The sequence below is a fragment of the Gopherus flavomarginatus genome, chromosome 8, assembly GCF_025201925.1.
Source record: "Gopherus flavomarginatus isolate rGopFla2 chromosome 8, rGopFla2.mat.asm, whole genome shotgun sequence".
NCBI lineage: Eukaryota > Metazoa > Chordata > Testudines > Testudinidae > Gopherus > Gopherus flavomarginatus.
Genome location: NC_066624.1, coordinates 63,067,298 through 63,346,123, shown reverse-complemented (window position 1 = coordinate 63,346,123; position 278,826 = coordinate 63,067,298). Strand labels below are relative to the sequence as shown.

The 278,826-nt window shown below is 48.3% G+C and overlaps 4 protein-coding genes and 1 long non-coding RNA gene across 7 annotated transcripts; 4 read left to right on the top strand and 1 right to left on the bottom strand.

Annotated features, from left to right (window-relative positions):
- Positions 1–77,507: 77,507 nt before the first annotated feature.
- Positions 77,508–78,891, bottom strand: LOC127056915 (zinc finger and SCAN domain-containing protein 29-like). The gene is made up of 2 exons (XM_050965248.1): positions 78,423–78,891; positions 77,508–77,593 (listed from the first exon to the last, which is right to left on the bottom strand). Exons 1-2 carry the CDS (start codon positions 78,826–78,828, stop codon positions 77,508–77,510), a joined length of 492 nt encoding a protein of 163 aa, XP_050821205.1. The 5' UTR covers positions 78,829–78,891.
- Positions 77,614–78,316, top strand: LOC127057107 (uncharacterized). The gene is made up of 2 exons (XR_007776014.1): positions 77,614–77,931; positions 78,142–78,316. It is a non-coding gene; the product is annotated as an uncharacterized LOC127057107 (long non-coding RNA).
- Positions 78,892–85,569: 6,678 nt separating the features above from the next.
- PTTG1IP (PTTG1 interacting protein) lies at positions 85,570–128,699 on the top strand. Its single transcript, XM_050965721.1, has 7 exons — positions 85,570–85,751; positions 113,755–113,807; positions 119,097–119,205; positions 123,911–124,016; positions 124,155–124,220; positions 125,318–125,364; positions 127,780–128,699. Exons 1-7 carry the CDS (start codon positions 85,652–85,654, stop codon positions 127,821–127,823), a joined length of 525 nt encoding a protein of 174 aa, XP_050821678.1. The 5' UTR covers positions 85,570–85,651; the 3' UTR covers positions 127,824–128,699.
- Positions 128,700–145,661: 16,962 nt separating this feature from the next.
- LOC127057081 (small ubiquitin-related modifier 3) lies at positions 145,662–170,731 on the top strand. Its single transcript, XM_050965742.1, has 4 exons — positions 145,662–145,916; positions 166,145–166,273; positions 167,452–167,523; positions 169,208–170,731. The coding sequence occupies exons 1-4, from the start codon at positions 145,896–145,898 to the stop codon at positions 169,268–169,270; spliced, it is 285 nt and encodes a 94-aa protein (XP_050821699.1). The 5' UTR covers positions 145,662–145,895; the 3' UTR covers positions 169,271–170,731.
- A 4,798-nt stretch (positions 170,732–175,529) lies between these two features.
- On the top strand, positions 175,530–217,080 carry UBE2G2 (ubiquitin conjugating enzyme E2 G2). 3 transcript variants are annotated; one of them, XM_050965710.1, is made up of 7 exons: positions 182,680–182,800; positions 184,043–184,075; positions 192,239–192,274; positions 192,368–192,413; positions 208,591–208,709; positions 210,811–210,951; positions 212,973–217,080. In XM_050965710.1, exons 1-7 carry the CDS (start codon positions 182,680–182,682, stop codon positions 213,083–213,085), a joined length of 609 nt encoding a protein of 202 aa, XP_050821667.1. In that variant the 3' UTR covers positions 213,086–217,080. The 3 variants fall into 3 exon arrangements, with proteins under 3 accessions (XP_050821670.1, XP_050821668.1, XP_050821667.1); XM_050965711.1 differs by lacking the exons at positions 182,680–182,800; positions 184,043–184,075 and adding an exon at positions 175,531–175,647; XM_050965713.1 differs by lacking the exons at positions 182,680–182,800; positions 184,043–184,075; positions 192,239–192,274; positions 192,368–192,413 and adding an exon at positions 175,530–175,647.
- Positions 217,081–278,826: the final 61,746 nt, after the last annotated feature.

The window sequence follows — 278,826 nt, the reverse complement described above, 5'->3', positions numbered from 1 at the left end:
CTCCTGACTGGTTGCTAGGACCGAGTAGGGACTGAGTCTAGGGAGAGCTGCAGGAAGATAGTGTCTCCAGGGACGAAGCCCAGGGGAAAAACAGTCCCATACTATGGCTGGACTACTTAAAAACCAAAGCCTAGGGAGGACTAGAAAGAGACACCACAGGAGGGGTACTGAGATAGGTCCCGGTGGACCATATATCCCGGAAGGGGTTTGTTCTGGTTAACAGGCTGACAGTGAGACTTGGCCAGAGCACTGTGTCACTAAGAAACCCACCTGAGAACCACCAAAAGGGGACACTAGAACTAAATAACACAGACACGCCCAGCCAGAAGGAAGCACTCATGAGAGGTGGGTGCCAACACCATTACAGGTCCCTTTAGAATATGTGCTAACTGCTTATGCTAAACTATCAATCATCTGTTTAGCTGTGACACCGAGTACCTTTCCCAGACCTGAAGATCTCTATGTAGCTCAAAGAATTGTCTCTCTCACCATAGGCCTCGACTCCGTGGGTGCTCTGGGGCTGGAGCACCCATGGAAAAAAATTGGTGGATGCACAGCAGCCACTGGCAGCTCCCTGTGGCCCCGTCCTGCCTCCCTGCTCCAGCTCGCCTCTGCCTCCTCCGCCACAGCCTGCTTCTCCCTCCTCCCTCGCAGCGCTTGCGCCGTGAAACAGCTGATTTGCGGGGCAGGGAGGGGAGGAACGCAGCACCCTGGGGGAAGAGGTGGGGCTGGGATTTGGGGAAGGGATCCAATAGGGGGAGGGAGGGGTGGAGTTAGGGTAGGGTCGGGAGGCGGCGCGGGCACCCACTGGTGCCGGAGAAAGTTGGCGCCTATGTCTCTCACCACCAGATGTTGGTTCAATAAAAGATACTATCTCACCCACCTTGTCTCTCTTCCTGATCATACATTCCCTTGAGCAGCCAATTCCTTGCTCTCCTGCTTGGGGCAGGTTTGCAATTAGTTCCCAACAAGGCCATCCAAACAAAGCATCACAGTTACCATGGCTCATGTGTCACTGAAATCACAGCACTGCAGTTTCTCCAACCCCCTGGCAAGCTACCCCTCAGGATTTCTGAATCTAAAAAGCCATTGCAGGGAAGCATGGTCTGTCCTGACCATAAATTACCCCTCTCACAGATAGTGATGAAAATGTTCTGTAGATCTAACCACTGCCATGAGTTCCTTTTGAGTGCTGCAATAGTTTTGTTTCCAGAGAGCTTAGATGTTCGCTGTAATAAGCCACCACCTGCTCAAATCCCTTGTGTTCTTGTGTCAATACTGCCCCCAAACCATAAGCGCTAGCATCTGTGTCCAATTTGAAAGAGGTTTTGAAAGATGGACAGGCAAAGACAGGATTAGTCACCAGAGCCTTTTTCAACTCGGAAAATGCTACATCACACTCTGCTGTCCACAGAAATGGTTTCCCCATCTCACCCAGTCTATGCAGTGGGTTTGCAATATTGATATAGAACCACATCTGGAGGAGAGGGCAGGTTCCATGGCATCACTGTCCCAGGGCATCTAGTGTTTGGGTGTAGTGAGGCACCCTGGCTCCTAGCTGCACCTGAGAGGGCCGAGCCACTACAGCTGCCAAAGTGGGCTGAGTCACCGCCACCAGTCCTCGCCCTCTGGAAGTCAAGGGGCGGGATAGGAAGTATAGAAACCCAGCCCCAGCGCTCACTTGGAGGCCGGTCGCAGAAGAGAACAGACGCGTGTGGCCGAGCTCCCGCCTGGCCTGAGCTTCCCCGGGCCCAGTATCCTGGGGAGCGGCCTGAGCTTCCCCGGGCCCGGTATCCCGAGGAACCCATGGTCTGGGATCCACCGGAAGATGCCAGCGAGGCACAAGTACCCAGAGAGGGGGAGGTCGGAAGTGGCCCGGGGGTAACCGACCCTGGTTTGGCTCCCAAAGAGCCTGAACCCATGTCAGTGTGTTGTGACCAGGATCCCCACTGACAGCAGCGAATCTTGGCGGCTGCTAGGGCCCCGGGCTGGAACACAGTGGAGTGGGAGGGCCTGCGTTCCCCCTGCCACCCTTCGAAGGGTGGCAGACTCCCCCTCTTGCTGGCCTAAGGAGGCCTTTCTCCTGGGCTTATAGACTACTTGTTTGCTCAACCCCTACTGAAGGGTTTGATCTCTGAACTGCTTACTGCCCCACCCTGAACTAGGGCCTGGGCTTATAGACTACTCATTTGCTCAACCCCTGCTGAAGGGTTTGAGCTCTGAACTGCTTATTGCCCCGCCCTGACCCAGGGCCCGGGCTTATAGACTTATAGAGGTGAGCTGGGGTGAGGAGCTGTGGCACAGCTCCCCGGGCCTGGGGGAGCTGCCGCCGGGGGCGCCTCAGGGTGGAGATGCCAAGGGGGAGCGCCTTACGGTGGGGGGGGGGCAGAGAGCTGCCACAGGGCTCAGGCAGGGGGCGCAAGGTGGAAGTTTCGCCTAGGGCGTGAAACATCCTTGCACCCGCCCTGAGCCTCACTGAAATCAGTAGAGCTATGCTGTTTTGCACTAGCAAAGAATATGAATGAAAGCAGCTGCTAGTGTGTTACCTTTAGCTGCCCAAGTCACTTCAAACTCCCAACTAGATGATGATGGGAAGAGTATGTCAGAGCACAGGCAAATCAGCTCACCAGAACATTCTGTGGTTTCTAACGCTGCTGGGTGAAACAAACTATCTTCATTCCCCACGCATATGTTCTGAGCAGCTGAGAGGATCTCTTCTCCTCACTCTTTCCTTTGCAATTCTCAGGAACCAGTTAACATTAAGCAGATGAGACAACTCCAGCTTCTCTCTATCGGTACATCACCCACTCAGATCCCAGGAAGCTCGTCCTGGCGAGCAGATTGTGTGCCATCCAGGACCATGTGACGTCCTGAGCCCTCTTGTAAGTCAAAGCCATTCCCCTGACTGCACACTCAATGCCTTTCCATGCTGTGATAAAGCAGGGGGCTAGATCCTTTTTGTGGACACCCAGCCAGCCAAGTCCCTCTTGCTGGCTGTTCTCTGCTTCTTTTACCTGTAAAGGGTTTTTAAAAAGTCTCCCAGCATAGGTAAAAGAAAGGGAATAGGCACCTGACTAAACGAGCCAATAGGACAGCTAGAACTTTTTAAAATTGAAAACAAGACTCCCCTTTGTGTGTTGTGGTTCTTCCGAGAAGAAGGGAATAGGGCTGCAGTTATGCTGTGAGAAGCTGAAGGCCAGGTATGAAAATCATCAGAATCATACCTAGAATTGCTTATTTGGAACCCAGATATGTAAATAGATCAGAAAATGTGTAGGAAGACACAATTAGGTTTATTTTGTTTATTTTTTATGGCTTGTGGATTCCTCTGTGCTAACCTCAGATGCTTTTGTTGTTTGTAACCTTTAAGCTGAACCCCCAGAAAATTATTTTGGGTGCTTAATTTTTGGAATTGCTCTTTTAAAAATCTAGCAGTAGCCTGAGTTTTCAGATGTATTTTCTTTCTGTTTTTAATTAAAAAAATTACCCTTTTTAAGAATGGAATTTGTATTTTTGTGTCTTAAGAGGTTTGTGCACATGTTTTTTAGTTAGCTGGTGGCAACAGCTGATTTCTTTGTTTTCCTTTCTCAGCTCTTCTCCGGAGGGGGTATGAAAGGGCTTGAGGGTTCCATTTGCGCCTTCCTGGGTTCCAAAGGGTTTTGCATTTGGGTGGTGGCAGCATCTACCCATCCAAGGTCAGAGAGAATCTGTAACCTTGGGAGTTTAATACAAGCCTGGAGTGGCCAGAATGAATTTTTAGAATCCTTGCGGACTCCCATCTTCTCCACTCAAAGTGCCAGAGTGGGAAAATCAGGCTTGATACATGCTGTCATAAACAGATAAGAAAAGTTAATAGTACAGAAGTACTTTATATCTCTTTGACTGTAAAGGGTTAACAAGTTCAGTAAGCCTGGCTGTCACCTGACCAGAGGACCAATCAGGGGACAGGATACTTTCAAATCTTGAGGGAGGGAAGTTTTTGTGCTGTGCTGTTAGTTTTGGTTGTTGTTCGCTCTGGGGGCTCAGAGGGAGCAGATGTGCAACCAGGTTTCTCTCCAATCTCTCCAATACAGGCTCTTATAAGTTCAGACTAGTGAGTACTAGGTAGATAAAGTGAGTTAGGCTTATGGTTGTTTTCTTTATTTGCAAATGTGTATTTGGTTGGAAGGAGTTCAAATTGGTATTTTGCTGAAAAGATTTTAATTTGTACTTGTATACTTAGGCTGGGAGGGTATTCCCAGTGTCTATAGCTGAAAGACCCTGTACCTATTCCATCTTAAATTTACAAGATCATTTTTACTGTTTTTCTCTCTTTAATTAAAAGTTTCTTGTTTAAGAACCTGATTGTTTTTTTTATTATGCTGGTGAGACCCCAGGGGACTGGGTCTGGATTCACCAGGGAATTGGTGGGGAGAAAGGAGGGAAGAGGGAGAGAGAGGCTGATTTCTCTCTGTGCCAGGATTACTTTCTCTCAGGGAGAATCTGGGAGGGGAAGAGAGAAGGAGGGAGAGGGGAAGGTGCATTTTCCTCTCTGTTTCAGGATTCAAGGAGTTTGAATCACAGTGATCTTCCAGGGTAACCCAGGGAGGGGAAGCCTGGGAGAGGCAACGGTGAGGGAAAGGGTTTACTTTCCTTGTGTTAAGATCCAGAGGGTCTGGGTCTTGGGGGTCCCCGGGCAAGGTTTTGGGGGGACCAGAGTGTACCAGGCACTGGAATTCCTGGTTGGTGGCAGCGCTACAAGTAAGCTGGTAACTGAGCTTAGAGGAATTCATGCTGGTACCCCATCTTTTGGACGCTAAGGTTCAGAGTGGGGAATTGTACCATGACACATACCCTAAACAAACAACTAATGAATCATTTTCTCTTCCCTGGAGGATCACTGGGATGCTGGAAATAAATCTGGGAGCAACCAATAATCCATGATTGTATTAACTTAGACCCAAGAGATAGCACTTTAGTCTAGTAGGGAACAAGAGAAACTGGAATAGGAACACCACAATTTTGTTAATATGCCTCCTAAATCCAAGCTCACTGAAGGCAATGGAGAGACTCCCATTAGCTCCAGCCTCTATTATAGTACAACTGAACATTACTGGAGTCAGTATTGTTGTCCTTAAGAGGAGGAATTTCCTGGGATAACTTTAGACTGTTTTTGTGCCAGGGTGAGATTTGAGGGTCTCTCTCAGAGCCCTTGGGGTTTCCCTACTGCTTCGTTAAGTCTACGACACAGCACTTGTAGGTTCCTTCATAAGTGCCTTGTTGCAGTTTCCCAAGCCACATTTGGAGTATTTACATTCAGTCTTACTCTGGTTACAGTGCTCATATGCAAGTTCTAGAGAAAATTAGAGTGAGATAATTTGGTTTAAATACATGTTCTCACTGGAGAATGGGAGCCTTAGCAGGTAGAGCCCAGCACATGAGAGAATTAGGGATTCCTGTCCCAGATCAGGTTTTTGAGAAGACCTAGAGCTGCAGGATTGTCATATTTTTACCTTGTCGGACGAGGTGAGCTGCCCCAGCTCCCCTTGATGTCTCTGGGAGCTGTAACGACTCTGCACCTCTGAAAACCAGGGCATTCCTTGTATCCATTATCCAGAGATATTCTTCTGGGGAACAAACAAGTGCCCATAGTAGGACAAAGCAATGTTCTCCCCATCTCAGGCAGGCAAGCAAGGGCATTCTCCTTAAGGCATGCCAAGCTAGGATAGCAGCTACCTTGTGGAGCTTGTCCCTAAAGCCCTAGCTTGTTGAGTGTCAGCTCTCAATGGAGTGTGGATGTTTCTTCACTGCTGTCTTCCTCCTGTCTGTTTTGGAAACAACAGCCGTTTGGAGAATCCAGGCCCCTCTGTGAAAATTCTCCTGAGAAGTCTTGTGCGACTGGGCAAGGGGCTGTCGCCACAGGGAAATCATGCACTTGGTGCTCCAGGACAGATCCTCCTCCTGGTAAGTGAGTGCTACTGGGTGCTGGGGTCAGGGGAAGGGGTGGATCCCAAAGCTCAGATGCACACTCTATGGCATCCAATGTTAAGGGCCACGTTTGGGACCAGGGGCACAGGGCTCTATATTCTGTGCTACTGCAGGAGAGCCTAGTTCTGATGCTAGATTCTTCTGGTGGCATTCAGGCCTAGGGAATTAAATGACTACAGGAATATTTTCCTTTAGCAGATTCATGCTGGTTACACACAGAATGATTCCCTGTCCTCCTGAAGGATCTACCCAGCACCCGAACTCAAATGGCGCATTCCTCCCAGGGTTTGAAGTGAGCAGGAGGCTGCAGCACCAGCAGGCTCAGCCATGCCTGGGTTTGCAGGAAAACATCTGGGATTTTAGGGTTCTAACATTTGTTTTTCCAGAACTGTCTCTGCCCAGATCCTCCCTTCTTCTCTGCTCCTTAGTAGGCGGTGCGTTTTCCAGACACGTAGACAGGAATGGAGAAATAGAGGCCACAAGCCCCTTTCAGCATGGCCATGAATTAAGGCACGTCTCTGTACCAGATATGGCCTGGTTACAGAGCTTGCTTATTCACACCAGGCGTGTATGTTCATCTAAGATTCTTTAATACGGAGGCTTATTTAAATATGGTCTTTTACACACTGCACCACCTAGTGGCTGAATTGTATAGTGCAGTTCAGCATTCCGTTACAGCTCCCCTTTTAAGTTCTACATTTCTACTACCTACAACATCTTCACACTGTCTTTGAAGTTCAGTACAGATCAGTCTGCTCAGTGATTCTAAATTGTACTGTTATCTAATTACATGACCCAAACACATAACACTTCGGTCATCTGCCTATCCATTAGTTGCAGTGATTGATTGTGGTCGGTTTGGGATCCTTGAGTTGTAGTCTTGTTCTGCATCCGCCATCTGTAAAGTTTGCTGAGGGTTCTTTCTGAGGAACAAACTGTAGGTGTTGACAGTTTCTGCTGAACTCTCCATTGTCTGACTCGATCCCATATGATCTGGGTGCTGAATTTTTTCTTTACAACAGCCAGAGCTGTCCATCCTTTTTCCTCCATCCAATGTAACATGAACATCGTCACCAGTTTCTAGACCTGGCAATTCTCTAATTGAGTGACGTCTATTGTAAAAGTGTTCATAAACTGTTTTAACTTTATCTGTTTTGGCAACTCTCTGCCTAGCTGGCCACTTTAGAAATTTGTTTCTTTCAAAGTTTGAACAGTTATTCTGAGTTGTCTTCCAACAGGAGTTGTTCTGGACTATATCCAACAGCCGTTATTGGTATTGATCTGTAACTCACAAGAGCAAGTAATGGGTCTTCCTCTTGTAGGATTTTCTTGGCTGTATGTACAGCTCTCTCAGCTTTTCCATTCACTTGTGGCTAGTAATATGATCAAAATCATCTTGTTCGAAATGACAAATTCTGCTGCAGTGAATTGTGGTTAGTCGTCCATCACTAGTTGTTCTGGAAAACCAAAATGAGCAAAACTGCACTTCCGTTTCTTGATAACACTGCAACATATTATGTCTTTCCAATACTTTATTTATATATACATGGAAAAATATTCAACAATGACCAGCTAATGTGATACCAATTTTTAAAATGGGCCCCAGAAGTGATCCCAGCTATTACAGACTGGTAAGCCTGACTTCAGTACTAGGCAAACTGGTTGAAACTATAGTAAAGAACAAAATTGTCTGACACAGGGATGAACATAATTTGTTGGGGAAAAGTTTACATGTTTTTTGTAAAGGGAAATCATGCCTCATCACCAGGGCCGGCTTTAGGAAGTGCGGGGTCCAATTCGAACATTTTTGGCGGGGCCCTGGCAGGGATGACTTAAAAAAAAAAGTGGAAAAAAAAGCCTTTCATTTCTTTCATGTATTATTTACTTTCCATAACTATATGAATAATAAAATTATATATTATATACATTGCATCATATATGCTGTTGATTGGCTATTAATGACCACCATTTCACATGTGTGGGTCCCCGCTACTCCCTGGGGGTGTGCACATGTGTTGGTCCCAGCTGCTCCCTGCCCCCCTCATTGAAGCAGGTGTGCAGGGTTACTGCCCTGGAAACTGCAGGGCAGCAGTGGACATGGGGCTGGCTGGAGGTAGGGCAGGGGCTGACTGGAGGTAGGGTCTGGCTGCAGGCAGGGCAAGGGGTGTGAGGCTGGTTGAAGACAGGGGGTGTGGGGCAGGCTGGCTTCAGACAGGGCCGCAGGGGGGTGCAGCAGGGGTTTGCAGGTCTGGAGACAGCGGAGTGTGGAACTGGCTGGCTTCAGGCAGCGGGGTGCAGCAGAGGTTGACTGGAGACAGGGCAGAGGGTGCAGGCTGGGCAGGGTGTGCACGGCTGGTGCGGGAAGCAGTGTGTGTGGGGCTGGCTGGCTTTGGGCAGGGCTGCAGGGGTGTGTGGCAGGGGTTGGCTGGAGACAGGACAGGGGGTTTGGCAGGGGCTGGCTGTGGGCACGGGTGCAGAGCTGGATGCAGGCGGGGGGGCTGGACTGGTGTGGGCAGGTCAGGGGGTGCAGCAGAGGCAGCTGGAACCCCAGCCATTTAAGTAGCCCCCAAACCCCCTTCTACCCTGCCCCGGACCTTTTAAATAGCCGCGGGAGCACTGAGGAATGCATGGGGGAGGCGGGGCTCCGGCGGCTATTTAAAGGACTGGAGTGGCAAAGGCAGCTGGAGCCCCAGGCCCTTTAAATAGCCCCCGGAGCCCCTCACTGCCCCAGGACTCTGGGGGCTATTTAAAGGGCCCAGAGCTCCAGCCGGGGTCGCAGGGCTTGCCACGCTCTGGCTGGAGCTGCCAGGCTTGCCGCACTTTGGCTGGAGCATAGCAAGCCCTGCGGCCTCGCTCTCCCAGCCGGAGAGCGGCAAAGCCCCGCCGCCGTGCTGCCCCGGCTGGAGCCCCGGCCGGAGCGCGGCAAGCCCCGCCGCCATGCTGCCCCGGCTGGAGCCCCAGCCGGAGCGCGGCAAGCCCCGCGGCCGTGCTGCCCCGGCTGGAGCCCCGGCCCGAGCACAGCAAGCCCCGCCGCCCTGCTCTCCCGGATGGAGCCCCGGCCGGAGCGCGGCAAGCCCCGCCGCCCCGGCTGGAGCTCTAGCTGGGAGAGCAGGGCCGCGCCACTCTCCCGCCGGCGCTTCGCTCAAAGGAGTGGGACCATAGACTCATAGACTCATAGACTCTAGGACTGGAAGGGACCTCGAGAGGTCATCGAGTCCAGTCCCCTGCCCTCATGGCAGGACCAAATACTGTCTAGACCATCCCTGATAGACATTTATCTAACCTACTCTTAAATATCTCCAGAGATGGAGATTCCACAACTTCCCTAGGCAATCTATTCCAGTGTTTAACTACCCTGACAGTTAGGAACTTTTTCCTAATGTCCAACCTAAATCTCCCTTGCTGCAGTTTAAGCCCATTGTTTCTTGTTCTATCATTGGAGGCTAAGGTGAACAAGTTTTCTCCCTCCTCCTGATGACACCCTTTTAGATACCTGAAAACTGCTATCATGTCCCCTCTCAGTCTTCTCTTTTCCAAACTAAACTAACCCAATTCCTTCAGCCTTCCTTCATAGGTCATGTTCTCAAGACCTTTAATCATTCTTGTTGCTCTTCTCTGGACCCTTTCCAATTTCTCTACATCTTTCTTGAAATGCGGTGCCCAGAACTGGACACAATACTCCAGTTGAGGCCTAACCAGCGCAGAGTAAAGCGGAAGAATGACTTCTCGTGTCTTGTTTACAACACACCTGTTAATGCATCCCAGAATCATGTTTGCTTTTTTTGCAACAGTATCACACTGTTGACTCATATTAAGCTTGTGGTCCACTATGACCCCTAGATCTCTTTCTGCCATACTCCTTCCTAGACAGTCTCTTCCCATTCTATATGTGTGAAACTGATTGTTCCTTCCTAAGTGGAGCACTTTGCATTTATCTTTATTGAACTTCATCCTGTTTACCTCAGACCATTTCTCCAACTTGTCCAGATCATTTTGAATTTTGACCCTGTCCTCCAAAGCAGTTGCAATCCCTCCCAGTTTGGTATCGTCCGCAAACTTAATAAGCGTACTTTCTATGCCAACATCTAAATCGTTGATGAAGATATTGAACAGAACCGGTCCCAAAACAGACCCCTGCGGAACCCTACTTGTTATACCTTTCCAGCAGGATTGGGAGCCATTAACAACTACTCTCTGAGTACGGTTATCCAGCCAGTTATGCACCCACCTTATAGTAGCCCCATCTAAATTGTACTTTCCTAGCTTATCTATAAGAATATCATGCGAGACTGTATCAAATGCCTTACTGAAGTCTAGATATATCACAACCACCGCTTCTCCCTTATCCACAAGGCTCGTTATCCTATCAAAGAACGTTATCAGATTAGTTTGACACGATTTGTTCTTTACAAATCCATGCTGGCTATTCCCTATCACCTTACCACCTTCCAAGTGTTTGCAGATGATTTCTTTGATTACCTGCTCCATTATCTTCCCTGGCACAGAAGTTAAACTAACTGGTCTGTAGTTTCCTGGGTTGTTTTTATTTCCCTTTTTATAGATGGGCACTATATTTGCCCCCTTCCAGTCTTCTGGAATCTCCCCCGTCTCCCATGATTTCCCAAAGATAATAGCTAGAGGCTCAGATACCTCTTCTATTAACTCCTTGAGTATTCTAGGATGCATTTCATCAGGCCCTGGTGACTTGCAGGCATCTAACTTTTCTAAGTGATTTTTTACTTGCTCTATGCTTATTTTCTCTTCTAAATCTACCCTCTTCCCGTAAGCATTCACTATACTAGACATTCCTTCAGACTTCTCAGTGAAGACCGAAACAAAGAAGTCATTAAGCATCTCTGCCATTTGCAAGTCTCCCGTTACTGTTATCCCCTCGTCATTGAGCAGTGGGCCTACCCTGTCCTTAGTCTTCCTCTTGCTTCTAATGTATTGATAAAAAGTCTTCTTGTTTCCCTTTATTCCCATAGCTAGTTTGAGTTCATTTTGTGCCTTTGCTTTTCTAATCTTGCCTCTGCATTCCTGTGTTATTTGCCTATATTCATCCTTCGTGATCTGACCTAGTTTCCATTTTTTATATGACGCCTTTTTATTTTGTAGGTCACGCAAGATCTCAAGGGTAAGCCAAGGTGGTCTTTTGCCACATTTTCTATCTTTCCTAACCATCGAAATAACTTGCTTTTGGGCCCTTAATAGCGTCCCTTTGAAAAACTGCCAACTTTCCTCAGTTGTTTTTCCCCTCAGTCTTAATTCCCATGGGACCTTGCCTATCAGCTCTCTGAGCTTACCAAAATCCGCCTTCCTGAAATCCATTGTCTCTATTCTGCTGTACTCCCTTCTACCCTTCCTTAAAATTGCAAATTCTATGATTTCATGATCACTTTCACCCAAGCTTCCTTCTACTTTCAAATTCTCAACAAGTTCCTCCCTATTTGTTAAAATCAAGTCTAGAACAGCTTCCCCCCTAGTAGCTTTTTCAACTTTCTGAAATAAAGAGTTGTCTGCAATGCAGTCCAGGAACTTATTAGATAGTCTGTGCCCCACGGTGTTATTGTCCCAACATAAAACCCGTAGAACAAGGTACTTCTGGGAATTGAACCCAGGATCTCCTGTTTACTAGACAGGTGCTTTAGCCACCCAAGCCATGGTGCCTGCCATGGAAGACCCCGGAGCAGACCACAGCCGGGGACCGGGGTAAGTTTAAAAAAAAAAATTTAAAAGGTGCCTAAGGCGCGGGGCCCTCTTAGGTGCGGGGCCCGATTCCCCAGAATCAGTCGAATCGGCCTAAAGCCGGCCCTGAACAGCATGGTGCCAAAATTTGCAGATGATACAAAACTACTCAAGATAGTTAAATTCCACACAGACTGTGAAGAGCTACAAAAGGATCTCTCAAAACTGGGTGACTGGGCAACAAAATGGCAGATCAAATTCACTGTTGATAAATTCAAAGTAATGCACGTTGGAAAACATAATCCCAACTATACATATAAAATGATGGGGCTTATGTTAGTTGTTCCCGCTCAAGAAAGAGATCTTGGTAGTCATTGTGGATAGTTCTCTGAAAACATCCACTCAATGTGCAGCGGCAGTCAAAAAAGCAAACAGAATGTTGGGAATCATTAAGAAAGGGATAGACAAGACAGAAAATATCATATTGCTGCTATATAAATTCATGGTACGCCCACATCTTGAATACTGTATGCAGATGTGGTTGCCCCATCTCAAAAGAGATATATTGGAATTGGAAAAAGTTCAGAAAAGGGTAACAAAAATGATTAGGGGTATGGACTGGCTTCCGTATGAGGAGAGATTAATAAGACTTGGACTGTTCAGCTTAGAAAAGAGATGATTGAGGGGGGATATGATAGAGGTCTATAAAAGCATGACTGATGTGGAGAAAGTAAATAAGGAAGTGTTATTTCCTCCTTATCATAACACACAAACTAGGGGTAACCAAATAAAATTAATAAGAAGCAGGTTTAAAAACAAATAAAAGAATGTATTTCTTCACACAATGCAGTCAACCTGTGGAACTCTTTTCCAGAGTCATCAAGGCTGATTTCCCATTCTGGCACTTTGAGTGCAGGAGGTGGGGGCCCACAAGGATTCTAAAAATTAATACTGGCCACTCCAGGCTTGTATTAAACTCCCAAGGTTACAGCTTCCCTCTCACCTTGGATGGGTAGATGCTGCCACCATCCAAGTGCAAAAAACCCCTTTTGGACCCAGGAAGGAGCACGTGGGAATTCCTCCCTGTGGGGTACCCTCAAACCCTTTCCCCCTCTCCCCCCCAGGGAAGAGCTGAGAAAGAAAACAAAGGAAATCAGCTGGTGTCACCAGCTAATTAAACATATGCACAAGCCTCTTAGGACAGCAAAAATCCAAACTTGTTCTTAAAAAAAGATAAAAATTATTAAAAAAAAGAAAGAAAGAAAATACATCTGGAACTTAGGCTTTTGCTAGATTTTAAAAAACCCATTTACAAAAATTAAACATCAAGAATAACCTTCTTGAGGTCCAGCTTACAGGTTATAAGCAAAACAAAAGCATCTGGGGTTAGCACAGAAGAGTCCACAAGCTAATAAGAAATAAAAAGAAATAACCCTAATTGCATCTTCGTAGACATTCTCTGATTACTTACATATTTGGGGTTTCAGATAAGTAGTGTTGAGGTATGGTTTGATGCTTTTTCATACTTGGTTTTAAAGCTTTTTCCAGTATAGCTCCAGCCCTGTCCTGCTCTGTCCCCTCTCACCGGAGAACACCACACACAATAACAGACAAAGGGAAGTTCCTCCCCCCTACCCCCAGTTTTAAAAAGTTCTAGCCCTCTCATTGGCTCTTTGGTCAGGTGCTCACTCTTTTTCTTTTACCTAGCCAGGGAGACTTTTTAATCCTTTACAGATAAAGCATGTAAAGAACAGCCACCAGAGGGACTTTATAGCTAACTGGCAGGCTGGGTGTCCGTAGAAAGGAGCTACTCCCCTCCTTCATTTATCACAGATGTTGTGAAGACCAAGACTGTAACAGGGTTCAAAAAAATAACTAGGTACATTCATGGAGAATAACCATTGATGGACCTTTTAGCCAGGGTGGGCAGGGATGGTGTCCCTAGCCTCTGTTTGCCAGAAGCTGAGAATGGGTGACAGGGAAAGGCTCACTCGATGATTACCTGTTCTGTTCGTTCCCTCTGGGGCACCTGGCATTGGCCACTGTCAGAAGACAGGATACTGGGTTAGATGGACCTTTGGTCTGACCCAGTATGGCCGTTCTTATGTTCTGAATTTGCATAAATCTGCAGCTAGCCTCTTCCAAGATCTGTCTGATAGAGGTGTTGTTATTCAAAGTTATTTGTATTATGTTGGTCTGTTAGTTCTGCAATGTTCAGATGCAGATACTTTATTCTTCATGTCCTTGGTGATGCCTGGTCACCACACTGACTAGCTGGCCTGTTCACAGCATTTAGTTATCCTTGATGTCCTTTAAGAATGAAGTTTAGGATTTCTCCTCTCATTTCATTTGGAATTACAATGCAATTGCCTTTAATCATGAGTCCATTTGAGTAACTAGTTGTCCATGCACCACAAAGTAGTCTCGTGTCACTCTGTAGTGGGCTGGCGTGGCTCCCCTCCTCCCCGGAGAGGGTCGAGCCCTGCCAGAGGCCAGAGTGGGCGGAGCTACGGAGCTCTGAGCCTGCCCCTCAAAGGATCAGGCAGCGACCCGGAACTATAAAAGCCGACCCTCAGAGCTCAGTCAGGCCCCAGCAGCCGGAGAGATCAGATGTACCTCAGGGAGCTCGAGACTGGGAGACTCCGGCGGCCCAGGGGAGCCGCCCAGACTGGCCGAAGCTTCCCCGCGCTTGCTATCTGGAGGAGCTGCCGGAGCTTCCCCGCGCTTGCTATCGGGAGAAGCAACCGGAGCTTCCCCGCGCTCGCTATCTGAAGGAGCTGCCGGAGCTTCCCCGCGCTCGCTATCGGGAGGAGCAACCGGAGCTTCCCTGCGCTCGCTATCTGGAGGAGCCGCCGGAGCTTCCCCGCGCTTGCTATCTGGAGGAGCTGCCGGAGATTCCCTGCGCTCGCTATCTGGAGGAGCTGCCGGAGCTTCCCTGCGCTTGCTATCGGGAGGAGCTGCCGGAGCTTCCCCGCGCTCGCTATCTGGAGGAGCTGCCGGAGATTCCCTGCGCTCGCTATCTGGAGGAGCCGCCGGAGCTTCCCTGCGCTTGCTATCGGGAGGAGCTGCCGGAGCTTCCCTGCGCTCGCTGTCGGGAGGAGCTGCCGGAGCTTCCCTGCGCTCGCTGTCGGGAGGAGCTGCCGGAGCTTCCCCGCGCTCGCTATCTGGAGGAGCAACCGGAGCTTCCCCGCGCTCGCTATCTGGAGGAGCCGCCGGAGCTTCCCTGCGCTTGCTATCGGGAGGAGCTGCCGGAGCTTCCCTGCGCTCGCTGTCGGGAGGAGCTGCCGGAGCTTCCCTGCGCTCGCTATCTGGAGGAGCCGCCGGAGCTTCCCTGCGCTTGCTATCGGGAGGAGCTGCCGGAGCTTCCCTGCGCTTGCTATCGGGAGGAGCTGCCGGAGCTTCCCTGCGCTTGCTATCTGGAGGAGCAGCCGGAGCTTCCCCGCGCTCGCTATCTGGAGGAGCAACCGGAGCTTCCCCGCGCTCGCTATCTGGAGGAGCAACCGGAGCTTCCCTGCGCTCGCTATCTGGAGGAGCAACCGGAGCTTCCCCGTGCTCGCTATCTGGAGGAGCAACCGGAGCTTCCCCGCGCTTGCTATCTGGAGGAGCAACCGGAGCTTCCCCGTGCTCGCTATCTGGAGGAGCAACCGGAGCTTCCCTGCGCTCGCTATCTGGAGGAGCCGCCGGAGCTTCCCCGCCCCTGCTACCTGGAGGAGCCGACGGGGCTTCCCCGCGCCTGCTGCTACCCGGAGGAGCCACTGGCACTACCCTGGCCCGACTACCCTGAGGAATTCCCCGACCTACCACCCAGCCCCGGTCGCGATGAGCCTACGCTCGTGGACCCTTCCGAGGCCGACGTTAGGACCCAGGTAGGTCCCAAGGGGGAGTACGGAAGCAGCCCGGGGGCAGCCGACCCCAGTCAGGCTGCGGAGTGGCCAGAGCCTACGTCAGTGTGTTGTGGTCAGGATCCCCACTGACTGAGCAGCGGAGTGATAGCCGCTGTTAGGGCCCCGGGCTGGGACGCAGTGGAGTGGGAGGGCCTGCATCCCCCCTGCCACCCCACTCCGGGGTGGCAGACTCTCCCTCTCCCTGGCCTGAGGAGGCCGATAACTGTTACTGTTGCTCAGTCCTGACTCAGCGTTTGCTGCCCGCCCTGACCTAGGGCTGGGCCTTTAACACTGTTACTGTTGCTCAGCCCTAACGAAAGACCTGAGCTTACTGACTCAGAGTTTGTTACCCGCCCTGACCTAGGGCTGGACCTTAATCTGTTACTGGTACTACTCAGTCCTGACCCAGGCCTTAGCTTACTGACTCTGTGTTTGCTGTCTGCCTTGGTGTAGGGCCCTGTGCCTTGTGGCTGGTACAGCAGCCCTCCTGGAGGGCCTGAGCCCCTTGCCCGCCGGACGGATAAGCACCGTAAGGACCGCCAGGCTGGTTTCCCAGACCAACCGGAGTGGAGTGGGCTGGCGTGGCTCCCCTCCCTCCCCAGAGAGGGTCAAGCCCCCGCCGCACATGTTTACACACTCCTTTATTGTCCTTTAAATACTTGGGCCAGCTTCCCCTAATGTAACTTTGAACTTGTCCAGGCATCACCAAGGACATGAAGAATAAAGTATCTGCATCTGAACCCAGTATCCTGTCTTCTGACAGTGGCCAATGCCAGGTGCCCCAGAGGGAATGAACAGAACAGGTAATCATCAAGTGAGCCTTTCCCTGTCACCCATTCCCAGCTTCTGGCAAACAGAGGCTAGGGACACCATCCCTGCCCATCTTGGGTTTTGTTGTGTTCTTCCATTGAAGATCGGTATATCAGAATATTGTCCATGAAACCTACAACCCTATTTGTGTTGGTTAACAATTCTGCCATCTTTCTTTAGAAAATTTGATGTGTACTGGTAATCCCAAAAGCAAAATCTTCCAAAGGGTCAGTTTAGCACTTTCTTTGGATAAAAGAATTTGCCAGAATCCACTTAAGGTATTTAGCTTGGAGAATACGGTAGCTCCTTTCACTTTGGGGAGGAAGTCATCCAGTGTTGGGAGGATATATTTCTCTCAGAATTGCTTCTTTAAGTCCTTTGAGACATACAGATTCATATTTTTCCATGTTTCCCTTTATAACTGGCACCATTGGCGCACTCAGTTGTCTCAGATTTTCTCGATTATCCCAATTCTCTCCCTTCTCTCTAACTCAGCTTCCACTTACCATGTAATGGAATAGGAATCTTGCAAGGTGTATGCACACTATATGGTTCAACATTATCTCTTAAGGTTATTTGTACTGGATCTCCTTTCACCAAATATTCCATTGACTTCCATCTTTTTCACTAGGCCCATTATGGCTGCCACGCTGAAGCTGAGAACACTGTTGATTGTGGTCCTTTGAGCACATGCACTCAGAATGCAAAGCTTTTGTCTTTGTAAGTTGTTTCTGTGGTGAACTGGCCCATGCAGTTCAGAATACCTCCAGGGCTAGTCAGAACTAGGTCAGGAGATTTCAGCTCTTGGAGGGATTATAGATGACTGTGAATCCATTCTTAGATGACTGACTTCAGCTCCTGAGTCAATTTTAAAGTCAATAGTCTTGCTGTGAATATTTAGGGTATGTCTACACTATGGGATTATTCCGATTTTACATAAACCGTTTTTGTAAAACAGATTGTATAAAGTCGAGTGCACGCGGCCACACTAAGCACATTAATTCGGCGGTGTGCGTCCATGTACCGAGGCTAGCGTTGATTTCTGGAGCGTTGCACTGTGGGTAGCTATCCTGTAGCTATCCCATAGTTCCCACAGTCTCCTCTGCCCATTGGAATTCTGGGTTGAGATCCCAATGCCTAATGGGGCAAAAACAGTGTCGCGGGTGATTCTGGGTAAATGTCGTCACTCAATCCTTCCTCTGTGAAAGCAATGGCAGACAAGCATTTCGTGCCCTTTTTCCCTGGATTGCCCTGGCAGATGCCATAGCATGGCAACCATGGAGCCCGTTTTGCCTTTTGTCACTGTCACCGTATGTGTACTGGATGCTGCTGACAGAGGCGGTACTGCAGTGCTACACAGCAGCATTCATTTGCCTTTGCAAGGTAGCAGAGATGGTTACCATCTCTATTGCACTGTCTGCCATTGTAAATTGGCGATGAGATGACGGTTATCAGTCATTTTGTACTATGTGCTGCTGTCATGGGTGCTCCTGGCTGGCCTCGCTGAGGTTAGTCGGGGGCGCATGGACAAAAATGGGAATGACTCTCCGAGTCATTCCCTTCTTTATGTTTTGTCTAAAAATAGAGTCAGTCCTGCCTAGAATATGGGGCAAGTTTACTAGAGAGCCAGAGAGCACAGCCGCTCCGGGTCAGAGCCCCAGAGATCCCGCAGAAATGATGAGCTGCATGCCATTCTAGGGGGTGCCCCTGCAACAACCCCACCCGTTGCTTCCCTCCTCCCACACCCCTCTTGGGCTACTGTGGCAGTGTCCCCCATTTGTGTGATGAAGTAATAAAGAATGCAGGAATAAGAAACACTGACTTTTTAGCAAGATAAAGTGAGGGGAAGGCAGCCTCCCGCTGCTATGATAGTCCAGGGAGTACAGAATCTTTTCTTTAGACACAAAAGGGAAGGGGGGAGGGCTGATGGAGCTCAGGCTCCAGCTGCTATGATGAGGACGGTTACCCAGCATTTTGTACCGTCTGCCAGGAATGACAAGGAGTCATTCCCATTTTTACTCAGGCGCCCCCGGCCGACCTCACCGAGGCCAGCCAGGAGCACTCAAAGGATGATGACGAGGACAGCTATCAGTCATTTTGTACTGTACCATCTGCCACCGGGGAAGGGAGAGGGGAGGATGCTGCTGTTTAGCGCTGCAGCACCCCGTCTACCAGCAGCATCTAGTAGACATACGGTGACATTGAGAAGTGGCGAGAAACGATTTTTTTCCCTTTTCTTTGAGGGGGGAGAGGGGGTAAATTGACGACATATTCCCTGAACTACTGGCGACAATGTTTTTGACCCTTCAGGCATTGGGAGCTCAGCCAAGAATGCAAATGCTTTTCGGAGACTGCAGGAACTGTGGGATAGCTCGAGTCCTCAGTCCCCCCTCCATCCCTCCATGAGCGTCCATTTGATTCTTTGGCTTTCCGTTACGGTTGTCACACAGCACTGTGAGTCCCTGCTGTGGCCTCTGTCTATCGTAGCCTGGAGATTTTTTCAAATGCTTTGTCATTTCATCTTCTGTAACAGAGCTCTGATAGAACAGATTTGTCTCCCCATACAGCAATCAGATTCAGTATCTCCCGTACTGTCCATGCTGGAGCTCTTTTTGGATTTGGGACTGCATCACCACCCGTGCTGATCAGAGCTCCACGCTGGGCAAACAGGAAATGAAATTCAAAAGTTCGTGGGGCTTTTCCTGTCTACCTGTCCAGTGCATCCGAGCTCAGATTGCTTTCCAGAGCGGTCACAAAGGTGCACTGTGGGATACTGCCCGGAGGCCAATACCGTCGATTTGTGGCCACACTAACCCTAATCCGACATGGCCAATACCGATTACAGCGCTACTCCTCTCGTCGGGGAGGAGTACAGAAACCGGTTTAAAGAGCCCTTTATATCGATATAAAGGGCCTCGTTGTGTGGACGGGTGCAGGGTTAAATCGGTTTAACGCTGCTAAATTTGGTTTAAACGCGTAGTATAGACCAGGCCTTAGTTTCACTCTCCAAGCAGGTTCTGTGATTGTTTCTTGGATCTACGGCTCTTGCTTGTCTGTAACATGAATCAACTCCCTGCCTGCTTTGGTGTGGCAAACAGTTGCAAATCACCCATATTTCAAGCATTTATTACACCGCATGCCTCTGGCTGGAGATGCACCATCTCTTGGAATAAGGCTTTTCCACATCTTGTACATGTAGGCTGGAATTGGTCCCGCTTAGCCTGGAAGTTCTCTCCTTGCCTCAGAGGTTTTATGATAATAACTTTTAACACTTGAATGTCTGTTTATAGTTTTGAAGCTAGTTTTTCGAGTTTCTGTAGTTTCACCAGTTCAGACTATTTTGCTATTTGAATAGCTGTGGCTAGGGTTAAGTTTCTCCAATTGTAGCTGCTGTGAAAAATATTTGTTAACACAGCAAACAGCATGTCTTTGGTATGTTCATGTTTTGCATTCCCCAAAATCAGTTTTCTGCCATCTAGAGCTCTTTACTACACAGCTGTCATCTCTCAGTTCCAAAGACACACAGGCTTCTCGGCATCACTATGGGCCGATCCCCGTGTGCTCCCTTTGCCCTGCACTCTCCACAGCCTTGGCTTCATCTCTGTTGTTAACGCTGTGGGGTGTTTTGGGGCATAGTTTGAGTGAGACACCGACAGAAAAGTATCTTTATAGAGAAACAGTGAGAAGGACATTCTCTCCTACATCACAATCTGCCTGGCCCAGGACAGCGGGGAGGGGCATCTACAGTACAGCTCCTGATTCTGTGCACTGATCTGTGTCAGCCTTTCCCCTGATGCAAGTTAGAGTAGCCCCTAGGTTTCTCTAACACCAACATGTGATGGTCCTCCAGGGAGCCTGTGCAAGTTGAGGATTAAGAGAGTCTGGCTGTGCTCTAACCCACCCCTGACACATTCTTAACACTGGTGTAAGCAGATGGCACAGGAACCAGGGGCACTGGCTTTATACCAGCTGAGAACTCACACGGGCTGGGAATTCCCACCTGGCCAGCTAAAGCTGGATTCAGCTAACTTGGGATGGGGTGTGGAGAGCTCTTGTCCTGAGAGTGATTCCTTAGTGCTGTTGGATTGTATGCGGTGAGCAGGATTATCCCAGCTGCAACAACATCCCTGCTTCAGCAGTGAGTAACAGAGACTGTAGCTGGAGAGAGAGTCCTACAGAGAGAGATGCAGGGATGGGGAGAGATCATCCCTTCACTTGACAAGGAATTTGTGTCCCCAACTTCGTGGGTTTCCCCAACAATGCAGTCACTGAGATAGAAAAACAGGAGCTGCCAGGTTGAAATTTCAGTTATAGGCTCCAATTTCCCCCGAACAGATAACTTAGTGCTGGACAAATACAGCCAAACCTTAGTCCCTATTTAGTACAGTGTCAGTCAGGCGTCCAGGCCAAGGGAATTAGTTTCATATTTGCCCTATTGCTTTTCCCTGCAGGTCACTGCAAAGCACCTGCCTTTGTAGTACCTGATGCTCTTCTGCTTCACCATGCTGGATGGGCTGGTGGAGACGGGTGAGTGTACTGGCAATCGGACGGGCATCCTGAAAATGGTGCTAAGAGATCGAGGCACAGAGGGATCAGGCTCCACCCTGACAGTTCATTCTTTCCATCCTGCCCAATGTCCAGAATTGTTACCGTGCCATCCCTGGGGTGGAGAGAAGATGTCACTCCTCATCCTCACTAATAGTTGGGGATCCATTTCTTCCCCAGCCTACAGAGTGCTTATCGGACACAGCTCTGTGATTATTTACAGGCATCTGATGCCTTGAGTCTAGCTTGCCCTGCTCACTCCCTGCAAAATGTGCCCCACTGCCTGTATCAAGAGGCAACAGTGCAAGTGTCTCTCCCTCCACTTTCAGAAGCCTCGATGCAGCCATGGAACTTAAGTGGCAGGCATCAGATAAATAGGGCAATAGGGAGACTCCAAACCAAATTGAACTGCAGTTTCTTGGGAGAAAAATTTGTTTTGTTTATTATTAAACCTTCATTGCACTGTCCATTGCTGTGCTGTGGGACTCTTACCCTGAAGGATCCTGATATCTCCAGTGCCTTACCTGTTCTAGGAGCGTGCGTATGTGAGTGTGAGTGTGACCTCCACACACACACTTCTTTTGAGCTTAACTATCAGTATAATAAACATGCTGCTTTCTGCCAAGCTCTGGTGGGTCATTAGTCCTCCCTAAGCTTACTAGCTGGCCCAATTTTGGGTAACACCTACCCATAGCCATCTTTGTGCCTGACTGTTGCTAAACGGGGCAAGAATTTGCTTTACGTTGACTAAAGCAGATTGTTTCCCTTTGCTGAGTCTCAGAAATGACTGACCCCTTTTGGGTCAAATGTCACCAGAAAAACTTCCCCTGGACAAAAACCTGGCCCAAGATACCCAGGCTGGAGGGGAGAGCGTTCAAAAGTTCTGATCCCCTGTGATTGCTAGCAATCAATTCAGGGTTTGCCATCAGACAGTTTTACAATCCAATCACTGTCTGCCTGTCTCTTGTTCTTCTGTATTCCCCCTCTCATGGGACTGAACACTGCTCCCCTTGCAGGGAGAAAATGTTGCTCAGTCTGGACCATGCTCACAAAACCGAAGAGGCCAAAGAGACTATCCAGGGTAAATTGTGCTCTTTGCCTTGGACATTAATGGCTAGGCCCTGGGTTTGGCACATGGGCCAGCCACAGGACAACACAGACAATAGTATTAATAGAGAACACACACACACACACCCCACCATCCATCCCCCACAATGGAGGGCTCCAGTTCCCCTGCCCCTTAGTGTTGATTGGTGCCACTTTACAGAATGTGCTTATTGTTACCATGAGGCTCCTGTACCTGCACACTATCTCCACCCCACCACCAACTAATTCACTCAATTATACAACACTCCCAATCAGACTGGGGCCTGACACACAATCTGGATCCAGACTGGGAACCCTCCCCTCCCCACAGAGGCCATGATACTAACATGGGACCACTGGGAAATCCAGGTGACAATATCAGTTTATATCCCAAAGCCAACCCACCATGTTGGAAGTGAATGGATATTGCCGAGTCAACAGGTACCAGGCCAGATCTTACTCCCCAGTATCTACTGGGACACTTTGTCTCTCTCTCTCTCTCTCTCTCTCTCTCCCTCCCTTTCCCGTGAGGGTGGGTGGAGGAGGAGGTGCAGCATGTTTCCAGTGTTAAGAATGGGAGAACAGTCACTGAGAGGTTAAGACCAACATTTTCAAAGAGTTCAGTATCCGCAACAGGGACCAAAGTGCTGTTCCTATCTCAGCACTTCAAAAAGCACCTAGTGTGATGAGATCTCTTGAAAGATAGAGACACAAGTGTCACAATGGGAGCTGTTGGGAGCTGAATGTGTTTGAAAATCGGGTCCCACTTGTGGGTGTGGCAAATCAGGCTCTGAGCTCTTTTGAAAATCTTGCCCAAGGTCATACAGGAAGTTTGTGGCAGAACTGGGAGTTTAGCCCAGATTTCTTAAGTGCCTTAATCACAAGATCGTCCTTCTGTTTTGAGGTCTTTTGTTAGGGACAAAAAAAGAGAAGTAGGAGTGACATATGTAAAAATGTCTGATTATACATCTTGTACCTGATTCTCCTTTCCCTTTACACTGGTGAAAGTCTGTTCCAGGGAGTTACTCCTAATCTCCATCAGTATAAGTAGGAGATTCAGATCCGCTGTCTTCATGTTCTTCTTAGTGATATATTACTTCCTGAAATAAAATTATAATGAAAGAATAAAGAGCAGACTTGTGTGCTCAGTGGAGCCAAAGACTCCCCTTACTCTACTACAGTCCTGAATAGATTATCACAGCACAAAAACTAAGCCTTGGAGCTCTGGAATTCCTCAAGCAGCTCCAAACTAAGCCATCATGATGAAAAACTATCAGCAGAATTATTCAGATCTTCAATTCCCTCTCCACTCACTCCCATCTCCCTCTCCAAAGCCAAACTCCACCCAAACTTACTGATTCTAGCACCCACAGCAGCATCTCCAACAAGATGCCAAGCCCCAGAAAGGATTCCAATAGCTCCTCTTTTTCTTATTTACAATCCTAGAAGAAACCTCTTCAGTATTTGGGGCTAAGTCACCACTCATCCTGTGAACAGGCTGAGGGCTAGTCTACACTAGAAGTGCTACAGTGGCGCAGCCATACCAATACAGCTGTGCTGCTGTAACGCCATGTGGTATGTGACAGATCCCAGCCTCACCATGCTCACAGGGTGGTTCCCATAGAGGAGGTGGCCTAGGAGTACAAGGTAGGGAATTGCTGTCAAGTTTAATGGGTAATAACTTTGGCTTTTAATTACAGGCTAATTTCATCCAAAGTTACCTGTCATAGGTGTGATGCATCATTCAGCTCTGTAAAGCCTTCATTGTATGGGTGATGTTATAATAAGTAAATGATCTGCTAGCGTGACAAAAAAAAAGCAAAAAATGAAATCTTTAAAGATATCAGATGTGGAAAAATTTTCTCTAAGATTCTCAATCCTTTTCAAAACTACCTGCCACTGTTAATTGTAGCTGTTAATTGATCAGTGAGGTTTCAATCACAAGAGCTGCAGGTCAGTCTATGTGGGTGTGTTACCTTCAGACTGGAAAAGGTAGGTACAAGCTGTTACAGATTTGTTACAGCGCAGGACTGTGCCAAATACCAGGGGGATTAGACTGGATTATAGCAAATAACTGCTGGGCGGTGCTGACCTGTGTCAATCTGAACAGTTCTAGTGTGTGTGTGGGCAAGGACCAGCCAAAGCAGTTCCATTAGCCCCACCAGGCAGACTTTTGAACTCTCCCAGAATCCACTGCTTCTGGGATCTTTACCAGGGAATGGGACAGTGAGGTACCTACCCAGAGGGCATTGCTACTGAAAAGGTTTAGGACAGCACTAGGGCAAGCCCAGCTGTTCTTTATACAAATCTGCATTTCTAATTAGGGTGGCCACAAATACATCCCCAGAATATGGGACATCCCCACATCTGCCTGCATGGACCCACCCCGCCTTTGTCATTCTGCAGCAAGGTGCCCCCTCCCCCCCCCGCCAGTGTCCTTCATGCATCCTCAGTCTCCTCTCAGGGCCAGATTCCCCATTAGCACAGTAGGCATGTGCCTAGGGCAGGGGTCGGCAACCTTTCAGAAGTGGTGTGCCGAGTCTTCATTTATTCACCCTAGTTTAAGGTTCCGCGTGCCAGTAATACATTTTAACGTTTTTAGAAGGTCTCTCTGTAAGTCTATACTATATAACTAAACTATTGTATGTAAAGTAAATAAGGTTTTAAAAATGTTTAAGAAGCTTCATTTTAAAATTAAATTAAAATGCAGATCTTATCAGTTTAGTGCAGTGGTTCTTAATCTGGGCTGCACGCACCCCCTGGGGGTTTGAGATGTCCTTTCTGGGGGTGCGAGACGTGAGATTTTTTTTAGAAGGTAAATCATCGAAAACACAAATTAAGCACAGGCACATAAGTACAACTACCACTGTCAGCCTGGGGTTCGCAATCAGGAGGGGCAAGCAATCATTTTGAAAAGTGAGAGGGCTAAACCTTAAGCCGTGGGAAGCAAGGGGTGGTTGGGCTAGGGAGTGGAGAGGAGCTAGTGGGCAGGGCCATGTTTGCTGTACTGCCCAGGTAGGTTGGAGACTGGGGATCAGCTGACACATTATCCCCAGCCTAGATGACGTGACAGCCAGTGGTGGATTTAGAGTTAGTGGGGCCCCCGGCCCTGTGCTCAGCTTCATTTTTGGGGCCTCACCTTGGGACCCAGCCAAGAAAAAGAACATTCTCATCTCCCCTCGCCTCTGTTTTTCATTCTTTTTTTCTTCATCCTCCTCCTATATGTAATAGCAAGCAAATGAAAATAAAGTGAGGTACCTTGATTGTTCTTGTAGTCAAACTTATTTTTCCACAGACCACTTGAAAATCACAGAGGGTCTTTACGGACCACTTAGTGATCTTTGCAAATATTGTAAAAAAGAAGTTGGGGTGTGGGGTCTGGCCAGGAGCTAGGGTGAGGGAGGGGGCTCAGGATTGGGGCAGGAGGTTGGGGTGTGGATCACTTCCCTGGGGCAGCTCCTGTTTGGTGTGAGGGGTGCAGGTGGGAATGGGGTGGGGTGCAGGAGCTTCCATTTGGTGCTCAGGATGAGGGTGGGGATGTGGAGGGGTTCAGGAGTCAGGGCAGGGGGCTGGGTGTGTGTGAGAATGTGGATGGGGCTGGGTGTGGGGGGGTGCAGGAGTCAGGGCAGGGGGCTGGGTGTGTGTGAGGGGGTGCAGGGGGCTGGGTGTGTGTGTGAGGGGGTGCAGTGGTCAAGGCAGGGGATATGTGTGGGGGGGTGCAGGGGTCAGGGCCAGGGGCTGGGGCATGTGAGGGGGTGCAGTGGTCAGGGTGGGCAGAGGACTGGGGGTGTGGGCTGAGGTTGTGGGGGTGCTCACTGCAGGGGGCTGGAGAGGTTATGCCCTGATTCCAGCCCCTTCCCCAAGGCCCTGCCCCCGCCCCCACCCCCACCTCCACCTCTTCTCCTCCCCAGAGCGTCAAGCTCGCTGCAGTTCCACTCTTCCCTCTCCTTTCTGCCGGCAAGCAGCTGATCGGTGGCTGGGGGGAGCGGGGAATGTAGCACGCTGCAGGAAGAGGCAGGGGAGGAGCTTGGCTGCCAGCAGAGCTGCCTGCTGCAGCAGGAGCCCCAGGAGCCAGCAGCACTAAGCTTCTGCCCCCACGGGGGTTAGAGGTGGAGAAAAGCAGGCCTGCAAGGGGTCCCTTTGGACCGTGGGCCCAGCCCCCTGGTAAATCTGGTACTGTTGGTGTGGGGTTCCGTCCACTGGCTCCTGCCAGCTGGCAGTGGGCTGAGCGGGGCCAGGACCCAGCGTGCTAGTAAAAATCGGCTCGACACACCTGCCGCAGGTTGCCGACCCCTGGCCTAGGGGCACCAGCATTCTAGGTGCACCTAAAATGTCAAATGTTGCCGATCCCAGGTCCCAGCAGGGGGCGGGGCCAACTGAGTGTGAGATGGCCTCACGCAGCCCTGCTGGAGGGCTCTTCACCCAGCCCAGCAGACACAGTCACCTCCCAGCAGGGTTGGTGTGTGGGGGCAGGGCACAGGGCAGTGGGTGTTTAGGAGGGTTTGTGGAGGGGCTCTGGGCAGTGAAGGGGTGGGCGGTGCTAGGCAGTTGGGGATGCTGGGCACTGGGGGGGGTCTGTGTGGGACAATGGGAAGTTTTGGGGGGGGCTGTGCAGGGGGCGCTAGGCAGTGGGGTGCCTAAACTTTAAAAGTGGTGGTACCCCTACTTCCTGCCGGGGTTAGGAGCTACAAGCTGCTGCGGGTGGTGGGGTTACTCCGCAGCTCCTGGCCACCGCGGGCAGCAGGGGACCTGGAGCTCTGAGTCCCTGCGGGCAGAAGGAGGGAGCTCGGAGCCGAGGACCCTTCAACTGCTCAGCCACCGGGGACAGTGTGCAGACCCCACCAGGGGCACGCAAGCTGTAAATCCAGCTCTGTTTCCTCCTCTCTCTCATTTTTACCGGACAAAGCCACATCCAGTGCTGGGTCCCTACTAGACAGGGACAGTGCTCCACAACACTGGGACTGCGCAACTTCAAACCAGATGAATGGCCTCCCATGTCTCATGGGGTTTGCCCTGGTGCTTAGCCCAGCTCTGCCCAACCAGTGCAGTCCCCAGGGCTTCAGGGCTTTAATCCCAGCCCATATTTAAACCCTGGGGGCTTTTGGAACTTGTATCACTTTGTTCATTAAACCTTCTCAAACACAGGTTCATTGATTCACTCCCATGTTACTCCAGAGTCCTGTTATGCACTACACTACTAATCAGTTCATAAATACAGATAAAGCTTGGTTACAAATGAGATCTCTCTCTAATTACAAAAACAAAACAAAACAAAACAAAAAAACCTGAACCTGAATTGCTAACAAGTCTGAATATGACACACTCCCAGTCTGCATTGATAAGGTTTCATCTTCTTGGTGGTCCTGATGTCACAAAGTGATTAGAACCAACCAATCTCGGGGTTTGGTTGGAAAAACATTCAGCTCTAGACCCTTCTTAACCCTCCAAATAAAACCTCCCAAATCATTTCTGTTTCTTCAGCAAAAAATCCAGGCCCATTTGAAGATTCTGACGGGAAGAGAAAGAAAAGCAGCTGGGATTTAAAGTGACTGGAGAGTCCCACCCTCCACTCCTGGCCCTCTGGACCTTTTCCTCGGGCCGCTGCCCCATGGACCCAACCAGCTCCCCTGCCCTTTCACTGTGAGCCAGCTGCATGATTTGCAGCTGGTTCGGTTCCAGACTGTGCCAAGGAAACATCTGTACATGCTTGTTCTCCACACCCTTCACTTCCTCACCCTCGTGTCCCACCCCAACACAAAGTGGCGGGACCTCCTGCCACCTCTCGGGGGTGAGGAGCCACAATGGGACAGCCTGTACTCCACCCTGGTTCCGAGGCCCACTGGGAATATCAGTTGGTGGCTCCTCCAGGGGGCCGTGAGCATGGGCTTGCACTTAACGGGGTTTACCCCTATCCTGGACACCTGCCCCTTCTGTGGCGCGAGGGAAACCCTGACGCATGTTTTTCTAGAGTGTGCCAGGTTGCAGCCCCTATTCTGGCTCCTCTTAGATATATTATTAAATTTTTGGTTGCACTTTTCCCCTCACCTGTTCATCTATGCACTCCCCTTCCAAGGCCCCACTAAGTCACGGGACCTCCTTGTCAACCTCCTCTTGGCCCTGACCAAACTGGCCATCTACAAAACCAGGGAGAGGAAGTTGGCCGACGGGATTTCCTGTGACTGTGGAGCCTATTTCCGCTCCTCAGTCCATTCACGCATCTGGGCAGAGTTCCTCTGAGCGGCGTCCGCTGGCTCCCTTGTCGCCTTCGAGGAACAGTAGGCGCTGTTCGGGGTTCTCTGCTCTGTGTCCCTGTCAGGTTCCCTACATTTAGCCCTTTGGCCACACGCCTATAAAAGAAAAGAAAAAAAAACCACTCTCTTGTTGCCATCTGGCCTGACCCTGTCACAGGACCTTTACCTGTACTGGCTCTGGCTTTGGGGAATCCCTTAATATTTTAGAAATAATGGAAAACCTAGTAATTTTCCAGGCATGTGATAGGATCGCATCAAAGTATGTGGAGGAGCTATTGAGGGAAATGATGCGTGAACAGCACATCAGTGAGTTTCCAAACATCAACTTCCAGGAGCGGAAGGAAATCAGGACAAAAAGTAACGAATGTGATAGAACCAGGCTAGTTGGGAACAGCAGAGTAGTAGAAGGCAAATCTACTGGCCACTGGATAAGCGGTTTTCTGTTCCTTCAGTGACCGGAGCAGGGGCTGCTCCAGGCTAATGAGAACACCTGATTCAATTAACCTGCTAAGAGTCAGGTGAGGCTGTTAAGCACGTGACTCTAATTAAGGCCCCTCTGATGCTATAATAAGGCTCACCCCAGTCAGGCTAAGGGGAGCCAGAGAGCGGAAGTGTATGTGAGGAGCTGGGATCAAGAGGAACTGAGAGTGAGAAGGTGTCCTGCTGGAGGACTGAGGAGTACAAGCATTATCAGACACCTGGAGAAAGGTCCTGTGGTGAGGATAAAGAAGGTGTTGGGAGGAGGCCATGGTGAAGTAGCCCAGGGATTCATAGCTGTCACGCAGCTGTTCCAGGAGGCACTCGAAAGCTGCAGTCCACAGGCCCTGGGATGGAACCCAGAGTAGAGGGCAGGCATGGGTTCCCCCCAAACCTCCCAACTCCTGATCAGACAGAGGAGGTTTCACCAGAGGGGAAAGGTCTCTGGGCTGTTCCCTGACCCACACGGTGGATCAGCAGAAACTGTGGGGATTGTTCTTCTCTTTTTTCCCCAAGCTGGCCAGTGATGAGGTTATCTGAGTGAAGGGCAGATCTGAGCCATGAAGGGCTACTGTGAATCTCTGAGGTGAGCAAAATCTGCCAAAAAGCACAGGACCCACCAAGGTAGAGGAGGAACTTTGTCACAGTCCTCAAAACATAACTTCAGCCTACGCTGCATCAGCCAGATCTAGGGTCCTAATTTTTTTTAAATGATTTAAAGTAAAACAACAGGTTGACGCTCAGTCAACCCGTGAAACTCTTTGCCAGAGGATGTTGTGAACACCGAGACTATAGCAGAGTCCAAAAAATGACTAGAGAAATTGATGAAGGAAAGGTACATCAATGGTTATTAGCCAGTATGGGCAGGAATGGTGTCCTTAGCCTCTGTTTGTCAGAAGCTGGAAATGGTCAACGGGAGATGGATCGCTTGATGAATACCTGTTCTGTTCAGGCTGGAGAACCTGTCATTGGCCATTGTTGGAAGACAGGTTGCTTGTGCCTCTGTGAATCTTCCAAGGATGGAAGTGATATGGAGAGTACATGAGAATTTATGAAAGAGTGATCTAGAAGCATTCCACAGTGTTGCAAATCATGTCCTTGTGGACAGACAGAAAGCACAGTGGGGGAGTCTTCCCACCACCCCAGGCAATACAATGAATATAGCCTCCGTTTCCTTCCACTGGAAGACACTTGCACACCTGCTGGGCCAAGACTGCTGCCTGGGACTGCGAGTGGTACAAGTGGCCAGCAGTGGGCTGGAAGGACGAGGACCGTGCAGGAGGTTTGGCAATAGGGGCAAAGAGAAGCCCAGAGCACCTTGCTTTCAAAAGAGCCATGGGGGAGAAGGACACAATCCACAAAGAGAGACTGCTCTAGAGGTTCCTAGATGAAGAGAGATGGAGCAGACAGCGGGACTGATTGCTCAGGGAGAGAATGCTGGGTATGTGAGCCGGCAGGGTCATTCATCCAGCTCAGTTACAGTGCCTGCACCAATGCATGTGCCAGCTGCAATGTCTGCAGGTGCACAGATACATGCAGACAGGACAGTGGAATGGTGTCCCTGGTCCTGGTTCACAATGGTTGGAGGGTGGAGTTTCTAGCAGGGCCAGTGAACAAAATTACAAGTAGGGTTTTTTTTCCAAACTATTCACAGTTGTGTGTCTGAGAGAAAGAGCCTCTAACTCCTGTCCAAGAGATGTACCCCTGTCTCTGAGAAAAGTGAGGTGGCAGAGCACATACTGGTTTATGATATATACTACACCTTTTCTTGTCAGCCCTGAACTCTCCAATTCCATGATTAATCTTCTTCTGACACTTAATAGCTTTTATATTTTGGCTGTTGCGATTATTCAGACACTCAGCCAAATCGCAATCCCACTCCCACGTGGTACATCAATTTCCCACTCTCTAAAGTGGGGATAATCCTGACCCACATTCAGAAAGTGGTTGATCTTCTGTCTTTCTTCCCAAGTCCCTGCCCTCCTTGCCCAACCCCTGCCCTCTGTCCTGTTCCCCAAACTTCCACACCCATGTTAGTGCCTGTCTCACCCCCATCAACCTGCAAAGTCTCATACAGTCTTCTGCCAGCAAAGGGAAGCTGCTCCCAGACCTGGAGCTGCATTTGCATGTCCTGAGTGCTGTCCTGCACCAGGTTCACCATCTGCAAGTAGGTCATCAACCTCCATCTCGGTCCCAGGTGCAGGATGGCCTCTGGTTCCTGAAATAGAGGTGGGTTGGCAGAGCAGGAGAACACACCATGTGGTTAAGAAATGGCAGTGAGAGCCTTTTCCCTCCCTGGGAGATTACGTTGTCCCTCTGTGGGGAATCTCTTCCTGGCAGATGCTGTGCTTTTGTTCCTGGACACTGCCAGGAGGCCCAGCTTCCTTCCCTAGCAGCTTGGCTGTTCCATCCCCTACTGTGAACCTAAACTGCCTTTAAAGGACTATCCAAGCCCCTCCCAGGCCTGCTTCCATTGGGGGTCTCTCTCCTGGCTGAGCACAGGCTGTCCTTATGTCACCCAACAGGCTTGAATCCTAGTTACATGCTGCTCCTTCTCATGTGAGCCCTGCACTTATTCCCTTCACCGGAGTTAGGTTCAGTTGAGTTGCAACCCCTTTAATGGCCATCTCACCCTGGGACAGCCTGAAACTGTGGGCTAACAGGAACCAGAGGCCATCCTGCACCTAGGACCGAGATGGAGGTTGATGACCTACTTGCAGGTGGTGAACCTGGTGCAGGACAGCACTCAGGACATGCAAATGCAGCTCCAGATCTGGGAGCAGCTTCCCTTTGCTGGCAGAAGACTGTGTATGAGACCTTGCAGGTTGATGCTATGAAAGGTGCTGAAGACACAATGGAAGAGGAAATCCTTTGGCCTGGATTTAAATTATTCCAAAGGAAAGTGAATGAAAGAAAATGTCCAGCATTATCCTCCTAGCAAAAGAAAAAGTTTAAGGTCAGAAAGGACCATTATGTCCATCTTCTGTATAGCACAGGCCGTAGAACGTCACCGAGTGCTTCCTCCAGAAAACCTGTGACGTGACTGAGCCAGAGCACATCTTTTGGAAAGACATCTACATGCTTTCGAGCCAACTGGTAAGAAAAAATCTTTCTTCTGCAGTGACGTCAAGTTAAAGAACATGGAGAGGAAGAAAACCTCTACTCAGGTTGTTACTGGAGCTGAAGCAGAGAGGCCAGGATAAACACGGCTAGGGCCCAGGACTGACTATCAGCAGAACTGCCGTTTTCTATTCCTGGCTGTTTGACCATGAGCGAATCTCTTTGCTTCTTGTGCCTCAGTTTCCAAACTATAAAATAAAGCAAATCAAGGTTATGTTTTTTGTCTCTCCTATTTTGCAAGGCGGGAAACTTAGATACATTTGTCTATGCTACCAGTCTACAGTGTCTTTGTAAGCTGATGACCCTCACATGTTCAGAACCTATGGATAACACACGCTCCTAAGTTTGTTCTGTGCTTAGCCCCTATGGAACAGCTGGGCTGGACGGCCTTTTCTCGCTGGGCTGTGCGGAGCACGTTCTGGGCACCAGGGATATGAAGAGGCTCTCAAGGACTAATTCTTGAAAATAAATATCAATGAACCGCAACACAATATAAAATCACAGCCGCTAACATCGGTGGGTGATAAAATACTAGCTGAGTGGCAATTAATGATGAGGACAGGGCAGGGACACAGAGCAATCAGATCACTTGATAAGCTGACCCCATTCAAAGAAAACAAGTTTGAAAAGAACCAAATGAAAGGTCCTATACCTAGCAACAAAGCATGCTGGCCACACCTACTGAATGGGAAAGTGTATCCAGGAAAGCACTAATTGTGAAGAGGATTTAGGGGTCATGCTGGGCAAGCCATTCAACATGAGCACCCAGTGTGATGCTGTGGTGAACAGGGCTAATGCCATCATTCGATGTATGAAAAGAGCAGTGAGTAGCATAGGGAGGTGACACACCATCAGTAAGACTGATCCTGGAATACTGCATCCAGTTTTGGCATCCACCTTTGAAAAACATTTTGAAATATTGGAGATGGGGCAGCAAAAAGCAATGAAACATTTTGAGGGCTGGAGAAAAATGCCTGCTAGTGAGCTATTGAAAGAGCTCAGCCTGTTTAGATTAGGAAAAAGATCAGGAGGTGACGTCATTGAAGTGTTGAAGTGACTTCACGGAGAGAAAATATTGGCTATTAAAGGGCTCATTAATCTAGCAGAGAAAAGCATAACAAGACCCAGTGGCTGGAAACTCAAAAGAGGCCAATTCATATTAGAAATAGGACACAAATATTCAACAGTGAGGATGAATCACCAAAGGAACAAACTAGAAAGGGAAGTGGTAGAAATTCCCCATTTCTTGATGTCTTCTAATGACGACTAGGTGCCTTTCTGGAATATGTTTAGTGAAAAACTAGCTACTATGCTATACAGAAAGCATGCGAAATGCAGGGTGTCAGATTACATGCTCTAATTGTCTCTTCTGTCCATAAAGTCTGCTAATTTATGAACAATTGAGCGTAGCATGGGAAAGAGCGTCTCGTGTTCTACTGTGTAGTCGGTGTCATCCCCACAATGAAGAGTCATTGAGTGGGATTGTTGCCAGCATAGAGTGCCCGAGGGAAGCAACAGTGGGGTTCATTGCCCGGTGTGTGTCGTGCCAATAAACACACCAGGGTGGAGAAGCAAGCAAAGTTTATTTGAGATCTCAAAGCGGTGCAAGGAGACTGGCACATCTCAGATCAAGCACACCTAAACCAAGCAGTTCCCCCCCTTTTATACCCAAGTTGTCTGCTACAGTACTTTTCCACTGTTAAGTCACTTTGATTCCCCCTTCCCCCTTCCCCCTCCCCTTTACTGAAGCCACGTCCGCATTCTTGCAGCCGGTTTTAACTGGTTGTAACCGGCAGCTCAGGGTCTTTCTACACATTTCCCAGCTATCAGCTTGTCGGGTCAACTAAAGTTGAACATGGAGGAACCTTGGCTCACTTTGGCCTAGAGCAAGGGGGCTTCATCGACACTCGTGGTCTTCCACCCCCCTCCCCCCGAGTTACCTAGAGTTATGTCCAGTGACACCAACAATTCCCTCCTTTGAGAACATTCAACAAGCTTTTGGCTGAGTTTTCTCATATTCTGAGGACAAAATGTGATTGAGCACTAAGGACTGGGGGTCATCAGAGAGAAGGAATAGAGGAGATTTTAACGCTGAGTGACATGAGGAGCACGTGGGGCGACATGCCCGCAATGCTAGTTTGGCGCACCAGCAAAACATGAGCAAAACTACGAGAAGGAATCCCAAGCTACAAAACAATAGGAGAAGGCGGTGGCCCCAGGCACTCAAGTCCGGTAACCAAGATGTTAGCCAGTTCCATGCCTCCTCGACTCTGGTGCTGGTGTTGTCTTGGCTAATACTGTGGAAAACAGCAGTCTGTTGCTTAATGGAGTTTATATCAGTCTCGACTCGCTTATGCTGATTGATAAACACACAGCAACTAGAATTAACTAAGGCACAGACCCCGCCGTGACTAGCAAGGAGGAAGTCAAGGGCCAAGCAGTTTTGAATGACTGTCTGGGATAGTTGGGTCACCTCGCCCTGGATAGTACCCAGGGCATCAGCAGTAGCATTGCCCATAATTTCCAGTGTAGCTGAAATATGAGAAATAGCCTTTTCCAATTCACTGACCCCTAACCATGGCAGGGACCACCGAACAAAGGAGTGGAAGCCTGTGGGTCGGCTGATAAAGGGGTTGTGTGGTATGTCTCGCCGGAACCACCCACCCATATTTCGGATGTTCTGGTGACATAGGGTTTGGTAAATCGTTACTGCAGGGACTATGGACCCCAAAGTGCAGGTGCCCCACCAATTGCCCGGGAGGGCTTTATAAGCCGTGTGGTTACACAGCTAATACCATCCCAACCCTCCCGGGACAGGCCATGACGTCCAGGGAGAGGCCGGGCTGTGGCTGTAAGCTGAACTATCCGGCCGGGCGCGTGACATTAAAACGTGTGAAATTACCAACGAAGATAGTGTGATTAGTTGACGGGGGTCTAGAGAGACAATAATCATACTGTCCCTCTGTGGAAGGTATCACAACGGCTAAGGGCCAGGTAGAAGCATTTCGGAAGCTGTAGGTGCCACTAGCTATGCTTTGGGCCAGCTGCCACTCCTCCATGGGGAGAGGGATTCCTACCAGGGGGATACCCGGACCTCCATGAATGGGCACCTGGATACAGATCCAGCACTGAAACCAATTTGCCTCGCGAGCAACGGTATAGGTCAAGTTTAGGAACCTATTTTTCCCCCAAGTGGAATGGGCTTCCGGTGAGACAGTGAGCCCCATGGACAGTCCAAGCAACACAATGAGGGCCATAGGGTGTATAACAACAAAAAGCTTATAGTTTATAATGGGGCAGCTATGTTACAAGTAGAACCCCTTTCAACCCCTTAGTGTCTTTTAAACAATAATTTGAGTCCAAGATCGTCGTCGGAGGGTGACGCTCTGGCGGGCTGGACGGTCCACTGTTCTGTTGATGGTGGAGCCGGTACTGCTTTCAGACGCGAATGATGAATCCAATTCTTATGTCCTTCAACCTTTGCTGCCGTGTGAGAAACCAGCAGGATGGTGTGGGGTCCCTTCCACTTCTCTTGGAGAGGCTCGTCCTTCCAGGTACGAACGAATACGGTGTCGCCTGGCTGCAAGGAGTGGACAGGGGCATCCAGCGGAAGTCTCTGTAAATCTTTGGTGTACCTGTGGAGATAAGAGAGAAAAGCAGACAGAGAGCACATGTACTGAGATAAGAAGCCACACCCCAGCTCCCACTCCCCTGCCAGAACCGGTGTCCCATTCATAGGCCATGCCCTTCCAAACATAATTTTGAAGGGACTGAGCCCTACTCTGCCCTTTGGGAGAGCGCAGATACGAAGTAAAGCGAGGGGTAAAGCATCAGGCCAAGGCAGAGTGGTCTCCTGGCAGATTTTTGAGAGGTGTCGCTTAAGGGTCTGATTCGTACACTCCACTACTCCGCTGGCCTGCGGTCGCCATGAGGTGTGGAGCTTCCAGGGGATCTGTAGGGCATCAGCTACATACTAGATAACCTTGGATGTAAAGTGCATCCCGTTGTCAGATTCCATCCACTGGGGGAGCCCGAAGCAGGGAATGATTTCCTTGACAATTTCAGAGCCACTGTTTTGGCAGTGCAGTTACGGCACGGGAAGGCTTCGGGCCATCCGCTGAATCGATCCACCAAGACGAGAAGATATTTGAACCCTTGGGTATGGGGGAACTCGGTAAAATCTATCTGCCATACCAATCCCAGGTCTGGGGTGGGTTCCAGGGTAGCTGGTGGTACTAACAGTCCCGGTCAAGAGTTATTCTTTTGGCAGACCAAGCACTCGGCCTGTACCTGGGATGGAAGGGGTCGAAGTCCGGAGGTTAGGAAATATTTACCCATCAGCTGGGTAAGAGCCTCCAGGCTGGCTTGAGTGGTTTGATGTAGTTTTTGCAGCACCGGCTGGATTAGGCCTTTCGGTAGGAGAATCTTTCCTTCCGTGGAGTGGAGCCATCCTCCTTTTCCTGGAGACCGAGCGTGTCGGCCAGCTTTCTCTCTTCACTAGAGTACTTAGGGGTCGGGAGCTTCCCCACCGATGGGATGAGGGCGTGCATATGGGCATCATCAGTTTCTGGTGGGTTCAGGGTGGCTGCATGTTTGGCTTCCTTGTCCGCCCGGGCATTACCCTTGACCACATCTTGATCTTCCCTTTGATGGGCTCTGCAATGCACCACCGCCACTGCTGAGGGGAGTTGTACAGCTTCTAGGAGCCAGAGAATTTGAGGCCCATACTTTACCGGGAAGCTTTGGGCTGTCAGCATTCCCCTTTGCTTCCACAGGCCAGCATGAGCATGTAATACTCCAAAGGCATATTTTGAGTCTGTAAAGATGTTGACCCGCTTTTCCTTTGACAGTTTGAGCGCGCGGGTCAGGGCTACTAGTTCAGCAAGTTGAGCAGACGTCCCAGCAGCTAAACTCTCAGCCTCCACGGTATCGTGGAGGGTCACAACAGCATAACCCACCCTCCTTTGGCCGTTTACTACCGTGCTGCTGCCATCAGTGCACCACTCACAATCCACATTTGGGAGTGGTTGATCCTTTAAGTCCGGGCGGCTGGAGTATTGGGCATCTATGATATCCAAACAGCCGTGTTCCTGCTCCTCTGTCTCTAGTAAAAGGGTGGATGGATTAAGGGAGGGGCAGGTCTGCAGGGTAACTTCGGGGTTCTCTAAAAGTTTAGCCTGATACCGAGCTACCCAAGGCTGAGTGAGCCAGAGACCGCCCTTAGCGTCCAGCAGGGCCTGGACCATATGGGGAGTATACGCTTGCACGACCCCTCCCAGTGTCAGCTTCTCGGCTTCCGCGAGTACTAGGGCAGTTGCCGCGACCGCCTGTAAACATGCCGGCCACCCTTCGGCAACTTGATCAAGTTGTTGGAAAAGTAGGCCACGGGGCGTTTCCAGGTGCCTAATAACTGGGTAAGCACTCCCAGGGCCACCCCTTTTTGTTCATGTACGTACAATTGAAACGGCTTAGAGAGGTCCGGCAGTCCCAGGGCTGGGGCTTCCATTAACTTCCTTTTTAAAATTTTAAATGCCCTGTCAGCTTCTGAGGACCAGAAAAAGGGGTCATGATCCGTTCCCTTAACGCAGTCATACAGTGGTTTAGCCCACAGTCTGAACTCCAGAATCCATATTCTGCAGAAGCCTGCCATACCTAGAAATGCCCTGAGCCGCTTACGATTGCTCGGAGTAGGAACTTGGCATATAGCTTCTTTTCTTTCGTTTGAAAGCTGGCGCTCCCCCTCTCTTATATGGAATCCCAGCTACCGTACTTCGGGGAGGGTGATTTGAGCCTTACTCCGCGCTATCCGATATCCTTGGAGTCCAACAAAGTTCAGGAGGCTCGTGGTAGCTTTAAGGCAAGGGGTTAGGCCCTCTGCGGCAATTAACAAGTCATCTACGTATTGCAGAAGGAGGACCTTGTCCTCATTGTCCCACGCCTCCAGGTCTCTGGCCAGGGCCTGGCCAAAAAGGGTGGGGGAATTTTTACATCCCTGGGCCAACACTGTCCAGCAAAGTTGCTTTTTAACCCTCTTTTCGTCCTCCCACTCAAAGGAAAAAATTTCATGAGATGGAATGTCGACCGGAATCGTGAAGAAAGCGTCTTTCAAATCAAGAACCAAAAAATGGGTATACTGCCCCCCTATGGAGGCCAACAGTGTATATGGGTTTGGGACAAGGGGGTACAGAGTCTTAACCCGTTCATTAACCGCCCTTAGGTCCTGCACTAGCCGATACGTGCCACCCGGCTTTTGGATGGGCAAGATGGGGGTGTTCCAGACTGACTGGCATTCCCGGAGTACACTGTACTTTAGGAACCGGTCTATAGTCTCCTGCAAGCCTTCTTTGGCTTCCCTCTTGATTGGGTATTGCCTGATTCGCACCGGGCCTTTTCCTGGCAAGAGCTGAACATTAACGGGGGTTTGGTGTGTGGCCTTTCCTGGGACCCCTGATGCCCATACTAGGGGGTAGATCTGGTCCTCCCACTGGCTCCACTCTGGGGCTTGCATAGCTGGGGGCTCAGTTGCAAGGGTCATTATCCATGCATTCTCAGGGGGTAAGGTAAGGGTTATTTCGTCCTGAGTGAAATGCAGGGTGGCGCCTAAGCGACAAAGTAGGTCCCATCCTAGCAGAGGCGTTGGGCAATCGGGGAGGTAGACCAGCTTGTGAGATAGAGTTCTGTTTCCCAAAGCGCACTCCACTGGGGCATACACTGGACACTTGGTTCCTTTCCCTGTGGCGCCCACCACGGTGAGGGAGTCTGCCACTGGCAGCTGAAGGGGTTGGTTTACGGCGGTTCGTGTCACTCCAGAGTCTACTAGAAAGTCTATTTCCGAATTTCCCACCCGCATTTTTACTCGGGGTTCCGGGGGCAGGATGGTCCATCTCCCCTGACACCCCTATTCGTGGTCCTCCGCTGCCATCATAGGGGCACTTTCCCTTTCGGGGCATTCATTTTTCCAGTGTCCCTCCTGCCGACATAAGGCACACTGGTTGTGACCCAGATGTCTCTCCTGCGGGCCAGGGCGCCCACGTCCACGGCCTCTTGCTCCCCGGCCCCTTCCACCTTCCTGCAACCTTCCCCTGGTACTGGCTTGTACTGCCGCTACTATTATTTTAACTTGCCTTTTTTCCTTTTCTCCCTCTCTAAGGGAATAAGCCCTATCTGCGGTTTCCAGAATCTGTGCCATGGACATGCCCATTAAGTCCTCCTTTTTCTGTAATTTCCTTTTAATGTCAGGGGCCGCACGGCTGGTAAAGATACCCTTTATAATTGCCTCAGTTGCCTCGTCATCGGGGTTTGCATTAATATTTTGCCGGATGGCATCCCGAATGCGCTGTAAAAAGGCAACCGGACTTTCCTTTGGCTCCTGTATTATCTCATACGGTTTTGCCCAATTGTTGTGTCGGACAGCCGAGTGTCGGAGTCCGTGCAAAAGCAGCTCCTTGTAGGAGGTGAGGAGGGTGAGGTGCTGGTGATTATTAGGATCCCACCGAGAGTCTGTCAGAGGAACCTGTACTGCGGGACTGGGGACATGATCTATCCTTTCGTTTTTCCGCTGTGCCTCCTCCCTTGCCTTGGATATAACCTGATTCCGCTCCACCTCAGACAACAGAGTTCTCATGAGGATATTGCAGTCATCCCAATCAGGCTTGTGGCTAGCTAGGCACCCCTCGAAAACTGAAATAAACCGGCTTGGGTTCGTTCAGAATTCCCCAGCCTGTGCCTTAAAGGCTGCTAGGTCTACCAGGTTAAAAGGCACATGGGTGTAAACTTGCATAGTAGCGGCTGCATGCCCTTCTGCTCCTGGGCAGGATACCACGGTCTCGGTAATCAACAGATAGGGTCCCACCGAGGGGGCAATCTCTGGAACTCGAGGCACCTTGTCCTTATATGGTGGGAGTGTTAAAGCCGAGGGGGACACCGAATCTGCCATTACAACTGGGGGGGTGGATCTGGGGACTAACATTAGTTACTACTGAACCCGTCGGAGTCAAATTACACTTTTGCAAAATATCTGACCTATTTCGTAAAGCCATAAACACTTGCGCATACAGATGTTCAGTCCATTTACCCGTTCTCTGACAAAACAGGAGTAACTGGAGGATCGTATTATAGTTAACTGATCCTTCTGGTGGCCACCTTTCCTGGTCCTCTAGCTGATATTGAGGCCAGTCAACTGTACAGTACCTTTTTAGTTTATTCTTAGTCATCAGATCTGACCCAAACACTTTCCAATTAGCTAGAATGCATTCTAAGGGCGTGCACCGTGCCCTGCCTGTAATACTCTGTCCCTGCCCCATATCCTAGGGTGACACTAGGTGTCCCCAGGTCCTAACAGGCAAAAGTCCAGACCACTGGACTGTTTCCTACTTTATCCAAGGGACCGGTTCCGCACCGTCGCCCGCGACCGCTTCTCCACTATCCGGGCGCGTTGCACCGTTGTGTCCTCCGGGGTCGGTCGAACCGCGTCTCTGCCGAGGCCCCTGATGAAGTCACTGGTACATGCTGGGCGTCGGTCGCAGCTGCAATCCGTCGACTGCGGGAGGGGTCCGGGCAAGGCTAAATTTCAGCCTCGAGCCCCACGTTGGGCGCCAAGAACAGTTGCCAGCACAGAGTGCCCGAGGGAAGCAACAGCGGGGTTCGTTGCCCCATGTGTGTCGCGCCAATAAACACACCAGGGTGGAGAAGCAAGCAAAGTTTATTTGAGATCTCAAAGCGGTGCAAGGAGACTGGCACGTCTCAAATCAAGCACACCTAAGCCAAGCAGTTCCCCCCCATTTTATACCCAAGTTGTCTGCTACAGTACTTTTCCACTGTTAAGTCACTTTGATTCCCCCTTCCGCCTCCCCTTTACTGAAGCCACATCCGCATTCTTGCAGCCGGTTTTAACTGGTTGTAACTGGTAGCTCAGGGTCTTTCTACACATTTCCCAGCTATCAGCTTGTTGGGTCGACTAAAGTTGAACATGGAGGAACCTTGGCTCACTTTGGCCTAGAGCAAGGGGGCTTCATTGACACTCGTGGTCTTCCACACCCCTCCCCCCCGAGTTACCTAGAGCTATGCCCAGTGACACCAACAGGATGATCCAGGGGGAGCAGCTCAAACATCCAATGTGGCTGGACAGGGGCAGAACATCAGCACTGCAGGGGAGTGACATCACAAGGGCCTATGGCAGGACCTCAGCCTATTGGACAAAGGGGATGGGGAGGCAATGATCTCACAGAGAAATCTTGACATCAGCCAGGCTGGACAGGGTGCAGGACAGGGGCAACCTTGGAGATCCCTGTGGCTTTGCTTCAGCACATCTCCTTCTTGAGGTGTCTCATTGAGGACTGAGAGAGAATTCACTTTCACTTTCACTCTTCGGAATTTTCTCCTTTTCTTTTATTGATTTTGCTAGAAAACAGATATCCCTGTATAGAAGGTAAGAGCCGCCGAGAAGTTTGGAACCTGTTCAGCCTGATCCATCAGGTGCCGGCTGATTTTTAGGAAAGGAAAACACTAGATTGTGGGAGCAGCATTTTATTTCCGACCTAGGACTTTGTCCCTTAGAATCACTGGGGACATTGGGGTTTCTCCTTTTTGTTTCCCCTTTTCCTGTCTCTCCCTCCTTTCTCTTCTTCTCTTGCATCTTTGTCCTTTCCCCTGCTCTCCTTTCACCACCAGGACCTGTCTGTGCATGTGGAGTGGGGTGCGGGGGTGTGTGGGAGGGGTTGCGCTCCAACTCTCATTGCGGGAGGCCCTCCCAAAGACATGTGGCTGGAATAGTGCTCCAAGAGTGACTCCCTCCGGTAGTGACCTGGGATATCTGGTGAGAACTCTCAGCTTTCTGATTCTCAGAGTCTCAGTACTGACTGGGCGAGCATGGGGCTATTGTGAGGGGGGCGACTCAGGTCCTTGTTACTCTCTTTTAAGACCAAGGAAATAAGCCATAACCAAACCTATGTTTGATTGCTCTTGCTGCTTTTCTCCATTCATTGTCTTTGAGCAATTCATGATTCTCTCTATAATGGGCTAGTTCTTCTAAAATATTTACTGAATAATTAGGTTTTAATAAAGCCATATATAAACCCATACTTCCAGTAACGAAGGAGTCAGGCGGCACCCTACAGAATGGGGGACAGTCCGCTGGAAAGCAGTGACCCCGAAAAGGATTTTGAGGCCATAGTGAACGAGCTGCTCAACATAATCTGTCAATGTGAAACTGTGGTAAAAAAGGTTAAAGCCATTCTTGGATGGATAGAGTAGTGAAAGGGAAGTGACTCAGCATTGGAGAGATTGATATTGGAATGTTGAATCCAGTTTTTGTGTCCACATTTTAAATATTATGTTAAAAAAATTGGAGAGGGTACAGAAAAGATTCATAATTGAGTGATGGGAATGATGCCTTATAATGAGACATTGAAAAAGCTCCATCTGTTTAGTATATACAAAAAACCTGCACCATTCTTTGGGCTTATTTGATGAGAACCCTTAGCCTCCCGCCCCTCAAAGTCTCAACCTTGATTGGCTGAGGAGGAGGCTATTGACAGGGAGGAAATTCTGGTCTTTGTTGTTCTTTTTTATGACCAAGCAAATAAGTCACAACCAATGTTGATGCTGCTCTCCATTAATTGTCTTGGAGCAGTTCATGATCCTCTCTAGCATTCCAATTCTTCTAAAATACTTGCTGAATAATGACTATGAACAATTGTTGGTCTGTAGCTCATTTGAGAGCAACTCTGCTACTGACTGGCTGCATCAGTTAAGACAAGTCACTGCTCCTTTCTCAGCCTTAGTTTCTCCTTCTGTCACGTACGAACAACAATCTTCTCCCACCTACCTCACGATGGGTGGATGATGGGGATTCACTGAAGAGTGTCACTAGTAGCAGTGCAGAATAGGAGGTGTCCTATCACATTGAGCCATATCAGATTATGACATAATATTCTGTTTAATTTTTATTTTATTCTTTTGAAATTGTTAAGAGCAGCAACTACTTAGCTTAGACTGAAGCATCTCATTTAATTTTCTAGATCAATGTCTCCTCTTTGTGTATGATGAGACAGTTTAATGCACTGTGACAAACAGGAGATGCTCTTGTTTTGCAAACAAATATTTGTTTGCAAAGAATTTTCATCCTACTTATTATGATTTCAAGAAACAAAGTGGTTTAATCTGAATTGATTTTCTGACAGAAAACGGTTTCCATGACAATTTTCACCCCTTATATCCTGGGCTCTATCCCTGCCTCCGTGGGGGTTGTTGTCTGTTAGTTAGAACGGGAGTCAGGACTGTTGGCTTCTCTTTCTGGCTCTGTCACCACTTTGCTGTGTGACTCCTTGGGTAGGTCCAATGAGAATAGGGTCAGTTCTCTAACTCCAGGCAGCAGTGAGCCTGGGCGAGAAGGGATGCTCAAGCTGTCTGCGGAGGAGAAAGGGACGTTTCCAGGTGTTGAACGTCAAGAATTCTAAACTTTGATAAAAAGACTAGTCTAGAGAAAGAAGAAATAGTTGGGGCCAAACTTTAAGCATTGTCTCTTTTAAAGCCCATTCGGGGATGTGAGTCCCAGAGAGCCATAGAGAGGGGGAGCAACTTGCCCAGTCCCAAAGATCAATAGGCAGCAATGGAACCAGGAGTGACACTCCCTCTCAAAGGCAGGGGGACTGGACATTAGGGCCTGGTTGCAATTGCCAGCTGTGGGAGGGAGTGTGCAGCAGTGGTTAGTGAAGGGGTCCATCCATGGCTCTGACACTTGGTGTGACCCTGAGCCAGTAGCTGAGGCCCGTTTGCCATCAGTAGGGTTGGGGTCCCATCGCTACAGCCCAGGGGGGTTGGGAGGCTCCAGGAAGGTGTGTAAAGTGCTGGGATGTCAGGATCCTGGAACCGCTGTCACCTCCGCACTAGGGCAGTGTTCTGCACCCCACTGCTGCTGGCTGACTTTCTCCGTCCCCTGGCAATAAGACAGACTCTTGTTTTCACAGCCAGTCGATCGCCCTAGAGTCATCACCCTGCCTGCTGGCTGGGCAGGGTAACTCCTCAGGTCACCACCCTCTTCAGCCTGCCTTGGGCTTGGATAGTGAGGAGGAGGGCGAGGGACATCTGCTGACCCTGAACATCCATCATACCATCACCTAGAGAAAGTGAGTGGCATTAGGGTTCCTCGGTGGCTTCCCCTGTCTGTCTGGAGAGAGGCAGAAACGGGGAGAGAACATCTCCAAAGGGGAATTTCATTTGCAAACAGCCGCCTAGAGCCCCTTACTCTCAGACTGGGCAGGGGCTTCTCCAGAGCCATCTCCAGTGTGTTTGGAAAGGTCCCAGCAATGGGGCTCCCGGCCCTTCCCTTGTGGAACACTGTTCCCCAGGCTGGGAGTCTCTGAGCTGGGCCAGACCCTGTAAGCTGCTGAGCATGGAAATCAATGGGGATGAGGAGGGCCCTGGTCTTCCTGTGCCTAGAGTCTTTGTAACTTTAACATGGGGAATGGTTTCCCAGGAGAAGTCCAGACTCCTGGGTTCTGTTCCTTCTCTAGCTTGGGCGGGAGAGTGTCGCCTTGGATGACAGGAGGGGGCTGCTTGTCCAGAGTTACCGATGGTCTTTGGGACTGACCCCATTGCTCTAAAAGGATGACACTTCCTGGATATTGCAGCAGCAGCAGGGATTAGGAGGGGGAACATTGGGAGCAGATCATGCAATGAACTCCTACCAGGATGTGTAGCTTGCACTCCCTGCACTCCTGTGGGGGGACAAGGGGCTGCTCTGGTTGGAGCAGGGATAAGGAGGGACCAAAAAGGCCCATTAGTGAAAGGCTGCCTTGACCCCAGACTCACACATGCTCCCTACTCGATTCCAGGATGACCAGGCTCCTGAGGATGTTCAGGAAGAAGGCTCTGCAGGTGGCCCCAGAGCCTGAGGGAAGCAGCTGCCATCTTCCCAAGGGGCAGAGCAACCTATCCATCCCAGCTGGTGGGGAAGCAGCTCCCATCCAGGCCAGAAGGTGGAAGTGCCCAGCCTTCTGGTGAGCAAAACCCGCTTCTGGTGCAAGTGCCGAGCTGGGAGAGGCCCCGACCAGGCCCATATGGAGCGGGCTCAGGATGTGGTTTTGCAGACAGGACCCAGCCCAGGAGTGGCACCGGGCAGAGAGGCTCTGGGGCTTGTTGTGTGGGCAGCAGCGGCCCCAGGAGCCCAGCCCTCATTCCCAGCAGGAGGCATTGCCCTGCCAGGTCACTGAGGACCTTCCAGCCCCCTCAGGCCAGGAGGTGGAAGCTCCCTGTCCCAGCACCAGCAGCTCAGCATGGGACAGCAGCAGTCCCTGGGACTCTAGCAGCAGCGACACCGATGGACGCTGCTGCTTTGTTCCAGGTGAGGAGCCAGGCTGGGCTCAGGGAGGGGTGAGGACGGGGATTTGAACACTCTGGGCTCAGACACTCTCCCAGTGATATGGTGGGGGGGGATCCCCAGCCCAGGTGTCTGGTCTGAGCCACGTGAACCCCACTGACACCACAGCTGCCCCTGCAGCAAGGAGAACTGGGGGTGGGGGCATCAAGAGCTGCTGCCACTTTGGTCGTTGATGCTCCGGGGCTGGAGGAGTAGGCACCTCCCATGGAGTCCTGGACAGTAGAGGGGGGGCTCTCTGCTATGGGCTTCTGAAGCTGTTCGGGGCTGAAGGCATCCCTGAGAGGGAGGTGTGGGGCCCAATCTGCCCTGGGTGCCTGAGGTGGGAAAGAGGGTCTTTAATCCTGCTCTCCCACCACGCCCCTGACCTTCCCCCAAGTGGCAGCAGGCATCGCCTTGTTACCTTCTCTCCCTGGTGCAGGGACCACCAGGGATTCAGAGGAGGAGGAATGGGTGGACATGTCCACAGATGAAGCTGCTCTCGGGTCATCAGAGAGCAGCTCCGGTGCAGAGAAAAGGTGCAAATGTTCCCCACCTGGACTGGAACCAAGATTGTTCTGTTCCTTCCCAGCATCCCCACCTCCTGCCGAGGGTCTTGTCCCTGATGATCCACCCCCCCAATGGGATCCTTTTACATCCATGATGTGGGACCTCCAAGATGGGAGTGTTTGTCCCACAACAGCTGAGGTCTCCTCCCCCACAGCCACTGCCCAGTTCCTGATCCTGCTTGTGTAGGAGTCATGGGAGATTTGGACAATAGGCAGGTCCCCACAATCCCCCATTGAGGCCTGAGCCCTGGAGCTGGTGTGGGTGGGGCAGGAAGGTCCCTAGCTAACAGGTTCTCTCTCGCTATACCTCACTTCTAGTGGGTACAGGATGAGGGGCAGCAGCTCGTGTTCCTGCAGGCCATCTACCCCATGTGTCTTGCTGCACAGGAGAGAGGGCAGGACACGCTGGAGCCGCACTACTGCAAGGTGGCTGTGGTGGAGAGGATTGTGGTGAGTGAGACACGTCATACAGCAGCTGGAGGGAGGAGAGAGACATGGGATTGGCAGGGGTATCACCTGGCTAATGCGTGGGGGCTGAGTGGTGTTGGAGGGGGCAGCAGAGGGCAGGGATTGCTGGGGCTGAAGGCTGGGGAGAAGAGAAGGGAGAAATTCTGAGATTGGGCAATGGGGGAATTGTGGGGCTGGAGGGCAGCTGAGACTGGAGGACAAGGAATCACATGGTCCCAGCTCGGTAGCTGGGATGGTGCTGAATGGGGGCAGTTTTGACAGGGAGGAGGAAAGGCTGGGATTGGGACTGAGCTGGGCAGGAATCCTGGAAGGGGGACATGTTTGATGGGCAGGAAGAAATCGGAGGAGCAGGAGGTAGTGGGGGATCCTGCTGGCCATGTGGGGCACTGGCTGTGTAATTTCCTCACTGGGAGGTGTCAGTAGGGCCCGAATCTCTGATGCTTCTTTGTCTCCTTCGTGTCTCACAGGAGCTCATTGAGGAACTTCCTAAAGACTCTCCACCCAGCTCCATCCTTGCCAACTCCCTGGTTGCAGTGGGCAACCTCAGGAACCGAGACAGCCCCCTCCCCCAGCTGGCTCCCCTAACCCCAGTGCTGCTCAGGCCCAAGGCTGGGAGTCACTGTCCCTCCCACTCCCAGGTCACCTCCCAGGAGTGGCTCCTCTGGCAGAGATGGTGGGGTGGGAAGGTTCATTCTCTCCTGTCTGGGCTGTTCTTTTCACTCCACTAACAATACAGGGGCTTTTGGGAGGGGCTCACTCCCAGGCTCAGATACAGGAGGGGCAGCAGGGTCCAGGGAACAGGCGCTATTCCCGTCCTGCCACGGTCTGTCTGTGACGCCTTGGCCTTGTCATTCCCTAGCTCAGTGCCTCAATTTCCATTCTCTCCAGCCTGTGCCTATATCCCTGTGGTTTTGTGTCCATGTTAGCGACAGTCCCACCCCCGTACTGCACAGTCTAATACCAGCTCCTCTCTCTTGCCAGCACCATGAAACCTGCCCTTGAGCCAGACCTAGAGACCTGCCTCTTGCGAGCTGCCCTTTGCTCCGTCTTCACCCTGGGCACGGAGAAGGACACCATCAACATCCAGGTACATCCTCCTCCAACCTCCTCCTCTTCCAGAGTGGTCCTTGGTCCCTGCTCCCTTGATTTGCTGGAGCTCCAGATTTAGGGGTGGGGTAGGCAGAGATGGAACAAGCTGCAGAGTTGGATCCTTCCCTCCAGAGGATTACCCCTTCCTGGGGAACTTTTCTTTCTTTCTTTCTTTCTTTCTTTCTTTCTTTCTTTCTTTCTTTCTTATGCCGTGTTTTGCCCAGCAGCCCAGCTTCCATCCATAGCAACTTGGCTGTTTCATACTCTTCTGCCTACAAGACCCTCTGCAGAGACCTGCTAAGCTCATGGATCAAAGATCCAGGTCTCATCAATCCGTGCTAATTGCCTGCAGTGGGGTGTGAATGAGAGAGGCCAGGATATTTGTTCGGGAGTCCCATCAGTGCTTCCCAGAGACCCCTCTTCCCATCCTGTGGCAGGTGTAGGCCCAGTTTACCTAACTCTGACCCATGCTTTGCACGCTCTGCACAAAGTCATGCCAGAGCTCCTGGATGCCATGCTGGGGAACCTACTGGCAGAGTCCCCAGACGCAGACAGGCTCCACTACATCTTGGAGGTGAGCCCCATAAGGAGGGGTGGGAACCAATTTTACCTTAACTCTCTGGGGGACTGGTAAGGAGAGACTGGAAGATCCATTTTCTACTCTGTCCTCCTAGCTGGGTCCCCAGTGGGGAGTCCTTGGTTGGGAATGTCAGTGCAATGCAGTGTCAGGTCCTGCTTTCTTGAGGGACAGAGGAAGGAGCTGGGACTTCAAGCCAGAGCTCTGCCTGGTTCTGTTGAGCACTAACCACAGGGCCCCTGGTTGTCTTGGGGAGTGAAAGTCTGAAACTTCAACCTTCCCCTGCCCCCTACCCCGCAACACACACACCCCATGAGATTCTGGAGATGGTTCTCAGAGAAGAGGCACATGAAACAGGGAAACAGGAGGACCCCAGGGGATCAGCCCTTCTCTCTGATATGATCTGAAATTCCTTGGGGGATTGTGCTCTCAGTGACTCCCTACATCCCACCAAGGATTTTAGTAGCAGGGAAAGGCTAGGGTTCACTCTCCTTTCTGGTGAACTGTTCAGGAATCAGGAGTTCTGGGAGGATGGGACCAGCCCTGACGCTGAACCTTGTCCCAATCTAGAGAGACCCTGACAAGTTGTGACCTGCAGGATACAAGCTGTGTCCTGAGGGAAAGAATCCCCTTCTAAAGCTCTGTGATCAATGACTCAGCTATTCCCCGCTGCGCATAATGTCTCGGGCCCCTGGGGCTGGCGGGGTGGCGCTCATTTGCAAAGCACCACTTGCCCATTGATCCTGACCTGCCTCCTTTCCCCACAGCATGTCAACCTCTGGATCGTGTTCAGGGTGTCCCAGGAGAGAGCTAGGGCCATTAGGAGCAGCGCGGCCCTGCTCAGATACACAGTCACCCTCTCTGAGTTTGACATAAGTGACATCTGACCTGAGCTTCCTGACTCCAGGCATAGGTGGGCTGGCTCCAAGGGGCTGTAGGATCTGCTGCTGCAGGGGCTGTGGGTTCAGAGTGTTCCTCTTGGGGAGGCAGAATCAGAGCAGGGAATGAGATAGGCTTGAGTCAAGTTCTTCTTGTCCTGGCCAAGTGTTGTCCCTGGGCCTTTAAGGGCGCCATGCTCTAGCCCCTGCTTGGCATCCCAAAGCAGCTCCTGGCTCCCTTGGCAGCAGAGCAAATGAAGGGTCTATCTCAGGCTCCTCTCCCTCAGCATCTCCTGCAGAGGGGCTAAGGGGAAGGAACCTTCTGGCCCAGGGGGGACAGGGAGCTGACAGGAAAATGCTGATGGAGTCTCCGCTCCTCTCCTTTCCATTAGATCTCAGCAGAGTTCCCTAGGATGGGTCACCATGTGGCACAGCTGGCTCTGTTTGTCAGTGACCCAGACAAGGACATCAGCCAGCAGGCCAAGGAGGGGACTTACCGGCTGTACCAGCTGCTGCTCCAACAGAGGGGTAAGGAACCTGCTGGGATACAGAACCCAATAGGGGACTGAGAGTGACCACAGGTGGATAATGGGATCCCAGATAATTTCTCTCAGACTGACCCCAGCTGGAGGACAAGTCTCTCTCTGCCTCTGTTCTTCTCTACTCCACTGTGCAGCCCCCAATAGGATTGGAAGGACATAGAAACTGCAACCAGAATGATAAAAGTCTCTCTCTCTCTCTCTCTCTCTCTTCCAGGGCTGACCATACATGAGGCAGAAGATCTGTGGTGCCACGAGTGGCACCAGGATAGCAGGCTCCTGGGCTGTAAGAACACAGCCAGGATGAGGGAGGTAAGGACATGACACAGCTCAGGAAGTGGGGCTGGCTGGGTCCCTGCAGTGGATGCCTCCTGGAGACAGGAAAAGAGCCCACTCCTTATTTCCAGCTCAGAGTTCCTCATTCAGCACCCAGTGGGACAGGCTGGCGCTAAAGGTCCCACATTGGAACCTCGCTAGTTGCCATGATTTGAGTGTCTTATATGGAGCCATTGCTACGTGGCGTAAGGAGAATCCCTGGGTGAGTGAGTTAATATAGAATTATGGCTCTGGGTGTCTCTCTGCTCCTTGTCCCCCTGGCTGATCCCCAAGTGTCTGAGAGGAGAGCACTGGGTCAGTCAGTCACTATTGCTTGATCAGACCCTTGTTTAATTCCCTTCACCCTGTAGAAGCAGAGAAAGGAGGTGGGGTTTGCCCAATTCCATTGCCAGTCAGGAAGCAGAAAGCCACAACCTGGGAACTGGGTAGGGGACACAGTGAGCTCCAGAGTCAATATGGACCACATGCACCCCCCTCATGTCTCCAGACCCGGCCAGGGAATGACAGAGTATCTGGACCTCAGCCACTGTTCCAAAGAAACACATTGTCACTGACCTAAGTTGCGGCTACTTGCTGCACAAGTAGAAAATCAAAGACAACCCCCCCCCACCCTGCGTCTCACAACTGTGGTGAGAATATTCAAACCTTGCAACACACCATAACACAGTGCCTCCAGACTGGAGTCAAAGGTGAAGTGGGTGATTTCCACAACATCACAGAGGAGACCTTGGAATGGCTCCTGAACCTACAAGTGCATCTACAGAATGCTGCTCTATAGACGCCACGTGAGAGATACTGTGTGAGCTTGTCCTGCCTCCCACAAGCTGAATTGCTGCAGCAGAAGAAAAGTTTCCTAGCAGTGTCTGTGATGGGGACAGGGACATGAGTCTCCTTGTCTTTGTTAGGTTGCAGATTGGATTCCCTTTGGAAGAAACCAAGGAGTTGCAGAGGCCTTACCCAGCTACTAGAGAAATCACTAATTTGGGGGGAATAGACCTTTGGTCTGTCAGCTCCAACCCCCTCTCCCACACGCACACTCCTCTAGCCACTGAGGTGCAGGAGATCTCTCTGCTGGAAGCAATACAGGGTCCCCTATCATCTCTGTGCGCTGTGCAGCAGAGTGGGCCCTGCTCACCCACATTAGAGATCTATTTCCAGCCCATCATGGCCCCTGCGATAAATTGCCCTCCAGAAAGAGCCACTGGAGGCTTTGGTCCCTAAGCATCTGTCACCTTTTAATAAAGGGGCTTTCCTGAGCCATGGGACCCTGAAAGCCTCCTGGGGAATGAACTGCCTTGGCTACAGCAGCTCTCTTACCCTCCCTTTGGGGCACTAGACGGTGAGGCCATTCTATCTCCAGGACTTAGAGGCTGGCTGTGGGCAATCTGCTAAAGCCTCGTGTCCTGTTGATTTTAGGTCTTTGGAAAATTCTTCTCTGAGGGGCAGAGAAGATACTTCCTCCAGACAGCAATGCTGGTGATCCACGACCTCCTGCTGAGTGTCAGCCAAGCTGGGCTGTTCCTCACATTCTCCATCCTGGGGGAAGCCCAGCAACTGATGGGGACAAGGTAAGCAGCTGCATTAGACTCAGGAGATTGGGGTGGGGCCCAGACCTCATTCCCATCCTATCACCATTCACTGGCCTGGGAGCAAGGAGCCTAGTGGGGACTTCTGGACTTCATGGACTTCTGTTCTTAGGATGTGATGCTCTGCTATCACTCCTGGGAACGGCAGGAGAGTCCCCTAAGTACCCTCTGTGAACCTTTCCTGCCCCACAGAGCTGGACTCATTTCCCCATGGCCGACTGTCCATGTCACCCGAGCCACTCCCCAGAATTGCTCCCATCACTGGCAGCCTGGGAGGCCAAAGACTGATGGGTGATGGTGACTGGCCAGGCAGTTCTGAGGCACATGGGTGGAGGAAGCTTGTCCTGCTGCTGGCAGGGCTGGACCCACTCTAGAGACAACGGGAGGATTCAGTCAGCAGGAGCTGCTGACCTGACCCATTCACCAGGGCTGCCATCCTGTGGCTTCAGCATTTGTCACTGGCGTGACTTGGGGAAAGGTCTCAACCTCCCCCCATCCCACTTCACTGCTGCCAGAATCCCTCCTGCCCCCCTCCCTGCCCTACCTGGGTGGGGATGGAGGTAGGGGTGGAGGAGAGGGTTCTACAAACTTGAGTGGTGTCCCCAGGTTGGTTGGAGGAACAGTTGTCAGGGGCACTGAGGGGGCGGTGGCAGGAGCTAACCCTAGAAGGAGGGTGGTTGGCACTGGAGGTCACTACAGAGGACAACAAGCCTCCATTCTGGGGATCAGGAGGGTGAATCCACCACTCAGACATGAGCAGCTGCTGGGTGGAAATGGTGCTGGTTCCAGGTGCCCTTAATCCTCCCTGATTCCTGGGCAGTGTCTCAGTCTCTGACATGTTCTCATTCCCCTGCAGCTGGAGGATGTCACAGCCAAGGTGATATGCCAGCTCCGCATCATCTGGCACTTGCACCAGGTGCCCAAGGTGCTGCAAGGGCTGCACCTCTTCTGATGCCCTTAAAGGTTCCCCTCCCATGTTCAGCAGCTCCCGCTCCCTGCTGCAGGTACTGCTCTGTCTCACTGTAAATGCGGGGCTAGTGGAAGGGGAAAGGGAGGCCCCTGTCACTGACAGAAACTCTCTCCCCTCTCTGTGGACCAGGGTCCTTCCCTCTGACCCCAAACTTCCTTCATCTGGGGCATGAGCTCTTCCCCTCACTCCCATACCCCTCCCCTCTTTCCTTGCTCTGACCCCCAACCCATTTCCCATGCTTCTAGGCAGAAATCTCTCTGCCCCACATGGCGCAGAAGGACCTTTGTGTCAGGGCTACAGACTGCCTGCCCAACTGAAGCTCAGGAAGCTCCACTTTTGAGGAGGTGAGGATGGGACAGAGGCTCAGGGCCTGCTTCACTTCCTACTATTTATTCTTCCTTTGGCCCTTCTATGGGCTCTCCGAGGGTAACATGAATAGGAACTTCCTCCCCACCTGTCTTCTAGGCCCTGGGATGTGTGACAGCCTCCCAGATAGGTGCAGTCAGAAGCTGAGCCACCTCAGGGAGCAGTGGGGACAGGTCACCTTGTCCTATGAAAACAAGCAGTGCTAGTTCTCAAAGAGGCTGAGAAGGGAGACCTCCGTCCCTCATGGAGGTAAGAGCCATTTACTTCTTTGGGCATATGGGTCTAATGGGGGAGAAATGGGATCCCTGCTGCATAGCCTGGTTGGGAGCTTCCCCCATCCCTGGGACAGAGACATCTCCATCAGTGTGCCATTCTTGTTTTTTTCCTATCAAGAGGCTCCCCAGAGATGTTCTCAAACCTGTTCTCCTGGGAGCATTTCTGGGAGGAGGCTCCCGTCCCTCAGTCTCCAACTCCATCATGCAGTCTCATTCACACAACATCTCCGCTCTCCAGCTCCATTTTCCGCAGCAGGACAAACGAGCCTTCAGCTCCTGGAGACCTGACTCTGACTCTGACCTCCTTCTGATCAGCAATGGGGTTTCCCCATCCCCTCAACAAACCTGTCAGCCCCTGAATGATGAATGTCAGATTCACCAGAACCAGCAAAACTCCAACTGCAGCCAGTTGAGCCTTTGTAAACTTAGCCCCATATAGGTGGCAGCAGCTGCAGATCCTGGAGTCCTTATGGTAGGGTTACCACGCATCCAGATTTTCCTGGACATGTCTGGCTTTTTGGTTTTTAAATAGCCGTCTGGGAGGAATCTGTAAAAATCTAAAAAGGTCCAGGATTTCTCTCCCAATGCAGAGCACGGTGCAGCCTCAGTGCACTGCGCCGGTAGCGCTCTGGGGGGAAGGGGCTGTGCGCTCCGTGGGAGAGCGCAGCACTGTGTCTGGCTCCACACACCAGACACACTGCTCTGAGCAGCATGGTAAGGGGGCCGGGGGGTTGGAGAAGGGGCACAGGGTCCCAAAGGACAGTCAAAGGACAGGGAGCAGGGGGGCTTGGATGGGTCAGGGGTTCTGTGGGGAGCCTGTCAGGGGGCAGGGGTGTGGAGAGGGGGCAGGGCAGTCAAGGGACCGGGAGCAGGTGGGGTTAGATGGGTTGGGAGTTCTGGTGGGGCAGTCAGGGGACAGGGATCATTTGGATAGGTGTGGAAGACCTAGGCCTCTGTTAAGGGCAGGGGTGTGGATAGGGTTTGCGGCAGCCAGGGGACAGGTAGGGGTTGGAGTTCTAGGGTAGCAGGGTGGGGGTCTTGTCATAGCATTCCTTCTCAGATTTGAACCTTAGAGTACAGAAAATGAGATACTAGCAGCTGAATCCTCTAAATCACCATACAGAGAAGCATCTCCCTTCCCTTCCACAAAGAGGCAAACAGATTCAAGGAAAACAGAGAGAGATTCTATCTCTCCCCCTCCCATCTCCCCCACCCGTCCTGGTGAGTTATCCCAATCCCCTGGAATAAAACAAGGGAGACAAGAAAAAAAATCAATCAGGTTCTCTAAAAAGAAACCTTTTAATAAAAGAAAGGAAAAAGTAAAGAATTATCTCTGTAACTTCAAGATGTAAATATTACAGGGTCCTATAGCTTACAGACACCAGAAAGAGACTTCCCTCCCAGTACCAATACAAATCAAAATATTCCCAGCAACTACACATATAAAAGTTAACCAGCCAGATCCACAATTGCAAATAGAGTAAAACAATCAAAAAGCCTAAACCGCCTGTTTTTACTAACTATTTGAAAAGAAACTTAGAGAGCCTGTAGTAATGTCTGGTCTCTCTCAGACCCTCCGAGAGAAGAACACACAACGGACAAAGAACACACACAAAAGCTTCCCCCCACCCAAATTCAAAAGTATCTTGTCTTCTGATTGGTCTTCTGGTCAAGTGTCCAGTTCCCTGCTTGTAACCCTTTACAGGTACAAGAGACATTAACCCTTAACAATCTGTTTATGACACGCCTCCCAAATCGCAGACATTGGGGAACTTCGCTGGTGGCGATTTCTTCCTGGAACTCTAAAATAAACAGATTAATACAACACATGCACCTTTACATATACTACTAAGTATATAACTAACAGACTTCTACATTTTAAGAACACTTTTTAACTACTGGATTCTGGGAAACTTTCACGAGAGAGTGCATCAGCTACATTGTTAGAAGCTCCTGAAATGTGTTGAATTTCAAAATCAAAATCTTGGAGAGCTAAACTCCATCAAAGCAGTTTTTTGTTGTTTCCATTGGCAGTATGAAGCTACTTTAGTGCAGCATGGTCGGTTTGTAGCTGGAACCGCCGTCCCCAAACATATGGGCGTAGCTTTTCCAAGGAGTATATAATGGTGTAGCATTCCTTTTCACTGACTGACCAGTGTCTTTCCCTCTCAGACAGTTTCTTGCTGAGAAACACGACAGGGTGGAAGTTGTGATCCGGTCCTTCCTGCATGAGAACTGCTCCTATACCACGCTCAGATGCATCGGTGGTTACTAGGAATGGTTTGTTAAAGTCTGGGGCCCTTAGCACAGGGTCCGACATGAGCGTCGCCTTAAGCTGGGTAAAGGCCTTCTGACACTCATTAGTCCACTTGACTGCATTCGGCTGGGTCTTTTTGGTCAGGTTGGTCAGTGGGGCAGCGATTTGGCTGTAGTGTGATACAAATCGCCTGTAGTACCCAGCCAAGCCTAAGAAGGATTGGACCTGTTTCTTTGACTTTGGGACAGGCCACTTTTGGCTAGCATCCACCTTGGCCTCTAGGGGGTTTATGGTTCCTCGACCCACCTGGTGTCCCAGATAAGTCACTCTGTTTTGGCCTATTTGACACTTTTTGGCCTTAACAGTTAGTCCAGCCTGCCTGATGCGCTCAAAGACCTTTTCCAGGTCTTCTAGGTGTTTGGGCCAGGAGTCAGAAAAGATGGCCACATCATCGAGGTAGGAAACTGCATATTTGCCCAGTCCTGCTAGTAGACCATCTACCAGCCTCTGGAAGGTGGCGGGTGCATTTCGCAGCCCGAAAGGAAGTACATTAAATTCATACAACCCCGCATGGGTGATGAATGCTGACCTTTCCTTGGCAGGTTTATCTAGCGGTACTTGCCAGTACCCCTTGGTTAAATCTATTGTAGATATGAATTGGGTATGTCCCAACTTCTCCAATAGCTCATCGGTGCGTGGCATTGGATAGTTGTCTGGACGAGTTATCGAATTTAGCTTATTTCCCCATTTGGTTTGGGTACCAGAACCACTGGAGATGCTCATGCACTGGTAGATGAGAAGATTATACCCATCTGTAGCATGTTCTGGATCTCCCGTTCTATAGCACCTTGGGCATGAGGAGACACCCGGTAGGGTGGGGTTCTAATTGGGTGAGCATTACCTGTGTCAATGGAGTGGTATGCCCGTTCAGTCCATCCTGGGGTGGCTGAGAACAATGGGGCGAAGCTAGTGCACAGCTCCTTGATTTGTTGCCGCTGCAGACGTTCCAGGGTGGTTGAGAGGTTCGCCTCTTCCACGCCACCATCTTTTTTCCCTTCGTAGTAGACACCGTCAGGCCACTCAGCGTCATCTCCTCCCTGGACTGTAAACTGACAAACCTGTAAGTCTCTGGAATAAAAGGGCTTGAGAGAATTAACATGGTACACTCTGGGCTTTAGGGAGGAATTGGGAAAGGCTATGAGGTAGTTAACAGCTCCCAGGCACTCTTGGACCGTGAATGGCCCTTCCCATGATGCTTCCATCTTATGGGCCTCTTGCGCCTTCAAGACCATAACCTGGTCTCCTACCTTGAAGGAACGCTTTCTGGTATGTCTATCATACCAGGCCTTTTGCTCTTTTTGAGCATCCTTTAGGTTTTCTTTAGCAAGGGCTAAAGAGTGTCGGAGGGTGTTTTGTAGGTTGCTTACAAAGTCCAGAATGTTAGTCCCTGGAGAAGGCGTAAACCCCTCCCATTGCTGTTTTACCAACTGTAATGGCCCCTTAACCTCGTGGCCATACACAAGTTCAAACGGTGAAAACCCTAAACTGGGATGTGGTACAGCCCTGTAGGCAAAAAGCAACTGCTGCAACACTAGGTCCCAGTCATTTGAGTGTTCATTGACAAATTTACGTATCATGGCCCCCAAAGTTCCATTAAAGGCCATTGGTTTGATGGTGGTACGGGGTGGCAACCAAGTGGTTCACCCCATGAGTGTCCCACAGTTCTTTCATGGTTCCTGCCAGGAAATTAGATCCTGAATCTGTAAGGATGTCGGAGGGCCAACCTACCCTGGCAAAAATGTCTGTTAGGGCCAGGCACACAGCTTTAGCCCTGGTGTTGCCTAGAGCTACTGCTTCCGGCCATCGGGTAGCAAAGTCCACAAAAGTCAGTACATACTGCTTTCCTCTGGGTGTCTTTTTTGGGAAAGGACCCAGAATATCCACAGCTACTCGCTGAAATGGGACCTCAATTATGGGGAGTGGCTGTAGAGGGCCTTGACCTGGTCTTGGGGCTTTCCCACTCTTTGGCACACCTCACAAGACCGGACATACTTGGCAACATCCTTGCCCATCCCCTCCCAGTGGAAGGACTTCCCCAACCGGTCTTTGGTTCTGTTCACCCCAGCATGGCCACTGGGATGATCATGGGCTAAGCTTAAGAGCTTTTCCCGGTACTTAATTGGAACCACCAACTGTTTTTGCGGATGCCAGTCTTCCTGGTGTCCACCAGAAAGAGTTTCCTTGTACAAAAGTCCTTGTTCTACAACAAACCGGGATCGATTAGAAGAGCTGAGAGGCGGTGGGGTGCTCCGTGCCGCCACCCAAGCTTTCTGAAGGCTGTCATCTGCTTCCTGCTCAGTCTGGAACTGTTCCCTTGAAGCTGGAGACACAAGTTCTTCCTTGGACTGTGGACTTGGGCTTGGTCCCTCTGGAAGCGATGTAGGTGATGGGGTTGTTTCCGTTGCTGGTGAACTGCTCTCCGCTGGTGCACCAGGGGGTATTTCAGGCTCTGGCTGAGCCTCTTGGGTGTGGTTGTTTGCTGCTTCTGCCAGTTCAGGCTCGCTGGCGCCCTCTGGCGTTGGGGTTGAAGAGGGATTTGCAAGCACTGTCATCAGTGCTGGTAATGGTTCTGGTGTTGGCTGCTTTTCCAGTTTCTAGTCTGGGACTGGAAGCACTGTGGCTGTTTCCGTTGTTGGCATGGGATCCGGGTCCACTACCTCTGTCTGGGTCTCTTGTAACACAGACGGGGCCTCTGTGGACGGCTCAGGAACAGGAATGGGTCTGGAAGCTTGCCTGGTTTGGCTGCGGGTAACCATTCCCACTCTCTTGGCCCACTTCACCTGGTTGGCCAAGTCTTCCCCCAGTAGCATGGGGATGGAATAATTGTCATAGACTGCAAAAGTCCACATTCCTGACCAGCCCTTGTACTGGACAGGCAGTTCAGCTGTAGGCAAGTCTACAGCTTGTGACATGAAGGGGTAAATTGTCACTTGGGCCTTTGGGTTGATGAATTTGGGGTCGACGAAGGATTGGTGGATAGCTGACACTTGTGCCCCCGTGTCTCTCCACGTGGTAACCTTCTTTCCGCCCACTCTCAAAATTTCCCTTCGTTCCAAGGGTATTTGAGAGGCATCTGGGCCTGGGGATCTTTGGTGTGATGGTGGTGTAATGAACTGCACTCGGTTGGGGTTCTTTGGGCAGTTGGCCTTTATATGTCCCAGTTCATTACACTTAAAGCATCTTCCAGCTGACTGGTCACTGGGTCGAGGTGGGTTACTGGAGACTGGTGAGGTGGAAGAATAGGGTGTCTGTGGCTTTCCTTGGGTTGTAGGTGGGGTTTTTGGCTGCCCTTGGTTGTAGGGTTTATTGTCGGTGTGCCCTCTGGGGTATTCGTTCCCCTTGACAGTAGCTTTTTTCTTTTCTGCCACTTCCATCCATTTGGCTCCAATCTCCCCCGCCTCGATTACCGTTTTGGGTTCCCCATCTAGGATGTACCTCTCTATTTCCTCAGGAATACCATATAAGAACTGCTTCATTTGGATCAGGAGATGCAGCTCGTCCATATTGTTAACCTTTGTTCCTGATATCCAGGCTTTATAATTCTTTGCAAAGTGGTAGGCGTGTCGGGGGAATGACACATTTGGTTTCCATTTTTGGTTTCTGAACCGCCGACGGGCATGTTCAGGTGTTATCCCCATTCTGTATCTGGCCTTGGTTTGAAAAAGTTTATAATCATTCATTTTCTCCTTAGGCATTTCAGCCACCACCTCTGCTAAGGGTCCACTGAGTAGTGGCCTCAATTCTACCATGTACTGGTCTTCAGAGATGCTGTACCCAAGGCAGGCTCTTTCAAAATTTTCTAAGAAGGCCTCAGTGTCATCACCTGCCTTGTAGGTGGGAAATTTCTTGTGCTGTGGAACAATTATTGACGAAGGGTTGTTAGAATTGGCTGTGTTCTGGTGCGTAGCCTTTTTTAATTCCAGGGCCTGGTGGTAGGTCTCCCTCTGGAGTTCCAGTTGTCTTTGGTGGTCTGCATCTTTGGCTGCTTGCTCTCTTTTGTAGGCTGCCTTTCTTTCTCTTTCTTTCAGCTTCATCTCTTGTAGTTTTTTTTCCCATGTCTCGCCTGTGGTCTGCCTTTTTGATTTGTTCCTCTGTCCACTTTTGTCCTGGAAGTCATGTTTCCTGCTTTCTTGTGCTGAGGTGCCCTCTGGTGTTTACTGCCTGAATTGCTGGTTCTCTGTTGGCTTCCTGGGGTTGCTTAGCAACAGAGTCCTTTTTAACTTACTAGCCTCTCCTGAAAGAGTTAAAAAGCAAAAGTATCAGAGGGGTAGCCGTGTTAGTCTGGATCTGTAAAAGCAGCAAAGAATCCTGTGGCACCTTATAGACTAACAGACGTTTTGGAACATGAGCTTTCGTTTGGTCTTCTGGTCAGGTGTCCAGTTCCCTGCTTGTAACCCTTTACAGGTACAAGAGGCATTAACCCTTAACAATCTGTTTATGACAGGTCTAAGAAGGGGTCAGTCAGGGGCAAGGAGAAGGGAGGCTTAGATAGGAGGTGAGGTCCTGGGGGGTGGTTAGGAGCAGGGGTCCTGGGAGGGGGTGATCAGGGGACAAGGAGCAGGGGGTTGGATGGGGCTGAGGTTCAGGAGGGCTGTCAGGGGCAAGAAGCAGGTGGGGTTAGATAGGTTGAATGTTCTGGGGGGGCAGTCGGAACTGGGAGCGGTTGGATAGGTGTGGGAGACCCGGGGTCTGTCAGGGGTGGGGGTATGGATAGGGGTCAGAGCAGTCAGGGGACAGGTGGGGGTGGAGTTCTAGGGGAGCAGTTAGGGTGAGGGGGTCTAAAGAGGGGGACAAAGAGAAGGGAAGCTTAGATAGGGGGTGAGGTCCCAGAGGGCAGTTAGGAGCAGGGGTCCCGGGAGGAGGCAATCAGGGGACAAGGAGCAGTGGGGGGTTGGATGGGTTGGGGGCTAACCTCCCCCGGCTGCTTGGCCTGCCTGCCGAGACAGAGGACTCAGGTATTTCCATCAGGCGGCTCAGTTGCAAATGCAGCCATCCAAAGAAGTGAAGACTAGAAGTGAAAGAGCAAAGCTGGACCATCCACTGAGCTCCTGCAATCAAGTGAGCAGAGCCTGGGAGAGAAGAGGGAAAGCTCGCAGGTGGCTGATGGCTGTAGGGAGCCTGGGGAGGAGAAATAAATAGTGAATGATGAATCCTACGGGCTTTGTCTTGTGTGGCGAAGGGTTTCAAATGGGTCTATTTACAATCACATTAAACTTTAATATCTCTGGGTATGACTGAAGGGCAGGTCTATAAAGGGAAGAGGTCACTCACTCTAGGAGCTTCAAGTCTCAGATTCTGTCACCATTGCCTGCTTCCACCACCTGATCTCAACCCAACACATCCCTCAGGTGGGAGCAGTGGGGAGCTTTTTTCCTCTTTTTCTGGATTAGCCGCTAGAATAGGGACATGATACATGTGGCCAAGGAACTAGAGAGGCATGGGGGTCACTTGCAGAGTTGCCTGTTAATGCAGCTCTTATGGGGGAGCATGATAGGGTGCTGTGCACTCAGGGGCACCATTTCAAATGTTGGTAGTGGCAGGGAGGGTAATTTAACCATGATTCCAGGGGCTCCTTAGGCACCTGAAACTAGTGTTTTGGCAGGTAATTTAGCAGTTAGCTGACAGGAGTCCTGTATCTAATTCCTTTATAAAAGAAAGAAAATTAAATAAATATTAGACCCACTGAGCTCTAATACGTGGTCTGACATCTTGTGGAAAATCACTTTAGGGACACTGGTTAAAATGTTAATGTCTATTCTTACTTGGTTACTAACTCTGTAGAGAGAAAGAGACCCTGCCAGGACTCCTGGGTTCTACCTCAGCTCTAGGAGGGGAATGGGGTCTAGTGGGTTACAGTGAGGAGCAGATACAGCTCAATTAAATATAAGAACATCAGAATGGCCATAGTGGGTCAGCTCGGTGGTCCATATAGTCCAGTATCCTGTCTTCAAACAGTACCAATAAGTCTCTGTTTCCTGGCCTGGAAGTTGAGGATGCATTAGGGGAGGGAGCTACCCTCTGGGGTTTAAAGCTGGTACCTGCCTCTTCTGATTCCTCCTCACCAAAAGCTTCTGATGCCTTCATTGCTGTGTCTCTGCTGCTGGGATAGAGCAGCCCAAGCAGCAGGGCCAGTGCAAGGATATTTTGTGCCCTAGGGAGAACTTTCACCTTGCGCGCGCACACACACACTCTCACCCACCGCGGATGGAGCAGCCCAAGCTGCAGGGCCGGTGCAAGGATATTTTGCGCCCTAGCAAAACTTCCACCTTGCCCTTCCCCCTACACCCCTCCCGTAACATCATTTCATTGAGGGGCAAATCCCAAAAAGCCTTTATAAACCCCAGGGGCCAGCCTGCCCAGGGGCCAGCCGTGCCCAGGGGCTGCTCTCCAGACCAGATTCCTCCCTCCCCGCCCCCTGAACTCCCCTGGAGGCCGCACAGCCCCCCATGAGCCCTCCCCACCCCACCCCACCCCACCCCAGCGGCCCCCGCTCTGAGCCCACGTCCAGACTACAGCCTAAAATCGATGTACGTAAAATCGATTTTATAAAGCAGGTTTTATAAAATCGATTTTGTGCATCCACACTAGAGGTACTTACATCGATGTTGAGCGTCCATTTTCCCTGGCGTCCATCTTTTGCTTGAGCGTTGCATTCTGGGTACCTATCCCACAGTTCCTGCACGGGTCCCTGCCCTTTGGAATTATGGGTTACTAGCCCAGTGCATGATGGGATCAAAGTCCCCGTCCTGGGTGGTTCTGGGTACAGCCCCCCCCCCCCCTTCCTGTAAACGGCACACAGTCAGTTCGCGCTGTTTTTACTGGCTGCAGTGAGGGAAACGCCATTTTGCAGCAAGCATGGATCCAGGTCTGCTCTTGTCCTTGATCGCGAATGCTGTAAATAATTCACGCATTCTCGTTCTATCACTGCTGACCCATGATGCAGAAATGCAAGAGAGAATGCTTGAATGCGGGGACGACAGCGATGACGAACTGGAGAACGAGTTTTCTGACACCCCGGGCCCCTGCACGTTGGAGCTCCTGACGGTTATGGGTGAGGTTCTACCCGTTCCGCGCCGCTTTTGGGCACGGGAAACAAGCACTGACTGGTGGGACCGCATAGTCCTGCAGGTGTGGGACGATTCGCAGTGGCTGCGGAACTTTCGCATGCGTAAGAGCACTTTCTTTGAACTTTGTGACTCGCTTTCTCCTGTCCTGAAGCGGCATAATACCAGGATGAGACCAGCCCTCGCAGTGGAAAAGCGAGTGGCAATAGCCATATGGAAGCTTGCAACGCCAGACAGCTACCGGTCAGTCGGTAATCAATTTGGAGTGGGCAAATCTACTGTGGGGGCTGCTGTGCTGGAAGTATCCAAAGCAATCATTAAGCCGCTGCTTCGAAAGGTTGTGACTCTGGGAAACGTGCAGGCCATTGTGGATGGCTTTGCTGCAATGGGATTCCCTAACTGTGGGGGGGGCCATAGATGGAACCCACATCCCTATTTTGGCACCGGAACACCAGGGTGCCCAGTACATTAACCGCAAGGGGTACTTTTCGATGGTTCTGCAAGCCCTGGTGGATCACAAGGGACGTTTCACCAACATCCACGTGGGATGGCCAGGAAGGGTTCACGACGCACGTGTCTTCAGGAGCACTACACTGTTTAAACGGCTGCAGCAAGGGGCCTACTTCCCTGATCAGAGAATAACAGTTGGAGATGTCCAAATGCCTATAGTTATCCTTGGGGACCCAGCCTACCCCTTGATGCCCTGGCTAATGAAGCCATACACAGGCAGCCTTGACAGTGCTCAGGAGTTGTTTAATTACAGGCTGAGCAAGTGCAGAATGGTGGTAGAATGTGCATTTGGCAGGCTTAAGGCGTGTAATAACCTTAGTCCCAGATTTGGACCTTAGCGTCCAAAATATGGGGGTTAGCATGAAAACCTCCAAGCTTAGTTACCAGCTTGGACCTGGTACCTGCTGCCACCACCCAAAAAATTAGAGTGTTTTGGGGCACTCTGGTCCCCCTGAAAAACCTTTCCTGGGGACCCCAAGACCCAAATCCCTTGAGTCTCACAACAAAGGGAAATAATCCTTTTTCCCTTCCCCCCTCCAGGTGCTCCTGGAGAGATACACAGACACAAGCTCTGTGAATCCAAACAGAGTGAATCTCCCTCTCTGTTCCCAATCCTGGAAACAAAAAGTACTTTCCTCTTCACCCAGAGGGAATGCAAAATCAGGCTAGCCACTTCAACACACACAGATCTCCCCTGATTTCTTCCTCCCACCAATTCCCTGGTGAGTACAGACTCAATTTCCCTGAAGTAAAGAAAAACTCCAACAGGTCTTAAAAGAAAGCTTTATATAAAAAGAAAGAAAAATAAGTACAAATGTTCTCTCTGTATTAAGATGATACAACACAGGGCCAATTGCTTAAAAGAATATTGAATAAACAGCCTTATTCCAAAAGAATACAAATTAAAGCACTCCAGCACTTATATTCATGCAAATACCAAAGAAAAGAAACCATAGAACTTACTATCTGATCTCTTTGTCCTTACACTTAGAAACAGAAGACTAGAAAGTAGAACTACTTCTCCAAAGCTCAGAGCAAGCAGACAGGCAGACAAAGACTGAGACACTCAATTCCCTCCACCCAAAGTTGAAAAAATCCGGTTTCCTGATTGGTCCTCTGGTCAGGTGCTTCAGGTGAAAGAGACATTAACCCTTAGCTATCTGTTTATGACACGCCCCCCAAATTGCAGACAGTGGGGAAGCTCACTGGCGGCGATTTCCTTTTAGAACTTGAAAATAAACAGATTAATACAACACATACACCTTTACATATACTCCTAAGTATATAACTAACAGACTTTTACATTTTAAGAACACTTTTTAACTACTGAATTCTGGGAAACTCTCACGGGAGAGTGCATCAGCAACTTTATTAGAAGCTCCTGTGATGTGTTGAATTTCAAAATCAAAATCTTGGAGAGCTAAACTCCAACGAAGAAGTTTCTTGTTGTTCCCCTTGGCAGTATGAAGCCACTTTAGTGCAGCATGGTCAGTTTGTAGTTGGAACCGCCGTCCCCAAACATATGGGCGTAGCTTTTCCAGGGCGTACACAATGGCATAGCATTCCTTTTCACTGACTGACCAGTGACTTTCCCTCTCAGACAGTTTCTTGCTGAGAAACACGACAGGATGGAAGTTGTGATCTGTTGCTTCCTGCATGAGCACTGCTCCTATACCACGCTCAGATGCATCCGTGGTTACTAGGAATGGCTTGTCAAAATCCGGGGCCCTGAGCACAGGGTCAGACATGAGCGTTGCCTTAAGTTGGGTAAAGGCCTTTTGACACTCATCAGTCCACTTAACTGCATTTGGCTGGGTCTTTTTGGTCAGGTCGGTCAGTGGGGCAGCGATTTGGCTGTAGTGGGGTACAAATCGCCTGTAGTATCCGGCCAAGCCTAAGAAGGATTGGACCTGCTTCTTGGACCGTGGGACAGGCCACTTTTGGATAGCATCCACCTTGGCCTGTAGGGGGTTTATGGTTCCTCGACCCACCTGGTGCCCCAGGTAAGTCACTCTGTTTTGGCCTATTTGACACTTTTTGGCCTTAACAGTTAGTCCTGCCTGCCTGATGCGCTCAAAGACCTTTTCCAGGTGTAGTAGGTGTTCGGGCCAGGAGTCTGAAAAAATGGCCACATCATCGAGGTAGGCAACTGCAAATTCTCCCAGTCCAGCTAGTAGACCATCTACCAGCCTCTGGAAGGTGGCGGGTGCATTTCGAAGGCCGAAAGGAAGGACATTGAATTCATACACCCCCGCATGGGTGACGAATGCTGACCTCTCCTTGGCAGGTTCATCTAGCGGTACTTGCCAGTACCCCTTGGTTAAGTCTATTGTAGAGATGAACTGGGCACGTCCCAACTTTTCCAATAGCTCATCGGTACGTGGCATTGGATAGTTGTCCGGACGAGTTACAGCATTTAGCTTATGGTAGTCCACGCAAAAGCGTATTTCCCCATCTGGTTTCGGTACCAGAACCACTGGAGATGCCCATGCACTGGTAGATGAGCGGATTATACCCATCTGTAGCATGTTCTGGATCTCCCGTTCTATAGCAGCTTGGGCATGAGGAGACACTCGGTAGGGTGGGGTTCTGATTGGGTGAGCATTACCTGTATCAATGGAGTGGTATGCCCGTTCAGTCCGTCCTGGGGTGGCTGAGAACAGTGGGGCGAAGCTAGTGCACAGCTCCTTGATTTGTTGCCGCTGCAGACGTTCCAGGGTGGTTGAGAGGTTGACCTCTTCCACGCCACCGTCTTTTTTCCCGTCGTAGTAGACGCCGTCAGGCCACTCAGCATCATCTCCCTGGACTGTAAACTGACAAACCTGTAAGTCTCTGGAATAGAAAGGCTTGAGAGAATTAACATGGTACACTTTAGGCTTTAGTGAGGAATTGGGAAATGCTATGAGGTAGTTTACAGCTCCCAGGCGCTCTTGGACCGTGAATGGCCCTTCCCATGATGCTTCCATCTTATGGGCCTGTTGCGCCTTCAAGACCATAACCTGGTCTCCTACCTTGAAGGAACGTTCTCTGGCATGTCTGTCATACCAGGCCTTTTGCTCTTCTTGAGCATCCTTTAAGTTCTCTCTAGCAAGGGCTAAAGAGTGTCGGAGGGTGCTTTGTAGGTTGCTTACAAAGTCCAGAATGTTAGTTCCTGGAGAAGGCGTAAACCCCTCCCATTGCTGCTTCACCAACTGTAATGGCCCCTTAACCTCGTGACCATACACAAGTTCAAATGGTGAAAACCCTAAACTGGGATGTGGTACAGCCCTGTAGGCAAACAGCAACTGCTGCAACACTAGGTCCCAATTATTGGAGAATTCGTTGATGAATTTTCGTATCATGGCCCCCAAAGTTCCATTGAACCTTTCCACCAGGCCATTGGTTTGATGGTGATATGGGGTGGCAACCAAGTGATTCACCCCATGAGTTTCCCACAGTTTTTCCATGGTCCCTGCCAGGAAATTAGACCCTGAATCTGTAAGGATGTCAGAGGGCCAACCTACCCTGGCAAAGATGTCTGTTAGGGCCAGGCACACAGTGTTAGCCCTGGTGTTGCCTAGAGCGACTGCTTCTGGCCATCGGGTAGCAAAGTCCACTAAAGTCAGTACGTACTGCTTTCCTCTGGGCGTCTTTTTTGGGAAAGGGCCCAGAATATCCACAGCTACTCGCTGAAATGGGACCTCAATTATGGGGAGTGGCTGGAGAGGGGCCTTGACCTGGTCTTGAGGCTTACCCACTCTTTGGCATACCTCACAAGACCGGACATACTTGGCAACGTCCTTGCCCATCCCCTCCCAGTGGAAGGACTTCCCCAACCGGTCCTTGGTTCTGTTCACCCCAGCATGGCCACTGGGATGATCATGGGCTAAGCTTAAGAGCTTCTCCCGGTACTTAGTTGGAACCACCAACTGTTTTTGCGGCTGCCATTCTTCCCGGTGTCCACCAGAAAGAATTTCCTTGTATAAAAGTCCTTGGTCTATAACAAACCGGGATCGATTAGAAGAGCTGAGAGGCGGTGGGGTGCTCCGTGCCGCCGCCCAAGCTTTCTGAAGGCTGTCATCCGCTTCCTGCTCAGTCTGGAACTGTTCCCTTGAGGCTGGGGTCACCAGTTCTTCCTCAGACTGTGGACTTGGGCTTGGTCCCTCTGGAAGCGATGTAGGTGATGGGGTTGTGTCCGTTGCTGGTGAACCGCTCTCCGCTGGTGCACCTGAGGGTATTTCAGGCTCTGGCTGAGCCTTTTGGGTATGGCTGTCTGTTGCTTCTGCCAGTTTTGGCTCGCTGGCGCCCTCTGGCGTTGAGTTTGAAGATGGGGTTGCACTTGCTGGTGCTGGTTGCTGTTCCAGTTCCGGGCCTGGGACTGGAGGTGCTGTGGCTGTTTCAGTGGTTGGCATGGAATCCGGGTCCACTACCTCTGTCTGGGTCTCTGGTAACACAGACGGGGCCTCTGTGGACGGCTCAGGAACAGGAATGGGTCTGGAAGCTTGCCTGGTTTGGCTACGTGTAACCATTCCCACTCTCTTGGCCCGCCTCACCTGGTTGGCCAAGTCTTCCCCCAGTAGCATGGGGATAGGATAATTGTCATAGACTGCAAAAGTCCACATTCCTGACCAGCCTTTGTACTGGACAGGCAGTTGAGCTGTAGGCAAGTCTACAGCTTGTGACATGAAGGGGTAAATTGTAACTTTGGCCTTTGGGTTGATGAATTTGGGGTCAACGAAGGATTGGTGGATAGCTGACACTTGTGCCCCCGTGTCTCTCCACGCAGTAACCTTCTTTCCGCCCACTCTCAAATTTTCCCTTCGCTCCAAGGGTATTTGAGAGGCATCCGGGCCTGGGGATCTTTGGTGTGATGGTGGTGTAATGAATTGCACTCGCATGGTGTTCTTGGGACACTTGGCCTTGATATGTCCCAGTTCATTACACTTAAAGCATCTTCCATCTGATGGGTCACTGGGCCGAGGTGAGTTACTGGAGACTGGTGAGGTTGAAGGGTAGGGTATCTGTGGCTTTACTTGGGTGGTATGTGGGGTCTTTGGCTGTCCTCGGTTGTAGGGTTTATGGTCTGTGTGCCCCCTGGGGTAATCGTTCCCCTTGACAGTAGCTTTCTTGCTTTCTGCCAGTTCCATCCATTTGGCTCCAATCTCCCCCGCCTCAGCGATATTCTTGGGGTGTCCATCTTGTATGTACCGTGTGATGTCTTCAGGAACACCATCCAAGAACTGCTCCATTTGTATGAGGAGGTTCAGTTCTTCCAAGGTTTGAATGTTGTTTCCTGTTAGCCAGGCCTCATAGTTTTTTGCAATGTAGTAGGCGTGTTTGGGAAATGACTCCTCTGGTTTCCACTTTTGGTTTCTGAAACGCCGACGGGCATGATCTGGGGTTATCCCCATCCTGTATCTGGCCTTGGTTAGAAAAAGTTTATAGTCATTCATTTGGTGCTTAGGCATTTCAGCTGCCACCTCTGCTAAAGGTCCACTGAGCTGTGACCTCAATTCTACCATGTACTGGTCTTCGGGAATGCTGTACCCAAGACAGGCTCTTTCAAAATTTTCCAAGAAGGCCTCGGTGTCATCACCTGCCTTGTAGGTGGGAAATTTCCTGTGCTGTGGAGCAATATTTGGCGCCGGGTTGTTAGGGTTGGCTGGCACATGCAGCCCAGCTTTTGCCAACTCCAGTTCATGTTTTCTTTGTTTTTCCTTCTCTTCATTCTCTTTTTGTTGTTTTTCCATTTCTTTTTGTTGTTTTTCCATTTCTTTTTGGTGCTTTTCCATTTCTCGGCGGTGGGCCACCTCTTCTTCTTCTAGTTTTCTTTTGTGTGCTGCCTCTTGGGCTGCTTGTTCTCTTTGGTAGGCTGCCTGTTCTCTTTGGTAGGCTGCCTCTTTGATCTGTTCTTCTCTTTCTTTCATCTCCATCTCTTTTTGTTTTATTTCCAGTTGCTGTTTGTGTTTTTCCATCTCTCGCCTGTGTTCAGCTTCTTTGATTTGTTCTTCGGCCTCAATTTTTGCCTTAGAAGTCATGGTTCCTGTTTTGTTGTGTTGGGGTGCCCTCCGGTGTTTATCTTCTGAACTGCAGGTTCTCTGTTGCCTCCTGAAGTCTGCCTAGCAACAGTGCTTTTTTCCTTTTCTCTCTCTAGCTAATCTTCAATGTCAAGTAAACCTGAAAAACCACTTTATTTGCATTCATATAGTGCTGGTATGACTCTCAATGGGAGTGCTATTGTGTGACAAAAGACTGTTAATAGTCCTTAACGACTTCTGCTTAACATGCAAGCCACAAACTGCCAGAGAGAGCAGAAAAAAAAAAATTTCTCTCTGGTTCCCTTTTAAAACCAACTGCTTCTCTCTGCTAAAAAGCCCTTAGCAGAGAAAAGAAAAATACAATATTTCTACTGGCTTCTGGATTCTGTCTATCTCCCACCGCTGCTACTCATGTAATAACCTTAGTCCCAGATTTGGACCTTAGCGTCCAAAATATGGGGGTTAGCATGAAAACCTCCAAGCTTAGTTACCAGCTTGGACCTGGTACCTGCTGCCACCACCCAAAAAATTAGAGTGTTTTGGGGCACTCTGGTCCCCCTGAAAAACCTTTCCTGGGGACCCCAAGACCCAAATCCCTTGAGTCTCACAACAAAGGGAAATAATCCTTTTTCCCTTCCCCCCTCCAGGTGCTCCTGGAGAGATACACAGACACAAGCTCTGTGAATCCAAACAGAGTGAATCTCCCTCTCTGTTCCCAATCCTGGAAACAAAAAGTACTTTCCTCTTCACCCAGAGGGAATGCAAAATCAGGCTAGCCACTTCAACACACACAGATCTCCCCTGATTTCTTCCTCCCACCAATTCCCTGGTGAGTACAGACTCAATTTCCCTGAAGTAAAGAAAAACTCCAACAGGTCTTAAAAGAAAGCTTTATATAAAAAGAAAGAAAAATAAGTACAAATGTTCTCTCTGTATTAAGATGATACAACACAGGGCCAATTGCTTAAAAGAATATTGAATAAACAGCCTTATTCCAAAAGAATACAAATTAAAGCACTCCAGCACTTATATTCATGCAAATACCAAAGAAAAGAAACCATAGAACTTACTATCTGATCTCTTTGTCCTTACACTTAGAAACAGAAGACTAGAAAGTAGAACTACTTCTCCAAAGCTCAGAGCAAGCAGGCAGGCAGACAAAGACTGAGACACTCAATTCCCTCCACCCAAAGTTGAAAAAATCCGGTTTCCTGATTGGTCCTCTGGTCAGGTGCTTCAGATGAAAGAGACATTAACCCTTAGCTATCTGTTTATGACAAGGCGAGATGGCGAACGCTTCTTACTCGCTCAGATCTTAGCCAAACCAATATCCCCTTTGTCATTGCTGCTTGCTGTGTGCTCCACAATCTCTGTGAGAGCAAGGGGGAGGCCTTTATAGCGGGGTGGGAGACTGAGGTAAACCACCTGGCCGCTGATTATGCGCAGCCGGACACCAGGGCAATTAGAAGATCTCACCAGGATGCTGTGCGCATCAGAGAAGCACTGAAAAGTAGCTTCCTCATGGGCCAGGGTACAGTTTGAATGCTGATTTTCCTTTCAATTGATTGCTGCCCTCCCCGTCTATGCGGTGTTGCTGCTGCAAGATACTTTGCCTGCAGCATTCCTCAATTGCTTGCTTAGGTTACTTGCGAGAGCTGTCCATTGGAAAACATATAATTCTGTATTTCCCAATTATTACCTACCTCCACCATTAGCTGCTTCCGTCTGCTGCTAGGCACAGTACCTGCAACCTTCCTTAACTGCTTTTTTATTGAAAATAAAGTTACTACTATTTGTTACAAGAATTGTGTTCTTTATTTAAAATCAGACCCTTTCATCAATCAAGCATCATGCTTGTTGTTACAATACTGTGCATGAAATTTCATAACTCAGCGTTCTATGGGGGACGGAGCGAGGGAGGTTTGGAGGAAGCGGGAGGGAGGTTTGAAAGAAGAAAGTGCATCAGAGAAGACAGAACAAGAATTCTTCTTCGAGTGATTGCTCACATCCATTCCAGTTAGGTGTGCGCGCCGCGCGTGCACGTTCGTCGGAAACTTTTTACCCTAGCAACTCCAGTGGGCCGGCAGGTCGCCCCCTGGAGTGGCGCCGCCATGGCGCCCAATATATATCCCTGCCGGCCCACCCGCTCCTCAGTTCCTTCTTACCGCCGTGTCGGTCGTTGGAACTGTGGAGCGCGGCATAGCTGTCCTCCACGTCCCTAGCTCTCCTTGTTTTTCTATCGTTATCTCTATTGTAGTTGTTAATTAGACTGTTAGTTAGATAGTAGTAGTTAAGTGTTAAGTAGTTGTAAATAGTTTTTCGCCGGGGGCTTAGCCCTTCCCGGCACCCGGCACCGGGCTCATGCCTGGTTCGCCGGGCTTCAAGCAGTGTGCGGCCTGCAAGAAGCCTATGCCCACGAGCGACCCCCACGACGCGTGCCTGAAGTGCCTGGGGGAATCGCATAGATCCGACAAGTGCCGCATCTGCAAGGCTTTTAAGCCAAGGACTAAGAAGGAGAGGGATCAAAGGCTCCGGACTCTCCTCCTGGAAGCGGCACTTGACCCGGCGGCTTCGCAGGCCGTGATGTCGGCGCCGGCACCGGATCGCACCGGCACCGAGAAGACTCCCCGGCACCGACCTTCTCCGGCACCGGGGACAGAGCCTAGGCCGTCGAAGTCCACTACTCCGGCCAGGCACACCCGAGTGGAGCGCCCGGCCTCAGTATCGGCCGCGGCCCCGCCGGCACCGTCGACTCCGGGCCCGGCGGGTCCGTCGAGTCCGGTGCCGCCAAGCTCCCCCATGACATCTGGGGTTGAGATAGTGGTGCCATCTACACCAGAGGCCTTCGCCTCGGCACGGGACCTCATAGCCCTGACCGAGCCCACGCAGCTACCACCCCCGGTACCTCCGGTGCGGGTTGTGTCCAGAGGCAAGCCTATGATGTCGGCACCGTCCCGGGACTCTCGTTCTCGCTCCAGGTCCCGACGTCAGGGTCGCTCCAGATCCCGCCGCCGCTCGCAGTCCCGGCACCGCTCCCCTCAGCGGTACCGGTCGCACTCGCGGCGCCGGTCGACACCGAGACGATCGCGGTCGGACTCCAGCCGCCGTTACCGGCACCGCGAGTCCAGGAGCCGATCCAGACGTTCGCCGCACCGGTCGACCTCCCGGCGCCGAGCTGGTGGCAGGTCCCGGTCCCGGTCGACCTCCCGGTACCGAACCGGTGGCAGGTCCCGATCCCGGCACCGAAGCGGCGCCCGGTACCGATCCAGATCCCGGCACCGTGGCAGAACTCGGTCCCGCTCCCGGCACCGTTACGACTCCCGGCACCGGTCCCCGGCACCGAGACGATCGCCCGTGCCGGCCCGCGCGGACCATTACCATCCAGGGTCCGCTCCGCCATGGCCCTCGAGGCAGCCGTCCGTGTCTTCGCTGGCGGACAGTGGGTACACGCTGGGCACCGACCGGCAGGCGGCGCTGTTCAGCGAGCCTCCACAGCAGGACGCAGCCCCACAGCAATGGGGTTTCTGGACACCCTGGGCGTATCATCAGGCCCAGGGCCCCCAACAGCTCCCTGCTAGGCCGCCGACTGCAGAGCGCAGGGCACCTGAGGCCTCGTTGTCTCGCCCCCCTCCCTCCCCGGATGGGGAGGAAGGATCCAAGCAACAGGACTCCACTTTGGCTCCTGAGGCAGAGGCGAGGGCCGAGGGAGACCCCCCTTCAGACACCCTCTTGCCGGGGGTCTCCTCATCTTCTTCCCCTGATGAAGCGGTGGCTGGGACCTCCTCCAACAGCCCCCCCCCGCTGGACCTCAGGGCGCACCAGGACCTCCTCCGGCGAGTAGCCCAAAACCTGAGTCTACAAGCCGAGGAGGTCTCGGAGGTAGAGGACCCTATTGTCACCATCCTCTCCGCAGACGCTCCCACCAGGGTCGCCCTGCCGTTCATACGGACCATCCAGGCCAACGCCACCACCATCTGGCAGTCCCCGGCCTCCATTCCTCCCACTGCGAAGGGCGTCGAGAGGAAGTACATGGCTCCTTCTAAGGGCTACGAGTACCTCCACGTACACCCGACTCCGTGTTCCCTGGTGGTCCAATCTGTCAATGATAAGGAGCGTCATGGCCAGGAGGCTCCAGCCCCCAAATCCAGGGAGGCTAGGCGGATGGACCTCCTCGGCCGTAAGGTGTACTCGGCGGGGGCGCTGCAACTCAGGGTCTCCAACCAACAGGCCCTGTTAAGTAGATACGCCTTTAACTCCTGGGTGGCAGCAGACAAATTCAAGGAGCTGTTGCCACAAGACGCTCGTCAGGAGTTTGCGGCCATCTTAGAGGAAGGCAAGAGGGTCGCACGCACGTCCTTGCAAGCCTCTCTGGACGCTGCGGATTCGGCTGCCCGTACCCTCGCGTCGGGTGTAACAATGCGTCGCCTCTCCTGGCTGCAGGTTTCCGGCCTTCCGCCGGAGCTCCAGCACACAATACAGGACCTTCCTTTTGAAGGCCAAGGGCTGTTTTCGGATAAGACAGACCCTAGACTAAAGAATCTAAAAGACAACCGCGTCATCATGAGGTCACTGGGGATGCACACTCCAGTGACGCAGCGCAGACCCTTCCGGCCGCAGCAACAGCAACAACAGCGCAGGCCGTATCTCCAGTTCCGCCAGCGGCAGGACCTTAACAGGCGCCGCGGCAGGAACGGAAGGCGCAGGCATTCGGGGAACCAAGGGGGCCAAAACCAAGGCTCCTCTAAGCCCCCGCCTGGTCCCAAGCCTTCATTTTGAAGGTGCGCCCGAGGGCGCAGTAACAGTTTCCCCATTGGATCCTGTCCCCCCGTTTTCCAACCGCCTTTCTTTTTTCCTCCCGGCGTGGTCCCTAATAACATCAGACCGCTGGGTTTTACGCACGGTGCAGTCGGGATACCGCCTGCAGTTTGTTTCATTTCCTCCTCCCCGCCCCCCTTCCTCGTCCCTCTTCAGGGACCCCTCTCACGAGCAATTCCTTCGGCAGGAGGTGCAGACGCTCCTCCGCAAAGGGGCTATAGAGGCGGTGCCGGAGAACGAGCAAGGCAAGGGGTTTTATTCCCGCTACTTTCTGATCCCCAAGGCCAAGGGAGGCCTCAGGCCCATCCTCGACCTGCGAGAGCTCAACAAGTACCTGGTGAAGTTGAAGTTCCGCATGGTTTCCTTGGGGACCATTATCCCATCCCTGGATCCGGGAGACTGGTACGCCGCCCTCGACATGCAGGACGCGTATTTCCACATTGCTATCTGGCCACCCCACAGACGTTTCCTTCGCTTCCTTGTGGGGTCTCTGCATTACCAATTTGCAGTCCTCCCATTTGGCTTGTCCACGGCCCCGAGAGTGTTTACGAAATGCATGGCAGTTGTTGTGGCGCAGCTTCGGCGCAGTCGTATCCACGTGTTCCCGTATCTAGACGATTGGTTGATTCGGGGCACGTCGGAACAACAAGTCTGCAACCATGTCCGTGTGATCACCGGCATGTTCGCCACTCTGGGCCTCTTGGTGAACACAGACAAGTCCACCCTGGCCCCCACACAAAGGGTGGAATTCATCGGGGCCGTCCTGGACGCCACTGTGGGCAGGGCCTTGCTGCCATTGCAGCGGTTCCAGGCCTTGTCGGCAATCGTGCAACGACTACAGACAGCCCCCCTGACGTCAGTGAGGACGTGTCTAACCCTGTTAGGCCACATGGCGGCTTGTACTTTCGTGACCAATTACGCTCGGCTCCGCATGAGGCCACTCCAGTTGTGGCTCATCAGTCATTACAGGCCGACAAGACAGCCACTAGATATGTTAATCACGATCCCCCAGAGGGTCTTAGATTCTCTCGGCTGGTGGCTGGACCAGTCAGTGTTGTGTGCGGGTCTCCCCTTCCACCCATCTCAGCCCTCGGTGTCCCTAACAACAGATGCCTCAGATCTCGGCTGGGGGGCCCACGCAGGGACCCTGAGGACGCAGGGCCTGTGGTCCCAGGAGGAGGTGGGGCTACACATCAACATGCGGGAGTTGAGAGCGGTCCGTCTTGCTTGTCAAACGTTCTGTCATCAGCTCCAGGGTCGTTGTGTCGCGGTGTTCACCGACAACACGACGACCATGTATTATATCAACAAGCAGGGCGGCACCAGGTCCTCCTCCCTGTGCCACGAGGCGATACGACTCTGGGACTTTTGTGTAGCCCACTCCATTCACCTCATGGCTTCCTTCCTCCCCGGAGTACGGAACACGCTGGCGGATCGATTGAGCAGATCCTTCCTGTCACACGAGTGGTCCCTTCGCCCGGACGTCGCCCTCTCCATCTTCCGGAGGTGGGGTTATCCCCGGGTGGACCTCTTCGCGGCCAAGGGGAACAGGAAGTGCCAAGCGTTCTGCTCCTTTCAGGGCAGGGAACCCGGGTCGATAGCGGATGCCTTCCTCATCCAGTGGTCGACCCACCTGTACTATGCATTTCCCCCATTCCCGTTGGTCCACAGGGTCCTTCTGAAGGTGCGCAGGGACAGGGCTCATGTGATCATGGTAGCCCCGGCGTGGCCCAGACAGCACTGGTACCCCATGCTGCTGGACCTGGCCATAGCCGACCCAGTTCCCCTGCCCCTTCATCCGGACCTGATTACCCAGGAGCACGGGACCCTCTGTCACCCGGACCTGCAGTCGCTGCACCTAGCGGCGTGGCTCCTGCGTGGCTGACTGGCTCTGAGCTGCGCTGTTCCACGCCGGTGAGGGAGGTGCTCTTGGGCAGCAGAAAGCCGTCCACAAGGGCGACGTATTTGGCCAAATGGAAGCGTTTCTCCTGTTGGTGCGTGGAGAGAAATCTCCGCCCTATGGAAGTTTCAGTAGCCAACATCTTAGACTACATTTGGTCCCTCAAAGGGCAAGGTCTGGCCATATCGTCGTTACGAGTCCACCTAGCGGCTATCTCCACCTTTCACCCGGGTGCGGATGGTCACTCTGTTTTTTCCCACCCGACGGTGTCTAGATTCCTTAAGGGGCTGGAACGTTTATACCCTAACGTCCGTCCCCCTGCTCCAACCTGGGATCTTAACCTGGTGTTGTCTCGACTCATGGGGCCCCCCTTTGAGCCGTTAGCTACTTGCTCCCTGCTTTATCTCTCTTGGAAGACGGCCTTTCTAGTAGCTATCACCTCAGCTAGACGGGTGTCGGAACTCCGGGCTCTTGTGGTAGACCCCCCATATACGGTCTTCCACAAGGACAAGGTGCAGCTGAGACCACACCCTGCTTTTCTCCCCAAGGTGGTCTCAGCCTTCCACGTCAACCAAGAGATATTCCTCCCGGTTTTTTTCCCGAAACCTCACTCCTCAGGCAGGGAGCAGCAGCTCCACTCGCTTGATGTCCGTAGGGCTCTCGCGTTCTACGTGGAGAGGACCAAGCCCTTCCGCAAATCCCCCCAGCTTTTCGTGGCAGTAGCGGACCGCATGAAAGGGCTTCCTATCTCCTCCCAGAGGTTATCCTCTTGGGTAACGTCCTGCATCAGGACCTGCTATGACTTGGCCCACGTCCCTACGGGCCGTGTGACTGCGCATTCTACCAGGGCGCAGGCGTCGTCGCTGGCTTTCCTCGCCCGTGTGCCCATCCAGGAAATCTGTCGGGCAGCGACCTGGTCATCGGTCCACACCTTTGCTTCCCACTACGCCCTGGTCCAGCAGTCTAGAGAGGATGCGGCCTTCGGATCTGCTGTGCTCCATGCCGCGACTTCTCGCTCCGACCCCACCGCCTAGGTATGGCTTGGGATTCACCTAACTGGAATGGATGTGAGCAATCACTCGAAGAAGAAAAGACGGTTACTCACCTTTGTAACTGTTGTTCTTCGAGATGTGTTGCTCACATCCATTCCACACCCGCCCTCCTTCCCCACTGTCGGAGTCGCCGGCAAGAAGGAACTGAGGAGCGGGTGGGCCGGCAGGGATATATATTGGGCGCCATGGCGGCGCCACTCCAGGGGGCGACCTGCCGGCCCACTGGAGTTGCTAGGGTAAAAAGTTTCCGACGAACGTGCACGCGCGGCGCGCACACCTAACTGGAATGGATGTGAGCAACACATCTCGAAGAACAACAGTTACAAAGGTGAGTAACCGTCTTTTCTCATGGACCAGGTTACGGTATGGCTGCTTTCTTTGTTTTCCCTTTATTACCCATATCCCCAATTGTCAAATCCTGATGCTGATAACTAGCTTCCGTGCAGCTTTCCAAAGCTGCTTGCTTTAGTTCATTACCAAACTACAGTCACACTGCCTTAATAGCATGACCTGAGAGTAAAAATAGGCAAAGGTGCCATGGGAGAAGTTTGGATCATTAGAGGAGGGAAAAAACAGGACACAAAGGGCTTTTCAATCTAATGAAAGCCTTCTGGTTGGAGTGTCCGCAGCAGTGGAGGGGGCTGGTGCAGAGAGCCTTCCCCCACGCGTTCTTACACGCCTGGTTCTGGAAGGTGTGGGACAGGGTGAGTACTGAGGGAGGTTATACACGGGCTGTAGGGGCATTCTGAAACCACGGAGCTCTTGCAGCATATCGCGGAGGATGTCAGTCTGATCACGAAGAAGATCCAGAGTTGCTGCTCGCCAGCACTGATCTTCCTGCCACCTGACATCATTTTTGGCGTCCCTCCTGTCTTCGCGTTGGTCCCTCCTGTCTTCGCGTTGACTGGCAGCCTCCCTGTACTTTGCGACCAATTGCTTCCAGTCTCCCTGCTGAGCTCTCTCTGTACGGGTTACTGCCATAATTTCGGTGAACACGTCCTCACGCGTCCTTCTTTTCCTCAGTCTTCTTATGATACCCCCCCACACGTAGATGAGAAGCGAGAGGGAGGCTGGAGAAATGTGCAGCTGTGTGTGGGGGGGTGGGGTTTGGAAAGAGTGATAAAAGAATCATAAGAGACACATTTCACACAACCATGCATACAGTCTTTCTCCTCACTGACCTGTGCCTGTTACCGAACCTTGAACATTTTACTTTACCACAAGGTCACCTTAGGATTCCTTTAATACTTATTGCTTGTGGCTGAGGACAGAGAGTTCTGCTCAGACGCAGGTCAGGGGAGCACACAGACCGTGTCCGGAGAAAATGGTAAGTTAATAATGGCTAGTAATCCCTGTAGTAGATTGTACTGGTAATCAAGCTACTCTCCTTCCCTGCTTTGCTCTCGCGTTCCCCGAACAAGCAGGTCTCCTTGCCTGCGGTTTGCTGGGTGGTTCGGGGAACGCGAGAGCAAACCGCGGCGAAGCTACTCTCCTTCCCTGCTTTGCTCTCGCGTTCCCCGAACAAGCAGGTCTCCTTGCCTGCGGTTTGCTGGGTGGTTCGGGGAACGCGAGAGCAAACCGCGGCGAAGCTGGTCTCCTTCCCTGCTTTGCTCTCGCGGTCCCCGAACAAGCAGGTCTCCTTGCCTGCGGTTTGCTGGGTGGTTCGGGGAACGCGAGAGCAAACCGCGGCGAAGCTGGTCTCCTTCCCTGCTTTGCTCTCGCGTTCCCCCAACAAGCAGGATGAATCCGCCCTGTTACAATGGAGACTTTTCTAAAAACCACCTCATGGGTCACTGTTTTAGGAAAGGTTTTTAATCTACTTGGTCAGTGACTCTAAGTACAGGTAGTGATTTGAAGCACCCAGTAAAAAAGGCTTACATTAAACCGAAGCTTTTAGTAAAAAAATTACACTCACCAGAGGACGGTCCCTCAGCTTCATTTTCTGGAGTACTGCCTTGAGATGGCTGGCAGGGAACCTCAGTAAGGGTGAGGAAAAGATCCTGGCTGTTTGGGGGGATAAAATGCTCTGTGCTCTCTGCTGGAGCCTCCTCCTCTTGGTCCTCATCATACTGATCATCACCATCAAATAAATCTTCCCTAGTTGCAGGAATCACGACGCCCACCTCTGAATCAACAGACAAGGGGGGGTTCGTCGTTGCGCTGTTCCCCAATATTGCGTTAAGCTCGTCGTAGAACCGGCATGTTTTGGGGGCAGAGCCTGACCTGCCCTTTGCTGCTTTGGTCTTCTGATACGCCTGTCTGAGCTCTTTCACTTTCACTCGGCACTGTAACGAGTCCCTGGTATGTCCCCTCTCCCGCATGGCATTAGAAATTTTTTCAAAGGTTTTCTCATTTCGTCTGCTCGAGCGCAGTTCTGAAAGCACTGACTCTTCTCCCCATACAGCTATCAGATCGAGTAACTCCTGTGTGCTCCATGCTGGAGCTCTTTTCCTATTTTCAGAAGACGGCATTCTTCTCTCTGCTGCTGAGAGCTCCACGCTGTGCAAGCAGGAAATGGAATTTCAAACTTCCCGGGGCTTTTCCTGTTTACCTGGCCAGCAGAAGAGTACCTTTACCTGTGTAGAGCGGCCACTAGAGCACTGTGGGATACGTCCCGGAGGCCATTAACTTCGATGGCCGTCCACACTATCATAAAATCGATTTTAAAAAATCGATTTTGGGGTTACTCCTCTCGTTTTGATGGAGTTCCAAAATCGATTTTAGGGACCCTTAAAATCGATTTTATGCACTCTGTAGTGTGGACGGTTACAGCTTTAAATCGATTTAGAGCTCTTAAAATCGATTTAAAGCTCTAGTCTGGACCTGGCCTGAGTCCACTCACTGGCTTTGCCAGGCTTGGACCGCTGCAGCAGCTCAGCGGGGAGGAGCTGCCTTCTGGAGGCACTGGAGAGCCAGAGTGTCGCACTTATAGACTCATAGACTCTAGGACTGGAAGGGATCTCGAGAGGTCATCGCGTCGTCCCCTGCCTTCATGGCAAGACCAAATACTGTCTAAACCATACCTGATAGACATTTATCTAACCTACTCTTAAATATCTCCAGAGATGGTGATTCCACAATCTCCCTAGGCAGTTTATTCCAATGTTCCTGACAGTTAGGAACTTTTTCCTAATGTCCAACCTAAATCTCCCTTGCTGCAGTTTAAGCCCATTGCTTCTTGTTCTATCCTTAGAGGCTAAGATGAAAAAGTTTTCTCCCACCTCCTTATGACACTCTTTTAGATACCTGAAAACTGCTATCAAGTCCCCTCTCAGTCTTCTCTTTTCCAAACTAAACAAACCTAGTTCTTTCAGCCTTCCTTCATAGGTCACATTCTCTAGAACTTAATCATTCTTGCTGCTCTTCTCTGGACCCTCTCCAATTTTTCCACATCTTTCTTGAAATGCGGTGCCCAGAACTGGACACAACACTCCAGCTGAGGCCTGACCAGCACAGAGTAGAGCGGAGGAATGACTTCTCGTGTCTTGCTCACAACACACCTGTTAATGCATCCTAGATTCACGTTTGCTTTTTTTGCAACAGCATCACACTGTTGACACACTGTTGACTCGCTTGCGGGGGCGTTGAGACCCAGCCATGAAGAAGCCAGCGCAGCACAGGGAGGCAGCAGCCCTGCAAAGGCAGCGGCGGCACCGCTAGTGGGGAACAGCCATGCCTCCACCCCTCCTGCCCAGTCTATGGCCCAGCGCCCCCCCTCCTGGGGGCTCCTGCAGCAGATGCATGTGGGCAGAGGTCCCCGTGCGTCCCCCCAGTTCCCCTCTTGCCACACTTGGGCTCTGCTGCTCCTGGGAGTCTAAGCTGCTACCACCACTGCCCCTCCTGGAGCAGGCTCATGGCCCTGCACCCCAGTGGTGGCTCACATGCCCAGGAGCTGCAGAGCCCAAGTGCAGAAAGTGGGGAGCTGGGGTGTGCATGGGGGCCAGCGCCCGCATGCATCTGCTGCAGCCTTCAGGAGCCCCTGGGGGCGCGCCAGGCCACAGCCTGGGCAGGAGGGGAGGGGGGCATGGCTGCTTCCCACTAGTGGTGCCATCGCCTTTGCATGCTCCTGCCCCCCTGCGCTGTGCTGGCTCCTCCACGGCTGGGGCTCGCTGCTCCCGCAAGCTGACGCTCTGGCTCTCCCAAGCCTCTGGAAGGTGGATCCTCCCTGCTGAGAAAGGGCACCGCTTTTTGGTGCCCCCAGGGCCGTCCTTAGGATTTATGGGGTCCTATGCAGTATTATTAAAGTGGTGCCCCTATGCCCCTTGGCAGCCTGAGCTTGCAGTCGGGGCAGGGTGGGGGGGAGAGGCGGGGGCAGGCGGAGGGACAAGGCAGAAAGAATAACAAGATGCCCGGCCTACCTCACGGTGGCAGAGAGTCACAGTTCCCCACAGAGACCCATATACCCTCTCTCTCATGCAGAATAGACGTGCAGAAGGTACCTAATTAAAAGCACTAAACTTGAGAATAAAAAATGTCAGTCACAGGTTTTTTGATATGCCCTGAAATTTGTCAGACATTTATTTGCAAAAACTTTGTAGTAAGGGTGAGTCAGCTGGCTTGCAGAATACAACATTAAATATTATGGAATACATGATGCAGCTCTTCTCTCTTGTACATTTTCTTGATCAGTATTTCTAAGCTTATTTTATATTTTGAATGTACTCTTAAGCCTTCATAAAGTAATCATTCCAGATTACTACATATTTAACTCACGTTATTTTAAATTAATCAGTCACAGAAGTTTAGCGTGTTCATAACAATGTTCATTGCTTTTAGAAAACGGGAACACTAATTTACTGTGTGTGATCTCCAAAACAATACACGTTTATGAAATTCCACCAACTTTAAAAAATATGTTTCCAAAGATTTTAGCATAACAAATGATTTTATATCTTACTAAGGTACTGATTTTGCTTAAAACTAGTTCATCAGCTAGTCAGAAGTAAAAAAAGGGAAACTCTTTGTGTAGCTACCTGGAAGCAAAGGGCTGTTGCCCCTTTAAGGGCTCTCTTGGGTAGGGTGACCAGATGTCCCGATTTTATAGGGACAGTCCCGATTTTTGGGTCTTTTTCTTCTTTAGGCTCCTACTACCCCCCATCCCCATCTTGATTTTTCACATTTGCTGTCTGGTCACCCTACTCGTGCGGGGGGAGGGGGAAGCGGTGAAGGGAGAAATGTATGGACAAAAAGGACAGGAAGACTTTGGAAATAACTTTTTTTACTATAGTAATTAAAAATTGTATTTTAGATAAGGGTGGTCTTTTGAAGAATTGATTTAAAAAAACATATGTCTGAAGATCCAAGCATTTAAGACTAAAGATGATTGTGCATCTAAAAATCCATGCAAGGATTTTTTAGAGATGTGATTTTATAATCTTCACCAACTCACTAATGAAATATTTTTAAAGCACATTTTAAACTAAGATCCTGTAGACTGACATGTTCTGAGTAAATATTACAGTCATGCATAACTGTTTTTGTCAGTACATTCAGAAACTGACAGTAGATACCTGGAAGTTGGCAAATGCCTGTTAAATGTCTTCATCTTTAAATGGCTCTTTAACAGTTTCAGTGTTGTGCTAATAGGTCTGGCAGGCTGGAGGCTTTTTCTCTTTTAACTACTAGATCCTCTTCCCAGGAAGACTTGGAGCCTGCAGGAAGGGTCAGAACAGGGATAGGAAAAGCAGGTGGATGGACACTAAGACCCAGTGGTGCTCCAAATTTTCAGGTGTCCTACCCAGCTGCCTATGCCTGAGGACAGCCCTGGATGCCCCCAACCACTTGGTGCCCTAGGCGACCGCCTAGTTTGCCTAGTGGTTGCACTGTCCCTGCCAAGCATGCATCTGAGGAAGTGGGTATTCACCCACGAAAGCTCATGCTCCAAAACGTCTGTTAGTCTATAAGGTGCCACAAGATTCTTTGCTGCCAAGCAGGAGGAACTGAAGCTTCTGCAAACAAATGAAAAACCAGTGAAGTGATTCCTATTAAACAGTGAAGAACTGCAGTAACATCTCTGCTCAGTCTCAGGTGCCCAGGACAGAGGCAGCTCCCTGGGATCCAGGACTGTCCCAGCCAGAATAGGGTTGCTGGAAAATGAGAGAAATGGTTCCAGCCTTCCCCGGGGCTGAACTTTGACCTCTATGACCTGGAGGTCCACTGTCTACCTGACCCCTGATAGCTCATCTCTATGGCTCCTGAAAGCTCCTCCCCCTCCCTGCAGCACCAGGGATGGCAGGGAGGGGGGAAGAACCCTTGGGGGCTGGAGGAGGAGCAGAGGGGCCCTGGGGCACTGATGTGGAGCTGCAGGGGCAGAACTGAGGGAGGGGCTGGGGGCAGAAGTGATGTGAGGGTTGAGGAGTAGAAGTAATAGCCGGGCTGGGGACAGGCAGATGTGGGGGTGGCAGGGACACAGAATTAATTGGGGTTTTGGGGAGAAGCTAGAGGCTCCTCAGGAGCAGGGAGCCTGGGAGAGGGAGACCCAGAAACTGGAGCGTGTGACCTACAAGTCATGAGAGAAGGGATGCTGTAGTGGGAAGCGGTTAGAGGGTGTGGAGAGTCAAGTACAGGGTAGGTTTAACCAAAACGGGGGAAAGAAACGAAAGAATAAAAGAGAAAAAATAAAGTAAAACCAGTGTAAAGACAGAAGCCTGGAGAAAGTGGCGGGAAACTCAAATGAAGAGTGAAAGCAAAATCGTCCTGACAGGGGAAATGCTCTGGGGCAGGCAGCAAAAGCGGAAGGGACAAACTCAAAGGAGAGAACTGGGAACCTGGAGTGGAGTGATCTGTGATAGGGAATAGAGAAGAGTTGGGGAGATGCAGAGAAATAAACGGACGGGAAAGGAGTGCTAGAGAAAATGATGTGTAAAACTAGATGAAATTCAAGAAAAGGGAGGCGAGAGAACATGAGATTGAGATCTATAAAATATTTCTGAAAGTGAGAGACTGTAACATTAATTCAACCCCATAGTTCAGGGCCAGTATGTCCACTTTGGTACCTTTCAGAACAACACTTCCTCAAATTTGTGGATGTTTTTACCATGTATTCTGGTTATGAAGATTCCTTCTTAGCTCCTTTTAACCTGACATTTACTTAAGGTAAATAAACAAGACACATGTTTTATATGTCTCATTTCTCTTTAATTTTCCAGCTGTGATTTTTGAAGCCGATGTGTTAACATAAGTGATTTTGGGGGTGGGGGGGAGGTAATCCCAATACCAGTGAGGACCTCTGTGTATGTCATTATGATGATAGCAACATATTATAGTAAGATCCAGGCTATCGAGCCTGCACTCTGGGTCATGTGTTTTATATAAACATACACATCAGGAATTGTTCAAGAGGAGATAGCTGGTTGGATCAGTTTACTTCTCAATTCCCAAACCTGTCAGCGCGTGGCAGATGTTCGCAGTTTGGAACAGCAGGATTTTATGGCACATCGCCCCACAATCAACAGATTATAACAGTTTTAACTATCATGTGAAATGAACTATTAAAAAAAGAAAACTTAAATATAGATCAAGTAGAACCACTCAGTCCCCACTCCCACAGTGGCAGGGTTTGTAACATGGCCTCTCCAGTCCCCAGCACATGTCCCCACCACTTGAATTTAGGAGGAATTGCCATTGTTTCTGAGGCCAAACACCAGAGTGGGACCTGACACACACTGTGCCAGCAGGTCCGCAAATGCTTACTAGACAGATTAGAATATTAGAGATCACAACTCTGGTGCTCTCTTCCTGGCTCCATTGTGCAGCAGTGTGAAGACTGCCGACGGGAGTGAATTCTCCTGTGCGCATAAAAAAATCACCTCCGTGAGAGGCGGTTGCTATGTCGGTGGGAGAAGCTCTCAGGTGCGGGTCAGGCGGGAGAGCCCAGGGCTGGGGCAGCAGGAAGGTGTGGGGGGGGGGAGCCCAGGGCTGGGGTGGGGACAGCCATAGCTCCTCCTCACGCCACAGCCATAGTGTGTATGATAACACCCATTGTTTCATGTTGTGTGTGTATATATAGAGAGATATCTATTTTCTTAGGCCTTGGCTACACTAGCGCTTTACAGCGCTGCAACTTTCTCGCTCAAGGGTGTGAAAAAAACACCCCCCTGAGCGCTGCAAGATACAGCGCTGTAAAGCGCCACTGTAAACAGTGCTGCAGAGCTGCAAGCTAAACCCCATCAGGATGTGGAGTATGTGCAGCGCTGGGAGAGCTCTCTCCCAGTGCTGACGCTGCGACCACACTTGCACTGCGGCCAGGGCAGTGCTTTGAAGTTTCAAGTGTAGCCATACACTTACTGTATTTTCCACTGCATGCATCCGATGAAGTCGGTTTTAGCCCACGAAAGCTTATGCTCAAATAAATTTGTTAGTCTCTAAGGTGCCACAAATACTCCTGTTCTTATAACCAGCCTAACAACCCTTTATTATGCCTGTCCCAATAACACAGAGGCTGGGGATCCCACAGCAGCCAACGTGACCATTTGGGCAGGCAGTGGCTAGGCAGGGTGGGTGTGCCCGTGGAAACCAGATCAGCCGCTGAAGTCTCTTTCCATAGCTCACCCCCAGATGTCAGGGGAGAGCCCACTCCGGCTGCTCACACCAGCGCAATCACATCACACTGCAATCAGCCCTCAGCTCTGCGCGGGCAGGTTAAAGAGAGGGGGCGGGAAGCGATCCGGCCGGGGAGGATTTGGGTTTGGGCACTCTGGGCGAGGGGGTGCTCAGGGGCTGGCAGGCAGCGCGGGCTGGGGCCTGCGGGGGATTATTCGACGTGGCGCTCAGAAGGTATCGAGCCCAGGGGGCGGGAGATGGCCGGGTGTGGGGTTGTGCTGAGGGGCGGTTGGGACTCAGTGCGGGACCTGAGGCGGGGCAGCGGCGCTATCGGAGCTCGTGGGTGCGGTGGAAGGTTGGGGGCGGGACCCGAGACGGGGAGAGACTCCGGGGGCGCGGTTGGGGGGGCGGAGCTCGAGGCGGGGCCAGTTGGGGGAGTGGCCGGGGCGGCTCCCTCCAGACCCGGTCGGGCCTCGCGGACTCTGTTGCCCCGCAGGGGGCGGGTCTCGAGTGCCGCCGCGCGCGCTCCCGCGAGCAAATAGCCGGTCTCGGGGCGCGGCTGCGGAAGGTCGCGGGGCGGACGAGGTGGCTGCGAGCCCTGCGATGGCTCCGGGCAGCGGGCTCCTTCTCTGCGCCCCCCTGACGCTACTGCTGCTGGCAATGGCCCCGGACAGCGCCTCCCCGGCTGCTGCGTCCGAGGGAGGTAAGAGACCTCTGCCCGCCCGGCCTGCCCAACCAGCCCTCGGGTGTCTGCCCCTCGCCACAGCCTGCCCCCCAATGCCCCGCACCTCCCCCCTACGCCACAGCCTGCCCCACACAGCCCACGGGTGTCTGCCCCCCAATGCCCCGCACCTCCCCCCTGCGCCACAGCCTGTCCCACACAGCCCATGGGTGTCTGCCCCCCAATGCCCCGCACCTCCCCCCTGCGCCACAGCCTGCCCCTCACAGCCCATGGGTGTCTTCCCCCCAATGCCCTGCACCTCCCCCCTGCGCCACAGCCTGCCCCACACAGCCCACGGGTGTCTGCCCCCCAATGCCCCGCACCTCCCCCCTGCGCCACAGCCTGCCCCACACAGCCCACGGGTGTCTGCCCCCCAATGCCCCGCACCTCCCCCCTGCGCCACAGCCTGCCCCACACAGCCCACGGGTGTCTGCCCCCCAATGCCCCGCACCTCCCCCCTGCGCCACAGCCTGCCCCACACAGCCCACGGGTGTCTGCCCCCCAATGCCCCGCACCTCCCCCCTGCGCCACAGCCTGCCCCGCACAGCCCGCGGGTGTCTGCCCCCCAATGCCCCGCACCTCCCCCCTACGCCACAGCCTGCCCCTCACAGCCCACGAGTGTCTGCCCCCCAATGCCCCGCACCTCCCCCCTACGCCACAGCCTGCCCCTCACAGCCCACGGGTGTCTGCCCCCCAATGCCCCGCACCTCCCCCCCTGCGCCACAGCCTGCCCCTCACAGCCCACGGGTGTCTGCCCCCCAATGCCCCGCACCTCCCCCCCCTGCGCCACAGCCTGCCCCTCACAGCCCACGGGTGTCTGCCCCCCAATGCCCCGCACCTCCCCCCTGCGCCACAGCCTGCCCCTCACAGCCCACGGGTGTCTGCCCCCCATGTCCCACCCTGCCCCCCCGTCTCCCGCCCTGCACCTCCCCCCTACGCCACAGCCTGCCCCGCACAGCCCGCGGGTGTCTGCCCCCCAATGCCCCGCACCTCCCCCCCCTGCGCCACAGCCTGCCCCTCACAGCCCACGGGTGTCTGCCCCTCAATGCCCCGCACCTCCCCCCTACGCCACAGCCTGCCCCTCACAGCCCACGAGTGTCTGCCCCCCATGCCCCACCCTGCCCCTCCGTCTCCCGCCCCGCACCTCCCTCCCCACGCCACAGTCTGCCCCACACAGCCCACGGGTGTCTGCGCCCTCATGCCACCCCCGGTGTCGTGCACCGCCCCTCCCTCCCCACGCCACAGCCTGCCCCTCACAGCCCACAGGTGTCTGCCCCGCACCCCCCCACACGCCACAGTCTGCCCCACACAGCCCACGGGTGTCTGCCCCCTCATGTCACCCCCAGTGTCCTGCCCTGCCCCTCCCTCCCCGCGCCACAGCCTGCCCTGCCCCTCCCTCCCCGCGCCACAGCCTGCCCTACACATCCCTCAGTGTCCCTGCCCCCACCCCCGTCTCACACTTCCTCCCCGGTGCCTATGCCCTCCCTCCTGCCCTGCGACTGCTGTTGTTGACAACTCGCGTTAGGCTCTAGCGGAGAGAAGGCAATTGGTAGATTCCGGTGGAGTTGCGAGTCTAGGTTTTACTGCTACTTGCTTACTTGTTTGAACACAGCAACTTGACTAGTGTCTGGTCTTCGTTAAGTTTTTCCCTACTGCCAGCTAACACAGAGGAAGAACGCCCCCCTTTCTCACCGTGAAGACAAGACCTTGCAATAGTTTGTCTCGGCATTTAGTCTTCCAAACACAATGGGCCATGTTGCAGCTGTGCTTTATCAAAGATTGGAGTGTGCTAATCACGGAAGTCATTAAAACGTGGTTAGGCAGCATGTAATCTTAAAACTAGAACTGTGTCAGCTGAGGTCTGTCTTGGAAGTAGATCTCCATTGTGGTAGTGGCTTTAACAGCTATCTCAACTTCTGGAAGATGTGCATTAAATTTGAATGTTGCTGTGGTGAATCACAAATAACTGAAGAAAGTTAGTAGCTCTATACATAGACTATATTTTCTGATAGTACTTGCCTTGTTTGTAGCCCCTCTTGTAAGACTCACTGAATTGATTTAGCAGTCTTTCTGGTGAAATAGGTTTCATTTTGTGATATTTACTTGTGACTATAAAACTAACATTAAAGACTTAGCTTTTTTTATATATTTAAAGACTTAGTAATGCTACAACAAAACTTCTGTTCTTTCTACTTATTGCGGTAGAAGACTTTTGAATCTGTTAGTTTACAATTTTAAGCTTCATTAATTGTCTTGGCTCTTGTCTTTTTTCCTGCTCTGCTAAGAAGAGTTTGTAGAACACCAATTTAAAAATCGCACCTTTTGTGTGAAAACTTGTTTATTTGCTAGTGTTATAAGTAACACCTAACAAGACTGAAGAGAGAGATTAGAGAAGATAGTGCTCTGAAACTGACCCAACATAGTATTTCTCCTATGTTTTAAGTCTTTCAGCACTGGAAACAGGATCATAGAACCACAGAAAATACCATGGCAACTGAAGGGGGTGCCTGAAACTATTTCTAACTCCTGACTTAAAATTGGCTAGATTTTAAGTTGGTGGTGTGGTGTCCCTCTAATTAAAAATATACTACTTACCCATATTCCTCTTTGAAAAGGAGAAAGCTACATAGTTCTTTGAACTGCAATCAATTCATGGTATAGGCAGTTTGTGTTTGTCTACTGTACTGATAGTCTAAGTTACAGAACATATTGAAGTTCTCCTGTAGTTTCGTTATGAATTTTCCTGGAGGGATGTCAGTTACTGAATTATGTGACTTGGTGGGTAAGCGAACAAATAAAGCAAGGACAGTGTATTGCTATGTCTTTTATTAGTTTTGATAACTTTAGTTTTTAACTTTTCACTGTATTGATAAGATTGTATCTCTGAAACTATGAAGTAATAGCTGACTGCTATAAAGGGGGCTCCTGCTTCAGGCTTTGAGAGGTGGCATGTTCATGTGTGGAAGGTCCAGAGAAGTCTGAACAGGCTACCTGATTTCTCTGCCAGAGTGTGGTACTACAAATGCATAGAATGCATCTCTTAAACATGATGGATGGTGAGAAATATTTGAGGTTCATGCATTGTTTTTCACTTGATGTAACTGCCTTCATCCCAAGGCAGTGTTTCCACCCTCTTCCTCCTAGTTAACAGATTTCAAAATCTTAGGGTGGAGGTTTTGGGTCTTGTGATCAGATTTTCACAAACTGTAAAAGGTTTCCAAAAAGCTATGTATTCCTTGGACATACTTTACAATTACAGACCAACAAGGCAGCTTCCTCACACCAGACAAGAGGAGAAGCTTGTGAGAAGATGAGTTTTGAAGTGTGCCCTGATGTCATGTGACTTTTAACTAAAGTGAGGAATGAATTTAAAGATTTACAGCCCATCACAGAAAACACCCTGACACTGCCCAATAGTTCCCTCTTTTCTTGAGAGGACTCCAACTTGAGTGCTTTGACTGCAGCTGCCATAACATGACACAAGGAGAAAGGTATCTCACATAGGAAGGTTGCAAGCCATTTAAGATTCTTGGTCAAAACTGTTAGGATATAGATATTCAGACCTGTCTGCAAAGGCCTGTCCTTTAAGAATTTAGGTGTATTCTTATCACTTAGCTAGTTACAGAGGTATAAAAGAGAGAATCAAAATCACTGTGTGTGTAATGGCCTTCTCTTACTGTGACAGGCTAAGGCCTTCAGCTAAGATGTAGTTGGGCAGCCATAAGCTGGGAAGTGTATGGTCACATCCTCACATTCCAAACTAGTCACATTGAAATAAGGTGCTATTGGGCTATTAGGAATACAATCCTGTCCTGATACTCCTATCACCTCCAGAGGAAGGGTAGAGCCTAGAAGATGTAAAAGGAAACTTAGTTTGATAGCATCCTGTCTGGCAAGAATTCACCTATCAATAGACACAGCTGGAAAACCCTTATGTCTGTATAGATGTAGTTGTGAAATCTTCACTTCTTCTGTATTGTTTTGTATGTTTATTTGCATGGTCTCTGTCTGGTTCTGTAATTGTTTCTGTCTGCTGTATAATTAATTTTGTTCAGTGTAAACCAGTGAAGGTGGTGGAATATAATTGGCTAAATAACAATGTTACAATATGTTAGGATTGGTTATTTAAATTTCAGTAAAATAATTGGTTAAAGAATAGCTAAGTAAAACTCTATCAGGAAGTAAGGGGGTGAGGGGGAAATGGGAACAGGGACTGGGGATGGGGGAATTAAAATCATGTCTTGCTAAAGGGGAAAATGGGAACGGGAACAGGGACACAGAAGAGGCTCTGTGGTGTCAGAGCTGGGAAGGGGGACACTAAGGAAGGAAACTGGAATCATGCTTGCTGGAAATTCACCCCAATAAACATCAAATTGTTTGCACCTTTGGACTTCAGGTATTGTTGCTCTCTGCTCATGTGAGAAGGACCAGGAAAGTGAGAGGGTGAAGGAATAAGCCCCCTAACAAAAACCACCCCCTTCAATTCACTCAAGGCAACGTGCAGCCAGTGCAGGTCATGAAGCACTGATGTCATGTGTTGAGCATGAGAAACTTCTTCAATAAGCAAGCTGCCACCTTTGCTGCAAGTTTCTGTTTGTGAGTAGATTTAAAGTGCATCCCCCCCACGCATTTCAGAAGTTTAATCCTTAGGTTATAAAAGCATAGGCCATGGCAGAAAGATTGAATCGAAAAGAAAGTTACAACTTCTTGGCTAGTGCCTGGCTATAACCACCTCCACCCCTCATTGCACCTGTTCAGGTGACTGCTGCTGTATGATCATCAAAGAGTAAGTGGGAATCTAGCAATACTATCAAATGCCTAGCTTCTAAGGCCAGAAGGGATCACTGTGATCCACCGATCTGACCTCCTGCATAGCATAGGTCATAGGACTTCCCTAAAGAAAATCTTGTTTGAACTAAAGCATGTCTTTAGATTAAAAATATGTGTGTGTGTGTGTGTATGTATGTATATATATGTAAGCAGAGTCAGGATGAGCGCTACCCTGACATCTGGTGATGAATTGTAGGGAGTGTGGAAAGAATTTCAAAGTGTGGGGAAAGATTTGCATTGGCATCCACTCCCACTTAGCATAAGCTCACAGCAGACTGGGATGGTTATTTTAACAGCTCTGGGATCCCCAATTTCTTTGTTATTGGGGCAGGAGGAAAAAAAAGTTTCACACCCTGATTGTGTGAATGGGGAGCTGTGGGACTCCTTTCTGACAGAGATGACCCAACCTCAGTTGGGTGGTACTTGCTAAACATGGGACATGAGTTCCAAAACCCCATGAAGGGAGAGAGGTTGGGGACTGGTGTGTGTACCTGATGGTATGGGCCCCTTTTGAGGGCCTGGAACACCAATTGCACATCTTCATCTCTCCACTGTTAAAGAGTAGAGCTAATTTTGATTCCATTAGGAATCCATCTAGAGACTGCTGAGCTGAATTCATGTTGAGCCAATGGTGCACCAACACCAGGGCTCCCCTACTAAAAGCTGAAATCACTGAAGGGGCTGAGCTGAGCTGAGATCACTGAGTACTGTGTTAACCTGTGGGGGAGTCTGAAGACCTACTGTTAAGCGGCTGGCAGAGTGGAGCAGTTTGCAGTGTGTTGGAGCAGCCCATGGAACAGTGAGCAGAGTGAAGTGGTTTGCAGGGACAACTGGAGGAGTGGCACAGCTGGTGTGGTGGAGCGGGTCTTGGTGAAGGCTGCAGCAGAACTTCATGGAGAGGTGGAGCAGTTGGCCCTGGCCCATGTAAGGTGCCCCTTAAAACCCTGTGTGGACTTCCGCCCCCCCTTTCTACTCAGGCTGGCGGGGGGTAAAACTCTGCAGATAAACTCTTGAATTCTGGGGTGGCACTGACCAGAGACTTTTGGATTGTTGGACTTTGGGGTAATTGGACTTAAGACCCTAAAGGGGAAAGGACAAATGTACTTGGAGGTGGGTTTTGTTTATGGTTTGTGTTGTTATCCTGTTTGTGGTGTTTCTCCAATGGGATGCCACATTGTTCCCTTCCTTTATTAAAAGGATTTTGCTACACTCAGATTCCGTGCTTGCAAGAGGGGAAGTATTGCCTCCTAGAGGCACCCAGGAGGGTGTGGTATGTAAGTGTCCCGGGTCACTGGGTGGGGGCTCGAGCCAGTTATGCATGGTGTTATTAAAACGGAACGCCTGGTTACTGAACCCGGCCCTTGTTGCTGCCAACTCAGAGGGGCAGAAGAGTTGTTTTTTATATATATATATATATATATATATATATATATATATATATATATAATCTTGATTTAAAAATCTCCATTGATGGAGAATCCACCACATCCTTCAGTAAATTGTTCCAATGGTTATTTACCCTCTGTCACAAACAGATGGTTAAGGGTTAATGTCTCTTACCTGTAAAGGGTTAAGAAGCTCAGTAAACCTGGCTGACACCTTAACAGAGGACCAATAGGGGGACAAGATACTTTCAAATCTTGGTGGAAGGAAGTCTTTGTTTGTGCTTTTTGTGGTGGTGGTGGTGTTCGCTCTCGGGACTGAGAGGGACGGGACATCAATCCAGGCTCTCCAGATCTTTCTGAATCAGTCTTTCATGTTTCAAACTTGTAAGTAATTAGCCAGGCGAGGCGTGTTAGTCTTATGTTTGTTTTTCTCAACTTGTAAATGTTTCTTTTTGCTAGAAAGATTTTACCTCTGTTTGCTATAGCTTTGAACCTAAGGCTAGGCGGGGGCCTCTGGTCTATAGGAATCTGATTACCCTGTAAAGCATTTTCCATCTTGATTTTACAGAGATAATTTTTACCTTTTCTTTCTTTAATTAAAAGCTTTCTTTTTAAGAACCTGATTGATTTCTCCTTGTTTTAAGATCCAAGGGGTTTGGATCTGTGTTCACCAGGGAATTGGTAAAGTCCCTCAAGGCAACCCAGGGAGGGGACGAAGTTTTGGGGGAAACAGAGTGCCTCAGACACTGGAATTCTGGGTGGTGGCAGTGTTACTAGATCTAAGCTAGTAATTTAAGTTTAGAAGTGTCCATGCAGGTCCCCACATTTGTATCCATAAGTTCAGAATGGGGAAAGAAACCTTGACATGGTGAGCAGCAGTTCGGGATTTTTTAGGAACCAAAAGCCAGTAGGATTTTTTTTCTCTCCTTTCTAGCTGCTTGGAAAGCAGTCTGAGGGCAGAGGTGTTAAGTTTTTAACAAGGGTCTTTGTTAAGAGGAGGCTTCAAGCTGTGAGCAAGCAGCCAGAAAAGGGAATTTACAAGCTGAATTGTTTTTTTCTTTCTACCCCTCGGGTATAGCTAGTTAGGAAGTCTCTGTTAACCAGGCAGCCCTGCTGAGTGCATCCCAAGTTTCAGTGAGCTGCAGGGGTGTGTGGCCAGCACAAGAAAGCAGGAAAATGTGTACCAAGGAAGCAGTTAAACAAGAACTGGCTAGGCTGGACGCAGAAGAGAAAGCCAAAGAGGCTGACCACAGGAGAGCTATGGAGATGAAACAAAAAGAGATGGAGATGAAAAGGAAAGAGAGAGAGAGCATGAACTGGACTTAGCAAAGGCTAGGCCGGATGTACCAGCCAACCCTAACAGCCCTTCTCCAGGTACTGTTTCCCATCCCAGAAAATTCCCCACCTACAAGGCAGGTGATGAGGCCTTCTTAAAAAATTTTGAAAGGGCCTGCCTTGGGTACAACATCTCTGCAGACCAGTACATGATAGAACTGAGGCCACAGCTCAGTGGACCCTTAGCAGAGGTGGCAGCTGAAATGCCTAAGGAATACATGAATGATTATGATCTTTTTTTCAAACCAAGGCCAGAATCAGAATGGGGCTAACACCTGAGCATGCCCACCGGCGGTTCAGAGCCCTAAGGTGGAAACCAGATGTGTCACTTACCCGACACGCCTACCACATTGGGAAGAATTGGGATGCCTGGATATCAGGAGCAAATGCTAAATCTCGGGAAGAGCTGTCCTTCCTAATGCAAATGGAGCAGTTCTTCTTCGAGTGATTGCTCACATCCATTCCAGTTAGGTGTGCGCGCCGCGCGTGCACGTTCGTCGGAAACTTTTTACCCTAGCAACTCCAGTGGGCCGGCAGGTCGCCCCCTGGAGTGGCGCCGCCATGGCGCCCAATATATATCCCTGCCGGCCCACCCGCTCCTCAGTTCCTTCTTACCGCCGTGTCGGTCGTTGGAACTGTGGAGCGCGGCATAGCTGTCCTCCACGTCCCTAGCTCTCCTTGTTCTCTATCGTTATCTCTAGCACTATTGTAGTTGTTAATTAGATTGTTAAGTGTGGATAGTAGTAGTTAAGTAGTTTGTAAATAGTTCTTCGCCGGGGGCTTAGCCCTTCCCGGCACCCGGCACCAGGCTCATGCCTGGTTCGCCGGGCTTCAAGCAGTGTGCGGCCTGCAAGAAGCCCATGCCTACCAGCGATCCCCACGACGCGTGCCTGAAGTGCCTGGGGGAATCGCACAGATCCGACAAGTGCCGCATCTGCAAGGCTTTTAAGCCAAGGACAAAGAAGGAGAGGGATCAAAGGCTCCGGACTCTCCTTATGGAGGCGGCACTTGACCCGGCGGCTTCGCAGGCCGTGATCTCGGCGCCGGCACCGGATCGCACCGGCACCGAGAAGACTCCCCGGCACCGACCTTCTCCGGCACCGGGGACAGAGCCTAGGCCGTCGAAGTCTATTACTCCGGCCAGGCAGACCCGACTGGAGCGCCCGGCCACAACATCGGCCGCGGCGCCGCCGGCACCGTCGACTCCGGGCCCGGCGGGTCCGTCGAGTCCGGTGCCGCCAAGCTCCCCCATGACATCTGGGGTTGAGATAGTGGTGCCATCCACACCAGAGACCTTCGCCTCGGCACGGGACCTCATAGCCATGACTGAGCCCACTCAGCTGCCACCCCCGGTACCTCCGGTGCGGGTCGTGTCCAGAGGCAAGCCTATGATGTCGGCACCGTCTCGGGACTCACGTTCTCGATCCAGGTCCCGACGCCACGGTCGCTCCAGATCCCGCCGCCGCTCGCAGTCCCGGCACCGCTCCCCTCAGCGGTACCGGTCGCACTCGCGGCGCCGGTCGACATCAAGACGATCGCGGTCGGTCTCCAGCCGCTGATACCGGCACCGCGATTCCAGGAGCCTATCCAGACATCATTCGCCGCACCGGTCGACCTCCCGGCACCGAGCTGGTGGCAGGTCCCGGTCCCGGTCGACCTCCCGGCACCGAGCTGGTGGCAGGTCCCGGTCCCGGCACCGGAGCGGCGCCCGGTACCGGTCCAGATCCCGGCACCATGACAGAACCCGGTCCTGGTCCCGGCACCGATATGACTCCCGGCACCGGTCCCCGGCACCGAGAAGATCGTCCGTGCCGGCCCGCGCAGACCCTTACCATCCAGGGTCCGCCCCGCCATGGCCCTCTAGACAGCCGTCCGTATCTTCGCTAACGGACAGTGGGTATGCGCTGGGCACCGACCGGCAGGCGGCGCTGTTCAGCGATCCGCCACAGCAGGACCAAGGCCCGCAACAATGGGGATTCTGGACACCCTGGGCATATCATCAGGCCCAGGGCCCCCAACAGCTCCCTGCTAGGCCGGCGACTGCGGAGCGCAGGGCACCTGAAGCCTCGTTGTCTCGCCCCCCTCCCTCCCCGGATGGGGAGGAAGGGTCCAAGCATCAAGACTCCGCTTTGGCTCCTGAGGTAGAGGCGAGGGCCGAAGGAGACCCGCCGTTAGACACTCTCTTGCCGGGGGTCTCCTCATCCTCCTCCCCGGATGAAGCGGTGGCTGGGACCTCCTCCAACAGCCCCCCCCCGCTGGACCTCAGGGCGCACCAGGACCTCCTCAGGCGAGTAGCTCAAAATCTGAGTCTGCAAGCCGAGGAGGTCTCGGAGATAGAGGATCCAATTGTGACCATCCTCTCGGCAGACGCTCCCACCAGAGTCGCCCTGCCGTTCGTACGAACCATCCAGGCCAACGCCAACACCATCTGGCAGTCTCCGGCCTCCATTCCTCCCACTGCGAAGGGCGTCAAGAGGAAGTACATGGCTCCTTCTAAGGGCTACGAGTACCTCCACGTGCACCCGACTCCGTGTTCCCTGGTGGTCCAATCAGTAAACGATAAAGAGCGTCACGGCCAGGAGGCTCCAGCCCCCAAATCCAGGGAGGCCAGGCGGATGGACCTCCTCGGCCGTAAGGTGTACTCGGCTGGGGCGCTGCAGCTCAGGGTCTCCAACTAGCAGGCACTGCTGAGCAGATACGCCTTCAACTCCTGGGTGGCAGCAGATAAATTCAAGGAGCTGCTGCCACAAGATGCTCGCCAAGAGTTTACGGCCATCTTGGAGGAAGGCAAGAAGGTCGCACGCACGTCCTTGCAAGCCTCTTTGGACGCTGCGGACTCGGCTGCCCGTACCCTCGCGTCGGGGGTAACAATGCGTCGCCTCTCCTGGCTGCAGGTTTCTGGCCTTCCGCCGGAGCTCCAGCACACTATACAGGACCTTCCTTTCGAAGGCCAAGGCTTATTCTCGGACAAGACAGACCCCAGACTCAAGAGTCTGAAAGACAACCGAGTTATCATGCGGTCACTCGGGATGCACACACCAGTGACGCAACGCAGACCCTTCCGGCCGCAACAACAACAACAACAGCGCAGGCCGTATTCCCAGTTCCGCCAGCGGCAGGACCTTAACAGGCGCCGCGGCAGGAACGGAAGGCGCAGGCACTCGGGGAACCAAGGGGGGCAGAACCAAGGCTCCTCTAAGCCCCCGCCTGGACCTAAGCCTTCATTTTGAAGGTGCGCCCGAGGGCGCAGTAACAGTTTCCCCAATGGATCCTTCCCCCCCGTTTTCCAACCGCCTTTCGTTTTTCCTCCCAGCGTGGTCCCTAATAACATCAGACCGCTGGGTCTTACGCACGGTGCAGTCGGGATACCGCCTGCAGTTTGTTTCATTTCCTCCTCCCCGCCCCCTTCCTCGTCCCTCTTCAGGGACCCCTCTCACGAGCAATTCCTTCGGCAGGAGGTGCAGACGCTCCTCGGCAAAGGAGCTATAGAGGCGGTGCCGGAGAATGAGAAAGGCAAGGGGTTTTATTCCCGCTACTTCCTGATCCCCAAGGCCAAGGGGGGCCTCAGGCCTATCCTCGACCTGCGAGAGCTCAACAAGTACCTGGTGAAGTTGAAGTTCCGCATGGTATCCTTGGGGACCATTATCCCATCCCTGGATCCGGGAGACTGGTACGCCGCCCTCGACATGCAGGACGCGTATATTCACATTGCCATCTGGCCACGTCACAGACGTTTCCTTCGCTTCGTTGTGGGGTCTCTTCATTATCAATTTGCAGTCCTCCCATTTGGCTTGTCCACGGCCCCGAGGGTGTTTACGAAATGCATGGCAGTTGTGGTGGCGCAGCTTCGGCGCAGTCGTATCCACGTGTTTCCGTATCTGGACGATTGGTTGATTCGGGGCACGTCGGAACAACAAGTCTGCAGCCATGTCCGCGTGATCACCGACATGTTCGCCACTCTGGGCCTCTTGGTAAACACAGACAAGTCCACCCTGGTTCCCACACAAAGGGTGGAATTCATCGGGGCCGTCCTGGACGCCACTGTAGGCAGGGCCTTGCTGCCATTGCAGCGGTTCCAGGCCTTGTCGGCGATCGTGCAACGGCTGCGGTCAGCCCCCTTAACGTCAGTGAGGACATGTCTAACCCTGTTAGGCCACATGGCGGCTTGTACTTTTGTGACCGATTACGCTCGGCTCCGCATGAGGCCTCTCCAGTTGTGGCTCATCAGTCATTACAGGCCGACAAGACAGCCGCTAGATATGTTAATCACAATCCCCCAGAGGGTCTTAGATTCTCTCGGCTGGTGGCTAGACCAGGCAGTGTTATGTGCGGGTCTCCCCTTCCACCCATCTCAGCCCTCGGTGTCCCTAACAACGGATGCCTCAGATCTCGGCTGGGGGGCCCACCTAGGGACCCTGAGGACGCAGGGCCTGTGGTCCCAGGAGGAGGTGGGGCTACACATCAACATGCGGGAGTTGAGAGCGGTCCGTCTTGCTTGTCAAACGTTCTGTCATCAGCTTCAGGGTCGCTGTGTCGCGGTGTTCACCGACAACACGACGACCATGTATTATATCAACAAGCAGGGCGGCACCAGATCCTCCTCCCTGTGCCACGAGGCGATACGACTCTGGGACTTTTGTGTAGCCCACTCCATTCACCTCATGGCTTCCTTCCTCCCCGGAGTACGGAACACGCTGGCGGATCGATTGAGCAGATCCTTCCTGTCACACGAGTGGTCCCTTCGCCCAGACGTCGCCCTCTCCATCTTCCGGAGGTGGGGTTATCCCCGTGTGGACCTCTTCGCGTCCAAGGGAAACAGGAAGTGCCAAGCGTTCTGCTCTTTTCAGGGCAGGGAGCCCGGGTCGATAGCGGATGCCTTCCTCATCCAGTGGTCGACCCACCTGTACTATGCGTTTCCCCCATTCCCTTTGGTCCACAGGGTCCTTCTGAAGGTGCGCAGGGACAGGGCTCACGTGATCATGGTAGCCCCGGCATGGCCCAGACAGCACTGGTACTCCATGCTGCTGGACCTGACCATAGCCGACCCAGTTCCCCTGCCCCTTCATCCGGACCTGATTACCCAGGAGCACGGGACCCTCTGTCACCCGGACCTGCAGTCGCTGCACCTAGCGGCGTGGCTCCTGCGTGGCTGACTGGCTCTGAGCTGCGCTGTTCCACGCCGGTGAGGGAGGTGCTCTTGGGCAGCAGGAAGCCGTCCACAAGAGCGACATATTTGGCCAAATGGAAGCGCTTCTCCTGTTGGTGCGTGGAGAGAAATCTCCGCCCTATTGGAGTTTCGGTAGCCGACATCTTAGACTACATTTGGTCCCTCAAAGGGCAAGGTCTGGCCATATCGTCGTTGCGAGTCCACCTAGCAGCTATCTCCACCTTTCACCCGGGTGCGGATGGTCGCTCTGTTTTTTCTCACCCGACGGTGTCTAGATTCCTTAAGGGGCTGGAACGTTTATACCCTAACGTCCGTCCCCCTGCTCCAACCTGGGATCTTAACCTCGTGTTGTCCCGGCTCATGGGGCCCCCCTTTGAGCCGTTAGCTACTTGCTCCCTGCTTTACCTCTCTTGGAAGACGGCCTTTCTAGTAGCTATCACCTCAGCTAGACGGGTGTCGGAACTCCGGGCTCTTGTGGTAGACCCCCCATATACGGTCTTCCACAAGGACAAGGTGCAGCTGAGACCACACCCTGCTTTTCTCCCCAAGGTGGTCTCAGCCTTCCACGTCAACCAAGAGATATTCCTCCCGGTTTTTTTCCCGAAACCTCACTCCTCAGGCAGGGAGCAGCAGCTCCACTCGCTTGATGTCCATAGGGCTCTCGCGTTCTACGTGGAGAGGACCAAGCCCTTCCGCAAATCCCCCCAGCTTTTCGTGGCAGTAGCGGACCGCATGAAAGGGCTTCCTATCTCACCCAAGAGGACAACCTCTGGGAGAACGTCCTGCATCAGGACCTGCTATGACTTGGCCCATGTCCCTACGGGCCGTGTGACTGCGCATTCTACCAGGGCGCAGGCGTCGTCGCTGGCTTTCCTCACCCGTGTGCCCATCCAGGAAATCTGTCGGGCAGCGACCTGGTCATCGGTCCACACCTTTGCTTCCCACTACGCCCTGGTCCAGCAGTCAAGAGAGGATGCGGCCTTCGGATCTGCAGTGCTCCATGCCGCGACTTCTCGCTCCGACCCCACCGCCTAGGTATGGCTTGGGATTCACCTAACTGGAATGGATGTGAGCAATCACTCGAAGAAGAAAAGACGGTTACTCACCTTTGTAACTGTTGTTCTTCGAGATGTGTTGCTCACATCCATTCCACACCCGCCCTCCTTGCCGGCTACTCCGACAGTGGGGAAGAAGGAACCGAGGAGCGGGTGGGCCGGCAGGGATATATATTGGGCGCCATGGCGGCGCCACTCCAGGGGGCGACCTGCCGGCCCACTGGAGTTGCTAGGGTAAAAAGTTTCCGACGAATGTGCACGCGCGGCGCACACACCTAACTGGAATGGATGTGAGCAACACATCTCGAAGAACAACAGTTACAAAGGTGAGTAACCGTCTTTTCTTAGAGGGTGTTCCAGAGGAAATAGAAAGGTACATCCTAGATGGGAAACCCAAAACTGTAACCGAGGTGGGGGAGATTGGAGCCAGATGGGTGGAAGTGGCAGAAAAGAAAAAAACTACTAGCAAGGGGAGCGAATATCAGAGGGGGCAAACCGAAAATAAACCCTGTCACCGGGGTCAACCCAAGATCCCACGTACAACCCAAGGAAAGCCCCAGACACCCTAATGTCCCACTTCACCAGTCTCCAGCAACCCACCTCGGCCCAGTGACCAGTCAGTGGGCGATGTTTTAAATGTAATGAACTGGGACATATAAAGGCCAACTGCCCCAAGAACCCCAACTGAGTACAGTTCATTACACCACCATCACACCACAGATCCCCAGGCCCAGATGCCTCTCAAATACCCTCAGAGCGAAGGGAAACCTTGAGAGTGGGCGGAAAGGAGGTTATCGTGTGGAGAGACAGCGGGGCACAAGTGTCAGCTATCCACCAATCCTTAATAAACCCCAAATTCATCAACCCAGAGGCCCAAGTGCAAATTCACCCCTTCATGTCAAAATCTGTAAACTTGCCTACAGCTGAATTGCCTGTCCAGTACAAGGGCTGGTCAGGAATGTGGACTTTTGCTGTCTATGACAATTATCCCATCCCCATGCTACTGGGGGAAGACTTGGCCAACCATGTGAAGCTGGCCAAGAGGATGGGAATGGTCACCCGTAGCCAGGCCAAGCAAGCTTCCACACTCATCCCTGTTCCTGAGCCGTCCACCAGGGCCCCATCTGTGTTACCAGAGACCCAGACAGAGGTGGTGGAACCGGATACCCTGCCAATGACTGCAACACTCATAGTGCATCCAGTCCTAGAACCGGAACTGGAAAAGCAACCAGCACCAGAACCGTTGCCAGCACTGATGCCAGCGCTTGCAAACCCGTCTCCAACCCCAGCGCCAGAGGGTACCAGCGGGCCTGGACTGGCAGAAGCAGCAGACAACCCTACCCAAGAGGCTCAGCCAGAGCCTGAAATATCACATAGTGCACCAGCGGAAACCGGTTCACAATCAACGAAAACAACCCCATCACCTACATCGCTTCCAGGGGGACCAGCCCCAAGTCCACAGTCTAAGGAGGAACTGACGTCTCCAGCATCAAGGGATCAGTTTTAGGCTGAGCAGGAAGCAGATGACAGCCTTCAGAAAGCTAGGGTGGTGGCACGGAGCACCCAACCACCTCTCAGCCCTTCTAACTGATCCCGATTTATTGTAGAACAAGGACTTTTATACAAGGAGACTCTTTCTGGTGGACACCAGGAAGACTGGCGTCCTCAAAGACAGATGGTGGTTCCAACTAAGTACCGGGTAAAGCTCTTGAGCTTAGTTCATAATCATCCCAGTGGTCATTCTGGGGTGAATAGAACCAAAGACCATTTGGGGAGGTCTTTCCACTGGGAGGGAATGGGCAACGATGTTTCTAATTATGTCTGGTCTTGTGATGTGTGCCAACGGGTGAGGAAGCCCCAAGACCAGGTCATAGCCCCTCTCCAGCCGCTCTCCATAGTTGAGGTCCCATTTCAGTGAGTAGCTGTGGATATTCTGGGTCCTTTCCCAAAAAAGACCCCCAGAGGAAAGCAGTACATACTGACGTTTGTGGACTTTGCTACCTGATGGCCGGAAGCAGTAGCTCTAAGCAACACCAGGGCTAAAACTGTGTGCCAGGCCTTAGCAGACATTTTTGCCAGGGTAGGTAGGCCCTCTGACATCCTTACAGATTAGGGAACTATTTCCTGGCAGGGACCATGAAACAACTGTGGGAAGCTCATAGGGTGAATCACTTGTTTGATGGTGGTAAGGGGTGGCAACCAAATGGCCTGGTGGAGAGGTTTAATGGAACTTTGGGGGCCATGGTATGTAAATTCGTAAATGAACACTCCAATGATTGGGACCTAGTGTTGCAGCAGTTGCTTTTTGCCTACAGGGCTGTACCACATCCTAGTTTAGGGTTTTCACCGTTTGAACTTGTGTATGGCCACGAGGTTAAGGGGCCATTACAGTTGGTGAAGCAACAGTGGGAGGGGTTTACGCCTTCTCCAGGAACTAACATTTTAGACTTTGTACGCAATCTACAAAGCACCCTCCGACACTCTTTAGCCTTTGCTGAAGAAAACCTAAAGGATGCTCAGGAAGAGCAAAAGGCCTGGTATGATAAACATACCAGAGAGTGTTCCTTCAAAGTAGGAGACCAAGTTATGGTCTTGAAGGCGCAACAGGCCCATAAGATGGAAGTGTCATGGGAAAGGCCATTCACGGTCCAAGAGCACCTGGGAGCTGTTAACTATCTCATAGCATTCCCTGCCTAAAGTATACCATGTTAACTCTCTAAAGCCCTTTTATTCCAGAGAAGTAAAAGTTTGTCAATTTACAGCCCAGGGAGGAGATGACGCTGAGTGGCCAGAAGGTGTCTACTGCGAAGGAAAAAGTGACGGTGGCGCGGAAGAGGTGAACCTCTCCACAACCCTAGAACATCTGCAGCGGCAACAGATCAAGGAGCTGTGCACTAGCTTCGCCCCATGTTCTCAGCCACCCCAGGATGGACTGAATGGGCATACCACTCCATTGACACAGGTAATGCTTAGCCTATTAGAACCCCACCCTACCGGGTGTCTCCTCATGCCCAAGCTGCTATAGAACGGGAGATCCAAAGCATGCTGCAGATGAGTATAATCCGCTCCTCTACCAGTGCGTGGGCATCTCCAGTGGTTCTAGTACCCAAACCAGATGAGGAAATAACGCTTTTGCATGGACTACCGTAAGCTAAATGCTGTAACTCGTCCCGACAACTATCCAGTGCCACGCACCGATGAGCTATTGGAGAAATTGGGACATGCCCAGTTCATCTCTACATTAGACTTAACCAAGGAGTACTGGCAAGTACCGCTGGATGAACCCTCCAAAGGAAGGTCAGACTTCATCACCAATGCAGGAGTGTATGAATTTAATATGCTTCCTTTCGGGCTGCAAAATGCACCCACCACCTTCCAAAGACTTGTAGATAGTCTCCTAACAGGACTGGGAGAATCTGCAGTTGCCTACCTCGATGTGGCCATTTTTTCTGATTCATGGGCAGAACACCTGGAACAGGTCTTTGAGCGCATCAGACAGGCAGAACTAACTGTTAAGGCTAAAAAGTATCAAATAGGCCAAAACAGAGTGACTTACCTGGGACACCAGGTGGGTCAAGGAACAATAAGCCCCCTACAGGCCAAGGTGGATGCTATCCAAAAGTGGCCTGTCCCAAAGTCAAAGAAACAGGTCCTATCCTTCTTAGGCTTGGCCGGGTACTACAGGTGATTTGTACCACACGACAGCCAAATCGCTGCCCCACTAACAGACCTGACCAAAAAGACCCAGCCAAATGCAGTTAAGTGGACTGATGAGTGTCAGAAGGCCTTTACCCAGCTTAAGGCGACACTCATGTCTGACCCTGTGCTAAGGGCCCCAGATTTTGACAAATCATTCCTAGTAACCACAGATGCATCTGAGCGTGGTGTAGGAGCAGTTTTAATGCAGAAAGGACTGGATCAAGAATTTCATCCTGTCGTGTTTCTCAGCAAGAAACTGTCTGAGAGGGAAAGCCACTGGTCAATCAGTGAAAAAGAAAGCTACGCCATTGTGTATGCCGTGGAAAAGCTACGCCCATACGTTTGGGGACAGCGTTTCCAGCTACAAACCGACCATGTTGCGCTAAAGTGGCTTCATACTGCCAAGGGAAACAACAGAAAACTGCTTCGATGGAGTTTAGCTCTCCAAGATTTTGATTTTGAAATTCAACACATTTCAGGAGCTTCTAACAAAGTAGCTGATGCACTCTCCTGTGAAAGTTTCCCAAAATCAACTGGTTAAAAATTGTCCTTGAAATGTGGACAATCTTGTAGTTTTACATAATTAATAGTATATGTAAAAGTGCATGTGTTTTTATTAATCTGTTTTATTAATTTATTCTAAAGTTCTAGGAAGAAATAACCACCAGTGTGGTTCCACACTGTCTGAGATTTGGGGGGCGTGTCATAAACGGATAAGAGTTAATGTGTCTTTTACCTGTAAAGGGTTAAGAAGCTTAGTAAACCTGGCTGACATCTGACCAGAGGACCAATAGGGGGACGAGATACTTTCAAATCTTGGTGGAGGGAAGTCTTTGTGCTTTTTGTGTTTGTTGTTGTTCACTCTCGGGACTGAGAGGGACGGGACATCAATCCAGGCTCTCCAGATCTTTCTGAATCAGTCTTTTATGTTTCAAACTTGTAAGTAATTAGCCAGGCAAGGCATGTTAGTCTTATGTTTGTTTTTCTCAACTTGTAAATGTTTTTTTGCTGAAAGGATTTTACCTCTGTTTGCTGTAACTTTGAACCTAAGGCTGGGGGGGCCCCTCTGGTCTATAGGAATCTGATTACCCTGTAAAGCATTTTCCATCCTGATTTTACAGAGAATTTTTATCTTTTTCTTTCTTTAATTAAAAGCTTTTCTTTTTAAGAACCTGATTGATTTTTCCTTGTTTTAAGATCCAAGGAGATTGGATCTGGACTCACCAGGGATTGGTGGGGGGGAAGGAGAGGGATGGTTAATTTCTCCTTGTTTTAAGATCCAAGGGGTTTGGGTCTGTGTTCACCAGGAAATTGGTAAAGTCCCTCAAGGCAACCCAGGGAGGGGACGAAGTTTTGGTGGAACAGAGTGCCCCAGACACTGGAATTCTGGGTGGTGGCAGTGTTACTAGATCTAAGCTAGTAATTAAGCTTAGAAGTGTCCATGCAGGTCCCCACATTTGTACCCATAAATTCAGAGTGGGGAAAGAAACCTTGACACCTTCACTGTTTTAAAAAAAACCACAAAACTTATGCCTTATGTCTGGTCTGACTGTCTGTTTTCAACTTTTAGCCTTTGGATCTTGTTATACCTTTGTCTCCTAGACTGAAGAGCCTATTAGATATTTGTTCCCCATGTAGGTACTTATAGACTGTGATCAAGTTGCCCGTTAACCTTCTTTTTGTTAAACTAAATAGACTCAAGGAGCTCAGTCTGTCACTAGAAGTCAGGTTTGCCACTCCTTTAATTTCTTGTGCCTCTTCGCTGAACCTTTTCCAATATATCAACATCCTTCTTTAATTGTTAACACCAGAACCGGACAAAGTATTCCAGCAGCAGTCGCACCAATGCCAAATACAGAGGTAAAATAATCTCTTTACTTCACACAAGATTCCTGTTTGTTACATCCAAGGATCTCATTAGGTGTTTTGGCCACAGTGTTGCACTGGGTGCTCATGTTTAGTTGATTATTTACTAGGACCCCCAAAGTCCTTTTCATAGTCACTGTTTCCCAGAGTTTCTTCTGAAGGCAAAGAGAGCAGGTTGGCAGCAAGCTTCCTAATAGCATACTACCTTGCTTTATGTCACACCGGCTTTTCTTCATTCTTCAGCAAAGTGACATAACAAAGAACCTGGCCCTGCACCCTGCATTTTAACAGCTGCACAAGCTGGAGGAACAGAAGCAGAAGATGGGAGGGGGCAGTATGAGGCGGTAGCACCAGTTGTAAACATTGTAGGCCTTTCTCAAGGGTTCAGTGAATGCTGGGCCAAGGATTGAGGTGGCTCTTCCTGATTAGCCTGTGAAGACTCACTTTCACTGGCCCTGTCCTTAGCACTCACTAAAGGCCTGCCTAGATTAGGGGTGAAAGTAGATGCTTTTCAAAACAAAATGAAAACTGAACTGGATAATAGAACTGCAAGTATTAAATTGTCTACACTAAGAAAGAGTCTGTCCACACTAGGACATGCATTATTATTTAGTCAAGATGAACCCTAGGCTCCTCTCTAGGGTTCACAATGACAATCTAACATGTTAAAAACTACACCTTGCCATCACTACACTAGAATTTTAAGATGCTTAAGCTGGTGTGTTTTGAGAATGTACCTCTTTATCCTACCTGCGTGGATTGACTTAAATAAAGTCGATTTAAATAAAGTGGAAAGTCTAGATTTAAATAATCAATTTCAGTCAACTTTTCCATTTGTACTTCAGTTAATTCTAAAGAGAGATGCATTCTCATTGGTTGGTGTATTTATTAAAATATGTTGACTTACAACTAAATAGAGCCTTTATGCTATTTTTGGTACATCTTTTTGCTACCTAAGAGGGTACACTATAAATATATACATTTATTTAAAGAGTTTAATATTTTCAGCTTCGTAACTGTATGTGTTAGTAGGTTAGAAAATGATGAATATGTATGACTCTACCCTTTATTCATAATATGAGAACTGGGCCAATCAGAGCTCAGGGAGAGAGAAGCTATAAAATAGGAGTATAAGACTATCGAGGTGGGCTCAGTGGATGATACTGATGAGAGATGAATTTCAGTCTCTTACCCCCAGTAGCACAGCACCTGGAAACCCCACAGGATCAAACCCTTAATACAGAACATGACCTGTTGTGCTGTATTTATAAAGCTTGCCCTCCAAAGTGAGATCTTTTTCTCCTGATTCTTTACATAGAGAAGCAATTGTTAACTCAGTATTTGGTAGTGGCTCATGTATTCAGCATATTTATTTTTATTTAAATATTTTAATTTATTATAATATTAGGCCTTAGTGCATTTTTCATTAAATTCAGATTTAATTTTAACAGGTTCATTTTTAACAAGAAAAACTTATTAATTTTAAATAAAATTAATCTTATTTAAAGGGGGAAAAATCCAATCATTTGATTTCCTCCCCAAAAAATCAATTTTTATCCACCTTGTATCCTAGTGAGAGAGAGAGAGAGGTCATCGGTGTTAAGAGGCACTTCAAATCACGTTAGCTACCTCAGTTTTTTTTTTTTTAAAAGGACCTCTTTCCTAGTCTAGACAGACCATAAGCAGAAAGGTCTTATCTTGTATTAGGGCGCTCCCAGTAGATTTGTGTGATACTGCTAACAAATGTAGCAGAATCTTTGTTTATTCAATGAGCTGTATCATACCAAGTATCTGACAAGCTGGTAGAAAGCAGCAGAAGAGCAAATGTAGCTTAATTCAGACTTTAAACTTGACCAATTTTATATTTGCTGCACATCAGCTTGTTGCTTGAATTAACTGTTCTAAAGCTGCATTATTGTTGAATCAAAATTGAACAATTCAAGGACTGGAAAGTCAGAAGACCTTAGAAATTGGGACTTCCTAAACAGCAGGAACATAGTGGTGGCTTGAATTAACTGATCTTGGACTGAATCACAAATTACTGTACTTTTTAAACTATATAATTAGTGTTAGCATAAAAGTCCCCTGAGATTTCTCTTCTGTCCCCAACATTTGTAACTGTTTTTAGAGGTGTAGTGGCTGTTCCTCGACTCCTTCAACTTGGATAGTAATGACAGTGAATATTAGTAGTTTATAAAGTCTCTGCTTCAGATTTAGTTTAGGAGTGCAGAGTCCGACTTCTAAAATAGAGATGTTTACACACCACTCTACATCTTACCTAAGTTTAAAGAATGCTGACTGTCTTCAAGGGCTGTACCCTGAGGATATAAACCTAAAAGAAACCACAACTCTGCTCCCTAATCACATGACTGATCTCTGCTGTAAATGAAAACACAACTGATCAGCTGCATTGTAGCTAATGGAAAACCATTACTAAAAATGTTCTTGTGAACAACTACCCTTCTTTTTTCTGGTCTACAAAAGATATTTTAAAGTATTTTAATGTGTAGTGCATCTTCCACAGACCATTGATGAAATGCTCAATAATTTCACTAAAATCTTATCAAGAAAAGTAGTGTGCCCCCAAAATGGGGTACTGTTGATATTTTAAAATTGGGAGAGGGCACCCTTCTCAACTACTCCTCAAACATTCAGTAATTAAAAACGCTCTTCAAAATCTGTTTGAAAAGGAAATAATCTTTCTGAAGTTTAATAGATGGAGGAGGCAGATAAGTTGGAAGATAGCATTCTAGTGAAGTGGGTTCTTAAAGAGGTCTTGTCTCCTGTACTTCTAACGCTCTGTTCTGGTTGAAGGGAGGAAACATGGCGCTAAAGCACACTAAGGTAACCAAGAGACTATTGAATGTTAATGGAGACTTTTGGGGAGACCTGTCATTTAGAGGATTTATTTTATTTACTGAGCTCTGTCACACAGCAGCAACTATACTGATCAGAAAAGATGGTGGACCATGGATTCAGAGGTAACCAAGATACAGGGCCAGATTCCCCATTGGTGTAAATTGGTGTATTTCAACTGAAGCGCTGACTGATATATCAGCTGAGGATCCAGTCCACCATGTCATAAGTGGGATGCTGGCACTGAAGATCAACAGTACCCTTGCTGAGCAATCTGTTAATCAGCTGTCTCGCTTTTGGAAAGGGACAAATTCTGTTTGCAATCATGGTCTCAGGGGCTGGAGATAAACTGGAGCTCATGTGCTTTCTGCAGTCTACAGAGGGTCTCTCCTGATGCCCATGCAGTTTGGACAAAGGTCAGGTGGAATATAGCCTGTTGTATAAATGAATATTATCTGAGGACCAGTTTAATAAGGGTTCCGCTGACATCTGTGGAGCTATGCTGACTTACCATCTGAGGATCCTGTTAAGTTTCACATAGCATCTTTGGGGGAAAGTGTGTTTCTTTTAGAACTGTAGCTATTTCTGTTATGTTTCCCACTTCCCATTTTTTTTTTTTTGGTCTCCTACTTTCTTCTGCATTTCCTTCCCTGCAGAAGCCTCCCATTCCATTTGTGGGCTCACTCTTTTACCTATCCTATTTAATACCACGATTAAAAATTAAATAGCTAACAATGTGTAAGGTAGTGTTAGGCTTGAGAGTTGACCCTTCTGAATTCTTCCTGGATGTCAGACATCACTTATGGCATGCACAAGGCTCCACCATTTCTGTCTATCCTGGGCTGCTGTTTTTGTCCTCATCTATGACATGTTAAGTCCCGTAAGTTTTCCCTCTTAGTAGCATTCGAAGGGATTGTCGGTCCTCTCTGCATGTTCCTCCAGCTGTCAATAGCTTGCTTGTCATGGCAGACTCTCTGGTTGATATTCCAGTGAGATTAATAGCAGGAGGAGGAGTTCACAGCTCAGAGACATTATTTCAAGCTCCCTGCCATCTCAGACTTGGGTTACATTTGAAAACTTTTCTTTCTTACTGTCAGAGTTAGAAACTTGCTCTTCATTGTAAATGAAAGCTAAAACTCTGCCTTTCTGCACAATCTGAATAAACCATCTGGGGTGCATAACTGTGTCCAGTGGGCTGAAACTCACCTACACACCATAGGTTTGACTCCCCTGCTTTAGATCATTGTTGCAGAAACCTCTTGGAAAACAGATTTTTGTTTAAAATGCTACTTGTCACAGAATATTGTCTGAATTTTACAGTGTCAAGCGAATGGCTTAAACCTGTCTGCTCTAAATAATGATCATTGTGAATTTGTATTGATATCAGTGTTTTATAATCTCTTAGTAGTATCTCACTACTTGTATATTAAGTATCTTCACTCAACTATAAGTGTTATTACAAGAGTCAGATGCCTACGATATGTCTATACTGCAATAAAAAACCCACAGCACGAAATCTCAGAACCCGAGTCAGCTGGCTTGGGTTATGGGGCTTAAAATAGCAATGTAGGCATTCAGGCTTGGGCAGGAATCTGGGCTTTGAGGCCCACTCCTTTACAGGGTCTTTCAGCCTGGTCTTCAGCCTGAGCCTGTGTGTCTACATTGCAATTTTATAGCCCCTACAGCCAGAGCCTTGGGAGCCTGAGTCAGCTGTGGATGTACTTTAGGTCTTTTATTGCAGTGTAGATATACTGTCTAGAGCAGTGGTTCTCAACCTATTTGCCATAGTGGGCCACATTCAATACTGCCTGTATGGCCCTGAGGATATCACATGGGCTGCAGCTGTGTGCTGATTGGGCTGCAGGTTGAGAACCACTGCCCTAGAGGTAGCAATTGACTCACATGGTATGAATTTAAGTGTGACCTCGCTTCCTGATGCTGTTGCCTAGCTAGTTCCCAGCTGCCACCTCATCTTTGCAAGGCTGGCCATACTGCTGTATTCCTTCCCTCTTTGAGGTTTGTCTGTCAGTGCATACAGATGAGTTAAAGCTCCTCTAACCTCCAACTGAGAGAAGTCTTATTCTCAGAAGAAGGCAGTAAGGAGTCTTTCACCTTATAGGTCGGAGGAGTGATGACTTTCTTGTTAGTGATTCCAATGTGTTTTCTGAACATTTTGAATGAAAGGTGCCTTCACAAGCATGGCTTCATGCTGGCTTCTCAATTCTCTGTGCTCCCAAAGTATGTCTTTACAGACATAATGAGGAGCTCACATTCTAAATACATACACGTAATCAGTGGTGAGCTCCATCCGGTTCGCAGCAGTTCACAGGAACCAGTTGTTAAATTTAGAAGCCTTTTCAGAACCAGTTTTCAGGACAACCGGTTCTAAAAAGCTTTTAAATTTAACAAAGGCTGGGGCAGCTGTCCACCCGGCCCCAGCTCACCTCCCCCTCTCCTCTGAATGCTTCGCCCTCCTTCTCCTCCCCTCCCCTGCTTCCCACGAATCAAATGTTCACAGGAAGCCTGAAACAAGGAGCAGGCAGGTAAGCTGGGCTGGGGGGGGGACGGCGCACGCGGCCCAGCCCGGCTCCACCTGGCCCCGGCTGAGCGCCCCAGACGGGTCCTGGCCAAGCACTCCTGGCTCAGGCTGGTCCCAGCTGAGCGGCTCCGACCTGGCCCAGCTTGGAGCCCCGTGGCGCTGGTCCCAGCCCCAGACAGTGTGGTAAGGAAGCAGGGAGGGGGTGTTCGGTGAGTTGGGGGGGTGGATAGGGGTCAGGGGACAGTCAGAGGACAGGGAACAGGGGGATTGAATGGGGGCAAGGGTCCTGGGGGGCAGTCATGAAGGAGCAGGGGTTGGATGAGGTGGTGGGGGCAGTCAAAAACAGAGAGAAGGAATGGTTGGATGGGGCAGGTGTCCTGGGGGGCCATCAAGAATGAGAGGAGGGGTTGGATGGGGTGGCAAGGGGCAGTCGGGACAGGGAAGGGAGAGGATGGGTCAGGGGTCCCGGGGGGGCGTCAAGGAACATGAGGGGTTGGATGGGGCATGACCCCCTGGGGGGGGGCATGACCCCCTCGTGAGGTGAGGAGGGAACCTGTTAATATTTTGGCAGCTCATCACTGCATGTAATGCATAATCAACCTTCACTAGAGTAGTTCTTGCGGCTCCATAATATGGAGGAATTGGCATCCTCTAGGACAGCAGTCACCAACTGGTCAATAGCGATTGACTGGTCGATCCTAGAGGATCTCCCAGTCAATTGTGATCTCTGGTGGTGCAGTGGGGCTGCCACTAAGGCAGGCGGGCTGCCACTAAGGCAGGCTCCCTGCCTGCCCTGGCCCCAGGCTGCTCCCAGAAGTGGCCAGCGTGGCTCCAGGGGGCTCCTGCCTGAAAGCACTGCCCCCGCAGCTTCCATTGGCTGGGAACAGGGAGCTGTGGCCAATGGGAGCTGCAAGGACAGTGCTTGCAGAGGGGGCAGCGCACGGAGCCACGGGGCCCCATCTTCCCCTCCCCCAGGGCCACTGGGGCCCCTTCTGGGAGCGATGTGAGGCTGGGGTAAGCAGGGACCTGCCTTAGCGCAGCCGAGCTGCACCACTGACGGGGAGCTGCTGGAAGTAGGGCCACACCCCAGCCCTGAGCCCGCTCCTGCACCCCAAACTCGAGCCCTGACCCCCTCCCACAGTCAGCACCTTGTACCCATTTCTGTGGTCTGTTTAAAGGGTCCTGCTGTGGGTCCTAATCTCTTGGACAGAAATAATTTCAGTTTACAACTGAGACTGAGCTGGACTTCATCTGGGAACCAGAGGCGATGTGTGGAGGGTTGGGCATGTGAGGTCACGTGCCCCCTCCAGATTTGCTGCTTGGCTTGTACTGAGCATGCTCAGTAACACTGCTGAAGCTGGCTGCCCTCACTCTTTTCCCCCCCCCCCCCCCCCCGAGTCATCAACAGGCATGGGTCATCTCTACTTGCTGTCACACTAAGGAAGTGGACCTGGGCTCTCAGGGAGACTGAAAAAGTAGGGCATGAATTATTGTGTTTAAGTTAAGGCATAGAAGTCTGTGCCTCTCTTCTAGAAGAGTGCAGAGAGGCTAAATGGAGGGGCAGAGGCCAGCCAGCCCATAGGTCCAAGGAATCCTAACATCTGACAACTTTTCACCTTTTGAATCCTATGTCTACATGACTTCTTTTTATAAGAAAAAATTAACGTGGTAAAGGAGAACACCTATTGCTCAGCCCACTATGGTAACATTTGTAGGGGATGACATAATTCTGACTGAGCAAAGTGAAATATTTAACGTTAACTTTTTTCTTTATACATAAAGTTCTAAACAAGTATTCAGAACTTGATTTTTTTTAATTAATCTGATCTAGAGCAAGCATTTGTTGCAAGGCTACCAAAATTATATGTAAACAGAGCAAACATGGTTCTTAACGTCTGGGCTATTTTTCTTCCTCCTCTTTGATTTAAATGGGCATTTTAAAATGTAGGCTTATGGATACTTTATGTACCAAACTGTCTGTCTGTATTTTAATTTGTGATATTTAAAAACTAGACATTGTTGGACCCTCCTTGCTTTTGGCATATCACTGCATCCATTTTCATGTTTACAATGTGAGGGAAGGATTTGTAGTGTTAACTTGTCCATAAGCTCCTCAAAGTTATATGGAAGAAAAATCAGTGTTTCAAAGATGCGCATGTATTCTGTAAATTAAAATCTGCAGATATCGCATGTTTAAGCTTCTAAACAATGACAAAAACATATAAACCTTTTTATAACTTCCTAAAACCACTGAGGTATTGTATCAATAAAGCATACAAGCCCCTTCAGTTCAGGGACAATATACCCTAGTGTATAATAGCCAGGAAACAATTCATGCTCTCTCCATATTTTCACCTTAGTTATGTTTGGTTTTGTCCTTTATAGATAACAGAACATGATTATTGTGAACAGGGCTTTAATGTTAACAGAAGAGTGCAGTAAAGAGTGTTTGTCAGAAACCATGATCTGTTGCCGTTTGAAGGATTTTGCTGCTTGGATTTGAAGAAAATTAAAAACTGCAACAAATGTTTCTGAGCCTCCTGCTTGGGATTACTCACATACCAAGAGGAAGACCAGCTCAGTTGTTGCTTTTTTCATCAAGAGGGTCACTGCAAATGAGAGACTGAGCAAAATTTGTAGAGTTCTTTTTAAAACTTTTGTTTAATCGCAAATCTGATAATTGGAACCTGGAATAACCTGCTTCCCCAACAATTAAGTAATAAAACGTTAACTGAAAACGTTGGACTAAATCTATAGTAGCTTGCATATTTTCATAGTTAAACATTAAACAGCCTAGAATAAGCCTGCATAGAAAAGACTTTTCATAATAAGCTTGCAGTAATGCTAGCTATTTCAAGACTGTGTGCGTCTCCCCAAACTATTTATATTGTGTTACTCAAATGGCAAGAGAATTGCAACAACATATGATGATTATGTGGAAAGGAGCCTCTACAAGTAGATGGTATGTACACAAATAGAGTGGGAATATACCGATGGTGCTGCTTCTCCGGTTTTCTGAGACAAAGCACTAGTGCACAGGAATAAGGCAAGAATTGCCCCACTTGACAGTATAGTAATTAGTCAAGCAAAAATGTCTGGCGAGGCTTTTTTTTTTTTTTTTTTTAGAAACTGTATATGTACGGCCTGGCTGCGAGGATACAGCAAAGTTAAATGTTCATGCATTGTTTATTTTCAAAATGTTGTTTGTATGGGCCCAGCTAAATACTGATGTGGCTCTTTTTCCTCTCCACAGCTTGTCTTCAATATACAAACAAAACTTGTGAAGAGTGCCTGAAAAATGTCTCAGTAAGTAGTAGAAAAACATATCTATGTAAGTGAAATTGCTGTTTCAACCTGCCAAAGGTTCAGAGTTTTGTGAAGCATCTGGAAAAAAATCTGTCTTGGCATTTTAAAGTGGGGAGCAGCCACTGTGCCAGCTGACTACAAAGGGAGCTGCAAGTGCTAAGCACCTGTAGTGGTTTGGTTTTTAAATGTTGACTCCAAACCTTTGGAAAGGCCTTCCTCTCCAGGTTCTGATGATCTCTGCCACATGCCTTGTTTGGATGACCTGCTGCTCCCCTCCAGTATTTTGGGGGACTGTTTGGAGTTCTGCTTTTCCTTTTGCCACTGTGTGGGTGCTGGCTAAATTGCCTCACTTCTCCAGTGGACTGAGTGAATTGTTGTGATCTGATCTCTCAATCTGAGGATGTGCTGGAAATAGAGTATCTCCTCTAGCTCTCCTAGACCCAAGTAGAATTCAGATGGGGGGTAGGGGAAGTTATCAAACACCTCAGTTTTGGAAGTTTGGCTCTAAAGGTAGGAAGAATCCAAAGTTTTGGCTCTTTAATTCAAGTATAGAGGTAGTCTTACTGAAGCAAACCTTACAAGATTGTGGAAGGCCTAAAAGTGACTCTGGGCCTTGATGACCTCTGCCTGAAATGACTTCTAATGACATTGTGGGTTTTTCTCTTAACTGCTTACTGTCAGGGCTCTGATTTTTAAATTGGCTTGCTGGGAAACTCAGAGTTAACATGCCTCTGAATTTGTACCTGCCCGTCCGATGAAGGTGGATGTTGGTGCTGATAGGTGACACTTAGTGGCCCTAAGAGAAAAGGCTAGGGAAAACCAAACATTTATAGGTATGAAGTTGTCCCTTATGTCAGTCAGTTCTGAGCTGCAAGTTCAGAGTTGTAACCTTCCCTAACTGGGGGAAAGTGAGAAATTGAGAGAGCCTCCAGTGTTCTATGAAATGAAACAGTAAACACAAAAACAAGTTTATTCCTCATGTCTAGAAAGGCACATTGCAAGCTTTCCATTTGGGACATTTCTGAGTAGAATACAGTTGAGTCTCTAGTCTAACTGGGCCTTCCGCTCTCTTGTATCTTCTCTTGAAACTCTAATGCTTGATTTTATTTTTTTTTTTTCCCCAGCATCTAGTCTATTAAAAAGTTCCAGCCAAGTCTATGTATTCAAAATATGCTCAATTGATGCTGAGCTGGCTGTGCAGGAATTGTAGGTCTTAATAAAAGGATAGCTTTGAATTCAAAGCTGTTAGGTCGTTCGCTACTTATACAATCTTCTCTCTTTTTTGATCCAATAAACTGACATAACCTTTTTTTTTTTTTTTTTTACAAACTTTGAATAGGAATAGAAATCTAGATCTGTTAATCCTTTTATAATAAGGAGTTCAGGATTACAATCCATCAGCCCTGTTTGTGTCTTCCATAATATAGATTTAGCCTAGAACTTTGTGGCATCAGTGGAGATAATGGAAAAGTACCATGGCTTCTTTGCACTGTCTTGGCTTTGTTTTTGTGTGGCTCTGGTTATTTAGTTAGATCAAGCCAGACTTCTATTGAGACTGCAACAGTAGTGTCCCTAGCCCGTGAAGTCCTTCAACATCTTCAATTGCTGTTGAAAGCTTGTCACACCTCTGAAGAGTCCTTGTTGTGTGCAACATGTAGCATGTTTTGCCCAGAACCAATTTTAGTTGACTTAAGGTAACTTGATGGAAACAGAGGGAAAGTCCTCCACCAGAAGAGAACTCCTCTGATAAAGGGGTGACAGAGTGATAAGAAGAAACTCAATTCTATTTCTGGGCTCCAGTCACCTGGGCTCCAGGTGACAAAAGTTAATACCCCTAGCACATGACTGGGTCAGCATGTATAGGTTCCACTCAGCTGTGCTCTGGGAGACAATTATGTTGAATTTCTTTTAAGAAAAAAGTCTAGTTGCTTCTGGGGTTTTGCCCCTGGCTTTCATGAAAGGCAGACTATTCTAAACCCCACCTCTGGATTACAGAGATTTACCAGAAATACTCTGCCATTCTGTGGCTTCCATTTTCTGAAGAATATAATATCATATGATGAATTTAAATCCTTTACCTCTTTCTGGAAGGAGTTGTGCTTTCTTTATGAACAGCTAAGGGTCTGGCTACACTGCAGTCAGGAGATGTGATGAGAGCACCTGTAGGTGTACCTATCCTAGGTTTCATCAGGCTAATTCACTAAAAATAGCAGTGAAGGCACAGTGGCTTAGACTAGACACAAGCCCAACTGTGACCCTGATTATATATTTGGGTGGTCAGGTGACTAGCCCACACCACCACCTGTTCTGCTGTGACTTCATAGCAAGCTAGCTCGATTGATGCTAGGGAGGTATGACTACACATGCTGCCGTCATGCCTTCCAGTTGCACTGTAGACAGACCCTAAGAGGTCACTGAAACAGTAATGACAAGACTCTTCCCTCCGCCGCGTGTCCCCCCCCCCAAAAAAAAAAAGTTATGGGTCAGTTGTTTCTCACGCTCTGCCTAATAAACTGCATCTCTGATGTAACCCACCTTCTGAGCTGAGGATGTTGTGGGAAATCAACCTCAGAATACTATATCCTAATAGGCCTAGGATAATACTGGGTATAACAGTGCTGATACTTGCATTGCATAAAAGAACAATAAAAATCAACTCCTCTAGATTACACTGAAATTGGCTTTAGAGCTTCTTTACAATGCAGTTAACTGCTGGAAAAATTCACTCTGCTGTCACAGTCCAGTCCTAATGCAGCTCTATGATCAATTTCCATCACTAATTATATCTGGTAAAGCAAGAAAGCCTTCATTTTAACTGGTGTATGTGAGAGGTCAGTAATTCTAACCTGCGTCACTGTGCCTGAGTATTTCCTGATATTAGTAATCAAATCTTTGATAAGCTTCTCCTTAAACTTATCATGTGATAGACTTCTCATAGCAGCCTCAAATCAGATGATAGTCTTGTGAGTGCTCAAGTCTTTAACTGTATTGCCCATTGTTCTAGGATTGTAAGACTGAACATGAACACATGATAGTTAATTATCTTGAACACAGTATTTTTTTCTCTATAAGGGGGAATGATGAAAGCACTGTACAACTGGCTAGCTCCTATATGAGGAGATACCAGTTGGTGCCCAGAATTTACTGACTGGGTGTTTTGGAATGACATCTGGGTTAGATTTGATAGGTAGATGACAGGACAGACTTGATTCCCATATCTTCCATTCCCCCATCAAACAGTATAAATAGGTGTAGTCTTGGGTAGAGGTGGTGGAGGTACTGGTGTGAGTGGTAGCCGAGGAAACTTTTCAAACCTTGGTCTTAATGTCGTCAAACTTGTTCCAGTTGTAGGGCTAAATTCTACCTTCAGTTAAAGGTTTAACTGAACTGGTTCTAAAAAAGTTTCAGACAAGGATCTGGCTATGCTACAGCTCCAGATGACTTTGAAACTGTCATTTTAGGCTTGTCTACACTGCAGAAAACATGGAACTCCATGATGCCACTTCTAGTCACTCTTCAGAGCTGTGCTTTCCATTGGGGTCAGGGGAAAAGAGGACAGTCACACATCCCCTTCCCTCCCCAAAGCACCTGTAAAACACTGTCCACTCACATGCTTTCCGTTTCACGAGAGTTCAAACTACCAGCATAACCACATTAGCTCAGACCAAATCTTATAGTTGTTTTTGATAGTATACTAGTGCTACCATAGGCCAGAAGCATAGGTGGCACAGCTACATCGGCTCATTTGGTCTATCTTGCACTATAAATGTTAAGAACCTAGCACACTTAGGACTTCACCTCAGCAAATGAAAAAGGCAAGTTCCTTTGCCAAAGTGCTCATCTAAATACAAGACAAGATGCAACAATGGTGGGTAAAGGATGCAGGGGAAGTATGTTATACTAAGATCACACAGTTACTCTAGGTATGTGCACCTCTTACTTAACAGAATCCCCCACAGCTGTAGATAAATAAGGAGCACTTAGTCATTGAGTTTAAAGCCCGAAAGGAGTATCAGATCATTTAGTCTGACTTCATGTGTAGCACAAACCACCATCACCCACATACTAAACCCAACAACAGAAATTAGACCAGTATTCCAGCCCATTACTTAATCTCCAGGTTTCTGAATGCATTGCTGCGTGCTCTTTGTTCACTGTACCATGATTGCTCTGTCCCATAGTCCCGATTCCTTTCTTGTGTGGAGCTGCTGTAATCCTGAGCATATGGCTCCCATTTTATGAGGAGGTGTGAGCGACCCTGAGGCATCTTTTTTTGTCCTTTTAAAAAAACAACTTGTAAATCTTCCACTTTGCTTCAGCATCTCCAACAGCAACTACCACAAACTTCTGCTTCAAAGAGCAGTCCTGGCACAGAAAATTCAAGAACTACTTCCCCCTAATCCTCTGATAGCTGAGGGGAAGTACTGTATGTGAAGACACTGAATCTGATCAAAGAAAAATTAGCTAGGGTGGACACTAACCTTTCACATTTCCCTGGTTCTGTAACAGTTATTGAATGCTTTGCTCATGAAACTATTTAGCCTTGTAGTCCAGAAAGCCTTTGCTTTACCTGTCTACTGTTGACTGTGATTATTTGCATTTTAAGGCTTCTAATGATGACATTCCCCATGGGCTCCAGGGAAAATGCTTTGTAACACCCTTATGTTTGGTATGAAAATCAATGGCTCGCTTTCACTTGTATTGGCTTTGGGATGAAAAGTACAAATATTAAATATTAAAAGTTGACTTGCCAAACTAAGTTTAAGTCCTGACTTAGAGTGACATTTCCATTTGTTTACAAAGTTTCCTCTCATTTATTCAACAACCTTCATATAGGAAGCATATTTTAGCCTTTTATCTTACAAAGATGTACTGTAACTATTATAAACCCATAGCTATTTACAAAGTTTGTTTCTTGACAGCCTTAGTTGAGGCACACTTTCATACCAACAAATATCAGCAGCAAAGCATGACATTCATGACTTGCAAACTTCTTTTTCAAAAGTGCAGATATTGAGCTTTCACTATGCCTCAGGAATCTGCTATTCTGTATACCCACAGCACAACGTAACCTTACACGTAACTATCTGTAGTCAAATACAGATTACTCTCATCAGCCCTGTGCCCTTGAATATATTGGAATATGGTAAGGCATGTCATCCATTGTAGTTTGTAAACTTGCCTGGCTCTTTACAATGCTCTTAGCTTGAATAGCCTTTGCTACCTAATAGTATCATTGCACTCAAATAATCTTGCCCTTCCATCTCACTTGCTTTGCTTCTCTTTCAGTGTCTCTGGTGCAGCAGCAACAAGAAATGCATGGATTATCCAGTTAAAAACCTTCTCCCTCCTCGCTCTCTCTGTGAGTTGAGTTCTGCACGCTGGGGAGTCTGCTGGGGTAAGTGGATTTTACTTCAATGATTTTGTGGAAAATGTACAGTAACTAAAAATGGGTGGCACCTGATCAATTCAACAGCCTTTGTTGCTTGTTACGAGATGTAAGAGAAGGAACTGTCCCTCATGTTTCTCTAGTGTGATGCCACTGTGTTTTAACAGAGATCCTAGCTATATCAAGCGTTCTCAAATACTACATCTTAATGCAGTGTCTTCTGGACCACCTCCTTTTCTGCTGTCAATAAAATAACTCTTGTGACTACTTACCTACATTCAAAAGTAGTATTTGGAAAGCCTTTAATGTGATGATAGTGTCTTCGTGTGGTTTAGGGGCTGGAAACGAGACGAATCAGGTCTCTGTAGAACATCAGCAAATGCTTGATATACTACGGGTGGTCCACAGGCTAGAATCTGGGAAGAGGGGCCACGTTGTCCTCTTGCATGGTGAAGAGCAGAAAAGTGACATACGGCTAATATTGCAAGATAGATGGTATGCCATTCATACTTTACATTTTTTTTTCTTTTTTTAAAGCCAGAAAAGACATTTACTAGTATCTGGTTTGACCTCCTGTATAGCACTAGTCATAGAACTTCATGCCCATTTAGCCCAGTAACTTGTGGCTGAACAAGACCATATTCTAGAACAAGTTCTCTTTCACCAACAGAAGTTGGTCCAATAAAAGATATTACCTGAACCACTATACATATGGGATTCACAGTATTTCAGCCTCCCATTCCTGTGGGTGCAGGCCCTTCTTCCTGCCCTTTATTTACTGGGCTGGCCTGTTTAACCAAGGGAATGATGTGGCACATCTGCAGGTATTTAGAGCTGTACAAGCTTTACGAATGGATTTTCCTCCCTTTTGTGTCATAGTATATGGTAGAGATCTCTTCATTAAAGGTCATAGCAGAATTCCTTCTTTAAAATGAGCCTGGATAGCTGTCTAAAAGATGCTCTAGTTCAACTTGAGTTAGATGGAGGAATTATGGAGTGAAATTCTCTGGCCTGTGCTATGCTGGGCAGACTAGATGATCATCATAGTCCCTTCTGGCCTTGAGTCTATAAATGAAGTTACACACATGCAGAAAGACAAAGATGCATTGCCCAGTGAACCTAAACATGGCTGATCTAGGTTTGCTCTCTGAGTCTCTCTTGTCTTATAAGCCTTTGCCTTTATTAAAGTTTTAGTAGTGGTTACATAAAGAGCTATTTGCTGTTACACTGAACTTCCTTGAAGGAACTGAAGTGCCTTGTTAGATGTTGTTTGCTCCTTTAGAACATAGTGCTCATTTGTTGTGTAATGGTTTCTGTTGTCACCAGCCTTGTGGGAGGGGTCTGCCTTGGCCATGACTAAAATGCTAAGCATAGGGGGAATCCTAATAAAGAAATGTACACACAATATTCCTAAATTCTAAGAGGGTGTTCTCCAAGGACTGTTCCCTACCTTCTAATCACTTGCATTAAGGGACAAAACATTGTGTCCCTTCCTGAGTCTGATTTGTACAGCTCTGATCTTCGGCAGTAGGTGTCATACATCCAATTCCATTTACTCTTGGTGAGGATAGTTAAACAGTAAAACCTTACAGCATAGAGTGGAAAAATAAGGCAAATTGGCTCTTTTCTGCCTGATACAGATATGGAATCGCAACCATAATATCTCGAGCACTGGCTTACAGACTTTGAGGGTATAATAAAAGGCGATGAGGGCAGAGCCTGGCAAACAGTGACTGATACTAACTTTTGAGGAGTTCTGAGCAGGGGTGAATTTCATGCAGGTGTTTCAATTTCGGCTAGGTCCAAAAGCGCTGCCACTGAAATCTACTCCTGTGTTAGGTAATACACTTGAAGGTGAGAGAATGGACCTCCAATCTGTTCTTGCATGTTGTAGCTCAATGCCAGCTTGTGGTATGCTGTCTCCTTGGCCCATCTCTGAAATTACATTGTCCAGAGTTCTTGGGAAGACTATCAATAAGAAATTAGCCTGAAGAAAAACTAAAAGGATATTTCTGCTAAATTCATCTTGAGGGATATTTAATTGAAACATGAAATCAATGGTTCTCAACCAGCAGTCCGGGGTCCGCCTGAAACCTGTTCAAGGGCCCCCTGGGGGTCTGCCAATCAGGGCCAGTTTTCGACTCACTGGGCCCCAGGGCAGAAAGCTGTAGCCTCGCTGCATGGAACTGAAGCCCATGGCCCTGAGCCCTGCCACTGGGGGCTGAAGCCAAAGACTGAGCAACTTTGCTTCATGGGGGGCCCTGTGGCAATTGCACTGCTTGCCCTTAATGCCAACCCTGGCTTTTATAAGCAGAAAACCAGTTGTGGCACAGGTGGATCATGGAGTTATTTTTTAGCATGTTTGGGGGAGACTCAAAGAGAAATTGAGAATCCCTGCATTAAATGATTTAGTCTGCTGATGAAATTCCAGTTTCTAAAAACCATATCTAAACAATTAGTCTGAGCTTTCCAGCTAGGTGTATTTGCCTTGAGCAGCTGACAGGATGATAGAGATCTGGAAAATCTTTCTTGCAATCAGAACCAATGAATTCCTCGAGACTTGCTACTTCCATTTGTGGAAGACCCCACCACCCAAATGCAACTGTTCAAGCAGATCTGACTAGGCAGTATCTCAAAAGGACACTGTAGGCTGACTAAAGGAGTGCCATGCAAATCAGGAATGAAAGGGGAGGGGGAAATCTTGCTTTGCTGCTAAAAAGTTTGGAAACTGGAAAGTTTGCTGCTATGACCATTTATTTAGCCTGAAAGTTAGCTGATGTGAATTGATAAATGCTCCGTGTGGAAGTGAGGAGGGTCTTCCCACTTCCTGGCTGTCATAACTATAAAGGGAAGGGAACAGCCCTCCTGTGTACAATAATATAAAATCCCTTCTGGCCAGACACACCAAAATCCTTTTACCTGTAAAGGGTTAAGAAGTTCAGGTAACCTGGCTGACACCTGACCGAAAGGACTAATAAAGGTCAAGATACTTTCAAACCTTGGTGGGGAGAAGGCTTTTGTTTGTGTGCTCTTTCTTTTTGGGGTTGTTCGCTCTTGGGACTAAGGGGACCAGACATCAATCCATGTTCTCCAAATCTTTCTGAACCAGTCTCTCATATTTCAAACTTGTAAGTAACAGCCAGGCAAGGCGTGTTAGTTTTATCTTTGTTTTCTCAACTCGTAAATGTTCCTTTTGCTAAGAGGATTTACCTCTGTTTGCTGTAACTTTGAACCTAAGGCTAGAGGGGGTTCCTCTGGGCTCTATGAATCTGATTCCCCTGTAAAGTTATTTTCCATCCTGATTTTACAGAGATGATTTTTACCTTTCTTTAATTGTAAGCCCTCTTTTTAAGAACCTGATTGATTATATTTTTTTCTTGATTTAAGATCCAAGGGTTTGGATCTGTATTCACCAGGAACTTGGTGGAGAAGTCTCTCAAGGCTACTGGGAGGGAGATTGTCTACCTTCCCCCCAGACTGAGTTTCCCAAATAACTCTTAAAGGATTTGGGTGGTGGCAGTAAAACCAGATCTAATCTGGTAATTAAGCTTAGAGGTTCTCATGCAGCTCCCTACATCTGTACCCTAGAATTCAGAGTGGGGAAGGAACCTTGACACTGGCCAACTGCAGGATTAACATTGACTGACAAGTGAGGGGAACACCTGCAATCTTCCACAGCCAGTTTGCTATTGCTGCTATGTGATGACTGTAGTAGGAGAAAGGTGAGGAAATGGGGAGATTAGAGGCCTTGTCAAAAAACCAGGATGTGGGCAGTGACTATACTAGGAGAAAGGACAGCAGAAATAAGGGTGCAGAGGAGATGAGAAATCCAAACTGGGAGGGGGACAAAGTGACTTCCTGGGTTTTTGAAGGGGTTGGTTAAATTCCTGAGATTTCCAGCCCGATTGGTGGGCAAAACTTGAAATCTTTGCCTTTCTTTTCTTTTTAATTGCCCCCTCTCCCTTTTCCTTGCCTCTCCAAGAATAGGAATCTATATAGATGATCACTCTCCATTTTACTGAAGGTAGCTCTATTAATTGTAGTTCTGAGAAATTAAATCTGAATGGGGGGGAGGGGGTTCTGTCTATCTCAGCTCAAGAATTGGTAACAGTGCTAGCCACAGAAGGTGGTGGTTTACACATACTACAATAATTTAGTTATATATTATAGACTTCTAGAAAGAGACCTTCTAAAAATGTTAAAATCTATTACTGGCTCACGAAACCTTAAATTAGAGTGAATAAATGAAGATTCGGCACACCACTTCTGAAAGGTTGCCAACCCATGATCTACAGTGTACAGTTAGGCTAGGGTTGCCAGTTTTGGTTGGCCGTATTCCTGGAGGTTTCGTTGGATAATATAATCTTTAACTAAAGATTAATCTTTTAATTCCTGGAGATGCCAGGACAATCCTGGAGGGTTGGCAACCCTAAGTTATGTATCAGTTAATTGTATAACATCCCTGTACTCTGGTAGCCTTCCAGCTTGTGATGATTGTAGTTGACTGTAATATCTGTACTGCTTTCTACAGGAGAAAACAAACAAAAAAAATTGAAATAAATGAGTCAAGCTAATATTTCTGACTTTTAAATGCAACTAAGCTTCCAGAAAACAATGGCTTCTGTGTCATAACTCGAAGGCCTCAAGATTGTAATTCACTTTCTTAACATCTTCCTATGCTTTTGTACTTATAAATGTTTTGTTTGACTCTCAGTGAACTTCGAAGCCTTGATCATCACAATGTCTGTGGTAGGAGGAGTGGTCCTTGTTGCTCTCTGCATCTGCTGCTACTGCTGTTGCAGAAAAAAGAAGAGCAAAAAGCAAGTATCTGAAAGTCTAATCCCTACTGTACAGCACTTTTAGAAAGTTACAAAACTTAATTAGATGCCCAAACCCTGGTGAATGCCAAACAGAGCCTGTTGATGGTTGTTTAAGACAGTCTCTATTATTCCTGTCAGGCCAGACAAAGACGATGAAAGAGCTGCGAGAGAGAGGGAACAGAGGAGAGTACGGCAAGAAGAGAGGTGAGTACCCAATGTGAGGTAATGGGATGGGGAAGGCAGAAATGGATCATCTTCTGCTTAAAATAACTTTCTGTAAACAGATCAATCACACCTCTGTCTTGATATTGGAGAAATAGGATGCTATAGTTCAGTCTTGTTCAAATTGTAAAATATTTATCTACTGTATATTTACCAGTCTCCTAATAACATGGCGTAGTTGGTAATGTACCATCACATACAGTCCTAGGTATCCCCATCCAGACTCAATCTCAACACCCCCACGGGCATAAGATGAGGGGCTTCTTTGGTGACAGCAGTGGGAGTACTTAGCCATTGGAGAACCTAAAAATGCTTCCCAGTGCCAGGTCTCAAAGGGACATATGACTTTACTTCCAACCAGCAATCTATGCAACTGGATTAAAAAAATTCTGTGTATTTTGTGTGTAAATTTCATTAGTGAGGCCCTGTTCTTCTGGCTAATGCTTTAATCTTAATGTAATATTATCAAGCATCTCTGGAGACTACTGTTTCCATAGGTGACTGGTTAAACTTGTTTAAATTAAATTAAAAGGATGTTGTCAAGATACATAAACCTGAGAAAATTTGAAAACATTGACTTGACATACTAACTCATTGGAATGTGAAACTGTTAATTCCTTTTAGAGAGACAAGGTAGATGAGGTAATATCTTTTATTGGACTAACTTCTGTTTGTGAGATAGAACCTTTTGAGCTTACACAGATCTGTCTCTCAAACAGAAGTTGGTCCAATAAAAGATACTACCTCACCCACCTTGTCTTCCTAATTCCTGGGACCAATGGCTGCAACAACACTGCATACCTAGTTCCTTTGACAGTTTTTTATAATCTGTTTGTACTGTAACTATTTCTGATAGGTTTCCTCTTGAGTCCTGGGTTGCTGCATTTGATGCGTTTTTTTTCTCATGAAGGCTTTTAGGGGGCAGGGAAACACAATCTGTATGCAGACTGGTAACCATCTAACCCTATGTATGTTGGCTCCAGAAACGGGTACTTTGGAGGAAAAAGTATAGGAAGAGACAGATAACTAAAGTAGCTTACACTTTTTTTTTAAAGTCTCTTATTTAATTTTTTTTGTAGGAGAGCTGAGATGAAATCTCGACATGATGAAATCCGGAAAAAATATGGTAAAAATTCATAAGTTCACAAATGACTTTCTTTTTCAAGTGATTCTTCAAATCTGTGTATTGCACTAAACTACTTACTTGCTATAAACAAAACATTGACTGCCTGACTAGTGGGGAAGACTAAGACCAACCATTGTCTTCCCTACCACCAAATGATTAGTTGCATTTTAGGGAGGAACACAACAATTACTATAGTGTCTAGTTTGTATTTGGTCTGACACCCAGTACCACCTGTTTGGGTGACCTACGAGTGAGTAGGAAGGGGGCAGAAATGCATAATAAGTCATGCAGCTTAATAGTCACCTGTTCATTACATTAAATCAAATCATTATTTTTCATGAGATTTCACTTAAACTTAATAAAGGCAGAAGAAAGCCACAAATAGACACTGAAAACAATGCTGTTACAGTGAACACTTCAGACACAGCCCTTCCACAGTGCCAGATGGGAATGCAGGTCAGCTTGTTTTGTGTGTTGCTTTTTCTGCTTTCCTGGGGTTTAACTAAAATCTACCAAAACAAAGGTGAGGCGGAATCTCTGAGATTATGGGCAGGATGTGTGATTAAAAATAATACAAGCCAAAGGATACAACCTGTCCAGCCAATGGGCCAGATACTTTCTTCAAGAAGTGGTACCTTACTCCACAATAATCCTGTAGGGTCATATTCGTCACCTCAGGTGCAGTGAGGTTGGAGGCTGTCGGGGGGAACTGGCTGCATGTGGGGAATTTATTCAGTGGTCATCTTTGGCCACTGTGTGAGGTGTGCAGTGGGTTTAGCAGATACTGAGATTTCAGCTGATTGACTCCAGGCAGAATGCTCATGTGAGTATGTGAGAGTATGTGGCTCACAGCCTGGCCCAAAGGGAGCAGGTGATATCAGGTTCTCATTCTCTTGTGCCGTGTGTCTGTAAACCCTTATTCCTTCCTTGGAGGGGTTCCTTGGGGCTGAAGTGAGGGAATAGATCCTGGAGTGGGTGAAAGGAAGTGAGAGAAGGGTGAGGGCCATAATCTGAGAGAGTGAGGTTGGGCAGTTGAGGGAGCAGCAGCCAATGGCAGCAGGGTAAACAAATACCTTGAGTCCATGTTTCAGAGTTGCCTTCACAGCCTGATGTTCAAGCTGCGCCCTTCTGCGGTGGGGTGGGCAGGGAAAGCCACTGGGCCCTGGGTGGGTCCCTGTTAGTGCAGCCACAGAGAGAAGGCTGGAAAGTCTTGACTTGCCCTTACTTGTAGCTGTTGTTGGCTGCTGTAGAGGATGAACTCTGTGGATCTGAGGACTTAAACTGTCTTCTACAAAGTCCTCTTGCCTGCTGTCCGCATTCCTCTTGTGGAGTGAGGGAAGAGTTGATGGGGCTGCTGGGCCTTGTGCTTTTGGGGAAGAAAAGAAACCGGAAGGCTCTGCTTAGCCAGTAGCTGTTGCCATGAGGAAATCTATGCTGTCTTCGTGCTCTGGCCTGGTCCAAAGCCCTATTGCACAACTTCCAAGATGTGAGCAGCTCTCTCCTGTTACACTCAGTGATCCGTGCACTCTGTCTTTCTATGAATAGGGATGGTGGGGAGCTGGTGCTGGCTGCTTTGGAGAAAGGAGCCTTGTTGGCACAGCAGCCTGACCTCAGCCTTTGGGAAGGGGCTGTGGTAGAGCTGGTGACAACCTTTCATAGACAGCTGGAAGGAAACAATGCAGAGCTTGTGTGCAGGCTTTTGCTTTTGCATCTTTCAGGAAAGTGGGGTGAGGAGAATTACTGCAGCTTTCATTTAGCCAGACCTCTCATTCAGAACACACTTCTTCCTTTAATTTCAACCTTTACCAAAAAACACTTTGATCAGCCCTATGCTTGGACTTCCAGTTTTCTTAAACATCCTTCAAAGAGGAAAGAGCCTATACATGACTGACCTTTCTCTTTTTTTGTTTTAAGGAGAAACTTGCCACCGCTTTATGCAAACATCTTAGTGTGGAATAAGGTTCTGTTAGACTTGCAGGGCAGAAATTCTTAAATGCAGTGTCCATTGTTTTGGGTGTAAGTGCTACCACTTCAGTGTCTACCTGATTTGCGAGCGCAATTGTATAACTAAATGACAGCATTTGCAGTGCAAAAAATTGGGTCCCTTTTGAAAATCAAGCCCATACAGTCATGCTCAGAGCCTCAGAGGTATTTACATACCCAATTTCCATTGAAATCAATGGGAGTTAGGCTTCTAAATATCTTCGGGGGCTCTAAGCCTTTAAAGATGGGAGGGAAACTGTACTGAGTCATAACACTTGCAGAAGTGACCAAAAGCAGACTTGGTACTGAGTGAAGAAACGCTTGATTTATTTCTAAGATCAGAGTGCACTCAACTTGTCTACTCTTCTCCCACCCCCACCTCCCTTCCAATCCTGAAGTGTATTACTCTGACTGGAGCTTTTTTCTTTTCAGGCTTGTTTAAGGAAGAGAACCCTTACGCCAAATTTGAAAACTAACTGGTCTTCCTAGAAGTTCCACGCAACACCAAAGCTCCTATACCTTTGCCAACTGGAGCTTTACAATATAGGCTTAGACACTTTACATTCCAAACACCAAAAAAATAAAATTACTGAGATGCTGCGGTAGCCTTAAATTGCCAAAGACTGTCATGTGCTTCAGTAGAAAGCTTTGTGCTAACTTGGGACAGAGCCTACTATTATCCCAATGAGCTATTACGAGCAGCAAGACTGAACTAGAAAGAACCTGACTTTACCTCAAGACATTCTAACACAGCTCAACAGACTGTGCAGCATTGTCTGGGAGTCCATTTTAAATTTTTGCTATTTCTGTTGTCTGACTTGCCAGACGCTTTGTAATGCAGTGGCTTCAAAGAACAGCTCAAGGAACCAGTCTTGCCCTTCTGCCCTACTCCTTTTCACCAAATAAAGTAAAGCTTTAAATCTGAGGGCAGGGCAGGACTGGGGTAGGGGAGAGGGGGTAGTTTGGTCCTACATAAGGTATAGCAGCAATTCAGAATATCAGGGTAGATGAATAAAAGACGACTTCTTAGATCATCAAGGCCGTAACTGTATCATTTGAAGTGCCTGTACAGTTGTGTGTTACTCAGCAATTCTTTCAACTTGTATAAGTTTTTTTTAATTATTCTGAGGAGGAGGGAAGGGAGTTTAGTCTTATTTGCACTTCTTAATGAGTAGATACTCATTCTCCTTTCAGAATTCATTTTGTTTAAGTCTATCCTACCTCTGCTCTGTGCCTTTCTATAACTTCTCCTATAATAAAGTGATTCAAGACTGATATTTTGTAACAATAGAAGACTTAAATGTAATACTAGTATTTTTATCCATTAGATAAAATTATAGATTGTAAAGTGATATTGATTTGATTACTCTAAGCCTGATTGACTTTTGCTTCAATGCAAAGTATAATTTGTTTTCAATAATGTGTTGGCAAACCCATGCTGTAGCTGATGCAGCATATAATCTCTAAAAGAATGGTCTAATAACCAAATAGCTAGAAGTATGAAAAGACCTTCATACAGCAGAAGCAACTGTGAAGCCTTTTGGTTGAGCTGCATTGTGGCCTATGCTTTGCATTTAATATAATCTGCTGTCCTTGCATGTGTAAGTGCAATAGCCAGCTTTTTGGGTAGTTCTGCATTGTCCTAGGCTCAGCAGCCTGGAATGTTGCCTGATGTCTTAGGGCTTGAGCCAAGGTGCTATGAATAATTACTGATCTAGGTGTTGAAAGTGCCATAGAGAAGTGGAAAGATGGGATGAAAACAGCATATAGGAGATGGGTTTTAGTCTTCTATGAAACACTCAAAATATATCAAATAACTGACAACATCGAGAGCAGACAGCTGGAAGCAGTTGCTGGTTTTTTCTGAGACATGCTTCTGAACAGGTGAGGCAACTTGATTTTTTTGAAATGTTTAAGTGTTTTGGGCACATGAAACAAAAACAAATGGTGGTAATGTTCATTGTTACATTCCAGACTATCTCAGAATTTTCTCAAGTCGGGACCAAGTGTCATTAATATACAAACCAGTCATAAACATTTTGAATGTTGAAATATCAATTTTGTATTCCAGGGGAGCCATTTTTGTGTATAATACTGTGTAAAGTCTTTTGAGTAAGACATGTCTGCTCTGAAAATTCTGCCTGTTAGAATGGTAACTTAGGACCCCTTTCCCTGCAGACTTCTAAAAACTAACCTGGAGATGATACTTCAGTTCATCTGGGATCTTGTAATATTGCTGGGGACTTCTTAAAACACCTTTATCATAATGTCACTCTCCTATGGCTCTCTGGTCTCCTAGAGCAACATAAAAGCCAAACCTTGGAGCTGAACTTCAAACAGACTTTCCAAACTAATCCATCGTATGTAAAACCTTATGGACGCTGAAGGGCACAGTAGCGCTGAGCTATGTAAAGCTCTGCTACATACTAGTAAGATGTGATTTCATTTCCACTAACACTGGACATAATGGGGACAAGAAACTTAAATCCCTACAGTTTTTTTCTGCCTTCCTGTCAGCAATTTGCAGACAACTTCAGGCAAGCAACCTATAGCTAATATTTAAATGCATTACTTGGCTACTGCTAATTAAACAGATTTAGTAAGTATAAATAGTGTGCCATATTTGTTTCCTCTTTATGATAAACGACAGTGCGCCTTTTGGTATTGCCCACTTTAAAATGGCATATTAAAGAAAAGGAGGTTGATTTTCTCTGGCTTATTTAGATGTATACATGTTTGTTGAAAAGGAGCATTGCTCCTTGGATAGTCTAAAATATACAACCCTAAATTACCCTAACCCCCATTCTTGTTAGTGAAGTTAGTTGCTGGGTGAAGCAAGGTCAGGTGTGATACCTTAACAAAAGAATCATCTGCTGCTGCCCTTAGCAAAGTGACAGTGCTTTGGAAAAGCTCTGTCACTTGCTGCTAGGAAGAATAATCGAAAGCTTCCCCTGTCGTGTGCTATAATTCAGTGCAACAAGTCTTTTAGTTTGGAGGTGTCAGAAACAGGTCGGGGTTGTGAAACCTCTGGAAGACATTCTAGTGCTTTAATAAAGCAACCTTCCTTCAGTGCCAAGTAAACCTATCTCATCTGACTTAAAACCTATGGAGCCCTATATGCCATGATGGCAGCTGAAATTGGTTGTGAAGGAGACCCAAGACTTGAACGTATGGAGGCCAGAGATAAGGTATTATCAGATAAGGATCTCCAGGTCTGGTGTTCAGTCTGACTTGCATGTTCCTGGACACAAACTTGGGAATTTCTTAACATGTGCATGGTTTTTTTTGTTTTTGTGGGGGAAGGGAGGGTTTGAATCCCACTGTGGGGATAGGAAGAGCAGGTATGGAAGTGCCACTTGCTGCCTGAGGTCTGCAACAGGGCTGCTCCTTTCTTTCTTTGAGTAGGTTATGATGTGTGGGGGTCTACCCACACTGGTAAGGGGTTCTTTTATGGTTACTCTGTAACTGCAGGGCCCTCGGTATGTGAAGCCCTGACACCAGTAGCCAGCCCACAAGCATAAGAGCTCACCCTGGCATCCATCAGCCTAGTTACTCTTTCCAGCGTGACACCAGCAGCCCTTCAGTCCTGGGTCTCCCCAGATCTGTACCCCAAGTTCTTAACTACTAGCCACTTGGACTTTTTCCATCTGGTTCATTACCCCAAAGGTGTGAAACCAGCCCCCATGTTCTCAGTTCACTTTGGTGCACACACTCCACAGTGTTTGCACACCAGAGAACTACTTGGGGTAAAACCAGAGTTTAACAGAAAAACCACAGCTTCAAAGACACAAGTAAGGGAAAGCAAACATAGCCAAGTTACACAGAAAATGACAATAAAGATGCTACTTCAGGCTTTACACTTTCAAGTTTAAATAAAATCCCTTTTTCTAATAAGTTGCCCATTTCCTTAAAACTATTTCCTAGCATGCCCTTTACCATAGGAGGAATCCAGCAGTCACTGGCAGCCTCCTACCTCAAATTCTGGACTAAAAAAAAAACTTAGATGCAAGCCTGCTTTTGAAAGGCCTTTTTTTTTTTTTTTTAGATGATGATCCATGTTCAGTCAGAGTGGAAACTCTTAACTCAAGAGCTGGGGATACTCAATGCCTTTCCATTAACTCCTATGGCCCTTACTTATCTCTTCCTGTGCTGAACAATGTTAGTTAGAGCTAGTTTCATGTAAATACCTGGCTTGCAATGTGCCCCTTGCTGCTGGGAGGTGATTGAAATAAGCCTGACTTTCTAGATCTACTAATACCTAGATCCATAACCACAGTCTGCATGCATATCTTGTAATGACCAGCCTGTTCAGAACATTACAAGCTTTCATAAAAGACCTTCCTCAAAACACTTTGCATACTGTTGTTGTACTATATCAGTGGGTTCAACTTGCTCATTTTGGGGGTTTAAACTTACTGTTCTTCTCTTGGGTGGCTAGAGCCTAATGGTCACAGAGGTGTGTGGGAATCAAGTTCTCTTCTGGGAGGTGTTGAGTGGTGTAGGGGGAGGAATAGCTGACCACTGTCCACTGTACCTTCATGCACTGGTAAACATAAGCTTTGCCTACACACAGGGAACTGGCTGGTATAGCTACTCAGTATAATTTAGCAGCTTTGCAGGTAGCAGTATGTACCCAGAGCCAGGTCCGGCTGAGCAGGGCTAGCCTATGCTGCCATGGTGTCACTCTGTTACTCAAGCTAGCTTTGATCTAGCTAAATTAAAACCTGGTTTGTGAATTGTTTGTCCCTAACACTGTTAGTGGAAAAGCTCTCCTTTGTCCATTGATCACTAGAGGGAAAGGACTACAGTCTCTTCCATTTTATTTAAAAACAAAAAACACCTTTGCTCCTCTTAATTGGTTTGATAATTGTTTATTGGATTCATTTCTTCCATTTGTGTGTTTGCTACAATGTAAAGCAAGTAATTTTTCAAATTGGGTTTTTTTTGTGTCAAAATCCAGAAACCTGCTAATTTACTTCAAATTTGATAGACTCCATATCTCCCCTCCATGCTTCATCTAGCAGCATTGGGGCCTGTGTTCCTTTGATGCTAGAGAAGCTGAGAAATGGCAGCATCAAGCTTATAAACTAGCCACTCTTGCCTCCTCACCTATGGCTGGGCATGTAAAACCGCTAGAAGAGTGACTTGTGTCTCCCTCTAGGGGCTGAGTGTCAGTGGATAATTGTCCACTTTTAGCTATAGTTGCTCCTTCAGCAGGATGGGAAGACATCTGTGGAGTGGAAGTGCCTGGGTGAAAACCTTGCTGATCACCTGTGTGGGGAGGAGTATGTGATCATAGAATGCATATGCACAAGAGGGCAGATGTCTGCATAGGAGAACTTTATTTTTAGCACTTCCTACCTCTGAGAGGTTTGACTGCAATATTAAAACAAACCATGTTAAAAGAATGTAATAGGATCCTGAAATCATTGTAATTATTGAAAACTTTGCTTGTGCACAATGTCTTTAGAAGTGAAGTTGGCTGTCGTGTTGACATTGGGCTTGTTTAAGGGAGCTGTCCCATTCAGAACAGGGTGGAGCACTCCCTGGTAGAGTTTGTAGGAGCCAGAGCAAGGTGAGTTTGCCAGTGTGGGAGACTCTGCTTGGGCATGCTCCAAAAAGGGGAGAACTTAGTAGAAGCTAGAAAGCAAGTGTCATTCTTGATGGCATCATGGGAGCAGGAGCTGTTGTTCAGTATGTTGCTGGTAAGCCACAAAGCCTGTCGCTTCTCCTGTCGCTATCGGAATGTAGCCTAACTCAGCAAGGAATAGAAGCTGTTCCTAGCCAATGGCTGGGCAATAGCACCTCAGAGGACTTTTGTCCTAGTCCCAGCTCCCATGTCTGCACAACTTGGCCAACTCAGCAGAGCAGGGCCTGTGGTACCACACTCTTCCAGGGGATGTGTTCCCTAGATGCAGGCTGGCAGGGCAGTGAGGTTGGTGAGGACTTGCCCTGCTGGTAAATAAGACTTGATTAATCTGTGTGCAGTTCAGACTCCCCAGCCTGGCTGTATCTGGGGCTGGCAAGTCAATTCTTCCTCTTCCAAAATCTGAACAGTCTCCCCCTTTGAAGCCTAGGTAGGTCCAGAGGCCTCCTGAATGCCATCATGGCAAAGGCAAAATGGGCAGTTTCTCAACCCAGGAGGAGGAAGACTACCCCAGGGGAGGTGCTCTGACCCTCATGCCATCTTCCTTGGACTTGTATGTTTATGTATCTAGGTAGATTTTCTGCTGGAGGATGTCCACCAACTAACTTCACAGCTCATTGTCTCTAGGGCTCTACTCTACTCCTATCCAGCCTTGTATTGACTGCCTGCCTATTCACACACTCTTTATTTGACCTAGTCTTTCTTACCCCCTCCCCTTTTCAGAGGATACTACGCATCTGTGGGGGGGGGACCATGTTGCAGGTACTCTTTACTTGCTAGAGGTCAAATAGGCTGATGCCCTTCACCTGCACTAAATCCAATGCCTTTGTAAAGGGTAAAGCTTAGTTCTATGCAAACTAGCTTGCTTCATGGGTGAGACTTCTGGTGGTGGTGGGTGCTTGCCCCTCTCTGCTCTAACTCCACCCCTTCCCTACTTCCTCCCTTGAGTGCACCATGTGCTTGTTCAGAGGGACCTCAGGAGGTTATCTAGTCCAACCCCCTGCTCAAAGCAGGACCAATCCCCAGACAGATTTTTGCCCCCAATCCCTAAATGTCCCCCTCAAGGACTGACTTCTCAACCCTGTGTTTAGCAGGCCTATGCTCAAACCACTGAGCTCTCAGTTCCCTTCCTTCTCCCTCAGCTTGCTACAGCTGTTTGGTGGCAGCAAGCACTGGGAGGTAGGCAGAGGAGCAGAGTGTGTGCTCAGAGGAGGAGGCAGAAGTGAGGTGGGGTAGGGAGCTTGGCTGCCAGTGGGTGCAGAGCACCCACTAATTTTTCCCTTTGGGTGCTCCAGCCCCAGAGCACTCAGAGTCAGCACCTATAGCTTGCTTGATCTGCATGGAGTGGCCCAAAACTTGGTAGCTATGGCTGCATGCATCTGGAATCTGTTCAGTCTTCCTGGCTTGCTGCACAGGGGCCCACTGCTCGAAGTATCAGTATTATAAGATAGTCCTGAGAGAGGAAGGAGTCTGTTACAAGGTAGGGTGTGACCCAGAAGTCACAATCTAGTACCCACCTGATCAAAAGCATCATGCCAGCACTGCAGCCTCTTGAACACTGCCCTTTGTCCTTTTATCATTGTCATTTCCACTCCCACCCTCTTCCCTTTGCCCATTCACTCATACTTGGTTGAACTGTAACTTCTGCTCCACCATCTTTTCACTCTACTCCATTCCTCTCTCATCTCCACACTACTAGACTCCTTTGGTCTTCTTGATCAGCACTCTGCCTAACACCCTCCTCCCCCCCGCACGCCATTCTTCTCTGCTCCCTGTCCGTGATTTTGTATTTACTTCCAGATCACTAACAAGCTACTGTATAGCATCTGACCTAGCCCTGATCCCTATAGCAACCTCATTAGAGAAACATCCATTCAATGATAAATCCCTACTGATAACTACTTTGAGATCTGGCAGCCAGTTCTCAAGTCATTTATTGTATCGAAAGTATACAGTGCTCATTTTTAGAGAGTGCAGTGTTTTTTTTAAAGTTGATTTTGTTGAATTGCACCACCCAATACTTGGCAATCTATTTTATGTGAGCAGTAAGAACACACACACTAGGATATAACCAGGAAGGGTAAAAGAAATTTAATAGTGATGAAGACAAGAATAGGAATAAAGATGCAGTATGTGGAAAAAAGCTGTATATTAAAAGAATAGAAAAGCTTCAAGAAGAGATGATACAAAAATGTTAGTGGTTAAGATGTTCATGGCCAGGAAGTTAAGACAATCTTTCTCCACAACCTGGTGTGTGTTAATTTTGGCAAATGAGAGTTTAAAGCCAACTCATTTTAAATATCACCTGAAATCAACATGCACTGGATTTAAAAGCAAACGATGGGGATTTTTTTCCAGGACAAATTAATTGAATTACCCACAGAAAAGAAAATGCTAAAATCTGCCTTTATTACTAGCAGTGATCCCTCAAAAGCTTTGGACGTATGCATCAAGCTAGTTTGTGCCTTGCAAAAGCAGGAAAGCTAAACACTGTCAAAAACCAGTGCTTTTCTGTCAGGCGGGCAGAACTTCATACACTACTAGACAAACAGCTTGAGCTAGCTACTGGCATCTCTCATGCTGGTCCTCTTGAATAGAAAGACATGTTGCCTTGGTGCCCCCTGCCCAAACAATGTGCCCTTTTGGGGGAAAATAAGCACACCAAAGTGAGATGCCAGGAACTACCTGAAAAGGCCACCCAGAATCAGCTGCAACTAATGAGAATCATTCCTCCTATGGCTGGAAGCAGGCAGAAGCTAATCAGGGTCCATCAGGTTGGACAAAAAGGGCTGGCTGCTTTTTCCAGTGTCCAGTACTGAGTGAAGCTTGGATAGAGGAAGAAGGGAAGTGATTATTCCACTCTATTTGGCACTGGTGGGGCCACAGCTGGAGTATTGTATCTAGTTTTGGGGCCCTCACTACAGAAAGGATGTGGACAAATTGGAGAGACCAGCAGAGGGCAATGAAAATGATTAGGGGGCTGGGACATATGACTTATGAGGAGAGGCTGAGGTAATAGAGCTTATTTAGATTGCATAAGAGAAGAGTGAGGGAGGATTTGACAGGCTTCAACCAGGGCCACCAGCTCCAAGCTTTTTGCTGCCCCAAGCAAAAAAAATTTTCCCACACCCCCTGGTCCTGGCCCATTCCAACCCCTTCCCCAAATCTTTGGCCCCACCTCCTCCCCCAGGCATGCCGCATTTCCCCTCCTACCCGTCCCTCTGCGAATCAGCTGTTTTGCAGCAAGCCTGGGAGGGAGGAGGGAGAAGAAGAGCAGCAGCAGCATGCTCAGGAGAGGAGCAGTTCCTCTGCCCCCACCCCCCCAGGTTACTTCCTGCAGCCCTCCCTGTGCCTCCCACCTCCGCTCCAGCTGCTCCCTTGAGCATGCTGCCACCACTCTGCTTCTCCCCCCTCCCTCCCAGGCTTGCAGCAAAACTGCTGATTCATGCAGCAAGCCTGGGAGGGAGGGGGGAGAAGTAGAGTGGCAGCACACTTAGGGGAGCAGGCAGCAGTGGAGTGGAGGTGAGCAGTTCCTCTGCCCCATCCCCCAGAGTTACTTCCTACGGTCCTCCCCACACCCCCCACTGGTGCAGCTCACCTCCACTCAGAGCCAGCTCCCAGCTTTTTGTGCCCCAAGCAAAAAAAAAGCTGGAGTGCTGGTGCCTAGAGCCAGCCCTACCTTCAACTACCAGAAGGGGGGTTCCAAAGAGGATGGAGCTAGGCTGTTCTCATGGCAGATGACAGAACAAGGACAAATGGTCTCAAGTTGCAGTGGGGGAGGTCTAGGTTAGATATTAGGAAACACTATGTCATTAGGAGGGTGGTGGAGCACTGGAATGTGTTATCTAGGGAGGTGGTGGAATCTCCTTCCGTAGAGGTTTTTAAGGCCTGGCTTGACAAAGCCCTGGCTGGGATGATTTAGTTGGTGTTGGTCCTGCTTTGAGCAGGGGGTTGGACTAGATGACCTCCTGAGATCTCTTCCAATGCTAATCTTCTATGATCTCTGTGTTCTAACTTAAGAAGCCTGGACAGAGCCTAACTCAGCCTGCACCTTTTTTGTCAAAGTCAACACAAGCCTGTTTACTGTGATATGTAAGGCCCAGGTGGCCATCCTAGGTTGACTAGTCATTTGATTGCTGTAAGACAAGGCAGGGTCACTTAGTGAAATGTTCCTCTGGCTCTGAATTCCCCTCTGGGAAGAAGGGGCTGATGGAAGACTCCTGAGACTCCTGCATGATAAGCCCAGGCTGAGTCCTAGTGACTGTATCTCAAGGGGCAACAAGAGGCCCAGTGATTCAGCAGCAGCAACGTAGCCAACAGCAAGAGAGAGTTTCAAGAGTTAGCACTCCAGCAGATGGCCACCGTAGCCCTGTCAGAGTAGCAATACTAGGTACTGGCCTGGCGATGATCCAGAGGCATCTCTGGCCATGTTCAAGTGGGCAGTAGTAATGGCTCAGTGGGTTAAGGAGAGCTGGGCTGTACGGCTTGTACCTTTCCAATCCAGGGACATCCACACCCCCTACCTGCCCTTAGAGGATATCCTAAAGGCTGCTATACTTAACAGGATAGGAGTATCCCCAGAGATATCACCACTAATTCTGGTCAGTGTCTTCCCTTTCCAGGTCACCACGCTGGACTGTTGCCCAGTGTCAGAAGGATTAGACTTTGCCCAAAGGCCCGCACTTCAATGGACACTGTAGACTTGGTGGCATTAGAGCAATACTTAAATTCTTCTGGCCACTATTCAGACATGGTAACACCAGCATAATCTCAGCTCATGAGCAGTCATGGTTCAAACCGCCAAAGACAATCGGGCCACAGGTTGGCCCAGCAAGGTTGATCAGCCCAAGCCCGCTGGCCACAGGCCCAGCTCACAGAGGATCCACCATGGGCAGGCAGGAGAACCCATAGAGCAAGGGTCTGCCACTTACTAGACCCCACAAGATGCCCTGAAACATTTTATCAGAACTATACCCAGACATCTGTGCGGGACTGCAGGGCTGTCTGGGGGGGGCCCAAGTGGGGCAATTTGCCCTGGGCCCCGCAGGGGCCCCCATGAGAGTTTTTTTGGGGGCCCTGGAGCAGGGTCCTTCATTTTCTCCGGGGCCCCTGGAAAACTCTCATGGGGTCTGGGCCCCCAGAGCTTCTTTCGCTCCAGGTCTTCAGCAGCGGGGGGTCCTTCCACCCCAGGGCAGAAGGACCCCCCGCCACTGAATTACCACCAAAGCGGGACCTGGCCCTTTGGCGGCGGGTCCTGCTTCTGCAGTAATTTTGGCAGCGGGGGGCCCCCACCGCGGGTCTTCAAGGTACTTCAGCAGCGGGTCTCGGAGTGGAAGGAACCCCCATCACCAAAGACCCCAGACCCCCTGAATCCTCTGGCCAGCCCAGCAGGACTGCTGGAGGAATAACCAAAAACTAGCAACTTAGTGGTCTGTTTCTGTTGCAGCAAGCCAGGACATACTGGTCAGTCCTGCCTCCTTATGAAGTGCAACTATACACGGTGTGAGGCCACAGAGCACTGTGGCTTCTGCCTCAGCAGACGATAGGTGCTACTGGGCATATGTGGCCCCAGTACAATGTGGGGGACAAATAGTGTCAGGGTTAGTGGATTCAGGATTGTAATGGAAGGCAGGAGGAGATAATTATCTTGTTCCACAGAAGGCCTTGAAGCAGTCATTGGCAGTGGGGAAAGGAAGTTGGTTCTCCTGGGGACAGTTATCTTCTGGGAGAAGGGAGTAGGAGGAACGGTGGTCTGGGTTTTTTCTGTAAGGGCCTAGAACTAGGAGCTTTGAGGGGGAGGCAAGGCTCCCCTCTCTCCCAGCTAGTACCAACATGTGTTTGGTGTTGTTAGACCCACCTGTGAAGGATTATGAGAATGATTTGATGACTGGGAAGGGGTGTCAAAAGGAGGCATCAAGTCAAAGATTGCTGCTGGAGGGAAAGAAATCAACCAGCATCCAGCTGCTGTGAAACCCTGGACTTAAGGGGAGGGGCCAAAAGGGGCTTCTGGAAGCAAGAGGATACTCAAACTAGACCTTCAGAGAGGGGGAATATTACTTTAAAGCCTTTTTTGCTGCAAAGTATTTCTGGGGACTCAAAAGAAACTGAGGCAGGGTGCCAGGCACCAGCTTATGGTAGTAAGACCTAGCAGTTGGAGTAAAGTGCAAAGCCAGACTTAGTCAGGATGGGTCCAAGGGTTGTACTGGAATAGGCTGGGGTCAGAACCAAGATCAGAGTCCATATGCAAGTCCAATCAGTACTACAGGTAGAGTCCGGTGCAGGCCAAAGGTTGAATCTGGGTAGTGAGGATCGGGGGGAGGGGGCAGGCCAGGAGGCAGGGCTGGAAGGGGTCAGTAACAAGGTCAGAGTAGGGCAAGGATAATGCTAGAGCAGGGCTTGGCAGGAACCGGCTCGGAGTCTGGAGAGCCTGTTACCCCATGAGGCAGGAGGAAGGTCCCTGGCCTGGTAGGGCTTTTAGACAGATTGATCTGCAGCTCTGGCTCGGTTGGAGAAATACCCAAGCTAGGGGGTCATGTGATCCAGGTGCTGCTTAGGGATGGGCTGCCACTACATGCCTGACAACTGAATCACCCCAGGGTAAGTCAGTGTAGTTGAGTTGTTGTCACCTGCCTGAGTGGTGACTCAGTGTGATCCTGTCAGCCGTGTTGGTCCAACCAATAACAAAAGAACTGGCCTAGGTCTGTTGATGGGTAGGGTTGCCCCTGGTCTTCACCCAGCAAGGGATTAAACTTCATGACCCACTTACTACAGGAAGTGTGGCAGCTCTCCAGGTCAGACCCTGCTGAACCTCAGTTCAGCAGCCCCAGCTGTATGAGCTGTTAGAGAAGCTTAATCAAAACAAGGGTGAAAAGAAATCATGAAAACAGATCCCAAACACTCAGCCTGGCTTCTGCTGTACCCTTTCTGTGGGGGTGCAGAAGGTGCTACAGACATTGCTGGGCTTTTCACCCTGGAGTTACTGTATGGCCAACCAAGCACAAGTAAGCCTAGCTCTCCTTAAGAAGGCTGAGAAGAACACTCCTCCCACTCCCAAAACATACCACAGTACATCCAGCAGATGTGGGAGTGTCTGGATCTTGTGGAATGACTTGCCAGGGAGAACCTCCTATGACCCCAGCAGACCCAGGCCAGTGAGAAAGCGTATCAGCCTGGGAACTGTGTGCTACTGCTGCTCCCCAGCAAATGGCAGGACCCATATGAAGAATGCTAAATCCACTCAGCCCATGGAGCAATAGCGCCAACACAAGCAATCCATGCACTGTGCCAGGTAGTCAATGCCCAAGTACAACCTGTACATTTTTCAACAGAGCAGCCAGACTCTGCCCCACTGGGAAGCAACCTTGTTTAAAGCTTTGAGAACACACACTCTGGCAGTATGAGTGGGGAAAAGATTCCCAGAACAGGAAAACTTTTTTGACTGGTCTATTGCTTTGGTAGCTTTACATACATGTCAAAAAGTTAGTGTTTCCCATGATTGTCGACTCATCCCAACTGCAGAACAGAAGTGGCTACATCTTATTCAAGGCACATTTTTTCTTTGACATTTTCTAACATTACTTGTTTTCTGTGAGAAGCCATGGCCCTTGATAGAGAAATGAGGGCTAAACTGTTTTTTTCTCTTTCAACATTACTGATACCACATCCCTAGCAACTAGTAGAATCAGATTTCACTGCAGAAGCATACTTTGATTTAATTAAAAAGACATACATTAAAGTAACAAGGATTTGTCTTTGTCAATACCAAAACCTCAGCCATGCAGGGCATTATGTTGCTACTATTTTGGCTGACAGGATGGATGTACAATAGAATTTTATCCCACACGCCTAGAGATAGATTAAACATGCATTCTCACTCTACAGTCACACAAGTGACCTGCCTGTCAGCAGTGTAGAAACTTTTTAAAGACACCATAATAGAACCTGAAATTAAAGGTGTACCCCATATTAGAAAACAGTAACAGGACAAAAAAAAGTGCCACCATGTCTAAACAACAAAGTAAAAACAGCAGCTAGAGGCAAAAAGGTGTTCATTAAACATCAGAAGGTAAATCCTACTGAGGAAAATAGAAAGGAACAAACTCTGGCAAGTGAAGTATAATTGGAAGAGCAACTAGCAAAAGGCTCAAATTGTAGCCCTTCCTGGGTTCAGGTCCTTAACTAGTCCATTCCTTGGCTGGATGTCTCTGTAGCCCTCCCCAGGTTCATGTCTCAGTACCCTCACTGTTTTCCTACAGCCCTCCCTGGGCTCAGTCTTTAACCATCCCACAGTCTTTAAACAATCCTGGCCCTGGTATGGGGCTGTGCCCCAGGGCTCCCTCCCTGGAAACAATGTCTTTACCCTCTCTGGCCCCAGGTCTTCAGCTGAATCATTCAATTGATGTCCTTCTGAGAGTATCTCCATTCAATAATTACCAACACTCTTTGGGGTCTTCAATCCCGTCTCCTGCACCTATGTAAATTCCCCTTCTTCAGGACTTGTCACTTTCCTAACAGTGAGTGGGGGGGACCCCAGGCCCACCCACTATTTCAAGTCCTATCCCAGGGACCTCATCAGTAGCAGCCACCTGCTGTGTCCTTTTTCTGTATGCTACACTTCCCTGGGCCACTTCCCCGCAACCCCTGGTATATTTCTTTAGCCTTATCTGAGGGCAATATTGTACTCAGTCCTAGGAGCCAGGCAGAAGCTCTCTCTTGCTCCTTTGGTCCCTGCCAGCAACTTCTCTGCTCATGCTCATACATGTCCTTCAGCTGGAGCCCCAGCTTCACTTCTCTGGCTCCAGGCAGCAACTGCTTCTCTCTGGTCCTGCAGCTCCTTTTATAGGGGCCTGCAACTCTCTGATTGGCTTCTCCCTGTAGCCTCCCCCTGATTGGCTGCTTCCACCACTGCCTCTCTAAGCCCCTTGGAGGATTTTCCTCTACTGCCTTTTTTCTGGGAAGGGATGCCAATAGGACCCCAAGGCCTCCCAGCAGGGCCTCTGGGCCCTGTATACCCTGTCACAAACTTGTTGCAAGGGGATGTTGTGAAGGCCAAAAGTATAACTGAGTTCCAAAAAGAATTAGATAAGATCATGGAGTTTAAGTCCATCAATTGCTATTAGTCAAGATGGTCAAGGATGCAATCCCATGCTCTGCATGTCCCTAGCCTCTGTCTGCCAGAAGCTGGGACCGGAGGACAGGGGATGGATCATTTGATATTTGCCTTGTTCTGTTCATTCCCTCTGAAGCACCTGACATTGGCCACTGTGGGAAGACAGGATACTGGGCTAGATGGACCATAGATGTGACCCAGTATGGCTGTTCTTATTTCTCTTATTATGCCCCAGCAGATTTATGTACTCTGTTGGAAAAAGAGCTGATTTAAGGCTCAGAACAGAGAATGGGAAGGAGTCCTGATGTCTGACTTGGCAGAGTGTCGGTAGCATCCTCCATTCAGCAGCCAGAAATCCTGAAGTGGGGTTGGAGGGCAATTAGTTGAGCTGGGAATAGAGCTGGGCATGAAACAGGTTTTGTTCATCCTGCAATAAAATTCCCATTCTGTAAAAAGATGAATCCAAGACCTATCTTGAAAAATGAGAATGAGGGTAAGAGAATAGCCAATAGCCTAGTGATTAGGGCTCTCATCTGGGAGACCCAGCTTCAAGTCCCTGCTCCAAATCAGGTAGAGCAAGATCTTGAAACTGGGTCTCCTAGGTGAGTGCTCCTAACCACTGGGCTAGTGTCTATTCTGGGTTCTTGTGTTTTCGCTCTGGTTTTAACCAGAGATTCCATTCTGGATCTGAGAAAACTTATGTTTCTGTGGGGGAAAAAAAAACTGTTTCAATGAATCAGCATTTTGTGACCGAAAAAACATTTAATCCAAAAATTCCCAACCAGCTCTAGCTGGGATATGGACCTGGACAAAAGAGAGAGACTATTTAAAGGGAGAAAGGGAGTATGGGTTAGGCAACTCCAGGAAAAAGATGTTTTCTGTAACTGATGAAGGGACATTAAAACATTAAATTTAACATTGGAAAGAAGGCGGAGGTAAGCTAAATAAAGCATTAGGTCAGAAATTAGCAGGAAAAGAGGAAGGAAATTGTGTGTGGGAGGGGTGGGTTTTGATTTAGTAATCACAGTTAAAATGAAACATCTGTTTTCTAGCTGATGGGTAGTTGCCAACAATAACCAACATCATCATCTGCATATGTTCCAAATTGGTTTTCTTTCCCTGAATGGGCTTTACCCCCTCCTTGATTTAAAGGACTGTTCGCTGGGAGATTGGAAGCTCTTCTGTGTGAGGGGGAAAGCCCCTCCAGCAGTGACATGCTCAGAATCACAGCTAGACTGAACCTGATCTGGATCTCTCTGCGTCGAGGTGTGGTGGAATCACTGAATCACAGAGCACCTGCTTCAGAATCCAGGACTCTTATTATTAGCACTGAATATGTAACAGACCGTAATAGATTTTCAGTTTATCAGTAAAAGCAGCAAAGAATTCTGTGGCACCTTATAGACTAACAGACGTTTTGGAGCATGTCTATATGCATCTGATGAAGTGGGTATTCACCCACGAAAGCTCATGCTCCAAAACGTCTGTTAGTCTATAAGGTGCCACAGGATTCTTTGCTGCTTTTACAGATCCAGACTAACACGGCTGCTTCCATGTACTCAGTTTATCAGGTTAATCTTTGTTGTTGTAATGGACTGGGTGCTGCAGAAGTTCTCAAACTGCACCTCACGATTTGTCCAGGGAGAGATGGTTGTTCCCATCCTTGTTTCCTGCTGCTAAATTATATAAAAAGACCACTAAAAATACATTCCTCCTATTACTTTTCCATGTAAAAACTGTTGTAGTTGCCACAGAGACATTATTAGAGATTTATGGATGAAAAGTGCTATATAACAGGTAGGTATTATTAATCAATGGAAGGAGTGGTTTGCACAATTATGAATGGGAGGGAGGTAGCCCATGAGAAAAAAATTCCTATGAAAATAACCTTGGGGCAACGGTTTATGTATATCACTAGACAGACAAGGTGGGTGAGGTAATATCTTTTACTGGAGTAACTTCTAATATCCTGACCCACCCAGCTACAACTACAGTACATACAACATATGTGTTCCACTGTCCTCTACTGGAGAGAATTAGAACTGTTTCACTAAGTTATCATTTACTGCCCAGTTTCTTAATTATCTCAAGAAGTAGGTGCCTGTGCTTTTTGAGCAGCAGCAGCTCTAGTTTGACTCAAGGAAGTTCTGAGAGGCCAGGTTGTGCAACAGAGTGACACCTGCGGAGCACCTGGAAGACCATAGATTTGCTATACCATTGATTACAAATTGTTATACCGCTTAGGCTTCAGTCTTGTCTGGCCCTAGCTATCTTCATTGCTAAAATAACTTACCTGTTTGCAGGTGACCTCTGTCATCCCACCATTAGTTGCTGTATCAATTCAAGGAATGCTTTTGAAGAGATAACTGCTGCAAATCATATGGTACACATGCAGTAATTCCTAACAGAAAACAGATAGACTATTTCTGTTAGGATCCTGGATGGTGGGAAATTATTTTGGCTGCTATACAAAAGTAATGGGACCAACAGTCAGTCTCTCTTCTTCACCAAAAGAGAGGTATTTATTGTATAAGGAAGCCTGGGACTGCTATCCGTGTTCCTTATGTGTAACTCATGCTAGTTCTACAGGGGAAGTACATTGCACTGACGTGTGAACTATTGCTTGTGTGCACATACATACATGCATATGTATGCGTGAGGTATTGTGATTATACATATATGCACGCATGTATTCACATGCATGATATGATGTACACATTTGTGTGGTTTTGTATGAAGTCTTTTCATAGATTCCATGGCTAGAAGGAACCACTGTGATCATCTAATCTGATCTCACGTATAACATGTCTTGTATATGTATTAGCATGTTTTGCACATACATTCCTAGGCAAATACACTCCCAAAATATGCATACATATTTGCAGGTTTTTTGTACATGAACATGGGCACTTTTGTGTACATGAGTCTGAATTGTGTAGGGGCATTTATGTGTACACGTTTAGTATGCTCATATGTTACTGCTGTATGTGCACGTGTGGTTGCTTTATTTTTGTGAGCATATACAGGTGTGTGTTTTGTGTATATGCATATGTGCAAAGCTATATATGCATACTTGCATGCTCATTCATATTTGTTTTTGTGCATGTATGGGAAAACAGTATATGCATACTTTGTGCATGTTTTCTTACATGTGCATGCATGTTAGGATGTGGCTACAGCCTGAGTGTGCATGTTGCTTTTCAAGATGGCTGTTTAGAGAGTATGTTTGTGCATGTCTTTCCATGTAGCAGTTGTGATTGTACCACCACCAGGCCATGTGGCAGGCGACAGGACAGCAGGACCCCCTTTGCCGCTCCCCCACTCTCCCTGGGGAGCTGACCCATGGGGCTCTCTCTGTGCTGCCCCTGACCACAGGTTCTGTTGCGAGCGCTCCCGCTCCCTTCACCCCTCCCCCAGGCTCTGGAAGGCGCTGGCCCGCGTGGCTCTAGGCTGCCCCTCTCCCTACGTTCTGCACGAAGCTCCCTTTCCCCTTTACCCGCCTCGTTCTCAGCACCGCCTACTTCGCCACTCCCCCCGTTTCCGGTTCCTCGATGACGCACTTCCCAGCGCTACCTGCCTCCGCCCCTAAAGCGCGCCCCCGACGAGGAATCGCTCGCGAGCGCGCCTCGTGAGCGCGCACAGGCACGTGGGCCCGCCACAGCCAACCAGAGGCCGGGGATTTGGGGGGCGAAGCGCGCTCTCGCGGGCAGTTGCGGCGGGAGAGACGCGGGAGCTGAGAACGTGACTGTGCCCCCTCCGCGCTCCCGCCAGGCCGGACCGTCCGACGCCGCCATGTCCGAGGAGAAGCCCAAGGTAACGGTTAGAGCCGATGCACGGGGCTGCCGGGCTCCCCGCCGCGCAGCCCGGGCCCCGCGGCCTCCCTGGGGCCCGCCGGCCCCGGCCCCGCCCCATAGCGAAGAGACCCGGGGTCTCGCGCCCCGCCCGCTCGCGAGGGATGCTGGGAGCGCGGCCAGGCTGCGGGTAGGGCCTCCCTGGGGTTGGGGGCGACGTCGCGGGGAGCGTCCGGTCCGGTTCGCTCCGCTCGCCCCGCCCCCATGCGCCGAGCTCCCGCCGCCCATCCCGGCAGCGTGTTAACTCCTGGCCCGCGGGGCCGCTCCCGGGAGCCAGTAGTGTAGTGGGCAGGGCCTGTGGCTCTGGTTCGTGCTCGGGAAGGCAGGTCACAGACATACACCTTGCCCTGGGAGCCGAGAGTGGCGAGGTCAGGACGGGCCTCGGTTTCTGGAGGCCTTCAAAGCCTGGTCCCAGAGCGGAGTTGTGCGCTGCAGCCTTCATCCTGGGGCTATAATGGTCTTTCTAGAGCTCCTGGGCCCAGGCCACAGAGCGCCTTGAAGATAAGACCTGAGACTTTGACCTTGATTTGAAAATCCGTATGCAGCGACTGTAGTGAGAGGAGGAAGGGTTTGATGTGCTCGCAGTAGCCTGTGTTACTGAGGAAGACACTTTGCAACATTCCCTACTAGTGGAGTTTGCTAAATGAAGAATACATGCACAAGTACATTGCATTGCTCAAGTCCAGCTGAGAAGTGACAAAGCTTGGCCAGTTGACCTGCTTTCATTGACCTGTCCTGACTGTATGGGGTTGCAACAATGTTCATTTGAGAAATATAATAATTTTTACAAACAGCTACCATACATGTACAAAAAGTAGAATATTAACAATTGGAAAAGTGAACTTGCCACTTCTTCATTCAGAGAACCACATGACAGCTATATTGCCATTCAAGGGCTTGTCACTGAAGAAGAAAAGATTTTTACCAGAGGATGAAAAGCTGAACGGATAGAGGTGGGATCAGTTGAAGAGGCGCTGGCTCATCCTGGTAGTCCCAGAAAATTCTCTGAGGACCTGAGTTGCAGCAGTGCCCAGAGAACATGCTTGATACAGGCTACACCTGTGCCTTTTTAGTGGAGGCATGGCCAGTGGATACTTACTAAGTTCCTTGATTCCGAAATGTGTGGAAGCTTCTGAGTTTCTTGCCCAGAGTTAAAAACAAAATTGATTTGCCAGGACCTTGATAGTTCTGTGGGTTTTAAGAAAAGCAGTGTAGTATGATCAAGCCTTCACTGCAGGTTGTCCATATATTGATAATTCTGGATGCTGCTTTGTTTCAGACTCACTATTGCTATGACTGTCATCTCTCTGAAAATGTGAGTCGATGAGATCAAAGGGCATTACCTACCACAGCCAGTTGTCCTAAATTGTGAAGTAAATGTAACACTGGTGAGCTGAACTAAACGAAATTTGAAGGTAGATCTCATTGAGATTGACAGAGGAAAGGTATTCTTTCAGAGGTAATTCTTGAATGATATGAGCCAGAGATTGTGTGCAGAAATGGGGTTTATGTACTACCAGGTTTAAGTTGAAATCTCGTGTTTTTTCTACCCACAAAGAATCTTGAATAGAAACTGAAGAACTTCTTGTTGGCTTCAATTAGAACAATCATTCTTAAATAGATGATATCTGAGACACTGTTAGATAACACTTGTTACTTTATGGGGTGGTGAGGAGGCCAGAAAGGAAGAGTGTGGGAATTTCTGAAAAGATCTGTGTGAATAATCTTCAGAGCCCATCTGTCAAGAGGTACGGTTTAGGAGGAGAGAGTTCTTTCATCTTCCTGTGGAGATGATGGGCTACTTGGCTGAAAAGATTTTGTAGTCTAGAGCAGTGGTTCTCAAAGCCAGTCTGCTGCTTGTTCAAGGAAAGCTTCTGGTGGGCTGGGCCGGGTTGTTTACCTGCCATGTCCACAAGTTCGGCCGATCGCAGCTCCCACTGACCGCGGTTCGCTGCTCCGGGTCAGTGGGGGCTACGGGAAGGGCGGCCACCGCTGGTCTAGAGAAGACATTGAAGAGGGGCTTTTGGCGGTTTTCTGATGGAGCAAAAGAGATGTGGCAGCTGAAATTTTCCCTTAAATTCCTTAAAGACGATTGCTTGGGCAAGATCTCATTCAAGTCTGAGGAATTCATTGGTGTCTTTTGGGGGGATCCCCTGATACGTGTAATCTCACCAAAGGGAGCTTGAATGACAGAGGTGAGCCTGGTGGGCAAAGGAAAGTGTCTTGAAAAGCCTGCAGCCATGGTGCTGTTTCCGTTGGTTGCGATACACACCCACAATTGGTCAGCTCAGTCCATATTCTAAGAATACTCTGGGATTCCTCACTGATGCTGAGTCTCACTTGCTAACATTTGCAAGCAGTGCTTTCTTCCATCTCTATTTAGCTAGGAGACTCTGTCCCATTCTGCTGGTCAAAGACCTGGCCTTAGTTATTCATGCCTTTGGCACCTCTTAGCTGGACTACACCAACATGATGCACCTGGGCGTGAAACCTTGAGAATTTAGGAAACTCCTACTAGTGCAGAAGGCTGCAGCACATCTCCTCAGCAACATGGGCTACCATGAGCATATCACATCTGTTTTCTGCTCTCTACGCTGGCCTCCCATAGAATAACGAATCAAGTTCAAGGTCTCAGTCGGTATCTTCAAAGTGCTCCTTGGCCTGGGCCCAGGATATCTAAAAGATTGTCTAAAGCTCAGGTATGAAGGCCATGGTCGTCAACCCCACTCCTCTAGGACAGTGGAACTCTCAACAATAAGAGTAAAGCTTGTCTGTGTGGAAGACAGAGCTTTCTCCAGGGGTTGTCTGAGACATTGGAGATGCCCTCCCCCTCTCCCCCCCGGGACTAATTACTACCACAAACCTCACCACTTTCTGTTCCAAGTACAAGGTGCATTTCTTTCACCTTGCCTTTTCTACTATAAGCACTTCACAACACATATATTAAAAAAGGAGTAGGGGTGAGAGCAGAGACTATTGAACCAACATACTCCCCTGAACACACTTCTCCCTCTAGGAGAGGATGAAAGAACAAACAATACATGACAGGTATGTAGTCACGTCACTTAGCATGCTACTGGAAGGTGTTTGGGTACCGTGATCAGTGCATTGTAAGAACTTATATAGAATAGAATGAGATTGCCCTTGGAGGTCTGTGTCCAAAGCTCTAAGACACACATTGTGGCAAGCTAGAATGTTACAGGGAAGAGTTCTGGTGGAAAAACTAGCAATTATGTAGATAGTTATACAGGAAGCAGGGTGCTAACTTGTAAATCTTTATCTTTTTCTTGACTTTTGTGGGCAACCTTAGGTTTGGGTTGACTTTATAATAAAGACGTGAGCAAAGACTGGAGATTTAAAGTTGTTTTGTAGGACAATGGGCAAATATTCAAAGCCGCTCCCTAGTGAGCTTTTAAACTTTTGATCCACAAAATACTTAATGGTCCTTGTTCCTTCCATTGGGGTTAGAAACTTCCTGAGCTGGAAGCAGTCTTGAGATGAAGGAAGGGAGAATCAATCTAGGGGCCAACGAGGACTGGACTTGACTATCTGTATTTGGTATAGCTTTTCTGTGGCTCTGCTGATAGATATTTTCCTTTCTGGATTGTACCCTTCAGAACCTGGAATCTTTTCTAGAGACTGTTTTGGAGAAGATCACTTTCTCACTGGTGCTCATCTGGAAGAGTCTACCATTTTAAGGAAAGGGTGAAAGCTCTACCTAGTAGTGGAGGATCTGACTTGAGCTATGGCACTGGCTTACTTGGAGAGCTCACCTGTCTTCTGTTGATAACCTGGGTGAATGTTTCTGATAGTTGTATGATTCTTAAGATGAAGAGCATGGTTAGGACTTTGCATTCTCAGTACTTAAAGGAGAGTCATTGCTGTTTAAAAATCTAAACTGAATTTGTCTAGGGGGGGCAGGATTTATCTGGTGCTTTATCGGCGTGGGGGAGTGAAGGGATAGCTCAGTGGTTTGAGCATTGCCCTGTTAAACCCAGGGTTGTGAGTTCAGTCCTTGAGGGGGCCACCTAGGGATCTGGGTCAAAATCAGTACTTGGTCCTGCTAGTGAAGGCAGGGGGCTGGACTCAATGGCCTTTCAGGGTCCCTTCCAGTGCTATGAGATAGGTATATCTCCATATATTATTTGGTAAGGTGGTTGAACTAGTGAGGCTGTGTTTGATGGAAACATATGTTTTCTGTTTTGGGTAGATATCAGGACTATCAAGAAAGAAAAGGGCAGGATTATGTCTTGACTGTCAGAAGTTACCTTGTTTCTAATAGTAGTCATGTTTGGCTCGAATGTTTAACACCAACAAAAGATGTGAAATAAAGAGATGACTGTTTCAGACTTCCAAAAATATTAGAAAATTATTATAGTACCCCAAAATGTGCTAAGATATTTTTGTTTTGTGATAACACTTAGATGTCAATTGAGAAAGGGGACCCATATTTCTAGGTAATATACAAACATAGTGATAGTCTTCCACCCCCCCACCCCCCCAAGAGTTTATAACAGGAATTGGCACCCTTTGGCTCGTGGCTCATCAGGGAAATCTGCTGGCAGGACAGAATGGTTTGTTTACATGCAGCATCCTCAGGTTTGGCTGATCGCAGCTCCCACTGGCCACAATTCACTGTTCCAGGCCAATGGGGGCTGCAGGAAGCAGCATGGGTTGAGGGATGTACTGGCTGCTGCTTCCCACAGCCCCCATTGGCCTGGAATGGTGAACCGTGGCCAGTGGGAGTCGTGATCGGTTGAACCTGTGGATGCTGCAGGTAAACAAACCATCCCAGCCCGCCAGCGGATTTCCCTTTCAGGCTGCATGCCAAAGGTTACTGATCCCTGGTTCATAATCTGAATATACAAAGGTCTTGGCTATACTTGCAGCTGTAGAGCACTTTGGAGAGTGCACTAGGGAAAGTGCTGCACACTGTCCACACTGGCAGCTGCAAGCGCACTGGCATGGCCACATTTGTGGCATGGGAGTAGTAGATTATGGGCAGCTATCCCAGAGTTCAAGTGGCTGCAACGTGCTTTTCAAATGAGGGGAGTGGGGTGGAGTGTGTTGTTTGTATGTGGGGGGAGAGAGAGAGAGTGGGTTTTTGGAGTACTGAGAGTGTGTCAGCATGCTGTCTTGTAAGTTCAGATCCCCCTAGCTCACCTGTCTCTCTCTCTCTCACTCAACGTTTTCTTTGCCCCGTTTTGCAGATAAGCAGCCGCTGTCTGAAACAGAACTCTGAAAAGGCACTTCCGCATTCCTCAGTCGATTTCACAACAAAGAGAAGAGTGGCCACTTGACTTAAGGGGATTATGGGACGTTTCAGGAGGTCAATCAGTGCACTGTAATGTAAATCCTTGTTCACACTGGCCCTGGGGCATCTCAACCAATACGGAATAGCCGTTATCCCTCTCGTGGAGGTGGAGTACCAGGTGCACTCTAGCCAGGGAGTCTGAGCGCTCTCCATGCCTTGCCAGTGTGGATGGGAAGTAAGGTAGAGCGCTCTGGGAGGCTTTATTGCAGTATAAAGTGCCAGTGTAGCCATGCCCAAAGGGTAGAGCAGAGGGATAGAAAATACAAATAGGTGATGGTTTGAGAACGTTAGTGCCTTGGAGGTTTCTTTGTGGGGGGGACATTGTGACTAGGGTGGGATGAGGTTAATAGAAAGAGGAAGGGAGAGGAAAAACATGGATGAGAGAGGAGAGAGTGTGGAGGGCAGATGGACAGAGATTTAAGTGAAGAGACCATGAGGAAGTGGGGTAGAGTAAACAACTAATCAGCAGAGGAGAGAATGTCCAGAGACAAAACTAGAAAACAGGCTATGTCTACACTACACCCCTCTTATGGTGGCGTGTAGAGTATGTGTTACTACATACTGCTGTGCAAAGCAAGCTGCGTCCACACTGCACTGTAGTTACATATGCCAGTGAAGCTCTGGCAGGGGTAGGGAGTGGGGAAAGGCTTGGCTCTGCTGCCTCTACATTGCCAGAGTCTTTCACTGCCATGGAGAAGGACCCCAGGTGCGGGCAGGCAGCTGCAGGACAGGCAGTGCTTAGGCAAGCAGAGTCATGTTGGGTACACAGAGGGTTCAGGCATATTGTTATTCACCTAAGCAGTGCCTCTCCATCTATGGTGCTAGTTATTAACAGTGCTGGGGAGCATGTCATCTATGTACTCTACACACCATCAAAAGGAGTGTGCAGTGTAGACATACCTTTAGATCTGGGGTTCTCAAACTGGGGATCGGGACCCCTGCGAGCTGTCAGCATCCACCCCAAACCCTACTTTTCCTCCAGCATTTATAATGGTGTTAAATATATAAAAATGTTTAATTTATAACGGAGTTCGCACTCAGAGGCTTGCTGTGTGAAAGGGGTCACCAGTACAAAAGTTTGAGAACCACTGCTTTAGATGACGTAATCGTGTGTCCGATAGTGCTAGCTGTAACTGCTTCTGTTTGTTGCCAGCTGAGACTTTAGCTCAGGGGTAGGCAACCTACGGCACGCGTGCCGAAGGCAGCACGCAAGCTGATTTTCAGTGGCACTCTCGCTGCCTGTGTCCTGGCCACCAGTCCGCGGGGGGGGAGGGGGGGAGGGAGGGGCTCTGCATTTTAATTTAATTTTAAATGAAACTTCTTAAACATTTTAAAAATCTTATTTACCTTACATACAAAAATAGTTTAGTTATATATTAAACACTTATAGAAAGCGACCTTCTAAAAACGTTAAAATGTATGACTGGCACGTGAAACCTTAAATTAGAGTGAATAAATGAAGACTCGGCACACCACTTCCAAAAGGTTGCTGACCCCTGCTTAGCTGGTTCTATGCAGCTTCCCCAGAGCCACATGGTTTTGGGGAAGGTAGAACCTGGTGCCCCTAGGGGCAGGAGGGTCTCCCCTGCAGAGTTCTTTGTCTAAGGAGTGCTGGGAAAGGGAGGGAATCTCTTGGCTTCAGTTGGAGCTCATCTTCCCCTCCTCCAGTGTGTTATTTTACCTGCTGAAACTGCTTCTGCTAAGTGCTTATCAGAAGCCTGCCCCTGAGAGCTTGCAGTCAAAATAGATGACACACAGACAAAGGAGAGGGGTAAATGGAGGTAACATGTTTCAATATTCTTTCATATTCTCCTGTTTTACGTTTTGTACTCCTCTGTGAACTTATTTAAACCTTATATTCGCGTGCACCTTTTCCTGGATCCAATTTTTATTTGTAATTTAAGCCTGTCTCTTGATAGGAAAGGAAAATGATTCTTGCCTCCTGTGTCAACTCCTTCTCCTAACTTTCACATGGTCACCTGTTCTTATTCCAGCTCTCTCCCTGTACCTTGCGTGTAATGGTCACTGACCTCCCCACGTAAATCAACAGTTAAAGCTGGTGGTTCTAATCTCTCAAACTGCTGCGTGTGCACTCCTGCTGCCATTGACAGTGCAGTGCCATAGAGCAGCTCTCTTCTCTGTCTTTGTGAAGGGTGGAGGACAGAGTTTGGCTGACCTCCTCTCTACCATTGGCCTGCAGTAGAGGGTCTTTTCTGGGAGGTGGTGAGCACTGTACTCTAGTGAAATCATCTATCTCCTGTGTCTGTCTAGGAGTTTGGGGATGGGTGGGAGGAAGATCATGAGAGACTGCCATGAACAAGAAAATATTTGGAAATGTTTTAAAAATATACAGTTAAAGATAGCATTTAGTGAGTAACACTTCAAAGCACAACAATTATAAAATGAGTTCTCTTACTGTTGAAGTTGAAATAATGCCTTATGATCTAAGCGTTTAGGGTGAGAATTTCAAAAGCACTTAGCATTAATGTATTTCTGCTTCTGTTCAAGTTAATGAAACTCATTTAAGTTTGGTGTTGAACCTATTTAGGACCTGAATTATTTTATCATTTTTTATATTATTTCTATGGCACAAACAGGTGCTAGTCACTTACAAAATGTTGACTGTTTTAATAGAAAATTAGTGAATGTTGTATAGCTTGCAGAGCTTTGCAGTATCTTATAAATAGGATCTAGCTAATTATAGGTACAAAGCATGACCACCATAGTTATGGTTGCCTTATGACTTCTGTATAAAGGTTGATTTTTCAAAGTCCTCTATAATCATCATACTTAGATTACTTGGAAATTTGGTGTGCTTCAGAGGGATGTAAAATAGGGTTAGTGACCCAAATTTGGGGACATTTGAGGTAGAGGTTCTGGAGAAGTATGCCCTGGGAAAAATAGACATTTCCCCAAAAGTTCTAGGTGGAGGGTTTTGTTTTTGGTTTTGTTTCCTCCTCTCCGCCCCCTCCCCCCCCCCCCCCCCCCCCCCCGCTCCTCCTTCCCCTGAGATCAAGCTATGAGACCATTTTCATCCACACCACATCCAATGTGTCGTTTTACCCAAGGTAGCACATGGCACCCACCAATCTTTGGGGCACCCAAATGTAGAATGATATTTAAGAAAATGGACATTGTTCACAGCATGCATGCATCAGTACAGAAAATTGCTAGAGGGTTTCCATTCCACCATTTTAATGTTAACCTTAAAATCTATTTTCTGTTTAATGTTCAACAGTTCTAAGTGCTCTAAAATCCATATTGTTAATCAGATTGCCTTAAAATTCAATGTAAGTGATGGGACATAGGGTATAGTGATCTAAATTTGGGTCAATGTGACCAAGGGGTTCCCAAGATACAGACGTGAGGGGTGGGAGAACAACTTTTCTTAAAGTTGGCACATCTTGGCAATGTTTTTTTGCTCACAGATAGAGATCCAACCAGGTCTCAGATCATTGCACCAGTATCGCAGACACTCACGGGTTACTCCAACAGACTGCATGGCACTCACCAGCCCTTTGGCAGAAATCACATTAAAACATTATTTGAAAAAGAGTTTGCTTCTCCAGTTAGGCTCACAAGCCTATTCACACACCTAATAGATTACACTAAGCATATGGACACAGAGGAGTTAATAGGCTTGTTAGCCTTCAAAGTTTTCTACCAACTGGATAGCTCAAGATGACAAACGGTTGTCCTTTGAACTTGACCCACCTCAAGAGCATTCCCAGTCTCTGTTTAGGCCTGAGTTAATTGTATCTAATTTGCATATTAATTCGAGTTCAGCAGTCTGTCTTTGGAGTCTGTTTTTTATAAGCGAGGACTGGCCTGTCTCCCAAGATCTGTGAGAGTGAAGGATCATCTTTAAGGATAGGTTGTAGATCTTTGATGATGGGCTGGAGAGGTTTTAGTTGGGGACTGTAGGTGATGGCCACCTACTACAGGACAGGCCCAACAAAGAAAATAACAGAACACTACTAGCCATCACCTACAGCCTCCAACTAAAACCTCTCCAGCGCATCATCAAAGATCTACAAACTGTCCTTAAAGATGATCCTTCACTGTCACAGATCTTGGGAGACAGGCCAGTCCTTGCTTATAGACAGCCTCCCAACCTGAAGCAAATACTCACCAGCAACCGCACACCATACAACATAAACATTAACCCAGGAACCTATCCTTGCAACAAAGCCTGATGCCAGCTCTGTCCACATATCTATTCAAGTGACACCATCATAGGACCTAATCACATCAGCCACGCCATCAGGGGCTCGTTCACCTGCACATCTACCAACGTGATATATGCCATCATGTGTCAGCAGTGCCCCTCTGCCATGTACATTGGCCAAACCGGACAGTCTGTACGCAAAAGAATAAATGGACACAAATCTAACATCAGGAATCATAACATTCAAAAACCAGTGGGAGAACACTTCAACCTCTCTAACCACTCAGTGACAGACTTGAAGGTGGCAATTTTGCAACAAAAAAACTTCAAAAACAGACTCCAAAGAGAGACTGCTGAACTTGAATTAATATGCAAATTAGATACAGTTAACTCAGGCTTAAACAGAGACTGGGAATGGTTGGGTCATTACACTAATTGAATCTATTTCCCTATGTTAAGTTCTCACACCTTCTATGGGTCATCTTAATTATCACTTCAAAAGGTTTTTTTTCCTCCTGCTGATGATAGCTCACCTCAATTGATTAGACTCTTCCTGTTGGTATGCATACTTCCACCTTTTCATGTTCTCTGTATGTATAAATATCTCCTGTCTGTGTGTTCCATTCTGTGCATCCGAAGAAGTAAGCTGTAGCTCGCGAAAGCTCATGCTGAAATAAATTTGTTAGTCTCTAAGGTGCCACAAGTACTCCTGTTCTTTTCGCTGATGCAGGCTAACAGGGCTGCTACTCTGAAACCTGAGAGGTATTAATGACTTGATGAATCACAGATCTCATTGAAACCATTCAATTAACATAATTAAGGATAAGTTAATCACAAACCCTTCCCCCACCCTCCCTGGCTAAGCAAAAGGAGATTTTGACTGAGTGGTTGGAGGTTGCTGCAATATGTGAGTAATGGGTGGCAATTTTATTTTTTGGGGTGAGGGGAACAATGTAATCAAAGTCTTTTTGAGGTAAAATTAGATATGTGAATTCATGCTGGGAAAAAAGAGGTATTAGGAGTTGGGCAATAGGGGGAGGGAGTTTGGGGCTAAAGTGAGGGGAGGCATTTTATGGAGAGAGGGATATATGTGAATTGCTGGTTGGCAAGCCATGAATTGATTGTTTGAGAAAATCTGAGGGGTAGCCATGTTAGTCTGAATTCAAAAAACCAAGGAGTCTGGTGGCACCTTAAAGACTAACAGAATTCTTTGGGCATAAGCTTTTGTGGGTAAAAAAACTTCTGCATCTGAAGAAGTGGGTTTTTTAACCCACGAAAGCTTTTGCCCAAATAAATCTGTTAGTCTTTAGGGTGCTACCGGAATCCTCATTGTTTTTGAGAAAATCTGTGTATTGTTGGCCCGACCTTTCCCTCAGGGGCTAAGTGGCTACTTCCTGATCTTGTGTTTAATGTGGTGGTGGTTTGTGGTTTGTTTTTTTTTTTTTCAGAGAAATATAGCTCAGAGATTTGGAACTGACAGCATGGCTACCTTGATTGCTGAGGGAAAATAAATGTGTGCTGCCAGAGGTGCTAATGTGTGGTTTCTGGGCAATTCCTGGATCACAAGATTGGAGAAGTTTGCAGGAGAGTAATGAGTACACCATGACATGGGGATTACTAATTGCAAGTTGATTTGGGTGGAGAGATTTAAAAAAAAAAAGGTTGGCATCATGTTTTACCCACTCTACAATGTCTCCTTGGTGACTTGAGAGGTGGTGGTGTGTCAGACATGGTGATTCAGTCCGGCAGAAATAATTTGGGCCTTATTCCTGGTGTACTGCTCACACAATGTATGAGAGCAGATTTGTTCTGCATCCGTGACTTGTGTCCAGGAGCTTTGATAATCTTCTTTAATTTGGCTGAGCCTCTGAATAATCACTACAGGGACTATATGAAAACTATTAATAAGTTTTGGAAGAACATTAATTGGGAAGTTGGAGGGTTCTTGGCTAAGTGAAAAAAATCTGTATTGTGTGTCAGAAATATTTACAAGGTCTGACACCTCACTGTTTCATGTAGTTGGGGTACATCTGTTGCACAAGGGTCAGGGGATTTTTCAAACGTACAGAGGGTTTTAAGATGTATGATCAGTGCTTTCTGATGCATATTTCAGCATGTTTGAGAACGACTGTTTAGGTGTTGGGATTATTATTATTATTTATTTATGTTTTAGATTTAACAGAGTTTTAAATGTTGTTTGCTTGTATATAGTTGGTTTGTAATAAATAATTGTTCAGCAATTAAAGTGTTTGTGGTCTGTTATGCACCTGTGTAGGTGAGCATGTTCAATGCAGTGTTTGAGGACAGTGGGATAGCTCAGGCCATGTCTACATCTAAAATTTTGCAGCGCTGGTTGTTACAGCTGTATTAGTACAGCTGTATAGGGCCAGCGCTGCAGAGTGGCCACACTTACAGCAACCAGCGCTGCAAGTGGTGTTAGATGTGGCCACACTGCAGCGCTGTTGGGCGGCTTCAAGCGGGGTTCGGGGAACGCGAGAGCAAACCGCGGGGAATCAGGTCTCCTTCCCCGGTTTGCTCCAGTGTTCCCCGAACCCCCGAACAAGCAGGTCTCCTTCCCTGCGGTTTGCTGGGTGGTTCGGGGAACGCGAGAGCAAACCCAGGAAAGGAGACCAGCTTCGCCGCGGTTTGCTCTCGCGTTCCCCGAACAAGCAGGTCTCCTTCCCTGCGGTTTGCAGGGTGGTTCCGGGAAACGCGAGAGCAAACCGCGGCGAAGCTGGTCTCCTTTCCCGGTTTGCTCTCTCGTTCCCCGAACAAGCAGGTCTCCTTCCCTGCGGTTTGCTGGGTGGTTCGGGGAACGCGAGAGCAAACCCGGGAAAGGAGACCAGCTTCGCCGCGGTTTGCTCTCGCGTTCCCCGAACAAGCAGGTCTCCTTCCCTGCGGTTTGCAGGGTGGTTCCGGGAAACGCGAGAGCAAACCGCGGCGAAGCTGGTCTCCTTCCCCGGTTTGCTCTCGCGTTCCCGGAACCACCCAGCAAACCTCAGGGAAGGAGACCTGCTTGCTCGGGGTTCGGGGAACGCGAGAGCAAACCGCGGCGAAGCTGGTCTCCTTTCCCGGTTTGCTCTCGCGTTCCCGGAACCACCCAGCAAACCTCAGGGAAGGAGACCTGCTTGCTCGGGGTTCGGGGAACGCGAGAGCAAACCGCGGCGAAGCTGGTCTCCTTTCCCGGTTTGCTCTCGCGTTCCCGGAACCACCCAGCAAACCTCAGGGAAGGAGACCTGCTTGCTCGGGGTTCGGGGAACGCGAGAGCAAACCGGGGAAGGAGACCAGCTTGATTACCAGAGGCTTCCTCAGGTATGCTGGGATACCTGCTTATTCCACGGAGGTCAAGAAAAGCGCTGGTAAGTGTCTATATTTGATTACCAGCGCTGGATCACCAGCGCTGGATCCTCTACACCCGAGACAAAACGGGAGTACGGCCAGCGCTGCAAACAGGGAGTTGCAGCGCTGGTGGTGCCCTGCAGATGTGTACACCTCCTAAGTTGCAGCGCTGTAACTCCCTCACCAGCGCTGCAACTTTCTGATGTAGACAAGCCCTCAGTGAATAACAGTTATTTCACTGAAATTCATGTCATACAGGAATGTGACTCTTAACTTACATATTTGAAGTACAGTAGTTGTGAACCTTAGCACAGGTTGGGTGGGCCACATTATAAATATTGATTTACTGAGGTGTTCCTCCATCGCCCCCACCTTCTTCCTCCTTCCCAGAAAAGGTGCGTCAGGACCAAGGAGCAGGAACCCGAGCTCACAACACACAGAATCGTAGAAGATTAGGGTTGGAAGAGACCTCAGGAGGTCATCTAGTTCAACCATCTGGAGTTCTTTGCTTCAGAACTCAAAGAGATGGGGAGTTGCATGGCTGGGGATTCTGTGTAGGGTAGACAGCATTAATTTGTTTATCTAGGCATGCAGTACTGGGTGCATTGCATTATTTAGCCTTGGCAGGATTTGATTTAAATTGTTTGTTAGTTCTCAGTAAATGTCAGTTTTGCCTGATGCACTGAAATTGACTAAAAAAAATCTGTTGGCCCCCCTCACTATTTGCTTATAGGGATCTATGTGCAGCCCTGTTGTCACAGCCCTGCTCACTTACTCACTAACTGTCTGGGGATGCGGTAGCCTCCCCCTAGCAGCAGGGTAGCCTCCCCTGTGGTTGGGAACTCATTGTCCTTGCATTCCAGGCTGAGGGTCACTGCCCTGCCCTGCCAAGAACATAGCCCTCACTACACCTGGCTCCTGCAGGGATTCAGTACCTCACAGCTGTGTAGGGAGGCCCTTGCAGCACCACCGTAAAACTGAAAATTTATTAAAATTGATACAACTCTGAAAAAGATTTAAGTTAATATTCATTTTTATTTTTAAATTTACAAAAAAAAGTACAGAATTGTGCCAAGCTTAGTATTGTTGTAGGGGGAAAAGGTCTTTGCATAATATTTGTGTGGGATCTACCCCTTTCTCTTGACTGGGACACACAGGCTCCAATAAAGCATTGTCTTATTGCTAAGCATAGTGTCAGTTCTTGAGGGATAACCGTTGCCTTCCCAGAAGACATTTGATGGGCAGTTAAGGGCTGAGGACCTGGAATTCAAGATATTCCTCACTCACTCCAGGGGACCCCCATCTGACAGCTGCTCCTACCTCAAACAGTCAAACAAATGTCTCTCTAAAGTAAACTTTAAAAACAAGTGTACAAAATTTCTCTTACTCTTTTAGACTTGCAGGCAGCTAGACATAACATAACTCAAAACAAATCCTAGATATCCACTGATGGGACATTTACCTGTTTCATATAAATCACCAAAACTCCGATTGCATGCGGAGGAGAGGAAAAGTGGGATTAGAATCCGCGAGAGAGGGATTAAGTGCTTTCAACATATTACTGCATCCTCTGTACTCCATAGCAATGGATTAAAAGGTATCAGATCTAGTTAGAGCAACAATTTTTATTCTGTTGTGATTGAGTCCTTATTTTGACTTGTTTGATAAGTGAGGAAATGTATTTCAGTGGTATACAGAGGTATTCTCAGAATAAGGAGTGTCTCCACAGCTATGGGCATGAGGGAGACAATGGGAAATTCTGGCTCTGCGTGCGTGTGTTTTTTGTGCAGAGCTACAGATAAAACTATTGCTGTGAGACAGGTCAAAATAGCCTGCCGGTCAGTCAGTTGTTACGCAAGGTAGAACGTGGCACCCAAGCTGTGAACGGTATCTAAGAACCTGTTCACTTCTTTGCTTGCATTGATGTGCAACCTGGAAAGAACACAGTGTGCATGTGCCAATAAAGAACAAATCCAAGAGGGTTTGTGTGCAGCCACTTATGCTTGCCTGGGTAGGTTGAGGGAATGTGCTGATGTCATTGCTTCTGGTGAACACCTCACCACTGACATGTCTAGTCTGAACCTTTTTACACCTGTGCTATAAAGATTTAATAACTCATGTTACTTGCTAGAAGCTGTGTGTGTTATAACATATTTTTATATTATGGGGAGATTTACTGTGAACACGGCAGGATAGTCAGTAGCCGGTCTAAACAAAAATTTTTATTGCATTAGGTGGGGGAAAAGCCAGGGACAGAGGACTGAGTAGGTTCAGGGCAACTCTGTGTGTGTGTGTGTGTGTGTGTGTGTGTGGTGGGGGGGTGTCCTTCAACAGTGTTAGCTGGAATCCTGGGTGAGAGTGAATGGGTTGTAAAAGGAGGTGAAGAGCTTGTACATTTCTTACTTCTGGGGGGATTCTGCGGCAAAACAAACTTCTGCACCAAAAAATTCAAAAATTCTGCATATTTTATTTGTCAAAATAATGTAATTTAATCACACCAGTTTCAATTCTTTTAGTAATTTATTAAAACTACAATACAGAAAAAAGTCACAATAACTATTCAGCATTTCCTAAACACATGAAAGTTAAGTTACAAACACTTGGTAACTAATACCTGGCATTCCAGTTATTATCCTGGATTTTAATTTTAATTTACATTACAGAACACCAAACTGGAGATGGGTGGGAAGTAAATGTCATTTTAAATTGCTCAGACTTTCACACATGAAAGTCATGCTGTTTTGCTAATCATTGTCCCGGACCTGGCTTGGTATTTTGGGAAATGCTTAGTTCTGAGTGTTCTGACATTATGGGCATGTCTACAATGGCAGTTACAGCTCCGAGAGTTACAGTGCTGCTCAGAGAGCGCAGAAGGACAACCACTGTTGTGTGTTCACACTGACAGCTGCCTGCGCAATAGTGTGTTCACATTTGCAGCGCTGTTTGGAGCGGTGCACTCTGGGCAGCTATTCCACAGAGCACCCTCTTTCTCTTTTGCTGCTAAGACTTGTGGGAAGGCAGAGGGGGTCATGGGATGTCTCAGTGCCCCATGATGCATTGCTTTGCATCCCAGCAATCTCTCTGCTTCTGTCCGTGTTTGGCACCATCTTTCAACGGTTTGTGTACTGCGTGCTCTGCCTCTTCGGGCTGCAGGAATGGATCCCAAACTGCTGACCAGAATGCTGCTCGCTCTGATCAACACGTCACGAGTGGCAGTGGAGTTATTCTGTAAACTACAGCAAGAGGAGTGCAGTGTTGATCTTGCCACGTGTAGTAGCTACGACATGAGATTACTTGTGGCATTCACTGGCCTGTTCAAGAAGCTGAAAGCAGGGACTTTCTTCCCGGACCAGAGGATCACCATAGGGGAAGTTGAAATGCCCATTGTGATCCTGGGGTACTCCGCCTGCCCCTTAATGCTGTGGCTTATGAAGCCGTACGCGGGGCAACTTGACAGCAGCAAGAAGCGGTTGAACAACAGGCTGAGCAAGTGCAGAATGACTGAGTGTGCCTTTGGCCGTTTAAAAGCCTGCTGGCGATGCCTGTATGGGAAGCTGGACATGACCGATTACAATATTCTTGTGCTTATAGCTGTGTGCCGTACGCTCCGTAATATATGTGAAGGGAATGGTGAAAGCTTCACTCAGGACTGGACTGCAGTGGCTCAGCGCCTGGAGGCTGAGTTTGAACAGCCAGAGACCAGGGCTATTAGAGAGGCATAGCGCGGGGCCATAAGGATCAGGGATACCTTGAAGCAGCAATTTGAAGCTGAAAGCCACTAATATTTGCTGCTATGCTCAGGATTGCAGTGCTTGTAATTCTAGGACGTATCTGGTGCACATGATTCAATAAGGGAGTTTAACATAATTGTATGTTGCTTTGCAGAGCTCTTTTTGCTTTCACTTAATAGAATAAAGATTGCTTTCAAACCAACACAATTCTTTTATTAAAAGACAGCAACCAGAGGAGAGAGTCAAACAATAATACATCAGCAGGGAGGGGGAAAGAGAAGGTCTCCAGAGGAGGAGGGGTCCCGGGACAGCTACAGATTTGTGTATGTCCAGGGATCATACCCAGCCTTCTCCTTTGGAGTACAACGTAGCGGGTGCTGTACTTCAGCAGGGCCAGAGGGATGGGTGATGAGTGCAGTGGATAGTGGGAGTCCATACTGCTGGACTGTGAGGAGGGAGGAGTGGAATGCTGTGGGTAGAGTGTGGAGCCAGGAGATTGATAACAGTGTGTTGGCGATTGGGGTGGGGTGGGCGGCACATGGGAAACCGTTTTGTGACAGTGGCTGCAGGAGAGGGCAGGTGTGGAGCTGCTCGATTTGAAGAGCTAGTATTGCCTGGAGCTTGTCCACTTGGCGCTCCATAACATTTAAGAGCCACTCCTTGGTTTCTTTCTGGTGTGCCACGTTCTCCTTTCGGTCCCTCTTCTTGCTGCCTCGCCACTCCTTCAATTCCTGTTTCTCAGTGGCAGAATGCATCATAACCTTACGGAGAAAGTCCTCCTTAGTTCTTCATGGCCGGTTTCTAATTCTGCACAGCCGTTCTGCTGCCAATAAGGGAGGCTGGCCTTCCAAGGTCATCCCTGTGAAGTTTAAATGCAACATTTTACAGAAGCAGTATTTTTTTGCAACACAGACAACACTGATTCAGTGCGTTAAAACACAGTCAGAACTTACACACCTGTCACTAACTGGCTGACCCCAGGCAAGCACACATGAGATACAAGGCCCCCAAAATGGTGAATAGTCGCAGGGCCAGGGTGAATTACTCTTCCCGGATCCTGCTGTATCTGGGCACGTGGCTCATGGGGAAAGTCAGCACTGTAGCAGGGGCTTGATAATCATTCCTGTCCCCTCACACTTTCCACAGGATGTGATCATTATGGAAGATATCTCGCTGCTGAGGGTGAGCAGGGAATCAAGGGAGGGTCTTCTCCAAGCCTGCAGCTTCCGCCCTGGCCCCTATGCGGCTAGCCTGTGTGCAGCAATGGTCCCCCTGTCTCCCTGTGATGGCACAGTGGTGCAGGAAAGTCAAAGTTAAGGAGCAAGAAACAAAGCAGCTCTGGCAAGGAACCTGCGGCAGCTGATTGCCCATTATCTCCACGAGAGTTTCCTGGAGATCTCTGAGGGAGATTCCCATGAAGTGAGGAAGTCTTATCAACAGCCTGTTCTGCCGCTTAGACTAGGCATGCAGTGGGAGACAAGCCTGCTTTCTGCAACCCTCCTGCCCCCAACAACTCGATTCAGCAATTCCCAAAATCAGGTCCACTTATCAGGGGCTTCCTCTCCTGTTTGCGCTTCGCCAAGATCCTTCTGCTGTGACTGGCTAGGTTCCTCCGGGGTAGAAAGGAGCTCTTGACTGCATGCATCTCTGGTGTCCGAGCCATCCTCTGCCTCTGGGTCCCCCTCTTCGTCCAAGATTTCTTCCTCCTGGCTCAATCCACGCTCGACTGGCATGTAAGCCAACGAAGTATCCACAGGAGCCTTTGCAGTGGAGGTGAGGTCGCCACCAAGTATCGCATCCAGCTCTTTGTAGAATTGGCAGCTCATGGGCGCAGCATCAGAGCGGCGGTTTGCCTCCCACGCCTTGTGGTAGGTGTTCCGCAGCTCCTTCACTTTTACCCTACACTGCAATGTGTCCTGGTCATGGCCCCTTTCTATCATGCATCTAGAAATCTGTCCATAGATACCATTATTCCTATGGCTGGAGCGCAGCTGGGATGGCACAGCTTCCTCTCTCCAAACGCCAATGAGGTCCAGCAGCTCGGCATTGCTCCAAGTGGGGGGATTGCCTGGTGCGTGGAGCAGGCATGGCCACCTGGAAAGATGCACTGAGACCACTGCACGCATCACCGAGCAAACAGGAAGGGGACTTTCAAATTTGCAAAGGAATATACGGGGTGGGGATGACGGTTGGTCACCCGAGGGTAGGGCAGCAGAGTTCAAACCGATGACCAGAGAGGCGAGAACAGGCATTGTGGGACACCTCCTGGAGGCCAATCACTGCACTGTAATTGCTATGGTGTCTACACTGGCACTGCAGTGCTGTAGCCCTGGCACAGAAAGCTGTACATCTCTTGTTGGGGTGGTGAGGTTTTTTTTAGAGTGCTACAACTGTGCAGTTTCTGCACACTAAGTGGCTTGGCAGTGTGTACACCTCAGGAGTTACAGCGCAGAAAGCCACTTTACTGTGCAGAAACTTGCCAGTGTAGATGGGGCCTTTATTGACTGTTTGGTAAATGTTTTATTTGCCCTCAGTCTTTTTTTTTTTTTTTTAAATGGGTAAGTAAAATAAATCCTGAGCTGTAATCTAACCCCATTGTGCCACTTTGGCACAGGAAAAAAGTGAGAAAGCACATAGATCTTCCTAGCTGAGGATCCCCTTACTGTCATTTATGATAAGACTCCTTTACATCACTCTGGCCTTAAAACTGTCACAAATTTTATGCTCTTGGGAGAACTGACCGAGAATGGGAACAGTTAACTAACAATAGGCACGCCGCTACATTTCTGCCTCAGAGAATGAAATCAATTAACCATCAACAGCAACTTTAACAACTTTACACAGTCAGGCTGCTACGTTTGTGCCTCAGAAAATGAGATCAGTTAACTAAGGGCACGTCTTCACTGGCAACGTTAAAGCGTGGCCGCAGCACCGCTTTAACGTGGCTTGTGTGGTTGCAGCACTGGGAGGGAGCACTCCCAGCACTCTAAAAATCGCACCTCCATGAGGGGAATAGCTCCCAGCACTGGTGCACTGTCTGCACTGGCACTTTACAGTGCTGAAACTTGCAGTGTTGTAAAGTGCCAGTGTAGACAAGCCCCCCCCCAGGAGTAATTTCAGCAACTGGGGGGTTGGCAGAGTGAAAGTTCCTGTGTTAATGGGGCATATTGGGGCATTACTGAAAGAGAGCAAAGTTAAGGTTGCCCATGCACACTTAACTATGCATTTCCTTTTCAGCAGTTTGAATTTTGCACAACTAAGTGTTCTGCATGACAGATCATCAGGCAACCTTAACTCTGTGTTAACTTAGTGTTTTGCCATTGAGTATAAATAATCTTCTAACTTCCCCTCAGGATGGTCTGAGTTTGCAGATGTGAATGTTGGAATTTGTTCAGTTTTTAGTAATTTGTTCTAAAGTTTCTTACTTTTACCTCTTTGCCTGCAAGTCTCAGAGGCAAACACACAACTTGGGTTTGTTTTTTTTCTGTGTGCGCTGTGGAGAACATCAAACCTTTATATACAGGAAGGAATGCTTCTGTTTTGAAACAGTTTGCTAAAGTACTATCAGTCTTTTCCAGATTCCTAGGGTAACTTTTATTCATAAATAGTGATGTCCATCTTTACATTTTGTTTTGCAGGAAGGAGTAAAAACAGAGAATGATCATATCAATCTAAAAGTCGCTGGCCAGGATGGATCCGTGGTGCAGTTCAAAATAAAAAGGCATACACCCCTAAACAAACTAATGAAGGCTTATTGTGAGAGACAGGTACATATGTTTAACACAGTTTTTATATGTTGTAGTATTACTAATAAATTCATTTTGCAGTCTGAGAGTCAGTAAGATCACTTATCTTATGAAAGACCTCATCATTATGGAAACTTTACTTCTTTTCATAAAATGTGTTAAATATCAATGTTTCTGAGAATGACTAGACTCCATTATATGGGAGTATAGTAGAATATGAATTCTGCGACCTAACTTTCTCTCTCAGGTTTGAAAAATTTGGTTACAGTTATACTTTAATCAAAATGACTTTATCCTCATCCAGTGCTCCTGGTTCTCTAAAATTGGAACTAGGGGCCAGGAACTCCTGAACTGTAATCCCAGCTCTGACACTAATTCCCTCTGTTGCCTTAGACCTCTTAACCTGTGTTATAACGTATATAAAATCGTTAACTACCTGACAGGTGTGAAGTGAGGTTTAAGAAGTTTGCAGTGTGTTTTTGAAGATGAAAAGTAGTTGTCTGTCTTTTGCTTTTGTTTTCTCTTTTTTTCCCCTCTTAATGTTTTTTGTTGTCTGTCTATCCCCCTGCATCACTCTGCTCTGGTATGTTACGCTCCCTTCCCCCACTCACCAGAAAGTGCCATACTGCAAGGTGCAGGGGACATGTGCTATTCCAAAATACAGTAGAACCTTCGAGTTATGAATACCTTGGGAATGGAGGTAGTTCATAACTCTGAAATATTCATAACTCTCTACAAAACATTATGGTTGTTCTTTCCAAAGTTTACAATTGAACATTGCCTTAATACGGCTTTGAAACTTTACTATGCAGAAGAAAAATGCTGCTTTCTGTTTATTTTTTTAGTAGTTTACATTTAACACAGTACTGTATTTGGTGGGGGATTTTTTTTCCCCCCTCTACTGCTGCCTGATTGTGTACTTCCAGTTCCAAATGAGGTGTGTGATTGACTGATCAAGTTAGGTTCTACTGTAGATGTCCTGCTCATACAGTGCCTGCCCTAGGACTTCAGACTAACTTAGAATTTTGACATCTGGGTCGAATCATATACAACATATATAGAGCTCTTCTGTCACTTTAAATCTTCTGAATTCTGATTTTTACACATTATAGCAAATACTTGCTCCTAATCATAAACTTATTTTATGTCGATTGCAAAGTAAAAACTCCATTTCTCATGTTAATTATTTTACCTTACAGGGTTTGTCAATGAGACAGATTAGATTCAGATTTGATGGACAACCAATTAATGAAACTGACACGCCTGCACAGGTATGAAAATACGTTGTAATAACTGTAGCAGAACTCTGTATATTTTTGTCTAGATGCAGACATCTAAAACTATTTTAGGGGGCATTTTGATAGAATAGTATCTTTGTCGTAGGCCCAGCAGTTCCCAAAATGTGCAGTAGGATTTCTTTTTCTTTAAAAATTCTCATAATTGTTACCACTGATGGTGCTTGACCCAATTAGCAAGTGAGAGTACTAGCGTAGACATGGCTCCAAATAGCTGCCGGAGTTTTAAGGATTGTCTTGCGAACCATGCTCAGAGTAGGTCTAGACAATGATGTCTAGTGTGATTAAAACGCAGGTGACTGCTGGTGCCTTGTCTACACCAGTGCTACCACCATTTCTGCCACTGCTGAAGCTGAATGAGTATTGGCAATAGTGATAAATTTCAGGGAGGAAAATTCCTGGTATGGACAAGGCCTGTGGCAAGGAATACAAGAAACAAAATCCAGACATATTCTGGATGGTGTGGATTGGACTAATGAGTCCTCCTTTGGAGTTGAGAGAGAACAATAAATCACTGACCAAACTGGTTTGATCTGGCTGTGGGAATGCCCTGCAAAGCTATTTTGTAAATGGATGTGAAAACTATGAGAGAGATAATCTAGGCTAGAAAGGAACACCCTGACTGCAGCTGAGTGGAGTGCACCCCAGGATGGCTTGCTGGAAAGACTAACTTTTTCTGTGCCCACAGAGTATAACTCCTGTAGAATTAATGGTACTACTCATGTGAATAACTGCTGACAGTGGTTAATTGAGATTAGTTACAGACCCTTGCTGTTCAGAAGACAAATTGAACTGCACAGTGGTTCAAAGTGCACTGCTGCAGAAGTTGGCTGGGAGTGGAATAAAGGTTTGATTTGCAAGTTTGGGGAGATCTGTAGATTAAATCAACAGAAACCACACTGTTAGCAGTTAGAGAGGTGGAAGCAGAGCAGAGAATCTTGGGGAAGTATACCGAGGGTATGTTTACACTACAGCAGCACAGCTATGTTGCTTCAGCTCTGCCTCTGTAACACCGTAGACGCTCCCAATGTTGACAGAAGGGTTTTTCTGTTGATGTAGGTGATCTACCTCTCCGAGAGGCAGTAACTAGGTTGATGGAAGAATCCTTATGTTGACCCCTAGTGTAGACATGAGTAGGTCATTTTGACCTAACTATGGTTCTCAGGGCCTGAAATTTTCCACTGCCCTGAGTAACGAAGATAGGTTGGTCTAATTTTTAAATGTAGACCAAGCTTGAGACTGTGGGGAGCAGGGGTGGGAATGGAGGGCCAGAGTTGTGCCGTTGAGCAGGAACAATCTGTGTTGAGTGTTGACACTAAAGGAAAAGCATAGACTGACATGAAGCCCTTAATGCCTTGGCTCTTAGACTCCACTTTACTGCCTAAATCTGGGATATTGTTCCCCAACACAGTGTCAGTCAGCCTGGAATGTCTTAGCTGAAGGGAGACCAAGATAACTTGTGACTAGAGCTGGGAACGCACTGTGGTGAAGGGGTGATGTTGCTTTCTGATTGGGTGGAGAGGGGAATTTAATAAGCATTAAAGTTTAAATTTAAACACTGCTTCTTAATGAGTAATGCTATTAACAGTGCAAGAACTAAATGCCCTTTTAAAATGTATAGCTATGTATATATTAAAATATTTGTGCATTAATCCAACAGCTGGAGATGGAAGATGAAGATACTATTGATGTGTTTCAACAGCAGACAGGTGGAGTATGTTAAACATGCTGTCCTTTTGGGAAGAGGAATTTAAAGACCCTTGTCACACCTCACTTTCTCATCTGTCCTTGGATTTGCTATTAAATAGTAATGAATGAACATGCCAATCACACAGGATTCTTCTAAAACTTTAGAGGACATTTACCAAAATTGTTCTGCTCTCCCTCTGACATACTGCGTGTGCAAGTCAAAACTGTATCTGCAGGGATTAACCTACATCTTAAATTGGGCCAAATGGAATTAAACTGAAAAGTTTAAGTAAAATATGAGTTGTCTGTCTGCTGTTACCTTGTTTATATAAACTTGTGGCCTAAGTATCCCCCTATATTCTAGGACACAGATTGTTCATTCCTGGCTCTTATTAATTATTGCCCCACTGCATAATTCTAATCATGTAAATATATCCTCATTTCAGTAGTGAGTTTAAAATCTCCTCTTACAATCGGGCAAGTGAAGGGAAGGAAAGGTTATTGATTTAAAAGTTTTTACTATGTGTTGTAAACACAGTTATTATTGTAAAACTCAAAATCTATGATACAAGGACTGTACGTGCAGATATGAGGCTTAGTATAGAGTAAGTGTTTAAATATTGCAAATGTACATGTGCTTTGTCATAATCTGATAAAATAGATTGAAATTTAAGTTTTAAAAAGCAAAACCAAGAGAATTGCCCAGAATTAATTTCAGCAATTGAGTTATTACCAGAATGCTAAACCAAACCTACTAGTGTTCATGACTGAACACTAGTGTATTATGTTCCATAAGAATAAAAAGAAAAAAGTCCATCGTCTGAGCTCACTGTCGGTTTACTAGGTGATGGACAAAAAAAAGTGCAACTTGTCCCTATCATTCCCTTTAATACGAACATAGAAGTTGTATCATTATTACTCACTTGGTACTAGTAAATACGTGGCCTCTGGTTTCTTTCTGTACATGTTTCTTATGGATAAATGTGGTCTTACATAAAACAAACCAAAACCTCTAACAAACAGACTCTTGATAAAGCTTATGGCCAAGCTGTATGTGCAGAAGAACTATTAAAAGATTGCTAAGCACAAAAACCTTGAAAAGGTAATTTAAGGTTCTTCTGAGAAATTTCTGCTCTGCTGCTTCCCAAAAATGTATTGAATTTTAAATACATTTGTGTGGTGACTTTCAGTTCTGTATGATGTTTTGGGCTCTACTCCAAATGAAATTTTTAAAAGGTCATCATATTATCCTTCAATAGGTTGTCCATTGCTGCTTGATTAGGTCATTATCTGCCTTTTATATTTACCTGACCAATTTGACATTAGCTCATCTCTTTGCTTGAAATCTGCTGGGAAAAGTCCTTATTTTCTTTTTCATTTTATTGTATATGGGCTAGGGTGGGATATTCTGTTAGAGCTCATAGTTTATTCACCAATTTGTACATTATTTGTTGTTCTTTACTATTGTATACAGTAAATATAGTTTGGTACTCTGTCTCATGGCTTATGTTTAATGCTGCTGCATTTCAGACAGCTTTTACTTGACATTAGGTCACTGAACTGCCATTGCTTCCTTTGTTGCCATATCTTGCATTGAAATTCTCACCTTGGACAGTTGTAATCAGCTACACTGAACATAATCGGTACATTAAATGCACAGTTCAGGGTACTTATACTCACAACCAACTAGAATTACAGTAAAGGCACACTTGCCTGGTAATCCAAACTCTACTATGGTTAACTGGTGAGGAATATGTAGTGAATTGTGTATTTTGTTAAATAAAATTACCTGAACCAAAAAATAATTGGGCAGGAGGGTGGGAAGATTGGTTTCTGTGTAAACAGCATCTGTGCTGAGTTGTTCAAGAGGCCAGCTCAATGTAAGTGAGAAACATACCTGTAACTGAACTTACTGAGATGCCAGTATGACAGCACTACATTTTTAGGTTTGCTTCTAGGTACATGTACAGAGGATTGAGTGCATATAAAGATAAATGATCCCACCACACTTTAAAAAAAGCATCATCTTGCATTGCTTTTGTGTCAGACAACTTTCACCATCACCGATTTCCCAATGAATAGTTTGTGGTAGCTATCTCTTCTCTCTGTGATGAGGCTTCTAGATGACAATTGGATGCAGCTTTTCTCTTTTGATGAATTAGAGTATTTCCCACAGTGCCAAACACATCACCAGACATGATCTATTTCCTCAGAGAGAATTTGCAGAGTGAAATTCAGCACTAGTGTTTCTCAGTGTAGAATCGACATTTTACACACAATGTACCATACTTGTCACTTTGATGTATGTCATTTTTTGTCTTCAGAAACAGCTCCTGTAGCCCTAAGCAGGGTAGCTAGAATTTATCTAGCTTGAAAGGGACTAGATCATTCAAAAATGCAGGGGGAAAGGAAAATACCTCAAGCACTCAGAACAGGCCCATTGTGCTGAGCAGACAGTACTATCTGTGAGGTATACTACTTTCTCGGGGAGGTGGGGCTCCCCTTTTCTAAAGTTGCCCCCCTTCACCCCTCAAGGGGGACTGAATCACTCAGGAAGCAGAAGCTTAGAGAGTCTACCTTGTAACCTAGGCCTCTGAGAGCAGCAGGAGGCGAGTGGAAAATGTGGATCAGGAAAAGGGGGAATCTGTCTTCCCCTATTCCAGGGGTGGCCAACCTGAGCCTGAGAAGGAGCCAGAATTTACCAATGAACATAGCCAAAGAGCCACAGTAATATGTAAGCAGCCTCTGCATTCATACCCCCCTCCAGCCCCCAGTGCCTCCTGTCTGCCGGCAGCCCTACCAGTCAGCACCTCCCCCTCCCTCCTGCCTGCCACAATCAGGCATTTTGCAGTGCACAGGAGGCTGGTGGGGAGGAACGAGGGCATGGCAGGCTTGGGAGAAGGAGCAGGGGCCTTGGGGGAAGGGGTGGAGTGGTGGCAGGACCTGGGGCAGAGCATGGGGTTGAGCAGTGAGCACCCGACAGCACACTGGAAAGTTAGCATCTGTAGCTCCAGCCTTGGAGTCAGTACCTAAGCAAGGAGTCGCATATTAACCTCTGAAGAGCTGCATGCAGCGCCAGGGCCACAGGTTGGCCATTCCTGCCGTATTCCTTCAGACTACTACTCCACTGTAGAGTGGCCAGATTCCCTTTATATGACTGCAGCTAAGCCATGCATGCCTGATCGGCAAGACAGCCTACAGCTCTCAAGGTATGCAATAACCAAAAACTAGGGGACAGTTTGAATTTCCCATGTTTCAGTGAGATGTTACATTTTGCATGGCAAACTCCATTTCATAATCTCAGAGTGCCTGCAGGGCTCTCTAATCTATCTATCAAAGCCATAAAAGAAGCCACTGGTTGGAAATAGAAACTAGACAAATGTAAACTCCAAGGAGGCATATGTTTTGTTTTTTTTTTTTTTTTAACAATGCAGGTAAATTAACCATTGAATCAAAATACCAAAGGGTGTAATGGATTCTCCATCATGTGAAATCTTTAAGAAATGCTCTACTTCATCCAAGATACAAGAATCTGAGTGAAAATTTGTGGCCTGTATTACATAAGAAGTCAGAAGGGTGTTGGGTGTTAGCTCACCAGCCCATACACAGAACACTCCAACCTCAGGATTCTACACTCTGTTCTTCACCGCTTCAGTTTTATGTCTTTAAAATGAAACTGTATACGACCTTAGTCACATTCCTTCCCCCTGAACTAGTGTCTTCTGACCCACCTACTCGTTACTGGATTGCATCCTGCAGGCTACCTGCCTGGGAGTCAAGATTTAGTTGGGGATTGGTCCAGCATTGAGCAGGGGGTTGCACTAGATGACCTCCTGAAGTCCTTTCCAACCCTGATATTTTATGATTCTACGAGCTTTCTCCTTGGCCTGCTCTCTGCAATTTTCACCTTGGCAGATCATCTCCCCCTCCCTAAGAGTTGTATATAAATAGAGTTATTTTACCCTACACCAGAATCTTCTGCAGGAATCTTATCTACTCTTCACAGCTTTCCAGCACAACTACTTGCTGCCTTTTTCAGATACCAGGTGATCTTCAAGTTGTCACCTGACCCTTGGCCTCACAGCATCAACTGTGCTGCAGCTGATTAGCTGCAGGTGGAGCCCAATACTCCTTAAAAGGGCAAGCCACCTTCAAACAGGTCATTTCTGGCCTTGAAGCCTATCACTATTAATAAGGCAATCTTAAGCCTTGTACGCATTCCAAATTCAAACCTGATCTAACTGGTGCAGTTAATGGAATTAAACTGGGATCAGCAGCCTAATGCGTTCAGTGAGAGGCTAAAGTAGAAAGGCAGCCTTTTGTTAATCTGTGTGTATATTTAGCCATGCTTTTCTATGCTAAATCCTCCACCTCTGTAATTACAGTCTTGGGCATAAAAGGTGCTTTATTAATGTGAGTTGTTATTACAAAAGGTCATGGGCATTTTCTCCCAACTCCCATAATGCTGAGTCAGCAAAGGAATAAAGAATAAGCAGTGCTCATGAAGCACTCAAATGCTGTCATGAATTCTAAGGAACAGCAGGAGCAGGCCCTGGAATCACAGAGACCAAGTAAATAGAACATTTTTCAATTTATTTGCACGTAAAATGCAATGCTTAGCTGCAAACTGCTGAACTTTGCCAACCCAGAATGTTCCAGATTATAAAAGTGTCAGAGTTAGAGAGTGTTACTGTACCTTCTTAAAGCAAAATGCACCTCCTGCCCAGCCTACAGAAAAGGTATATAGTGCAACCCATTCACAGCCACTACTCCAGTCTATGGCAGACACCAGGTTTGAGTCCCTGAATCTAGGTAATCATAGGTCTTATGGACCTTCTCCTGGGCTTGCTCTGAAGTCTCCCCTTCATGCCGGCCTATTCTGATCTGAGGCTGAGCCCTGCTATGGTGTATAACGTGTGCAAAGACCCCAGCTGCAGCCACTCTGCCCCTGTACACAGCATCACTGGCAGGGCTCAGGTGGTGTGCTGACCCTCAGCACTGGGCACATTTCTCCTCCCCCCCGTGTTAACAGTGCAGCCCTGCCTAGTGTTACTCACCTCTCAACTTCCTCCACATCACATTCTTCCTCCTACCATGAGCAATACTCAAGATTATAGCAGAGCAATAGCTCTACAATAGTCAGGTTTGGCAGGGTTCCATTTTAATTGATAACTGTCTGTAGATATCAATTTCAGCTGACACCGACGTGTGCCTGCAGGGACTGGGTGGCACTGGCTCAGAGACCACAAAGGGAGCTCTCTGCAGCCCTTTTGCCATGGGAGATGCTGAGCAGGTCGTGGAGGGGCACAGCAGAGACCCCTGGCTAGGACTGCAAGAAGGAGGACGAGTTCCTAGCTGCTGGGGAGGCCACCCTACTGCTAACTGGCTCCTGGGGCAGAACAGGGAACCCTCTGCAGCCCCGCTGTCACAGACCTGACCGTGTCACACCAGCTGGGAGTGCCACGGTCTCTGTTCTGCTCACAGGATTGCAGCCTTCCCTGCACTTTGCATCTGCAGGAATCCAGTATCATTGCCTCTGCAGCCATGCAGGGAGCCCTCTGCAGCTCTGCTGTTACAGCCCTGCTCACTCCCTCACCAGCCTGGAGTGTGGAAGCCATCAGTAGCAGGAACTGTTCAGCAGCTGGGAGGCTTCTCTGCAGCCAGGGTCTCCTCCTCTTCTTTCCATTCCTGGTTGGAGGCCTCTGTAACCCACCACCAGACACATCAGTACTGGAGAAACTATCAGCCTGGGGCCACAGGCAGCACTGGGTTGGCAGGCGCAACTGGGAGGCAGAGCAGCTCATGGCGCAGGTGCAACTGGGAGGCAGAGCAGCTCATGGCGCAGGCCCATGGCTGGAAATCCCGTCAGCTTGCGCTGGCTACCAGGGCCACCACCCACCCAGTCTACTTTTGCTTCAAACAAATCCCCCAGCCGCTCACCGCAGCCTCTGGGGTGGGGGAAGAGGGAGGCCTGGACTGCGCACCTCCCAGCCCAGGCCTGGTATTACGGGACCCGCCGCGTCCCCTTAACTCGGCCCTCCTGAGCGCCCGGCCCCGCCCGCAGACACGGGGCTGCGCGGGACCCTCTGTCCGCTCGACGCACAACGATCCCGCTGCGCTGCGGAGCTGGCCGAACTCCGGGAGCCGCCGCAAGGGCGGAGTCTTGATGGGCCGCTCCCCCCCACGGGCTCTGTCTCCAGTAGCCCCGCCCCTAGCGCGTGCGCCCGGCGGACCCCGCAGCGCCCGGGAGAGGGAGCTGCGCGCTGGGTCCGGCCCTTCTAGCCGCGCCGCCCGGCTCTCTATGGTGCGCTGCTGCCCCGGAAGCTGGTGGCGGCGGGGCGCGCTCCGGCTCCTCGCGGCTGCGGCGTATGGCGGGCACGGCGCTCAAGCGGCTGATGGCCGAGTACAAGCGTGAGTGAGCGGCGGGGCCGGGCCGGGCCTTCCCTCCCCTCCCGCGGCATCGCACCGGGGCGCCGTGCTGCGGCCCGGGCCTGCGCGGGACAGGGGCTCCGGGCACGGGGCAGGTCTCGCCCGGCCCACGGGGCTTCTGTGGAAGCGGGGCAAGGCGAGGCCCCTGGGCGGAACCGGGTGACCGCGCTCCCTGGCGGGCGGCCCGCGGCTGAGGAGCGGCCCCTTCCCTGCCAGCGGGGGCCCCAGAGAAGCTGCGGCGGGGGTAGGGTGACCAGCTGTCCCTATTTTGTAGGGCAGTCCCGATGTTCGGGGCATTTTCTTCTATAGGCGCCTATTACCCCCCATCCCCTGTCCTGGTTTTTCACACTTGCTGTCTGGTCACCCGAGGTGGGGGAGCAAAGAGAGTGGGGAAATGGGGTCAAAGTAAACCTAAGCGCCAGGATGGACAGCGCAGTGTTGGTGAGAGAAGTTCCCCTGCCAATTTAGCTACTGCCTCCTTTGGAGGCAGGAATTATTAAGCGGAGGGGAGAGCTTTCTCTTGTAGGTTTAGTGCTGTGCTGCTGTAGTGTAGACCTAGGGCATGGCTACACTTGCAAATGCAGAGTGCTTTGAGTTAAACCAGCCTTCCTAGAGTGCAGTGGGGAAAGCGCAGCAGTCTGTGCAAGCGCACTGGTGTGTCCACGTTTGCAGCACTTACAGCGGCATTGGGAGCAGTGCATTGTGGGCAGCTATCCCACAGAGCACCTCCTCCCATTCTGGCACTGTGGCTTGTGGGAAGGGGGCAGGGGGTGCGGGGCATTCTCGGTCCTGTCCCAATGCCCCATGATGCATCATTTCGCATCCCGGCAATACCTGTGCTTCTGTCCACAATTCGCGCCATCTTTCAACGTTCTTTGTACTGCGCGCTCTGTCTTCCCTTTCGGAAGTCTCGCCAGCACATCATGTTTGATAGTTGAGTTATTCCTTAAGATCGAAAGTGACAGCGAGGACTCCGATGATGATATCAACTCGAGTAATGCATACAACATGAGAGAGCTTGTGGCATTCATGGACATGCTTATCACCGTGTAATGGCACTTTTGAGCTTGGGAAACAAGCACTGAGTGGTGGGATCACATCGTCATGCAAGTCTGGGATGACGAGTAGTGACTGCAGAACTTTTGTATGAGAAAAGCGACTTTCGTGGGACTGTGTGAGGAGCTCACCCTCATCTTGTGGCGCAGGGACACGAGATTGAGAGCTGCCCTGGGAGTGGAGAAGCGGGTGACTATTGCAATCTGGCAGCTGGCAACTCCAGACAGCTACCGATCGGTCGCTAACCAGTTTGGAGTGGGGAAGTCAACTGTTAGAATCGTGTTGATGCAAGTTTGCAGGGCAATTAATCACATCTGGCTCAAAAGAACTGTGACTCTGGGTAACGTGCATGACATCGTGGCTGGCTTTGCACAAATGGGTTTCCCTAATTGCAGAGGGACAATAGATGGAACACATACTAGAATTCTGGCACCAGCCCAACTAGCCTCCAAGTACATTAATCGAAAGGCGTATTTTTCTCTATGGTTCTCCAGGTGCTTGTGGATTACCGTGGGCGTTTCATTGACATTAACGTGGGCTAGCCCGGAAAGGTGCATGACGCACACATCTTTTGGAACACTGGCAGAAGCCTGCAAGCCGGAACTTTTTTCCCAGACCAGAAGATCACCATAGGGGAAGTCGAAATGCCCATTGTGATCCTTGGAGGACCCCGCTTACCCTTTAATGCTGTAGCTCATGAAACTCTACACAGGGAGCCTTGACAGCAGCAAGGAGCGGTTCAACAGCAGGCTGAGCAAGTGCAGAATGACTGTGGAGTGTGCTTTTGGCCGTTTAAAGGGCTGCTGGCACTCTCTGTATGGGAAGCTGGACCTGGCCGATAACAGCATCCCTGCGGTTATATCTGAATGCTGTACCCTCCATAACATTTGTGAAGGGAAGGGTGAAAGATTCAGTCAGGCATGGAACTTGGAGGTTCAACACCTGGAGGCTGAATTTGAACAGCCAGAGAGCAGGGCTATCAGAGGGGCCCAGGACGGGGCTGCAATGATTAGGGATGCCTTGAGGGAGTAATTTGAGGCTGAAAGCCACCAGTAATCTCTGGTGCCCTGCACGGGAATGAAGTGCAGTGGTTCCAATATGAGTAGTAATATGTGTTTTGTACATATGATACACTGACTTGCAGTGCCGGTTGCTTTCCTGGGCTAAGGTATCTTTTACTTTATGCAATAATAAAGAATCTTTTCAAAGCAAAAATATCCATTTATTGAAAAGAAACACAACTGCTTGAGAAACAGAAAGGGGAAGGAGGTGGGGTGGGGAACGGTACAATCACAAATTTGCATATGTCCTGTTATCATACTCAGCCTTCCTGTTTGGAGTGCTGTGCAACGAGTGCTGCACTTCAGGATGGCTATACTGCATGGTGATGGGGGTTGAGTATGATGGGTAAGGGTCGTAGTTTTCAGGGCTGGGTGGTGAAGCTACAGGTGTTGGAGGCAGCTGGTGGCGATAAGAACCTGGATATTGGGGAAAGTGGCTTGAAGATGACATGAGGGCACAGGGGAAAGAGTTTTGGGACAAGGGCTGGAGGTTGCGGGGGCAGGCATGGTAGTGCTCCACCTGCATGGCTATGAGCGTGGGGATCGAGTCCGCTTGGCGCTCCATGATGCTTATCAGCTGCCCTGTGCTTTGGTGCTGGCGATCTGCATTCTGTTGGCGGACCCTCCTTTCACTCTCCCGCCACTCCTGTACTTTTTTATTTTCATTAAGTGAGTGCTGCATGACTTCATGCAGCATGTCAACTTTGTTTCTACATGGCCTCTTCCTGATTCTTTGCAGCCTCTCGGCCAGTGATAACACGGACGGCTGAGCTCTCAAAGTTGCATCTGTAAAGGCAAAATGCAACACTTAACAGAGGCAGCTTTGTTCACACCAGACAGAGCAATGATTCCCCTGTATTTAAGGAGGGCAAGCACAGTCTACACAATAGCATAATTTGCCTGTCCCAAAGCAAGTGCACATAACTCCCGGGAGCCCCGAAAAGGTGAGTAAGTACAGGGTTAAGGGGGACTCATTCTTTCATGGCTGTACTGTCCTCTGGGTTTCTGTGCCTTGGGGAGAGCCAGCAGCTGCAGGGGACCCCTGTATTGAACACTGTCCCCACATTTTCCACAAGAGTTCATCCTGGAAGATATCTTGCTGCGGAGGGTGACCTGGGAAGCAAGGGAGAGTCTTCTACTACAATGCGGCTCCCACCCTGGCCCATATGCAGCTTGCTTGTGTGCAGCAATGGTTCCCCTGCTCCTCACGGCACTGTGGCGCGGACATGTTAGTCTCACTTGGACAAGGACCACGGTGGCTCTCCCACGAAACCTGCGCAAGCACATTGCCCGAGTTCTGGATGAGACCTTTGAAGAGATCACCGAGGCCGATTACCGTGATGTGAGAGAGCACATCAATGCCCTATTCCGCATCTAGGCATGCATACCTCCCTAACCCTCCTCTCCCCAAGAGCCTCCACTGAATAATTTCCTTCCCAAAATAAAAGCCACTTACTGGGAAACTCCTGTGGTGTTTGTCCTTCCCCAGGCACTGGCCACCATAACTAGCTACCTTCCTCCTGACTTGAGAACAGCTCCTGGCTGCATGCATCTAGGGATGCTGGTGTATCTTCCTCCTTCTCAGCACCCTCGCTCCTGCTTTGTTGCTCCTCCTCCTCCTGCCTTGTTGGACTGGGCTCTGAAGTGTCCATGGTGGTACTTGGAGTGGAAGTGGGGTCACCCCCAAGTATCGTGTCCAGCTCTTTGTAAAAACAGCAGGTAGCGGGGCAGCACTGGTGTGGCTGTTTGCCTCATGGCTTTGCGGTAGGCATTCCGTAGCTCCTTCACTTTAACCCTGGCCCTTTTCCATCATGTCCCTTGATATCTGCCTGAAGGTATCGTAATTCCTACAGCTGGAGCTCAGCTGGGACTGGACAGCTTCCTCCCCACAAACACTGATGAGGTCCAGCACCTCATCGTTGCTCCATACGGGGGGTCGCCTGGTGCTTGAGTGCATGATCACTGGGAGCACTCCACACCTTGTTGAGCAAACAGGAAGGGGATTTTCAAAATTCCCAAAGAATTTAAAGGGCGGGTCTGATGGTTGGTCACCTGAGGGCAGGGCAATCAAACTGATGACCAGAGCGGCTAGAACAGGCATTGTGGGACACTTCTGGAGGCCGATCAGAGTGCATTAACAGACCAGGGTGTCCACACTGGCATTGCAGCACTTCAGCGGGGGCGCATTAAATGTTATTCCACTCGCCGAGGTGGAGTACCAGGAGCGCTCTAGCCATGGAGTTAGAGTGCTCTACATGCCTTGCCAGGGTGGACACGGCGTGAGTTAGAGTGCCTGGGGCTGCTTTAACGCGCTCTGACTCGCAAGTGTAGCAATGCCCATAGCCTCAGTCCCTTTCATAGTGTGCACGTATCCGTGTCCCAAAGCTGCATGATGACCAGGCACTTATCAGGGCCCTTGTTGGCTCTCAGTGAGGATGAGGATTGTATGGGCATGAAGAATGAACTACTCTGATATCTGCAGTCTGCTACTTATGGGCAAAGGTGAAGTCTGTTTGTGCTGCTGCTGATTTTGATACATCTGACAGTGTTTGAATTGACAGCCCTAGATACCAAAGTTCTCTTGCACCCTTCCGAAGCATTAGATACACTTCTGATCTTGGGCGAGAGGAGGGGAAGGATTAGTCCAGGGGTGGCCAAACTTTTTGGCCTGAGGGCCACATGGGGGTTGCAAAATGGTATGGGGGGCCGGGTAGGGAAGCCTGTGCCTCCCCAAGCAGCCTGCCCCCACCCCCCATCCACCCCCTCCCACTTCCCACCCCCTGACTGCCCCTCTCAGAACCCCTGCCCCATCCAAGCCCCACGCTCCTTGTCCCCTGATTGCCCCCTCCTGGGACTCCGTGCCCCTAACCCCCACCTCAGGACTCCAACCCCCCCCCCCCCGTCCCCTGACTGCCCCCTCCTGGGACCCCCCCCCAGGACACCACCCCACATCCTGGGACCCTGACCGCCCCCTCCCAGGACCCCCTGCGCCTAACTGCCCCCCAGAACCCAACCCCCTATCCAACCTCCCCCTTACCCCTTTTGGAATGTGGCCCTGCGAACATGGGCAGAGGACTCAGGAGGAGCAAGGGCAGCCTCACAGCTGGAGAGTAGCGGCAGTTTCTCCTTTAAAGCGCCGCTTCTCTCCGGTAGGCTGTGTGGCCGCCCGGTGCTCCTCCTGTGTCCTCCGGCCACGTTCGCAGCGCTCCTGCCGCCTGCACCTCCCATCTGCTCCCCTGAGGCTGCGGGTGAGCCTCCCTCCCTGCTCTCTCCTGCCTCTCCCACCCCTCCCCGCGGGGGGTGCACTAATGCTGAGCTGCCCAGTGGCGCAGTGAGGTGAGGCTGCAGGGGAGGGGCCAGGGGCCAGCCTCCCCGGCTGGGAATTCAGAGGCCAGGCAGGAGGATGGTCCTGCAGGCCAGATGTGGCCCATGGGGCGTACTTTGCCCATCTCTGGATTAGGCCCTGCTTGGGAGCTTAAGTGTTCCTATTTTTAAGTAGCTCTCCTAATTTAAAAAAAAATAGATCTTCTTTTGTCTGAAACTTCTAACTGAACTATGGTTCATGAAAATATGAGCTTAATAACTTTAAAAAGAGTTGGGCATAATAGAGGTAGACACTTGTGGCTAAGGTCCCGGGGGAGCCATGCTGCGATTGCTCAATTAGGGCAAACTGCAAAGAATGGTGCAGACAATCCCCCAGACTGGTGGTTATTTCAATACTTAGCTCCACCAAGATAGCAACAAAACACTTCTATAATACCTTACTGGTTACTCAGAAGCCAAAATGCAGTTCCCTTCAAGCAGCTCAGCCTTGGGCTTCCACCCACACAGCCAAGTCAAATATGATGAGGATTACTGAAAATCTTGTTTATCATATTAAAAGTTCTACCAATCCCAAATGATCGGACATACTACCCATCAAGTTAATGAATATTTCAGATCTCACCCAAATTCACGCTTACAACCAATGCTTTAGTATCTACCATCTAAAGGCTTATTTATAAAAAGAAAGAAAGGTGAGAGTTAAAATTGGTTAAAGGAATCAAATACGTACAATAATAGCAAAGTTTTTGGATTAGGTTTAAAGCAGTGATGGCATAAACTGTTAACTGGCTAAATCTCTGGTTGCTCCCAAATCATTGGAAGGTCCTCAGTACTTGGTTAAAATGCTCCCATTGGTATAAGTCCATAGTCCGGAGATCACAGCAGGAAAGAGGCAAAAAGGAGATGTTTCCAGGGCCTTTTATTGCTTCTGCGAGCTGGAGGGAAAATTCATTGTCCCAAACAAAGCCCGTGGCATAGTTTGTGGGAAAAATACAAGCACACAAGATGAAATTTAGTACCATATGGTCTAGTCCCGTGCCCTTGGATGCTTTGATTGGTCAGGGCAGCCATTACCCATACTCTGGATAGAAGGTCCTCAGGAAAGCCCATTAGGTTTCTTCCATGGCCCATTGTGTTCGTTGATGGGCCATCACTTGAATGCTCCATTCACAATGTGCTGGCTGGACTAGATATAAACTGCCTTATGGGTTTTACTGCAGGAGCAAACACATTTGAAATACAGGAACATAGTCAATATTCATAACTTCAGATACAAAATAGGATAACCATATTCAGCAAATCATAACTTTTCCATAGATGATTATACCAGTACTTTGTTTAAGATTTGCTGTATTTATATAACAATAGTAGCAACAATGGTCATATTTTAATCATATAACATCACAGCATTCTATGTATATTGTTTGCACAGCTCTGCCGGTACATATCAGTCAGGACCTGCAACATATGCTATTCCAATGCTGAGTCTTCCTTGAGAAGAGGCTTCCATACTATAATGGAATGTAGTCTTGTGAACAATTAATGTAATCTGCAGTAATTAATTTACTATGTAATGATTTCACCTATGGAAACACAAGCAGAAAAGTTTGCCACACTGTACCCCAGCTTCTCCGACTTTCTAAGTGGTGTAGTTTATTATCAAAACTCTAAGTGTCTCTTGGAAAATGGTAACTGTAAGTCTGACATGTTTTTTCTCCGAGGCATGTAATTGTCAGTCCTTGTAGACCATTAATTGATCTGTCTTCTAACATTTGAACAAAGTAAAACTGCTTATGCAGACAATAACTTTCCTAGCTAGCCTCTTCTTTATTAAGATTTTGTTACAAAAAGCAGAGGTAAATCTAGACCATAAATCTTCTTCATGCCTTTTGCTGATGTTTTATGCTAATGATGAACAAGTGAACACCCAATTATAGTTGTCCTCTAGTATTTTTCTTTAGCCCAAAATAGATTTCAAAAGTAAAAATATTGTAAAAGTTTGTTCATAATCCTAAAGTTAGATCCCCTTACTGTGCTATTCTGCTTTTATTGGATATGGATTATAAGGTAACTAGTGTGTAAACTGAAGTTAAGAGACTCTGCTGCTGGGGAAAGCTTTTTATAAATATATATATTTTTATCTGATATCTCCCCTCTTCCCAATATTTTCCCTAATTATGACAAATACCAGTTTGGCTTGTTTGTTTTTTTCCTAGTGCACTATCTCTGAAATTCTTGCTTTGTGTTTTTTTTTTAATTTTTAGTTTTGTTTTATTCCCTTGATTTTTTTTAATGCGATCTAGAGAAGTTGCTTATGTTAGTGCATTTTTGTGGCATAAAAATTAAGGCCTTGATACATCAAACATCAGCATGCTTATCTTTACTACTGTGAGTGGTCCCATTCATGTCATAGGGTAGTGAAGTGTGTGTTTAAGTGTTTGTAGGATTGGGGCCTTAATCTGATTTTTATAAAGTAGCAACTTCCCTTCCAGCATCTCTGGTCTTGTAAAAGAAGTTAAATCATTCTTTTTTTCAGTTTAGTCAGTTGTCTGCTAGAATTGTGCAGTTATAGGCTAGCTGGTGCTTTATTTACATCTGTACTTAAGGTTGCATGAGCATTATAATCCTTTGTTTTCAGTTTTTTGTAATGTTCAGGGACTTTAATATGTTGCTCTGAAATTTTTCCAGAAATGTTCTTTGCCTGTGTGTGTGTATTTTTTTTATAGTTTAAGTAAAAAAAAATTGGTTGTCATTTCTGAATGAGTAAGTAAAAGACGACAATAGCAAACTTTCTCCATTTTTATATGATGTAAATAAATTCTTGAACCAATTTTTTGAAGAGCTCTATTGGCAGAATGGCTGGGGTATAGAGTTCAAAGTTTTGTATGGCAATGTTCCTTTTTGATTTCTGGTGAAAATTTATTTTTATTTGGCAGATAGGAGTGTTTCCAAATTGCTTATGTATGCAGGTAGGATTTTTTTAAAACATATTCTGTGCAAAGCTGCATGTATGTGCACTGGGAAGATGCACATTTTCTGACGAACACTGCCTCGTTATCAGTGTCTGTTGAATGAAGCAGAGATCCTGTTCTATTCTCTGCACGTTGGTTTAAGCGATTAGTTTTTTTGCCCTGTGTGCATGTCTTTCAGTGCTTTGGAAAAACTACATCAGCCTCCTTGAATCATATGGGCATTGTGTGCTTCAGACTTCTAACTGACCATTCTGCTTGTGCCAGTCAAATAATTGCAGCTTGCTGCATGGTTGGGCACTAAAGTCAGAAACATCGGGAAGTTAAGATGCTACTAGGCTAACAGGTGAGCTGCTCCCATTGGTGTGGTTAACCCACCTCTGTGAGAGGTGGTAGCTATGTCTATGAGAGAAGCTTTCCTATCGACAGTGCTATCTACTCTGTGGGTGAGGTTGGTATAACTCAATTGGTGGGGAGCGGGGCATGATAATTTTTGACACCCCTGAGCACTATAGTTATACAGGTGTAAGTTTATGGTGTAAACCTGGCCTGAATGTCCTGAATTTTGTGCTGTGTTAAATCTGAAATTGGTTGAATGTCGGTTTTGAGGGAAAGCATTTTTTTGGTTGAAGCATGTGAGAGTTAGTAGATTGGAATCCTCTTCCCGGGGCTGGTCTAGGCTACAAAGTAAGGTTGGCTTAACGACATTGCTCATGGCGTATGCGATGTAATTAAGCTGACCTAAGCCTTGGCGTAGAGACTGGAAGGAATTCTTCTATAAGTGTAGCTACTGGCTCTTGAAGAGGTGGATTTACTACAGTAGTAGAGGAATCCTTTCCATCTCTGTAGTGTCTATGCTGCAGTGCTACTATGGTGCTGCTGCTGTAGCATTTCTAGTGTAGACGTATCGCCAGCTTTGCCAGTAACGCGCTATATGATCTCAGGGAGCTCTGTACACTCCTGTGTCTGAATTTTCACGTCTGTAAAATGGAGATTCTTTTATATCATTAGAACCGTAGAACTGCACAGTAGTCGTGTTTAATGTAAGAAAGTGTTTCCTTTTAAAAATCGAGGTGTTTAATCTGTGGAATTTATTACCACTAGATATAATTGAGGGCAAGGGCCTAGTCCAGAGGTGGGCAAACTACGGGCCACGTCCGGCCCATGGGACCGTCCTGCCCAGTCTTTGAGCTCCTGGACAGGGAGGCTAGCCCCTGGCCCCACCCCTGCTATAGCCTCTCCCCTGCAGCCATGCCGCCGCACGGGCAGCGCTCTGGGCAGCGGGGCTGCATGCTCCCATAGGGCAACGCAGCAGCGTGTCTGGCTCCACCCAGGCGGCACAGCTGCCAGACGTGCTGCTCTGTGTGGCATGGTAAGGAGGTGGAGAGGGAGAGGGTTAGATGAGGGGCAGGGGGTTCCAGGGTGCAGACAGGGAGCAGGGGGCAGGTGGATAGGGCGGAGGTTCTGGAGGGGGGCGGTCAGGGAATGAGGAATAGAGGGGTGGGGGGTGGATAGGCGTGGGAGTTCCAGGGGGCCTGTCGGGGGTGGGGGTGTGGATGGGGGGTGGGGCAGTCAGGGAATGAGGGGGGTTGGATAGGGGGTGGGGTCCTGGGGGGCATTTGGGTGGAGGGGGTTCCCGGGGTTGGTCAAGGGACAAGGAGTGGGGGGGGGTTGGATGGGTCGGGAGGTTCGGGGGGGGAGTGGGGGCGGGAAGTGGGAGGGGTCAGATAGGGGGGCGGGGACCAGGCTGTTTGGGGAGGCACGGCCTTCCCTACTGGGCCCTCGATACAGTTTTGTAACCCCAATGTGGCCCTCAGGCCAAAAAGTTTGCCCACCCTTGGCCTATTAGGATTAAGAAAAAAATTAGACATTTATATGGTAGAGAACATCTACGATTACATTAGACAGGATTTAAAAAAAAACAGTTAGAAGAGATATAAACCTTTATGCTTCAGGACATAAGCCAACTTCATTTCAGTTTGCACACTGTTGCACTCTGTTCTTAAAATTGGAAAGAGTCCATCTGGAGCAAAAAGAGAAAAATCCAGCATTGCCCTGGACAGGTTGTGATTAGCTGCTATTGCTCATTAAATAAAGGAGATAGCATCATAAAACACTTAAGCTTACCCCCAACTAGTGATAATGGATTCACTTACCACAAGAGGGAACTGTAATAAATAGGATGGGTGAGTTCAGGACGGAGAATGTTTCTGCCATCTCTAGTGGAGGCTATAGTAGCAGGGTGGATTTGATTGAAATCAAATTGATTTAAATCACTACTCAGGAAGACTCGATTTAATCATGGATTTCTACATAAAAGTGCATTCTTGTTGGTTGTTCTAACCTTAATACATATTCTTCACAACTCAGAGATAGATGTAGGTTTCATTTTTAGAAGTGATTTATTTTGAAAACTTTTCAGATTAGTTTTACAGCTATATCAGAAAATGAATGATTGGTTATTTCATTTGCCAAAGTTAATTGAAGCAGATATTTATGACGTCATTGGGAGGTGAACTATCTCCAGTTCAACAGGTTAATCGTTAATATTTGGAGGATTTTCTTACCATGTTGTATTAGGAGAAGAACATCACCAAACAGACATTTAAATTGTTTTATTTAACTAAAACAACAACAACATTATGTATTCTGGATTTTTTTCTTCTTTCTTTAACTTAAACAAGCATATGAATTTTTTAATTTAGTTAAACCTTCATGTTTTTTAAAATCAAGTTTGTTTTTGTTAAAATTGTTTTTAACTAAAATAGTTAAATTTAGAAAACAAAAACAAAAATTAAATTGACTATGTCAGCCAGGTCAACATGAGAAACTTAAAATATTGGCTTCTGCAGCTAACTCAGCCATCTTCACCTTCATTTTCCTGTTTGTTCATAATCTGGAAAAGAAAAACAAGCTTTCCTGCTTTTTCAGATCCCAAACAATTTCTCAGTTTGGAATGAATTAGTTCAAGGGAAGAAAATATTTTTTCTACACTGGTAGAAGAAGCTACTGCTGTTAAAAGCGAGATTATCGCTTCAGCAGTCTCTGAAGCCAAGTGCTTAAGCCCATGTCCAGACTAACCCGCGGCATCGGCAGGTTAAAATCGATTGCTCGGGGATCGATATATCGCGTCTAGTCTGGACACGATGTATCGATCCCCGAGCGCGCTTACATCGATTCCGGAACTCCATCAACCCGAACGGAGTTCCGGAATCGACACGGAGAGCCGCGGACATCGATGCCGCGCCGTCTGGACGGGTAAGTACCTCGATTTTAGAAATTCGACTTCAGGTACGTTATTCACGTAGCTGAAGTTGTGTATCTAAAATCGATTTTAATACCCTAGTCTGGACGTGGCCTAAGTGACTTCCAGCAGTTCACTGATGTGACTTTCTTTAAAACATCACCAGCAAACATATATTTCTTAAATGGTTCACCCTTAGCCTGAAGTTTATTATAGTTGGCATTATGGAGGGATGATTGCTGGATGTCCATGTCATAGCCAACTCCTCTTCTTCGGCAGTTAAGGTTTGAGCCTGGTACCAAGTATTGAGAATGTTTGCAAGAAAATGAGCTGGAGATTGTGCTTGTCCCGTTTGTTTTTTTAATGCTTGTAATTTAACTATCAATGCATGTTTCTCTTTTTAAGATCTCACTCAGTTCCTTCCAAATTTCAACAGCATCAGCAATAAAACAACAATTTCCCTGCATTTTGTTTAAGGCTACAGAAATAGTCTTCAGGGTACTCAGCATGTGTTCAGTATTTCTCTTAAGCCCAATGTTGAGAACTTTTGCTCGGTGCTATGTGTTTTTTTCACAATTTTGTTCACAAACTGATATCGGATTAGGCCAGTTCTTCCTCTAGTGCTCAAAATAGTTCACTACTAAGTTCCATCACACATCTTGTGGGAGACTTACCTTGGTTCCTCCCATTTTTTTCAGAGCAGCTGCTGCAAAGTGATTGTTACAGAAGTATTTTGCAATTTCAACAACATTAGCTTTTATTTCTGGAACACTGAAGCCTTTGGCTAGGAGGTGCATCAAATGAGCACTGCAATCGTATGTTATTAGCTTGGGACTCTCTTCTAAATTTCTTCTCATCTTGAATACATTTGCAGCATTGTCTGTGACCAAGCTGTGTACTAGACATTTGAATTTTTTTTCACAGTTTGTTATAGCTTTTACTGCGACTTCTTGTAAGTATTCTGCTGTGTGAGCATTTCCTGATGTGTCCGTTGTTTCTGTAAGGAGACATTCCCTTCTTCTGTTGTCACACAAGCACATAGAACAGGATCATTGTTGACATTGCTCCACCCATCAAGACTCAGGTTAACAATTTTTCCCTCTAGGCCTTTTGCACACTGCTCAATTTCTCTTCTATACACTTTATCCAGCAATTTGCCTGCAACATCTGCTCTGTTGGGTGGACTGTATCCTGGTTTTAATGACTGAACCATGTTAATGAAGTGTAGGTTCACAATCATACGGAAAGGAGAGTTTGTTGCATAAACAAACCGGGCAGTTTTTCATCAATTACCTCTTTTTGTAATCTGCTGGTTCTCATCACAAACTTGTCTATGGTTGTTTCTGGATGATGGAGATTTTTTTTTTATTTTGAGAACTGCAAAACTAAGCATCTTTGTTGGTATCTTCTACACTGAGCACTGAGTCCCACTGGGTTAATAAAAAGATTAACCTAAATAATCTATACAGAAGCCCCAGAAACCCCATAAAATGGGGTCCCTAATCCGTGAACTATTGGAACTCATTTACAAAACTTTTCTTAAACATTACATGACTGTATTGTCTCATATTATAGAATTAGAATTTATATTCCCTATTCCATGATGAGATATCTTTGAGCTATAATGTGACTTAATTAAAACTACCTTAAGATAGGTTTTTCCTCAAAAAGCATTTTATCAAAAAAATCCGACTTAAAAAAAATCTTTTTTTGATTTTAAAAAAAAGTAATTGATTTTTATCCACCTTGTATAATAATGAATAATATTTACTATATAACAGCTAAGTATCCTCATTCATAGGTCTCAGTGCTTTGCAAAGGAAAGTAACATCATTGTCCCTGTTTTACATATGGGGAGACTGATGGGGGGAGAGACTTGCCCAAAGTCACAGAATAGGGCTACAACAACACTGAATACAATAATAGGGAAATGGCAGAGTGGGAAGTAGAATCTCAGACCAGAGTCCTATCATTTACCTGCACCAAAGGGAGAAGATCTATTTCCCAAGTAGTTTGTCTTTAATAGTTTTGCATACCTTCAAATTAACTGATACGGGTGTTATGAAGTTTTCAGAAGGTGTATTGTTCAGCAGATCATTTAAGAACGTAATCAGGCTTGATTAAAATGCAGATTCTTGGTATGCTTGTACCCTCGTTATAGTTAAATCAGGGTTTATTTGGACCATAACTATTTTATACCTAATAAAATAAACCTTTTCTAAAAATTTGGGCATCCCCAACATGCATTAGTGGTCATTGTGGGCACCATAAATGTTCAGTGGAGACACTGTACTTGCATATGAATAGCTCTTAAATGGGATGGTTAATTCATTCAAGCTTAAAAACGAATTAGAAAATCTTAACTCTTAACACAAAACATGAGTGCATAAATAACTCCAGGGATTAGTAATGGGTTATGGAGCCTTCTGCCTCTGGCTGCAGTGGGTAGTGATAAGATAAAAATAAAAAAAAATATGGGCTTGTGTTTTTTACAAAACCTTCATTTGGGATCTTGTTCAAGCTGTGTGCTTTTTAAAATCATGTACTTTTGATTGTGATCTGGCTGTTTAGTCCACTTCTGTTCTGATATAATTTTACAGCTAATGCTTCACAAGCTAACATAAGAAGAGCCATACAGGGTCAGCCCAATGGTCCATCTAGCCCAGTATTCTGTCTTCTGACAGTGTCCAATGCCAGGTACTTAAGAGGGAATTAACAGCACAGGTAATCATCAAGTGATCCTTCTCCTATCAGCCATTCCCAGCTTATGGCAAACAGGCTAGGGACACCCTCCCTACCCATCCTGGCTAATAGCCATTGATGGACCTATCCTCCATGAACGTATCTAGTTCTTTTTTTTAACCCTGTTATAGTCTTGGCCTTCACAACATCTTCTGGCAAAGAGTTCCATAGGTTAACAGTGAGTTGTGTGAAGAAATACTTTTTTGTTTGTTTTAAACCTGCTGCCTATTAATTTCATTTGGTGACCCCTAGTTCTTGTATTATAAGGAGTAAATAGCACTTCCTTATTTACTTTATCCACACCAGTCATAATTTTATAGCCTTCTATCATATCCCCCCTTAGTCATCTTTTTTCCAAGCTGAAAAGCCCCAGTCTTATTAATCTCTCCTCATATGGAAGCTGTTATATACTCCTAATCATGTTTGTTGCCCTTTTCTGTACCTTTCCCAATTTTTTTAAGATGGGGCGATCAGATCTGCACTCAATATTCAAGATGTGGGCATACCATGGATTTATATAGAGGCAATATGATATTTGCTAGAGATTAATGCTGTATAGCATTTGAAAGCTGGGATTCCCAAATGGCCTTTAAATGGTATAAACTCTAGCAGTGTGAGAGAGAATCCTGGAAGTGCAAAAGAGGGGTATCCCCTCCCCCAAAAATAATCAACAGAAAATGGCTGTCAGAATGATGTGAGTTCAAGATCCTGCAGCTTTCCTCCTTGAGGACTTGGTAGGCCTAACCCCACAGCTGCCTTGTGCTTGCTGCCCTAATGTGGTGCACACTCATTTCTGTTGAGAGGGGGAGGGACAGAGCCTAGCCAGGTGAGGTGAAGGGTTGAGTCTGCATCTTCATAAATACTTTATTTTGTCCCATAGGATTTCACCCACACTGTCCCCAGTACCTTGTATTGGTATAGGTTTCTTTGGGGTAGGAGTGCTATACAGAGCATCCTTCACAACTCCTTTCATAGCTATTAACTCCTAACTAGGCCCTGACTGAGCAACAGAAGTCTCATTCGCCTCTGTTAGCACAGAGACTGAGATCTGAACACTGCTCTCCCTTTCAGAAGTGGAAAATCCCTCCTAGAAGGATGCATGTAATTGTGGGAAATGTCAGAAGTATTCTGATGTTGAGTTGATAGGCTCAGAGCTCCCACAGGCCATGTATAATGCCATACGTTGGTGATGTCATTTACCAGCTTGACACTAAACTGTACTTGGCAAGACAAAGAGAAATAATTCTTTGAACCCCTTGGCTTGACTCTTCCCCTTTGAATCCTATTCCTTAATGGCTTTCATTGTATTGTTTTTTATGCAGAGAGCTGGCAGGCTAGAGAGCCTCTTTTGTAAATTCGTCTTCCAGGTGTACCACAGGGCTAAAATAATTTGAAAGACCATGTGTTTCAGTGTATTCATAAGCTTTTCAACTCAAATCAGGATCACTCTCTACGAAGTTTTTATTCTGATCAGAAATTACCATATATTAGCCTGCTCATTTATAAACCGACCCCCCACCCCGGATGGTTAGGTAAAAATAGCAAAAACTGTATGACCCTTTCATAAGCTGACCCTATATTTCAGGGGTTGGCAAACTTTGGCTCCAGGCCCATTAGGGTAAGCCTCTAGCGGGTCTGGACATTTTGTTTACCTGGAGCGTTCGCAGGCGTGGAGCCCCTCAGCTCCCAGTGGCAGTGGTTTGCCATTCTCAACCAATGGGACCTGCAGGAAGGAGTAAAGTCTTTCCCTGTTCATTGAACTTTAGTAGCTCTGTGTGTATGTTTTCTCTGTTTGTGTGGAGCAGTGGTTTTCCCCTTAAAGTTCAAATTGTTGTGTATTGGGCTTTCAGGAAAAGTTTTAAAGCCAGATTGGCTAGAAAGTTGGTGATTGTGTTAGTTCATGAACTGGTTTAGTTCTGTGAGCTCGATGTGTTGGTATTTCTTCTCTGGAAGGCTCAACTGATGAGGAAAGTAGAGAACCAGTAGGAGGAATTGGAACATTCCCAAGTTTTTGCTGATGTCTGATTGGCTGTTACTGCTTGTCAGGAATTAGCATGCTGAGCTACAGCAATCCAGTTGATAGGTTAAATGTCTTATTCTTTGAATTTTCATGAATTTTCATTAATATAAAGAAACTACTGTATCAATAACAATCTTCTTTTAATTCTGAATTTTAGAGTTAACCCTGAATCCACCAGAAGGAATAGTAGCAGGTAAGGAGCTGTATAGAATTCATGTGATGTAGGTATGTGGCATTGACTGTTGTTCGTAAAGCAATGATGTATCTTTTTTTTTTTTTTAAATAGGGCCTATGAATGAAGAAAACTTCTTTGAATGGGAAGCCTTGATCATGTGAGTTGATACTCCTTTGGAGCTAAACTTCATCTTACATTTAACTTTTTGGACTAGCTTGTCATAAAGGAGAGCATTAATACAGAAAATCTTAATTCAATCTGTATATTCTTGCATAAAAGAGAACGCCATGCAATCTGCCCAGTTTGTATTCACAGGGGGAAGTTGGGAGCCTCTCCGCCATCAGTCCATGATGTGAATGTGAAAACGGAACACTTGCATCTGAGTCATCTTATGCTGATGGTCATATTGTTGAAGGAATAATAAAAGTTTGTGATGCTGGCCCAGTGAAGTAGTGTGCTGAGTGTAGTGGCATACCCCAGGGATCACTGCTGGCATCACATCGATTTAATGTGTACATAAATAACTTGAAAAACAGAATGTGCAGGTAACTAAATTCAACAAAACAGGGACAGATTTCTCACATTATAAGCAGAAGAAAACAGACAGTTTGCCAATGTTACATCTGTTTTCCTTTCATCTCCAAAATTAATTTTCTTTTTGCCCCTCCAGCACTTAACCAAAGTGCCAGAATGATCTGGCAAGCTCCAAATTTACTGTTACGGAGTGTGAAGAAAAATCTAAAGGGGCCTTAAAACTCTGGTCAAGCTAGTAGGCCTAAAGTATTGGCCAGGTATGTTTCTGTGTATAAGAGGCTGAATAGAAAGTCCCCAGAACAGAAAAATGGCTTTCTGTGTATAAAGGGCATAAGGGGGTGGAACAATTTGCAGTATCCAAGCTTAAGAAATATATAACCGCAATAGTACTGTTAGAAAAGTCAAACCGCAAAAAAATCAGACTAAATAACAACAGGAAAGGCCAAATAAGGAAATATGATTATTCTTTTTGCTTTTAAGCTGTATTAATTTTGCAATGTATTCCAAATAAGGTAATTAAGACAAAAGTATGTGTAATTTGTTTGTGGTTTTAAACTTTAAAAGCTTGTGTGTTCCTTGAATTGGGGGGGCAGCTCCGATAGCTGTCACCTCCTGCGCAGTTGTATTCAATAAAGGAAGCCTCAGGCTTGTTCTGACCAAACACAACGCGTGGTCGTTTTTCCACGACAGGAGCATACAGGATCCATAGGCATTGTCTGTAGAACATATAGATGTTTACTTAGGGCATGTCTACACTTGCCATTTAAAGGAGAAAAAGTCCCTTTTTTGCGCAAAAACCATGGGAGCATCTGCATTTGCCAATGACTTTTTGCGGTGAGACTCAGAAGTTTCACCGCAAAAAGAAAACCACCTCCACGAGAGGCATACAGCTCTTACTGGTGATGCTTTTGCGGTGATGTGCAAGTGAAGACATGTTCTTCCTGTTTATACCGCTTTTAGCCTCCAGAGGATATCCCACTATGCCTAAGTGACTACTCTGGCCAGTAGCACTGCTGCTCTGATGCCAGGTAAACAGATATCCACCCCTCCCCCCTGTAAAACCCCAGGAACTTTGAAACTCCCCTTCCTGTTTTCATGGAAACTTTCACTTATCTGGCCAGGTGACAATGTCTGCTGCCCGAGCAAAGGGTCCCCTGCATGGAGCAATGCTGAGCTATTGGAGCTTATCAGTGTTTGGGGAGAGGAGGCTGTGCAGGGACCCAGGATGCCATGCGATCACCCTCCTCTTCCCACAAGGCCCATTGTCAAACTGGAGAGAGCTGCACTGTGGGATAGCTGCCCTACAGCACTGCTCTCATCAGCAATGGAAGTGCTGCTAATGTAAACATTCTCTAACGCCTGAAGAATTAAGTGAGTACACAAACCAGTGCTTTACTTTCACCGGTGAAACTTACAGCGCAAAAACTCTGCAAGTGTAGACATACCCTTAGCTTTCTGGGAGGAGCTCAGACAATGTGGAGGTAGGCATGGTGTAATCAACACCTTCAACTTTATCCAGAAGTTAGTGGGTAGCCCATGAAGCTGGCATGGCACAGTTGTAATATGCTGCATGTGGAAAGCTGCTCTGTAGGCAGGCTACCTTGTCTAGCAATGGCTGCGGTTTTGGGATGGTATGCAGGTGTAGTGTGTGCAGAACATGTTGTAATAGTCCAGTCTCGAGTTGACAAAGGAATGGCTAGGCATAGTGAGGCCTTACATCTGAAAGGAAACGATACACTTTCTTGCCAATCATGTGAGAGGTTTATAACTTTTAACTCTCTTGTGGTGTAATTAGGGATGTAAATATCGGTTTTTAAAAGTTAACTGTTAACCATTAACTGAGGTCGTGCAGGGGGTGACTTCCCTTTCCCCTACCTTAATCATAGCCAAGAGGGCCAGGTAACCCTAAATGACAATGTACCTTGACAGCATTGGAGGAGAGGGTGTGTAGCAGGCCACTCCCCCATCTAGACACGTAATGGTAAGATGGGAGCTCTGGACTTTCAGGGAGAGATGTCCCACATGGAGAATAGTGGTATGAAACTTACCTAAAATGCATCCTTTTCCCAGTGAACTGTGTTCTGGGTTGGTAATACAGTGAGGCAAACTCTTCCTAACAAAAAGTTCACATGCTCTGAAAGAGTCCGTGTAGAAGTTCTACCTTTTGCCAGCATTGTTGGATGCCTTTTAGGTACGGGTAACATCTGCTGGCATTAGGCAGCAAAAATAACTCCTGGGTGTGCGACATTTCAAACGGTCATGCTTTCCAGTATTGCGTGCACACGGGCTGAAAGTTCTCTAACAGTGCAGCTTTTAACTTCCATGTGGCCCCTCTAAAGGGCCAAACAAACTCCCAGATAAACTTCATTCAGCTATAAATAAATAGGTATTAATCTCAAACTGGGATGGGCATGCACTATAGGGTGACCAGATGTCCAGATTTTTTAGGTACAGTCCCAAATTTTGGGTCTTTTTTCTTATATCAGCTCCTATTACCCCCCCACCTCCATCCCAATTTTTCATATTTGCTGTCTGGTCACCCTAATGCATTAGTTATAAAAACTATGATGGTGGTGTTGAGTGGTGGAATTGTAGGCTTTGCAGGCAACCTGATGCCTATTCACCATCCCTGCCAACCAGCCTTTACAAGGATACACTTACAGCATGACTTAAACATTTAAAATTGAAATTATTGACATCAGATGAAAACAGAATACTCTCTGTTACCATGGATGTAAGAACTTATGTAGCCTGGTTTGGTGACTGGAGCACTTGAGGTCTGCAGCCCCTCTATAGCGTGGAGTGGGTGAAGGTGATATTTTTAATTAAAGAATGAGATCTCTGACTTGTTCTGGAAGGAGAAAAATATTGATTTGAAGTGATCCAACCAATTAGTATCCCCTGTCTTAATACAATGTCAGTGGGAGTTGTGGATCCTCTATGTCTCTGAAAATAAGATAATTGGATTTCTAAATATGCATTCATTACCTAACTTTTAGGCATCCAAATCCAAAATGTTGACCATGATTCTTTATGCAGTGTCTGCTAGTTGGAAATGTGGTAGTCAGCATTCTTAGAAGTATGATCTCTGTAGTTGTGAAAGGTGAGCACACACTAAGTAGTATTCTGTAAACAGTGTGATGTTCTGGTTGACTTTAGAAATCTCCTAGGGTTTGAGAAACTCCTTGGAGTGAGCAAGTACTGATAACTCATTTTCTCTCCTAAATAGTGAAAGCCGTCATGGAGGACACACACAGTGGAGAAACTTGCAAGTGTATTGTTAGGTATAAAATACTTTTGTTTCCCTTGTCGCTATAAGGCTGATGTAATTAACCAGGACTTCTTGCTGGCACTGAAAATAAACACCCTTTAAAATGCAAACCCTCAAGTACGTTTAGCCTGTAGTCTTTCTGTCAGTGCAAATTAAGCATTATTACTGTTAAATTTATTGGTTTGGTGTGCAATACTAAAATTGTATTTTAACACTTGACAGATTTTGAAGCTGAATTGCAATAGAAGCAGAGATTCAGGTCCCTTAGTCCTCAAAACTGTTTATTATAAATAAAGGTGACAAAATCTTATATAATGTTTTAATTACTTTTAAAATGAAAATTCAGTTACTACTTTATATTTGGATGTAAGCTTCCCCCTGCGTTGTGTGCAACCGCAAAATTGCAACTTTGTGCTGATGCTGCATGCCATCCAAGAAACTAAACAGATTATGAAGTGCCACTAATTAGTCTAGCCCTGTCCATGAGGGAAACAATGCAAAAAATAAACAAGCAGCATAAATGGTGAAATGGCAAACAGGAGGTGTCATAAACGAATAGTTAAGAGTTAATAGAACAGAAGTACTTCATGTCTCTTTTGCCTGTAAAGGGTTAACAAGTTCAGTGAGCCTGGCTGTCACCTGACCAGAGGACCAATCAGGGGACAGGATACTTTCAAATCTCGAGGGAGGGAATTTTTTCTGTGTGCTGTTAGTTTTTGGTTGCTGTTCTCTCTGGGTTCTGAGAGTGACCAGACGTGCAACCAGGTTTCTCTCCAATCTCCCTGATACAGGTTCTTATAGATTCAAAATAGTAAGTACTAGGTGATAAGGCGAGTTAGGCTTATGTTTGTTTTCTTTATTTGCGAATGTGTATTTGGCTGGAAGGAGTTCAAATTTGTATTTTGCTGAAAGGATTTTAATTTGTACTTGTATACTTAGGCTGGGAGGGTATTCCCAGTCTCTATAGCTGAAAGACCCTGTAACATATTCCATCTTAAATTTACAAAGATAATTTTTACTGTTTTTTCTTTCTTTAATTAAAAGTTTTTCTTGTTTAAAAACCTGATTGTTTTTTTTTATTCTGGTGAGACCCCAGGGGACTGGGTCTGGATTCACCAGGGAATTGGTGGGGAGAAAGGAGGGAAGGGGGAGAGAGAGGTTAATTTCTCTCTGTGTTAGGACTACTTTCTCTCTCAGGGAGAGTCTGGGAGGGAGAGAGAGAAGGAGGGGGGAAGGTGGATTTTCCTCTCTGTTTTAAGATTCAAGGAGTTTAAATCACAGTGATCTTCCAAGGGTAACCCAGGGAGGGGAAGCCTGGGAGAGGCCACGGTGAGGGAAAGGGTTTACTTTCCTTGTGTTAAGATCCAGAGGGACTGGGTCTTGGGCGTCCCCGGGCAAGGTTTTGGAGGGACCAGAGTGTACCAGGCACTGGAATTCCTGGTTGGTGGCAGCGCTACAGGTTCTAAGCTGGTAATTGAGCTTAGAGGAATTCATGCTGGTACCCCATCTTTTGGATGCTAAGGTTCAGAATGGGGAATTATACCATGACAGGTGGTTTGACATTTTTTCATTTTGACTAATCTAAGGGGCCTTCTGTATCACTTGTGAAGGACCCATCAAGTATGTCCTTTTATAAGTACAAGAATTACAGCCGGTTAAAGTAATAGGGAGATATGTAAGTGGGAACACTTGTTTCTCTTCTAGAAGGCAAGGACAATTATTTTTAAAATGCTGAATTCTTTCAACAATGTGTTTACACAATGCAGCACTGCTGTAATAGTTAAGTTAAAGGTCTTATTTATTTGAACTTCCCAAGTAGCTATTTTTCAGTTCCATAAAGCCATGTGTGTTTACCTATCCCAGACGATTGTGTTAAGACGTGTCTTTCTAACACACACAAGTGTGTGAAACGGATCAGAGTGCACATCTGTGGTGCTATTGTGACACTTGAATGCGGCTGAATTAATAGATGTCTGCAGATTGGATCTTTAGAAAAGGGGTGATTGGTTCACACAACGTAGTAATAAATTGTTCCAAAATGTCAAAGGACTTAATCAAAATACTGGATGATACCTTAACGCTGTGTGGGGTCCAAGAAATTATTGTGAAAGTTCATGAATTTAATATTAAACATTTCAGGGCCTTTTTAGTTTTCTGCCTTATAAACTTCAAAAGCAGTATATACCAAGAAAACGTATGCTTATGTTAAAGAAATAGCTTAGCCCACCAAAATGATACAGAAGCACTCATTAAGAACTTTGTTAGACTAAAGATTGCTTTTTAAAATGTAAACAATACGAATTTAAGCCAATTTTTCAAAAATCTGTCTTGAAAAGTAATTAGATCTGTGTTTAGACTTAGAGCGTTTGTTTGGAGCAGGGCTTTTTTTAGCACGGAATTCCCCTTTATCAGGATCTGATGAGGTTGTGGTTTTTGGTCATTTTCCAGCTGTCACAAATACAAAAGAAGCCATTGACAAATGTCCATAATCAGTGATTACGGAATTACCTATCCTCTCATCAGTTTGTCTCACCCTACTATTTTGGCAGACACCTGGATGATGGTTTTCACTCCATAGTGTTGCTCCTTCCACCATAAATATCATCTTATTGATAGACTCCAGAGTTTCTATGCTCAAGTTGTATATTAAACCAACAGTGCATCTCTTCCACTGTACACACATAACCCAACAGAAAAATATTTCCATTGATGATCAAAATGTAGCGAGAGCATTTTTCTTATTTTGCCTACCTGAGAACTTAGTTTGATTTAAGGATCTTTACTTTGTATATTTTGACATGTGGTGTTGACAGTTTGGGTTTGAATGGTTAAAAAGCTTTAACCATTTGAATCTCAGCATCTACTATCATTAAATAAGTGCCTGACATTCCCATAATTTCCAGCAATTGTGATGATATAAATCGATAAAAATGCTTAAAAATAAACACGTCAAATTTATATTTTAAAAATCAAATTCCGCAAAGTCTTTTTACCCTGTAGACCAATAGGCACTACACCCCAGGAGCTTTTCATGCACTTGGCTCAGAATGGTAGATACAATAGAGCCCTAAATGCTAGAGCTCTAAGGACCTGTGAGCAGTTGCCCAATACCGCCGTCTGTGATCTCTAACAGAGAAGAACTGAACTATTCAAGCACTTTAATTTATCAGTAAATCTTCTGAAGGATGGTGTAAAGCTGTGTGGTCTCATCTAGCCTCTCTTAGAACTGTTTGTAGTCAGTAGTAATGTCCTCTGGGTCCTAAATATCATAAATTTTGTGAGGAAGTTTAAACTGTAGGCACCAGTGATGCCGGGCAGAAGATGATCTGTTGTTTGGCTGCAGAGACAGCCATCTGAGGAGGACTGTGGTTGCTTGTGACAGTCTATACCTTGGGGGAGCATACTGTAACCCCCATATTCCTCATTTTCATATAATTGTGATCTTACATATAAAGCATGCCTTGTAAGGTATCGGGGAAAGGTTATGATCTGATGAAAGTCACCTCAATATCCATATATGTGTATCATTAATGCATATGAAGTTATGAGAATTGTGTTGTATGGTGGTCATTAAAACATGCTGTAAGTTGGGGAGTCAGCCAGATATTAGCTCCCCAGAGGCAACAGCAAGGAAAGTAACCAATGCCCGGGGGGGATGTCGAACAACCGATCAACAGCCTTTGTCCAGCAAGGGAGCTACAATGCAATGACACCTGCATAAGGCCACACTAGAGGAATTGCTCATCCTTGTCTGGAGAGACGCAGCAATGCCCCCGAGACATGCCTGGACTTGTGCTCCCCAAGCACATGTACTGAGGGTATAAAACAGACAGAGTGGACACATACAGGGCCCTTCTCCTGCCCCCACCTTTGCTGCAAGCAACTAAGACACTGAGAAGAAGACAAGACTCCGACAGAGGATATCAGCCCAGGTTTAAGGAACAAACCTGTATATTAAGGACTGCAATATCCAGTGGGGTGAGAAAAACTGCTTAAATCTAGATGTTGCCCAGTCTAATCGGGGTGAGAGGTTAGACTGGGTGCTTATATTTTCTTTTCTTTTGGTAACCACTCTGACTTTTTGCCTATCACTTAATATCACTTAAAATCTATCTTTGTAGTTAATAAATCTATTTGTTTATTCTACCTGAAGCAGTGTGTTTGATTTGAAGCGTGTCAGAGACTCCCCTTGGGATAACAAGCCTGGCACATACCAATTTCTTTGTTAAATTGACGAACTCAGATAAGCTTGCAGAGTCCAACAGGCATAACTGGACACTGCAAGATGGAAGTTCCTAGGATTGTGTCTAGGACCGGAGATATTGGCTAGTGTCATTCAGTTGCACAATTCAAGGAGCAGCTTACATGCCAGAGGCTGTGCGTGAACAGCGCAGGAGTGGGAGTTCTCACAGCAGAGCGGGATAAGGCTGGCTTCCAGAGTCGAGGATTGGAGTGACCTAGGAGATCACCGGTCCAGGTAACACCAGGGGAACGTCACATTTCTAATACCATATTTCTAGAGCTCTGCTTCCCTTAGTTACCTTGGTGGTGAACAGAGGAAAAATACCCCATTAAATGGAATGGAAACTGTCATTTCTTCCTTCAGAAAAGCATACCTACAAAACTCCTTGCAAAACACAGAGCCGATGTTACCAGCTGCCTCATCACCAGCCATACATTCCTGAGCGAAGTAATTAACCACTGTGCTTTGCCAACATCCTAACTGCCTCACAGTCAGGGTTCAGACCGGGGCACAGCCCAGAGATAGCTCTGGTGCACTAAAGGACAGTCACCTCATAACCATGGGCACTGGACCTCTCTGCTGCCTTTGACTCAATGGACCTGAAAGTGCTAGTAACCCCCCTACCTGACACAGGAGGAGCAGATGCCCAGCTCGACAGGGGCTCCAGTTGTTCCTCTCCAGCAGAACAGTAATGGTGGTAACTCCTCCTCCTCCTCTCTGAAGACCCTCACCTTTGGGGTACCACAGGACCCACACTTTTCCCATTCCTCCAGTATCTGCATGAGACTACTGGTGGAGAGAGTGAGATGCCATGGGCTCAGCTGCCTAAAGTGTAGTGATTACACTCAACTCTAGATCTCATTTTCAAATGATGCAGCTGCTACCACTACTACTGTGTCAGAATGCCTACATTAAATTAGCTCTTGGATGAAGAGCAGCTGGTGCAAGCTGAATCCAGGCAAGACTCAAGTGATGCTGGTCACAAGGAAGGAAACACTTCAAAGAACTGACCAAGACATTCTCTGCCTTCCATTGAAGGCTCACAGCTACCATTTGTCAAAGAGGTGTAGCCTCAGGGACCTATCTGACTTCCTGCTAAATCTGGATGACCAGGTACCATCAGTTTCCATGTATACCAATAGCTTCAGCCTTTCCTTCTGGATGAGGACCTGAACGTGGTGTTCCATTCGTTTGTCTCCTGCAAGCTGGATTACTGTAACTCATTGTATGTAAACGTGAACACCATGCACAAGTTAGTACAGAAAGCATCTGCCCATCTTCTCCAGGACTCAGGCTGTCATCCCATCAGGCACATGTTCACATCCCTTCACTGGTTCATGGTCAGGTCCTGATACAAGTTTACAGCCTTTGTCCTAATTTTCCAAGCAATTAATGGATCAAGCCCCAGCTACAGGAAAGATGAGATTTTGATCTGTGAACCACCATGACAGCTGTGCTCTTCTGGGACAATGCAGATCACAAAGCTCAGGACCAAGCACATAGAGCTGGGAACAAAGCATTCTCTGGTGAATGGGTTCTGGCAATGGAACAGTCTTCCAGAGGAATTCAGGTGAATCCAGAGTCTGACCATCTTTAGGAAACATTGCAAAGCCTTCGTCTTTGAGAGAGCCTTTCCACCACAGCACTCTTCCCTCTGCCCAATGGGAGGGGGGAAACCTACACCTAATACATTCCAAGATGTATTTGCAAGAGCGTTACACCATTGACTCACATTTAGTTTGTGATCCACTGTAACCCCTCAGATCTCTTTCCGCAGTACTCCTTCCTAGGCAGTCATTTCCCATTTTGTATGTGTGCAACTGATTGTTCCTTCCTAAGCGGAGTACTTTGCATTTGTCCTTATCGAATTTCATCCTATTTACTTCAGACCATTTCTCTAGTTTGTCCAGATCATTTTGAATTTTAATCCTATCCTCCAAAGCACTTGCAGAGATTGCAAACCCTCCCTGCTTGGCAAACTTTATAAGTGTACTCTTTATGCCATTACTGTATCTAAACCATTAATGAAAATATTGAACATACCTAGACCCAGGACTGATCCCTGTGGAACCCCACTTGATATGCCCTTCCAGCTTGACTGTGAACCACTGATAATGATTCTTTGGGAATGATTTTCCAACCTGTTTGAACCCACCTTATAGTAGCTCCATCTAGGCTGTATTTCTGTTGTTTATGGGAAGGTCATGCGAAACAGTACCAAAAACCTTACTAAGATATACCACATCTAACGCTGCTGCTCGCTTGCGCTCTCTCTCTTTCTCTCACACACACTCACTCTCTCTCACACACACACACACACACACACACCTTGTTTTCCTGTCAAAAAAAGCTATTAGGTTGGTTTGTTCTTGACAAATCCATGCTGACTATTACCTCTCACCTTATTATTTGATAGGTATTTCCAAATTGATTGCTTGATTATTTGCTCCATGTAATTGTTCGTTCCGTAGCTGGATCTCCTCAAGCAGGAATGCTTCGTCCTGGGCCTTGTGATCTCCGTTGTTCCAGAGGAGCACTGCTGTCTGAGAAAGTTAAAGATGTGAGATTTGCATGATCAAAAGGTAGTTAGTTATTAACCATGTTTCGGATGGCTGTGTTGAGGCTCTGTGCAGTATCACAACAGTTTAGCTTGAAAAGTGGTGAGTTGGAACTGAAACTACGGGGAGGCATGTAGGTGGGCAGAATGTAGTTCCCGGTGTGAACTTTGCTGAGGGGGACTCCAGGACTTAACTATAGCAACATATCTTTTGTGATAGTTGGTTTTGCACTTCATTTGAAAGATGCCATTTCCAGCAGCTCCCTAACATTGGAGCATTGGATCCATACTGTACTAACTAGAAGGAAAGAGCACCAGTTGCTGTGGTGCCATTATAGCTTCCGCATCATCGGTTTTTCCTGGAGGTGTCCAACTGCTCTCCACACCCGACTGATTAGCATGGGAAGTCAGACAAGATCATAGCATAAGGTGTTGAAGCTTCAAGTTTTGTGGAGAGCTGTGAGATCCTTTCCGTACTAGGTGGTGGGATTACCAAATGACTGCTTAATTTTAGTGCTCTTGGCATACTACTTGAACTTAATGGGATTCTGTCAAGTTGTTTAGGTCTAAAATTCACACCCTTCTTATGCATTTCATAGTAGAAAATCCCATCTTGGTTTCACTTCATGGTTTCCCTTTGAACTTGATCCCCGCAACAGCGAATGACTAAAACAAGAACAATTGGCATGTTTAACAGAAGTCCTAAAAATGGGGCATATGATCATGTATTAGCATATCTGAGCAGAGAAAGCCCCAGGGTTGCATGTTGCTTTTAAAAGGGATTGGGAGGCACCAGAAACCTCACACACTTTCAGGAATTTAATACATAAATGTATTTAAACTGTAACCAGAATAAATGCCAGCTCGTGGTGTTTATTACTGAAGCACAGGACTGAATTACCCTGACTAACCATGAGGAAGGCAAGCATGACTGGTGTAATTTTGATTCTCGCTGGCTATTTATTTATGCATTTCTCTGATCTTACAGTAATCTGAGGAGCAGAAAGCGCATGTCTAGTGTCTATGTTCATCGTTCTCACTAACCTGTCCAGCCTTTCTAAATCCCCACACTTTTGAGGAGCAATCCTACTCAGTTCTTGTGGCTTGTAGACCTTGAACTTCAGTCTACAGGCCAACTAAGAGGGCAGAACAGCACTTGCGGGCTATAAAGGACAGGGAGAATCAGGTAAAGAAAGATACCCAGTGACTGACATCTCCAGGATCAGAGAGTTGGACCCAGAGGAGTGAAGGATGCTCTCTTGGCAGGGATGTTTCCTGCTAAATATGTTCTCCAGGCACAAAGGCTGTGGAGGTTCCCACTGGGAAGAGTGGGGATGCACTCCAAGTAGAAGGGCTGGGCTGGCTGTCCTGAGATGAGAATAGGAGAGGACTGGGTGGGAGATGCCCAGGCTGTATGTTGCATGTACTTGTTTGGACTATGCAGGGGGAATTCTGGACTGTGGTTGTGGGACTTTTTTTTTGTGAATTAGGTGCACAGGATTTCTATGATAAATTAACCCCACAAAGGCCATCTGCATTAAGAGAGGCTGTTTGGCGGGATTCTGAATGGGGAAACTGAGGCAGCTGCACCTGTCATGCCACGGCCTGTCAAAGCAGGGTCACCCTTTGACACTACACTTGGTTATTTTGTGAACTAGATGCATATGAGAGAGAACACTTTCACAAGAGCTCTGATGTATGTAATTGCACGTAGTATTGTGTATGCCTTGGATATGTCACAGAACAAGAGTCTGAAAGCTGAGAGGTGTGGGGACCCCATATACAGCAGTTATGCTTCCTGAAGTGTTTAGTATTTTGTCTCAAGTGGTAAGAAGTCCTGACATGTGGCTGTAGTTGATACTGACAGTTCGACTCTTGGTAGGTCAATTACATGAGTCCCCACCAAATCCCTATCTTATAAAATGATTTTTGACCTGCTATATTTGACATCCCTGTGTATAGCACAAAGGTATCTTCAAAGAAGCAAAAGTGCCATACCTGCTGGCTATTTCCCCTTGACATGCAGACGCCCAAATCCTGGAACATGCCTTGGAGCCAGATTGCGTAATTAGCGGGGTGTGTGGGTATAATTGAACAGAGTGTTGCGACCTTCCTAGTAATTTAATGTGCAAGCTTTGATATTCCCCTCCCTCCCAACCCCATGTTTGGGTTTAAGTGTATGGGAAGTGGGATAAGAGCAGGTTAACTGTTTGTGCTCTTTAGAAGAGCTCAGGAAACATGTAATGAAATCTGAGGTTTTCTACTCGACAAGGGTTTGGGTGCCTGCCTCCTGATGACTGTCATAGCACAAGGCAGTTGCCATGCCGAAGTGGGAAAGACTTCTGTTGATACATGGTTATCGCAAGGTGCCCAAGCTCCTGCACAAACCCACTGGTGACTAGATGAGGCATGGTAGTCGGTAACTGCTGCTGCTCTGGATAGCTTTGTCTTGTAACTTCTTGTTTCCATCTGCTTCTACCAGTGTGCAGGCTGCTGCTACATTGTGGGGGCAGCTCTTACACCTCCTCCCGACTGGACCTGCCAATTATGGCCCACAGAAAAGCTAGGGGAGAGGTTCTCAACCTTTTTCTTTCAGAGCCCCCTGCAACGTAATAGAAAAACTCCACGGCCCACCTGTGCCCCCAACAACTGGTTTTCTGCATATAAAAGCCAGGGCCGACGTTAGGGGGTAGCAAGCAGGGCACCTGCCTGGGGCCCCAGGCCACAGTGGACCCTCTGATGCTGAGTTACTCAGGCTTTGGCTTCAGCTGCAGGTGGCAGAGCTCAGGGCTCTGGGCTTCAGCCCCACATGGTGGGGCTTCAGCTTTCTGCCCTGGGCCCCAGCAAATCTAACACTGGCCCTGCTTGGAGGACCCCGTGAAACCTGCTGATGGCCCCCCAGAGGGCCCCAGACTACTCAGCTAGGGGATGTCAACAGGACTGGAACTGCCAGTAGGAGAGGAGTGCCCTGGGGGAAGGGAACAAGGAAGTTGCAAGCCATGTCCATGGGAAACGGGACATGTTGCAGAGCAGAAACTGGGAAGAGAGGAACAGACTAAAACACTTATTGGGTATATACAGCTGAAATGACCCATTTCCCGTTGTGACTTTTTCATGGCTGGAGTTGCTGCAGGGATCTTATGTAACACTGAGGGCTAGTTGACACTAGAAGTGCTACACTAGTGCAGCTGCACCGATATAGCTGCACTGCTCTAGCAGTCTGGTGAAGCTACTGTATGCTAGTGAGAGGGAGAGCAGAAGGGTGCAAAGGGCTGGGTTTTGAGGTGTCTAGCGAGGGAAATAGCATCAACACCAGACATACTGAGTTTTTGCCATGTCGGCCCATCTGTGCATGTGCTGAGTGGTTTGACTGGGCAGGCTGTGCAATTAGACGTTTGTGGGTAGACTCTGGCTGAGCAGGTAAAAGGTTGATAACCCTGTGGCTCCCTGGCCTTTTCCTCCACGTTGCTCCAGTCGCCTGCACCTCCGGCTGTACAGCTTGCTCCCGTGCTGTGCTGTCTTTGCATGCATGTGACCTTTTCAGAGGAGTTAACTAGGCTTGTAGGACTAATTACTGCTCACTGTGTCTAGTGCCCTTACTGCTCCATTTATGGCCTAACATTTGGGGCTGTATACCACTTGCACTAGGTGTTCTGATTCTTTCCCTTTCCTGCAGGCCTCCTTTGGGTGGGGTGCTTTCAGATATCTAGGTGGTCTGAAGGGCCCAGTGCTGGTTGGATGTTGGTATGGTATTAGTAGCTGGTAGTCTTTGGTCTGCCATTTTTAAGTTAAGTCAAACTCATCTGCCACCATCTGTGCTGCCTAATGGAAAGCACAGAACTTTGCCGTACCTCTTTTCAATCTATCTGCCTCCTGTGTGTCATTCCTGACAGGTGTATGTATCCCCTAAAACAGGGTCTCTGTTCTTGGTTTTCTTAGAGCAATGGTCTCCAACCTTTTTTACACCCAAAATCACTTTTTGAATTTAAGGGCAACCCAGGATCTCTCCGTCACTCACTGTCTCTCCATCACTCACTCACTTTCACCGGGCTAGGGTAGAGGGTTGGGGTTCAGGAGCGGTTGCGAGCTATAGTCTGGGGCCGAGGGATTTGTAGTGTGGGAGGGGGCTCTGGGATGAGCCTGGGGCAGGGGGTTGAAGTGCAGGAGGAGGTGAGGGGTGCAAGCTCTGGGAGGGAGATCAGATTCAGGAGGAGGCTCTGGGCTGGAGCATAGTGCTGTGGTACAGGAGGGGGTTTGAGGTGCTCGCTGTGGGAGGGGAGTCAGGGCTGGGGCTTTGGGGTTCAGGAGGGGGTTTGGGGTGCTGGCTCTGGGAGAGGGGGTTGGGGTGTGGCCTCTCGCCATTCAGCACATACCTCCAGCAGCTCCTTGTCCCTGCCTACCTTGGTCTCACACCACTCCTGGAAAGCGCCAGTGTGCCCTTTGGGAAGTGGTGGGGGGGAGGGGCACGGGCAACACGTGGCTCCACACTCTTCCCCCTCTCTGCAGGCATCACCCCCGCAGCTCCCATTGGCCACAGCTCCCCATTCCCAGCCAATGGGAGCTGCAGGGGCGGTGCTTAAAGGCAGGAACAGCATGCGGAGGGAGACCTGTGCCAGCTGCTTCCAGGAGTGGCATGGGTCTGGGGCAGGCAGGGAACCTGTCTTAGCGGCAGCCCCGCTGCGCAGCTGGAGATCACAGTCGACTGGTTGGTGACTACTATCTTAGAGTAATCAAATGCCAGCAGTTCTCCACTCGTAAATATCCTAAAATAGCACACCCCTGGGTGTGCATTATAGAGGAAAGCTCAGGGAACAAATTTCAGTTCCCAGAGTCCACTTAGCTGTCAAAAGCTGTGTGAAGAGGACTGGAAACCTAAGGAGAAATAACTTAACAGTGCCATTTCGATCACTTTTCCCATGGTTGTAATGAGATAATGGTCACATGGGGCAAATCAAGCTTTGTGTGCCATGGTGGTGAGGAAGGGACCCAGTCTTTGAACGGGAACATTGCAAGCCTGTGTTTCGTACTTTGAGGAGACAAGCTCTGAACAGCAGTGACTGATGCTGGGAGTTGATGTCACCACCTTTCTCCTGAAATGTAAACTTGAAAACAAATATCAGACTTTTCAGAACAAGTTTCAACAAGATCTTAGTCATTAGCCACAGTTTTTAATGGGGGATATTGGTGCTAATGCTGGCCAGGCCAGGCCAAGTCTGTCGGTCAAATAGACATTAGCATGTGTTGCACAAGAATAGTGCCCTGCACATTATAAGTAATTTGCTGCTACTGATGTGCCATCTTCTGAGATGCTTAACTTCTTTTATTGCAGTAGCAGCTGACAGCTCCATTCAGGTTCTGTGCCCTGCTGTGCTCAGTGTTATAAACACACAGTAAGAGAGTCCCTGCCCCTAACTGCTTACAGTCTTTTATGAATAATCCTTTTGTTATGCTCAACTGCTGGGATCTTTTGTTTTTCTGACCCCTACCGTAACTGTAGTATTTGAATTTTAGTGGAATCTCAGGTGTGTGCATAATGTTTTTCTTTACATTTTGACTCTGATTGCAGGAGTACTGATAGGGCAATATACTTTTCTTTCCGGTTTCTTTTTGATGTTCACAACATCCAGGTTAAATTGTATTTCTCTGATTAATCCTCTTAATAAATGACTATTGCAGAGAGAGTCATTTACACTGCAGTCAGGTACTTAATTTGTTTCATTTGTTTCTAGGGGCCCAGAGGATACCTGTTTTGAGTATGGTGTTTTCCCAGCTATCCTGAGCTTCCCTCTTGATTATCCTCTGAGTCCTCCGAAGATGAGGTTCACATGTGAGATGTTTCATCCAAACAGTAAGTTTCATTCAACAGGTTTTTGGTTTTTTTAAAGACTTTATTTTCATACATAATTTTTTAAAGGGGCAACTATTGTAGCAGGACATCAGGTGTTCCCCCAAAGACTATTTTCTCTCATTTAACCTCAGATCTGAAGTGTGGTGGGAACTCTCCTAACCAGTGGACAGTTTTGTGTCTTTCTGGGACTGTCTTTTCTCCTCATCTAACTTTCTCTTATCATGCTTTCTTGGTCATGGCACAGCAAGGGTCAGGACTCAAAAGTGGGTCTGTCTTGCGTGGGGATCATTGCAGGAACTCTTGCAGTTACACTACATCTGAATTCTCTTATGGTGTATGCCGTGTGGTGTATGGTCAGAAAAATAATGTGAATCTGGGGTAGATTCTTCTGTGCTGTTCTGTAACTTAAAAGTAGCTAATGTGAGGAATATTTTTAAGAGAAGAAAAAGTAGCATCTTAATGAGATTCCTGATGGGATGCTGCTGTGAGGCCAGGTGCTCTGCTCAACACGTGGCACAGCTCAGATTCTTGGATGTGAATTTCAGCAAAGGTTTTTTTAAACTTTTAGTATTACAGTGTACAGTTTAAAAGATTGGAGTATCGCAACAGGCCCGTGGCATTCTGCACAGAGCTATTGGTTACTGATTTAATTAGTTATTAAAGCAACACACAAAACGTTTGAACCTTTTATTATAACTCAAATTATGTGCCCGGACCCATCTTCTGATTCATTAAAGTCTGACAATACTAGAGGGAAAACTCTGGTCTCACCTGCCCTGCATGTTTCCCACCCCTAGTACACAAGCTCTGGAATGTCAACCACTTTAAGTTCTGGCTAAGATTTAGGTACCTGTTTAATCCATATTTCATGTCAAGCCATGGAATTTGTGCAAGTACTGATCATTCACCTACTCTGCCCTTCCTGCACATTATGGTATATTATTACATCAGTTAAGATTCTTGACAATCACCATGCCTGTCACCATGGGAACTGATCTCCCAGTTGACTCCTGTATAGATCCAATCTTAATGTAAGGAAAGTTCTGCAGGGACTGAAGTTTTCAAGAAGCCTGGGTGACTTAGCTGTATATCATCCATTAGCTTTATATGGCTAAAATTTCCTACGCTGCGTTGAAAATCCAGCAGAGGGTGGAGTTCTTGGGGTGTCAGAGTATCTTGTATCCAGTTGCAGGGAGGAGACTAACAGAGTATTGTGGGCATTGGGGTGAGATCCACTCTAATAGCTCCATCTCTGTTCCAGAAGGAGTATGTTAATTAAACTTACAGGTGAGAGTAATTTGGAATGGGTGTGAGGACAGGGCGAAAGGCTGTAGGGAGGCTAGAAACATGAGCAGAAAATAATGAATTGTGGTTCGCTTTGGAAATTACAGGGTAACAATTTTCTGGTGGTACAGTAATCCATATTGCAGAGTCACTGGGGTCTGGTCTACACTTTAGGGGGGGGTGTCTATGTAAGATACGCAACTTCAGCTACGGGAATACCGTAGCTGAAGTCGACATATCTTATTTCGACTTACCTCCCATCCTCACGGTGCAGGATCGACGGCCGCAGCTCCCCCGTCGACTCTGCTAGTGCCACTCGCTCTGGTGAAGTTCCGGAGTTGACGGGAACGCGTTCAGGGATCGATATATCGTGTTTAGACAAGATGCGATAGATAAATCAATTGCTACCCGCCGATCCGGCGGGTAGTCTGGACGTACCCTGGGAGAGAGAAGCTTGGGCAGTAGCAATGCTGAAAAATGTTTGGCTCTAATTTGCTGCCTACTTTCACTATAGAGTATTATTTTTTCTCCTGTGCATGAGATCTGATTTTTACGGCCCACCTCTGTGACGTGGGCTACAATGGTGGTAAAGTTAGTTTCTCCCTTCCTAGTTCAGGGAAGATAACAAAACACCCATAACTTGTCCTGTTGCCTTCTGAAGGGAAAGTGTCCCCTTGGGTTCAGGAGCAGCTGTGTGGAGGCAAGGGCTGAGCAAGTCCGGTCATCTCTGCACATAAATCATTGCTGGGCTGAGGAGCCCAAAGGGGCAAATGTATCATTTATAAAAAGCTTTTCATCTCCTCTGCTTTCTCTTCAGTTTACCCCGATGGGCGAGTTTGCATTTCCATTCTGCATGCTCCAGGGGATGATCCCATGGGGTACGAGAGCAGCGCTGAGCGGTGGAGCCCAGTGCAGAGCGTGGAGAAGATCCTCTTGTCAGTGGTTAGCATGTTAGCAGGTAAGGATTAGTGCCTCATCTGGAGTTGCTCAGCTGGGATAGCATTTCTGAAGCATGGTTAATGTATTTACTTTGATATTTGTCTTTGTTAGGCAGTCAAAGGTCTCAGACCTTGTTCTGCAACAGCAAGATTTGTCGGGGCCATAACAGCCACTTACTGCTTTATTAATGTACCAGTACCCTAAAAATACCTGGACTAGATCAGGAAATTGGTAGCTCCAGGTTTGCGTGCAACCTCACACTGCTTCTCTCTAGGCCAGTGGCACCGCCATGGAGATCTGTGAGGCCCAGTTAGTGCTCTCTGCTATTGTGTGTGAAATCTGGGTTCAGTTTTTGCTTCTCACTCTGATAGGTCATCTAAGAGGTCAGTGTTTCAGGGACATCCCTGCAAGCCCTGTAGTTAATGTAATAATAATTCACACAGACTTCTACCCTGGAGATAAGTTTCTAAAGTTTGGCCATCTAATAACTGGAGAAGATAGAAACGTGTCCCTTGAATAATTTGGTACTGAGTGATTAAAAGTATAATTTAGATGCTTAAATGCTGTTATGATGAAGGCTGGCTAAGAACCTAGAGAGGTATTCTGGATGTATACACTCAGGGAAGAAATACTACAGTCGACCATAATCACAGCGTGACCATCAAGATGTAAAATCCAAGGTTTTAGGAACAGAAAACCTGAATTAACAGGACACAAAGCACTCTACTTGGTCCAATTTTTAACATCAAGACTGTCCCCAAATCAGTTCAATTCCCAGCTATACATTAAAAATCATAACGCTTAATACAGTGATGTGTGGGCCTCAAAAGGTTTGGGTTGTGCCACCATCTTATCCAGGCTTTCCAATGCTCCAGTAGCTGCGTGGACTCTTCTGTCCTTGTGACTTTGTTTCCCTTTTTCCCCTTCCAAGAGACACACTTTTGAATATCCTTTTTGTAGCAGAGATTCTGGAAGCCCCTCTCCTGGATCCTGGCTGTTTGCAGATTCAAACTGTGCGCTCTGGAGTTGTGCTTACCAGAGATTGGAAACTGAAGGCAGCTGGGGCCTAGTGGAGAGGTTGCTAGAGATACAGAGTCCCACAATCTGATCCTCTAGGAGTAGTGAGAAAGGTCTGGAGGATCACAGGCTTGGAAGAAGCTAGGTTTGGAGATTGGTGATCCTCAGGTTAGTGTTTCAGTGTCCTGAACTGGTCAAATCATCTGTAGTTGGATTAGTTTGGATCTGAAGTTCATGTACAGTCACAAGAGACTTCATGAGCTTTATTGCCTTCTTGTCATGAAATGGCTCCAATTGCTTGTGATCAAACCATGAAAGCAAACTGGCAGATGCAAGAGGTAGGAGCTGGGAGCCAGGGCTCCTGGGTTCTATTCTCAGTTGCCGCTGTCTGTGTGATCTTTAAGAAGTAATTATGCTCCCCCTTTCACCCCTGTTCTTTATTAATCTTGGGGAAGTCTCTGTACCTCAGTTTAGCTGACTGTAAAACAAGTTGCCGACCTCACAGTTCTCAGATTCTTGGATGAAGGTTGCTCTAGAAGTGAATGTTGTGTGTGTTTCTGGGCACTCTTCCCCCAGGTGCAGGTGATGACCTGCAGTGGTGGGGCTGGAGAGAAATCTGGGTTTTCATGAATCTCCAGAACCAGAAAGAGGTTTGCCAGGTGGCAGCCTGTAGTGTTAGAAACCTCCACTAATCTGCTGACTGCCTCATTGGTGACAAAATACTGTCTTAAGTGCTGAGGTTCAGCTCCTATGAGAGCACCAATACCAATCACTTAAGCTTCCCCCCCCCCCGCCCCAAAAACCCTTGCTGAAACTCTCCTCTGTTTTCTGTGTGATACATGAAACAAGGAGTTGGATGAGCACTGCATGTATAGTGGGATTTCCTCTCCAAAGGCCTCTACATTCCCCTTGGTGCGGATGGTATCTCAGGCACACAGGAGGGTGAATGTGCAGAGGCAGCATTTGAAGAAGCAAAGTCCTCAGTGAGTAACCTGCCTACCTGTTGTGTCTTTCTCATTTCAGAACCAAATGATGAAAGTGGAGCCAATGTTGATGCCTCCAAAATGTGGCGGGAGGACAGAGAACAGTTTAACAAAATTGCCAAGCAGATTGTGCAGAAGTCCCTTGGGCTTTAAAAACAAAAAAGAAAAGAATGAAACTGCAGTGTTTTGTATTTCTCTCCAGCTGACAGAGAGCAGTGCTTAGTGCTGATACCAAAAAGGCAGATTTTTCAAAATCATTGGCCTAATTCTTCCTCTTAATTTTTTTTATCTCCCCCCCGCCCTCAAAAGCCTCTGGCTCACAGACTAAAACATGTAGCAAGGGGGTACATTATTAGAACTCAAAAATGGAATCAGTTCTATCGCAAAGACTGTTCAATGCTACCTCATTCTGTTGTATTGAAAATTTGGAGACTTTACAAAGCATGAATTTGAGCCTAGCACAGTCTTATACCCATTTGCTGCAATCCACCCCCTGGTCTCGCCAGGAAAATGCACAAGTGATTGTGCATTGCCGAGCAGTCCCCAGTCAGTGATTCAGAGCAAAGGTTAGCGAATGAGTACTTAAGTAGCTAGGTGGTCAGCATATTCACGTTTGCAGGTATTCCCATTTTGGCCAATCTGCCACCAGAACTTGTTCCAGGGAAGAGGAGTTTTAGGTGACCTGCTGCAACAATCAGCTTTACATTTGTACATAACATCGTACCCAAAAATGTGTGTAGAAAGCGAGTCATTTTTAGTTGTGTGATCTCATTGGGAAATTGGAAACAGTGATGATAGTCAACACCAGAGTTCACAAAAAGGTAGCTCAGTGAAAGAGGTTCTAAAACAAGAACACCTTCAGGTTGTTTTAATGTAGGTAGCAATTTTAAGTTTTTTAGCTAAGGTGACTCATTCTAGATGGCCAGTTCCATCAGTGGCTGGTGCTCTTGGACCAAGCTGTCTAGAATAACCCGATGTTTTTGTATCATGCTGTCAATCTAAATCTAGCCTTTGGATCTGCTTTTGCAAAGAAGAGATCTCAATGGCTGCTGTAATTACTCCCTAAAAATATTTATTGTAACTTCCAATGTCAATCAGAGAGGTAGGTCGGGAAATCCAGTCTTTTCCTAAACATTTTGGTCAGCTGTTTTGTTAGGTAACTGTTTTGCTTATAAAGAGCACACAAGATCTTTTTATAGGGGAAAAGGCAACACACCACATTTATTGAGAATACAACAGTTAGCATATGTTTTTCAGTCTCGCATACAGCTTGCACGCAGTTCTGCCAGTCGATGTTATAGTTACCAGTCCAGAGTCTGGCTCAATCTAGTGGCCAGCCAGATTGGTCACAGAGGGGAGTCGGGCTCTGTCATTCGTGATCTGATGCTCCTGGAGTTGTTGGCAAGACGAACCCAAAGCCCCCATGGCAAAGCACCCTGTTCTTATAGTTGTTCTTCTCTGCTGAAGTCTATGGATTTTGTTGTGTCAGTTTGTGACCGGTTACTCCTCAGTGGGTGTTATCTTTTGATGGCCCAGAACATCTCCAGTCTGGTTTCGATTCAGTCAATTACCTTGTGTTTAAAAGTGCCAGCCTTCACCTCAGGGTTGTCAATCTGCCCCTCCTCAACCATGGATGCGTGTTGATGGTTCTCTGGTGTCTTTGAGTCTCTTCACTTCTTCTCCCTTGGCCATCTGGCTAACAATGGCCTTCGCACCTTATCTTTTCCTGATGCATGCATTCCTTATTCACACAAACAGTTCTTTACAGAAACCTTCAAAAGGTATCAAATAGCAGTATTTTATATTGAACAAGAAAGGCATCATAAATTAGAGCTTACTAAATCTGGCAACTATCTTTTCGTACATTCAGAGGCCTGGGCCTTTGAAATTCCTCTAATCTAATTAACACAGAGACAGGCAAGATCCTGTCTTTTTACTTACAAGGGAAAGAAAATGGCTAAAAGGCAATATCAACTATCCTATTCATTTATTCTAATAACTTAACCCTTGCTAAATAACATGCAATGCATATAACAGAACATAATAAATTATATAAGCACAGTACCCCGGTACAACATACCTGCATCCTGAAACACTACGTAGGTCATCTGTGCTCTGAAAATCGGGGGGAAAAATGGACTCAGCTAGTCCTGCTGGGAAAGTAAACCCTATCCAAGATATTGTGAGATGATCTGAAACCCTGTTCTGCCAATACTTGATAGAATAGAGCATTGACTTGAACGCTTGTCACGACAGCCGAGATCACCCACCCTTCAGGTAGGGAATGTGGATTTTTGATGCTGATCTGATTTAACCCTTACATTAGCAGGAGTTGCTATTTCTAGATGCTAACTGCTCTTGCATACCTAAGTCAGTGCTGGGGGAGATCCTTGTCACTGATGCCATCCCCTAGAGGATGGAAGGATGCACACTTGCAACATTGTTCTACTGCCCTCTGTATGGTATACAGCAGGACAATGAAGAACCTTCAAACTCTGTAGTACCCAGACTGTAAAGCTGGTGTGGGGCACCTTCTGGTGCTCTTGCTTTACAACTGAATCTCTTGTCTAGGCCTGAATCTTCTGTAGCAAATACGCTTATGCTGCAAGCAATAACATACACCTCTGTTGTGTGTGGAATCAAGTATTGTTGACTATCTTAAACAAGCTAGGATGGGAGTATCTCTTTTTGAATGAAAAGAACCAAGAAATCAAATTATTGGAATAATTACATTATTGAGAGAGCTTTGCTGAAGTGAAATATGTATATTGTTCTCATTTCAGTATCTGGTGGCTTGCAGTTCATACTGCATATGCACATGTGCTGCATGTCACTCTAGGATGTCATCTTTATCCATCACTGAAGAGACTCGGGGCTGCGATAACTTGCTGGATTTACCTCCATTATAGGGAGTAATTCCTCTAGGTTTGGAAGAAGACTAGTTTTGGGTGCAGGAAGATGATGGAGTAGTGTTGTACCCAACTAGTATTTGCAAATGTACATGAAGATGTAGCTTTTGTATGTGGAGTGAAGGCATTTTATGCACTAGATAGATGCAGTGTAGCTTGTGGAGTACTATAGTCACATTAGGAAACAGCTTCCGAAAGGAGGGGGTTGTATGCCTGATTCCAGACAGATTGTGATCAGTCAAGAAAGGGACATGGCAGAATTAGTCTTGTTTTAAAAGCAAAATATTTTTATTCATGTGTATTATTTTATGGTGGAACTTAATCTGTATATTGAAAATAAAGTGATATTTTCTCCTTTTACAAAAGTATAAGAATGTATTTCTCCTCTGTTTCTTTCAGTAGATGAAAAGATAGATAGCCAGGAGAGTCCAGCTTTGACTTGGGCCCCATGTGGGAAAGGATATAGTCCACTGTCAGTAAGCCCATAGGAGAGATCTTCAAAGACACAAAGGGGCATAAGAATTGCCAGGCGGGGTCAGACCCAAGGTCCATTCCATCCAGTATCCTCTCTCTGACAGTGGAGAGCACAAGCTGCTTTAGAAGAAGGTGCAAGAATCCTGCACTGGGCATGAAGGTCTCCTGATCTCTAATAGCAACAGCTCAGCGTAGACATGAGGTGTACTGTCCATTCCAGGATTTGTGTGTTGCACTAGCTCTTACGACTCTGGAAACGGGCAGTTTGATGCCCATGTCACATTGACTTTCAATGGGAACTGGGCATCCAACTCCCAGCTGTCTTTGGAAAATCGCACATCCCCCTGAATTCATCCTCTCAAAACGAAAACGGTATTTTTAGTGACATGGAACCACACGGATTTCAAAGAAACTTGTTAGCATTGAAAGGCAGAGCAGATTTGCTACATCAAAATGGCTTAAATCATGACTAAAATTAGTAGTAAAAACACTTTTTTTTTAAACCACCAATTTTAATAACTTCTATTTAGATTTTTAAAAGTTATTTCTCAGTGTTTGGTTTGAGAGCTGAAACTTGCCTTGTTCAGGTAATGAAATCTGTTTGTTCTGATTTCTCATGTTTATCCTATGGCCAAAATAGGTGGATGTTGTTTACTATACCACATAATTTATTCCTTAAAATATTTAAACTTCATTTAAACATAACACAGTGTGTTAGAATAGTTTTGTACTAGTTGCAAATGAAAAATAAAACTTGTTGATTCAAATACTATAGATGAATCAAATAATTGCACAATTGACACTCTTCATCCAGAAAGATTAGAGTGCTTCGCAAACCTGAGGCACACAAAGGTTCCATTGCCAAAATGCTTCACCTGTGACATTGCAGCCGCTCTGTGCCAGCAACTCTGCGCCTTGCAGACTTCTTACAGCTGAGGAACAGCTTATGGAATTCTATTTGATAAAGCTGCTGCTGTGATATTGGATGGTCTTCAATGAAAGGAGGAACCTTCTTTCCCTTCTAAAAAGAGATTCATGTTCACAAGTGCTGTAATAACTAGCCCCTAGTGACAGTTCTGATCAATTTGCCTTTTTCAGTGTCTGAAACAATTCAGTCAGAACTTGTTCTCTGGGGAGTGTCAGAACTATAGACTCATAGACTTTAAAGTCAGAAGGGACCATTATGGTCATCTAGTCTGACCTCCTGCACAATGCAGGCCACAGAATCTCACCCATCCACTTCAATAACAAACCCCTAACCTATGTCTGAGTTATTGAAGTCCTCAAATTGTGGTTTGAAGACCTCAAGCTGCAGAGAATCCTCCAGCAAGTGACCTGTGCCCCATGCTGCAGAGGAAAGCGAAAAACCTCCAGGGCCTCTGCCAATGTGCCCTGGAGGAAAATTCCTTCCCGACCCCAAATACGGTGATCAGTTAAACCCTGAGCATGTGGGCAAGACTCACCAGCCAGACACCCAGGAAAGAATTCTCTGTAGTAACTCAGATCCCATCCCATACAGACCACTGGGCATACTTACCTGCTAATAATCAAAGATGAATTGCCAAAATTAGGCTATCCCATTATACCATCCCCTCCATAAACTTATCAAGCTTAGTCTTGAAGCCAGATATGTCTTTTGCCCCCACTACTCCCCTTGGAAGGCTGTTCCAGAACTTCACTCCTCTAATGGTTAGAAACTTTCATCTAATTTCAGGTCTAAACTTCCTAGTATCCAGTTTATATCCATTTTTTCTTGTGTCCACATTGGTACTAAGCATAAATAATTCCTCTCCCTCCCTAATATTTATCCCTCTGATATATTTATAAAGAGCAATCTTATCCCCCCTCAACCTGCTTTTGGTTAGGCTAAACAAGCCAAGCTCTTTGAGTCTTCTTTCATAAGACAGGTTTTCCATTCCTCAGATCATCCTAATAGCCCGTCTCCAAACCTGTTCCAGTTTGAATTCATCCTTCTTAAACATGGGAGACCAGAACTGCACACAGTATTCCAGATGAGGTCTCACCAGTGCCTTGTATAACGGTACTAACACCTCCTTATCTTTGCTACAGGTATCGTACGGTGAAATATGCATGCAAGTAGCTTCTTAATTTTTAATAATGTTACCTCTCTCTTTGGTGGATTGTTTGCTTTTGGCTTTATTAGTTTAAAAGGATACTGGCATCATCCTTTTTAAAGGTCCCCTCTCCCTCTTTGGCAGAACACACTGGGAAATGAGAGGTTCTTTGAAAATACTGTTGTACTAAAGGTGTTGGAACCACATTAAACAGAGCCAGCTGGAGAGCATGGGGGTGGGGTGGGGTGGGGAATGGATTCCCACCAGCTTCTTTGACCAGTTCTGACTTCATAATCAATGTCATGAATTGAAGGCATATGCCTTAAAATGAAATAAATGTGCTCGCTTTAGCTTATTCCCTGGGCAAAAGCTCTGCCAGTTATAGAGTTTCTCTTGTGACTTACCATACTATCCTCTTCCCTTGCCAAAGAGCCCTAGCTCAGTAAGCCTGGATGTGAGAAGAGACTACACTGCACGGCAATCCGAAAGTACAGGCATTGTTCATTGAGGTACCCAGGATTGGACATCTTGGCCCTTAAAGAAAGCACCATATAAGTGGCCTGATTTTTCTAGGGCGTTGAGCATCCTTATCTTGCTTGAGGCCAATGGGAGCTGCTGGCTCCCTATTTGAGAAGATAGAGACTGTAGGTTCCAAACTTTAGGCATCCAGCTTTGAACCTGGGGGTGGGACCTTTTCATCAAGTCAGTTGAAGCGCTCAGGGTTGAGTATCTGCCATAGCAGAGCCTTACCTTGGTGGTGTGAGCAATTTCCTAATCACACTGACTTCTCAAGTGCTGTCCATGGTACTGTTTGGGTTGTAAGCTTTTTGAATCCCCCATGGGCGCTCAGCCCAGTGCTCCCCCCATGGGTACTATCACTGTGTCCCTCCCCAGCTCCCCAAAACCAGCCTTGTCCCCTCCCTCACCTTACCTCCCACAGGCAGTGTCTCGGGCGCTCTCCCCAGCCCTGCCCAGTTCTTGACCCTGCCTTACTCCTCTACTGCCTGCCCTTCTCAGAGCCCAGCAGTTGTGGGGACCGGGCAGAATGTCACATGCCCTCATTCCCAACTGCCTCCCAATCAAACAGCCATGCATCAAAATGCACTATGGACCATTCAGTGTGCAGTACCAGTCCACATGCCAGTTATTGTGCAGCCACCTGGTGTGCTGTGTGATCCCAGCCTGCCTTGCTGTGTGCTAACAGACCATGTTGACAAGCCCTCAGCAAACATGGGCGCTAGTGCAGGCTCTTCCACTGACCTCGAGCAAAGGTGAGCTTCCCCATCTGTACGATGGGGAGAACGATCCCCTCCTTTCAACTCCATTGGTGAAAAGTGCCTCATAAGCAAATTGTTGTCTTTTCGGTACAGATTTGCTCCCGGCCAACCCTCTGCCTATATTTATCATTTTCCTGTGGGCTAGCACTGGTCCTGAACTAGTCACAAACAGGGCTCTGAAAACTATATCTGCCTAAGGGGCATGTTAACGTGTTTTTCCCCATGTGTGTGTGAATAAAACAGCAGCTGATGGGAGAAAGAGGTCATGGCCCATTGATATAAAAGCCTGGCCCAGCAGGATTGGTGTACAGCTAGGAGAGGGGAAACAGCTCTTAGAGCTTCCTGCTCCTTGTGTGCGTCCTGTCCCTGTCCTGACAGCTGCCCTCCTTTTCTCTGCCTTTGTTCTCGTGCTCATGCTTGTTGGTTTTAATAAACTGGCAAATTTTAACTGCTGGCTCTTGGGAAAATTTCCCCAGAAACCTCATTCATGATTTCATGCAGAACCTATATGGTCCAGGGAGTTCATGAGCGCCTTTTATATGACACCCTGTAGCGTGCTACAGTAAGTCCCTTTAAGACAGTTCTCTGTGAACTGTTACTGGGTCTTTGTCTGTAGCAAACAAGGAACCTAAAATGGTTCTAAGGCGAAGTAACCCTTCCAGAGAGGCGATGTGTGGCCTCTCAGCAATGCACACAAGTACAGTGATCTAACTCCAGCAGGAATGAATCCAGGGCTTTCCGTAGAAGCATTTACTGCTTGAGCTAATGGAGTAACTGTGTTACCTGGTAGCTGGTTTGCTCTGTTAGCCTCTGGTGTGGACCATCTGCTAAAAGGGGACATGGCCCAGTGCTGCACCAGTGCACCTTTGAAGAGAACTACTGACAGCGTCATGCCAGGCTGATAACGAGCTGATCTTGGGAAGCAACAACACTTTGCTCGCCAGTCTCACGAAAGGGGACAGAGGAGGCAACAGTTAAAGGGTGGTGATTTCAGGGCGCTACAGAACTGACTGTGCTCAGAGCTCTCTATAGCCCCATGGCACACTTCTCTGATTTTCCCCAAAGACAGGGTGTAAATCCCTAACATCAGAAGTTGGGGAAAGGAAGGAGGAGTGATTTCCCCCATCCACTTCCCCCACCTGCACTCTGAAATCCTTCAAAAACAGAGCCAAGAGTAACTCACTGAGAACTCCACCATCCAAACATGGAGGTGCCTGAGGGTGAACACAGACCCCTAGGGGAGTGCAGTTCAGGGCTGAGTCATGGCCTGTCCCCTATACTCATTACACAAAATACACCATAGTACAAGTGTGGTAGAACACAGACTAAGGAGGAAACATCTTCATCTTGTAACCCCAGATGTCAGGTCAGGATGACCATAAAGCCCAGCTGGTTCAGGGCAAGGTTCTCTTCGCAGTTCCAGAAGATCAGATGATAAAGAGGTGACTGAATTATGATGTTCCTCACAGAGCTATTCAGTGCTGGCACTCACAAATGGCATTTGAAGGAATCTGTCATGAGGGCAGGCTCCAGAGGTCTCATTGCAAGGTGATGAGTCACTCCTGTGCTAGGCCCCAGCCAATCCGCAACCAAACTGGCCTGATGATTCCCAGGGCAGGTATGTCAGCCTCACAGGGGAAACAGCTGCTGAGTCTGTTCCATGTCTCTCCAGGACTGATTGTGGCAGCAGACTCCCTAAGCCTTAGCCTGCCCCTGCTCCATCCCTAATTCTGCTCCAGTCTTGCTCCAACCCCTCTCTGGATGCCTGAATCTGGCTCTGACCACTAGGCCTGACTGTCATGGTTCTTCTTTGAGTGGTTGTTCATGTCCATTCAAAGTAGGTGTGTGCATGCCGCGTGCACGCCAACTGGAAGATTTTCCCCTAGCAGCGTCCGTAGGGTCGGCCCTGGCGCCCCTTTGAGTGGCGCCACTACGGCGCCCTATAAAGGGCCCGCCGACCCTCCACCCCCTCAGTTCCTTCTTACCACCGATGAGGGCTAGCTGGAACTTTGCTTGCTGATAGCAAGTTTAGCAGTGGTCCTATCCTCGTGTATACAGTTAGTCTATCTAGATTAGTCGTACATAGTTCTTAACTGTTGGGGGGGGGGTCTCCCCCCACCTTCTCATCACCCCACCGGGGCATGCCCGGGTCTCAACTCTGCAAGGACTGTGGAAAGTTCATGCCAAAGAGTGACCCGCACTCTGCTTGTCTGCAGTGCCTCGGGGAGAGCCACCAAAGGGACCGGTGCACTATTTACAGGGGCTTCCTTCCCAGAACTCTTAAAGATAGAGCTCAAAGATTTAGAGTTCTTCTGATGGAGGCTGCCTTGCGGCCACTTTTGGACCCAGAGCCGGCCGACGCAGTGCCCAGCACGTCATCGTCGGTGCGGAGCGCCCCGGCACCGGCATCAGGACTTAGGGCCCAGCCCAAATCCTCCAAAACCCAGCACTGGAGGGAGTCGGGTCATAGGAAGTCGGCCTCAGTGCTGCACCACTCACTCTCCCTGGTGCCCGCTAAGAAGAAGAGGTTGGTGAGGGAGCAATTGCCCCGCCAGGACCTCCACAGGCTGACGCCGTCCACTGGTACAAGTGGAGAGAGGGCAGTCGAGTCCAGAGCGACCAACATCCCCGGACATTAGCAGAGATGTGCGTCCCCCCTTGACGCCGGAGGCATTCAGGGCGGCCTCAGAGTTGCTGAGACTTCTGGTACCGGACTCCCCACATCATGGCAGGGAGTTGCTAACCATAGCCCATTCCCCGGTACAGTCAAGGGGCAAGCCGGCCATGATGTCGCCTTCCTCTCTGCCCCGCGCCACCTGGGCAGCACCGGACCTGAGAGACAGCTCCTCGCCTCCGTGCTGCTCCCCGGCAATGACAAGTGCTGCTCCCCCCAGGTCGTCTTATTCAGAGACCTCAGACTCAGAGGCAGACTCCTACCGCTCCAACCGGTCTAGGAGCAGGAGGTCAGCTTCAGGGGTGAACCGCTAGCGGTACCCACCACAGTGGCAGCAGCGATGGCAACCACCCTCCCAGTGGCCATTTTGGACCCCCTGGGCCTACCGCCAGTTGGTGGGCCAGGCGTTTGGTCCTCGCTCCAGGTTGGCCTCGGTCTCCTTGGCATCGACGGCCCCGTTGCAGTTGCCTCCTCCACTGGCACCATCACTGGGCAAGGGTAGGCTGCATCTAAGTTCAGCACCGGCTAGTTGGGCATCGGCACCGGCGGCGACCACGGTTCGGGCTCAGCAGGTGCCGCCAGACACACCAAGCCATTCACTGGTGACCCTGGTACCGGTCGCTGTGCCGCATTTGGAACCGGCACCAGCCCCGCAACCTCGGTACCGTGTGCTGCCGGACCCTGAAGGGCTGGAATCACCGGCGGATGGGTCGATCCAAGTGATTTCCTCCTCTTCTTCCCTGGATGAGGCGGTCGTGGGCACGGCCACGGCACTGGCCCTGGAAGACACTAGAATCCTTCAGCAACTGCTCAGGCCAGCGGCTCAGAGCCTCGCAGTCCAGGCTGAGGAAATTGAGGTGGACGTAGATCCAGTAGTGGACATCCTGGCTCCATCGGGACCATCCAGGGTGGCCCTACCATTGATCAAGACCATAGAGGACACGTACTGCACCTTATGGCAAACGCCAGCCTCATTGGCCCCTACTGCCAAGAAAACGGAGAGGCGTTATTTTGTACCCTCTAAGGGGCATGAACATTTGTACACCCACCCTTCCCCGGACTCCCGGATGGTGGACACGGCCAAGCAAAGGGAGCGTCAGGGATTTCAAGGGTCAACGCCAAAGAACAGGGATGCCAAAAGGCTCAACCTCTTTGGTAGAAAGGTGTACTCCATGGCAGGCCTTCGATCAGGAATAGCCAACCAACAGGCTGTCGTAAGCCGATATGGTCATAGCTGATCTCCCGAGCCTCCCTTCAGGCTGCCCTGGATGTAGGAGACTCGGCCTTATGCTCCATGGCAACAGGCCTGGTCATGAGGCAGGGAGCCTGGCTTCAGGTCTCGGGCCTTCCCTATGAGGTCCAGCAGACTATCCAGGACCTCCCCTTAGAAGGGCAGACGCTGTTCTCAGACAAAATGGACAAGCGTCTGCATAGCCTAAAGGATTCGAGGGCTACGCTTCGCTCGCTGGGCCTGCATACCCTGGCAACCCAACGTAGGCAGTTCAGGCCACAAACGGCTCTGCGCCGTTACCAGCCTCAGAATCATCCAGAGGTTGGGCGCAGATGGAGTAGGAACAGCAGGAGGCATCACCAACACCACCCCTCCGGCCAGGCATCTGGCCAACCGAGACTGACATCGGGGCCTAGGCCCCCCATTTGATGGTATGGTCGAGGACGGCCTGCCAATCAGGACTCCAGATCCTTCTACCCCTACCTTTGGATCACGTCTGTCCCCCTTCTATCATGCCTGGTCCCGAATCACGTCAGACAGTTGGGTGCTTTGCACAGTAGAGAGGGGATATTCTATCCAGTTCTCCTTCCTCCCTTCCCACCAGCTCCCCTCCCCATCCCTTTTCAGGGACCCCTCTCATGAGCAACTTCTAATTCAGGAAGTGCGGTCCCTCCTCACAGCAAGGGCGGTGGAGGAAGTTCCTCAGGGGCAGAGGCTTCTATTCCCAGTATTTTCTAACACCGAAGGCAAAAGGGGGCCTCAGACCCATCCTGGACTTGCGGCAGCTGAACAAGTTTGTGAAAAAGCTCAAGTTCCGCATGGTCTCCCTGTCTTCGATCATTCCCTCCTTGGATCCAGGAGATTGGTATGCTGCCCTCGACTTAAAGGACACATATTTCCATATTGCCATAATCCCCCTGACACCGTTGGTACCTCAGGTTTGTCGTGGCCAACGCCCATCTGCAGTTCACAGTGCTCCCGTTTGGCCTGTCAGCAGCACCAAGGGTCTTCACAAAGTGCTTGGCAGTCGTGGTGGCCTTTCTGCGCAGGCGGGGTATCCAGGTATTCCCCTACTTGGACAATTGGCTTATAAAGGGCCGCACCAAGGAGCAGGTGGAAGCTCAGGTGCTTTTCATCAGGGGACCTTCCTCAAGCTCAGCCTCCTCTTAAATGAGGCCAAGTCCACCCTGTCTCCTACTCAAAGGATAGAATTTATAGGGGTGGTTCTGGACTCGACCCACGCCAGAGCGTATCTTCCGGAGTCCAGGTTTCGATCAATGTCCGAGCTCATCCTCCGTCTGCACTGTGGCCCAACTACCACAGCACGGAACTATCTAAAGCTGTTAGGCCACATGGCAGTGTACACCTATGTGGTGAGCCATGCCAGACTCCGGCTTTGCCCACTACAGTCCTGGTTGGCAACGGTATACCCGCCCGGCCAGGGATTCCCTGGACTCAATGGTGACTCTTCCCCAGGTGGTGCTGAGCTCTTTCCGATGGTGGGTCGACCCACAGAAGGCGTGCATGGGTATTCCCTTCGCCATCCCTCAACCTTCCCTCTCCCTGGTGACGGATGCCTTGGATCGGGGATGGGGAGCGCACTTGGGGGATCTCAGGACACAGGGCTTGTGGTCGCAGAAGGACCTCAGGTTACATATCAACGTCAGGGATCTGAGAGCTGTACGCCTGGCTTGTCTTACCTTCCAATCCCACCTGGCCAGCAGATGTGTCTCAGTCCTCACGGACAACACATCAGAAGTCTTCTATATCAACAAACAGGGAAATGCACTCTCCTCTTCCCTATGCAGGGAAGTCCTCGCACTGTGGGACTTTTGCATTCAGAATGCTGCCCACCTGACGGCGTTCTACCTTCCGGGGGAACAGAATGGCCTGGCGGATGCCCTCAGCCACTCTTTCTGGGGTCATGAGTGATCCCTTCGTCAGGACCTAGTGCGCTCAATCTTCCAGCTCTAGGGTCGTCCCCAGTTAGACCTGTTTGCTTCAAAGGAAAACAGGAAGTGTCGGCGGTTCTGCTTCCTCTGGGGCCACAGTCTAGGGTCTCTGTCAGACGCCTTCCTCCTGTCCGGGAGGGAAGGGCTGCTCTATGCCTTTCCTCCGATTCCCTTGATACACAGGGTAATTCTCAAGATCCGCAGGGATCACACCCATGTAATCCTGATAGCACCGGTGTGGCTGCGCCAACATTGGTACACGTCACTCCTGCACATGTCCACCCGGGTGCCCCGACACTGCCCCTGCTGCTGGACCTGATCACGCAGGACCAGGGCTGCCTCTGCCACCCGAACTTGCAATCACTCTGCCTCACAGCCTGGATGCTCCATGGTTGAACCCGGTGGAGATGCAATGCTCCCAACAGGTCAGACGGGTGCTGCTCGGTAGTAGAAAACCTTCTACCAGGCCACCTACCTAGCCAAATGGAAACGCTTCTCCATCTGGTCCGGTAAGCGAGGGCAGGAGCCGTTGCGGGCCCCGATTCCAGTTATCTTAGACTATTTGCTCCACCTGAGACATCTGGGCCTTTCCCTCTCCTCGGTTCAAGTGCACTTAACGGCCATCTCAGCTTTCCACCCGGGAGAGAGGAGCATCTCAGTGTTCGCAAACCCGCTGGTTGGTCGATTCCTCAAGGGCATGGACAGGCTGTTTCCGCATGTCCATCAACCAGCTCCTACCTGGGACCTCAACCTGGTCCTCTCCGCCCTCACGGGGCCTCCCTTCGAGCACCTGACTTCATGCTCTCTGCTGTACCTGTCATACAAGGTCGCTTTCCTGTAGCGATCACCTCGGCCAGGAGGGTATCGGAGCTCAGGGCACTGACATCCAAACCCCCGTACACTGTCTTGTATAAGGACAAGGTCCAATTTAGACCTCACTCGGCCTTCCTCTTCAATTCCACATGGGACAAGATATCTTCCTACTGGTGTTTTATCCAAAGCCACGCTTTTCTGGTAAGGAGCGGAGGCTGCATTCCCTGGATGTCCGCAGGACCCTAGCCTTTTATATTGAACAGACAAAGTCGTTTAGACGGTCGACCCAGCTCTTCATCACGGTGGCGGATAGAAAGAAGGGGCTCCCGGTCTCCTCTCAGTGGATCTCTTCGTGGATAGCGGCCTGCATACGGGAATGCTATCGTATAGCAAACCCCCCTATTCCTCCAGTTACGGCCCACTCCACCAGGGCGCAGGCCTCCTCCTCAGCGTTCCTGGCTCAGATCCCGATTCAGGAGATTTGTAGAGCTGCCACGTGGTCCTCCATCCACACATTCACGTCACACTATGCCATCACGCACCAGGCTAGGGGTGATGCCACCTTTGGTCGTGCAGTACTCCAGTCGGCAGTGACCTCCGATCCCACCACCTTATGTTAGGCTTATGAGTCACCTACTTTGAATGGACATGAACAACCACTTGAAGAAGAAAAAACAGTTACCCACCTTTTAGTAACTGTTGTTCTTCGAGGTGTGTTGTTCATGTCCATTCCAATACCCACCCTCTTGCCCCTCTGTCAGAGTGCTGTCAAGAAGGAACTGAGGGGGTGAAGGGTCAGCAGGCCCCTTTATAGGGCACTGTAGTGGTGCCACTCCAGGGGGCGCCAGGGCCGACCCTATGGACGCTGCTAGGGGAAAATCTTCCAGCTGGCGTGCACGTGACGCTCACACACCTACTTTGAATGGACATGAACAACACATCTCGAAGAACAACAGTTACTAAAAGGTGGGTAACTGTTTTTTCTAACCACTGGGCCTGACCAGCCTCATCGTGGTTTTGATCAATCATCTTCATGTGTGTTTGAACAGCCCCTGGGCACAATGGGGCCCTGGTCTGTGACTGGGATCATATAATAATACCCCTCACTGAACTTTGGGGAACTAGATGGAGCAGGATTTTATAACGTCCCCTGGGAGCCATGCACTGGGTACACGCCACATTGATGATGGTATACGCAAGTATAACTATCATTTAACAACCCTTCCAGACAAGACTCTTATGCCTACCTACAGAGCGCATATTGGTAACCATTCCTGACCGCCAATAGCAACCCCCAAACTCTCATCATTGTCTCCTCGACATGGGAACAAGTCATTGCTAGCCATCACATCAGCTTGCCAGGAAAGCCAAGATATTGGGCAACATTTGGATAAGGAAAACCAGAGCAGAGAGTCTATATAACCAGACCAGATGATCACCAAGGACAATGAGAGACCAGAGCCCACCTGGCTGCAAACAGAGATGGGAAGTCTGAAACAGGTAACTTTAGCGGGCACGTTTGCTCTTTGAAGAGTGCTCTGTTTTCTCTCCTCACACACGCCTGCTGCTCAGCTTCCACAAACGTAGCTTATCACAGAGTGGAATGGCTTCTTCACATGTAGGAATTCACTTTGAGAAGTTACACATTTGTGAACCGATCACAATATTCCTGGTGGGATTTGTTGTTTGACACTGTGAATTCCTTATCTGCATGTTTTTCCATATACAAATGGCCTGTGAGCAGTTCATTGTAAACATATGAGGCCTGATTCTCATTTACGCTGTCTCTTGCACCCCTTTAGCAGAGTAAAGTGGCCTTAGAGAGGTTATAAATAATTTATGCCCACCTCAAGGGCCTTTTACTTTGCCAGCGCAGGGTAAAGAGGCCTTAGTGTAAACAAGAGTGAGGGCCATGATATTCCTACTTCCCGTTGTGTTCGTTGCATGAGTCATGTGGGATTGTTTCACTTACTGGATTGGGTTAACTTGTATTATTGTGAATTTCAAATATGACAGTTGAATATACTCTTCGGAATTTCCTTCTGGCAAATAGTCCAGTGTCTGAGTTGAAAAGAAGTTTCTCCCAAATGTTTGTGCCATATATCTCAGGCACTTAACTGTTCTCTGAAAGCAAATACGAAAGGGTTGGGAATGTGGTCAAACTTCAATTCAGCTAGCGAGTCACAGTAATATCTGGGGCATTTTTCTCCCACTTCACTCAGCTCTTTCAAAATCTCCATGTTTGTTACCATGCTTTCCATTATCTAGAGTTTCTTTGGTATAGTGTGAGAATAGAAATATTCTTGCATTCAAATGCAATTTTGTCAGGACTTCTTGCTGAATTGACAATATTGATTAGGACCTAGGGGCTAGATCCTCAGCTGGTGTAAACTGGCAAAGCTCCTTTGATCTCCACTGTGTGATGGTGCAGAATATTTGAGATACAGTATGTGATTGTCATTAAAGTCTATAGTGCAGTGTGCTGATACCAGGGTGCAACGTAAGGCTGCTTATGCACCACTTTCGAGCACTTATCTGTGCAACCTGAATGTTTTCTTAATGTAGTTTTTGTAGCCTTGTTTGAAAGGGAAAACAAATCCATGATCTGTCACTATTTGGCTAGACATGTTCACTGTGCTATCCCCCACACACAATGTGCTGTCAGCATCAGAAGGTCTACTATGCACTTTTGAAGGTTTTGTTCAATTCACACTTTAACAGCCGTGTTGTGACTGAGGCAGCTTCGCAGCTGTTAGCCAGGCATGTGCTGCACAGCCTCCCCGTGCTTACAACAAGTTGCTTTAGAAATCATGGACCAGATACAGCACATTGAATGATAGGACTGGAAGGGACCTTGAGAGGGCATCTAGTCCAGTCCCCTGCACTCATGGCAGAACTAAGTATTATCTAGACCAGGGGTTCTCAACCTTTTTCTTTCTGGGCCTCCCCCCCACCCCCAACATGCTATAAAAACTCCATGGCCCACCTGTGCCACAACAACTGGTTTTCTGCATATAAAAGCCAGGGCCTGCGTTAGGAGATACAAGTAGGGCAGTTGCTCAGGGCCCCATGCCACAGCAGCCCCTACGAAGCTACATACTCAGGCTGCAACTTCAGCCCCAGGTGGTGGGACTTAGGGTCTGGGCTTCAGTCCCATGGAATAGGGATTTGGCTTTTTACCCTAGACCCCAGGGAGTCTAACACTGACCCTGCTTAGTGGCCCCCCTGAAACCTGCTCCAGCTCCCCAGGGGGCCCAGACCCCTGGTTGAGAACCACTGATCTAGACCACCCTGACAGGTGTTTGTCTAACCTGCTCTTAAAAATCTCCAGTGATGGAGATTCCACAACGTCCCTGGGGAATTTTTCGCAGTGCTTAACCACCCTGACAGTTAGGAAGTTTTTTCTAATGTCTTACCTACACTGCCTTGCTGCAATTTAAGCCCATTGCTTCTTGTCCTATCCTCAGAGGTTAAGAAGAACAATTTTTCCCCCTCCTCCTTATAACAACTTTTTATGTACTTGAAAATTATCAGGTCCTCCTCAGTCTTCTCTTCTCTAGACTAAACAAACCCAATTTGTTCAATCTTCCCTCATAGGTCATGTTTTCTAGTCCTTTCATCAGTTTTGTTGCTCTTCTCTGGACTTTCTCCAATTTGTCCACAACCTTCCTGAAATGTGGTGCCCAGAACTGGACAATACTCCAGTTGAGGCCTAATGAGCATGGAGTAGAGTGGAAGAATTACTTCTTGTATCTTGCTTATAGCACTTCTGCTAATACATCCCAGAATGATGTTCACCTTTTTTTTGCAACAGTGTTACACTATTGACTCATATTTAGCTTGTGATCCACTATGATCCCCAGATCCCTTTCTGCAGTACTCCTTCCTAGGCAGTCATTTCCCATTTTGTATGTGTGCAACTGATTGTTCCTGCCTAAGCGGAGTACTTTGCATTTGTCCGTATTGAATTTCATCCTATTTACTTCAGACCATTTCTCCAGTTTGTCCAGATCATTTTGAATTTTAATCCTATCCTCCAAAAAACCTGCAACGCCTCCCAGCTTGGTACTGTCTGTACACTTTATAAGTGTACTCTCTATGCCATTATCTAAATCATTGATGAAGATATTGAACAGAACTGGACCCAGAACTGATCCCTGTGGGATCCCCCTCATTATGTCAGGGGTGGCCAACCTGAGCCTGAGAAGGAGCCAGAATTTACCATTGTACATTGCCAAAGAGCCACAATAATACGTCAGCAGCCCCCCATCCACTCCCCAGTGCCTCCCGCCTGCCGGCAGCCCCCAACAATCAGTGCCTACTCCCCCTCCCCCACAATCAGCTGTTTCACATGCACAGGAGGATATAGGGGGAGTAGCAAGGGTATGGCAGGCTCAGGGGAAGGGGCAGGGGCCTTGGAGGAAAGGATGGAGTGGGGGCAGGGCTTGGGACAGAGCAAGGGATTGAGGAGTGAGCACCTGTCAGCACATTGGCAAGTTAGCATCTATAGCTCCAGCTCTGGAATCTGTGCCTAGATAAGGAGCTCCATATTAACCTCTGAAGAGACACATGCGGCTCCAGAGCCACAGGTTGGCCACGTTATGTCCTTCCAGCATGACTGTGAACCACTGATAACTACTCTCTGGGAATGGTTTTCCAACCAGTTTTGCACCCACCTTATAGTAGCTCCATCTAGGTTGCATTTCCCTAGTTTGTTAATGAGAAGATCATGCGAGACAGGCATCAAAAGCTTTACTAAATTCAAGATATACCCTGTCTACTGCTTCCGTCCTATCCACAAGGCTTGTTACCCTGTCAAAGAAAGCTATCAGATTGATTTGACATGATTTGTTCTTGACAAATCCATGTTGATTGGTAATTATTAATTTATCTTCTAGATGTATGCAAAGTGATTGCTTAATTATTTGCTCCATTATCTTTTCAGGTACAGAAGTTAAGCTGACTGGTTTGCAATTCCCTCCTTTGTCCTTATTTCTCTTTTTATAGATTGACACTAAATTTGTCCTTTTCCAGTCCTCTGGAATCTCTCCTGTCTTCCATGACTTTTCAAAGATAATTGCTAGTGGCTCAGATATCCCCAGTAAGTTCCTTGGCATTCTAGGATGCATTTCATCAGGCCCTGGTGACTTGAAGATATCTAACTTGTCTAAGTAATTTTTCACTTGTTCCTTCCCTATTTTAGCCTCTTCCGATCCTACCTCATTTTCACTGGTAGTCAGTGTGTATCTATTGAAGCTTTTTAAACTCCAGTAAAATTCATGAAAGGAAAAAGAACAGTGTACTGTGAAGATGGCAATATTTGGTGCCAGTGCCCAAAATTTCTCCTGTTCTTCCACTACTAAGGGAGTCCCAATGTGTTTCCCACAGTTTTCTCAAGGTTCCAATTTTTTTTTTAATTCATTCTATCAAGAATGGCATTATAAGCCCCAGTTATATCAGCTGCATTCTGTGCCATTAATCGAGGCAGGTGTATTCAAATCTCGATGAATGAAAGAGACCCAATGCCACAGTTGTAAGTAGGCACAAAAGGCTGGCATTAGGAAGAGAAAACTGAGTCTCGAGCTGCTGAAAGAATTTAAAATATTGAGGTTCAAAAAGTGAGATGTATTTTTCTGATGTTCTTGGAAGGTCTATTAGCACAGGCCTGCTCAAAGATTGACTCCTTCCCATGGGACTCTGTTGGCAAGCAGTCCGTTTCTTCAGGCTGAAGTTTCAGCAGAGTCATTTTTTGCTCTTGTGGCAAATTTCCCCCTTGCTAAAATCGTGGTAGAGGCCTTGAGGGCATTCAGAGCCCTTGCAACTGTTGCTCTGCTCCATACATTGGACCCATTTGGGATCCTGCCATGTTAGTTGTTTCCATCTTGAATAGCAGTTGATTTAAGAGGCAACGGAAACGCCTCATGTGACTTTTTAATGTGGATTCTGCCCCATGTGATGTGAGTGAAAAAGAAGTTAAGATTAGAGGATATGCTCGTATAGTACTGTGATTAATGATGTGTATCATTAGATTATTACTGGGGCATGTACTTTTGTTCGCAGTGCATGTGTATACTGCTGCAAAGCACTACCAGGATTGACCGTCCCCTGTGTATTCCCCCTGGGAATGTTGGGTCGTGTCATTTTAAGGGATGTGTGAATGGGTTCAGAGGCAATACCGATCACCCAGCCCCATGCCCAGATCTAGTGCAGACATGCTGAGATACCACACAAGAGACATTTCCAGTGTCACCAGAGAAGTGCTAGAAATTGTACCTCGTGGGTAAGAAGGAGGAGCTTGTGGGTAAAGCACTGAGCTGGGACTCAGGAGATCTGTGTTCAGCTTCTAGCTCTGCTATAGACTTACTGCGTGGCCTTGGGCAAGGTGATTCATTTCGCTGTGCCTTGTCTCCCTGCCTGGGAACTCACTGTGACACTCACCAAGCTGGATAGGAGTGTTGGTGGCTGAATCAATCCTTTCCTGCCTGCGAGGTGCTCAGGTAACATAGTGAGGGGCCCACAGTCAGAGTTTAGATCGACAGTCTGTGCTCACAAGCTGTCCAGCTCACCTTGATCTTCCTGAGCATAGATACAAACCTGAACCTCTGGCGCTTGTGCCCATCGTGGGTAATTTCCCAGCAGAGCCGGCTCTACAGTTTTTGCCATCCCAAGCAGCGCGCTGAATTGCCGCCACGGGCGGCGGGGGCAATCCGTGTGCCCTTAGGGCGGCAAGCGCGTTTCCACGGCTGCGGCAATTTGGCAGCAGCTTCTATGCTTAGCTGAAGCCGCCTGGGACAGCTAAACATAGAAGCTGCTGCCGAATTGCCCTCACCGTGGAAACGCGACTGCCGCCCTAAGGGCACACGGACTGACCTTGCCGTCCGTGGTGGCAATTCAGCGTGCTGCTTGGGGGCAAAACAACAGGGACTGCAGCCCCTTGCAGAATGCCACCCCAAGCACCAGCTTGGAATGCTGGTGCCTGGAGCCAGCCCTATTTCCCAGTATCTCTGTTTGCATGCAAAGTGATCCAGTGGGCCTCATTCCCTGCAGCTTGTGTCGTCATTAATACCTGTGCCAAATGGGTGTCAGACATCGCTCTCCTAATTTGATGGCACTGGCTGCACCAGGGCAGGCTAGTGGAGAATCGGCCCAGTAGCTGGGTGTCATAGATCCACAGGAGCAGCCTCTGGGAGGAACCCTTTCAGTGTGCCAGACTCCCTAGGGCTCTCACTCTTCCTTCAGGGTAAGCTACTTGGCTTCACCTCCTCCTTCAGCTGCAACTTCACAGGGTGAGCTGTGTTCTGTGAGTCCCACTGAAATGACCCCTGAGGGAGACTTGTACAGACTTAGGGGGCAGTGCACCTCTGCTGTCAGCATCTGCTGTGCCATTCTGCCAATGCTGTACAACAGGATAGTTTATTAGTCAACTGGAACACAGCATTGGAAGCCCTTGGTTAGCATGGAGAAAAGAAAGTTACAGCAGAGTCCATGCTGGTCAGCACAGAGCCCCAAGCCCTGTTCCCCTGACCTCTGTGTGTCCCAGTTCAGGTGTGAGCCCAGAACCTCAGTAGCCAACCTTTAACCCACCCCCAGCACCTCCCCAGCTCTTTGTTCTCCAGCGGGGCAGACACTGCTTGGTTCCCTGCAGAGAGGTGGCCATCCATGGTCATTAGTTGCTAGGTATTCAAGTCCCGGTGATTGGAGTTGCAGCTGTCTTCTCAAAAGCTCCATTGATAAGTCCTGGACAGCTAGCAGCCATATATATCTTAATCTCTTACCCTGTGCAGGGAGCAAGCAATCCTTCCTACTCCCTAGGTAACACTGAAGCACATAGGGGAAACTGAGGCACACACAAGCTTCATACAAATTTTACAAAAAATCTTCACTTTGTCACACTGGGAGGTGGTGAGCTTCTAGGGGCCCCTTGCAAGTGCGGCTGGAAAAAAACAGAGTTGTGTGATGTGTAAATTCATTCCCAAAAACTGAATGTTCTCTATATCTCCAGCCTTTGCTACAACAGCAATTAAAATCAGGGAACACCCTGTAGCAGTCCTATATAAGGGAGGAAGCTGGCAGACGTCCTTTGTAAAAACCCCTCAAGAAATAGAACGTAAATGCCAATAATTGCAGTGCTGAAGGATATGGCAGTGTAACAATATAAAGCAGGGATCTCGGGTGTTGCACATGATATAACACAGGAACAAAGCTTTTATGGGCCATTTATCTGTCAAGGCTCATGTTATAGTATTGATGGCAGGAGATTTTTCAGCTTCGCTTTTGCTGAGCCAATCGCAGGTCAAGCCAAGGCCCCTACAGAAGTGGTAGGGTTAATTATACCTGGCTGTTGTCCATGTGCCTCTTCTGAGTGGCACCACTCCTTATGGACTGGTGGTCTCCAGCTGGTCACCCATATTCCCTCAGATTTGGCCTCCTGCCTCCCCTTGTGATGGAGGTGCAGAGGGGAAAACCTGAGGGGGCAGCAGAGTGGCCAGCACTGCTCCTTCTCACTGCTACTGTGGGACTGGCTCTGGCACTAAGGCTCACCTGCTTCCAGAAGCTTGGGTCTTCTCTGCTGTGGCTGCAGGACTCACTCAGCAACACCCTCCACAGCTTCTACACGTCCAGGGAGCTGCATTGAGGGCCCACATGGGAAGGGGCACCTGAGAGTCCTTGGGGCAGACCCGAGGGGGTTTGGCTTAGGGCCAGTGATGGGTTCATCCAGCCCTGGGCTGGGGCACACTGCAGCTTGGCTGGGAGAGTGGCCCCGGTACAGCAGGGAGCCCTGGCAGCAATAGGTAGTAGATAATGCAGCAGAGCCTGGAACTGACCCCTCCCAGCCAGGGGCCTTCCTTTGGGATGAGGAGCCGTGGGGGGGAGGGTACTGGGGGCTGCTCAGGTTAGAGCTCCCTCCATAGGGCTTGGCAGCGATGCTATTGTGTGGGGAGGACGGTCTGTGAGACTCCCCCGGGCCCTGCTGGGCCCTTGTACTAATCAAGGGTTGTTCCCGCTGGCTGCTGCCCTGATGGTGGCATTGGTCCTAGCTGAGTGCAGCAGTCATTTCTGAGGTGAATTCCTGCCTTCTCAAGGGCAGTGGAAGGGATCCAAGTAACTGGAGCTTAGCGGAGATGAGCAATGTTCTCTAAGGCCTGACACGTGGGGCCCATCCCACGAGCGCTCTGACCCAGGAGCTGCACATGACACCGTTTTATATGTACTTGGTAAGCGCTGCAAAGGAATAGCAGTGAGAAATGCCAGCCTAGACCAAGGAACCTCTGCTCTCTGCTGAGGACAACGTTGTGTGGTAAGGACCCTGTGTCTCTGGTCAGTCAAGATTAGACAGTGTTTGCAGAGAAGCCGACCTCCACGCTTGTTGCCTTGCAGCCTAAGAAGCGGCCGAGTTCCTCCAGACAGAGTAAGGTTTGTAATGCAGAGAGCTCCCTACTGTTACAGCGATCCAGTGCACTAGCCCTCTGGCGTGCGCAAACCAGTGTGTGACAGCTGAGGTCCACACCGTACAACAAGGTGATAATGGTCCCTTGGTAAAGCAGCCCTTCCTGAGAGGATCCACTGGGATTGCTTAGGGCCTGATCCTGCTATTAGATCTGTGTGGGTGAGCCCGTGCAGGCAGGTGGTGCCCCATGGACTTTAATGGGCTTCTGTGCAGATGTCAGTCTATCCCCATACAGATCCAGTTGCAGGATCAGGACTTTATATTCTAACCCCTCCAGGGCAGGGATTTGCTGGGTATGTATTTTCTAGGCAGCATCTAGCCCAGCTATAGGACAGTAACAGGGTGGTTGCACTGAAGGGCAGGAGGGCCTAGGCCCAGCCAACTCTGATTACCAGGGAGACACGCCAGGGTTGGATCAGGTAGTTCCACTCTAAGTAGGGTCCTACCAAATTCACAGCTGCAAAAAATGTGTCACAGACCATGAAATCTGGTCTCTTCTGTGAAATCTAGTCTTCTGTATGCTTTTACGCTATACTATATAGATTTCACAGAGGAGACCAGCGTTTCACAAACTGGGAGTCTGACTCAAAAGAGTGATTGTGGGGGGTTGCGCTATTGCCGCCGTTACATCTGACCTGCCTTCAGAATTGGGCGGCCAGAAAGCAATGGCTGTTGGCCAGGTGCCCAGCTCTGAAGGCAGCGCTGCCACCAGCAGCAGTGCATAAGTAAGAGTGGCAATGCCATGCCATGCCATGCCGCCCTTACTTCTGAGCTGCTGCCTTCAGAGTTGGGTGGGCAGAGAGTGGCAGCTGCTGGCCATGGCCCAGCTCTGAAGGCAGCAGCGCAGGAGTAAGGTGGCAATACCATCTCACGCCATCCTTACTTCAGCAACTCCGCTGACAGTGGCTCTGCTTTCAGAGCTGGGTTACTAGCCCGCAGCTGCTGCTCTCCAGCCACCCAGCTCGGAAAGCAGCACCTCTGCCAGCAGCAGAAGCGCAGAAGTAAGGGTGCCAATATCTGACCCCCCTCAACAACCTTGTGGTTCCCTCACAATCCCCTTTTGCGTCAGGACCCCTACAATTAGAACACCATGAAATTTCAGATTTAAATAGATGAAATCATGAAATGTATTATTTTAAAAATCCAATGACCATGAAATTGACCAAAATGGACCCAGAGTTTGGTAGGGCCCTAACTATAAGAGCAGCAGGACAGGGCAGTGCAGGGCTTGTGGGGAGAGCTGCTGGGACTGCCAGAGACAGGGGGCCCAGCAGTGAGCTGGGGAAGAGACCCCTGAGGACGGTGTCTGTGATCTGCAAGGTAACTGTTCTGCTGCTTTCAGTTTTGATTTGCTGAGTGGGGAAGAGGAGGCAGGAATGAGACCCTGACTGGAAGGGCCTGGAGACTGTTTGGTGTGATGCAGGGGGGAGGAATTGTTAGAAAGGTGCTGCAGAGGCATTCCCACTCATGAGGGGGTAGCTGGGTGACCCCTGTTGTAAGTAGTGTAGTCAGCAGGATGCACCAGTCTGCTCCCCTAAAGGAGGACGTTAGTTATGCAGTGGGCTCTCCAGGGGAGAGAGCAATTGCTGAGATCAAGGGGTGAGGGGTGGGGGCTTTGCAGTCAGAGAGAGACAAACTGCTCAAGGGTGGAGTTAAAAATGAGACTTGGCCTGGGCACGAGCAAGACTTTGGGGAGGGATAGAAAGACCCACCTGGAACTCGTTTCCCTTGTGGGGAGAAGGCAAAGGAAGCCAGGCCCTGTGTCTTCTCCAGCAATCCTGAGGGAGACTGTACACTGGGGAGGAGGGCAGTGTCCTGGTTGAGGCTTACTGGGGGCTCTTGGGTTATTTGGAATCTGGTAATACAATCAGCCCAAGAAGGGCTGTTACTAAGGGAGGGGGAGGTTCTCCTTGGGTAGGATTTGCCCTGGGGTGGGCATGGGGTTTTTCAGGGGAGGCATAACAGGGCAGGAGGACCTAGGCCTAGCCAGCCCTGACTACCAAGGAGCCACACCTAGGTTGGATCAGGTGGTGGTTCCACTGTAAGAGCAGCAGGAGGGGCAGTGCAGGGAGTGGTAGACAGTCCCAGTAACTCACAGAGGCAGGTGGCCTGGCAGTGGCCCTTGGCAGAGACCCCGGATGACAGAGCCGGGAACCATCAGGCAACTTACGTTGTTGTTCTCAGTTTTGCTTTGCTGTACTGGGAATAAGAGCTGGGAATGAACCAGAAGGGCCTGGAGGCTGTCTGGTGTGAGCAGGGCCGGCTCCAGGGCTTTTGCCACCACAAGCAGCACCCCTCACCCCCCCCCCCAAAAAAAGAAAAGCCGGGATTGCAATCGGCGGCAGCTCCACCGCACCATTTCCTTTTTCGGCAGCAATTCGGCAGCTGGTCCTTCCCTCTGAGAGGGACTGAGGAACCGAATTGCCGCCGAAGAGCCCGAAGTGCCGCCCCTTTCCTTTGGCCCCCCTAGGAACTTGCTTGCTGAGCTGGTGCCTGGAGCAGGCTTTGGGTGTGAGGAGCGGAAGAGGGAGCTGAAGGGGGAGGAATTGCTAGCAGCCTGCTGAAGAGGCACCCCTGGTCACCAGGGGATGCCCAGGAGGCAGCTGACTAGGGTTGCTAGACATCTGTTTTTTTTACCAGAATGCCTGTTTAGTGGCCATTTAATGTCCAGCTGGCAGTGCTGCGGGGCTGAGGCTGGCTCCGCATGTGGCCAGAAGGTCCGGCTCACAGGCGTGGGGCGGCCAGGCAGGATCCACGCACTGCACTCAGCCCAAGTGCCAGATCAGCAGTTCCCATTAGCCAGGAACCTTGGCCAATGGGAGCTGCGGAGGTGGAGTCTGCGGATACAGGCAGTGCGCAGAACTGCCTGTCCGCCCCTATGTCTAGGGGCCAGACATGCTAACCGCTGCCCAGGAGCCTCCTAAGGTAAGCACCGCCTGGCTGGACCCCACACCCTTAACCCCTTCCTGTGCCCCAACTCCCTGCCTCAGCCCTGAGCCCTCTCCTTCACTCCACATCCCCTCCTGCAATCCGAAACCCCTGCCCCAGCCCTGAGCCCCCTCTCACACCCCAAACCCCTCCTCCCCAGCCCCACACCAGAGCCTGTACCCCCAGCTGGAACCCTCACACCTAGGGTGGAACAGGGGGTTGAGCACCCCCTGGGCCCAGAAGAACCTGGCGCCTATGATCATGGATACCCTAAAATCTCAGGTTGTGGTTTTTCACTTCCTTCCTAAATGTGCATGATAGAAATCTGCATAGTATTCAGGGTCTTGTGGGTTGTTTATGTAAGGAGGAGAAATTGATGCAGGAGTCAGGTATTTCTTTCTGCAGTTCTGTTTATTTACAAAAATATTTTTCTGAACACAGTAGGAACTAAACAAGAAGCAGTTTTGTTTGCTCATAGCTCCAAGCCTTTTTCCAGCCAGCACTCTGTCTCCAAAGCTCCTTCTCTTCACCTTTCCTCAGGGCCCTGTTTCCTGTGCCTCATTTGCAATCAGCTCAGCTTTCTGGCTGTTTTCTCATCCTGCTCTCGGCTGCATCTGCTTTGAGACACAGACTTCCTCAAAAATACCCTGCAAACCTTTCTGCTCACATAGCTCAGTTTCTGACTGGCCTTGCACATGGCCTATGATTTGAGCAGTGGCTGATATTAGCCCAGCTTTCTTACTCTAAAAAGGAGCTTAACCAGGGCCGGTGCAAGGAAGTTTTGTGCCCTAGGCGAAACTTCCACCTTGCACCCCCCACCCAGCTAACTCCGCCCCCCCCCCCAGCAGCTAACTCAGCCCCCCACCCGGGGAGCCCTCCTGCAGCAGCTACCCCCCCAACCGTGACAGCTAATCCCTCTCCCCCCTGTCCTCCCACGGCAGCTAACCCCGCCTGGGGAGACTTACTCTCTTTACCCCCCGCCGCCATGGCAGCAAACTCTGCCTGGGGAGCCCGCCCCAGCTCACCTCGGCTCCACCTCCTCCACTGAGCACACTGGCGCTGCTCTAATTCTCCCCGCCCAGGTTTGCGGCGCTGATTGGAGGAGACTTAGAGCTGGGCTGTGTGCTCAGCGGAGGAGGCAGAGTGGAGGTGAGCTGGGGCAAGGAGCTGTTCTCCTGTGCGCCCCGCCCCCCCCCGTTACTGCGGGTGGCCCTCCCCGCGCACCCCCCTCCCAGCTCACCTCCACTCCATCTCTTCGCCTGAGGGGGCTTTTAGGTGCCCCCAACCACTAGGCGGCTGCCTAGTTTGCCTAAATGGTTGCACTGGCCCTGAGCTTAACTGCTTCTTGCATTTATCCTTAATGAGGGTGGCTCTCATGCCCACCAACTTCAGTGTGGTTTCCCCCACTATCCATCAGAACAGTAGATGGAAAACTGGTCAAGGTATTTGAGTTGCAGCCAGGATTCCCTTATAACGCTGGACAGCAAAAATCCTGGTATGTTTCCTTTTAGGGTATTCTAGCTTAGTGCTCTAGTGTGGCTGCTTACAGGGCTGGTTCAGATTTGTGTGCTGATTTTTCCAGGTACTTTAGGAATATCTTTGAAATTAAGATGAAAATTGGTTGTAAAAATAATTAGGGTATCATTGCTTCAGAATCACCCTTTTTCATAACATTCCTCAGCGGGCTTGATTCTTGGGTTTACCGTAGCTGCTTTGCAAGGAGACATGGAGGGTAAATAAGAATGTTGTGGATGATGGCTGAGCACTGCAGGGGAGGGCAGCTGGTGCCAGGGGCAGTTGTAGAGTGCCAGAGTTCTGCGGGGCAAGAGATCCTTACAGCTTGTGAGTTCTGCATGGCAGTTCTGCATGGCAGGGATTCTGCAGAAATTCCCTAGAGTAAACAAGGATTATCTAACTGATCAGAGACAAGTCAATTAGATCCCATTGATATATGGTTCAGCACCCCCAGTGGGTAATTACAGACAGGGACAGCTATTTGGCTGCTTCAAGAATGTGTCTATCTAGTGGCTAATTTTGTTTTTTTAGTGTCTGAAAATGTGTTTCATGGCTGGGATCAGGCAGGATGCTTTCCTTTCTTGCTGCTGCACCAGGTGTCTCTGTTCTCACTTTATAAATCAATCAGTCTCCATGAGCTGTTAGCAAAACTGGCTTAAGCAGTGGTGAGTGACATAAATTAGACCATGGAGAAATCTTGCTTTGCAGGATAGACCTGTTGGGGGGTGGGGGGAGTTTAAAGGATTGAAAAGCCTAAGGACAGATATTACTGGCGATTATGAAAAGATGGGGGAAACAATGAGAAAAGCAAATAGAAAGTAAAGGCAGAGAAGGAAGCCATTCAGATTCTGCCCTCAGTCGCATCCCATGTGGCGTTGCTACTTAACAGAGTTCTTAGTGTCTCTTCATCCTCCTGAGGACTTTCCAGCGCATGCCCCTTCTCGACAAAGAAAAGCAGTTACCAAACTGCTGCTCCCAGCCCTTCCGAGTTTGCATTGGCTCTTTCCTATCCTATTTCTGTCCTGGTGCTCCTATAACAACTGCTTTTAACTCCCTGAAGCTTTTCTCTTGCCAGTCATACCTGGGCCATTCCGTTCCATCCTCTAGGAGCATCCTGAGTGGAGCCCCTCATTGTGAGGAGTTAGGGCTGAGTTTAGACAGGTTAACTTGCCCATGAAACTGTTAGGCCAGTTGTCACCAGCTTCCTTGGGGTGAGCTCTTTGAATGGAGCTAGCTAAAGTTCTAACGCTCCCTGCCAGGGCAGTGGAGTGATGCCTCCATCAGCACTCTGTGGTGGGAGTGGGGTTCTCTACCTGGAGAGTCCCACACCATGGTGTCACTTTGAGCTATTGCTGCCCAGGCAGGAAGACTGGCTCTGGCTAAATGAGTAGGGTGGCAGGCCTCTTATCCCATCCCGAACAGCAACAGATGGTGCACGGTTAGTTGTTACTAAGGGTGAACACTTGCACTCAATAGTTCTGTGAAAACATCCATTGCATATGTAGTGACAGTCAAAAATGCAAACAGAATGTAGGGAATCACAAGAAACGGATAGATAATAAGACAGAAAATATCATATTGCCTCTATATAAATCCATGGTACATCCACATCCCAAATACTGCGTGCAGATGTGGATGCCCATCTCAAAAAATATCTATTGGAATTGGAAAAGGTTCCGAAAAGGACCACAAAAATGATTAGGGGTATGGAAAAGCTTCCATATGAAGAGAGATTAATAAGACTGGGACCTTTCAGCTTGGAAAAGAGACGACTAAGGGGGGATATGATCGGGCTATAAAATCATGACTGGTGTGGAGAAAGTAAATAAGGAAGTGTTATTTCCTCCTTATCATAACACACGAACTAGGGGTAACCAAATGAAATTAATAGGCAGCAGGTTTCAAACAAACAAAAGGAAGTATTTTTTTCACACAATGCACAGTCTGTAGAACTCTTTGCCAGGGGATGTTGTGAAGGCCAAGACTATAACTGGGTTCAAAAAGGAACTCGATAAGTTCATGGAGGTTAGATCCATCAGTGGCTATTAGCCAGGATGGGCAGGCATGGTGTCCCTAGCCTCTGTTTGCCAGAAGCTGGGAATGGGCAACAGAGGATGGACCACTTGATGATTACTTGTTTTGTTCATTTCCTCTGGGGCACCTGGTATTGGCCATTGTCAAAAGACAGGATACTGGGCTAGATGGACCTTTGGTCTGACTCAGTATGGCTGTTCTTATGTTCTTATATTTTGCCACCCCCTTCACCAGGGCTAGGATTTCACCACTGATGCCAACTTGGGAGGCTTCCTCCAGCATGAAACTCTGATAGTTGAACAGAACGAATGTAGCCTTAATGCTTCTGAGGAAGGTCCATCTCCTGGGATCAGGTGAGGGGATAGGAAAGGGCGTGGGAGGGAGCTCATTTTAGAAGCCCAACCCGCACTCTCATTCACCCTCTGGGTTATCAGGCTGATGAGAAGCCCGCATGTTCAGGAATTGGGACTATGTCTCTTCCTTCTGACTGCGAGAGTGTCAGCCTCTGGCCTCAGGTACATTCTGCTTTGGTTTAGTCACTGGGGTCAGACAAGTTGTCCTTTTATCTGTGAATAACTCGGATGTGGCACAAGCCTCCTGTCCTTCCCACCACCGGCAATGATGCATCTCACATTGTGAAGGAGGACCTCTGACTCCAGCGTGTCTTTTAGATCCCCAAAGCATGCTATGTTCCCCCAGACCTGACATATTGCATGGGCTCCTGCCTTGAAGAGCTCGCATTCCAAATTCAGAAAAGATGCAGTGAAGCTGGGCCCAGAGCAGCCAGAGATGTACACCCAGGATACACTCAGCCTGCGGCGTGGTGAGTCCACAAACACACCCACCTAGACATGTCTGGCGAAGCTCTTCTCGTGAAAGTGGGACTTACGGGGATACTTGAATCTCAGCTGCTGTCATTTGGCTGAGACTTAATGATGATCCTTGTTTTTCCCTCTAGCACAGGTCAGTCAGACCTCAAATTGACTTTAAAAATCATAGGCTAATTACAGGTTAATCATTAGACTCAGCCAGCAACCCATAAGCTGCTCTCTGTGCCATTGGGCCTTGCTCATGTATTTATGTATGCAGAGCCTTCTATTTTGCGCAGTGATCTGAGGATTTGGGGATGCTTTCATTTATAAAGAGCGTAAGGTCCTGAGCTGACATCTTTCTAGATCTCTGCAGAGTTAAGCTTGTTTTACATCATTTTTTGACTTCAGAAACTTCCTGTGAATCTGGGGTTGTTTGACAATGAACGCAATAAACATATCTGTCTTCAGGGTCAGTGGAGCAGATTATAATTGTGCCTGAATCTCTTGCTCAGCATATAGAGGAAGAAGTGGCTTCTGTCAGTGAGATAGGCAAAGAGTAACATTTAGTGACTTCAGCTGTCAGGAAGATATTGCTAATTGGTTAATGTTCATTCTCAGCCTCCAGGTTCCTCCCTGGCAGAACTGATCCTCTTCATTGTCCACCCCCACTTTCAGATAATTACCTGGGAGTGCTGCATTCAGGGAATAGGCACCATGGGTAGGGTATAGGTAGGGCACCCCAGGCTAGAGTTAGGGTTCCTATGGGTAGGGCTCTTGGAATTAGGGATAGGGTTTCTGTGGGTAGCGCTCCCCGACCTAGGGTTAGAGTTCCTGCATCTGGGGAAGGAGTTCAGGGAGAGAAGCAGTGAGTCCTCCAGCTCCTCATCCTGGCTGAGGGACCATCTGTCATCTGCTAACCTGCTGCCTTCTTATTCAGGAATTTAAATCCTCTTCTTAATATGTCTCAAGGTCTGCATCTTGGGCTCCTAGCTGAATCACATAGGGCTTAGGGGGGATGCACTGGTGAAGCTGATAGATGAGTATTGTTGTGACTGCAAAACTGACAAGGAAAGCGGGTGCACATGCTGCTGGGGAATCGTGATTGCTGCCTGTGCCGTTGGGAACAGAGTGCATGGTTTCTGAGTAGGTGGCCCTTGTTAGAGCTAGCAGAACACCTCCAATGGAAGCTCTGTGGAGGGTCTCTGACTATTGAGTTAAATTAGAGAGTAAACCGCTTTACCAGCTCTTTGCAATAGTTTCCTCTGCCAGAGGTGTGAAACTGGAACTGCCAGAGGCGGGGTCCTGTATCTTCCAACACCAGCTTATTAAAACAGAATGTGAGTATTAACCAAAGTTTGCAACACATAATATTGTATTATCATATGTATCTCTTGAATAACAGTAATACAACTGTAACAGTGTAATTCTAACTGTTCTACCATTTGCTTACTATTTCATTGATTTTAATAAAAGTCTTTATGACGATATCTGTCTCAGTGTGAGCTTCGTGTCGTACCCCTGAAGGTCCTTTTCATAAACTCTGTGAAACCTGATTCAGGACGAACTTAGCTTCTGATCAAATGAATTGGCCAGCCTAAACCCATACTAATTAATATCCATAATAATTATTATCAATATTAATTAAAAATAATTAAATACAATAAAATTAAGTTTATAGATTAAATCAACACTACTAACACACCCCAAATCAGGCTACACACTGAACCGTTGCTGTAGGAAGAGATGCCTCCCTGCCTGTCCCACTTGAGGAGAGGCCCAGTGGGACAACAGTGAGTGGGGAAGGAGGAAGTCTTTGCTGCCAGCTCAGTAGCTCCCAGTAGCCAGGAGGGAAAAGTGCGGGGTGACCTTGCTCCTGGCCTACTGTTCTGCTGAGGGTGGGGGGCCTCAGAGGTGTGCGGTTTGTCCCTGTGGCTGGGCAACACTTGGGAGGTATAGAGTATCTGCCCTTGCCACCCTCCCTGCCACAACCTCTGGCATAGCTGTGGAAAGGCAACTCCCTTCTCCTGGTGTGCGCTGGCCTGGTGTGCTGGCTGGGAGTGCGGGTGCGGAGTGCTGGTTAGACAGAAGAGAGGAATTAGAGGCAGTGATGGGAAGGCCGTGGATCCAGTGGCTGTGTGACTGCAGGCTGGGCGCGCTTTTGTCAGTGCTCTCCCCATCTCATTTGCAGGCTAGGTTCTGCTGGCACAGTGGGTCCCTCAGTGAGTTACTGGCTCACTTGGATTCATTTATCAAACATGCTGGCAGCAAGGGTTCTGCGCACTGACAGAATTAACACCCAGCCACAGTCAGCTAGGTACAGGCTAGCCATTGCAAGCCCAGAACAGCATGTGAGACTGCAGACACAGCATTCTTAGCTGGGGGGAGCCAGCTGTGGCATGAGCTTTGGGAAGAGATGAGATGATGCCAGAGTCTTTTCACCTCTAAGAGACATTGCTGAAACTTCCTATGCTACTGCTTTTCTGCCATAAACTGAATGACGTTCACATCAACTCCCCTGACCACCTCCAAGGAGAAGAACCCTACAAGCCAGAGTCTCAATGAAATCCACTATGGATTTCACTGGTGCCAGTCTAGTTGTTGTAGGAGATAGGGGGCAGTACAAAGCCTGAAGCTGCTGTCAGTTATTAACCAGTGGGACTCATTCACAAACACAAATCTGCCTCTTGACTAACTCCACTTTGCCAAATTCTTGGGTAAATTGATGGGCCATGCACCCTATCCCAAAAGTCAACAGATCAGACCGTGTTCTGTGGTAAACCACCCAGGTGCCCCTCATTTGTAGTTCCTGGTGCAGAGGAATAAAGAAAAATCAGAGAAGCTGTACCCACGCTTCCTGAAAACTATACATTTTAGGTTCTCAGATTTTAATATTCATCATGTTTAAGGCCAGAAGGGATCATTAGACCATCTAGTCCAGACAGGGGGTGGTTGGACAGCGCGGAGGTTCGGGGGGGCAGTCAGGGGACAGGGAATAGGGGGGTTGGAAAGGCGTTGGAGTCCCGGGGGGCCTGTCAGGGGGCAGGGGTGTGGGTAGGGGTTGAGGCAGTCAGGGGACAGGAAGCAGGGGGGATTGGAGAGGGGGTGGGGTCCTGGGGGGGGCTGTCAGGGGACAAGGAGCGGGGGGGTTGGATGGGTGGGGGGCTCTGAGGGGGGCAGTCAGGAGATGGGAAGTGGGAGGGACCAGATAAGGGGTAGGGGCCAGGCTGTTTGGCGAGGCATGGCATAGCCTACTCTGCCCTCCATACAGCCTTGGAACCCCGATATGGCCCTCAGACCAAAACGTTTGCCCATCCCATATCTAGTCTGACCTTCTGCATATCAGAGCAGGCCATTGACCTGTTACCCCTGTGTTGAGCCAATTAACTTATGTTTCGCTAAAGTCTCTTCCAGAAAGGCCTGGAAAGGTCTGAATCTGAAGACTCCAAGAGATGGAGAATCCACCAGTTCCAATGGTTAATCACCATCTGTTAAAAATGCATATGCCATTCATTTCTAATTTGAATTTGTCTGTTTTTAACTTCCAGCCTTGGTTCTTGTTCTGCCATTCTCTGCAAGATTAAACAGCCCTTAAGTACCTGGTATTTTCTCCCTGAGAAGGTGCTGATACATGTCATCAGGTCACCTTTCTCCAGAGCTGCTCAGATACCTGAAGGGAACAGTTGTCCTTCCCAACACGTGGCAGGGAGAAAGCTGGAGTTGTGCACAGAGCTGGTGAGTGATGGTTTGTTTTGGGTTCTCTGCCAATTTCCCCCACCCCCCAAAAAACAACAAAAAAACAGAAAACCAACACCACCTGTTTTGAGTCAAGTCCAAAACAAAAATTATCAAAAATTTTAGTGAACTGAAAAGTAAAAACTTGATGTTTGGGCCAAAATATTGGTTTAGTTTAAATATCTATTAATCTAAAGCAATATATTCAGACAGTAACATCCCAATAACCAGGTCAATCTAGAGTTTTCACAAATTATTATAAAGCAGCTCCACTTCTGTCTCAGTTGTTGTGTTCTGGCTTATACATTTCAGCTGTGTTCACTGTAAGATCCTTTAATGCTCTGCCACGTATGGCTGAGGTTCGTTTAAATCAGATATTTCACAAACTGCACCATCCTAGTGGCTGAACAGTAGAATACAGATTAGCATTCCATTACATCTCCTCCGTTTATGGTCTATATTCCTCCCATTTACAATATTCACACTGTCCTGCTGTCTTTGAAGTTCAGTGTGGATCAGTCTGCTAAGTGTCTCTGAATCGTACTGTTTTTCTAATTACATGACCTGAACACGTAGCACTTTGGACATCTGGCTGTCCGGTAGTTGCAGCAACTGGCTGTGGTTGGTTTGGAATCCTTGAGGAGTTATCATCTTGTTCTGCATCTGCCATCTGTGGAGTGTGCTCTGATCATTCTTTCTGAGGAAAAAACTATAGGTGTAAACAGTTTCTAACTCTCAGTGATTGGTCTTGATCACTCTGTGACAGGTTGGATCACAGAACCCCCCTTGGGAACTGTCAACTGATGTGCCAAGACTACTTTTGCCCCTGCTTTTTCTGCGAATTTGGGACTCCAGCACCCTGTCCTGTTGAGCCAGACATGTCAGCTTGCTCCAACACAGAGCCAGGATCTGAACCACATGCCCCAAGCTGCAGAGTTAACTGAAAGCAACTTAAGAAGTGTTTTTGTCTTTAACACTTAGATGCCCAACTTTTAATGGGGTTTAAACCCCAAATAAATTTGTTTTACCCTATATAAAGCTTAGGGTAAACTCATAATTTTTTTCCCTTTATAACACTGATAGAAAGATGTGCACCACTGTTTGCTCCCCCAGGTATTAATACATACTCTGGGTTAATTAATAAGTAAAAAGTGATTTTATTAAATACAGAAAGTAGGATTTAAGTAGTTCCAAGTAGTAACAGACAGAACGAAGTGAATTACCAAGTAAAATAAAACAGAACATGCCAGTTTATGTTTAATACAGTAAGAAAAGGAATACAGACAAAATCTCACCCTTAGAGATGTTTTAATAAGTTTCTTTCACAGACTGGATGCCTTCCTAGTTTGGGCACAATTCTTTTGACTGGTACAGCCCTTGTTTCAGCTTAGATGGTAGCTAGGGGATTTTTTATGATGGTTGCCTTCTTTGTTTTGTTTCATCCACTTATATATTTTTTGCATAAAGCAGGAATCCTTTTTCCCTCTCTGGGTTCCCACACCTCCTTCTAAATGAAAAAAACACCAGGTTAAAAATGAATTTTAGATTAGGTAACTTGATTACATGTTACCTAAAGACTTTACTACCCACTTGCCAGCACACAGGGATTGGTCCTGCTATGAGCAGGGGGTTGGACTAGATGACCTCCTGAGGTCCCTTCCAACCGTGACATTCTATGAGTCTCTGAGTCTATACAGAAAAACTTACAAGTAAAACAGAGCCATCTGCAGTTAATTGTTCTGGTTAATGAAAGCCTCAAAATTCCAAACCACCATTAACGGCCCACATTTTGCATAACTGCAATAGAACCTTAGAGTTACTTTTGTATCAAAAACTAGAAATATAATACATTTATACAAATAAAGTAACCACACTTAGTAAATTATAAGCTTTGTAATGATACCTTACAAGAGACCTTTTGCATGAAGCATATTCCAGTTGCATTATATTTGCACTCATTAGCATATTTTAATAAAATTATATAGAGTGCAAGGTCACACACTCAGTCTGGGTGCTGAAATCTTTTTCTTTATAACATCTGGAGTTGTCTATCCTTTTTCTCCATTTAATTCGAGGTGATCAGAGTCACCATATTCTACTCCTAGCAGATCTCTAATTGAGTGATGTCTATTGTAAAAATGTTCATAAGCTGTTTTAGCCTTTCTATCTCTTTTGGTTACTCTCTGCATAGCTGGCCACTTTGGAAACAGGTTCTTTTCCCATGTTGGAACAGTCATTCTCAATTGTCTCCCCATCAGGCATTGTGCTGGACTACATCCAGAGGTGAAAGTAAGCTGGTCTGGTCCGGTATGGCGTACCGGCAAGAGCCAGTATGCTGTGCTGGACCACACCGGCTTCCACAGTGGGGACTGAAAGAGCTCAGGGCTCCCTGCTGCTGCGGGCAGCCTAGAACCCTTTAAATCCCAGCTGCTGCTCCAGCGGCCGGGCAGGGGCCAGGATTTAAAGGGCTCAAAGCTCCCCGTGACTGCAGGCAGTCCAGAGCCCTTTGAATCCTGGCCACGGCTGGGATTTAAAGGGCTCAGAGCTCCCTGCCACTGTGGGCAGCCCAGAGCCCTTTGAATCCTGACCACAGCTCTGGCGGCCAGGCTGGGGCCGGGATTTAAACGGCTCGGGGCTTCCCTCAGCGGCAGAAGCTCTGGGCCTTTTAAATCCCTGCCCCAGCCCCGCAAAGCTCAGGGTTCCCCCGGTGGCAGGAGCCCCGGGCCCTTTAATTTGCCCCTGAGCCTGGCGGGCTCCTAGCCCCCTCTGCAGCTGGGAGCCCCTGGTTGATTTAAAGGCCCTGGGGCTCCCAGCCACAGCCGGTGCCCCAGGGCCTTTAAATCTTGAGAGGCCACACCTCTTTTGGATGAAGCCACGCCCCCTCAGGACTCCAGCAGTTCCGGTAAGTCCTGTAAGTTACTTTCACCCCTGACTATATCCAATAGCTGCTTTTGGTGTTGATCTGTAACTCAGAAGAGCAAGGAATGGATCTTCCTGCTGTAGGACAGGGGTGGTCAACCTGTGGCTCCAGAGCCACATGTGGCTCTTCAGTAGTTAATATGCGGCTCCTTGTATAGGCACCAACTCTGGGGCTGGAGCTACAGGCACCAACTTTCTAATGTGCTGGGGGGTGCTCACTACTCAACCCCTGGCTCTGCCAGAGGCCCTGCCCCCACTCAACCCCTTTCTGCCCCCTCCCCTGAGCCTGCTGTGCCCTTCCTCCTCCCCGCTCCCTCCCAGAGCTTCCTGCACGCCACATAACAGCTGATCGGGAGGGAGGGGGAGGCGCTGATCAGCGAGGCTGCTGGTGAGTGGGAGACTCTGGGATTGGGGCGGGGAGCTGATGGAGGGGCTGATGACATATTACTGTGGCTCTTTGGCAATGTACATTGGTAAATTCTGGCTCCTTCTCAGGCTCAGATTGGCCACCCCTTCTGTAGGGTTTTCTTTGCTGTCTGTACAGCTCTCTCAGACTCTCCATTTGCTTGTGTGTAACACGGGCTGCTAGTAATATGATCAAAATCATATTTCATTCACAGTGACTTAAATTCTGCCACAGTGAATTGTGGTCCATTGTCCATCATTAATTGTTCTGGAATGCCGAAGTGAGCAAAAGCACGCTTCAGTTTCTCTAACACTGACACGTTAATATTTCTATATTCCTGGGAAAACAGTCCACGACAACCAGTTAATAGTGTCCTCTGAAGTCACATAAATCTGCAGCTAGTCACTTCCAAGGTCTATTTGATAGAGGTGTTTGTACACTGTATGGTTCAGCGTTGTCTCTTTTACTGGATCTCCTTTCAAAAGTCAAATATCATCAGATCCTCAGAATTCTTCCACCTTTCTCACTTGTCCCATCATGGCTGCCATTCTACAGCTCAGAAGGTTATTGTTCTTTGATCTTTTGATAACATGCACTCTGAATGCAAAGTTTTTTGTCTCTGGAAGTTTTCTGTGGTGAACTGGCCCATGCAGTTCAGAATACGTCCAGGGCTAGTCAGAGCTGTGTCAGGTGACTTCAGCTCTGGGACGAGTTGAAAGTGATGGTAAGTTCCTTCTGAGATGACTGTGACATCAGCTTCTGAGTCAATTTTAAAGTCAATAGTCTTGTCTTGAACATTTAGTTTCACTCTCCAAGCAGGCTGTGTCCTCAGATGTGATAGATCCCAGAAACAATGGCTCTTGATGGTCTGTAATATGAGTCAACTCCCTGACTGCTTTGGTGTGGCAAACAGCTGCAAAATATTACACAGTGAGCCTCTGGCTAGACATGCATCATCTCTTGGGATATGATTTTTCCACACCTTGAACAAGTAGGCTGGAATTAGTCTTTCTTAGCCTGGAAGTTCTTTCTCCTTGCCTCAGGGGTTTTATGATGATCACTTTTATCACTCAAATGTCTGTTCATAATTTCTAAGCTAACTTCAGATTTTTCAAGATGCCTCTACCTTTTGTTCTGTTTGGCTAATTCTGACTGTTTTGGTTTGCTCTCTGTGTAGCTGTGGTTAGTGTTAAAACTTTCTTCACTAGTAGCTGCTGTGAAAGGTACTTATCTGTTAACCCAATAACCAGCCTGTCTCTGATATTCATGTTTTGCATTCCCCAAATCAGTTTTCAGGCAGTGTATGCAGAGCTCTTATCAAACATTCAACATTTCCCCCTGGTTCTTGAATTCTCCGACTGAACACATGCCCTATCATAAAACACATCACTTCTCTGATGTATAAAGTATGCATCAAACATAGCCAGACTCTTTCATGGTCATCTTTGTTACTGTCTTCAGTAAAGTCAAAGGATTTAAAGATATGCTCCTCTCACTTCCCAGAGCGTAAATTAAAGAAGATACCTGTATATCTCCTAGTTTCTTTGTGGAGCTTGTTTGCAGTTTGAAATTTGCAAACTACTGCTTCCAGTCTGTTCATTCTGAAGGTTTGTCAAAGCTGAAGTTCTTTGGGGCACTGAAGAGTGGCATGTTGATGAAATCCTGCAACCTTCTGTCTGCAACGTTTGTTGCTGTTTTTCTTCTGTTTCTGTTCTTTGGTTTACTTCTGACACCGTGTTGTATTCTTCTGTACCAGATATGAATTGGTCACAGAGCTTGCTCATATGCATTCCTCATAAGAGCCTTTAATGCTCTGCCAGGTATGGCTGAAGTTTGTTTAAATTAGCTTTCTTACACATCAGGCTACCTAGTGGCTCAATGGTATAATACACTTTAGCATTCTATTACAGGAGTGTTACAGCATTCCATTACGCTAGGATTTGCAGTGGTGGTAGTTAACACATATAAACACAACTAAAATGTCAAGGGTAGACCTGTCCAGTGTGTGCCAGGGCATTCAGGTCAACCCCTCCTTGTACTGCAGCTGGGTAAAAAGTAGGAACCTTCCTGTTTCCAGTGTGATTATTCAGCAGGGTTTTCTTGGGCAAATATATTCCCCAAAGAGATGCCAGTAGGGTATATTCTGGAACAAATGTATTTGTTCCTCTGCCCTTTCTACGCCACAAGCACTGCTTCCATACCAAGGGCTTTATGATGCAGACACTGATACACGTTTCTAGCACTCAATGAGGTTGTACCACGGACTAATAGGGAAGATAGCTCCGAGCCCCAGGAGTCTGGTTTTGAACAGCAGGGTCTCCTAGCTGGCACCAACCAGCCCTAATCAGATTAGTGCTTGCAGTCTTGCTGGCTCTAAGGTCAGTGCTGTACACAGTATGTGTTGTTGCGATAATAACTAAAGGGGGACCCTGGAGGTCACATATTCAGGAAGGAGTCATAGCCATTGATTTGTGTTCATGTGGCCAGGGCCAATGCCAGGGTGCAGCGTTCCACTCAGGATGAAGATTGGGAAACTTTCCCTTTGTCCTCAACCATCATAAAACCTGGTCCCATTTCTCTGCTGCTCAGTGTGAGCTTTGGGGGTTGCTTAGGGTGACCATATTTTCCCAAAGGGAAAATGGGACACTGTATGGGGCCAGCCCATGGTGCCCCCTCCTCCCTTCCCACACAGGTCTGGTGTTGTCACTCACCCCCCCACCCCCTCACATTCCTCTGCACCCCATTAGGGGTCACACCCCACTTTTTTAGCACAACTGGGAATTTGTCCAGTTTGCTCTTGCCAACTGATCATTTGGCAAGAGCAATGGGACAAATGTCCAGTTTTGCCAAAAGAGTCAGGACAGGGCTTAAAAAAGAGACTGTCTTGGCCAAAATGGGACATATAGTCACCCTAGGGTTGCTCCCATCCTCCATTCTCCTGCCTCCATGACCATGGGGGTGCCAACTTTTCCTGGCACTGGTGGGTGCTCAACCTCCTGGCCCTGCCCTGACTCCACCCTGTCCCGCCCCCATTCCAACCCCTTCCCCAAAGTCCCTGCCCCAGCTCTGCCCCTTCTCTGACCCTATTGGAGTCCTTCCCCAAATCTCCGCCCTGGCCCTGCCTCTTCCCCGCCTCCTCCCCTGAGCACACCATGTTCCCGCTCCTCCATCTGCCCTCCTGGAGCTTGTTACGCCACGAAACAGCTGTTTTGCAGCAGCAAGTGCTGGGAGGAGAAGTGAGGACATGGCACTCAGGGGAGGAGGCGGAGCAGATGTGAGCTGGACTGGGGCAGGGAGCTTGGCTTACGGTGGGTGCAGAGCACCCATCAATTTTTCCCCATGAGTGCTCCAGCCCCAGAGCACCAATGGAGCTGGTGTCTATGCCCATGATGGGGTGTGAATTGCTGCTTGGTTCTGCCTTGCTGCCTATGGTAGATATGCTGCCTGGGTCAAGCAGAGCTCGTGTTGATTGGGTGCACTCCCTGCCCTCACATGGTCCCTAACTTGTGCCGCAAATCTGCCTTTGTCAAAGTGCCGCAATGAAAAAGAGCCACTTAGAAACTTAAAATAAAATGAGAGGCAGAAAAGGCAGCAAGGTGAAACCTTGTGAAGGGCTGTAGTGATGATTTCCAGAGGGACATACAGGATTTAGCTGTGAGCACGTAAAGGATACACATGTCTGACAAGAGCAGGAGGTTTCATAGGGCTGCAAAGGGCCATTTCCTCTTAAGCAGAACACCCCACTGACTTCGGTGGCATAATTTGACCTATGAGAGCGGAAAAAAGGAATGTGTCAATGAGCCCAGGTGCAGTGATGGAAGAGGTCACTATAGGGCAACCAGGCCACTCCAGGTAAATGGTTAACTCTCCTGGGGTGGAAGGCACTTAACCTGCCATTAACACAGTCTTGCAGCCAGAGTGCATTGCTCAAATTCTGGTGAGATTAGCATATGTTCATGGCAGTTGAGAAGAAGGACAGGTGTTTTGTCTGATGGAGATCTGCATTGTAACTTACAGCACCACTCGCTCCAGCTGCAAAAAAGGACTGGCTCAAGCCCCTTCTGCCTCCTGCAATGCACATTGCAATTAAGAGTGCAAAAGAGGCCTGAGCAGCCTCTCAGGTATTTCTGAAAGGCCTGACTTCAAAGACTTTAAAAGCGGGGAGGAGGCTTCCCTTTGCTGCATTGCTGCATCTCATGGAGGAAGGGTTATAATTAGAGCTGGGCTCAGGGTATGATCAAGGGATTGCTCACCATCCTCACACACAGTCCCCCGTCTATCTATCTCCTGCTCTTTGTGAGGCAGGGCCGCTATTTACTGACGTGCGGCTCTATTAGGAACAAAGGCCACATTCTGTTTGATGTGAATTAAATGCAATCTACAAAAGGGAGGAAAAATGCCAGGTTCACCTCAAATAACCTGTTCTTTTCTTTTCCTTCACACACTGTCTGGTACTCCAGGTGGCTTTGCTCATCCCCTTTTGTGCTGAAATCAGGCTGTGCCACATGCAAAAAAGAGAAACTGGAGAAAGATGTTTCTGAGCTCTTCCTCTTCTTTTAGACAGAGCAAATGTAGCCCTGCATCTCCCGCAGGGCCAGTGCTTCCATTTAGGCGACCTAGGCGGTCGCCTAGGGTGCCAGGATTTAGAGGGGGCGGCATTTTGCTGCCCTTGGCGGCAATTCGGTGGCGGGGGGTCCTTCCGCGCTCCGGGTCTTCGGCAGCAATTCTGTGGCAGGTCCTTCACTATCTCCGAGACCCGCCGCCAAAGTGCCCCGAAGACCGGGAGCGCGGAAGGGCACTCCTCGCCACAGAATTGCCACCAACGACCGGGAGCGCAGAAGGACCCCTGCCTAAGGTGCCAAAAACCCTGGCGCCGCTCCTGATCTCCCGCAACGAAAGATTAACCCAAAGTTTCCTGCAATTCCTGCCACAATGTAGGGGGCCAAATTCAAGAATGGATACTGGAGAGTGATTTATTTTTTTCCTCTTTTCAGAGGTGAAAATGGTCCAGTCTGGTACTGCGTACTGGCAAGAGCTGGTACATAGCTGACCCTACTGGCAGGGGGCAGCTTCCCCATGCTGGCAATTTAAAAGTGACCTGGGCTCCTGGCAGCAGCCAGAGCCCTGGCCCTTTAAATCACTGCCAGGGCTCTGACAGTGATTTAAAGGGCCCAGGGCTCCCAGCAGCAGCTGCAGCTACTGCTACCATAGGGCTCCGGCAGTGATTTAAAGGGCCTGGGACTCCTGGCTGCCATTGCCGGAGCCCCAGGTCCTTTAAATCACTGTTGGAGCCCTGGGGTAGCAGCGGTGATTTAAAAGGCCCAGGGATTTAAAGGCCACACCCCTTCTACCTGAGGCCCCGCCCCCTTGCTCAGGACCTATGCCCTGCTTACCGGTAAGTCCCTTAAGTTACTTTCACCCCTGCCTGTTGTGGAGTCTTAACAAATATCCTTCCTTTTATACATTGATTGGTCTTTGGAATCTTAAACCAATAGCTCCATAGACAGCTATTTATTATCTGTGCCAAACTGGCACACCGATAGATCATTGTCCAGTATTTATGACATCTTTGATATCTCCAGAAACCTGGCATACTATATTTGCGATGTCCGTTTCCTGGACATATTGAAGTTTGATAATTGTGACAGCCAGCTGCAGAAATGAGGCACTAATCAGTAAATGGTGGGAAGGCCCCATTTCCTTGTTTAAAATTGTGCAAACACAAATAATCTATTTTCCCTTCTGTCATTGTGAGAAAACAGATCTGGTGTATCCCTGGGACGATCGGCAGGCATGGAACATTCCCCCGGCAATGAGCAGGTATGCATTTTCTTATTGACCAAGGTGGGGGAAAAATGAAACCATTGGGACAGCTAAGGGCCAATGCATAGAGGTGCTGCTCATAGGTCTTTGGTATCATGAACAAATTCTCTCAAGCATCTAAATGACTGGCAGATCTTATTTCATTCCATGATATTCCCTACTGGGGTGAGTTTAATAAGCACTGAGTGATTTAGGAATCTAGGTCATTCAATGGGGCTTTCAGTGGAACAAACAGGAAAGAAACAAGGCATTGCCTGTAACTATGACCCTTTCCCCATATCTCTTCATCTTATTTTATCTTGGCTTCTATGGCTTTCATCGCCACACATATGTCTCACAAGTATTTGATTGTAACATAGGCTCTAATGTAGGAAGAGAAATAGTTGGATTGTTATACGGAGTGTTTGCGGGTGGGGTGTGTATGTGTAGAGCTCCTGAGGCAAGATGGAGTCCCAGAGATGCATTTGTTTAGTTCTGAACGTGGTTAGTCCCATGGCCGTTCTTGTCTTAGCTTCTCTGTGCCTCAGTTCCCCGTCTGTACAATAGGGATAATAGTCCTGCCCTGCTCTCTGGGCAGTGTGAGGTGGGGTAGGTTAGATTGTCAGGTGCTCTGATGATAGGAGCCATGTAGGTAGATGAGGAAGCTACCTGAGCTCACTGTGTTCTTTGCATTTATCACTGGGGGCCTGAGCAGCACAATGAAATAAGCCTTGTGACAGATACAATAGCCAGGGCAGAGTCAACGTCATTGGCAAAACAAACCCACTGAAGCTGTTTCATGTATTTGTGACAAAGAGGCTTATCTGTATTTACATGCAGGTATTGCGTCTAATTAGAAATATTTATCTCTTTCAGACTGTACTCCTCAGTGCACCTGCAACCTGCCAGTATCTGAGGGAATTGTTCATTTGCATGTAAACGCAGCTATTTCTTGGATGGTGTTAAATGCCCTCTGGTCAAAGAGAGCTCACTGAAAACTCGATAGGTTCCTGTTTGCCTAGAAGATGAGAGAAATCCTCTCTGCTTTGTATGGAGAGAAGTTAGCAAGAGTTGAGAGTGTCACCGAGAATCCTATGAGTGTGAGAAGCCCAGACAGCCTGTGCTTTGTGTACCACAACCTTAGGGCAAAGCCCTGGCTTTGGAAAATGGGACAGCATCTTTTAAGGCAATGAATTTTCTAGGAAAATCCACTCTGAGGATCTGGGGGCCAAATTCTGGCTTGCTGGCAATGGGGAAACTCACTTGACTTCACTAGAATGGCAGTGACTTATACCAGGTCTCAATGGGGCCCAGTATGTTTCTAGACCAAAGGTGGGCAAAATACGGCCTGCGGGCCATATCCGGTCTGCGAGCCTGTTCTGCCTGGCCCCTGAGCTCCTGGCCCGGGAGGCTAGTCCCTGGCCCCTCCCCTGCTGTCCTTCCTCCCCCGCAGCCTCAGCTCACTGCACTGAGAGCACAATGCTCTGGGCGGTGGGGCTGCGAGCTCCTGGGGCAGCGCAGCTGCAGAGCCTGGTCTGACCCAGTGTTGTGCAGTGTGTGGCTGGCTCCAGCTGTTGTCCCGGTGCCGCTGTTCTGCCAGCCACCGGTGCTCCAGGCAGCGCGGTAAGGGGGCAGGGAGTGGGGGAGGAGGGTTGGATAGGGGTAGCAGGGAGTGGTCGGGGTGGGGGTTCTGGGGGCAGTGAGGGGTCAGGGAGAAGGGGTGGTTGGATGAGGCAGGGGTCCTGGGGGGGCAGTCAGGAAAGGGGGGGTTGGATAGGGTGGTGGGGGCAGTGGTGGGGAGCAGTTAGGGGCAGGGGTCTGGGGGTGGTCAGGGAGAAGGGGTGGTTGGATGGGGCAGGGGTCTCGAGGGGTCTGTCAGGAAGGAGAAGGGGGGTTGGATGGGGTGGCGAGGAGCAGTTAGGGGCTGGGGCGGGTCTGGGGGCAGTCAGGGGACAGAGAGCAGGGGAGGTGGATGGGGCAGGGGTCCTGGGGGGGCCATCAGGGGGAGAGAAGCGGGGAGGGGGTCGGATAGGGGGTGGGGACCAGACCACGCCTGGCTGTTTGGATAGGCACAGCCTCCCCTAAATGGCCCTCCATACAATTTCTGAAACCCGGTGCGGCCCTCAGGCCAAAAAGTTTGCCCGCCCCTGGTCTAGACAAAGGGAATTGTAACTTCTGGGCTTTGCTGTAGCTTCAGACAAGAGGATGCCCTGTCATCAAGGCCTCCTAGATAGTATGACCAGCCAGCATTTAACTAACTGTCTCTTCTGAGTGAAAGAAAATTAGCCTATTAGCAGGGCAAAGGTCTCTGCAATCTGGGAGCTCATTCAGTGCTAGAGGCAGAAGGAAGAGGAGGTTTCTCTTGCTAGATCTTTTCCCAGGTCTAACTTTAACAACAGGATTTCCACACTGCGGAAAGCCATGTCTGCAGCTGATGTTTGTTTCATGAGGTGTTTGAGGTTTAAAGGTAGCATATTTCTGCAGAGGAGCGTAGTCTAGTGGATAGAGCACTGTCCTGAGGAACAGAAAACCTGGGTTGTGTTCCCAGCACCACAGCTGTCTTGTTTTGTGACCTTGACCTAAATCTGTACCTTGGGCCTCAGTTCCTCCTACCACCATTTATCTGCCTTGTCTATTCAGATTGTAATGGTAGCAGCTGTCCGTTGGGCCCATGCTCTTTGTGACAGAGCACTGAACTTCACTGGGGACACCAGGCGCTTCTGTAATATAACCAATATTCAGCAGTTTCCTAGATGATCTTAAAAATGAATGGTGGAATTAACTAACTACCATGGTTCACTTATTGTCAGAGGAGATATCCTCTGACACTTCCAAATTGTCTGAGAACCTATTCTCTTGGAGGTCTGTGGCTGTCTAGACGCTGGTGATGAGGTAAGAGAGAGGCTCTGTCCGAAGGCTGGTATCCAGAAGGTACAGTGAGGAGACACACTGTCAGTTATTTGATTTGACCTGACAGCCAGTTCATTACACTTACTCTGGTGCAAGCAATGTGGAGTTTATTAAATAAACCCAGTAATAAACAGGGTAGCAGCAAAGGCCTGCAGCAGTAAAAGGTGTGCTTCGGTATTAGAATGCTGAAGTGCAGTGGCTGTGTGAACAGCTACAGTCGTGCTTACGTGTGATTTTTGTCATGAATCTTGTGATAGCTTGTGTGTGTTTTTCCCTTTAAAGCTGCTGTCAATGTGGGAGAATCACAGCTTCCTTTGCAAAGACAAAGGAAGCGTCTGGCTCTTGTGGTTGCTCAGAAAAGCTTAAAACCATGACCTGAGTGCAACCTGAAGGCTCAGAGACCAGAGTGTAAAGGGAAAGAACAAACCTTTGTGACCTTAAAAATCACATGTTTGTGACCATGTCTCAGGGTACGTCTTCACTACCCGCCATATCGGCGGGTAGCAATCGATTGCTCGGGGATCGATATATCGCGTCTCATCTAGACGCGATATATTGATCCCCGAATGCGCTTATATCGATTCCGTAACTCCACCAACCCGAATGGAGTTGCGGAATCGATAGGGGGAGCTGCGGACATCGATCCCGCGCCGTGAGGACGGTGAGTAATTCGATCTTAGATACTTCGACTTCAGCTACGTTATTCACGTAGCTGAAGTTGCGTATCTAAGATCGATTTTCCCCCGTAGTGTAGACCAGGGCATAGAATGAGAAATGTAGGCTCAGCCCTCTGCGCGAAGGCAGGACCAAGTAAACGTAGACCAATCTGGTCCATGTTTGTTCTTAAACCGCCAGTGAAGGGGATTCCACAACCTCCCCTGGAAGCCTGTTCCAGAATTAACTACCCAGAGAGTTAGGCAGCTTTTCCTAATCTCTAACCTAAACCTCCCTTTGCTGCAAATTAAGCCCATTACTTTTTCTCCTGCCTTCAGTGGAGGTAGAGAACAATTGATCCCCATTCTCTCTTAAACAGCCCTTCACATATTAGAATACTGTTATCAGGGACTCTCCTCTGTCTTCTTTTCTCAAGACCAAACATGCACAGTTTTTTTAACCTTTCCTCATAGGTCAGGTTTTTCTAAAACCTTTGGTCATTTGTTGCTCTGCTCAGGACTCTCTCCAATTGTCCACATCTTTCCTAAATTGTGGTGCCCGGAATTGGACACTATGCCCACGGAAGCCTCCCCAGTGCCTAGTAGAGTGGAGCAATTACCCCCACCCCCATCTTACATATGACACTCCTGTTAATACACCCCAGAAAGTTAGCCCTTTTGACATTTCATGACTGTACTGTGATCTCCAGGGGTCAGTCATGAAATGCAAAAAGGGCTAACATTCTGCGGTGTATTAATAGGAGTGTCAGATTTGTAGTGTTCCACCTTTCACTTATTTCAGTGGAGGGCTAGTGACTGAGGTCAGGAAAACAGAATAACTCAGGCTGCCTTTCCCCAGTGTCAGTTTCAGGACTTTGTGTTAGTGTTTAATAACGCCCTCTTTCAGTGCAAGCAGCCACCCCTGGCAGTGCTGAGGTCAAATGCTAAATGGTAAGCTTCCAAGCAAGCTATGCCTTGCAAACCTTTCAGAGGGGGATCTCCCTGGCTTTGTAGACAGAGGCTAGTCTTCCTTACTGAGAGCACTAACTCTCAGCACTCAAGGCCGGAGCCAACAAAGCACCAAGGCAGGTTTTGTCCCAAGATGAGCTGCTTAGCAGTGTACAGCGCTCCTTCAGGGGCCATTCACCCAGCCGCTTTTTATTAGATTTCAATACAGGGAAGCCTTAGGCTTGCATCAGTACCATGTTTACAATGGCGCTAGTGGCACCATGGCACCGGGCCCAAGCTCAAAAGGGACCACGGCCCAGCCCACTCCACCTGTGCTGCACCCGGAGCAGCTGGCTCCTCCCCCACCACTGCTTGCTCATCTCAGCCGGCTCAGGGCTTCTCTCTGCCCCTGGCCCCACCTGTCGGCTCCACCGTACCCCCTGATCCCTCCCCCGGCCTGCTACTTGCTTCTCTCAGCCAGCTGAGGGCTCTCTCTGCCCCGTCACTGACTGGCAGCCACCGGCAGAGATGGGGACGGAGAGGAGCCTTCAACTGCTGCCACTCTGGACCGATGACCGTCTGCTTCTGGCTACCCAGGGGCAGGGTCCTCCTCTCCCTGTCACTTTGCTGAAGCAGTGGGCTGGGGGAGTGGGCAGCTGCCTCCCCCACCATCCCATGCAAGGAAATGCCTCCTCTGCCACAGGCACCACCAGCGCCAGGTGGATAGGGCTGGGTGGGGCCCCGGGGAATGGGGTTGCTCTGTGCTCCAGAGCTTCAGCTGTCCTGCCCCCCTAGCGCTGTGCTGGGATGGGGGGTGGGCTCAGCAGGGCCGCGGCTGAGTGGGTCTGTCGGGGGTTGCTGGGCTGTGAAGAGGTAGAAGGCTCAGGTGCAGGGCAGTGGGGGAGGTTTGTGTTTTGGGATGCTGGGCAGTGGGGGTCTGGGGAGTGTTGTGTAGTTGTGATGGGGCTGTGGGGAAGGGTACTGGGCAGTGGGGGTAGGGGAGAGCTGTGTGTGGTGGGGTAGGGGGCAGTTGGGGGGTCTGTGCACTGTGGAGAAGGGCAATGGGAGTGGGGGAGATCTGCGTGTGTTGGAGTGATAGGGAATGAGGGTTCTCTATGGGGTGGTGGGGCTGAGGATGGCAGATGCTGGGTAGAGGTGGTGGTGTGCAGGGCACTGTGCATTTGTGGGCAGGGGTGCTGGGCATAGCAGGTCCCGAGGGGGCTGTGTGGCATGGCATGGTTCTGCCCCCAAGGGAAGGAACACACTGGCAGCACAGCACCGGGTGGGCTAGTGTGCTTCTAGCAACTGCCAATTTTGTAAATAGTGCCCTCACACTGGGTGGAGCAGGTCCACCCCGACCATGCCATGCCCCATTGCCCCTGGCTGGCCCCTCGCTCCGGGGACTGACCTCCCTGTGCCATGTTCCGTTGCCCCCATGAGGGCCCACAAATATGTTTGGGGCCAGGCCCGCAAAAGATTAATCTGGCCCTGATTTGCATGTTAATTCTGATTGTAGCTCCTGACAGAGGGAAGGTTTACACATCTGTAATTCTTCCCTGTCTCTCAACACCGATTGCACCATGTTCTCTGTCAGCCCACAACCTCTTCCCACAATGTGCAAAGGCTGTGTTTTACAAATCATTTGCGAGTCAGCGTGCAGGAGAAGGGCCAGAACCGTGTGTGGGCAGTGCTCTTCATGAGAAACGTGGAACCAAGCCTCAGCATTCTCGTGTTTGGCCTCAGGAGCTCAGTTTATTGCTTTTACAAGGCAGATTTTTTTAACTGAGGCCAAAAGCAAATAATATATCTTTCAAAGGACACTTTTGTCACCCTGGCAGCCTTCTGCAAAACACAGCTTGGAAATAACAGAACCTGGACATCTCAGTCTGGTCCAACAAGGAGCTTTGCAGGTGAGCAGTATCTCTACTCCTGGCTTACGTGCATCTGGCACAGCCTGTGGCTCTGATCTGAAGCCTGCTGCAGAATGGGAGTTGTTTCAGGGACTCCGCAGGGCTTTGGATCAATATGTGTCTGACATGTACGTGGCTGTAGCGTGTGCTTGTTATCCACACACAGGCAGTGCAGCTAATGGTCTCACACCTGTTAAACTGAGCATATTGATAACATATAATTACTACTTCTTTGGAGAGGAACACAGATGCGATGGTGATACTAGTTGGAAAAGAGCTGAGGCAAATGCTGTTGTTAGATACATAGGAGGAGGAGACTTCACGGGTTTACATTGTGTCAGAAGTGTCATTTTCCACTTCTTGTCAGTATGCTGCTGGCCGTCATGCTGCCCTTACTGCTGGCCAATAGGAAATTGACAGGAGTTGACCTGCAGCTGGGGGGAGATATGACCCTGTCTAGCTACATGTAAATGCTTCGCTGCTTGTGACTCTGGTGGAAACGTTTGCAGTGTGAATATTTTACCTTCTCTGGTCGGGTCTCTCTCTCCTCCCCACTCCTGGTCTTTTCAATATTTTCACAAACTTTTCCGTATTTTTCTTCCTTATGGCAATAAACCTTGCAAAAAAGATACCATGTTAAAGAGAATTCCAATCCCTGCCCCTACCACCATTCACTTGTTTATTGGTGCAAAAATTTCCCATCCAGGGTCCACTCCTAACTATGCCAGTGGCCGAGGCACAGAGCTCAGGAATTGCACTAAACAGTTGGGTGAGGTTTTGCCTTTAAGCCAATCTAAGAACTGGCTAAGAAGGGTGCCTAGCCTGTTATTTTTGTTACTCTCTCTTGCCTGCTCCACACTTTGATCTGCCTGTTGGTCTCATCACCCATGATGTCTCCTCTTTCAGACTGCCATGTCCGGGAGACAGAGACTCTAATGTTCCACATGTTTGTACAGTGCCTGTCACAGCAGGGCCCCAACCTGGTTGGCGGATAGGCACCACTGCAGTATAAATGGTAAATAGTAATAAAAAGAAACGGACGTTCCCAAGATAAACTGCATCTGCGTGTCACTGGGTACAGTCTCTTTACCCCAAAAGCTACATTTGGCAAGTGGATCTGTGTTTAATGATGCTTTGGGCATCGTGGACTAGGAATAAAAGCAAATGAAGATGCCAAGCTGATCTGCACTCTGCAGGATGGAGGTTAGTCATTCAACCACTTGTGTGGCCAAATGGATGTTTTTGCCCGGGCATTTGGTCCAACAATGCCTGAACTTTGCAGCTGCTTCTTCAACTGGGGAGAATGAGGGGCAGAAATCTGATCCAATGGTGAAAGCAAACCAAGGGATAAAGGTCCAATCCAGGCAGGTGCGGAGGACCTTTGCTCCTAGGATCTTCAATAGGCACAGAGAGCACTCAGCACCTTGCAAGACTGAGCCTCTAGCCAACTGCCTCCTACAGAGCTGCTCGGGGAAGCTGGACATGCTGTAGTGAAGTGCTACACTCTGCTCTGCAGGTTAAAGACAGTTTCTGCTGAGACAGGGCTAGGCAAAAAGACTAGGAAGCAGAAATCTGTTTGGAGAACTCTTGGGTGGTTTGTCGCTGACTTCAGTGGGGCCAGGATCTCACTTGTTCTTTTTAAAGAAGGGACATGGAAGGTATTGAAAGCATCCAGAGGCCGGGCTGTACAGAGAAGGTGTATCTTGTACTAGGGGAACAGGGTTAAATGGCAGCTGCTGAGAACAAAGGTACAGGAGTGGATGTGACTCTTGGCCGCAGCACAGGCTGCGCAAGCTGAGGAGCTGATTGCCTGGGTCGAGGCTGGTGCAGCATGTGGGATGGTTGGTGGGGAAGAAAGAGGGGGTGTTCAGAGATAATAGGGCTAAAGTTAGTACTCAGGAGCCAGCCCAGCAGCATAGTCTACTGTGACATGGGAACAGCAGGGCTGGTCGCCCCCATAGGGGGCAAGCACAGGACAGGGCCTATGAGGAGAAATCTTCACAAGGTTCCCTTCAGCCCATTGGAGAGAGGGAGCTGGGTTTGTGCCTCACTGAGGCAGCTTGGGGGCCTCGCCCCTCAAACCATCCCCAGCACCCACACAGACCTGAAGGAGCTTCTGCTCAGAAGGCCTCTGGGCTAGGTCCTGTGCCCTCTACTGCTTTCCTAGAGCTACCCCAGCTAGCGGTGCCCTTGGACCCCTCTGAAAATAGGGGTTCGTGGTGCATAGGAGGCTCTAGTACAGTGTTATAGCCTGAGACGGTGCCTTCCCTGGCTCTACTTCTCTCACTGCCTCCCCTCCTAGCATGGATCGCTCTGAGGCTAGGACAGAGACAGGGGTCTAGGTGGCACCATGATGGGATGGCAAGGTCCATGGTAACTCGCAGATCTAGAGGAATGATTGAGCCTAGAATATGTAATTCTGACCTCAGCAGACTGGATCGCAAGGCTGTTCTTCCTGCAATCGCCCATGCAGGCCAACAGGAGACAAGGCACAGATTACAGCTGTTACAGAATGGTTTATGTTTGATGATCAAACTAGCCCTGCTGGAGAGCTGCTACAGGAAGGCTGTTTCTGGTGCAAACATTGGCCTTATTGCCTGACTTATAAGGCCCCGGGTAGGGCTCTGATCTATCCATCAAGCACTAACGAGCTATGTGTGGCTCCAGGAAAGTTCATGAACTGGCAGAGGTGCAATGCAAGTCCATCATACCAGCTGGTGATTCCCTTAGTTTGGCTTGTTTCATTAGAGTAATTAATTCATGACCTACAAGAATCCTAGGGCAGATCTCAGCCCTGTGGAAGGGATTTTAATCCCTCCCCTTTGAACAAGCAGCACGAGTTGCTGCTTCTCTCTGGGACCACAGGGTCCCTGTCACTTCAGTGGCATTACGCGTGATTTAGACCAGTGTGGGCAGAGAGTCAGGCCCTGGGGGGTGTTTCGATATATCTAACTGCAGGCTCTGGTACTTTTAATGAGCTTTGCACGCATGGCATCCCATACAGTGTGAGGGAAATACAACCCTTTTGAACAATAGGGGGCACGTTTTAAACGCAATGTAAGAGACTTAGGGCCCGATTCTCATTTTCACTCCAGCCCCTTTGCACCACACCGGCTGGAATTGTAATGCATCCCCCATTATGGCCCATTGCACGCCTGGAGCGGTTTGGTGGGGTTAGTGTGACTGAAAATCAGGTTCTAAAATGTCATTGTCTGTGCGGTCTGAAGTAGGAAGCACCTGTTATTTGTCATCTTCCACTATTTGGGTTCTTGCCTCCTGAGTCTTCTAAGGATCTTTGTTCCAGTCCCCTGCCTGGAGCCATGCTAGCAGCTACAAGGAATGATTTGGAGCCTCTCTTGCTGTAATTTATACAACTGAATGAAAACGCACCTTGCTTTGTCAAGGCTTCTTTCTCTACCTGAGGTTTCCCAGCTGGCGTGGAAGCTGCCCTGTGTTTGCTTTGAAAATGACACCTGCACAGCAACCGTCTGTGCTCAGCTGGCTCCCCCACCCCCCCTTCGAGCAGTGCTGAACAGCTCATACAGTTGTGCAGGGGCAGTTTACTGCTGGTTTGCAATTCCCAGGCACGTCCATCTCCAGCACTGGCAGGCTGAGCAATTGCTCGTGGCCTTTCCCAGCTGACTTCCCCGTGAAATGTGGAAAGCATGGCGCATTTAGGGAGGTTCTCTTGGGTGCAGCATTGCAGTGAGGCTTTGAGGGAAAGGATGCAGAGGCCCAGTCTGTATAAACAGCATTGGCTACCGCTCTGCATGGCTCTTTTCTGGGCCTCCTATGGGAGCCACTCTGCCGTTTGCTGGCTCCTGCTGCAAATACTCAATGGGTGATGGAGGGATTCCCCAGTGGAGTTAATACAGATCAAAACTCTATTAGCTCCCAATCGCCTAGAGGCCAACCTGGAAGTTGGCCTGGTATGCTGGTGATTGCTGCACCAGAGTGCAATTACTGCCTGGTCTACCCTGCCCCACCTCTAAAAGTGTGTAGGGTCCCTTCTGCAAGTCACCCATGGGGGAGGAGCCGGCAGCACCCCTTGTCTGGGGGATTCTCCAATGGAGAGTCCTGCAGGCCTGGCTTTATCACCACCTTGTCCCATGGCGCATTGACAGCCCTGCCAGCATAAAGTGTCTGCACTTTGGAACAGCAGCGGCTCAGTCAGCTGAGGGAGAACAGGTCTGGCCATGCTCAGAAGTGCCCTCTTCTTGTGCCTGGGCTTCCCCAGCTCCTCCGGCTGTGCTGCTGGCTGTTCTGAGAACACGGCGGCAGACAGGGCCAGGATGCAGCTAACTCCAGGGCTGGATGGCAGTGACATGTGGCAGGATCTGCTAACACTCCGGGATGTCACCGGGACACAGATTTCCACACCAGAACAGCCTGGACTGGGCCTCTGGAGAGCTGGCTTCTATTCCAAGCTTTGCTTATGACCTGCTGTGGGACCTTGGGCTGGTCACGAACCCTCTCTGGGGTTCGGTTCCCAGTAGGTAAAATAGGAGTAGTTCTCCTTCTCTATGTCACCGAGCTGCTGTGAGGCGGAGTCCAGGAAGGCCTGGGAGCTGCTAGGGCTCGTGTGATTACTCCATGAGAGTCGACACGCCCATGGGAGTAAATAGATGGCTGTGGTTCTAGCTGGGGGGCTGGACTAGAACTTCCATGGCCCAGATTCGGCCGCGCACCCCAGCCCCCACTGTTGAAGTCCATGGGTTTCACAGACAGCAAGCGGCGGCAGGATTTGGCCCCGTGTGTCCCCTGACAGAGCCCCGACAGAGAGAGGTTGTGGTAGGGCGGTGCAGCCAGGTGTTAGCTAAGTGATATGCTTCATGACGAAAGAACTCTTTCCACTATCAGCAATCAAATCAAGGCTGAAAATGGACAAGGCTGAAGGATGCCTTGAGACGTGACGAATAGCAAAGAATCATTGGCAGGAGAAACGCATTGTCCTGATTGAAAATGCCAGCTCACTCCTGGTTCTGATCAGAAGCCACCATCCAAGGCCTCCCCCAGAAGTGTATTGTACGTAGTATCTTATTGCTTCAACATCATGCAAAAATATGGATCCCCATTTCTTATTGAACACTGTGGTCTAGTTCCCCAACCCTATGAACAATGCCACTGAGGTTGAAGCAACAAGCGCAAGCAAACTCCTCCATGTCAGGCATGCTAACAGTGCCAGGCCAGGATTTCCCAAGGGATTTGAAGACACGATTCCCATTGGTGTGTCATTGAACTCCCCAAGCCACCTTTGAGAGTGCCACCCTTTCTTAATGATCAGTTTGGTTTGCCTGTCTTACAGCAATGGCAACAAAACTGGAACGTCTAATGACAGAGGCCAGGCAAGCAGACAAAGAGCAGAGTGCTCCGTTAACAGCCTCTTTTATTGTCTTTTATGCTGATAAACAGAGCTTGGCATTTTCTCAGCCTGTTGCTGTGCTAATCATCAGCTCTCTTGGCCGCTGGAATGTGCCTCCACCCCCCAGCTGGCATGTGGGACGAGCGATTTCTCATACTCATTGCTTTCCTCCTATGGAAGCACGAGACAGTTACAATAGCATCAAACATCTGTAGCCTGCTGAGGACCGTTCCACTCGAGGGCTGCCTTCATGCACACACATGTGGCTGGTGCACATGGCACATTACTGCTCCAGTGGGGGCTGGTATCTCTGAGCATGGACCTCCCATGGCAGCGTAGGCAGTGCTTAGACTGATACCTCCCCTCCAGGTTCTACTGCAGGGAGCAGCTGGGACTTCCTGGGTGCCCTTCCAAGGGAGCGTCCCCTATAGGTGCTCTAAATGCACACATGCATGCCCTAGGCCCCACATGCTTCTGTACCCCTGGCTCAGAAGGGGAATGTGTTGTGCAGACAGGACAGCTCAGGACACTTGGCATTTGAGATGCTCAGCATGGTGTGCATGAGACTCACACTTTCCCTGTTGCAGGTTCTGTTCTTACCTCTGCATCAGCTGAGGTCATGCAGTTGCTCTTACCTTATTTATAAAATGGAAGCTGTGATTAGACTGCCTAGGAGGGTAGGTGTCTGAAGCCTTGGCCAACGAGCAGGGCTAGGAATTGCACTGAAATATAAACAGCTCAGAGGTGAGATTGGAACCTTCCCAGCTCAGTGCAAGTCTGCTAACCTAAAGGGAATTTGGAGAGTCTCTCCCATACCACAGTGACCAACTTTGCGACTTGGTGGAATCAAACTCGAGTGTGCCTGAGCCCTCTGCTCCTATACTATGCCCCTGTCTCTGAAGGCCAGGGTTTGTAATCCCAAGCCACACTGAGACATGCAAAGCATTTCCTCCTGACTAATCGTGGGGCACCCAGAATGCCAAAGGGATTAATAATTTACCACTTATTGCTCCCAATTGCAGAGCTGTTGCCTGTCACCATGTTCGCTGCTGGCATTCATTTGCAAGGCTTGCATGAGGGCCTTGCATAGTTTGTTACCTGAGAACCGTCTGGGACGAATTCGGAGATTTCAGCAGTCTTGACAAATATCAGCTGTTTTCTCAGAAAAATGCAAGCAGTGTGTGGGCTAGCTTGAATTTCCTGTGCCATGGGCTACCATCAGCCTTAGATGTGAATAAGGAAACACACTTCCCTATACACAGAAGGATCCATCCGTGAGTGCTTTTATCCAGCTAGTATAAATTGGGTCAGTCTGGCAATTACGCATGGCAGAACTCTCCCAATCTCTCCAGGCCTTTGCAGAGGTGGCTGGAGAAAGAAACACTCGGTCAGACTGCATGGTAGATAAAAGGAAATACTTTCCCCCTACACACAAGAAGCCTGTGGAACTCATTGCCACAAGATCTCAAGAGCTAAGCAGGACTCAAGGAAAAGGACCGTCTGTTTATATGGATGAGGGGATGTCTATAGTTACATTAGACAGAGGACAGGATATGCCAAGCTCTGCTGAGGGGGGAAGGAGGAACTGGTCATTCCATAATTGCTCAGTGGGGGGTACTTACCCCTTCCTTTGAAGCAGCTGGTGCTAACCATGGTCTGAGACTGGAGCCCAGCTCTGACCCAGCCTCTGAGAATTCGCTTCCTCCAATCTCACCATCAGACTAACAAGGATAATGTCACTGTTCCTTTGTTGATGATTGTATTTGAATGCAGGTGTTAAGTGACCCAAGTGGCTGGTGCAGGCACCAGGTAGACAAATATATAGATTTGGCTGATCTATGTCTTTTTATGGAAAATCGTCAGTGATGGCCTAAACCAGCCTGTGGCTTCAGTGGAGATGCTACCTGCTGACACACCTGAAAATCAGGCCACGTAAGAGCTGCCTAAGGATTAAGGCCCTGATCCTACAAACATTTACTCACATGCTTAACTTCACACACATAAGTAGCCCCACTGAACTCACTTGGCCAAATTCTCATTTATACTAAGGCCCCTTGCTGGCAGTAGGAAAGAGCCTTAAAATAAGTAAATTACACTTACACCCTTAGCAGCCTTAGTGTAAGTAGCAAGAAGGCTGAATGAGAGTGCCTGTGTGTGTTTGTGGCACCTAACTTTAGGTACCTGTCTTTGATGCTACTGGCTTGAGGCAGTGTGGTCTAGTGGATAGAGCACTGAATGGGGACTCAGGAGACTTGGGTTCTAGATCTGGCTCTGCCACTGGCCTGCTGGGTGATCTTGGGCAAGTCATGTCCCCTTCTGTGCCTCAGTTTCCCCACCTGTAAAATGGAGCTAATGCCGCTGACCTCCTTTATAAAGCACTTTGAGATCTGCTGCCAAGCACTATACCAGAGCCAGGGTCCATATTTAATCTTTTATGTTCATGTAATTAAAAAAAACAAATGCAAGTTGAATAAAACAAGAACTTTAAATGGTAAGAACAAAGGAAAAGGAGGAAGTGTCAGCTGAGTTGCATTAAGTGCATTAAAATCAGCATTAAGTCCCTCTGTGGTCCCGACTCTGCGTGAGTGCCCCATCGGGGGGGTCCATGCCCTCACACACACCGCTTGGCCAGAGTAGGCCCCACGAAGAAGCCCATCATTAAGTTGTCGTCTTGAGTTCTTTAAAAAACAGATCAAACCCAAGTTTTAACTGAAACTTCTTGGCAGTTCTTCCTGGACAGCAGTTTTCCATTTTGTAACTTGTCTTGTAGGGGAACTTGGAGGATGTTAACTACATTGTTCTAAGAATAAAAGTCTCTTTTTTTTTTCTTTTTTCTTTTTTTTGTGTGACTACAGAAACCAAATGGAGCTTGCTGCATTCGAGGAGATTTTCCATTCTCAGTCTGTTTGAATATTTTTACCTCCAGAGTTTCTAAAGCGACACTCTTGAGCAGTTCTTTCTTCAAGTGCTTCCCTTCTAGCAGATCAGGTTTTGCTGTCTGGCATTTAGGCAGGCAGTTATTTCCTTAAGCTATAATAATATTCAAAGGGGATCCCAGCAGCAGCTGTGCAGCACTGCCTTGCCAGGAATCATTAAAACAAAACCTTTTTGCACAAAAGAGGGGTGTAATTAAATAGATGGGCTCAAACCCCCCCACCCACACCCTTGTGTGCTAAAATGCACTAAATGCAGACACTAAAGCACTCAGGTGCGCAAAGTCGGGTCTTCACCTTGTTCCCATTTGATTCCTCTCTCTGATTTCTCTGGAGAGGGAAATTCCTCTACCGAAGATTCTCACCACCCCCAACCAAAAACAAACAAAAAGAAACAATCTCAAGAGGGCTGGGCAAAAGATACAAAGCTCTCCAAGGCGGTGGGACTCCTCCTCTTGACAACTGGCTTCTCCTTTAAATGTCTGCAAAGGCAGGTTCCAGTTAGAGTTGCTTTTGTGGCTGCTGGGGGAAAGTCTGTTCTCCTTCGGGATGGAGCGCTGGCCTCTCCGGGGCTCACCGACCACATGTGCCAGTTAAAGCAGGCAGTTCCTATGCATCCTCTTTTCTGAGCCTACCACCACAGTGCTGATTTTTCTGCTTCCTTCTGGAAACCTTTCCTCTATCTAATGCCAGCTAAGAGGCCAGGCGGAGACAGGGATCAGCCGGCACGTGTGGCCGTGAGGAGAAGGAAAGTGGAGGGGCAGGCTGCGCGGCCAGCTCTCAGAGGAGCAGTTGAAGCTGTGAGGCTGCTACAGTGAGAACCTTGGCAGAGTCCTGCTCCCGGAAGTGCCCTGGGGGTGTGGAGGATGAGGAGGTCTCCAGAAGTGGTTGTCATGTGAGCCGGCTATGAGAAATTGGAGCGGATTCCTTAACAGAGTGCCACCTGCTTGGGGTCTGAAGACAGGAGGGCAGGAGTGTTCCTGTGCATGGATCCGGTGAAGAAGGCCCCCTGATGTCTGCTTTGCTGGTGGTCTGGGCTGTGCTCCTGCACTCGGGGTTCACCAGCTACCTGGCCAGCGGAGGGACGTCATGGCAACATTGCACAGGTAGGAGCAGCTTGTCATGGGGGTTAGTACAAGTTGTTTGATAAGCAATTATTAGCCATCTTGTGGGGGGGCGGGGGGGAACTAGTTGTAGAGGAGCTTGCAACCCACCTTCCAGCCTCTGCATTCAACGCTGCCCTTCCAAATCTGGGAGATAATCACAAACATGTCAAACATTCCTTGTCTGGAAGAGCCACAGCTGCAGTCCAGGGACCCTGATGTGGAACTACACCCAGCATGGCTCAGCCATTGACAGTGTCCTCCGGCCCTCACCCTTCAGCGCTGGCTCTGACATAGGGGCAAATGAAGCTGGTGGACATGCCAGATATTTTGGGTCTGCCGTGAGAGCCCATGAGTCCTGTTTGCCTGGGAATTTGATCCAGTGAATTGGCCTAATCCACACTCAGAGGCACAGCTGGGTTTGTTTCCTTCTCCCTCGAGGATTTTGTGCTGCCCCTCTGGACAGTTTGCTTTGCTTTAGCTTGGCTTCCAGTCACAATGATCGGCGACCTCAGGTCAATGGCACTCGGAGTTTTTGGTGAAAAAAATCCCTATGCTGTAACCTATGGATGGAAATTTGTAAAAGCAGGCGGGGCATCTGACTGAGCCAGAGTTACGTGAACTGCTGGGTCTGCTTGTGGGCTTTTGGCTCTGCAATTTATTAAAGATGACCTGATTTCTCTGCTAACAAGCTGGCTTCAGCACCATGCCAAGTATTGTGATGAATAGCATGTGCCCTGCCATTCATCCAACGACCTCCACTAAAAATAAGGGAGGAGATCAGGCAGTCCGGGCTTGGAATATTACAGCTGCCATTGGCTGGGCGATGCAGAAGATGTAGCCAATAGTTACACAGATTTAATCTGCCAGGATATGCTGTTGTCTCTGTGGCCTGTATTGCTGTAGGGGGAATGTGTGAGGGTTGTAAGCATGGGACGGAGGCAATTGCCAGCCTTCTGGATTTGCTGGTGTAAAAGGGGTGTGGAGCTATTGACGGTGACAAGGGCTTCGTTTGGACTAGCTAGAGCTATTTCAGAATCCAGCCCAAATGTCCTCCATCCTGAACTGTCGTCATAGCAACCGATCTGGGTGCTTATCTGGCCCTCTGAGCATCACCATCATTAAGAGGACTTGATCCTTGCAGTCCCTGCCTCCCGGGGTGTTTGGTCCCCATTTAGTAGGCAGGGAACCGCGACACAGGTGGATGATGTCACTTACCAAGGTCACCCAGGAAGTCCATGGCTGAGGTGAGAATGAAAGCTGGGTCTCCCAAGGCCCTAGCTCTTCACTCATCTTTCCAGTAGGGGTTAGTTCCAATTCCTCCCATCAGCAAATCTCCCCAGGGACTCCGAAGTCCCATGTTGCAAGGTGACAGCTGACAAAGACGGAGTTCCTGGTAGGGCCGTGGTGGCTGGGAGTGGGCAGGCTGGATGGGGGCATGGAAGGGAGGAAGAGTGGGCAATATATAGCACACGGTAGTGGAGGAGGAGTGACCCTTGTGGGGCTGCCACCTTGTTCTCCTGCCTCCAGTGGCATCCTCTGCTTGCAGAAACCCATAAATACAGCATGGCAAGGACAAGACTGTCTGCCCATGTGCGGGAGGAGAGCTGCAAGGGAATACAGCTGGGGGGAATCAGGACTCAGGCAGGTGGTGAGGAGTGTGTGAAGGGGTGAACCAGCACTGTGATGGAACCGAGATGGTGGCTGGGAGCCGGGGAAAGGGAAGACTGCTGAGTAGAATAGGGGTGCAAGGAGCTGAGTGGGTGTTGGGGACTGGCCATGATGATGGAGGATGGGCAGTGGAGTAGGAGCAGGACTGGCAGTGCTTTGTGCTCAGGGTGATCCCTAGCCCCCCTGGCAGGAGACCTGCCATGGAGAGCCAGTGGGCAAAGGGAAGGCCGAGCATTTCTGCTGCACAGCAGCCACAACTGATTAACGAGTGGGGCCACTTAGCGATGTGTCCCCATGCAGCCCAGCCCCAGCAGTGCCCGTGAGCTGGGTGTGGGGCAGCAGGGCAGGTGCAGGTGATGATGTCTGCCTCTCCCCATCCCACAGCTTGGGTCTGCCAGCAGCTCAGCCCAAAACCCCATTGCCTCCTTGCTTCATGTGCATGCTGGGTTTACAGTGTTGGGTGCAGACAGGCTGACACTGGGGTGTTGGGAGTCTGGAGGGAGGGGCAGCAGCAGATTGTGTCTTGCTGCTACGTTAGGTGAGAGTAGCCCTGGTGGATGGTGGCTCTCACTCTTCGGACTCTGCACAGACCTGCAAGACACTGCTGGGCCCAAAAGTTCAGTGGCAACACCCCTTGTAAATGCCACTGTGGATCCTGATCTGCCGTGCTTTGTAGGCCTTGTATGAGACAGGGCTTGAGCCGTGTGCCCATGGTAGGCCCATGCCATTGAGCCCATATGCGCTGGTTCAGGTCCACACACTGGGAAGAGGTTTGAATCCCTTTCTGGACAGGCTGTCCCTGGGATCCTTTGCCGTGGCACTGCTGTAGTTAGTCATCTCTGCAAGGGGAGAGTCAGGGCTCATTGTGAGCCCACAAGCCTGAGCCTGCTGCATGTAATAACAGTGCAGAGTGTTTATCATCTTTAAGTGCTTTGCAGGCACTGAACACCCCTCCCAACAGCCCCAGGAGATATCTAAGTAGGTGCTATTATCCTCACTTCACAGCTGGGGAAACTGAGGCGGAGATTAAGTGTTTTGCCCAAGGCCACAGAGAAGTCGGTGTCAGAGCCAGGGTTAGGCTCTGTTCCTGCTGCTCAGGACCAGGTGCACACTCTTGCTTCATGATCATCTTGGAATTGGAGTCAGTTCTGTCCCTGCCGCTCCGGCAGCTAAAGCAAGCAGCGGCAGCTGCATTCACAGTGTGCTCTCTGAGCTGCTTTGTGACATGCTTAACACAAGGCCTAAATGAAAACACTAAGAACGGAAGGGTAAGGAAAGCAGCACTCAATACCCAGGCCCTTCCCACAGAGTGCCAGCGTCCTTGCAGGGAATGGGTAACACGACCCAGTTCGTATCGCAATATTTCAGGGTGGATATTTCTAATTGAAGAGATTGCCCCAAAAAGGACAGCTGGGAGTGGGAGCAAGGGCTGTGTGGCCAGTGCCGCCGCTAGAGAACAAAGCAGGGTAGGGTGGAGGATAAAGGAGAGAGAACAGGGACAGGGTTGCAGGGGTGCTGGCGCAGGCTGGTAGCACTGCGATTCGGAGAGCATCTTCTGGTGAGCTTTCTGTGCCCTGGGTGCCGTTTTAGTGCTGCCCCTGGGAGCTGCTGGGGGTTCCCATTCACAGAACCTTCTCCACAGCTGTACTTCTGCATATGGGGCACAAACCCCAAGGGGCGGGAGGGGCAGAGATGGGGAGGGGACTGGGAGTTTATGCCAGTGTTATGTCACTCAGCTCTCAGAGGGTTTGATGGCCCATGGAGGCAGGTGTGCATCTCAGCTGGGGGAGGAGGCCTAGCAGCCCAAGGCCTCACCCACTCACTGTAGCGCTATGACCAGTGAGCGGAGGACCCCAGCATAGGGTGGTATCCCCCGCCTGCAGGACCTGCGCTGAAGCTGGGCTGGGGCCAGTGCCTAGGCCAAGGGAAGGGCATGGGAGCTCTGAGGGGTGGTGCTCAGAGGAGTGAGCTGGAATGACACCCGCGGGAGGCAAGGGACGCTGCTTGGAGCTGCGGGAGCAGGGCATGGAGCTAGCACCCAAGGGCTGGGAGTGGTGCTGGCAGTGCCCTTCCTGGAGGCCGGTTCTGCACCCAGCTTGTGTTGCATTTTTGGTCTGAAATGCCCCGACTAGGGGGAGGGAAGGGGAGAGGAGGAACAGCGCATTAAGGGTGAATCAGAGCGCAAAGGAAATGAGATTTCCTAGATATATCCCTGGCCCTAGAAATATTTAGCTGGCTATCTTCTTGGTCTGTCTCATAGTGGTTTGAGCTCTTGGTTGGGCAGCTCTGGGGCGCTCAAGGCAGGCTGGGAGCTGGGTTTCCTGGCCCATGAATGTTTCTGCGATTTCAGGTTTTCTTGTTCTTTGTCAGGACAGAAGCCTGAGCTGAGCCGAGCCAATAGTCCTGTGATTCAGGCCCTTGAACCTGGTTCCTGTCACTGTCTTTCTCTGGCCATAGATTCCTCCCTGGCCCTGATGCAAATTTAGTCCAGACTGGCGCATTTCTGCCAAAAGATTGTTCTGACAAACTGGCATTTGACAAGGAGATGAGGGGTTGGTTGGGGGGCATGGGACTGGCTGGGGCCAAAAGCCAGGGAAGGGATGGTGGGGGGAGGCTGAGACTGGATGAGGAGCCCAAGGAGGGAATCTGGGACTGGGAGCCAGTGGAGGGAGAGGAGAAAGACTGATCAGGCCAAGAGTTGTGAGTGGGGACCTGGGACCAGCTGGGCAAGGGGAATGGGAAGGGGCTTGGGCTTGGGCTTGGGCTTGGGCTTGGGCTGTAGGGAAGGGATAGCTTAGTGGTTTGAGCATTGGCTTACTAAACCCAGGGTTGTGAGTTCAATCCTTGAGAGGGCCGCTTAGGGATTTGAGGTAAAATCAGTACTTGGTCCTACTAGTGAAGGCAGGGGGCTGGACTTGATGACCTTTCAAGATCCCTTCCAGTTCTAGGAGATTGGTATATCTCCAATTATTACCTTTATGTGACGCCTGAGATTGGAGACTGGTCCTGGGTAGGCAAGGATAATGGGACTGAAAAAAGGAGCCGGTGGTGGGGAAGAGCGGGGCCTAGGACAGGGACAGATTGGAGGAGACAGGGCAGAAGGGGAAAATGGACAGAAGAGCACACTCCCCTCTAGCGCGTGAAATAGAACCTCAGATGCCTATGAACTAGGACTGGCTGTGAAACCTACGGACATCCAGATGGCAAAGTGCGTGTCTTGCCCCCTTTTATGCTGGTCCACACAGAGGATAACAACCTACTACTTCTCTCAGGTACTCTGTTAGCTTGAGCGACAGAGCTCTGTGCAGTGATATAACGGTTCCAACTCTGCTGATTAATCAGAACGATGCCACAAGATGGAATTTCTGTTTTTTAGTTTGCTTTGTTAAAAATCTAGGAAATGACCCACAAAACAACTATGTTAAAAGCACCTGATTAAGGTAGCCAGATCAACTTTAAGTTTGCCTCTGCAAACTTAATTTGGCCCTCTGGGGTATATGCATTATGAGACAGTTTTTAATTACATGATCACCTCCTATTTTTTCCACAGGACCCCTACCTCATTCAGGGCACAGGATGGAGTTGCTCTGGGGATGAGTCATGGTGATGTAGTGAATGAAGCTTTTGTCTGTAGGCCCTGTCTCATTTGTTGCAGAGACTGAAAGGTGATTAGTGAACGAGGCAGGGGTTTGCAGGTAGAGAATAGGAGGATCTCATGTTCAGGCAGTGGAATGCTGCTCTGGAGAACTGGATTCTGTCCCTGCCTCTGCCACAGAATTCCTAGGTGTCTCAAACTGAGCCCCACAGATAAGTGGAAACTTTTGACCCTAATCACTCTGTGCCTCTGTTTCTCAACTGTAAACTGGGGATAATAGCACCCCCATCATTTCACAGGGCTGTTTCACAGCACTTGGATACTATAATGATGAGGGCCATAGAAAAGACCCTGGGGAGATTAATAATTGTGCCTTTAGAAAATAGTTTGAATAGTTTGCAATAAATAAGTTCTGGGGTCACAACAAGGAGAATACAAATATTGAATGGCTGCTCATTAAGTGAGCACCATCCATCCTGTGCACTGAATGAGGCAGGTATCCTGTGGAAAAAAATACTATGTGATTATGTCATTAAAGACCATACCATAATGCACACACACAAGGGGGCCACATTCAGGTTGCATGAACAACATTAATTATGGCATTTCCTAACTATTGACTTCGCAACCTTATTAATATTCTTTTCATGCAATTATTTTGTGTGTAAAATATTTAATATTATAAAAATGAAACCTTTCAATAAGGTCATTTTAATCTTTCCAAATCAAAACATTTTGGAATTTCCATTCTAGGAAAATTTCCAAATTTCAACTTTTCCTCCCGCTTTAGACCAAAAACCAATTTGGAAAGTTCTGAATTTCCCTGGGACAGAAATTCTGTTTTCTGGGCAGCCCTAACACTTCGATTGTCCCTAACGTGAAGAGCTGACAATCTTGCTGTTATATGTTTGTGCTGTGCCTAGCACAATGAGGCCCTGAGCCGGGACTGAGGCTATGAGAGGTCACTGTAATAGAAATAAGACAGCCTCTTTCAGTGACTTGTAGTTCTATTCTGCTCACAGAAATAACCATGGCTGTATGCAGTGTAGGGGTAGCTGTGTCAATCCTATGATCATAGAGCGATAAGGTGGGTGAGGTCATAGCTTTTATTGGACCAGCTTCTGCTGATGAGAGAGACAAAAATGTCCAATAAAAGAGATGACTTCACCCACCTTGTCTCACAAAAATGACCAGACTGGTTTGAGTGCAGGTAATGTTTGCTGTCTGCATTGGCAAGCACGGCTCTAAATACACCACCACATTCAGCCAATTCCTTATGCACTGAAATGCACCTATTTTCTTGTAAGAGCATTCCAACTTTTTTTCTCTTATCTGTGCAATGCTTCCACCCTGAAGAGAATAGTGTCCCTTTTTGCCAAAGGTAAGTGGTAGCTCACCAGATTCCAAGACATGAAAGCAGCCAGATTTCAAGATCTTTAAACTGACAAACTGCTCTAAACCACCCCAGCTGCTGCTCTAATCATTAATGAGGTTTTGTGTAATCACCAGCTGTGTTTTAATAATTAACAGGCCGGTAATGTAGGAGCTGAACCAAAACACAAATCCTTGTCTTTGGTTTTCATTGAAGATCGACTTGGAGGGATGGTGGCTCTCCAGCATATTAAAATCTGACTGCAAGCTACGGAAAGCTTGGGTGCAAGAACAGCTCCCATTAATACAACTTATGAAACTCCTCATTCCAGATGCATAGCCCTGTGGGAAATTAACTCTGCATGATTCATCTGCACAAAGCAGCTGTGATTAGGGAAAGAATCCATGAGTTGCTACTGATGACTCTGTAAATCCAT

Bases quoted from the DNA above. Each gene is read 5' to 3' on its own strand.
- LOC127056915 (XM_050965248.1), bottom strand. From the start codon at position 78,828: ATGCGGGAGAGGGGACATACCAGGGACTCGTTACAGTGCCGAGTGAAA. The intron at 77,594-78,422 runs GTGAGTGTAATT...CCCCACACACAG, and splicing joins AGCTGAGGGACCGTCCTCTG to CTGCACATTTCTCCAGCCTC.
- PTTG1IP (XM_050965721.1), top strand. From the start codon at position 85,652: ATGGCTCCGGGCAGCGGGCTCCTTCTCTGCGCCCCCCTGACGCTACTG. The intron at 124,017-124,154 runs GCAAGTATCTGA...TATTCCTGTCAG, and splicing joins AGAAAAAAGAAGAGCAAAAA to GCCAGACAAAGACGATGAAA. The intron at 124,221-125,317 runs GTGAGTACCCAA...TTTTTTTTGTAG, and splicing joins AGAGTACGGCAAGAAGAGAG to GAGAGCTGAGATGAAATCTC.
- LOC127057081 (XM_050965742.1), top strand. From the start codon at position 145,896: ATGTCCGAGGAGAAGCCCAAG. The intron at 145,917-166,144 runs GTAACGGTTAGA...TTTGTTTTGCAG, and splicing joins TGTCCGAGGAGAAGCCCAAG to GAAGGAGTAAAAACAGAGAA. The intron at 166,274-167,451 runs GTACATATGTTT...TTTACCTTACAG, and splicing joins AGGCTTATTGTGAGAGACAG to GGTTTGTCAATGAGACAGAT.
- UBE2G2 (XM_050965710.1), top strand. From the start codon at position 182,680: ATGATTTCACCTATGGAAACACAAGCAGAAAAGTTTGCCACACTGTAC. The intron at 182,801-184,042 runs GTAAGTCTGACA...TTTATTTGGCAG, and splicing joins TCTCTTGGAAAATGGTAACT to ATAGGAGTGTTTCCAAATTG. The intron at 184,076-192,238 runs GTAGGATTTTTT...TCTGAATTTTAG, and splicing joins CAAATTGCTTATGTATGCAG to AGTTAACCCTGAATCCACCA.